This window comes from Tachyglossus aculeatus, chromosome 4 (assembly GCF_015852505.1).
Source record: "Tachyglossus aculeatus isolate mTacAcu1 chromosome 4, mTacAcu1.pri, whole genome shotgun sequence".
NCBI lineage: Eukaryota > Metazoa > Chordata > Mammalia > Monotremata > Tachyglossidae > Tachyglossus > Tachyglossus aculeatus.
In genome coordinates, this window is record NC_052069.1 from 86,248,632 (window position 1) to 86,536,989 (window position 288,358).

Sequence of the window (288,358 nt, forward strand, 5' to 3'; positions counted from 1 at the left end):
ACAGACATGTTCCCTGCCGGAATTGCAGTTTTCAGCACGGGCCAGAGTCAGAAGGTCATGGGTTTTCATCCCGGCTTCGCCACTTGTCTGCTGTGTGACCTTGGGCAAGTCACTTCTCTGGGCCTCAGTTCCCTCATCTGTAAAATGGGGACTGAGACTGTGAGCCCCTCATGGGACAGGATTCATTCAATTATATTTATTGAGCGCTCACTGTGTGCAGAGCACTGTACTAAGCGCTTGGGAAGTACAAGTTGGCAACATATAGAGACGGTCCCTACCCAACAGTGGGACAGGATCTGTGTCCAACCCCATCAGCTTGTATCCACCCCAGCATTTAGTACTGTGCCTGGCTCACAGTAAGCGCTTAAATACAGTCATCATTATTACTATTACTTTTAGTGTGAGGTTGGATCCCGGCTCTGCCACTTGCCTGCGTTGTGACATTGAGCAAGCCAGTTAACTTATCTGTGCCTCAGTTCCCTCATCTGTAAAATGGGGATTAAGACTGAGTCCCACATGGGACAACCTGATTACTTTGTATCTACCTCAGTGCTGAGAACAGTGCTTGGCACATAGTAAGCACTTTCTGCCAATCACCTTTTCCCCCCCTTCAAACGTCTGCTAAAGACATACCTCCTCCAAGAGGCCTTCCCAGACTAAGCCCCTTTTTCTTCAGCTCCCCTCCCTTCCTCTTCACCTTGACTCGCTCCTTTTGTTCTCTCCCTCCACCCCACAGCATTCATGTATCTATGTATATTATAATAATAATAATGGCATTTACTAAGCGATTACTATGTGCAAAGCACTGTTCTAAGCGCTGGGAAGGTTACAAGGTGATCAGGTTGTCCCACAGGGGGCTCACAGTCTTCATCCCCATTTTACAGATGAGGTAACGGAGTCCCAGAGAAGTGACTTGCCCAAAGGCACACAGCTGACATTTGGTGGAGCCGGGATTCGAACCCGTGACCTCTGCCTCCAAAGCCCATGCTCTTTCCACTGAGCCATGCTGCTTCTCTATACCTGTAATTCTATTTATACTGATACCCATTTACTTGTTTTGATGTCCGCCTCCCCCCTCCCCAAGACCGTGAGCCTATTGTGGGCAGGGATGGTTTCTCTCTCTTGCTGCATTGGACTTTCCAAGCGCTTAGTACAGTGCTCTGCACACAATAAGCGCTTAATAAATACGATTGAACGAATGGATGACTGGACAAATGCCATTATTATTTTTATTATTATCCAGGGAGTTGCTGGGCTCCATGGGCGGGGGGCGGCCGGCAGGGGGCGCTTCCCTAGGCCGGGACCCGCGTTCTATTCATTCATTCAATGGTATTTATTGAGCGCTTACTGTGTGCTGAGCACTGTACTAAGCGCTTGGAAAGCACAATTCGGCAATAAAGAGAGACAATCCCTACCCAACAGCGGGCTCACAGTCTAGAAGGGTGGGGGGGACAGCCAACAAAACAAGTAGCCAGGCAGAGAAGCACTGGGGCTCAGTGGAAAGAGCCCGGGCTTGGGAGCCGGAGGTCATGGGTTCAAATTCTGACTCCGCCTCTTGTCAGCTGGGTGACTTTGGGCTAGTCACTTCACTTCTCTGGGCCTCAGTTCCCTCAACTGTGAAATGGGGATGAAGACTGTGAGCCCCCCCCGTGGGACAACCTGATCACCTTGTAACCTCCCCAGCGCTTAGAACAGTGCTTTGCACATAGTAAGCGCTTAATAAATGCCATTATGATGAATAGCATCAGTGTAATCATATAGAATTATAGCTATATGAACATCATTAATAAAGAGAATAAATGAGTACAATTCAGCAATAGAGAGACAATCCCTACCCAACAACGGGCTCACAGTCTAGAAGGGTGAGGGGGGAGACAGCCAACAAAATAAGTAGACAGGCATCAATAGCATCAGTGTAAATATATAGAATTATAGCTATATGCACATCATTAATAAAGAGAATAAATGAGTACAATTCAGCGATAAAGAGACGATCCCTACCCAACAATGGGCTCACAGTCTAGAAGGGTGGGGGAGACAGCCAACAAAACAAGTAGACAGACATCAATAGCATCAGTGTAAATGTACAGAATTATGGCTATATGCACATCATTAATAAAGAGAATAAATGAGTACAATTCAGCGATAAAGAGACAATCCCTACCCAACAACGGGCTCACAGTCTAGAAGGGTGAGGGGGGAGACAGCCAACAAAATAAGTAGACAGGCATCAATAGCATCAGTGTAAATATATAGAATCATAGCTATATGCACATCATTAATAAAGAGAATAAATGAGTACAATTCAGCGATAAAGAGACGATCCCTACCCAACAATGGGCTCACAGTCTAGAAGGGTGGGGGAGACAGCCAACAAAACAAGTAGACAGACATCAATAGCATCAGTGTAAATGTACAGAATTATGGCTATATGCACATCATTAATAAAGAGAATAAATGAGTACAATTCAGCGATAAAGAGACAATCCCTACCCAACAACGGGCTCACAGTCTAGAAGGGTCGCAGGGGGTGGGGGTGGGGAGCAGCCAACAAAACAAGTAGACAGGGATCAATAGCATCAGTGTAAATGTATAGAATTATGGCTATATGCACATCATTAATAAAGAGAATAAATGAGTACAATTCAGCGATAAAGAGACAATCCCTACCCAACAACGGGCTCACAGTCTAGAAGTGTGGGGGAGACAGCCAACAAAACAAGTAGACAGACATCAATAGCATCAGTGTAAATGTACAGAATTATGGCTATATGCACTTCATTAATAAAGAGAATAAATGAGTACAATTCAGCGATAAAGAGACAATCCCTACTCAACAACGGGCTCACAAGTCTAGAAGGGTGGGGGGGGAGACAGCCAACAAAACAAGTAGACAGGCATCAATAGCATCAATGTAAATAAATAGTATAGATATATGCATATCATTAATAAAATAGAATAATAAATGTGTACTATTCAGCAATAGACACAATCCCTACCCAATAACGGGCTCACAGTCTAAAAGGGGGGCGAAAGCCAACAAAACAAGCAGTAATAATAATGATGATGGCATTTGTTAAGCGCTTACTACGTGCAAAGCACTGTTCTAAGCACTGTGGAGGGGGATACAAGGTGATCAGGCTGTCCTACGTGGGGCTCACAGGCTTCATCCCCATTTTACAGATGAGGGAACTGAGGCCCAGAGAAGTGAAGTGACTTGCCCAAAGTCACCCAGCAGACAAGTGGCGGAGACGGGATTAGAACCCATGACCTCTGACTCGCAGGCCTGGGCTCTATCCACTGAGCCACGCTGTTTCTCGAATGGCATCCATAGCATAATGTAAATAGAATTAGAGCTATATATATACACATCATAAATAAAAGAGAGTAATAAATCTGTACAAGTATATATACACAAGTGCTGTGGGAAGGGGAAGGGGGCAGGGCAGAGGGAGGGGGAGCTGGGGAGGAGAAGTAAAAGGGGGCTCAGTCTGGGAAGAAGAAGAATGATGGCATTTGTTAAGCGCTTACTATGTGCAAAGCACTGTTCTGAGCGCTGGGGAGGTTACAAGGTGATCAGGTTGTCCCACGGGGGGCTCCCAGTCTTCATCCCCATTTTATAGATGAGGTCACTGAGGCCCAGAGATGTTAAGTGACTTGCCCAAAGTCACCCAGCTGACAAGTGGCGGGGTGAGGATTTGAACCCATGATCCCTGCCTGCCTCCAAAGCCCGAGGTCTTTCCACTGAGCCACGCTGCCTCCTGGAGGAGGTGAGCTGTCAGTAGGAGGCTTGTAGGCGGGCCCGGCCCCTCCTTCCCGGCCGGGAGCTGGTTTCGGGGAGCCCGGGGAGTCCGGGGTAGCGTCCGCGGGCTTTGCGGGTCCCGGGCGGGGGGGGCCGGGACTCCGGGCTCCCAAGGGGCCCAACGCCGCCAGTGGAGCGGGGAGGGCCCGGGGGGCCGCTCGGGAGCCCCTCTGGGGACACTTCGCCACCGACGGCCACAACTTGGACACCCCTGGCCCCCCCCACCCCTGGCCTCCCCTGCATCGCCTTGGGTCCCCCTCACACCTCCCTGGCCCCCACCACGCCTCCCTGGCCCTCCATCTCCCTGTCCCATCCAGACCTCCCTGTCCCCCCTAGGTCCCCGTCCCCCCACATCTCCCTGTCCCCCCAGGCCTCCCTGTCCCCTCCCACACCTCCCTGTCCCCCCCACCTCCCTGTCACTTCCCCACATCTCCCTGTCCCCCCACCACATCTCCCTGTCCCCCTTCTCCCTGTCCCCCCACACATCTCCCTGTCACCTCCCCCACATCTCCCTGTCCCCCATCTCCCTGTCCCCCCACACATCTCCCTGTCCCCATCTCCCTGTCACCTCCCCATCTCCCTGTCACCTCCCCCACATCTCCCTGTCCCCCCCATCTCCCTGTCCCCCCACACATCTCCCAGTCCCCCATCTCCCTGTCCCCCCCACATCTCCCTGTCCCCCCCACATCTCCCAGTCCCCCATCTCCCTGTCCCCCCATCTCCCTGTCCCCCCCCCACATCTCCCTGTCCTCCCCCACATCTCCCTGTCACCTCCCCATCTCCCTGTCCCCCCCCCCCCCATCTCCCTGAGCCCGCTGTGGGCAGGGATTTCCACTATTTGTTGCCGAATTGTCCTCTCCCAAACGCTTAGTCCAGTGCCCTGTACCCAGTAAGCGCTCAATAAATACGACTGGCTAACTGAATAAATAATAATAATCATCATAATGATATTTGTTAAGCGCCTGCTCTGGGGCCGGCCAGTCTCCATCTGTTGCCGATTTGTCCTCTCCCAAAGCGCTTAGTCCGGAGCTCTGCGCTCAGTAAGCGCTCAGTACATCGGATCCCCCCGGGCCCGGGCCCGGCGGAGGGTGGGCAGGCAGGGAGGGGGCCCGTCCCCTGTCCCCTGCCCGGACTGGGCAGCACCAGGCCGGCCGCACCACAACTCACCTGCAGCCTCCGATCCTCCTGCTGCTGCTGCTGCTGCAGCAGCCTCTACCGCTCCTTCTCCTCCTCCTCCTCCTCCAGCTGCTGCAGCCTCTGATCCTCCTCCTGTTGCTGCTGCAGCCTCTACCGCTGCTCCTTCTCCTCCTGCTGCAGCCCCTGCTCCTCCTCCTGTCCTAGGGACACTCCTCCTCCTCCTGCTGCTGCTGCAGCCTCTACTTCTCCTGAAGCCTCTACTGCTCCGGCTGCAGCCTCTCCCTCTCCTACAGCGTCTCCCTCTCCTGCAGCCTCTGCTTCTTCTGCAGCCTCTGTTTCCCCTGCAGCCTCTCCCTCTCCTACAGCCTCTGTTTCCCCTGCAGCCTCTCCCTCTTCTGCAGCCTGTTTCCCCTGCAGCCTCTCCCTCTCCTGCAGCCTCTCCCTCTCCTGCAGCCTCTCCCTCTTCTGCAGCCTCTGTTTCCCCTGCAGCCTCTCCCTCTCCTGCAGCCTCTGTTTCCCCTGCAGCCTCTCCTTCTCCTGCAGCCTCTGTTTCCCCTGCAGCCTCTGTTTCCCCTGCAGCCTCTCCTTCTCCTGCAGCCTCTGTTTCCCCTGCAGCCTCTCCTTCTCCTGCAGCCTCTGTTTCCCCTGTAGCCTCTCCTTCTCCTGCAGACTCTGTTTCCCCTGCAGCCTCTCTCTCTCCTGCAGCCTCTCCTTCTCCTGCAGTCTCTCCCTCTCTTGCAGCCTCTCCCCCTCCTTCAGGCTCTGTTTCTCCTGCAGCCTCTCCCTCTCCTGCAGCCTCTGTTTCCCCTGCAGCCTCTACTTGTCCTGCTGCTGTCCTGCCGTGGATGTGGGTGACGAGGGAGAGCTGAGCAGGCCGAGCCCCCCGCTCCCGGCCTCCCGGAGCCCCGCACCCAGCTCCTGTGGTCCTGTCGGGACGCTCCCAATCCCAATCCTATCCCACAGCTGGGACGCGGATCAGCCTTCTCCAGCCGCGGCCCAGCGCTAAGCGAGAGGAGGGGAAGGGGCGGGGCAGCGCCCACACTCATCCTCATCGTGCTATGTATTCACTCATTCAATCAGTCGTATTTACTGAGCGCTTACTATTCACTCATTCATTCAATCCTATTTATTGAGCGCTTACTGTGTGTGGAACACTGGACTAAGCGCTTGGGAAGGACGAGTCGGCAACATAGAGAGACGGTCCCCTACCCAACAGCGGGCTCACAGTCTAGAAGGGGGAGGCAGATAACAGCGCTTAGAACAGTGCTTTGCACATAGTAAGAGCTTAATAAATGCCATTATTATTATAACAAAACAAAACATGTAGACAGGCATGTAGACAGCCTCTACTATGTGCAGAGCACTGTCCTAAGCGCTTAATTCATTCATTCAATCGTACTTATTGAGCACTTACTGTGTGCAGAGCACTGTACTAAGCACTTGGGAAGGACAAGTTGGCAACATATAGAGACGATCCCTACCCAACAGTAGGCTCACAGTCTAGAATAATAATAATGATGGCATTTGTTAAGCACTTACTATGTGCAAAGAACTGTTCTAAGCCCTGGGGAGGTACAAGACGATCAGGTTGTCCCACTGGGGGCTCACAGTCTTAATCCCCATTTTACAGGTGAGGGAACTGAGGCACAGAGAAGGGAAGTGACTTGCCCAAAGTCACACAGATGACAATTGGCAGAGCCGGGATTTGAACCCATGACCTCTGACTCCAAAGCCCAGGCTCTTTCCACTGAGTCACGCTGCTTACTATGTGCCAAGCACTGTCCTAAGCGCTGGGGGGGATACAAGGTAATCAAGGTCATCCCACATGGGGCTCACAGTCTTCACCCCCATTTTCAGATGAGGGAACTGAGGCACAGAGAAGTCAAGTGACTTGCCCAAAGTCACACAGCTGACAAGTGGCAGAGCCAGGATTAGAACCCACAACCTCTGACTCCCAAGCCCAGACTTTCTGCTAAGCCATGCTGCTTCTCCTATTTGTTAAGCACTTACTATGTGCCAGACACTGTCCTTAACCGCTGGGGTGGATACAAGCAAATCAAGTTGGACACAGTCCCCGTCCCACTTGGGGCTCACCGCCTCAATTCCCATTTTACAGATGAGGAAACTGAGGCCCAGAGAAATGAAATGACTTTTCCAAGATCACGCAGCAGATAAGTGGCGGATTTGGGATTAGAATCCGTGACCTTCTGACTTCCAGGACCTTACTTACATTATTATTATAATGGTAATTGTGAAGCACCTACTGTGTGCCAAGCGCTGCTCTAAGTTCTGGGGTAGATACAAGATAATCAGGTTGTCCCACGTGGGGCTCACAGTTTTAATCCCCATTTTACAGATGAGGGAATTGAGGCACAGAAAAGTGAAGTGACTTGCCCAAAGTCACCCAGCTGATAAATGGCAGAGCTGGGATTAGAACCCATGACCTCCGACTCCCAAGCCTGTGTTCCTGCCACTAAGCCACACTGCTTCTCTGCCTAATAATAATAATGGCATTTATTAAGCACTTACTGTGTGCAAAGCACTGTTCTAAGCGCTGGGGAGGTTACAAGGTGATCAGGTTGTCCCACGTGGGGCTCACAATCTTCATCCCCATTTTACAGATGAGGGAACTGAGGCCCAGAGAAGTTAAGTGACTTGCCCAAAGTCACACAGCTAATTGGTAGAGCCATGCTATGTAACAGACACATTCCCTGACCATTATGAATTTGTAGCCTAGAGCGGCCCTATCCTTCCTTACCTAGAGATGCAGAATCAGGGGCATTCCACTTATCTTTCCTCATTCATTCATTCAATTGTATTTATTGAGCGCTTACTGTGTGCAGAGCACTGGAATAAGCGCTTGGGACGTACAAGTTGGAAACGTGAAGTGGGGACAAGAGGCCAGAGGACTGGATGGGGCTCATACGCACGTTTCCCTGGCCCTAAACTCAGCTGAGTTCAATCTGCCCCACATGGATGCTATGATGCCCATTACTCCTCATTTACTCAGTGCCCAGCCCCCGGCACCGGACATTTTGGGAGCAGAGAATTCCTGCCCCCAGGAATTTGCAATCCAGAGATGCTGCCTGTACATTTTGAGTAGGGATGGGGCTTGGAGGAAGCAAGTGAAGGGAGCGATAAGCCTTGGACAGTTCAACAGCCCCACTTGGAGACTTCTCAGTCGGCTCGGAATCCCTCTGGTCATTCATTCAATCGTATTTATTGAGCGCTTACTGTGTGCAGAGCACTGTACTAAGCGCTTGGGAAGTACAAGTTGGCGACATATAGAGACGGTCCCTACCCAACAGCGGGCTCTTAATGGATAACTGGGATGGATGAGTTGGTGAGCCTTGCTCACAAAGCTATATCAATCAATCAATCAATCAATCGTATTTATTGAGCGCTTACTATGTGCAGAGCACTGTACTAAGCGCTTGGGAAGTACAAATTGGCAACACATAGAGACAGTCCCTACCCAACAGTGGGCTCACAGTCTAAAAGGGGGAGACAGAGAACAGAACCAAACATACCAACAAAATAAAATAAATAGGATAGAAATGTACAAGTAAAATAAATAGAGTAATAAATATGTACAACCATATATACATATATACAGGTAGGGGTGTGACCTATAGGTATAGGTATAGGGGTGTGACCTATAGGTATACAGGTAGGGGTGTCACCTATAGGGGTGAGAATAGTGCCTTCAGCCCTCAGCTGCAGAACTGGGAGATAATAGTCCAAACACCCTCAAAGAGTGGCACCTGTGGTTCAGTTAAGCCTGTTATGTTGCCAACTTGTACTTACCAAGCACTTAGTGCAGTGCTCTGCACACAGTAAGCGCTCAATAAATACGATTGATTGATTGATGAATATTAAGCGGAGGGATCACAGCTGAGCAAAACGTTAGGCCCCATGAGTGAATTTTTGGGAAAGTAGTTTCCTTGAAAACGTTAGGCCCAGTGCCCCATGAATGAATTTCTGGGAAAGTAGTTTCCATGTGTTGGAGTGCCCGTGTGGGGCAAGATGAGCTACAGCTGTAGCGAGGGGGACAGGCCCTCTGCGGAGTGGTGAGAAGCAGCCGGAGCCAGTGGAAAGAGCATGGGAGAAATAGCATGGCATATTGGACAGAGCCTGGGCTTGGCAGTTAAAAGGTCATGGGTTCTAATCCTGACTCCACCACTTTTCTGCCGTGTGGCCTTGGGCAACTCACTTGACTTCCCTGGGCTTGTTACCTCATCTGTAAAGTGGGGATTAAGGCTGTGAGACACATGCGGGACAGGGACTGTGCCCCACCCGATTTGCTCGTATTCACCCCAGCGCTTAATACACAGAGTGGCACATAGAAGTGCTTAACAAATACCACAATAATTAGAACGATATTATTTTTATCTGGGTTCTAATCTTGCCTCTGCTACCTGTCTGTTGGGTGACCTTTGGGCAAGTCACTTCACTTCTCTGTGCCTCAGTTCCCTCACCTGTAAAATGGGGATTAAGACTTCGAGCCCCATGTGGGATATGCACCGTGCCCGATCTGATTATCTTGTGTCTACCCCAGAGTTTCGTAGAGTGCTCTTCTCATAGTAAATGCTCAGTAAATACCATTGAGGATGAAAAGGTGAACCGGTCAAAGCCATCCGCCCCCCCCCCCCCCCCAGACTGTAAGCTCGTTGTGGGCAGGGAATGTGTCTGTTTATTGTTGTATTGTACTCTCCCAAGCAAGCTTAGAACAGAGCGTGGCATGTAGCAAGCACTTAAATACCATCATCATCGTTCAGTACAATGCTCTGCATGCAGTAAGCGCTCAATAACTACGATTGAATGAACACCCTAATTGATGCCGCTAAGATCCTTGTTCAAGGGACGCTATCAACAGGACCCTGAAGGCAGGGACTGTGTCTAGAAGAAGCAACATGGTGTAGTGGATAGAACATGATTCTGGGATTCAAAGGACCTGGGTTCTAATCCTGATCCACCACTTGCCTGCTGCGTGACCTTGGACAAGTCACTTTACTTCTCTGGGCCTCAGTTCCCTCATCTGTAAAATGGGAATTGAGACTGTGAGCCCCACTTAAGTTACCGAAGGCACATCTCCTCCAAGAGGCCTTCCCATACTAAGCCCCACTTTTCCTCGTCTCCCACTCCCTTTGCTCAGCTCTTAGAACAGTGCTTTGCACATAGTAAGTGCTTAACAAATACTATCATTATTATCATTATTATTCCCCCTCCTCCCTGCCCCACAGCATTTATGTATATATCTGTAATTTTATTTATTCATATTGATATCAGTTTGTATTGATGTCTGTCTCCTCCCCTGTAGACTGTGAGCTCACTGTGGGCCGGGATTGCTACACTTTTTATTTCTGTATCATACTTTCTGAAACAGTACAGGGCTCTGCACACAGTCAATGCTCAATAAATACGATTGAAGGACTAAATGACAGGGACTGTGTCCAACCTGACCGGCACAGAGCGTGACAGTAAGCCCTGAGTAATAATAATTGTGACATTTGTTATTATTTGGTTATTATTATTACATTGCATTGTACTATTTCAAGAGCTTAGTCCACCAGTCACTTATATTTGTTCAGTGCTTTCTGTGTGCAGAGCTCTGCATTAAGCACTTGGGAGAGTACAACACAACAGTCAGTAGACACAATCCCGGCTCACAGAGAGCTTATGTGTAGTGCCCAATAAGCACTCAATAAATACCACTAACTGATTGCCAGGGACCCATGTCAGGGGGCTACTCCAGGTTATCTGAACTGGGCATTCTGATCAGCAGGAAAATGTTTTCTTTGCTGCTTTGAGGTCGAGTTTCGAGGGTGGAGGCAAGATTGCGGGAAATGCAGGGTCTCTGAAGCCTTTGGCTCCCAAGGAAGAAGATCCTTCCTGAAATCTGGGTCAGCAGGAACCCCGAGTTCTTGCCTTAAAATGCATTTGCTCATTCCAAGACATCTGCAGTTTCAGGAGTTTATTACGGTAATAGCAGCAGCAGTGGAAAATCCTGATCTTTCCGGGCTTTAAGGGAATTCTAAATGAATAGCTAATTGAATCTGGTGTCAGGGTTCTGGGCCAAATAAAAAGGGAGGGTTCATTTTCAGAGAATTCCAAGGAAAGAAATATGATGGAATAGGAATCCCTGTGCAAAGCACCTCAGTTGCCAAAGAAAATCATCCCTAGCAACTTAAGGATATTTCTATCTTAACATTTCTACCTTCTACTGTAGGAAGATCAGAAACCACAGCACATTTCAGGGGGTGTTAGTTCATTCATTCATTCAATCGTATTTATTGAGCGCTTACTGTGTGCAGAGCACTGTACTAAGCACTTGGGAAGTACAAGTCGGCAACATATAGAGACGGTCCCTACCCAACAACAGGCTCACAGTCTAGAAGGGGGAGACAGTCAACAAAACAAAACATGTGGACTGGTATCAAGTCATCAGAACTAATAGAATTAAAACTAAATGCACATCATTAACAAAATAAATAGAACAGTAAATATGTACAAGTCAAATAGAGTAATAAATCTGTACAAACGTATTCAGGTGCTGTGGGGAGGGGACAGAGGTAGGGCGGGGGGATGGGGAGGAGGAGAGGAAAGAGGGGGCTCAATCTGGGAAGGCCTCTTGGAGGAGGTGAGCTCTCAGTAGTAGTTCTATGCCCCTTCTAGACTGTGAGCCCGTTGGTGGGTAGGGACCATCTAATAATAATAATAATAATGGTATTTATTAAGCACTTACTATGTGCAAAGCACCGTTCTAAGCGCTGGGGAGGTTACAAGGAGATCAGGTTGTCCCACGGGGGGCTCACAGTCTTCATCCCCATTTTACAGATGAGGGAACTGAGGCCCAGAGAAGTTAAATGACTTGCCCAAAGTCACACAGCTGACAATTGGCAGAGCCAGGATTCGAACCCATGACTCCTGACTCCAAGGCCCGTGCTCTTTCCACTGCGCCACGCTGCTTCCTATATCTCTATATGTTGCCAACTTGTACTTCCCAGGAGCTTAGTACAGTGCTCCGCACACAGTAAGCGCTCAATAAATATGACTGACTGACTGAATGAATATTCCCAGTTCTCGGACAGAGCTAACCGCCTTCCCCTCCACTTAACTTTCCCGTCAAGGTCGATGGCACCGAAGTGCTTCCCGGTTCTGAAGCTCCCAATCTGGGAATTGTCCTCCCTCTCTTTCAACCTCTACATTCAGTCTGTCACCAAACCCTGTCTGCTTTCCCTCCACAGTATTTCCAGGTTCCGCCCCTTCCTCCCCATCCAAATAGTTACCATAATGATCCAGGCAGCATGGCCTAGTGGAAAGAGCACGGGCTTTGGAGTCAGAGGTCATGGGTTCAAATCCCGGATCCGCCAATTGTCAGCTGTGTGACTTTGGGCAAGTCACTGAACTTCTCTGTGCCTCAGTTCCCTCATCTGGAAAATGGGGATGAAGACTGTGAGCCCCACGTGGGACAACCTGATCACCATGTATCCCCCCAGCACTTAGAACAGTGCTTGGCACACAGTAAGCGCTTAACAAATACTATTATTATTATTATTATTATTATTACTGCATTAGCATTGGCGTTCCCCCTCCAGCCTTAACCTTCTCCTGGCCCCTCTGATGTCTGGATCATTTTTCTCAGACTGCATTCTCCACTCTTCAAAAATCAGCGGTGATCCTCTCTGTATCAAGCAGAAACTCCAGAAAATTAGTTTTAAGGCATCCAATCGGTTCTTTTCCTCCTTCCTATCCACTCTCTTTGCCCACTGCACCTCAGCTCGCACTCTTCATTCCTCAAAGCTAATTTATTCACTGGATCTTGCTCGTATCTCTCCCGCTGTCATTCTCTTGATCCACCTTTCCCTCTTCCTGGAACTCCCTTTCCTTCATATCCGAAAGACCATTAATTCATTCATTCATTCAATCGTATTTGTTGAGCGCCTACTGTGTGCAGGGCACTGTACTAAGCGCTTGGGAAGTACAAGTTGGCAACATACAGAGGCAGTCCCTACCCAACAATGGGCTCACAGTCTAGAAGACCACAGTTATCCCCTTTTCAGAGTTCTAAAATAAAAACTCCAGGATGCCTATCCCGATTAATTTTGAATCTCCCAGGACTTGCTCCCCAGACTACCAATTCTGCCCCACCTGAGGGCTTTTGTACTCTTAAATTAATAATGATGGTATTTGTTAAGCACTTACTATGTGCCAAGCACCTCTCCTAGCACTTATGTGCATCTCTTAGCTTTCATGTTCCATCTCTCTAACACGAACTCATCTTACCTATTCCCTTTATCCTTCTTCTTCCTATCTGCAATTCACATTAGTGTCTTTTTCCTTCTCTAGACTGTAAACTCCTCTAGGGCCGGGATTACATCTACTCTAGAGTACACTAGGTACACTAGATAATCTCCCAAGTACCCAGTGCAATGCTCTGCACACGACAGGCTCTCAATAAACACGACTTCTTGAGTGCCAGAATCCACCGTGGCAACTGCAGGATGCCTGCCTTGATTTTCACATTACCGGAGGGGAGGAGAAATAATTGTGGAACTCATTAAGGGCTTACTATGTGCCAGGCACTGTACTAGGCCCTGGGGTAGTTGCAAGCTAATCAGGTTAGACACAGTCCCTGACCTACATAATAATAATGGTATTTGTTAAGCGCTTACTATGTGCCAAGCACTGTTCTAAGCACTGGGGGAGATACAAGGTAATCAGGTTGTCCCACGTGGGGCTCACAGTCTTCATCCCCATTTTACACATGAGGTAACCAAGGCCCAGAGAATAATAATAATAATAATGAGGGCATTTATTAAGTGCTTACTATGTGCAAAGCACTGTTCTAAGCGCTGGGGAGGTTACAAGGTGATCAGGTTGTCCCATGGGGGGCTCACAGTCTTCATCCTCATTTTACAGATGAGGTAACTGAGGCACAGAGAAATGAAGTGACTTGCTCAAAGTCACACAGCTGACAAGCTCTCTTCCTCCCTTCAAAGCCCTACTGAGAGCTCACCTCCTCCAGGAGGCCTTCCCACACTGAGTCCCCTCCTTCCTCTCCCCCTTCCCATCCCCTCCGCCTTACCTCTTTCCCCTCCCCACAGCACTTGGATATTTGTTTGCACAGATTTATTATTCTATTTTACTTGTACATATTTACCATTCTATTTATTTTATTTTGTTAATATGTTTTGTTTTGTTGTCTGTCTCCCCCTTCTAGACTGTGAGCCCGCTGTTGGGTAGGGACCATCTCTAGATGTTGCCAACTAGTACTTCCCAAGCGCTTAGTGCAGTGTTCTGCACACAGTAAGCACTCAATGAATACAATTGAATGAATGAAGTGGCGGAGCCAGAATTAGAACCCACGACCTCTGACTCCCTAGCCCATGCTCTCTCCACTGAACCATGCTGATTCACAGTCTCAATCCCCATTTTACAGATGAGGTAAACTGAGGCCCAGAGAAGTGAAATACTTATTCAAGGTCACATAGCAGACAAGTGATTGTCCTGGGATTAGAATACAGGCCCTCTCACTTCCAGGTCTGAGCTCTTTCCACTATAGCATGCTACTCTGTGGCTCAGTGGAAAGAGCCCAGGCTTGGGAGCCAGAGGTCACAGGTTCTAATCCCGGGTCCGCCACTTGTCAGCTGGGTGACTTTGGGCAAGTCACTTCACTTCTCTGGGCCTCAGTTACCTCATCTGGAAAATGGGGATTAAGACTGTGAGCCCCATGTGGGACAAACTGATCATCTTACATCCCCTCCAGTGCTTAGAACAGTGCTTTGCACGTAGTAAGTGCTTAACAAATGCCATCATCATTATTATTATTATTACTTAGAGGAAAAAGAGTAGTGGTAATAGTATTAAATGTCTACTGCATGCAAAACACTGTACTAAGTACTGGGAAAAAATGAACAGGTGAGAATTAGATTTGGTTCCTTGTCCTGTAGGGGCTCACAATCTGCAGCATGGCTCAGTGGAAAGAGCCCGGGCTTTGGAGTCAGGGGTCATGGGTTCAAATCCCAGCTCCGCCGATTGTCAGCTGTGTGACTTTGGGCAAGTCACTTCACTTCTCTGGGCCTCAGTTACCTCAGCTGTAAAATGGGGATTAAGACTGTGAGCCCCCCCGTAGGACAACCTGATCACCTTGTAACCTCCCCAGCACTTAGAACAGTGCTTTCCACATAGTAAACACTTAGTAAATGCCATTATTATTATTGGCAGGGTGTGGGAAGGCAAGAAAGCCTTAGGCGTGGAATTAGAGTGGGAAGTGTTGCTACTAGAGCACTCCCTTGGATCAGCTGAGCTCCAAAATACATCCCCTATTCTTTGAATCCTCTCACTGATATAGACAACTGGCAGGTTTCCTGATGGGTTTGTCCAATCTCTGGGTGGTTTCTTGAGTCTGTTCAGCATCACGATTTTAGATGTCAATTATTCAATCAATGCTATTTAATGAACACTTGGAAGAGTACATCAGAGTTGGTAAGCATGTTCCCTGCCCACAAGGGGCTTGCTGTCTTGAGGGGGAGACACGCACTGAGACGATTGAATGGCTCAGTGGAAAGAGCCTGGGCTTTGGAGTCAGAGGTCATGGGTTCAAATCCCAGCTCTGTCAATTGTCAGATGTGTGACTTTGGGCAAGTCACTTCACTTCTCTGGGCCTCAGTTACCTCATCTGTAAAATGGGGTTAAGACTATGAGCCCCCTGTGGGACAATCCGATCACCTTGTAACCTCCCCAGTGCTTAGAACAGTGCTTTGCACATAGTAAGCGCTTAATAAATGCCATTATTCCCACTCCTTCCCCTCCCCATCCCCCTCACATTACCTCCTTCCCCTCCCCACAGCACCTGTATATATGTTTGTACGTATTTATTACTCTATTTTATTTGTACATATTTATTCTATTTATTTTATTTTGTTAATATGTTTTGTTTTGTTCTCTGTCTCCCCCTTCTAGACTGTGAGCCCACTGTTGGGTAGGGACCACCTCTATATGTTGCCAACTTGTACTTCCCAAGCGCTTAGTACAGTGCTCTGCACACAGTAAGCACTCAAATATGATTGAATGAATGAGAAGCAGCCTGGCCTAGTGGATAGAGCATGGGGCTGGGAGTCAAAAGGACCTGGCTTCTAATCCCGGCTCTGCCACTTGTCTGCTGTGTGACCTTTGGGCAAGCCACTTAACTTCTCTGTGCCTCAGTTCCCTCAACTGTAAAATGGGGATTAAGACAGTAAGCCCCATGTAGGAGAGGTACTGTGTCCAACCCGTTTTGCTTGCATCCACTCCGGTGATTAAATAGTGTATGAAATGTAGTAAGTGCTTAAATACCACTGTTATTATTATTATCATTATCTTATTAATGATAATAATAATAAATAAATTACAGATGTGCATATTACTGCTATGGGGCAAACGTACAGTGCTTAACGTCTACAAACCCAAGCGCAAGGGGGATGCAGAAGAGAGAGGGAATAGGGTAAATGAAGGCTAATTTAAGGAAGGCCTTAAGAGGAAATGAGATTTTTAATAAGGCTTTGAAGGTGGAGAGAGGTGATCTGCTGGATATGAGGGGGAGGGAATTCCAGGCCAGAGGAAAGATTTGGGCATGGCGTTGGTTGGGAGTGAGATAGATGAGATGGTGTTAGAGCGGTGAAATGAGCTGGCTGGATTGTAGTAGGAAATCAGGGCGGTAAAGGGAGAGGGGGCAAGGTGATTGCTTTAAAGCCGATGGTAAGGAGTTTGTCTGATGTGGAGGTGGATGGACAACCACTGGAGGAGTGGGGAAAACATACACTGAGAGGCATTTTAGAAAAATGATCTGGGCAGCAGAGTGAAGTATTGACTGGCGTGGAGAGAAACAGGAGGCAGGGAGGTCAGCAAGGAGGCTGATGCAGTGGTGAAGGTGGAATATAAGTACTTGAATCTCTGGAGTAGCGGTTTGGATGAAGAGGAAAGGGTGGATTTTAGAGATCTTCTGAAGGTAGAACCGACAGGATTTGGTAACAGATTGAATATGTGGGTTGAATGAGAGAGATGAGTTGAGGATAATGCCAAGATTACGGGTTTGTGAGGCAGAGAGGAGGGTGATGCGGTCTACTGTGGTAAGAAAACCAGGAGGAGAGCAGGATTTCAGTGGGAAGATGAGGAGTTCTTTTTGGGCAGGTTAATTTCGAAGTGCCAGCGAGACATTCAAGTAGAGAGATCCTGAAGGGAGGAGGAAATGTGAGACTGCAGAGAACGAGAAAGGTCAGGGCTGGAGATGAAGATTTGGGAATCATTCACAGAGAGTTGGTAGTTGAAGCCATGGGAGTGGATGAGTTATCTGAGGGATTAGGTGTAATCCCACAGTTCAGTGAAAAGCCTGGGAAAGAGACTGAGAAGGAAGCTTAGAGAGATAGGAAGAGAACCAGGAGAGGACAGTGTCAGTGAAGCTAAGTTTGGATAATGTTTCCGGGAGAAGGGGGCGGTTCACAGGGTTGAAGGCAGTGGAGAAGTCGAGGAGGATTAGGATGGAGCAGAGGCCATCGGATTTGGCCAGAAGGTGGCCACTGAGAGGGCAGTTTCCATGGAGTAAAACGGGCACAAGCCAGATTTCGGGGGTCAAGGAGAGAACTGGAGGAGAGAAAGTGGAGGTAGGAGATACAGAAAACTCACTCAAGGTGTTTGGAGAGGAATGGTAGGAGGGATAATAATAATGTTGGTATTTGTTAAGCGCTTACTATGTGCAAAGCACTGTTCTAAGCGCTGGGGGGATACAAGGTGATCAGGTTGTCCCACGTGGGGCTCACAGTCTTCATCCCCATTTTACAGATGAGGGAACTGAGGCCCAGAGAAGTGAAGTGACTTGCCCAAAGTCACACAGCTGACACGTGGCGGAGCCGGGATTTGAACCCATGACCTCTGACTCCAAAGCCCGGGCTCTTTTCCACTGAGCCACGCTGGATGTGGGATGATAAATGTATGGACATCTTTTTCAAATGTACAGGGCAAACCTGCTTTTAGACTTCTCAAAAGAAATCATCTTGTGAAAGAACAATCACTTATACTGGCACATAAGATTCCATTTTTGGAAACTTGAACTTTTCAGGGGGAGGTGGGATTTAGATGAACAGGGAGAGCAAAGCCGCTCTTTCTTCTAAACTTATTTTGTATTGTTCCCAGCACAGTGCAAAGTCACTGAAGGGGAGTTCAGGGTTATGGCTTTGCCTTGAAATTCAATTCATACCTTTTAGCACCGGGATGCCCCAACAAACCAAGCCCCTTAGAGCCTGAATGAAGCTGACATGATGAGGAAATCCATTTTTCTAACAGCAACTTGACTGTCCGCTTTCTTCCTACTCACCCCCTCTCCCTACTACCAATACGTACTGTGAAAAGTTGAATCTTTCTTCCAAGAGACCTTCCCTGTCTAAACCCTCATTTCCCTATTCACTGCCCCTTCTGCTTCACCTATGTACTTGGGTCTGTAGTGCACAGGAGAAGCAGTATGGCCTAATGGATAGAGCAACTCGAAGGCCCAAGCTCTTTCAACTAAGCTACCACTATTTCCCTAATGATTATGGTTTTTGTTCAGTGTTCAGTACAGTGCCAGGCTCTGTAGTAGATAAAAGATCATCAGGTCCCAAATGGGGCTTACAGGCTAAGTAGGACGAAGAAAAGGAATTTATTATTATTATTATAATGGCATTTATAATGGCACTGTTCTAAGCGCTGGGGAGGTTACAAGGTGATCAGGTTGTCCCACGGGGAGCTCATAGTCTTAATCCCCATTTTACAGATGAGGTAACTGAGGCCCAGAGAAGTGAAGTGACTTGCCCAAGGTCACACAGCGGACAAGTGGCAGAGCTGGGATTAGAACCCAGGTCCTCCTGACTCCCAGGATCGTGCTCTATCCACTAGGCCATGCTGCTTCTCCTTAGAGCTATATTCATTCAATCATATTTATTGAGCATTTACTGTGTGCAGAGCACTGTACTAAGCGCTTGGGAAGTACAAGTCTGCAACATATAGAGACGGTCCCTACCCAACAACGGGCTCGCAGTCTAGAAGCAATATGAGGGAGCTATGCTGGACTGGTTGGCTGCTTCCAATCTCACTTATCCCGCTCCTGTGCAGACGATTTAGCAGTCAGCCAAGAGTAACTGGGGAGTAAGCAGCGCGGCTCAGTGGAAAGAGCCTGGGCTTTGGAGTCAGAGGTCATGGGTTCAAATCTCGACTCCACCAATTGTCAGCTGTGTGACTTTGGGCAAGTCACTTCACTTCTCTGGGCCTCAGTTCCCTCATCTGTAAAATGGGGATGAAGACTCTGAGCCCCCTGTGGGACAACCTGATCACCTTGCAACCTCCCCAGTGCTTAGAACAGTGCCTTGCACATAGTAAGAGCTTAATAAATGCCATTATCATTATTATTATTAGTAGTAGTAGTAGCAGCAAAGGGGGATCCTCTCCCTTCCATGCCCAAGAAAATTACTAATTGTGCAATCACTTGCATGAAAAGCAGCCTGGCCCAGTGGAAAAAAAATCACAGGCCTGAGAGGCAGAGGACCTGGACGCCAATTGCAGCTTGCCACTTGTCTGCTGAGTGACCTTGGGCAAGTCACTTAACTTCTCTGGGCCTCAATTACCTCATCTGAAAAATGAGGATTTAGACCGTGACAGGGACCGTGTCCCACGGGATTAGCTGGTATTTATCCTAGAATTTAGTAGAGTGCCTGGTACATCGTAACAGCCAGCAGATATCATTAAAAAAAAGAAATCACTGTGGGGAGACTGGAAAATTGCTGAACTTTTGCTCATCATAAGGGAGAACCAGTAGATTTTTGTCTGTATAATAATAATCTTCCAAAAGGCCCTGGGTTAAAGGAAGAGTGGAGACAGCATTACAAATACCCTGGAAGAAATAATTTCCTGGAGGGAATAGAGGCAGCACTGGGCTAGAGGATAAGCATGGGCCCGAGTGTCAGAGGATGTGAGTTCTAATTTCAGCTCTGCCACTTGTCTGCTGTGTGACCTTGGGAAAGTCACTTTATTCCTCTATGCCTCAAGTTTCTATGCCTTCTAGACTGTGAGCCCGCTGTTGGGTAGGGACCATCTCTATATGTTGCCAACTTGTACTTCCCAAGTGCTTGGTACAGTGCTCTGCACGCAGTAAGCGCTCAATAAATACAATTGAATGAATTGAATGAATGAATCGTTAGCTCATCTGTGAAATGGGGATGAGAACTGTGAGCCCCATGTAGGATAGGGACTGTGTCCAATGAGATTAGTTTATATCTACCTCAGTGCTTAGTACAGTGCCTGGAACATAGTGCTTAACAAATATTAAAAAAATCACTGCTGAGAGATTGGTAAATTGCTGCACTTCTGCTCATCATGAGGGAGAACAAGGAGGATTTTTGTGTGTATAATAATAATCTTCCAAAAGGCCCTGGGTTACTTAAAGGAAGAGTGGAGACAGCATTACAAATACCCTGGAAGAAATAATTCCCTGGAGGGAATAGAAGCCGCACTGGGCTAGAGGATGAGCATGGGCCTGAGTGTCAGAGGATGTGAGTTCGAATTTCAGCTCCGCCACTTGTCTGCTGTTTGACCTTGGGAAAGTCACTTTACTCCTCTGTGCCTCGTTAGCTCATCTGTAAAATGGGGATGAGGACTGTGAGCCTCCTGTAGGATAGGGACTGTGTCCTGTGGGATTAGTTTATATCTACCTCAGTGCTTAGTACAGTGCCTGGCACATAGTGCTTAACACATATTAAAAAAATTACTGCCGAGAGATTGGAAAATTGCTGCACTTTTGCTCATCATGAGGGAGAACAAGGAGATTTTTGTCTGTATAATAACTATCTTCCAAAGGGCCCTGGGTTATTTAAAGGAATAATGGAGACAGCATTACAAATACTTTGGAATGAATAATTCCCTGGAGGGAATAATAATAATAATGATGGCATTTGTTAAGCGCTTACTATGTGCCGAGCACTGTTCTTAGCTCTGGGCAATGTTCTAAGCGCTGAGGTAGATACAAGGTAATCAAATTGTCCCACATGGGGCTCCCGGTCTTCATCCCCATTTTACAGAGGAGGTAACTGAGGCACAGAGAAGTGAAGTGACTTGCCCAAGGTCACACAGCTGATAAGTGGCAGAGCTGGGATTAGAACCCACGACCTCTGACTCCTAAACTTGCCACTAAGCCACACTGCTTAGAGAACCAGCACTGAGCTAGAGGATAAAGCAAGGTCCTGGGACTCACAGGACTTGAGTTCTAATTCCAGCTCCTCCGCTTGTCTGCTGCCTCACCTTGGGCAAGTCGCTTTTGTTTTCTTTGCCTCAGTTTTACCTCTGCAAAATGGGGATTTAATACCTGTTGTCCCTCCTACCTAGACAGTGAGCCTCTTGTGGTTGCATATAACCTGTTTATCTTGGATCTACCCATGAGCTTAATAATCAACCCTATTCACTGAGCGCTAACTTTGTGCAAGCCCTGTACTAAGCACTTGGGAGAGATCAATATGACAATAAACAGACACATTCCCTGTCCACAGTAAGCTTACAGTCTACAGCAGCATGGCCTAGGGGAAAGAGCACGGGACTGGGAATCAGAAAGACTTGGGTTCTAATCCCAGCTCCACCACTTGTCTGCTATGTGATCTTCGGCAAGTCATTTCTCTTCTTTATGCCGCAGTTTCCTCATCTGTAAAATGGGGATTAAGACTATGTGGGACAGGGATTGTGTCCAATCTGATTATCTTGTATTCACCTGCTCTTAGTATAGTGCCTGGCATGTAGTAATATATGTTTATACATAATATAATAATATGTTTGTAAGTATTTATTACTCTATTTTATTTGTACATATTTATTCTATTTATTTTATTTTGTTAATATGTTTTGTTTTGTTCTCTGTCTCCCCCTTCTAGACTGTGAGCCCACTGTTGGGTAGGGACTGTCTCTCTATAATAATAATCATAATAAAAATAATAATAATAATGACATTTGTTAAGCGCTTACAATGTGCAAAGCACTGTTCTAAGCACTGGGGGGATACAAGGCGATCAGGTTGTCCCATGTGGGGCTCACAGTCATCATCCCCATTTTACAGATAAGGTAACTGAGGCTCCGAGAAGTTAAGTGACTTGCCCAAGGTCACACAGCAGACATGTGGTGGAGTCAGGATTCGAACCCATGACCTCTGACTCCAAAACCCGTGCTTAAGTGGGGAAGCAGTTGCCAACTTGTAATAATAATGATAATGATGATGGCATTTGTTAAGCACTTACTATGTGCAAAGCACTGTTCTAAGCACCTGTACTTCCCAAGTGCTTAGTACAGTGCTCTGCACACAGTAAGCGCTCAATAAATACAACTGAATGAATGAAATGAATGAATGAATAATAAGTGCTTAACAAATACCATCTAAAAAACAAAAGTCACTTAGCCTCACTAGGCCTCAGCGTCCTCCTTTGTAGAGTGGGGATAAGACTGATGAGCCAGCTTATTTTGTGGAAGGAATCGGCCTATCAACTCTATTATACTGCACTCTCCCAAGCGCTTAGTACAATGCCCTTCACACAGGAAGCACTCTATAAATACGATTGATTCATTGATTGATTGAGACCCATGTGAAACAGGAATTACATTCGATCTGATAACAAGAATAATAATAATAATGATGGTATTTGTTAAGCACTTACTATGTATCGAGCACTGTTCTAAGCGCTGAGGGAGATACAAGGTAATCAGGTTGTCCCATGTGGGGCTTACAGTCTTTAATCCCCATTTTCCAGATGAGGTAACTGAGGTCCAGAGAAGTTAAGTGACTTGCCCAAAGTGGCAGAGCAGAGATTGGACCCCACGACTTCTGATTCCTAAATCCACGCTCTTTCCACTGAGCCATGCTGCTTCTCTATAATCTTGTAGCTAGCTGAGCCCATTGTTATGTAGGGATTGTCTCTGTTGCCGAAATGTACTTTCCAAGCGCTTAGTACGGACAGTGCTCTGCGCACAGTAAGCGCTCAATAAACACGACTGGAGGAATGAATGAACGGTAAGAAACAGCAGGATTATTATTACCTTATTAACTTTTATCTCTAGAAAAGTTGTTGGTGTCGGGTCCGGATCTGTCCTGTCTTCCCCCTCACTGGGTCTCAGACCCAGAGATTCGTTCATTCAATCGTATTTATTGAGCGCTTACTGTGTGCAGAGCACTGTACTAAGCACTTGGGAAGTACAAGTTGGCAACATATAGAGACGGTCCCTACCCAACAGTGGGCTCACAGTCTTGAAGACTGTCCTCTTTAAGCACTTAATATTCACCCCACCCTCAGCCCCACAGTGTCAGTCGTATTTATTGAGTGCTTACTGTGTGCAGAGCACTGTACTCAGTGCTTGGGAGACTACAACACGACAATATAACAGACATATTCCCTGCCCAAGTACATATCCGTGATAATAATAATAATGATAATAATAATAATGGCATTTATTAAGCACTTACTATGTGCAAAGCACTGTTCTAAGCACTAGGGAGGTTACAAGGTGATCAGGTTGTCCCACGGGGGGCTGACGGTCTTCATCCCCATTTTACAGATGAGGGAACTGAGGCCCAGAGAAGTGAAGTGACTTGCCCAAAGTCACACAGCTGACAAGTGGCAGAGGTGGGATATATTTTTATGTCGGTTTCCCCCTCTAGATTGTAAGTTTCTGGTGGGTAGGGAACGTTCTACCAACTCTGTTGTACTGTACTCTTTAAAGAGCTTAGTAAGTGCTTAATTAATACCATTGATTGATTGATATTACCATTGATAATAACAACAGAATAGTCTAGATGAAGCCCTATCCATCTCTAGTGTCTGTGGCTGCCATGTCACATCTAGAAGAGTGTGGCCTAATGGAAAGGGCACAGGACCTGGGTTCTAATCCTGCTCCACACTTGGCTGTGTGACCTTGGGCAAGTCACTTAACTTCTCTGTGCCTCAGTTACCTCATGTGTAAAATGAGAGTAAGACTGAGTCTTTGTGGCACAGGGGCTGTGTCCAAACTGACTAGGTTGTAGATGCCCCAGCACTTAGTACAGTGGCTGGCACATAATAATAATAATAATGATGGCATTTATTAAGTGCTTATTATGTGCAAAGCACTGTTCTAAGCGCTGGGGAGGTTACAAGGTGATCACGTTGTCCCACGTGGGGCTCACAGTCTTAATCCCCAATTTACAGATGAGGTAACTGAGGCACAGAGAAGTTAAATGACTTGCTCAAAGTCACACAGCTGACAATTGGTGGAGCTGGGATTTGAACCCATGACCTCCGACTCCAAAGCGCAGGCTCTTTCCACTGAGCCACGCCGCTTCTCGAGTGCTTAACAAATACCATGATTTTTATTATTAATAGCAATGATAATAATAGAGAATCCTGCCCCCTCCACTTGTCATCTGGGTGCCCTTAGCAAATCACTTAACTTTTTGGTGCCTCAGTTTCCTCATCTGTAAAATGGGGATTAAATCCTCCTCCTTCCTATGTAAACTGTGAACCCCATGTTGGACAGGGACTATTGTATAGAAATATCTTCCCCCTACCCCAGCATTTAGAGCAGTGCCTTGCACAGTAAGCACTTAACAAGTACTTAAAAAAAATAAAGATCAATTCCCTTCCCCTCTAGACTGTAAGCCTGTTGTGGACGGGGAACAGTCTACCAACTCTTTGGCATTGCATGCTCCCAAGCACTTAGTACAGTGCTCTGCGCCCAGTCAGTGCTCAATAAATGCCACTGACTGATTCCCTCACACCTCTTCTGCACCCCACCCCTCCTTGTTACCTCCTCCCAATTCCCTTCTGTTGGGTTTCCACGCACGGAAGTCAAGACGTTGAAAACTTAAAATCCCACTCCAGGCATCTCCATCTGCTGGGACTTGATCGGGAGTCCCCAGAGAGGAGTCAACACACTCTGCTTCCAGACCCGATGCGTCAGGAAATGGATGCTTAATTAGTTATTCTTATGTAATGAGAAACTCTTAGGTGTTTTCCAGCCAATAAATCTAGGGCTTCATTTTCCTCAGTTCCATGACCAGGTCCACAGTTAGATGGTTGGCAATAAAAGCAAATAACAAAATGACAAATATCAAAAAATAAAAATCAATCATCGACAAAGTTGAGGTTCAAAATCCACTTGTATTCAGGTGCAATCCTCCTACCATCACCTACACATCAAGTCAATCTGTCCCTCGGATGGCTGTAGATCCCTGTACTATAGTAGTGGGAATTGTCGTTGGAAAATATGCAGATTGTGATACCCCCCTCTGATGGATTGGAGCCAATCTCCCATGCTCAAAACCAAACAGGGAATTCCTGATCAGAGGTCTCTTTGAATTGGGTCAAACTTCGCTCCAACTGAGATCTCTCTCTGGGGATTCTTTTTTCACACACCCTCCCTCCCCAAGCCCATCCCACCACCCCCATTCGCAGGGGAAGATCATCATCATCATCATCAATCGTATTTATTGAGCGCTTACTGTGTGCAGAGCACTGTAGTAAGCGCTTGGGAAGTACAAGTTGGCAACATATAGAGACGGTCCCTACCCAACAGTGGGCTCACAGTCTAAAAGAAGATGACCTGGATAGTGACCCTCCCCAGTTTGGCTACATTTCGTAAGTTCACTGTGGGCAGGGAACGTGTCTTCTGTGTGACCTTGGACAAGTCACTTAACTTCTTTGGGCTTCAGTTTCCTCATCCATAAAATAATAATAATAATAATGATGCTGGCATTTGTTAAGCATATATTATGTGCAAAGCACTGTTCTAAGTGCTGGGGAGGTTACAAGTTGATCAGGTTGTCCCACGGGGGGGGCTCACAGTCTTCATCCCCATTTTCCAGATGAGGTAACTGATGCCCAGAGAAGTGAAGTGACTTGCCCAAAGTCACACAGCTGACAATTGGTGGAGCCGGCATTTGAACGCATGACCTCTGACTCCAAAGCCTGGGCTCTTTCCACTGAGCCACGCTGCTTCTGTAAAATGGGGATTCAATATCTGTTCTCCCTCCTACTTAACCAGTGAGCCCCATGTGGGGCCTGATTATCTTGCATTCATTAATAATAATGATAATAATCATCATCATCATCATCATCATATGATGGTATTTGTTAAGTGCTTCCTAATGTGCCAAGCACTATTCTAAGCACTGGGGTAGATGCAAGGTAATGAGGGTGTTCCATGTGGGGCTCACAGTCTTCATCCCCATTTTACAGATAATAATAATAATAATGATGGCATTTATTAAGCGCTTACTATGTGCAAAGCACTGTTCTAAGCGCTGGGGAGGTTACAAGGTGATCAGGTTGTCCCACGGGGGGCTCACAGTCTTAATCCTCATTTTACAGATGAGGTAACTGAGGCCCAGAGAAGTTAAGTGGCTTGCCCAAAGTTCAGTGAAGCAGTCTAATGGATAGAGCATGGGCCTGGGACCTGGGTTCTAATCCCCACTCTGCCACTCTGCTTAGTGACCTAGATCAAGTCACTTGACTTCTCTGTGCCTCATTACCTTAACTGTAAAATGGGAATTGAGACTGTGAGCCCCTCAAAGGTCGGGGGACTGTGTCCAGCTCAATCTGCTTGTATCCACCCCAGTGCCTAGAACAGTGTCAGGCACATAGTAAACGCTTAACAAATACCATTGTTTTTATTATTATGCTCGACACATAGTAAGGACTTAGCAAATACCACAATTATGATGATTAATTAAGGAATGCCTCTTGGAGGAGGAGGCTTTTTTAGGAGGTCTTTGAAGCTGGGGAGAGTTGTTGTTTGGTGGATTGAAGGAGGAAGTTCCCTCGGGGGGAAAAGTATCAGGACTGTACTAGGCACAATTGAGGCCGAGTTAAGTTGGCTTGGGAGGAGCAAAAAGTGGGAGTTGGGCTGTAGCTGGGGAAAGTGCGGAGGTGGAGAGGAGCAGTTCGGGATTGGCCGTGGGAGGCTTTCAATTCAGCTGATTCAGCTATGGAGCGCAGGGATTTCTCCCAAGGTTAAGGTAACCACTGAATTTTCTGCTGCCATTAGCCAGTGTGGACTTGCAACTCTGCCCTAGCCCACAGCTTGTTTTCTCAGGGGGTTCTCTTCAGTGCTTTAAATAAAGCCCATTATTATGCCCAGGTGATGATAAATCTGTTCAGTTCAGGAGTCTCAGGACTCTAAAAGGAATGTGCACCTATAAAATAACAAACCATATTAAAGATCTTGGACACAGTGGTTTCTTTCAATGCTAATTGACAAAACATGCCCAATGTATGCCCCAGGCCCAGGAAATGATCCACATCATCTGTGCCATAATCTGTGAGGTGGACTGGTCATTGATTATTTATAATTAATCCCATGAAAGCAAACCAAACTCAATGTACAAAGAAAAGAATGATAATAATAATAATAATAATAATGGTATCTGTTAGGCACTAACTCTGTGCCAGACACTGTTCTAAGCGCCAGGGTAGATACAAGGTAATCAGGTCGGATTCAGTCGCTGCCCCACATGGGGCTCACAGTCACCCCCATTTAACAGATGAGTAACTGAGGCACAAAGTTCAGTGACTTGCCCATGGCCACACAACAGACAAGTGGCAGAGCCGTCATTCGAACCCATGACCTAGTCCCGTGCTCCAGCCACTAGGCCATGCTGCTTCTCTGAAAGGAAAGACAACTTGAAAGTCCTGGATTTTTCAAATGGAAGTGTTTTAGTCCTATTTGTTAAGTGCTTATTATGTGTCAAGCACTGGGATAGATAAAAGTTTATCACTGAACACAGTCCCTGTTCCACAAAGGGTTCACAGCCTAAGAAGGGGAGAGAACAGGTATTAATTCCTCATTTTACAGCTGAGAAAATTGAGGTCCAGAGAAGTTAAATGCAGCAAACAATTGTCAGAGCCAGGATTAGAACTCAGAAGCAGTGTGATAACAATAATAATAATGATAATAAAAATAATAATTGCAGTATTTGTTAAGCGCTTACTATGTGCCAGGCAGTGTACTAAGTGCCTGGGTAGATATAAAATGACTGGGTTGGACACTGTCCCTGCCCCATGTAGTCTCATAGTCTCAATCTCCATTTTACAGATGAGGGAACTGAGGCACAGAGAAGTGAAGTGACTTGCCCAAGGTCACACAGCAGGCATGCCTTAGTGGTCAGAGCACGGGCCTGGGATTCAGAAGGATCTGGGTTCTATTCTGCTGTGTGACCTTGGGCAAGTCATTTCACTTCCCTGGGCCTCAGTTGTCTCATCTGTAAAATGAGGATTAAGAGTGTGAGCCCCATGTGGGATGGGGACTGTGTCCAGCCTGAATAACCTGTAATAATAATAATGATAGCATTTATTAAGTGCTTACTACATGCAAAGCACTGTTCTAAGTGCTGGGGAGGTTACAAGGTGATCAGGTTGTCCCACGGGGGGCTCACAGTCTTCATCCCATTTTACAGATGAGGGAACTGAGGCCCAGAGAAGTGAAGCGACTTGCCCAAAGTCACGTGGCTGACAGTTGGCGGAGCGGGATTTGAACCCATGACCTCTGACTCCAAAGCCCGGGCTCTTTCCACTGAGCCATGCTGTTTCTCTAACCCCAGCACTTAGAACAGTGCTTGGCACCTAGTGAGTGACCAGTTCCATAATTATTATTATTACCAGATCCTCTGAATCCCAGGCCTAGGCTCTTTCCACTAGAATATGATGCTGCTTTCGAAGTCTTCGGCATGGCTACAGCCTTGTCCTTTTAAATTATTCTTACAGTCTGTCCCCTCCTTCCACTTTCTCACTAAAACCCACCTCCGTGACTTCCCCGCAGTAAAATCTGCAGTAAAATAGATGGATTCTTGGAAGCTCAGTGTGAATTTCCCACACCGCTGTCTTTTCCCTGTTACTCAGAGTCAGGCCTCCCTCCAGACTTCAACCAGCTGCTGCTCCACTCCCCTTAATCTCAGTCCCTAACCGCCCTTCTCCTCCCTTGTATGTGTAAAGATGTAACTCCTTTCTCATTTTTAGGACTTTCTATTCTATGTCAGGCTGTGCCTCTCCCTCAAATAACATTCCTGTTGCTCTTCAGAGACCTGTCCTTCAGAGTCATGGTTATTCCCCTAGCGTTGTCCAGCCAAAGCAACTGAGCAGAGTCAACAGGTGGCCGGTTGCAGCGTTCATTCAATTCAATCGGATTTATTGAGCGCTTACTGTGTGCAGAGCACTGGACTAAGCGCTTGGGAAGTACAAGTTGGCAACATATAGAGACGGTCCCTACCCAACAGTGGGCTCACAGTCTAGAAATGACAAACTGATCCACCGATCTCTAGTAATCTGCAAGATATCTTTTTTTTTTTGGTAATGGTATTGGCTAAGTGCTTACTATGTACCAGACACCCCAAGCACTCCCACCTGCTGAGGGGCGTCTGAAAATTCAGAGCAAAGGTTTTTGAAAAGTCAGCAGGTGGGAGATGTACCCCAAGCACTGGGGTAGATAATAATAATGATGGTATTTGTTAAGTGCTTACTAAACTAAACTCCCCAGCACTTAGAACAGTGCTTGGCACATAGTAAGTGCTTAATAAATGCCATCACTATTATTATTACTATGTGCCAAGCACTGTTCTAAGCGCTGGGGGGATACAAGGTGATGAGGTTGTCCCACTTGGGACTCACAGTCTTAGTCCCCATTTTACAGATGAGGTAACTGAGGCCCAGAGAAGTGAAGTGACTTGCCCAAAGTCACACAGCTGACAAATGGCTGGTCCGGGATTCGAACCCACGACCTCTGACTCCAAAGTCTGTGCTCTTTCCACTGAGCCACGCTGCTTCTCCAACCTAGTCAACCAAAATAGGTAGATACAATCTAGTCAGGTTGGGCACATTCCATGTGCTACATGGGGCTCACAGTCTTAATCCCCATTTTTTAGATGAGGTAACTGAGGCCCAGAACTGTTGTGACTAACAGCGTAGCATTGTGGAAAGAGCACAGGCCTGGGAGTCGGAGGACCTGGGTTCTAATTCCGGTTCTGCCACTTGTCTGCTGTGTGACCCTGGGCAAGTCATTTAACTTGTCTGCGCCTCAGTTTCCTCATCTGTAAAATGGGGATTAAGACTGGGAGCCCCAGGTGGGACAGGGACTGTGTCTGACCTGATTAAGAGAAGCAGCATTGCTGAGTGGAAAGAGCCCAGGCTTTGGAGTCAGAGGTCATGGGTTCGAATCCTGGCTGTGCCAATTGTCAGTTGTGTGACTTTGGGTGAGTCACTTACCTTCTCTGGGCCTCAGTTACCTCATCTGTAAAATGGGGATGAAGACTGAGCCTCCTGTGGGACAACCTGATCACCTTGTAACCTCCCCAGAACTTAGAACAGTGCTTTGCACATAGTAAATGCTTAACAAATGCCATTATTATTATTATTATTATCTCGTATCTACCCCAGTGCTTAGTACAACAGCAGTACAACAGAAGGTCAGAGAAGCAGTGTGGTTCAGTGGAAAGAGCCCGGGCTTTGGAGTCAGAGGTTGTGGGTTCAAATCCCGACTCTGCCAATTGTCAGCTGTGTGACTTTGGGCAAGTCACTTCACTTCTCTGTGCCTCAGTTACCTCATCTGTAAAATGGGGATGAAGACTGTGAGCCCCCTGTGGGACAACCTGATCACCTTGTAACCTCTCTAGTGCTTAGAACAGTGCTTTGCACATAGTAAGTGCTTACCAAATGCCATAATTATTATTGTTATTTTGTATCTACCCCAGCGCTTAGTACAACAGCTGGCACATAGTAAGCACTCAACAAATACCATTATTATTATTATTATTATTATTATTTTTATTATTGCCCAAGGTCGCATAGCAGAAAAGAGACAGAGTGGCATTAGAACCCAGGTCCTACAACTCCTAGGCCTGTACTCTTTCCACTGAGCCACGCTGCTTCTCTTGATCAGGTCAGACACAGTCCCTATCCCACCTGGGGCTCCCCGTCTTAATCCCCACTTTACAGATGAGGAAACTGAGGCACAGGCCACGCTGCTTCTCCATTTGCGAGTCTACAACATAAGTCATCCTCTAAAAAGTGGGACATGCTTTTATTTTTCCACTTTTATGCGGGGCGGAGAAGACGGGGGGCATCTGAAAATTCAGAGCAAAGGTTTTCGAACAGCCAGCAGGTGGGAGATGCCCCCCACTGATCATCATCATCATCAATTGTATTTATTGAGTGCTTACTATGTGCAGAGCACTGTACTAAGCGCTTGGGAAGTACAAATTGGCAACATATAGAGAGTCCCTACCCAACAGTGGGCTCACAGTCTAAAAGGGGGAGACAGAGAACAAAACCAAACATACTAACAAAATAAAATAGAATAGATATGTACAAGTAAAATAAATAGAGTAATAAATATGTACAAACATATATACATATATACAGGTGCTGTGGGGAAGGGAAGGAGGTAAGATGGGGGGGGATGGAGAGGGGGACGAGGGGGAGATTCCATCCATCTGCTCAGGAATCGCTGGATCCATCCGTTGGATGCCCTCAGTCAGCCTACTCCGCATCTCCCATCCGATTCCATTCCCAAATTAGCACCGCTCTTTCTATCCCATATCTGCCACCGGAGAACAGCAACAGGATCCTGAACATCTGACACCCCACCGGGAACAAAAGTCGTCACTGCTTTCTTTACCACATAGACGAGGAACCCTAGCCCAGCGAGGAGACCTATGGTTTTTGCTGGTGAGTCAGAAGGATTTCTGTGTGAAAGTTGTGGAGGGCGTGATGTAAGTCAGACTCAAAGCGCATCCTGCTGCTTCAGAATGAAAGTCTTCCCCGTCATTCTGAAACAACAGCTGTGCTGGCTAATTGGGATCACGTCAATGGGCGGAGGGCTAAGACTATTGCTTTAATGCAGTTTTCTGTAGGTTGGCTGGGTGACAATGCATCCATCTCCCAGGGTCTTGGCATTCTAGACAGCAGAAGGTCGCAGTTCTGGCTGGGTTCCCCACCCATCTAAGCTATTCGGCAGAAAACTTGGCCAGGTTGCTGGATCCCTTTGGGTGAAACCCATGGGTGTGAAGACATTTTTATACTACCTCTTTTTCCTTCCAGAGTACCTCTTCTGAGTGCCAGAGATCCACAGTACATAGCCAAGGGTACTATTTTGAGCACTTCTAGACTGTTCCTTCCGGAGTACCTCTTCTGAGTGCCAGAGATCCACAGTATGTAGCCAAGGGTACTATTTTGAGCATTTCTAGACTGTGAGCCCATTGTTGAGCCAAATTGTGCTTTCCAAGCGCTTAGTACAGTGTTCCGCACACAGTAAGCGCTCAATAAATACAAGTGAATGAATGAATTACTAAGGATTGAGCTGAAGCTGCAATCTATTAATCAGTGGTGTTCACTGAGCACTGATGTGCAGAGCACATAATGATAATAATGGCATTTATTAAGCGCTTACTATGTGCAAGGCACTGTTCTAAGCGCTGGGGAGGTTACAAGGTGATCATGTTGTCCCACGGGGGGCTCACGGTCTTAATCCCCATTTTACAGATGAGGTAACTGAGGCCCAGAGAAGTGAAGTGACTTGCCCAAAGTCACACTGCTGACAATTGGTGGAGTCGGGATCTGAACCCATGACCTCTGACTCCCAAAGCCCGTGTTCTTTCCACTGAGCCAAACTGCTTCTCTAACTAAGCTCTAACTACTGAACAAACTATTGGAAGAGTACATTACCACAGAGCTAGTGGACACGTTCCCTGTCCATAATGAGATAGAGCATGGGTTTTGGAGTCAGAAGGACCTGCGTTCTAATCCAAGCTCTGTTAGGTGACCTTGGGAAAGTTACTTCACTTCTCTGGGCCTCGGTTGCCTCAGCTGTAAAATGGGGATAAAGAGTGTGAGCCCCATGTGGGAACAGACTGTGTCCAATAGTGCTCAGCGCTTAGAACAGTGCCCAGCAGTTAGAACAGTGCTTACATAGTAAGCACTTAATAAATGCCATTATTATTATTATTATTAACTTGTATCTACCCCAGCACTTAGAACAATGCTTGGCACATAGTGAGTGCTTAACAAGTACCATAATTATTATTAATTATTATTATTGTCTAGAGGACAAGCTTTAGCCTACACTTCAGCCTTACTCTGTAGTCCATGCGTAAAATAAAAAGCATTGCACTGAGGTCCCGTAGTGATCTGAAAGAGTTAATGTCCCAAAGTTCCTAATTCATTCCTTGGGATTATAGCTAGGCACTAGGAGAATTGAATTAATCATCATCTAATATATAAAACATACTCCTTCCCCTCCCCACAGCACCTGTATATATGTATGCATGTCTGTACGTATTTGTTACTCTATTTATTTTTTCATTTTACTTGTACATATTTATTCTATTTATTTTATTTTGTTAATATGTTTTGTTCTGTTGTCTGTCTCCCCCTTCTAGACTGTGAGCCCGCTGTTGGGTAGGGATCGTCTCTATATGTTGCCAACTTGGACTTCCCAAGCTCTTAGTACGGTGCTCTGCACCCAGTATGCGCTCAATAAATACGATTGAATGAATGAATGAACATACACACCCACACACCTACACACCCTCCCCACTCCAGCCCCCCAATAATCTTTGGGAAGTGAAAATGACAGGGTTGATGTGACTTTTTCTACTGGGTGTTAGTATAGCTGATAGAGCCAATGCTTGCCCGGGTTGCAACCGTAGTAAAACCATTTATTGAGCGCCTGCTTGGTGGAGTGCACTACGGGAGCAGCTTGGCCTTGTGGAAAGAGCACGGGCCTGGACGTCAGGAGGATCTGGGTTCTAATCCCAGCTCCGCCTCTTGTTTCCTGCGACTTTGGGCAAGTCGCTTCACTTCTGCGGGCCTCAGTTCCCTCATCTGTAAAATGGCGGCAAAGACGGTGAGCCCTATGTGAGCATGGTTCAGTGGAAAGAACCCGGGCTTTGGAGTCAGAGGTCATGGGTTCAAATTCCGGCTCCACCAATTGCCAGCTGTGTGACTTTGGGCAAGTCAGTTCAATTCTCGGGGCCTCAGTGACCTCATCTGTAAAATGGGGATTAAGATTGTGATCCCCCCGTGGGACAACCTGATCACCTTGTAACCTCCCCAGTGCTTAGAACAGTGCTTTGCACATAGTAAGCGCTTAATAAATGTCGTCATTATTATTATGATAGGGGCTGTGTCCAACAATTCATTCATTCAATTATATTTATTGAGCACTTACTGTGTGCAGAACACTGTACTAAGCACTTGGGAAGTACAATTCGGCAACATACAGGGATGGTCCCCACCCAACAACGGGCTCACAGTCCAGAAGGGATTTACTTTATCCCAATTTACTTGTATCCACCCCAGTGCTTAGTGCAGTGCCTGGTACAGAGTAAGCACTTACCACAATTCATATTATTATTAATAATAATTATTGCTGCTAGGGGCTTGGAAAGTACAGAACAATAAAGTGACATGTCCGCAGCCCACAAGGAATTTACAATCTAACGGGGGAGACAGGCACAAAAGCTAGTGTACTTTTGGAGCTGTAACATTTGCTACCCTCAGCGCCTTGGGTCATTTTCATTTCTCTTCCTCAAGGATCTGCTCTGAGAGAGTGTTCCCATTTCTGTCTCCCGGCTGCCCCGATAATCTCCACCCCCGCATCCCAGTGTGGTCCATATTCTGAACCGGTGCCTGGCTCCACTTATCTCAGGCTCGAATCACTCCTCCTGGACTCCCCCTAAGCCTTCCCCTTCTTCGACATCAAAGAGTGCGTCGCCAACTGAGCCCTCCATCAATTGCTTTCTCCCCCACGATACGCGCTCCGCATCTGTGTCCGTGCAGTTAAACGCGGCCGATGGAGATCCCAACCTTGGTCCAATTTCTGCCTTTACCAATTTACCCTATTCTGCTATAATTTAGTGCTCTCAGTCGATTAATCAATGTGATTTATTGAGCACTTACCGTATGCGGGGCGCTGTCCTGAGCCCTTGGGAGAATACAATGCAACAGAGAAGCGTTCCCATCCAGCAGCAGGTTTACGATCTAAATGGGATTAAATACCAGTTCTACCTCCTAATTAGAATGTGAGATCCACGTGGGAAAGGGACTGTGTCTGTCCTGATTATTGTGTATCTACCCCAGCACTTAGTACATTGCTCAACACATAGCAAGTGCTTAAGAAATACCACAATTATTATTAGGCTTGTTGTACTTACACAAGGATTCAGCCCACTACATTGTGCCAGCCGACACTCAATAAATTCCTTTCCTACAACTATCGCCTACAGTTAGGTCTTATAAACCCGCTGTGGGCAGGGACAGTCTCTCTTTATTGCTAAATTGTACTTTCTAAGCGTGTAATACAGTGCTCTGCACACAGTAAGCACTCACTAAGTACTACTGAATGAACCAATGAATCATCTGAGAATTTCCTTCACTGTGTCTTTAAAATGTTTCTTCCGCCCTCCTTGCTTATTTTATTTTTTGGTACTTGTTAAGCACTTACTATATGCTCGGCACTATATTAACCCCTGGGGTAGATACAAGCTAAGCAGGTTGGACACAGTCCACGCCCCACATGGGGTCACAGTTTTAATCCCCCTTTGACAGATGAGGAAACTGAGGCCCAGAAAAATTAGACGACTTGCTCAATGACAAGTGGCAGAGCAGGGATTAGAAGCCAAATCATTTTGACTCTCAGGTGTGGGCTATATCCACTAGGCCATGCTGCTTCTCACGCTGCTTACAGTTCCCTCTCTTCAATTATCCCATCAACAGCACCTCCCCACCTTAATTATTAATTAATTAAGAATAACTATGATAATAATAGTGCTATTTGTTAAATGCTTCCGCATCTTGTGGAAGCAGCATGGCTCAGTGGAAAGTGCCTGGGCTTTGGAGTCAGAGGTCTGGGGTTCAAATTCCCGCTCCACCACTTGTCAGCTGTGTGACTTTGGGCAAGTCACTTCACTTCTCTGGGCCTCAGTTCCCTCATCTGTAAAATGGGGATCATCATCATCATCAATCGTATTTATTGAGCGCTTACTATGTGCAGAGCACTGTACTAAGCGCTTGGGAAGTACAAATTGGCAACATATAGAGACAGTCCCTACCCAACAGTGGGCTCACAGTCTAAAAGGGGGAGACAGAGAACAAAACCAAACATACTAACAAAATAAAATAGAATAGATATGTACAAATAAAATAAATAGAGTAATAAATATGTACAAATATATATACATATATACAGGTGCTGTGGGGAAGGGAAGGAGGTAAGATGGGGGGGATGGAGAGGGGGACGAGGGGGAGAGGAAGGAAGGGGCTCAGTCTGGGAAGGCCTCCTGGAGGAGGTGAGCTCTCAGCAGGGCCTTGAAGAGAGGAAGAGAGCTAGCTTGGCGGATGGGCAGAGGGAGGGCATTCCAGGCCCGGGGGATGAAGACTGTGAGCCCCCCGTAGGACAACCTGATCACCTTGCAACCTCCCCAGCGCTTAGAACAGTACTTTGCACATAGTAAGCGCTTTATAAATGCCATCATTACTATTATTATTATTATCTCTCCTTCTAGTAAAGATAAGATGCAACGAGCAATATTTCTAAAGTGGTGGACTGCCTGAATCCCGGGCCTGGGTGCTTCATCTGTGTTCAATCAATTAATCAATCATGTTTAATGAGCACAGCACCATGCTAAGACTTTGAGAGTGTACAACATAACAATACACTCCGTACACTCAACTCCCTTCTCAGGCCCCCGGTTCCTCCCCCTCCTCCTTCCCTCACCCCCAACGATCTGGCCTCCTACTTCATTAACAAAATTAAATCCATCAGGTCCGACCTCCCCAAAGTCTCTTCCCCCCTTTCTCCATCCCCCCGGCTCTCAACACTCTCTGCTACTCTCCCATCCTTTCCAGCAGTGTCCTCAGAGGAGCTCTCCTCCCTCCTCTCAAGTGCTACTCCTGCCACCTGTGCTTCTGACCCCATTCCCTCTCATCTCATGAAATCTCTCGCTCCGTCCCTTCTCCCCTCCTTAACTTCCATCTTCAACCGCTCACTCTCCATTGGTTCCTTCCCCTCTGCCTTCAAACATGCCCATGTCTCTCCCATCCTAAAAAAACCCTCTCTTGACTCCACCTCACCTTCTAGTTATCGTCCCATATCCCTCCTACCATTCCTTTCCAAACTCCTTGAACGAGTTGTCTACACTCACTGCCTAGAATTCCTCAATAACAACTCTCTCCTCGACCCCCTCCAGTCTGGCTTCCGTCCCCTACATTCCACGGAAACTGCCCTCTCAAAGGTCACCAATGACCTCCTGCTTGCCAAATCCAATGGCTCCTACTCTGTCCTAATCCTCCTCAACCTCTCAGCTGCCTTTGACACTGTGGACCACCCCCTTCTTCTCAACACGCTACCTGACCTTGGCTTCACAGACTCCGTCCTCTCCTGGTTTTCCTCTTACCTCTCCGGTCGTTCTTTCTCAGTCTCTTTTGCAGGCTCCTCCTCCTCCTCCCATTCTCTCACTGTGGGGGTTCCCCAAGGTTCAGTGCTTGGTCCCCTTCTGTTCTCGATCTACACGCACTCCCCTTGGTGACCTCATTCGCTCCCACGGCTTCAACTATCATCTCTATGCTGATGACACCCAGATCTCCATCTCTGCCCCTGCTCTCTCCCCCTCTCTCCAGGCTCGCATCTCCTCCTGCCTTCAGGACATCTCCATCTGGATGTCTGCCCGCCACCTAAAACTCAACATGTCCAAGACTGAACTCCTTGTCTTCCCTCCCAAACCCTGCCCTCTCCCTGACTTTCCCATCTCTGTTGACGGCACTACCATCCTTCCCGTCTCACAAGCCCGCAACCTTGGTTTCATCCTCGACTCTGCTCTTTCATTCACCCCTCACATCCAAGCCGTGACCAAAACCTGCCGGTCTCAGCTCCACAACATTGCCAAGATCCGCCCTTTCCTCTCCATCCCAACCACTACCCTGTTCATTCAAGCTCTCATCCTATCCCGTCTGGACTACTGCATCAGCCTTCTCTCTGATCTCCCATCCTCGGGTCTCTCTCCACTTCAATCCATACTTCATGCTGCTGCCCGTATTATCTTTGTCCAGAAACGCTCTGGGCATATCACTCCCCTCCTCAAAAATCTCCAGTGGCTACCAATCAATCTGCGCATCAGGCAGAAACTCCTCACCCTGGGCTTCAAGGCTCTCCATCACCTCGCCCCCTCCTACCTCACCTCCCTTCTCTCCTTCTACAGCCCAGTCCGCACCCTCCGCTCCTCCACCGCTGATCTCCTCACCGTACCTCGCTCTCACCTGTCCCGCCATCGACCCCCGGCCCACGTCATCCCCCGGGCTTGGAATGCCCTCCCTCTGCCCATCCGCCAAGCTAGCTCTCTTCCTCCCTTCAAAGCCCTGCTGAGAGCTCACCTCCTCCAGGAGGCCTTCCCAGACTGAGCCCCTTCCTTCCTCTCTCCCTCGTCCCCCTCTCCATCCCCCCCATCTTACCTCCTTCCCTTCCCCACAGCACCTGTATATATGTATATATGTTTGTACATATTTTTTACTCTATTTATTTATTTATTTATTTATTTTATTTGTACATATCTATTCTATTTATTTTATTTTGTTAGTACGTTTGGTTTTGTTCTCTGTCTCCCCCTTTTAGACTGTTAGCCCACTGTTGGGTAGGGACTGTCTCTATATGTTGCCAATTTGTACTTCCCAAGCGCTTAGTACAGTGCTCTGCACATAGTAAGTGCTCAATAAATACGATTGATGATGATGATACATCAGAGTTGGTAGACACATTCCCTGCCCGCAGTATGCTTCCTGGGGTGCTGTTGAGTTGCTGAATCTGTAGAAATAGAAGCTCTGGTAAATGAATTAATCTGCCAGGATCACACAAGGCAGGTGTGGAAGGAACTGGGATGGATTGGATCATTGCCTTCAAGTGATGGCAAACTCGAACACACTCGGACCTTGTTGCTTTGCGTCAGTGTCTTCTCTAGACATTGGGCAACCTGAGAATTTGCCATCCATCCACCTTCTCTACCATCCAGTCTCTACCTTCGATGGGTTGCTGGTCCCATCCTAAAGTAGCCCCCGCAATGCTGGTAGGGGAAGTTCACATACAGATCTAGGGACTCATCCAGGGCATGGGACGTGGCCAGCCGGGAGCCCCGGTTTTCACCTCCCAAGCCCATCATTCATTCATTCAATCGTATTTATTCATTCATTTATTCAACCGTATTTATTGAGCGCTTACTGTGTGCAGAGCACTATACTAAGCGCTTGGGAAGTCCAAGTTGGCAACATATAGAGACGGTCCCTACCCAACAGCGGGCTCACAGTCTAGAAGGGGGAGACAGACAACCAAACAAAACATATTAACAAAATAGACTTCAACTGGCCATCCTGAGAGGTGACAATCACGTTGAAAGCTCGTTGTAGGCGGGGGATGGGTATTGCTATAGTCTATGCTCCCAAGTACTAAGGTACTGTACTGAACGGTTAGTACAGTGCTCTGCACACAGTAAGCGCTCAAAAAATACGATCGAATGAAAAGGTACAGTGCTCTGCACATGGTAAGCAATCAATATGTATGATTTACTATTCCCTGGCCCAAGCTCTCTCCATGAGTCTGCCACAGTCTGAGGCGAGGCTCAGAGAGAAGCAGTGTGGTCTAGTGGAAAGAGCCGGGGGGTGGGGTGGGGGGCGGTCTGGGAATCAGAAGGACCTGGGTTCTAAATCCATTTCTGTCACCTACCTGCTTTGTGACCTCGGGCAAGTCACTTCACTTCTCTGTGCCTCAGTTACTTCATCTGTAAAATGGGGATTAAGACTGTGAGCCCCACGTGGGACATGGACTGTGCCCAACCTGATTGGCTTTTATCTACCCCAGCACTTAGTACAGTGTCTGGCACATAGTAAGCACTTAACAAATACCACAGTTATTATTACTAACAAATACTACTTTCAAAAAAAGGCTGGAAGAAAGGGAGGGGAGAGAGAGACCTGTACACCAAGCACAAAAGCCAGCTAGGTAATGCTCATTTCCCAAACCATGGGCTCCCCTAGAAATCCTACTGAGCTCACCTCCTCCAGGAGGCCTTCCCAGACTGAACCCCCTTTTTCTTCTCCTCCTCCCCATCCCCCTGGCCCTACCTCCTTCCCCTCCCCACAGCACCTGTATATATGTTTGCACAGATTTATTACTCTATTTTACTTGTACATATTTACTATTCTATTTATTTTGTTAATGATATGCATCTAGCTTTACTTCTGTTTATTCTGATGACTTGACACCTGTCCATATGTTTTGCTTTGTTGTCTGTCTCCCTCTTCTAGACTGTGAGCCCGTTGTTGGGTAGGGACTGTCTCTATATGGTGCCGAGTTGTACTTCCCAAGCATTTAGTACAGTGCTCTGCACACAGTAAGTGCTCAATAAATATGATTGAATGAATGAATGAATGAATGAAAATCCTAGGGAGGTCAGGGCAGCTTCATATGACAAATAACTGGGGTGGTCACCTCAGAAAAGTCTGTCCTGGATGGAGAGGGCATGACACGGAGGTGGCAGCCGTGATTAAAAATCTAAAATTGACCACCTTCCCACTGTTCAAATGGAAGCGGGTTATGTGTGAAGTGGAACCTGCAGGGTAACGCTTTGGAGAAAGGTGGGAGAGCCATGGTTCTCGAGAAAAACCCTTTTTGACTGTGGACAGGGAACACGTCTATTATCTCTGTTATATTGCACTCTCCTAAGTGCCTAGTACATTGCTCTGAGCGTGGTAAGTGCTCAATAAATAACACATTGATTCTTCTACAAAATGTCACAGATGGTGTCAATATATTAGGTGTCACATCCACGCAGTATAACGTAAAGATGTTTTGGTGGAATGGGAAGAGAAAACAAATTTTTCCCTGCTTCAGGGTGGCTAAAAGGGTGAAGTCAACTCTGGAAGGAAGAAATACACCAGTTCAAGGGACTACCTTAGAGAGAAGCAGTGTGGCTCAGTGGAAAGGGCCCGGGCTTTGGAGTCAGAGGTCGTGGGTTCAAACCCCGGCTCTGCCAATTGTCAGCTGTGTGACGTTGGGCAAGTCACTTCACTTCTCTGGGCCTCAGTTCCCTCATCTGTAAAATGGGGATTAAGACTGTGAGCCCCACGTGGGACAACCTGATCACCTTGTATCCTCCTCAGCGCTTAGAACAGTGCTTTGCACATAGTAAGTGCTTAACAAATGCCATTATTGTTATTATTATTATTACCTTGGAGAGAAGCAGCATGGCTCAGTGGAAAGAGCCCGGGCTTTGGAGTCAGAGGTCATGGGTTCAAACCCCGGCTCTGCCAATTGTCAGCTGTGTGACATTGGGCAAATCACTTCACTTCTCTGGGCCTCAGTTCCCTCATTTGTAAAATGGGGATTAAGACTGTGAGCCCCCCGTGGAACAACCTGATCACCTTGTATCCTCCTCAGCGCTTAGAACAGTGCTTTGCACATAGTAAGCGCTTAATAAATGCCATCATTATTATTATTATTACCTTTCACAGGACAGGGTCAGGGCAGACCAGGTCGGAGGACACATTTTGGGAAAGACCACAGAAGGCACCTGAAACTTGGGGCAAGAAGCACAACCAAAATAGAGGCACACTCAATCACCTTGTTTCCTCCTACCTCATTTCACTGCTCTCCCATTACAACCCAGCCCACACACTTGGTTCCTCTAATGTTAACCTTCCCGTTGTACCTCCATCTCATCTATCTTGCCGCCGACCTCTCGCCCTCATCCTGCCTCTGACCTGGAATTGCCTCCCTCTTCATATCCGACGGACAATTACTCTTCCCACCTTCAAAGTCTTATTGAAGGCACAACTCCTCCAGGAGGACTTCCTTGACTTTCTTTTCCTCTTTTCCTACTCCCTTCTGCATCACCAACTTTCTCCCTTTATTCAATCACCCCAACCAGCCGCAAAGCACTTATATATACACCTGCAATTTATATTAATGTCGGTCTCCTCCTCTAGACCGTAAGCTCGTTGTGGGCAGGGAATTTGTCTATTATATCATGTTGAACTGTCCCAAGTTCTCTGCACACAGTAAGCACTCAGTATATATGACTGACCTGTAGTCAAATAATCCCTCAGACAATTGCCAAGTTTGCCTAAATGTCTGAACAGTACTAGATTGTAAGCCCCATGTGGACAGTGCTCTGCACACAGTAAGCACTCAATAAATACGATTGAATGAACAACAGGGAATGCATACCCTGCTTCTGCTGTAGTCTGTCTTCTCCATTTGAACTCTAGGTTCCTTGTGAGTAATAATAATAATAATGATGAAGGCATTTATTAAGTGCTTACTATGTGCAAAGCACTGTATATGTCTACCAATTCAGTTATACTGCTCTCTCCAAAATGTTTTGTACAGTGTTATACAGTATAGTACTTTGGTGTCTGTTTCCCCTTCACATCTACTAACCCTCTTGTAGCTCTCCCAGATGCTTAGTCCAGTGCTCTGAGAGCCCATTATTAGGAGGGGACTGTATCTGTTGCCAAATTGTACTTTCCAACCGCTCAGTACAGTGCTCTGCACATAAGTGCTCAAAAAATGATTGAATGAATGGTTGTGGATGGGGAATGCGTCTGTTTATTGTTATATTGTACTCTCCCAAGTGCACATTAAGTACTCAATAAAAACAATTGAATGGATGATTGCTCTGCACATGGGAAGTTCTCAATAAATACTACTGATTGATCAATAAATAAGCACTTATTGATTAAAGGAGCTTGGAGGGAGGGGTGCAACAACAGCTGCTCCAAAATATTCCAATGAAGTGATACCCCAACTTTAGTCTGACCAGAGAGATGCAGATCAACGTTATATAATTAGAAGAGCTTAGAGGTAAATGTTGAAACTTTAGAACTAGAGCTTAGCTAAACCATATCTTCTGGAGCACCATGGAAATTCGGTTGTTTTCTTGACTTCTCCAAAGGACCAATGAATGGATGAAATTGGGTCTTCCCCATTTCCACTGTTGGCAATGTGATCACTCTCCTTGAAGAGTGGTAAGCGAGATGATTCCTTGGGAGGAGGTAGCGCTAGTAATGAGATGCGCTAAGAAACCGAAAAATCCGGGCTGATTCTCGGGAAAAAATAGTCCCTTTGGGAGTCTCTTGGGGAAGTGTTGGGTAGGGACCGTCTCTATATGTTGCCGATTCATACTTCCCAAGCACTTGGAACTGTGCCCTGCACACAGTAGGCGTTCAATAAATACAATTGAGTGAATGAATGAAGTGGGGAGATTGCAGTTGCTTATTAAAACTGCATTTAGGACATAACACTGGCCGCATGGAGAGTGTAATAATAATGATGATGATGGTATTTGTTAAGCGCTTACTATATGCAAAGCACCATTCTAAGCACTTGGGGGGGATACAAGGTGATCAGATTGTCCCATGTGGGGCTCGCAGTCAATCCCCATTTTACAGATGAGGGAACTGAAGAACAGAGAAGTTAAGTGACTTGCCCAAAGTCACACAGCTGACAGTTGGCGGAGCTGGGATTTGAACCCATAGCTTCTGACTCTTAAGGCCGGTACTGTTTCCACTGAGCCATGCTGCTTGAGAGCAGTCTGAGGAGAACAATTCAGTATTGGCGAAGGATGATAGTTTCAAAAATCTGTCTCATCCTCTGTTTCTATCCTTCTATTAACAGGTGTGTAACACATGCAGTTAAGTTTATTCCTTTTTAACCAGGTGGTGGTATCTGCATGAGAAACCAGGGGAAGGAGGGGTGGAATAGCCAAGAATAGCCAGGTAGACTTGAAAGATTATTTTCATAACTGTGAAGAAACCTCTTTTTAATGGCAGGCGGGCTTTGCATATCGGGTATTTAACAACCAAGGAGCCATACAGTCAATTTTTTTTAAACAAATTATAGAATTGCCTCCCAATCCACTCTAAGCCCCAAAGAAGCCCGCTCTAATTTTCAGTTTGGGGTTTTGCTGGGTGGTGCAGAGTTATCAGGTCTCCTAGGGATTGAAGTACAATATGTAGGTAGTGGGGGAGAGATTCCAGCTTCGACTGTCCACATATCCAGATAGCTTGTGTTTCATGGTACAAGGCTGGGCCTCAGGCTAGAACCCAGCATGGAAAATTGAGGATCCAAAGCAAGGTCTGAGCATCTAGTGGGCATCAACTTCTACCTAAATTCCTTCGGCCAACTCCGTTGCCTTTGTGTCTCAGGGGGCATTTCTACAGGAAGCTCCATTTGGTTTCTGGGAATTGGGGAGGGAAGGGCAACATGAATCTAGGTAACGGTGGCTAAGTAACCTAGAAAAGGCCTCCCCAGCCTTAGAGAGTCCCCACGAACATCAACAGGGACAGAGATACACAGTCATTTCCCCTGCTTTCAGCACATCCTTTCTACTCAATGAAGTTTGGACAGTTTGGCAAGCGGGAACAAACCCTCATTCTAACTTTACTGTGGCTATGGAGTGCGGAGACCCTGACACTTTCTTCACTCCTCACAGCTCCCTCCCTAGCCCCAGTTTGGGATGCCTAGGGTGGGGGGAAATCTCTGCTTTATTAACCCAGCCACATGCCTAAGAGTTCGGGCCCCCAGAATGTGAACGTCTAAGATACTTGACTCATCACCCTAAAGCAAGAGTTCTACGGGCCCAGTGCAGGCTTCTGGCTGAAGCATGTTTTTGAAACTACCTACGACATATTTAACATACAAGCTAGGCTTCCAAGCCACAAGGCGGGCAGGAGCAAATGCCTTCAGCGGGCACTTCCGCGGAGCGAGTCAGAGAACTACCGCTCAGTAATCTGAAAAGGGAAACTTTGGATCCCGGGGGCCTTCATCTTCCCGGCTTACGCAGACACATATGGTGGCGGGGGCTCTTTGGCAGCCCCATTCGCGGAGTCATTATAAGGAGGTAGCAGCACCTGAAGGAGAAAAGAAAACACACAGTTTAGGGACAACAAAGCTCTAACAGGTTGGAAGCTGAGATGAGCGCCTTCTCCTTGGTTGCTTGCATCCTTGAGCTTTGGTATTTGTTTAGCACTTACTATGTGCCAGGCACTGTTCTAAGCACTGGGGGTAGATACAAGTTAATCAGGTTGGATGCAGTCCCCGTCCCACATGGTGCTCCCAATCTCAATCCCCATTTCACAGATTAGGTAACTGAGGCCCAGGGAAGTGAAGTGACTTGCCCAAGATCACACAGCAGACAACTGGTGGAGCTGGGATTAGAACTCATGTCCTCTAACTTCCAGTCCCATGCTCGTTCCTCTAGGTCTTCCTCCCGGCATTCCCCACACCTCTCAAGGCAGCAGAGGGAAGACCAGGGAAGGGAGCGGGGAGTGGAGTGCCTCTTGACGACTCCAGACTTAGGGACAGTGGCTCCCACCACCCGAAACTTTGGAGTATAGTAATAATAATAAAAATGATGGCATTTATTAAGCTCTTACTATGTGCAAAGCACTGTTCTAAGCGCTGGGGAGGTTACAAGGTGATCAGGTTGTCCCACGGGGGACTCACAGTCTTAATCCCCATTTTCCAGATGAGGCAACTGAGGCCCAGAGAAGTGAAGTGACTTGCCCAAAGTCACACAGCTGACAACTGGTGGAGCCGGGATTTGAACCCCTGAAGTCCAAGACGTCCAAGGCCACACAGCACGCAACTGACCGAGCTGGGATTGGAACGCAGATGCTCCGATGTCCAAGCCCACGCTGCTTCCAGATACCATCGAAATGTGTTAGTCTACCTGCTCTTCATTTTTTAGTTAAGCGCTTACTATGTGCCTGGCCCTATGATTCGTAATAATTATGGGATTTGTTAAGCACTTACTATGTGCCAGACACTGTACTAAGTGCTGGAGTGGGTACAAGCAAATTGGGTTTGGCACAGTCCCTGTCCCACATAGGGCTCACAGTCTCAATCCCTGTTTTACAGATGAGGTAACTGAGGCCCGGAGAAGCGAAGTGACTTGCCCAAGATCACACAGTAGAAGAGGTGGAGCTGGGATTAGAACCCATGACCTTCTGATACTCAGGCCCATGCTCTAGCCACTACTCCTTAATGTGTAGCATGAGTGGAAGTGTTTTAGGGGAGGGTGGTGAAGTAGAACCTACATATCAGGCTGAAACTCCTCACCCTTGGCTTCAAGGCTGTCCATCACCTCACCCCCTCCTACCTCACCTCCCTTCTCTCCTTCTCCAGTCCAGCCCTCACCTTCCGCTCCTCTGCCGCTGATCTCCTCACCGTGCCTCATTCTCGCCTGTCCTGCCATCGACTCCTGGCCCACGTCCTCCCCCGGGCCTGGAATGCCCTCCCTCCGCACATCCGCCCAGCTAGCTCTCTTCCTCCCTTCAAGACCCTACGGAGAGCTCACCTCCTCCAGGAGGCCTTCCCAGACTGAGCCCCCTCCTTCTTCTCCCCCTCCTCCCCCTCCCCATCCCCCCACCTTACCTCCTTCTCCTCCCCACAGCACCTGTATATATGTTTGAACATAGTTATTACTCTATTTTATTTGTACATATTTATTCTATTTATTTTATTTTGTTAATATGTTTTGTTTTGTTCTCTGTCTCCCCCTTCTAGACAGTGAGCCCGCTGTTGGGTAGGGACCGTCTCTATATGCTGCCAACTTGTACTTCCCAAGCGCTTAGCCCAGTGCTCTGCACACAGTAAGCGCTCAATAAATACGACTGAATGAATGCTCTGCACACAGTAAGTGCTCAATAAATACGATTGAATGAATGAATGAATGGGATCACTTCTTCCAAATCTACTGTGTTCTCCCAAGTTCTTAGTACCATGCACTGTACAAGGTGAGCATTCAATGGATACCAAGTCAGATCTTAAGGTAGGGTCTTACTGAGCTACTTCGGACAGCTAAGTCTGACCCTACTGAGGGTGTCAAAAATCAATGAATAGATTTTCCTGTTGTTGCCTTCGCTTTTTCCAAGTCCACCGCTCTGGAAGGAAATGCATCTTGTGAACGTCAAGTCCCAAGACCAAATTGGCCTGACTGTGCTGGGAGGATCCCAAACCATAAGACCTAATAATAATAATAATAATAATACTTAGTACAGTGCCCTGCACACAGTAAGCACTCAATAAATACGACTGAATGAATAATTCAAGGGCTTACTTTGCACAAAGCACTGTTCTAGTGCTGAGGGTAAATACAAGTTAAGTGAATTGAATACAGTCCCTATCCCACACGGGGCTCTTAATCTCCATTTTACAGATGAGCTAACTGAGGCCCAGGGAAGTTAAGTGACTTGTTCAAGATTACACAGCAGACAAGTGGCAGAGCCAGCATTAGAACCCAGGTCCTTCTGACTCCCAGGCTCTTGCTCTACCCACTAAGCCACTCTGCTTCTTATGATGAGGTATTGTCAGAGATGGGAGGGCACCTTAGACTTTCACTATTGTTGCAACTGGGGTTTTCACTTCATTTTTGAAGTCACATTTATGATAGTGTCTATGAGATCCTACAGCATTTCCCCAATATTTCATACATTATTCTTTACATAAAGTAGTGCGTAATGAGTGACAAGCGTTCTGCTGCCCATGTATTAGAAGTAGAGATGGAGCCGGATAAACCTTGGAGATCTCAATTTGAGTGTTTTCTCTGCTACTTTTCCCAGACTGAGCCCCCCTTTTCCTCTCCTCCTCCCCATCCCCCCCGCACCTCCTTCACCTCCCCACAGCACTTGTATATATTTGTACAGATTTATTGCTCTATTTATTTTACTGGTCCATATTTACTACTCTATTTATTTTGTTAATGATGTGCATTTAGCCATAATTCTATTTGTTCTGACGATTTTGATACCTGTCTACATGTTTTGTTTTGTTGTCTGCCTGCCCCTTCTAGATTGTGAGCCAGTTGTTGGGGAGGGACCATCTCTATCTGTTGCCAACTTGTACTTCCCAAGAGCTTAGTACAGTGCTCTGCACACAGTGAGTGCTCGATAAATACGATTGAATGAATGAATGAATACTAGCTTGGAGGGGCATCTCAGGGAAATCAATAATTAAACTAGGGTATTTGTTGAGAGCTTACTGCATGAAGAGCTCTTTACTAATTGTTTGGGAGAATATAATATAGTTGGTAGACATGATTTCCATTCATAAGGAGCTTACGGTCCAGAGGGGGAGACAAACGTTAAAATAAATTACAGAGAGGGGATATGGCAGAGCGTAAGTGCTGCGGGGCTGGGAGGGGAATGACTTTCTAGTGCTTAAGGGGTACTGATCCCAGTGAGAAATAGTGTGGCCTAAAGGATAAAGCACAGGCCAAGGAGCCAAAGGACCTGGGTTCTAATCCAAGCTCCCCCACTTGCTTGCTGTGTGACCTTGGGCATATCACTTGACTTCTCTGCATCTCGGTTTCCTCAACTGCAAAATGGGGATTCAAAAACTGTTCTCCCTTCTACTTAGACTGTATATGTCCTGATTAACTTGTATCAAAACCAGAGCTTGGAACAACGCTTGAAACATAGTAAGGATTTAGGAAATACCATAAAAAATGCTATGGCAACACACACAAGAGAGGACAAATAGAGGAAATAAGGCCTGAGTCAAAGAAGGCTCCTTGGAGGAGGTGTGATTTTAGTAGAGCTGAAGGTGGGGAGAATGGGCATCTCAGATATGAATAATAATAATGATGATGATGGTATTTATTAAGCACATACTGTGTGCAAAGCACTGTTCTAAGTGCTGGAAAGGTTACAAGGTGATCAGGTTGTCCCACAGGGTCTCACAGTCTTAATCTCCACTTTACAGATGAGGGAACTGAGGCACAGAGAAGTGAAGTGACTTGCCCAAAGTGACACAGCTGACAATTGGTGGAGCTGGGATTTGAACCCATGACCTCTGACTCCAAAGCCCAGGCTCTTTTCACTGAGCCACACTGCAGTAAGAGATCAGTGATGGGACAGATGAGATTGAGGTAGTAGGTAAATTGGTGGGATGGATTATAGTAGATCAGCGAGTTGAGGTAGGAGGGAGAGAGCTTTTCAGTGCCTTAAATAATTATGGTATTTGTTAAGCGCTTGCTATATGCCAAGCACTGTACTAAGTGTTGGAATAGGTAAATGCATGTGTACATATGTATATACGTTTGTACATATTTATTACTCTATTTATTTTACTTGTACATATTTACTATTCTATTTATTTTATTTTGTTAATGTGTTTGGTTTTGTTGTCTGTCTCCCCCTTCTAGGCTGTGAGCTCGCTATTGGGTAGGGACCGTCTCTATATGTTGCCAACTTGTACTTCCCAAGCACTTAGTACAGTGCTCTGCACACAGGAAGCACTCAATAAATATGACTGAATGAATGAATAAATACGATTGAATGACTACAAGATAATCCAGTCCCACATGGGGGTCAAAGCCTAAGCAGGAGGGAGAACAGGTATTGACTCCCCATTTTGCAGATGAGGAAACTAAGGCACAGAGAAGTTACGTGACTTGCCCAAGGTCACAAAGAAGGTTCATGGAATCAATCAATCAATCAATCGTATTTATTGAGCACTTACTGTGTGCAGAGCACTGTACTAAGCGCTTGGGAAGTACAAGTTGGCAACATATAGAGACAGTCCCTACCCAACAGTGGGCTCACAGTCTAAAAGGGGGAGACAGAGAACAAAACCAAACATACTAACAAAATAAAATAAATAGAATAGATATGTACAGGTAAAATAGAGTAATAAATATGTACAAACATATATACATATATACAGGTGCTGTGGGGAAGGGAAGGAGGTAAGATGGGGGGACAGAGAGAGGGACAAGGGGGAGAGGAAGGAAGGGGCTGAGTCTGGGAAGGCCTCCTGGAGGAGGTGAGCTCTCAGTAGGGCAAGGAAGAGCCAGGATTAGAGCCCAGGTCCTCTGTCTCCCAGTCCCGTGCTCTTTCCACTAGGCAATGCTGCTTCTCAGCCAATATAAGAAGTTTCTGTTAGATGTGGACGTAGATGGGCAACCGGTGGAGGTTTTTGAGTGGGGGGATATAGACGGAAAGGTTCTTTGGAAAAATGGTCCCGGCAGCAAAGTGGAGTATGGACTGGAGAAGGGAGACACAGAAGGCAGGGAGGAGAGAGAGAAGGGCTGATGCAGTAATCCAGGTGGGGAGACTAGGAATAGTGGGATCAGCATGACGGCAGTTTGAGCGGAGAGAAAGGGGTGGATTCCAGAGATGTTTAGGTGTTACAACGACCTGGATTTACTGACAGACTGAGTATGCAGAGTGAATAAGAGATGAGTTTTTTTAAATAATGTTTGTTAAGCGCTTACTATATGAGTTTTTTAAAATAATGTTTGTTAAGCGCTTACTAAATGCCAGGCACTATAATAATAATGGCATTTTATTAAGCGCTTACTATGTGCAAAGCACTGTTCTAAGCGCTGGGGAGGATATAAGGTAATCAGGTTGTCCCTCGGGGGGCTCACAGTCTTCATCCCCATTTTACAGATGAGGGAACTGAGGCACAGAGAAGTTAAGTGATTTGCCTAAAGTCACACAGCTGCCAGTGGGCGGAGCTGGGATTTGAACCCACGACCTCTGACTCCAAAGCCCGGGCTCTTTCCATTGAGCCATGCTGCACTGTACTAAGCACTGGGGTGGATTCAAGCAAATCGGGTTGGACACAGTCCCTGTCCCAAGTGGGGTTCACAGTGATCCCCCCACGTGGGGCAACCTGATCACCTTGTAACCTCCCCGGTGCTTAGAACAGTGCTTTGCACATAGTAAGCGCTTAATAAATGCCATTATTATTATTATTACTTCTCTGTGCCTCAGTTCCCTCATCTGTAAAATGGGGATTAAGACTGTGAGCCCCCGTGGGACAACCTGATCACCGTGTAACCTCCCCAGTGCTTAGAACAGTGCTTTGCACATAGTAAGCGCTTAATAAATGCCATTATTAATCAATCAATCAATCAATCATATTTATTGAGCGCTTACTGTGTGCATTGCACTGTACTAAGCACTGGGGAAGTACAAGCTGGCAGCATATAGAGATGGTCCCTAGCCAACAGTGGGCTCACAGTCTAGAATTATTATTATTATTATTATTATTAACCTCCATTTTGAGGGAACTGAGGCCCAGAGAAGTGAAGTGACTTGTCCATTGTCACATTGCAGACAAGTGGAAGAGGAAGGATTAGAACCCATGACCTTCTGACCCACAGGCCCTTCCTCTATCCACTATGCCATGCTGCTTCTATTGCTGATTCACAGTTCATGCATTCAACTCCAAGTCTGAGTCCCTGGTCCCACCAGAGAGAGAAAAAATTGAACTACATCCAAGAAAGCTGCAAGAGTCCGAATCAATATTAATTTGCCGTGTTCAGACACTAAAATATTGCTTTTCAGGACCATATTTCAGTGTCTGAATGGACTCCAATTGAGCTGAATCTACCAGTATTCCCAGGAAAATTGTCCTAAATCATCAGATATCTTCCCAGATCAGGAGTGCAGCCCACTAAGTTGTTCAAATCCACTACTTTTCAAAGTCCTCTTCTGTAGAAAGTCTCAGTACTGGTGACAAGTCCTGTCAAACCATAAATCAGAAAGCTCTTCCCAGGGACTCTCTTCAAAATCACGTTATTGCACAATTTTGCCTTTAAACTGCCAAAAGAAGCTGGTGTGCAGTTGGGCAAATGACACGTTTCTTGCTACGAAATGTATCTTTCTAATGGATTCTTAAAAAAAAAAAATCCTCAGACATCTCCATTGCAAAATTCAGATGGGCTAGTCTCCGTTCAAACCCAAGTATACTTTGTCCAAAAGTCAGGTTGACTGATGCAAACGATTGACCAATCTCATTGCACCAATTTGCCCAGGTCAAAAGAGAATGATGATGATGATAATGGTATTTTTTAAGTGGTTACTATGTGCCAAGCACTGTTCTAAGCGCCGGGGCAGATACAAGCTAATCTGGTTGGACACAATCCCTGTCCCACATGGTGCTCTCAGTTAGGCTGGTCCATTTGGAGCAACCCAAGTACCTCTCTCTCGCATGGTTTCCCTGGCGATTCAGAGCATTCCCAAGCGCTTAGTACAGTGCTCTGCACACAGTAAGCGCTCAATAAATACGATTGAGTGAATGAACAGTACAATGCCTATGTGTCATATGAAATGTTCTGTATATGCTGGTAGGAGCCTTCAAATATATTTCAGAGAAGAGAGGCAGTTTGGCCTTATGGAAGGCTTAGTCAGGGAAGGCCTGAGCACAGGCCTAAGAGTCAGAAGGACCTGGGTTCCAATAATGCCTCCACCATTTGTCTGCTGTGTGACCTTGGACAAGTCTTCACTTCTCTGGGCCTCTGTTACCTCATCTGTAAAATGGGGATTAAGATTGTGAGCCCCATGTGGGACAGGGACTGATTTGCCTGCACCTACGCCAATGCTTAGTATAGTGCTTGGTACATATATATATATATATATAAATATATATGTGTTTTAATATTTGTAAGGCATTTACATACACATCTGGTGCAAAATGGACCTTGTTCTTAGGCGGATCAAGTAACCATTTGCCAGCAAAAATTCTTGTTAGTGATTCAAAGAGAACTGTGGCTAAGGACTAATGGGATGATTTTGTGTTGGGTAGGGACCGTCTCTATATGTTGCTGACTTGTACTTCCCAAGCGCTTAGTACAGTGCTCTGCACACAGTAAGCGCTCAATAAATACGATTGGATGAATGAATGAATACACCCTCTAGAATGAAAACTCCTTGTAAGTAGGGAACAGGTCTACCAACTCCATAGAACTGAATTCTCCCAAGCACTTACTAGAGCACTCGGCACTTGGTCACACTCAATAAATGTGACGGATTGACTGATTCGCCGTAGTCCCCACTTGGGAATTAGGGGCTTTACGGAGCTAACGTTCTCAAACTGCCTAGAGGTCTAAGTGAAATTTAAGAGCTGAGGGTGAACTGAAGGTCCCAAGTACCATAATAGAAGGTCCCGTAACAGTGTGAAACTACAAAATGGGAATTGTAAACACAAGGGGTACTTAAATTGACAGTATTAGCCCATCTCCTGGCTCTGGCCTGGAATACCCTCCCTCCTCAAATCCAACAAACAATTCCTCTCCCCCCCTTCAAAGCCTTATTGAAGGCACTTCTCCTCCAAGAGGCCTTCCCAGACTAAGCCCCACTTTCCTCATCTCCCACTCCCTTCTGTGCTGCCCTGACACACGCCCTTTTCTTTTCCCTCCCCACCCCCGCCAACCCCACAGCACTTATGTATGTATCTGTAATTTTATTTATTTGTATTCATGTCTGTCTCCCCCCTCAAGACTATAAGCTTGCCGTGGGCAGGGAATGTCACTGTTTATTGTTATGATGTACTTTTCCAAGCACTTAGTACGGTGCTCTGCACACGGTAAGCGCTCAATAAATATGATTGAAACAATCAGAGGTATTTACTGAGCACTTACTGTCTGCAGAGCACTGTACTAAGCACTTGGGAGAGTACAATAGAGTTGGTAGACACGTTTCCTGCCCACAGTGAGTTTACAGCATAGAGATGAGTTTACCGTTTAGAGACTATTATTTTTATAAGAGAAAATTTACCATGGGATTAGGATTATCAGTCAAAGCCTGCCCCATTCCACGTCTAGACAGTTAACGGGTGCTCTGGGTTCAACAAGCTGCAGGGTTCGTGGAAGGAGATGGGAATTTGGCCATCTGGGTGGGGAATTCTTCCATGTTTCCCAGGCAACCAAATGACCCAAGCTCTACAATCCTTTGGGAGGGAAAGATCAACTGGTGTTTGGCTGGGAGGCTTAGCCTCTGGAGCACAGTGTCCCCAGGGGATAATCGGTCAATTGGGCAAGAGGGCTTTAGCTTGCTGGGCTCTTGGTCCTTCTAAAAGACGCAAATGGAGTAGCAGGAAGCCAATTTTTGTCGTAGTTGTATTAATGTGAACACTATTCAAACCCACAAATAGCTGAGGGAGTCAATCGAGATTGGATTTATTCAGAACACTCAACTTTTGTATCCTGATAACCTTGATATATCACCTCTTGGTCTCTGAAAACTTTGCCTCCTAAGGCCATGAATGCATCTCGTGTTACTTAGCACGACGGCAATTTTTTCCGGGAGAAGCCTGTTGGCACATGCGTGCCTTTCCCTGGCATGCTTTGTCTCCACCCTGGTAACTCGCATTTGAAAGTTTTAAATTCCCTGGTTTGAGTCCAACCGAGACTTTATTGGCATTTTTGGTCTCAGCAAGAGGTGCCCGCATCTTTCTTGGCCTTAATCCCCCGTCAGGCTTTCTCTAGGTCTGCCTATAAGAGGGCAATGTTTATTTCAGTGACACAGGCCTACAATACCAGGCCAGATTGGTATTTTCTTCCTTAGATAATTGGACTGCCCAGGCAAGCTGTTCCTGGAGCTGACCCAAGCTCTTCCTTCGCCTCGAGGAGAGGTTTTCTGCTGACCCGTTCTGATTGCTCTCAAGTAGACAATGAAAGAGCCACGGGGGAGAAGTGCCACAACTTTTGAGGTGAGCACATAGACGAAGGAGCTGGTTTTTGGGGTGAGGCTGTTCCTTATTGCACCTGGAGTGCTTCTCCCCCCGACTGTCTAGTTTCAGCGTCCGTTCCAAGCCTTGGCCCCAACTGACCAAATTTTGTGTTGAGTTGAGGCATCAGGCCTTCGAAGATGGGAAAAGACGTGGCGTCGAGCGGCTTGGCCTAGTGGATAGAGCCCGGGCCTGGGAATTAGAGGGACCTGGGTTCTAATCCCAGCTCTGCCACTTGTCTGCCATGTGAACTTGGGCAAGTCACTTCACTTCTCTCGGCCTCGGTTCCCTCATCTGTAAAACGGGGATTAAGACTGTGAGCTCCATGTGGGACAGGGACTGTGTCCAACCCGATGAGCTTGCGTCTAACCCAGCGCTCAGAACTGGCGGCCCTCTCTGGCTTAGTGGAAAGAGCCCAGGCTTGGGAGTCAGAGGTCATGAGTTCTAACCCTGACTCTGCCACTTGTCAGCTGTGTGGCTTTGGACAAGTCGCTTAACTTCTCTGTGCCTCAGTTACCTCGTCTGTAAAATGGGGATTAAGACTGTGAGGCCCCCATGGGACAACCTGATGACTTTGTATCTACCCCAGGGCTTAGAACAGTGCTTGGCACATAATAATAATAATGATAATAATAATGATGGCAATTGTTAAGCGCTTACTATGTGCAAAGCACTACTCTAAGTGCTGGGGGGATACAAGGTGATCAAGTTGTCCCACGTGGGGCTCACAGTCTTAATCCCCATTTTACAGATGAGATAACTGAGGCTCAGAGAAGTTAAGTGACTTGCCCAAGGTCACACAGCAGACATGCGGCAGAGCCGGAATTCGAACCCATGACCTCTGACTCCAAAGCCCGTGTTCTTTCCACTGAGCCATGCTGCTTACATAGTAAGCACTTAACAAATACCATCATAAAAAAAGCAGTGCTTGGTACATAGTAAGCACTTAACAAATACCATAATCATCAGCTGCACGAACGCTTGTTCAGGCTGTTGTCTATGGGAACCGACTAAAGGCTTCATGTGCCTGCAGGGCTGGAAAAACTAGTGGTCTCGCGTTCATTTTCTCAGCCATGCCAGCACACTTGGCATCCATCAATCCCCACGTCGATTCTGCTACTACCATTTACAGAGAGTTTACAACACAGGGTACAGTACTGGACACGAGGAAGAGTAAGGTCTCTGGCCCACTGGGGACTAACAATCTCAAAAAAGGGGGAGAATGGATGTCTGGGAAAGAAGGACAGGAAAAAATGAGACAGGAGCAGGGGTCGCAGTAGTGGTGGTGACTAGGACCGATGTCTCTGGGTTGGAAAGCCCCACAGCGGCTGTGTGACAGACAATGACTCTTCCCCTCTTCAAAGCCTTACTGAAGGCCCATCTCTTCCAAGAGGCCTTCCTTGACTAAGCCTTCCATTCCTCTTTTTTCTCTTCTGCTTCTCCCTAACTCGCTCCCTTTATCATCTCCCCTCCCTGCCCTACAGTCCGTATCTGTCATTTCTTTCTATTAATGTCTGTCTCTCCCTCTAGACTAAACTCCTTTTGGCCAGGCCCTGTGTCTGTTATAACATTGTATTGTCCTCTCCCAAGCACTTGGTACAGTGCTCTGCCCGCAGTAAGCGCTCAATAAACACGATTGACCGACTGTGTGACTTGGTGGAACTCACTGCCAGGCTGTCTGGAGGGGCGGTGGGGGGAGGATCCAGGCTTTTGGCTTGTTCTCATGAGACTGCAGGATGCTGGACCCATCTCGGATCCCGATGAGGACGGTGGGAACACCACAGGTGCCAGGGCCGGGTCTGAGGCCGCAGACTTTGAGGAGGGACAAGGCGCCCACTTCCAGCCCCTTGGCAACCCCCGAGGGGCGGGTTGGATGAGTTTCTGGTGCCCTGCCTGCCCACGGAGAAGGTAGGTTGGGGTTAAGCTAATGACTTTTCCTGTCAGGGCCAACCCTGAGGAGGCAATAGCATCCACCTACTGCGGAGTCGGCCCTCCTATTTCCGCCCATGAACTCAGAGAAGGTGGAGCCCCTGCCGTGATTTCTCCTCTCCAAGACTGTAAGCTCATAGTGGGCAGGGAGTGTATCTGCTTTACTGTAATGTTGTACTCTCCTGAACTCTTAGTACAGTGCTCTGCACACAGTAAGAACTCAGTAAATACGATTGAATGAACTACTGGGGCCCAGTGAAGACATTCAGCAACCACTGATTTAGAGAAGCAGTGTGGCTTTGTGGAGAGACAACAGGCCTGGCAATCGGAAGGACCTGGGTTCAAATCCCAGTCCTGCCGTCTGCTGGGTGAGCTTGGGCAAGTTACTTCTCTGGGCCTCATCCGTAAAATGATGTTGAAGAGTGTGAGCTCCATGTAGGACAGGGACTGCATCCACCCTAATGAACTTCGATCTACCCAAGCTCTTAAATCAGTGCTTGGCACATACTAAGTGCTTAACACGCACCATTAATATTATTATTGGCTCAGATCCCTGCCGGGCATCTAACCTGCCAGCCTGACCTCCCACTAAAGTGGAGGGGCTTGTGGATTGGTGGTAGGTTTTATGCCGCAAAGAACTGCCACTTCAATAATAATAAGAATAATGATTATTATTGCTATGATTATAATATTATGATTATAATGATTATTATTATTATAAATGGTTATAAATGATTATAGTAAAGTAAGCACTTAAAATATAATAATAATAATGGTTATTATTATTATTATATTTTAAGTGCTTACTTTGTGCCAAGCACTCTACTAAGTGCTGGGGTGGATACAAGCAAATAGTGGTGGACACAGTCCCTGTCCCACATGAGTCTCAGTCCTCATTTTAATAATAATAATAGCATTTGTTAAGCGCTTACTATGTGCAAAGCACTGTTCTAAGCGCTCGGGAGGTTACAAGGTGATCAGGTTGTCCCACGGGGGGCTCACAGTTTTCATCCCCATTTTACAGATGAGAGAACTGAGGCACAGAGAAGTTAAGTAATTTGCCCAAAGTCACACAGCTGCCAATTGGCGGAGCCGGGGTTTGAACTCATGACCTCTGATTCCCAAGCCCAGGCTCTTTCCACTGTGCCACACTGCTTCTCTTACCTCATTTTACAGTTGAGGTAACTGAGGCTCAGAAAATAATAATAATGATGGTATTTGTTAAGCGCTATGTGCCAAGCACTGTTCTAAGTGTTAGGGTAGATACACGGTAATGAGGTGGGGCTCAGTCTTAATCTCCATTTTACAGATGAGGTAACTGAGGCACAGAGAATTGAAGTGACTTTCCCAAGGTCACACAGCAGACAAGGGGTGGAGCTGGGATTAGAACCCATGACCTTCTGATTCCCAGGCCCCTGCTCTATCCATCATGCTGCTCCTCCAGAGGCAAAGGCTATAACACGATTTTCAGCACAATAGCCCAGTACCAATTTTGACTTCTGGGCAGTTATTGGTTCGGCACTTGAGGTCAGTCTTCCATGGCTGGGAGTTAATAATAATAATAATAATAACAACAATAATAATAATAATGATAATAATAATGTGAGCCCACCGTTGGGTAGGGACTGTCTCTATATGTTGCCAACTTGTACTTCCCAAGCACTTAGTACAGTGCTCTGCACACAGTAAGTGCTCAATAAATATGATTGATTGATTGATTTGTTAAGTGCTTACTATGTGCAAAGTACTGTTCTAAGCACTGGGGGGATACAAGGTGATCAGGTTGTCCCATGTGGGGCTCACAGTCTTCAACGCCATTTTACAGATGAGGTCACTGAGGCTCCAAGAAGTTAAGTGACTTGCCCAAAGTCACACAGCAGATATGCGGCAGAGTTGGGATTCGAACCCATGACCTCCAACTCCAAAGCCCGGGCTCTTTCCACTGAGCTTAAGGGAGGATGGGGGCAGGGATTGGCCTGAGAAGCAGCTTGGCTTAGTGGAAAGAGCACAGGTCTGGGAGTTGGGGAACCAGAGTTCTTTTTTGAAGAAAATGGTATTTGTTAAGCCCTTACTGTGTGTCAAACACTATTCTAAGCCCCGGGGGTAGATACAAGTGTATCAAGTTGTACACAGTGTCCGCCCCACATGGGGCTCACAGTCTAAATTGGAAGGAGGAATTCTCTCTATAGAGTTCTATTCCTGGCTCTGCCACCTGCCAGCTGTGTTACTTTAACTTCTTTGGACCTTGGTTTCCTCATCTGTAAAATGGGGATTAAATACCCGTTATCCCTCCGATTTAGACTGCGAGCCCCTTGTGGGAAAGGGACTGTATCCAACCTGATTATCTGATTATCTACAACACTGCTTGGCACCTAGTAAGTGCTTATGTAACGCAATTATTATTGCAATTATTATTAGTATTTAAAGTAATAGTAATAGCGGTATTTGTTAAGCGCTTACTATGTGCTAGGCACTGTACTAAGTGCTGGGGTGGAACAAGCAAATGGGGTTTGACTGTCCCAAGTGGGGCTGGCAGCATTAATCCCCATTTTACGGATGAGGTAACAAGCACAGAGAAGTGAAGTGACTCTCCCAATGTCACACAGCAGACAAGTGGTGGAGGCGGAATTAGAACCCAGGTCCTTCTCACTCCCTGGCCCATGCTCTATCCATTAGGCCACACTGCTTAGTGCTAAGTGCTAGTGCTTATGGAAGCAGTGTGGCCTAGTGGAAAGAACACAAGCCTGGGAGTCAAAGGCCCTGGGTTCTAATCTCTCCTCCACCGGTCAGACAGTCAGTCGTATTTATTGAGTGCTTACTGGGTGCCCAGCACTGTACTAAGCGATTGGGAGAGTACGATATAACAATTTAACAGGCATATTCCCTGCCCACACCACTGGTCTGCTGTGTGATCTTGGGCAAGTCACTTAACTTCTCTTTGCCTCAGTTTCCTCATCTGCAAAATGACGAGTCAATACCTGTTCTCGCTGTTACTCTGTGAGCCCCATATGGGTTCTGATTAACTTGTATCTACCCCAAGGTTTAGAACGGCACTTGACACATAGGAAGTACTTAACAAGTACCACAGTTAATTATTATCATTACTGTGTGCCGAGCATTGTACTAAGCACTTTATTCATTAAGTACTATCAGTTGCCAGGGCATGTGATCTCTGAATGCTGCAGAAATACTTGCAATTTTAAATGAACCAAATGCCGGGTGCAGAGTCCCATTATTGGAAGAGCTAAATTAGCATCAGACCTTAAAAGGTTTAGTGCGTCTGTGAGCGAAAGGAACCAAGATTATGCTTACAGGACTTATTTCTTTGTTAAGGGAAACATCTGTATTCCTTCTCTTGCAGGGTAAAAAATTTCCAAGTGACTCATCTCCCACGAATGTGTGTCAGGTTCACATACATGAGCATGGACAAGTAGCAGCCTGTCGAAATCCAAAACAGATAAAATGGCATCTTCAGTCCTCCCTACAAGCACTTTAAAAGGAAACAAGCTTCGTTCCCCTCTTAAGAGTTCTTCTAACCTGCTGGGTTTATCATTTCTCGCCAAGGACATTATCTTTGAACTTCTGCATCCAAGGGGGCCCATTCTGTCCGGGGACAACTGCGGAAATTAAAAATCCGGATTCATCAGAGGCCCTTAAGTCGCTGAACGATATTAGGGATGGAGAGATCTTATGTTCAAATTTCATGCAGGGGGCACTTGGGGGAAATTATAACTCAGTAATGTCATTGCAGCTTCACCCATTAGGATATTTGTCCACCTCTGAAAACATTCATTCAGACAGTAATCCTCCCACTTTATTTGGCATACAGGGGGAATTTGAGATGCTTTGGGAGGGCTCGTGGGGAAGTTATACTTGGGCACCTTGCCTCTACATCACCGCCACATAATTGAAAATAAAAAAAGGAACATTTCAAAACCTAGACAAATACTCATTATAACAGGCCTTCACTCTAGCTTTGGTATCAACTGCCCCGTTTAAAATATCCCTGCAACTATGATTCTATTTAGTAAGCCACACTGTCATCTCTTGTGCTGCGACTACAAAAAGAAGAATTGCAAAATCCTGGGGTGTTTTGGGGTTTTTTTGCCACAAAAGCACCTACAATTACATAAAACTTCATTCTACCCCTTTTTCTGCAAGTTTCAACACTAATTACATACATTTTAACAGACATCTTGTTTATCACAATTACGCATTAAGGTCCCTACAATGAGCCAGGCATTTTACGGAAAATCCATTAACTTTCTGGTGGAGTGGGATAAAAAGTTAATATTTCTTACAATCCTGGACAGCGGGATGAGTTGGCCATCTCAGCTCAGACAGTGCAAGAGAACTGGAAGGATAAGTGCTTAGGAACTTGTGAAGGAGAACCAACAAAGTACAGAAGTGGTTACAATGAATGGCTCATGGCTTTGATTCTCTAATACTAGTTTCCAGCTTGAACTGAAGATAGTAGCTAAAACCCCAAATTTTATCCTGTAAAGGGGACCAAGCAGGGTGATTTAAGGAGAATCCGGTCACAGTCCCATCAGTAACATTGCCAGTTCAGATACACCAATGTAACTGAATTGTACCCCGGAATATTGGTAGTAGATTCCTGTTTTCTAATTCCGAATCCCCCACTGCAGAGGGAGAAACAGACTTCTTCCTCGCCGTACACACTTCTTTATTTATAAATTACTACTAGATGCCAGTGCATGTGATTTCTGAATGCTGTAGAAATACCTGTAGCTTTAAATGAACCAAATGCCAGGCGAAGAGTTCCGTTATTGAAATGGAAGAGCTAAATTGGCATCAGATCTTAAAATTTTTAGCACATCTGTGAGTGAAAGGAACCAAGATCACGCTTACAGGAGTTATTTCTTGGTTAAGGGAAACATCTGTATTCCTATAAGCAGGTTATAACAAATGGTGTCTGTCCCCAAACACTTTTTGTAATAGGACTTTATGAGAAGCAGCGTGGCTCAGTGGAAAGAGCACGGGCTTTGAAGTCGGAGGTCATGGGTTCAAATCCCAGCTCCACCAATTGTCAGCTGTGTGACTTTGGGCAAGTCACTTCACTTCTCTGTGCCTCAGTTACCTCACCTGTAAAATGGGGATTAAGACTGTGAGCCCCCCATGGGACAACCTGATCACCTTGTAACCTCCCCTGCACTTAGAATAGTGCTTTGCACATAGTAAGTGCTTAATAAATGCTATTATTATTATTATTATTATTATTATTATTATTATTATTATTAATTGTCAGCTGTGTGACTTTGGGCAAGTCACTTAACTTCTCTGGGCCTCAATTACCTCATCTGCAAAATGGGAATTAAGACTGTGAGCCCCCCGTGGGACAAACTGATCACCTTGTAACCCCCCCAGCACTTAGAACAGTGCTTTGCACGTAGTAAGTGCTTAATAAATGCTATTATTATTATTATTATTATTATTATTATTATTATTATTATTATTATTTGGGGTGAAGAAGGAAAAAAGACACCACAGACAGAGGCCTTGGTGATGCAGTTGCTTTTGTGAGTGTTTCAGAAAGAAGGAATTGGAAAGAGGGCAGGATATGCCAAAGCAGAAAGGAGAGGGAAGAGGAGGGAAGGAAGGGTATTATAGAAAAATGTTACAATATTTCTTTTTTCTTTTTCTTCCAGAGTGGCCTAGTGGAAAGAGTCCGGGCCTGGGATTCTAGACTGTGAACCTGCTGTTGGGTAGGGACCGTCTCTATATGTTGCCAACTTGTACTTCCCAAGCGCTTAGTACAGTGCTCTGCACACACTAAGCGCTCAATAAATACGATTGAATGAATGAATGAATGAATGGGATCCGGAGGACCTGGGTTCTAATCCTGGCTCTGCCTCTTGTCTGCTGTGTGACCTTGGGCAAGTCACTTCACTTCTCTGGGCCTCAGTTATCTCATCTGTAAAATGGAGATTAAAACTGTGACATGGACTGTGTCCAACCTGCTTATCTTCTACCTATCCCAGTGTTCAGTACAGCGCCTGGCACACAGTAAGCGCTGAACACATACCATTAAAAGAAAACGGGCAGGGGTAAGCGGGAGTATGACAAATAGGAATGAGCTGGTTTTCTTCCAAGCCTCTGGACCCATTACCTTTGACAGGAATGAGCTGGGGGAAACACAGCAGAGCTGGAAACAGGACCAAAGAACAGGGCAAAAGCTTAGCTGGTGGAAAACACCCCAAACTCCTTCTTCACTTCCTGCTGTGGGTGACAGTCCTTGGATGCCTGATTTTGGAGAGGGAGACCTGCAGGAATCTCTCTCCTGCAACGGGATGTGCCTCGTGGCAATGGATGAGACCCAACCAGCTTTAAAGACTAATGGACAAATCAACGATTGCCAAGCCAAGATTTCCGGATGAGCCTGACTCTTCCCAGGTCCTGATCTGGCCTCTCCGAGGCACTCAGAGAGCAAGGAAAAAATGATTTGGTTTTTACAACTTGGACGTGCCCTCCCTCTGGAAATAAAAAAGTGGCTTTCTTAAGTAGTCCTGAAACTCGTTCTTAACCTGTTATCTTCTCAACTGGCTTTTCAAAGTGTTCTGCTGATTTTTCTGCTTATGCAATAGTGATATTCCCCGATTCTTATAAAGAAAGCATCCCGAGCTAAAACGAGGCCTTTCTGCATCTTTGTATAGTTTTGAGCTCAGACTCACAACCCCAGAGTTATCTAAGAGTCCTAACAAATGGGTGGAGAGTTCTGGAAGGTCAGGGGAGCTGCAGGAATGATTGTGGGGGTAGCATCAGCCGTGGCGGATCCCAGACTTCCCAAGCGCTTAGTACAGTTCTGTGCACACAGTAAGCGCTCAATAAATACGATTGAATGAATGAATGAATCCCAGCTCAATTGCTTTCTCCGGACGAGCCCGGGAACACCCTGATCCTCACACTCCTTCCTGAAGTTCTCCTCTGCCAGCTCTTCCCCCTGACTCCTCAGGGAAGAACAGCAGCGTGGCCTAGTGGAAAGAGCCTGGGATTCAGAAAACCTGGGTTCTAATCCCAGCTCCACTAGTTGTCTGCTGTGTGACAAGTCCCTTCACTTATAATAATAATAATAATGGTATTTATTAAGTGCTTACTATGTGCAAAGCACTGTTCTAAGCGCTGGGGAGGTTACAAGATGATCAGGTTGTCCCACGGGGGGCTCACAGGTTTTAATCCCCATTTTGCAGATAAGGTAAAGGAGGCCCAGAGAAGTTAAGTGACTTGCCCAAAGTCACACAGCTGACAGATGGCAGAGCCGGGATTTGAACCCATGACCACTTCTCTTGGCTTCAGATACCTCATCTGGAAAATGGGGGTTAAAGATTACGAGGCCCATGTGAGACTAGGACTGGGTTCGACATGATTATGCTGTCTCTACTCCAGTGCTTAGTACGGCCCCTGGTACATAGTACGTGCTTAACAAATACCATAAAAAAATAAGATCAGCACGACTGTCTCTACCCCAGTGCTTAGTACAGTCCTGGTACATAGTATGTGCTTAACAAATACCATAAAAAAAGATCAGCACGACCGTCTCTACCCCAGTGCTTAGTACAATCCCTGGTACATAGTACGTGCTTAACAAATACCATAAAAAAAAAAAAATCAGCATGACTGTCTCTACACCAGTGCTTAGTACAGTCCCTGGTTCATAGTATGTGCTTAACAAATACCATAAAAAAAAATCAGCATGACTGTCTCTACCCCAGTGCTTAGTACAGTCCCTGGTACATAGTATGTGCTTAACAAATACCATTCAAAAAAAAAGAGATTAGCCCGATGGAAAATCACTGCTCAAAATCCCTGAAACCCAGGAATAGCAACAAACAAATCTTTGTTAGTTAATCCCTCCCTCCAATCTCCTTCCCCATGGTAGGTCCTTTTGTTTTAAAATGGTATTTATTAAGTGGTTACTATGCGCCAGTTACCATTCTAAGCGCCAAGGTAATCGGGCTGGACACGGCCCATGCCCCACATGGGGCTCACAGCTTTAATCCCCATTTTACAGATGAGGTAATTGAGGCACAGAAAAGTGAAATGACCTGCCCAAGGTCACACAGCAGACAAGTGGAGAAGCCAGGATTAGAACCCAGGTCCTTCCGACTCTCAGGCCCATCCTCTATCCACTAAGCCACGCTGCTTCTCTGTGGTCCTGCCCTTCCTCAGCCCTCACAGCCTCTCTTCCCTTTGATACCCTTCCCTGGCCTTCAAACCAGGTCACTTCCAGCTGGGATCATGGGCACAGGCCACTCAGTTTTAACTGAAACGTAAGCGTTGCTCTCAAACGAGCAACCCAACGGACCTGCGACCCCCACCATCACATTATTTTTTTTACCATTTGGTGTGCAGGCCTGACGGTAAGTCACGCAAATCATTTTGCCTCAGGACATCTTAGAGTAGTTCAACGTGCGTGCACTCTGGGAATAATCAATTCCCAATAATCTGGGAATAAATGCTAATACTGTATTAGCAATGAGTAATCCCATCTTCCGGCATGCTTTAACGAGGTGTATTTTGGTCTCAGGACTGCAATAAAGTCTGAAATTTTTGCCATGAGGCAAACCAAATGGCAGTGCTTTTCAAAGGCATCGCCACCTTCAAAAACATTTATTGAGAACCCATCCCCTACGTGGCCTGTTCACGATTACATGTGCCTTTTCTCTCTGGAACTCACTCCATTAAATCCAGACACAGCTTAATATAAACAGAAAAGGATCTGAGCCCAGATGTAGTTTAGTTAAGCTCTCCCAAAGAAACTCTCTCTGACCTCTAGAGAGTATAAAAAAAGAAGCTGCATGTTCAGTTTTATGTCTTCCGTCTTATTGTCTGTAACATTTCTTCAGTAGGACACCGAAGGTTTGGGGAAAGGAAAGTCACAGTCAACAACGGCATGAAAAGTGACGTAGAAACAGTGTGGCCTAGCAGAAAGAGCACAACCTAGGGAGTCAGAGGACCTGGATTCTAATCCCAGCTCCGCCGCTTATCTGCTGTATGACGTTGGGGAAGTCGCAACTTCTCTGTGCCTCAGTTTCCTCTTCTGCAAAATCAGGATTAAACAATTGATCATACTTATTGAACGCTTAGTGTGCACAGAACACTGTACTAAGCATTTAGGAGAATACACTATAACAGAGTTGGTAAGCATGTTCCCTGTCCACAGTGAGCTTACAGTCTAGAGGGGCTCTGATTAAGAAAGTGAGCCCTATATGGTACAGGGACTGTGTCCAAACCTATTATTTTGTATTTAGCCCAGCATTTAGTACAGTGTCCTCTAGACTGTAAGCTCATTGTGGTCAGGGAATGTGTCTGTTCATTGTTACTTTGTACTCTCCCAAGTGCTTAGTACAGTGCTCCACACACAGTAAGTGCTCAATAAATATGACAATGAAGTGTGTGGCACATATTAAGTACTTAGCAAACATCACACACATAAAAAAGGAGTCAAAGCCTACAGTATGTGCTGCTGCAGAAGGAAAGAAGTATATCTTGTCCTGATCGCCTACCTCAAGTCCTCATTCATTCATTCAATTGTATTTATTGAGCGCTTACTGTGTGCAGAGCACCATACTGAGCTCTTGGGAAGTACAAATGGGCAACATATAGTGACGGTCCCCACTCAACAACGAGCTCACGGTCTAGAAGGGAGAGACAGATAATTTATTTATAGACTGTCAGCCACTTGAGGAACAGGGTCCAGGTCTCATTCACACTTATATACTCTTTCCCAGCGCTTAGTACAGTGCTCTGCACCCAATAAGTGCTTAATAAATATTATTGCAACAACTATTACCATCTCAGGACCACCATCTGCATCACTAGTCCTGATCAGTCATCTCCCAGGCGAGAGAGTGGGAATGGCTCAGTGCAAACCATCACCACTACTGGAAGGCAATGGGAGAGCATTTTCTGCTGTTTGTGAGATATTCCCTTCCCTAATCAGCCACACCCACAAGCAATGTTACGTTTGGTCAGTAGTATTATCTTTCAAAGTACAGGATTTGTGTACCTGCGGATGCCTCCGCCACTTGTCAAGCTGTGTGACCTTAGGCAAGTCACTTAACTTCTCTGGGCCTCAGTTACCTCATCTGTAACATGGGGAAGATGACTGTGAGCCCCACGTGGGGCAACCTCATTACCTCAAGTCCTCAAGTCGATCCATGGCCACAGCGAAGTAAACATTTGGAGATGGGAAGTGAAGATTAAAGAGAGGAGGTTGGAGAAGTTCTGTGGGCCAGAAAAAGCGCTTAGAACAGTGCTTGGCACATAGTAAGCGCTTAACAAGTACCAACATTATTATGGAGAAGCAGCGTGGCTTAGTGGGAAGAACACGGCTTGGGAGTCCGAGGTTGTGGGTTCTAACCCCAGCTCCACCACTTGTCTGCTGTGTGACTTTGGGCAAGTCACTTAACTTCCCTGTGCCTCCGATACCTCATCTGTAAAATGGGCATTAAGACGATGAGCCCCATGTGGGGAAACCTGATAACCTTGTATCTACCCCAGCTCTCAGAACAGTGCTTGGAACATAGTAAATGCTTAACAAATATCATTGCTATTATTATTATGTATAAACGAATGAATATGGCGAAAGGCTCAGCAACTGGGGGTCCCTGGAGCCTTCCAAGCAATGCTGTGCCACCTACTGCATCTGTCCCCTCCCTGCCTCCATAAATCTTCATTTCAGACAGCGGGTCATCCTGGTTTTTTAGGATTACCCACAAAATGCCAGTTGGAAAAGGGTTAGGAGGAGATCCCTGAGCTGAAAACGGCCATTTTATGGCCAGATCCTAAGGCCCCTTTCCTTTCTTTTAAGTAATAATCACGAAAGTCTCATCCCCTAAAATAAACTACCCACAAGCTGCTCACATTTAGCGCGTGTGATTCACTTCAGAGTCAAGTTATGTTTTTTAAGTGAAATGTTCTTCTTTTCCTTGCTGCAAATGGGATCTTGTTTGTAAAACTCTCCAGAGATGAATGGACTTTAAATGCCTGTTGACTGTTTGTACTTCCCAAGCGCTTAGTACAGTGCTCTGCACATAGTAAGCGCTCAATAAATACGATTGATTGATTGATTGATTGATTGATTGATGCATCCTCCTCCTCCTCCCGATTCCCCGGCAGGCTGCCCAGTGTTTATCACCTTCAGACGCTATAGAGTGGCCACCCCAGAATGCTTACAGATGAGGTCTTCAGATCAAATGGAGATCATTTGTAATGGGAAAGGATGAAAAACAAAGTAGGTCTCACTGATGCATATATGTATATATGTGTATATATATATATATGTTTGTACTTATTTACTACTGTATTTATTTATTTTACCTGTACATATCTATTCTATTTATTTTATTTTATTAGTATGTTTGGTTTTGTTCTCTTTCTCCCCCTTTTAGACTGTGAGCCCACTGTTGGGTAGGGACTGTCTCTATATGTTGCCAACTTGTACTTCCCAAGCGCTTAGTACAGTGCTCTGCACACAGTAAGTGCTCAATAAATACGATTGATTGATTGATTGATGCAGACTAGCTGGGGAAAGACAATGCCTTGTGACCAAGCTTAGGCAGCTCCAGAACCCTGAAGGTTTTGTTTGTTTTTTTCCATCCAGAATCAGGTAGCATGCTTTATCAATAAGCAGCATACAGTGGACAGAGCATGGGCCTGGGAATCAGAGGGTTATGGGTTCTAATCCTGGCTTTGCCACTTGTCTGTTGTGTGACCTTGGGCGAGTTGCTTAACTTCTCTATACCTCAGTTGCCTCATCTGTACAATGGGGACTGAGACTGTGAACCCCATGTGGGACAGGGACTGTGTCCAATCCAACTTTCTTGTATCCAACCCAGTGCTTAGTACAGTGCCTGGCACATAGTAAGCGCTTAAATGCCCTACTGAGAGCTCACCTCCTCCAGGAGGCCTTCCCAGACTGAGCCCCCTATTTCCTCTCCTCCACCCCATCCCCCCCCGCCCTACTGCCTTCCCCTCCCCACAGCACCTGTATATGTTTGTACAGATTTACTATTTACTACTTGTACATGTTTACTATTCAATTTATTTTGTTAATGATGTGCATTTAGCCTTGTTCTGATGACTTGACACCTGTCCACATGTTTTGTTTTGTTGTGTCTCCCCCTTCTAGACTGTGAGCCCATTGTTGGGTAGAGACCGTCTCTATGTGTTGCCAACTTGTACTTCCCAAGCGCTTAGTACAGTGCTCTGCACACAGTAAGCACTCAATAAATACGATTGAATGAATGAATGAATAAATACCAGAATTATTAGCATTATTAATAAGACCAAAGTAGGGCTCCTTCACAGGCACATACAATAATAGTTATGCTTTCAGACTGGCTCAAAAATGAGTGACTTCAGCAGATGATAGGTTGTGTGTGTGCGCATGCAAATATAAATACATTGAAAAAAACAGACAAAATGACTTTGGCATTTTCAGGAAACTGCCCTGGACCTAAATTCCAGGAAATGGCTGGCAATACTTTATAGGGACAGTTTTAAATACTGGAATGATGTTAGAGTTCTAAAGCACATTTTCAACCCTAAAACCTGACCTTTAAGAAAGGCAACTGGAGAGGACTTCTTTCAGGATTTTGGCTGTTGCTTTTTTGCAAGCTCTCCTGTGTCTAGGTGTGACAGTTTACTACTACTACTACTACTACTACTGGCATTTATTAAGTGCTTACTATGTGCAAAACACTGTTCTAAGCACTGGGGAGGTTACAAGGTGATCAGGTTGCGTCACGTGGGGCTCACAGTCTTAATCCCCATTTTACAGATGAGGTACCTGAGGCACAGAGAAGTTAAGTGACTTGCCCAAAGTCACATAGTTGACAAGTGGTGGAGCCGGGATTTGAACCCATGACCTCTGACTCCAAAGCCCTTATTCTTTCCACTGAGCCACGCTGTTAAGTGCTTACTATGTGCAAAGAAGTTTTCTAAGCTCCGGGGGGGATACAAGGTGATCAAGGTGTCCCATGTGGGGCTCACAGTCTTGATTCCCATTTTAAAGATGAGGGAACTGAGGCTCAAAGAAGTTAAGTGACTTGCCCAAGGTCACACAGCAGACATGTGGTGGAGCAGGGATTCGAACCCATGACCTCTGACTCCCAAGCCCGTGTTCTTTCCACCGAGACACACTGCTTCTTCTTCTACTAGTGATTAGTCCATCCCGGGTATAATAATAACAATGATGGTATTCGTTAAGCAATTACGACGTGCTAGGCACTGTTCTAAGGACTGGGGAAGATACAAGATAATGGTTTGGGCACTTTCCCTGTCCCACATACGGCCTCTAGTTTCAGTACCCATTTTACAGATGAGGCAACTGAAGCACAGAAAAGTGAAGTGACTTTTCCAAGGTCACACAGCAGACAAGTGGTGGAGGTGGGATTAGAACCCAGGCCCTTCTGACTCTCAGGCCCGTGATCTATCCACTAGGCCACGTGGCTTCTCCCTGGGGTGGGTGCATTGTTTCACTGACTTAACCTGGTTAAGTGAGAATCCCACCAGTCATTTATTTTAATGTCTGTCTAACCCTGGAGACTGTAAACTCCCTGAGGGTGGGGACCGTGTCTACCAACTCTATTGTATTGTTCTTTCCCAAACACTTAGGGCAGTGCTCTGCACACAGTAAGTGTCCATTGATTAATTGATCGATTGACTCTGCAAGTCCACAGTATCACGGGCTGTTGTGTCCGAGCTTTGTTTTTCTCAAGGCTGCTGCAAGTCAACCTGTCTCCTTCAGGGTCATCGATGAAACTTTTAGAACAAATTTTAACTCTCGATCTCACGTAATAATCCCCTTCCAATCAGTCGGTCATCTTGCCCCCTCCCATCTTACCTAGAGAAGCAGCGTGGCTCAGTGGAAAGAGCCCGGGCTTTGGAGTCAGAGGTCATGGGTTCAAATCCCGGCTCTGCCAATTGTCAGCTGGGTGACTTTGGGCAAGTCATTTCACTTCTCTGGGCCTCAGTGACCTCATCTGTAAAATGGGGATGAAGACTGCAAGCCCCCTGTGGGACAACTGATTGCCTTGTAACCTTCCCAGCACTTAGAACAGTGCTTTGCACGTAAGTAAGCACTTAATAAATGCCATTATTATTATTATTATCACCTCACTGATTTCCTACCACAATCCAGCCTACACGCTTAGCACCTCTAAAGTAACTACCCTCAATCTCGTCTATCTCACTGTTCACCCCTTCCCTACGCCCTTCCTCTGGCTTGTAACACCCTCCCCCTTCTTATCTGACAAACGATTACTCTCCTCACCTTCAAAGACCTATTAAAATCACATCTCCTTTAAAAGGCCTTCCCGGCTTCAGCCCTCATTTTCTCTACTCCCTCTCCCTTATGCGTCACACTGGCACTTGGATTGGTACCTTCCCCGCAGTCCCACAGCACTTTGTATCTGTAATTTATTTTAATGTCTGTCTCCCCCTTTAGACTGTGTAAGCTTCTTGTGGGCAGGGAATATGTTTACTAACTCTCCTGCATTGTACTCTCCCAAGTGCTTAGTACAGTGCTCTGCACACAGTAAGCCCTTGATCAATACTGACTGATTGATTCCAGCTCTGGGCCAGAATGGAAGGAGGGAGTTGGTGATGGGAGGAAGGGAAGGGAAAAAGGAAGGAGAGGGGAAAGGAAAGGGGAAGAAGGGGAAGGATAATAATCCTTCCCAGACTGAGCCCCTTCCTTCCTCTCCCCCTCATCCCCCTCTCCATCCCCCCCCTTACCTCCTTCCCTTCCCCACAGCACCTGTATATATGTATATATGTTTGTACATATTTATTACTCTATTTATTTTATTTGTACATATCTATTCTATTTATTTTATTTTGTTAGTATGTTTGGTTTTGTTCTCTGTCTCCCCCTTTTAGACTGTGAGCCCACTGTTGGGTAGGGACTGTATATGTTGCCAATTTGTACTTCCCAAGTGCTTAGTACAGTGCTCTGCACATAGTAAGCGCTCAATAAATACGATTGATGATGATGATGATGAAGGATAAGAAGGGGAAGGGGAAAAGGGGGGAAAAGGAGATATAAGGGAAAGGGAAAGGAGAAGTCTCCCATAATGCCACTTCTGAAGACCAGAGTTGAGGATCTTTGAAAAGCTACTGATTGGGCTCCTTAAAAGCATCTCTTCTACATTTTCCTTGCCTAAAAAGTCATCTAGTAATAGCAGAAGGAGCACACAGTCGCAGCAGCTATTTGCTCTCTTGCTCGAATATCTAATGATGTTAGTCACCATCTCCATGAATAGAAATAACTCCTGGGGTTAAATGACAGACTCTCTTATTCCCTGGGAAAGAGACCTTCAGGGATCAGGAATTCCGACTAAAAATAATGCCAGCTTCAAGTCCTTACTGGGCCTGAAGCTTCCCTTGAGCGAAAACAACTCCCTAAGTATATATCAGGCAATATTGAAAGGGCTTCTTAATTCTTTCAAATCACTTTCATGGCGGGCATGAACTGTATCAAGGCCCAAACTCAAGCTTCCCTCCACACTGGACAGCCAAACCAAGACCACGGGGAACCCCTTTCCTACTCCCTCTGTGTCATCCTGGATCTTCCCTCCACATCTACCTTAAGATAGAGGCTTTCAGGGGTTTACGTTGCAGCAGCCTGTGTCCTCCACATATTTTAGACCCTTGGAAAGGGTCAATCAATCAATTGATCGTATTTATTGATTGCCGTATGCAGAGCACTGTTCTAAGCACTTGGTACCATATAACAGAGTTGGTAGACATGTTCCCTGCCCACAATAAGCTTTTAGTCTAGCGGGGGAGACAAACATTAATATTAATAAATTACAGATATGTAAATGTCTGTGGGGCTGAGGGAGGGGTAAATAGAGGGAGCAAATCCAAGTGCAAGGATAATAATAATGATAACATTTATTAAGTGCTTACTAAGTGCAAAGCACTGTTCTAAGCACTGGGGAGGTTACGAGATGATCAGGTTGCCCCAAGGGGGGCTCACAGTCTTCATCCCCATTTTACAGATGAGGTAACTGAGGCACAGAGAAGTGAAGTGACTTGCCCAAAGTCACACAGCTGTCAATTCGCGGAGCCGGGATTTGAACCCCTGACCTCTGACTCCAAAGCCTGTGCTTTTTCCACTGAGCCATGGAAGGATGAGACAGAAGGGAGTGGGAGAAGAGGAAAAGAGGGCATAGTTAGGGAAAGCCTCTTGGAGGAGACGTGCCTTCAGTAAGACTTCGAACGTGGAGAGAGTGAATATCTGTTGGGAATGAAGACGGAGGACATTCCAAGCCGAAGGCAGGATGTGGACGAGAGGTCGGTGGTGAGATAGATGAGATCAAGGTACAGTGAATAGGTTGGAATTAAAGATGCGAATTATGAGGGCTGGGTTGGAGTATGTGAGCAGCGAGGTAAGTTAGGTAGGATGGAATAATATGATTGCTTTATCGAGTTGTGATAAGAGAAGGTTGTATGTGGGTAGCAGAACACTGAGGCCTGTAACTGGGGAGAGAGGCTACCTTGCCTGGGGGCCTCGAGGCTTTCCATCAGCCTCTGCTCTGGCCCAGGAATGGCAAAAAGACACCACCAGTGTGAGGCCCTTTACCACCTGAATCCTGAGGCCTGCAGCCCAGAGGAGAAGCTGCCCAGCCCCCATGCCATTGAGACTTCCCACCACCCCTGCTCCAACACAGGAAGAGGGGGAAAAGATACCCACACCACTGAGGCCTTCTCAACCTTTGGGACATTGAGGAGCTTCAGGTCCTCAGGAGCCTCTTCTGCAGCAGTCGCTGTGCCTTGTGAATGTTGGACTCTGAATGACGAGGAGCCAGAAACTCTGCTCCTCTAGCTATAATGCTCTATTGCTTTTTTGTGTTATCACTGTGGGTTAGGGTTACCCTATTGCTTTTGTTGTATTATCACGGTAGACAGGGAACTCTAGGTTGTAAGCTTCTTTTGGGCTGGGAACGTGACTGTTAATATTACTGTATTGTGCTCTCCCAAGTGCTTGGTACAGTGCTCTGCATGTAGTAAGCTCTCAATAAATATGATTGATTGATTGATTGTAATTCATTCATTCATTCAATCATATTTATTGAGTGCTTACTGTGTGCAGAGCAATGTGTCTACTTTGTCATATTATACTCTCCAAAGCTCTTTAGGACAGTGCTCTGCACACAATGTTCGATAAACACAACTGATTGACTGATTATTCTCGTCTTACTGTTTCTTCTTTCCTTATGTTTTGTATTGCTCAACCCTTCTTGCTTCCTTATTCTTAGATTGTAAGCCCCTAAAGGGTCAGGGCCACGTGTTTTTCTCATCTGCGTGTTTTCCCAGCTCTTAGAACAGTGCTTTGCACTCATTATGGGCTTAATACATACTAGTCACAACTACTAATTCTGGTCTTCATAGCTCACTTTGATTCCACAAGCCTCCAGTATATTTGCTTTCCCTCGAGATCAACACAGGTGAGGCCTTGAATTTTTTTTTTCCTCATTGAAAAAAGTTTGCACAGCTGGCTGAATCAGAGAATTCCAGAGGACTTGACCTATCACCCAATCTATCCTGCTGCCTTCCAATAAGCTTGAAATTAAATCACCCTAGAAAGACATTGGTCTACCATTTTCTGAAAACCCAAAAGCCAACCTCTGTGGTAAGTACGCTGCAGAGTCTCAGAATCATTCCAGTTAGAATGATCTTCCTTTAGTCTAATTTAAAACCTATGTGGTTCCGACAAAGTCGATCTCCTTTTGCCCTGTCCTCGGAGGTAAAAAAAGAAAGATTGTTGTTTTCACTCAAATTCAAACGTTGCCTTCAGTGTGTCCATTTTGTCCAAGGAACCAATTCTCTCCCCTACTGGGGTGACCCTCATTTTTCCCAATTGTTTTTGAAAATTGGAAGAGGGATATTTAAATGTATTAGAAAACTATGAACAGACAACTGAAAGCCCTTTAATTTTGAAGTTTATATCATTCCACACTTAGGATCCTTTTTAGGTCCAGTAGATAACTCCTTGCTGTGTTCCTGGGGAACTAAGTAGAGTTGTCTTTTTCTTAGTGGTATTTGTTCGGCACTTACTTTGTGCCAGTCACTGTACTAAGAACGGGGGCAGAGAGAAGACATTCAGGTGGCCACATTCTTAATCCCCATTGTACAGATCAGGTAAGTGAGGCAGTTGCTGACACATAACTGAGGCAAGACAGCATGATGATGAGTCAACCAGCCAGCTGTTCTGAACAAACCCCAAACTCAATGAAACTACTACGGATCAAAACACTTTAAAAAGTCAATACCTAACTCAATTAGGAGCAGATCAAAATCTTGAACATAGCTCTCCTGCAGAGCATATTACATGTTTTCTTTTCCTATGCACTTCTGGGGAGCAAATGATTCCTTTGTTTATATACAGCAACTACATGGAAAACTTGTGAGTCAAGTTAAAATAGGAACTGGGCTACTCCTCCCTAGGCGAACAAACCTAAAAAAGAATCTGGGACATTCTAGTCGATTGTTTTTGTCCAGAATCACTTCTAAATTCCAGGAGGAAAAGAAAATAATTGGTTAGCTCCCTATTTCTGCAGAGAAACCTACAGCCGAGGGTCTTGGTTACCTCCAATTTCACAGTTGTTAAAGAGAGCATCTGAAAAGACTGTGACAAATAGTTGTCACAAAAGCACAGGAGAAGTACAATTTACAAGAAAACTGTTGTGAACTAGGGGACCAATTTTCTTTCTGCGATCAATCAGTCAATCGATTAATGGTACTTATTGAGCCCTTACTGTGGGAAGAGCACTGTACTGAGTTCTTGGGGAATGTAGAATACAACAGTAGGGCCTAATGGATAGAGCAGGAACCTGGGGGTTAGAAGGACCATAGAATGCCCATAGTAAAATATCATCTTTATTAATCCCCATTTTACAGATGAGGTTAACTGAGGCACAGAGAAGTGAAATGACTTGCCCAAGGCCATACCACAGACAAGTGGCAGAGCCAGGATTAGAATCCAGGTCCTGACTCCCAAGCCCTTGTTCTATCCACTAGGCCATATCGCTTCTCACCCTTGCTGAGGTCTAAGCTTTGGCAAATAAGCAGAGAAAAGAGGCTTATAGACGGGTTCAGATGAATTCCAATCAAAAGATCACTGCAGCTCAGAAAGATAATGCCGGAATAACATTTTAATTATTAGTGAGTCAAAGCTCCTCTTACAGCTCAACTGGGGGCTGTAGTTGAGGACTATGCAACACTTTATGTTTTGTGGGCATTAGCCATCCCCCTTGATTGAAGGCTTTCAGGCATTTTTTTGAAACCAGTCGGTTAAAAAATGCAGTTGTAAGTGTCTTGCTTTGGTTTGGAGAATGAAGTGGATGGACAAGACTGTAGCCTTGTTGTGGGCAGGGAATGTGTCTACCAATGCTGCTATATTGTACTCTCCCAAGCACTTAGTACAGTGCTCTTTACATAGTAAGTGCTCGATAAATAGCTTTGATTGATTGATTGATTAATTGATGGACTGGGACAAGTTAACGAGAAATTTTCTTTACTATGAGGTAGTGGGAAATGACAGTTTCCCAAAGATTGCAAATCTTGAGTGACATTAATTAGCGGATTTGAGCTAATAAACTAGATACTAGGAAAAAATCTCCTCTTTGTAAGTTCATCAAAGAAGAGGCATTATAAACTTACAAATAAGGTGTTTAGAGAGAATTACTCAAGTGTAACCCTATTCAACTTGTGAGAGTAGTTGGGTTTAAACAATCTGATGTTAATATACAGTATAATGACTGAAATCCAGATTAGGAGTTACAATCAAGCATATCTATTGAGTGCTTACTATTATTATTATTATTACAACCCACCACAAACACTGTTCATTAACAATGTTCCCTAGCAGGCCAGGGCAGGGAGGTAGATATTCTACTTATTTTATTTTGTTAATATGTTTTGTTTTGTTCTCTGTCTCCCCCTTCTAGACTGTGAGCCCACTGTTGGGTAGGGACCGTCTCTATATGTTACCAACATGTACTTCCCAAGCACTTAGTACAGTGCTCTGCACACAGTATGCACTCAATAAATACGATTGAATGAATAGAGTCCTGGTATTTTTTAATTCCCATTTTACCCAAGAAACAATTGAGGGATAGACAGGTTAAATTATCTCCCAATTACTCAAAACTCAGTTCACACTCTTCCTACCCTTTGCCTTTTCAATACAGGGGGCAATTTTAATATAGTCTACAGCAGGTTGCAGCTGTTTCTCTTGGTTCAGACTGCCAACTTGGCCAAATCATTCTCTTTGGAACAATGAAAACAAAGACCACCTAACCAAGGGGTCAGCAGTCATCAACATTTTTATCCCAAAGGATCCAAGGTTCAGATTGCAGCTAATCACATGCCAAAAAGCAATCCAAATTTCTAAATTCACTTTCTCACATTGATACCACACACATACATGCTCCTTCACCCCCAAACACACATGGGGGTGTGGGAATGGGGAGGGGAAGAGAGAGAGAGAGAGATGGATGGGAATACAGACTCAATTATTTATTTACTCTAGTTCATTTCAAAACAATTCTAGTTCAGAATTTAATAGATCCAGACAAGACCCTTGTACTGCCTAGCTGCAAAACCAAACTATTTTCAAAACCTGATTGACTCCTGAAGTTTATTCTTGAAATTGGCATGCTGCCTTTTAGTTCATCTTTTCATTTTATTTAACATTTTCAATTATAATAATTGTGATACTTGTTAATCACTTACTCTGTGTCAGGCACTGTATTAAGCCCTGGGGTGGATATAAGCAAATCAAGTTGGACACAATCCCTGTCCCACGTAGGGCTTACAGTCTTGATCCCCGTTTTACAAATGAGGGAACTGAGACACAGAGAAGGCAAATGACTTGCCCAGGATCACATACGGGATAAGTAGCAGTGCTGGAATTAGAACCCAGGTCCTTCTGACTCCTGCCCATGCTCTATCCGCTAGGTATGCTGTATCTCTATTTTTACTTGTCCCAAATAAAACCATGTTCTTGAACAGAAATAAACTTAAGCTCGTCGCAGACAGGGAACATGTGTGCCAACTCTGTTGTACTCTCCCAAGTGCTTAGAACAGTGCTCGGCACATAGTAAGCGCTCAATAAATGCCACTGATCGATCGACTAAGCCATAGCTCTTTCACCCGCAAAAACCCTTGGCAAATTCCATCACTTGCTCATTTAGCTAGCTGATGGTGCTTTGGTGCCAGTGCTTCGCACTTAGTAAGCACTTCACAAATGCCATCATTATTATTATTATTTCCAACATGATCACAAGCACCCAGACCAAACGAGGAAGTGAGAATTAGTAATTGGAAAGCTGTAATGATGGCATTTATTAAGCGCTTACTATGTGCAATCAATCAATCGTATTTATTGAGCGCTTACTGTGTGCAGAGCACTGTACTAAGCGCTTGGGAAGTACGAGTTGGCAACATATAGAGACAGTCCCTACCCAACAGTGGGCTCACAGTCTAAAAGGGGGAAAGCACTGTTACAAGGAGGTTACAAGGTGAGGAGGTCGTCCCACGTGGGGCTCACAGTCTTAATCAGAGGTCATCGGTTCAAATCCCGGCTCCGCCACTTAGCTGTGTGACTTTGGGCAAGTCACTTCACTTCTCTGTGCCTCAGTTGCCTCATCTGTAAAATGGGGACGAAGACTGTGAGCCCCCCATGGGACAACCTGATCACCTTGTAACCTCCCCAGCGCTTAGAACAGTGCTTTGCACATAGTAAGTGCTTAATAAATGCCATCATTATTATTATTAATCCCCATTTTCCAGATGAGGGAACTGAGGCAAAGAGAAGTGAAGTGACAATTGTCACACAGCTGACAACTGGCGGAGCCGGGATTTGAACCCATGACCTCTGACTCCAAAACCCGGGCTCTTTCCACTGAGCCACGCTGCTTCTCTAGGAGCTACCAAAGAGGTGAAGAGCTCTAGCTATTACCCAAATTTTCGATAAAATGGAAGACGGAAGTCATTTTTAATGACAATAAGCCTACCGTAGTATCATTGGTGGTGATGTAAACCAGTACGTCCGAAGTGTTTCTGCCGCTGATGTACCGGTAGCAGTTCCATACGCAACTAATCAGGTAACCCTGGAAGGGACGTAGAAGTGGTTATGATGTGCATCTTTTAAATCAAAGATTATAAAATAGTTTTCCACGCCACTTGAAACCAACCGCACATTCGAGACCTAAAACATCAAGTAGAGCTTAACTGTCTTGCTTTTTGTAAAGAAATGCAAATCATTTGATACGGTTGGGTTTAAACAAATTAATGTTAATGTACAGCATAAAGACTGAAATCCAGATTGATTGTAACTCAATCATATATTTATTGAGTGCTTACTGAATGCAGAGCACTGTACTAAGCGGTTAGGAGAGTTCAATATAACAATCAATCAATCCATCAATCAATCGTATTTATTGAGCGCTTACTATGTGCAGAGCACTGTACTAAGCGCTTGGGAAGTACAAATTGGCAACAGATAGAGACAGTCCCTACCCAACAGTGGGCTCACAATCTAAAAGGGGGAGACAGAGAACAGAACCAAACATACCAACAAAATAAAATAAATAGGATAGAAATGTACAAGTAAAATAAATAAATAAATAAATAAATAGAGTAATAAATATGTACAATATGTACAACCATATATACATATATACAGGTGCATATATGTGCATATACATATACATACAGGTGCATATACATATAACAAGACTTGGCAGACATGCTTCTTGCCCACAAAGAGCTTTCAGTCTAGTCCACAACACATGATTTTGCCATTCACGAGGTGTCATTTTTCTTTGGCTTTTTAACTGTATACCAAACACAACTGAAATTAAATTTTTATTCATACTTTCATTCATTCAATTATATTTATTGAACGCTTACTGTGTGCAGAGCACTGTACTAAGCACTTGGGAAAGTACAATGGAACCTTAACATTGAGAAGCAGTGTGGCTTAGTGGAAAGAGCGCAGGTTTGGGAGTCAGAGAATGTGGGTTCTAATCCCACCTCTGCCACTTGTCTGCTCTGTGACCTTGGGCAAGTCACTTAACGTCTCTGTGCCTTAGTTACCGCATCTGTAAAATGGGGATTAAAAGTGTGAGCCCCATGTGGGACAACCTGATTACCCTGAATCTACCCCAGTGCTTAGAACAGTGCTTGGCACACAAATAATAAATAAATAAATAATAATGGCATTTATTAAGCGCTTACTATGTGCAAAGCACTGCTCTAAGCGCTGGGGAGGATACAAGGTGATCAGGTTGTCCCAAGGGACTCACAGTCTTAATCCCCATTTTACAGATGAGGTAACTGAGGTCCAGAGAAGTTAAGCGACTTGCCCAAAGTCACACAGCTGACAAGTGGCGGAGCTGGGATTTGAACCCCTGACCTCCGACTCCAAAGCCTGTGCTCTTCCCATTGAGCCACGCTGCTTAACAAATACCATCATTATTATTATTACCTTTCCTTATTACTTACTGTACTTACTGAGACAAATCCCTGATGCTTAGAGATTTCAAACCAAACTGGTTTTTACCCACTAAAATAGGAACTACCAGGCGTGTATATGTTCTTTAGACCCCATCACCAAAGGTGTTGTTGGCCTTGCTTTGAATATTTGGTTCCATTAAGCAAAAACACTTCCCATGAGCTTAGAAGCAGCAAGATAAAGTGGATAGATCACAGGCCTGGGCGTCATAAGGTCATGGGTTCTAATTCTGCCTCTTCCACTTGTCTGTTGTGTGACCTTGGGCCAGTTACTTCTCTGTGCCTCAGTTACCTCATCCATAAAATGGGGATCGAGACTGTGAGCTCCAAATGGGACAGGGACCGTGTTCAACCCGATTTGCTTGTATCGGCCTCAGCGCTTAGTACAGTGGCTGGCACATAGTAAATGCTTAACAAATACCATCATCATTATTATTATTATCATTATTATTATTATTATTATTGAGGTGAGATCTTTGGTACTCAAACCCATAGAGATCCATTAGCAGCTTGGGGATGCACCCACTTAGGACCAGCAGACGAAAATCCTGAGCCTATTTCATTCACTCAATCATTTATTGAGCACTTACTGTGCACAAAGCACTATCCTCAACTATTTTCATCTGCTCAGTATTAGGAGTGGAAATTCACCATGGCGGAACCCTGTAAAGACTCGAGCTCTTTCCATTAGCAACCTCCAACTTCCTTCTGGTGAAACATTTTGCATTTTTGCAGGGCAACGTAGATATTTTGCAGTCTCTCTATGGGCTGTATGTCTTTCCCATGCCTGAAAATTGGAATAACTCATCAAACTTCTATTTTGGGAGTTAGGTGGCATGGAGGATTCTTTTTCCACTTCAAGACTCCATTTCATGGCACATTCAAAGTGGCAGTCCGATCACTTTCTTACTTCCTGTTTGCCATTGAGAGAAGAACCAGGCAAGCTATGCTCAATAGAGTTACGCGGCCTCTTAAGGCTCTGCGTGCCTGAAGGAGGATTTGAAGTTATCCTAATAATAATAATAGCATTTGTTAAGCGCTTCCTATGTGCCAGGCACTGTACCATGGGGTAGATACAAGATAAACGGGTCAGATACAGTCCCTTTCCCATGTGGGGCTCACACTCTTCATCCCCATTTTACAGATGAGGGAACTGAGGCCCAGAGAAGTGAAGTGACTCACCCGAGATCACACAGCAGACAAGTGGCGGAGTTGGGATTAAAACCCAGTTCCTCTGACTCCCAGGACTAACGCTTAGAGATTTCAATCCAAATGGGTTTTTACCCTTTAAAAAAAGAAATACCTGGTGCGTTTATGATGGTGTTTGTTAAGCGCTTACTATGTGCCGAGCACTGTTCTAAGCGCTAGGGTAGATACAAGGTAATCAGGTTGTCCCACGTGGGGCTCACAGTCTTAATTCCCATTTTACAGATGAGGAAACTGAGGCACAGAGAAGTTAAGTGACTTGCCCAAGGTCACACAGCAGACAAGTGGCAGAGGTGGGATGTTCCTTAGACCCCACCACAATCAAAGGTGTTGCTAGTTTTGCTTTGAACATTTGGTTCTGTTAAGCAAAAACACTTCCCATGAGCATAGAAGCAGCATGATGAAGTGGATAGAGCACGGGTTCTTTGATCTCTTTCTACTTTGGCTTTTTCTACTAGGCCACGCTGGGTTTCCATATGCATGCTGCCACCCTCCCTGGCTACTCCCATCAGAGATGCATGTCCATAGACTAGAGAGAACAAAGATAGTGCTCAGAGTTGATCAATCGGTAAATCAATGGCTCATTATTAGCAGGGAACGCTTCTGCTAGATCTGTTGTAGTGTACTCTCCCAAGTTCTTAGTATAGTGTTCTGCAAATTCAGTCATTCATTCAGTCATATTTATTGAGCGCTTACTGTGTGCAAAGCACTGTACTAAGCCATTGGGAAGTACAAATTGGCAACATATAGAGACAGTCCCTACCCAACAACAGGCTCACGGTTTAGAAGGGGGAGACAAAAAAAAAACCCAAACAAGTAGACAGGTGTCAATACCAACAGAATAAATAGAATTATAGCTATATGTACATCATGAATAAAATAGAGTAAAAATTTGTACAAATATACATAAGTTCTGTGGGAGGGGAAGAGGGAAGAGGGAGGGGGTGATGAGGAGGAGAAGGAGGAGAGGAAAAAGGGGAGGCTCAGTCTGGGAAGGCCTTCTGGAGGAGGTGAGCTCTCAATAGGGCCTTGAAGGAGTACCCAATAAATACCATTCATTGATCAATTGTTTATTGCATCCTTACTGTGAACAGAGACCTGTACTAGGTGCTTGAGAGATTACAATATGCCACAGCTGGCAGACATGATCTCTTCTCACATGGATCTTACAATCTTGTGGGAGAGAGGGACAATAAAATAAATTACAGGAGGCAGTAGCTCTCTCCTACTTAGGACTGCGAGCCCATATATGGGACAGGGACTATGTCCGACCTGATTAACTTATATGTATCCCAGTCCTTAGAACCATACTAAACATATAGGAAGCTCACTACATCATCAATTTATTGAGTACTAACTGTGTGTGGAGCACTGTACTAAGTGCTTGGGTGAGTACAATACGACAGACCTGGTAGACTTGTTCCCTGTCCATAATGAGCTTACAGTCTAGAGGATGTGCTTCAGTCTAGAGTACTGTGTTTTAAAAATACCTTCTTATTATTAGTAATAATAATAATAACAATAAGGCAGATAAGGGAAACAGAGAATGAGGATACATATATATATATATATATATATATATATATATATATATATATATATATATATATATAAAAGTGCTCTGGGGGCAAGCAGTGAATAGCAAAAAGTGCTAGGAGAGAGAACAGGATGGAGAGATGAGGGTTTAGTCTAGGAAAGCTTCCCAGAAGAGATTGATTTTAGTAGGGCTCTGAAGATGGGGAGAGGGGTGGTCTGTCACATATGAAGCAGGAGGAGTTCCAGGAAGGAGGGGAGTTGTGAGCAAGGGGATAATGACAAGAGAGATGAGATTAAGGCACAGTAAGTAGGTTAGAGGAGTGAAGCATTTGGGCTGGGTTGTAGTAGGAGAGAGGGCTGGTTGGGTTATTTAAAGCTGATGATGAGGAATTTCTGCTTGATGTGGAGAAAGATGGACAATCATTGGAGGTTTTTGAAGAATGGAGAGACGTGTGTAGGATGATCTTTCAGAAAAATGATATGGATATCAGAGTGAATCTATCAATGGTATTTCTTGAGAACTCACTACGTGCAGAGTGAAACATGGACTAGAGTGGGGAAAGTCTGGAGGCCGGAAGGTCAGTGAGGAGGCTTATATAAGACTTGAGACAGGATATACGCGCTTGGACCAATAGGGTAACCATTTGGATGGAGGATTCTAGAGATGTTGTAAAGATAAATTGACAGGATTTGGTGACAGATTGAATATATGGGTTGAATGAGAGAGATACATTGAGGCTAGGTTGTGGGCAATCAATCAATGACATTTATCGAGTGCTTACTTTGTGCAGAGCACTGTAGAAAGCTTGTGAGGTAGGGAATGGTGGTGCTGTCTACAGTCATAGGAATGTCGAGTGGAGGAATGGGTTTGGGTGGGAAGATGAGGAGTTCTGTTTCGGACATGTTAAGTTTGAAGTGTTACTGGGACAACCAAGTAGAGATGTCCTGAAGGGAGGAGGAAATGCAAGACTGCAAAGGGAGAGAGGGCTCAGGGCTGGAGAGGTAGATTTGGGAGTCATCAGCAAAATTCAAACATGAATAAAAAATTTAACACTTTCATCTACAACCTAAATCAAAAGCATACAAAAATACAATTCATTTTTTTTTTTTAGCAGACCTCCCTTTATAAGCCTGTAGAGAGCAAGGTCTAGTGAGAAGAGTTGGGAGCCAGAAGGGACTGAGTTCTAATCCCAGCTCTGCCACTTGGCTGCCGGGTGACCTTGGGCAAGACACAATTTCTCTATGCCTCAGTTTCCTCTTCTAATGGCGGAAGCACATTAACGCAAACAGTTCTCCCTCCCTTTAAGACTCTGAGTTCCCTGTCCTCCTGCCCCATTAGATTTGTGAGCTCCCTGTGGGACAGGTCTGTGTTTTATCATCTGGAAAATGGGGATTAAGACTGTGAGCCCTAGGTGGGACAACCTGATTACCTTGTATCTACCTAGCACTTAGAACAGTGCTTGGCACATAGTAAGTGCTTAACAAATATCAAAATTATTATTATTACTATTATTGTTATCTTATTGTTTGGCATCAACCTCAGCGCTTAGCACAGGGCTTGTTAAATAGTAAATGTTTAACAAATATCGCTAATAATACCCCCAAATTTGCAAAACAATTTGCAACTGAGGTATAGAACATAAAAAGATGAGTGAGGGCAAATAACAGGCATTACAATTTAAGAAGTCAGACAAGGATTGTGAGAGAGGGGAAGAGCTGGATTGGTCAGGAGGTTAAAACTAATCTGGAGTGGTCTCCTGGAAGTGGTGGGTCTTTAGCTGAGCTGGAGCAGCATGATTTACTGGGAAGAACACGGGTCTGGAAGTTAGGGGAACTGGGTTCCAATCCCTCCTCCTCTGCTGTGTGACCTTGGGCAAGTCACTTAATGCTTTGGTGCCTCAGTTATCTCTTTTGTAAAAGGAGGATTAAGACTGTGATTCCCACGTGGGACATGAACTGTGTCCAACCTGATTATCTTGTATCTAGCCCAGAGCTTAGTTCAGTGTCTGGAACATAGTAAGTGTTTAACAAATTCCACAAAAAAAGAAGTTCGGAAGGAAGGAAGGAAGGAAGGAAGATGGTTTGCTGAAGAGGGGGAGACAAAGTATCCCAATAGGGAGATTAGCCTGAGCAATGTCTTGTTGGCTAGAGAGTTGAATGTATGGGACAGGGAAAGGTGTTTGATAAGGAACCTTCAAAAGCCCTTCAGTCTACCCTTCCAAGAGCTTAGCACAGTAATAATAGCAATGATGATGGTATTTGTACCCTAAACAGACTATGTGCTCAATAAATATGAAAAACAAATACAAATTTAATCACTTGCAATATCAGCACAGATCAAAAACAGAACATATATTTTCAAAATAGTTCGTGTTGTCTGTCTGAGCCCCCAGATGGTGAGATTTCCAATCACAAAATCCATCTGGTCAATTATTGTTCTTGGTTCTTCTTCAAAATTTCTTTCGATGCTAAAATAAACCTGCGCATGGTCCCTGTTATTTAGCTTTTGTTTTATTTGACAATCCCAATCCATCATCTGGTCACTTATTGTTCTTGGTTCCTCTTCAGAATTTCTTTCGACACTAAAATAATTTAGCTTTTGTTTTATGTGACTGACCCAATCCATGGCCTCTTCATTTCTCTATGAAATAAGGGCCCACTCTGAATCCTCGAAAATTCACTTCTCGTGGCTCCAAACTCAATCAGTGGGCTGATTTAACAAGGCTTTTTAGAGGTATAAGTGACCTTCAATAAAACTTCATCTGAGTCTTTCTACAAGCAAACACTTTCCCTGTCTGGAAAGGTTCACAAAGGGCTCCCTTATATGCCAGTTTCCAATTCACTGGTGGGACGGAAATTTAGCCCGATTTCAGATTTGGGCCTTTTGAAACTAACTTATGGGGTTTGGGGAGGAAAATTTAAGAGGTTCAGAAGCAAAATTTAACAAAACCACATGAAACAACATGTCTCAGTGGGAAGAGCCTGGGCTTTGGAGTCAGGCCATGGGTTCAAATCCCAACTCCGCCAATTGTCAGCTGTGTGACTTTGGGCAAGTCACAACTTCTCTGGGCCTCAGTTACCTCATCTGTAAAATGGGGATTAAGACTGTGAGCCCCCCGTGGGACAACCTGATCACCTTGTAACCTCCCCAGCACTTAGAACAGTGCTTTGCACATAGTAAACACTTAATAAATGCCATTATTATTATTATTATTATGAAAATTGCTTTTTCCTAACATTACTTCCTTTAGTTAGTTCAGCTCTAAAGCAGAAGACTTCTAACGGGTCCTAAACGTACATAGATTTTTAGATTGTGAGTTTTTTGAAGGCCAGGGACCAAGTCAAAATCACTGTATTCTTTCCCAGTACTCCATACAGCGTTTTTCATAAAGTCTTGTCGTATGTGGTCGAGTCATCTCCGACCCATAGTGACTTCATGGACACAATTTCTCCTAAAACACCCCACCTCCATCTGCAATCATTCTTGTAGTGTATTCATAGGGTGGCTGGGTGGAAAAAGCCCGGGCTTTGGAGTCAGAGGTCAGGGGTTCAAATCCCAGCTCCGCCAATTGTCAGCTGTGTGACTTTGGGCGAGTCACTTCACTTTTCTGTGTCTCAGTTACCTCATCTGTAAAAATGGGGATTAAGACTGTGAGCTCCCTGTGGGACAACCGGATCACCTTGTAACCTCCCCAGCACTAAGAAACAGTGCTTTGCACATAGTAAGCGCTTAACAAATGCCATCATTATTATTATTATAGGGTTTTCTTGGTAAAATATGGAAATGGTTTACCATTGCCTCCTCCAGCCCAGTAAACTTGAATCTCTGCCCTTGAATCTCTCCCATGCCGCTGTTGCCCAGTACAGGTGAGTTTTGACCTTTAGCAGGTTGCCTGCCACCAGCTAGCCACTGCCCGAGCTAGGAATGGAATGGGTAGGCCTCTGCTTGACTTTCCCTCCCGTAGCCAAGACTGGTAGAGTACTAGAAAGTCTTCAATCAATCAATCGTATTTATTGAGCGCTTACTGTGTGCAGAGCACTGTACTAAGCGCTTGGGAAGTACAAGTTGGCAACATATAGAGACAGTCCCTACCCAACAGTGGGTTCACAGTCTAAAAGGGGCAAAAGGGGCAAAAGTCTTCAGGTGCAATCCTGAGAGGGGTTTCATAAAACGGGCCCTAATAAATACTATTACTAGTATTGTCGGTCAGTCAGTTGTATTTACTGAGTGCTTACTGTGTGCAGAGCACTGTACTAAGAGCTTGGGAGACTACAATGTAACAATAAGCAGACATATTCCCTGTCCACAATGAGCTTACACTCTAGAGAATTACTACTCTACTACTATTACATGAATAGTACAGTGTGCTGCACATAGTAAGCACTAAAATACCATTGATGATGATGGTGATACTAACTCTACTACTATTTGGCAGTCATTGTCTATAGCTTCTTTTATGTATCAGTACTTGTATATGGGGTGAAGTTTTGTGATTTATATAATAGTAATAATGGCATTTATTAAATGCTTACTATGTGCAAGGCACTGTTCTAAGCACTGGGGAGGTTACAAGGTGATCAGGCTGTCCCACAGGGGGCTCACAGTCTTAATCCCCGTTTTACAGATGAGGTCACTGAGGCCCAGAGAAGTGAAGTGACTTGCCTAAAGTCACACAGCTGACAATTGGCGGAGTCAGGATTTGAACCCATGACCTCTGACTCCAAAGCCCGGGCTCTTTCCACTGAGCAACACTGCTTGTTAGCCATGCTAGGTATGTTAGCCAACATACACCAGCACTAAGATACTACACGAAGAAGATATTGCTCATCAGGGGCAAGTGAAAATTTCAGCCCAGCAGTCCCAGTTTCCTGGCAAATTCAGGACCCTTAATCCCTTAGAATGTGAGACCCATGTAGTACAGGGACTCTCCCCCGCCCCATCCCTGATCTTCAAAGACTTATTAGAGAAGCATCATGACTTAGTGGAAAGAGCCCGCGTTTGGGATTCAGAGGTCGTGGGTTCTAATCCCTCCTCTGCCACTAGTCTGCGGGGTGACCTCGAGCAAGTCACTTCGCTTCTCTGTGCCTCAGTTCCCTCATCTGTAAAATGCGGATGAAGACTGTGAGCCCCACTTGGGACAACCTGATTACCTTGTATCTACCCCAGCACTTAGAACAGTGCTTGGCACATAGTAAGCGCTTAACAAATACTATTATTATTGAAGGCCCATCTCCTCCAAGAGGCCTTCCCAGCCTAAGCCCCACTTTTCATCTCCCACTCCCTTCTGCATCGCCCTGACTTGTTCCCTTTGCTCTTTTCCCCCTCCCAGCCCCACAGCACTTTTGTACATCTGTCATTTTATTTATTTGTATTGATGTCTACCTCCCCCTTCTATACCATAAACTCACTGTGGGCAGGGAATGTCACTGTTTATTGTTATGCTGTACTTTCCCAACCCCTTTTCAGTGGTCTGCAAACCGTAAGTGCTCAATAAATATGATTCAATGAATCCAACCTGATTACCCTGCTCTGGGGCAGAAACAAGATAATCAAGTGGGCCTCAGTCCATGACTCATATGGGGTTTCCACTCTAAATAGGAGGAAGTGGGAATTCATCTCTAAGCTTTGGTTTATGGCCCATAAAGAGGAAGAAAGAGTGTGGGGGTGGTGGCGGAGGGGAGGAGGAGAGTGGGCCTGAGGATGAGAGTCAGGGAAAACCATTCCCCAGTGAACCATTTGGCCGCCTGGCTCACCGCCACCCGAAAAGTTGAGGCCTACCCTTTCATTTCCATTTGTCAAAGTCTACATTTTCTGCTCTAATATTGTACAGTGATGAATTGTGTGATGCACTAGATGTTGGCTAACTTCCTCTTTATTAAGCAGATTCCATAAATCTGTGCACACTCCAGCAAGCACAAGGAATTCCATTAATGTTTTAGGCCCAAGTGGATTTTACTTTTACTGAGAACCATAATTTTGGTGATTCAGACTCGCTAATGACAAGCTACCAGAATGACCACTAATAAAGAAAAGCTAAGAGCCTGTAGCGATGCCAACTCCAGGCGAATGAGTTGAGCAGATGAATATCATTGATTTTCCAGACTGAGTCACTTTCCCATATATCTAGGACTATTAATCCTTTCGAAATCTGGTATGAAATCTGAAACCTGGATCGCTGGGAGCAGCTACAGTTGGTCTCCAAACACTATGCTCAAACCTTCCAAAGTCTAAGTCACCCACAGACTCGAGGGGCACACAATACATCATTGCAATGAATGCCACTGCTGGCAGCAATGCACTGAACAACGCACTTCACTGGTGCAGTGCTCTTTCAAGCGCTTAGTATAGTGCCTGGCACATAGTAAGCACTTAAATACCATTATTATTATTATTCACAGGGGCCCACCCTTCCTAGAGAGACTTCAAGGTACCGAGAAAATTGGGTTTACTGTTAATCAGTCATCATGATCATCAACAGCATATCATCTTCATTATCAATGGTATTTATTGAGTGCTGTAATAATAATAATGGTATTTGTTAAGTGTTTACTATGTGTCAAGTGCTATTCTAAGCTCTGGGGTAGATACAAGCGAATCGGTTTGGAAACTGTCCCTGTCCCACATGAGACTCACAGTCTTAATCCCCATTTTACAAATGAGGAAAATGAAGCACAGAGAATAATAATAATAATTATGGTATTTGTTAAGTGCTTACTATGTGCCAAGCACTGTTCTAAGCGCTGGGGTAGATACAAGGTAATTAGGTTGTCCCACGTGGGGGTCTCAGTCTTAATCCCCATAATAATAATAATAATGGCATTTATGAAGCACTTACTATGTGCAAAGCACTGTTCTAAGCACTGGTTACAAGGTGATCGGGTTGTCCCACGGGGGGCTCACAGTCTTAACCCCCATTTTACAGATGAGGTAACCGAGGCACAGAGAAGTGAAGTGACTTGCCCAAAGTCACACAGCTAAGTGACAGAGCAGGGATTTGAACCCATGACCTCTGACTCCAAAGCCCGGGCTCCTTTCCACTGAGCCACACTGCTTTTCTAATAATCCAGATGAGGTAACTGAGGCACAGAGAAGTTAAGTGACTTGCCCAAAGTCACACAGCTGACAAGCAGAGGAGTAGGGATTAGAACCCATGACCTTTGACTCCCAAGTCCGTGCTCTTTCCGCTAAGCCACAATGAGCTTGCAATCCAGAGTCACACACCGAGCTTCTTTCCCGGGACTTGGCACACTCATTCCTTTTCCCGTGTTCCAGTTACAATTGATTTTTCCAGCTTGGCTACAATTCCGAGGACATACAAGGGAGGCGGGGGCAGGTGTTTTTTCACAGAAACGTTTTGCTCAGTCACCCCTGCGCTACATCGAGGGGCAGCACGTGCTATCGCCCACCAGCTAGAACTTGAGCCTTCTCCTCACTTCCCAAGGCTTTCAACTTTGACCCTGTAGAGGGTCAAGGAACCTCAATTGTCATCTCTCCCGCTCCCCTGTTTCAGGACTCCTCCTGCATGGCATAATGGATACAGCTTGGGCCTGGAGGTCTAAAGGTCATGGGTTCTAATCCCAGCTCTGCTCCTTGTCTGTTGGGTGACCTTGGGCAAGCCACTTCCCTTCTCTGTACCTCAGTTACCTCATCTGTAAAATGGAGGTTGGGAGCGTGAGACCCATGTGGGCCAGGGACTGTGTCCAACTTGCTTATCTTGCATCCACTCCACTGCTTAGTGCTTGGCACATAGTAAGCACTTAACAAATACCATCGTTATTGCTATTACTGTTAGGACTCGAGTTTGTGATGCCATCGTGACAATTCACTTCAGCACAATAATAATAATAATAATAATAATGGTATTTATTAAGCGCTTACTATATATACAGCACCTGTATATATGTATATATGGTTGTACATATTTATTACTCTATTTATTTATTTATTTATTTTACTTGTATATTTCTATCCTACTTATTTTATTTTGTTGGTATGTTTGGTTCTGTTCTCTGTCTCCCCCTTTTAGACTGTGAGCCCACTGTTGGGTAGGGACTGTCTCTATGTGATGCCAATTTGTACTTCCCAAGCGCTTAGTACAGTGCTCTGCACATAGTAAGCGCTCAATAAATACGATTGATTGATTGATTGATTACTATGTGCAAAGCACTGTTCTAAGCGCTGGGGAGGTTACAAGGTGACCAGGCTGTCCCATGGGGGGCTCACATTCTTAATCCTCACTTTACAGATGAGGTAACTGAGGCACAGAGAAGTGACTTGCCCAAAGTAACACAACTGACAATTGGTGGAGCTGGGATTTGAACCCATGACCTCTGACTCCAAAGCCTTGAAGTGAAGTGACTCCACTGAGCCATGCTGCTCCTCTAAAGTTACTCTTTAGAGCTCTAACTCTTCACTCTTCACAAGTTAACAGGATCTACGGGAAATAAAATCTGGGCGTTGTAGTGGCTAAGCTAGAACAGACCCGGCAATTCTGGAGGAAGGAATCCAGCTTACATGGAATTCTGCCCCTCCTTGCTTATTTTCAAGGTAAGATCAGCTGAGGGAATTTTCATAGAGATCCCTCAGTCTTCCTCATTGCCTCTTTAAAACCCAAGTGTTATGCAGAGGAAGGGGTAAGGAGAATTTTCTGGAAAACCATACCTAGGTGGTAAAATATATACACCCACACCAAAGTCTCTAATTTTACCTTAAAAGCCAGGACGATGCTGATGAATAGAAGAATGATCAAAACTAGGCAGGTAGCATTCACTGACATGATATCTTCTTTGTAGGGAAAATTAGCAGGCTGCAAAAGGAAAAAAAAGCCACATTAGCAGGGCTCATTAACTACTGAAGATCCCTTTCTCTAGGAGGTAATTCATACTCTTGGATCTGAAGGCTATTAAGGCAGTTTAGTTCTTTTTCCGGAATATTCAACTGCTGGCTTGGCTGGACTAAATGCCAGTCACCCAACAGGCAGAATAGAATCTCCTTTTTATGAGTCTTTTCAGAGAAAGGCCAAGTTCTTTGGAGATAGGACTTCCAAAGCTACATTTCATCACGGAAACATGGCCAGACTGCCTGATACTCACACCCTCCATTAACTTTGCTTAAATCAATTCAATTAATTGGGCAGAAGACCACAGAATGTGCACGTCCCATTTTCCAAGGGATTTACTATGTCCTCAGTACTTGTCTTCCCCACCAAATTGCATTTATTAAGGGTGGCTCAGTGTGGAAAGAGCCTGGGCTTGGGAATCAGAAGTCATGGGTTCTAATCCCAGCTCTGCCGCTTGTCAGCTGTGCAACTTTGGGCAAGTCACTTAACTTCTCTGTGCCTCCATTCCCTCACCTGTAAAATGGGGATTAAGAATGTGAGCCCCACGTGGGACAACCTGATCACCTTGTATCCACCCCAGCGCATAGAACAGTGCTTTGAACACAGTAAGCGCTTCACAAATGCCATCATTATTTATTTATTTATTTATTCAGGTGAGCATGATGTTGAGATGCCTCCTATACTCTGTGGTGGGTGTCACATTTGTTGAAGAAAGGAAGGCACACCCTCTGCCTCCTAGAACTTCAAGTTCATAGACAGTTGTAATCATGTTGTAAACTCCTTGAGGACAGGGATTTTATCTCCTAATTTCATTATACTCTCCCAAGCACTAAGTACAGAATACTATATAGTATAAGTGTTCGATAAGTAATTAGCAGTTGAAAAACGGTTCTGTTTTTCAGGGGCTTTTACAATTTGTTAGATAATAATGACAATAATAATACTGATTATAGTATTTGTTAAGCACTTCCTGTGTGCCAGGCACTCTACTAAGCACTGGGGGTGGATACAATCAAATCGGACTGTACACGGTCCCTGTCCCATATGGGGCTCACAGTCTTGATCCCCATTTTACAGATAAGGGAACTGGCACAGAGAAGTTAAGTGGCTTGCCCAGGGTCACACAGCAGACAAGTGGTGAAGCTGGGATAACAGAAATCAATCAATCGTATTTATTGAGCGCTTACTGTGTGCAGAGCACTGTACTAAGCACTTGGGAAGTACAAGTTGGCAACATATAGAGACAGTCCCTACCCGACAGTGGGCTCACAGTCTAGACCAGTGTTTTGTCTTTTTTTAATGGTATTTGTTAAATGCTTACTCAGTGTGAAGCACTGTTCTAAGCATCGGGGTAGATACAAGTTTATCAGGTTGGACACAGCCCGTGTCCACAGTCACAGTCCAAGTTGGAGGTAGGAGGCCTTAATCCCAATTTCATAGATGAGGTAACTGATCACAGAGAAGTAAAGTGACTTGTTCAAGGTCACAAAGCAAGCAAATGGAAGAGCCAGGATTAGAACCCAGGTCCTATAAGGGTCAGTACTTCTGAACCTATATTCTATAAAAGTCATCAGAAAATAGGGGTTTTTAACACAAGAGTTCCTGCTCTCAGTACCTTGCAATCCCTAGGCGTGATCATCTGCTCTGTGTGCAGAGCAAATATTTATTATCTACATTGTGCGTAGCATAAATCTAAGTGTAAGCTCCCTCTAGACTGTAAGCTTCTCGAGGACAGGAAACATGACAACCAACTCTATTGTATTGAACGCTCCCAGGTGCTTAGTCAGTGCGCTCTGTTCACAGTAAATGCTCTAAAAATACCATTCATTTGATTGACAAATTCAATGAAAAACTGTTCCTGATCTCAAGGAGTTCACAATGAAGGGATGAGTAGAAGACGACAACAAAAAATCAATTAATAAAAAGAAAGTTAAACAAGCATTGCACAACAAGATTTTTCAGGGCAGCCCAATAACCCCTCTCTCCCTCACACTAACAAAGAGAAAGTCAGGAAGTCATTAACTTGCTCAAATTATTGAAAACCGCACTTCCTCCCTGTCCCTACACTTTAATCAGGTGAGGGAAAGAGGAATTTCAGAGCTAAGATAGCAGGTGGCCCTCTTGGACTGGGTCATAAGCAGCTTGGTCTAGTGGATAGAGTACGGTCCTGGAAATCGGAAGGACCTGAGTTCTAATCCTGCCTCTGTCACATATCTGCTGGGTGACCTTAATAATAAAAATAATAATTATAGTATTTGTTCATTCATTCATTCAATCGTATTTATTGAGTGCTTACTGTGTGCAGAGTACTGTACTAAGCGCTTGGGAAGTACAAGTTGGCAACATATAGAGACGTTCCCTACCCAACTATGTGCCAAGCACTGTTCTAAGTGCTGGGCTAGGTACAAGGTAGTCAAGTTGTCCCACGTGGGGCTCACAGTCTTAATCCCCCATTTACAGAAGAGGTAACTGAGGCACAGAGAAGTAAAGTGAATTGCCCAAGGTCACACAGCAGACAAGTGGCAGAGCCAAGATTAGAACCCACGGCCAAAGACCCCCAAGCCTACGCTCTTTCCATTAAGCCACACTACTTCTCTGACCTTGGGCAAATCATTTCACTTCTCTGTGCCTCAGTTACCTCATCTGTAAAATGAGGATTGATACTGTGAGCCCCATGTGGGACAGGGGCTGTGTCCAATGCAATTATCTTGTATCTACCCCAGTGCTCAGTACAGTGCCTGACACATAGTAAGAGCTTAACGTATACCACAGTTATGATGATGATGAGACCTCAGATGTTCAGGGTAACCCAATCCCAGTGGCTCCTCATTAGCAAAATCAATTAATGGTATGTATTGAACACTTACTATGTGCAGAACACTGTACTAAGCACTTGGGACAGTATAATACAACAAAGTTAAAAGACACGTTCCCTGCCCACAGTGAGTTTACAGTCTAGAGGAGGGACAGACATTAATAGAATAGACCTAAAGCAGGGAGATCGCAATGATCCCAATTCACTGCTAGACTCAGGATTTATTTTCAGCAGTCCAAATGGCCTTTAGAGACACTGTGCTGTCCGTGTTCATTTACTGGCACTCAACATTGTTTGGAATCAAAGAACTAACACTAATTATAGAAGCAACGGTCTCACGGTCTTGCAATGAACCAGGAAAGATTAGCCTAAAGTGATCTGAGAATCTCTCCAGAGTCTTCGATCTTCTGAAAATCAACATCAGTTTTCAAATCCTATTAAGATACTGCTGGACTGGCTAGATCCCAATTTCACTGGTGTTCAAGGGTAAGAGGGCTTGGAGAAAGCCAGGTAAACTTTTACTACTTTTCAGAAAATATGTATTGAATAATAACTGTGGTATTTGTTAAGTGCTTGCTATCTGCCAGATGATCTACTAAGTGCTGGAGTGGATCCAAGTAAATTGGTTTGGACATCGTTCCTGTCCCGCATAGGGCTCATAGTCTTAATCCCCATTTTATAGACGAGGTAACGGAGGCCCAAAGGACGTCAAGTGACTTTCCCAAGGTCACACAATGGACCAGTGGTGGAGCTGGGATTAGAACTCAGGTCCTTCTGACTCTCAAGCTCATGCTCTATCCCTCGGACCACACTACTTGATAATAATATAATAATAATAATATTACAATTTACTGTACATATCTATTCTATTTATTTTATTTTCTTGGTGTGTTTGGTTTTGCTCTCTGTCTCCCCCTTTTAGACTGTGAGCCTCCCCTTTTTAGACTGTGAGCCTCCCCCTTTTAGACTGTGAGCCCACTGTTGGATAGGGACTGTCTCTATATGTTGCCAATTTGTACTTCCCAAGCGCTTAGTACAGTGCTCTGCACATAGTAAGCGCTCAATAAATACAATTGATGATGATGATGATGTTGCCAACTTGTACTTCCCAAGCACTTAGTACAGTGCTCTGCACACAGTAAGCGCTCAATAAATACGATTGATGATGATTGATGATAATAATAATGGCATTTATTAAGCATTTACTATGTGCAAAGCACTGTTCTAAGCGCTGGAGAGGTTACAAGGTGATCAGGTTGTCCCGTGGGGGGCTCACAGTCTTAATTCCCATTGGACAGATGAGGGAACTGAGGCACAGAGAAGTGAAGTGACTTGCCCAAGGTCACACAGCTGATAAGTGGCAGAGCAGGGATTCGAACCCATGACCTCTGACTCCAAAGCCCGGGCTCTTTCCACTGAGCCACGCTGCTTCTCTCTACTTCCCACAGAGTACCTACTGTGTGCACTTGGGAGAGTACAACCAGCTAAGAGACGGGGCTCTTGCCCTCTAGGAGATTACCTCTAAGTGTCACTTGGCTCAACAAACGCTGCTGGCAATTTATGAGATGGGGCTGGGGTTGCTGAGGAAATGTAAACTCATCTAAAGAACTAATGTGGATACTGACTATAAAGACAACATAAAAGTGCTGGGAGCCTTTCTTGGGAGCCCTGAATATGGTATATTTGATCAATCGATCTGGAACACTGTACTAAGAACTTGAGAGAGTACAATACGATAATCAATAGTACTTATTGAGCACTTACTGTGTGCAGAGCACTGTACTAAGTGCTTGGGAAGTACAAGTTGGCAACATATAGAGACGGTCCCTACTTAACAGTGGGCTCACAGTCTAGAAGGGGGAGACAGAGAATAAAACAAAACATATTAACAAAATAAAATAAATTGAATAGATATGTACAAGTAAAATAAATAGAGTAATAAATACATACAAACATATATACATATATACGGGTGCTGTGGGGAAGGGAAGGAGGTAAGGCGGGGGGGATGGAGAGGGTGAACAAAGCTGGCGGACATGATCTCGGCCCACTAGTAAAATAGTCAAATAGGAGGAGCTTAAGGAGCTTATAGTGTAGAGGGGGAGACAGACATTAACATACATAAATAAATCACGGATTTATACATAAGTGCTCTGGGAGTGAGGGTCAGTGGGAATAGCAAGTACTTAAGACTCAACCTAGTTCTCTCAAACAAATTCATCCATTCATTCAATCGTATTTATTGAGCGCTTACTGTGTGCAGAGCACTGGACTAAGTGCTTGGGAATTACAAGTTGGCAACATATAGAGACAGTCCCTACCCAACAGTGGGCTCACAGTCTCGAACAAATGACAAAGATGGGACTAAAAATGGGCTTTTTATTCATTCAATCATATTTATTAAGTGCTTACTGTGTGCAGAGCACAAACCTAAGCGATTGGGAAAGTACAACTGAACAATAAACAGTAACAATCCCTGCCCACAACAAGCTCATTCTTTAGTTCATTGCTCTATTTGCTCAACCATTCATTTGTTCAATCGTATTTATTGAGCGCTGTGTGCAGAGCACTGTACTAAGCGCTTAGCACGTGCCCCCAAAGAATCACCAGTTCAAATACTTAATACAACATCCCACCCTCAGCCCCACAGCACTTACGCACATATTGGCAATTTATTTATTTCTATTAATATCTATCTCCCCCCTCTAGATTGTAAACTAGGCAAGGAACGTGTCTGTTATATTCTACTCTCCCAAGTACAGTGCTCTGCAGACAGTAGCTACTCAATAAATACCAGTGATTGATTGATTAATCAAATATGCCAGGCTGGGCTTGACATTGATCAGAAGAATGCAAGTGTCCATTCATCTCCGAAGGGGTTTTGGGGCAGTGGGGGAAGATATATGATGGGAAGGACTGAGTGGACAGGCAGATGAGATAATCAGAGCAGAGCTCTAATGACCAGCTGTTCCTTTTAAATGCCTTTCAGCCTGGCTTGTCAGGCAAATGAAAACAGGAAGAGTGGTCTCAGTTAACTCAGAGAGCTAAAGAAGCTCCTAAGAATAGTTGAATAGGAAAAAAAAAAAATAAATCCTGAAAATAGAAACATTTTCTGGCACATAAGAGCAAGATGTGCATCAGAGTGAAGAGACACAAATAAATCCTGTCTATTCTCATTTTACTCTTCCAAGCAGACCCTGTAAAAGGGTTGTATATTAAATATTTAAAACAAAAGTTTGGCTGTCTTCATGGTGGAAACTTCTGTAGTGGAAAGGAGAAGATTAGTTATGAGAAATCTGTGCCTGAAAATGGTTGTACAGGGTGTGATATGTGTTGTGAGGCTAGAGATTTGGCTGGGTGGATAAACACACCATTTTATAATCAAATACAGCTGTCTGACAAGGTTAGCTTATAAACTACATTGCAGCTGGACAATCCTAAAGTTTGGGCATGACTTCAAATACAGACAGTGTGTGGGTTCACACCTCCTTAGAAAACAATACTAAATTAACTGTGTCACTGCTGTCCTACCTCACTGAAATACCTTTTAAATGATTTCCCTGAAAACCTACATGTTTTCAGCACCATCCTCAAACACGTTTCTTAAATATTCAAAAGAGACAAACATTCTGGACAGTTTAAATTAGGATATTTCTGAAAAACCCATTAATCAATGCAGTGGGTAAATATGTGGGATCAGGGACCTTGCTAATAGCAGGGAGGGAAGTATCTTGTACGTACCCATAACTTTAGGGGATTTTAACCAGGTTCTTCTAGTTTCAACAGTTAGCTCTACCATTATATGTATTTTCATTATTTATTCGATTATATTTATTCAATGCTTACTGTGTGCAGAGCACAGTACTAAGCACTTGGGAGAGTACAGTACCACCATAAACTGGCATTCCATGCCCACAGCAAGCTTTTACTATAATAATAATAATAATAATAATAATAATAATGTTGGTATTTGTTAAGCACTTACTATGTGCCAAGCACTGTTCTAAGCGCTGGGGTAGATACAAGGTAATCAGGTTGTCCCATGTGGGGCTCACAGTTTAATCCCCATTTTACAGATGAGGTAACTGAGGCACAGAGAAGTTAAGTGACTTGCCCAAAGTCACACAGCAGGCAAGTGGCAGAGCCGGGATTAGAACCCATGACCTCTGACTCCCAAGTCTGGGCTCTTTCGACTGAGTCACGCTGCTTCTCTAGAAGACTGTAATGTTTTCGATAGAGCCCTGTGTGGAATTCTTCTGAGAACTCACATCCTGTAGGCTGCAAGGGGATGTGGTGTCCAAAAAAATAGTTTTGTGGATGAGTTGGAGGCAGCATGAGTAAACAGTAGTAACAGTATTTATTAGGTGTTTATTGCAGAGCACTGCACTATGAGAGTTTTCGTGAATGGGATATTCTTTGGGACCCTGCTTTATGGCAGACCTGCCCTTTAGAGCCAGTCATCCTTTACAGAGCATCTGATGAGTGTTAATTGTCTGACTTTCCTGTCTTACCCACCGGGAAGGAGATAATAATAATAATAATAATAATAATGGTAGTTGTTAAGTGCTATGTGTGAAGCACTGTTCTAAGCACTGGGGGGGGGATACAAGGTGATCAGGTTGTCCCACGTGGGGCTCACAGTCTTAATTCTCCCCCTTCTAGACTGTGAGCCCACTGTTGGGTAGGGACTGTCTCTATATGTTGCCAACTTGTACTTCCCAAGCGCTTAGTACAGTGTTCTGCACACAGTAAGCACTCAATAAATACGATTGATTGATTGATTAATCCCCATTTTACAGATGAGGGAACTGAGACACAGAGAAGTTGAGTCAGCCCCCAGACCGAGCCCCCTCCTTCCTCTCCATCCCCCCACCTTACCTCCTTCCCCTCCCCACAGCACCTGCATATATGTATATATGTTTGTACATATTTATTACTCTATTTTACTTGTACATGTTTATTCTATTTGTTTTATTTGGTTTATATGTTTTGTTTTGTTGTCTGTTCCCCCCCTTCTAGACCGTGAGCCCGCTGTTGGGTAGGGACCGTCTCTATACGTTGCAAACTTGTACTTGCCAAGCGCTTAGTGCAGTGCTCTGTACACAGTAAGCGCTCAATAAATATGATTGAAGAACTGAATGAATGAACTTAGAACAGGGACAGAATAAGCACTTAAATACCATTAAAAAAACCCTAAAACCAAAAAAAACAACAAACCCACTCTGGTTTCGTGCAGGGAGGGAAACTTACACAGTGGCCATAGATCTCATCATTTTCACAACCACATGCATACACTGGGCTAATCCATCAATCATTGGTATTTATCGAGCGCTTCCAGAGTGCTGAGCCCCAAACTAAGAGGTTGGAAGAGTGCAATACGACAGACTTGGTAGACACTTTCCCTGCGCCCAAGGGTAAATAAGAAGCCTATAGCTAAGAGTTGGCTTGAAGTGTAGTACCCCTACCCCCACCCCAAATCTTAGGGCCTAGGATAGTCTCCAAAATTCACAATACCCTCAAGAAAGTTCAACTTGCCCCCCTTCATGTTGTTCCTGTAGCAAGGAACCATGGAGACCAGGAAGAGAATCAACTTTTACCCAGTGGGAATGTGAAAAGACGAGCTTTGTGAATGCCCACCAAGTCCATGGCTGATGAAATATTCTAGATACATGCTTACCTAAAGAAAGCTTTCAAACTAAAACTTTTGCTTTCACTACTACTTTATTATGAATGTGAATTTCTGTTCTTACTTCCCCTATTCTCCCTACCTTCCGCAATGCCTACACACTTAGATCTGTCTACATGTTTTGTTGCCTGTCTCCCCCTTCTAGTCTGTAAGCCCGTTGTTGGGTAGGGACCGTCTCTATATGTTGCCGACTTGTACTTCCCAAGTGCTTAGTACAGTGCTCTGCATATAGAGCTCAATAAATAAATACGATTGAATGAATGAGTGAAGTTCAGATAAAATCCGGCAGAAGGTCCAAACAGATGTTATGCTTTCACACACACGAGGGTGCTTAAAAATGTATTTCAAAAGGCCAAATTTGTGGCCGTCTTATAGCTGGGCTATAATTTCTCTATACCTTTTTCATGCTTTGATCAACTAAACTCCATCATGGATAATGCAACATTATTTCCTACTGGATGTATAGTGTATGTATTCATTGAAAATATGCAGTCACTTGTGTCTTTATCTTTGTCTTTATGTGAAGTATAAGTTAAAATTGATTGACTCTGATGGTCTTCCTTTGTTCTTAGTTAAATGCTTATTCTCTTAAGCCCCTCAAAGGGAATAATAGTAAATTAAGGCCCACCCACAAGCCAACCTTCCAGAAAAATGCTGTCCCAGAAACCATGCTTTAATTTCTTAAATGTTGGCACAACCCTTGAGAGCAGTCACTAGCTTGCTCACAGGAGACAGTGTGGACTGTACTTATGTCAGCATCATCATCAATCGTATTTATTGAGCGCTTACTGTGTGCAGAGCACTGTACTAAGCGCTTGGGAAGTACAAGTTGGCAACATCTTGGGACTGCACTTGGAAAGCCCCTTAAAGCACTTGGAGAGCCTCCCAACCCCAGCCCCACAGCCCTTACATACATAGCCTAACAATTTGGGGCTTTAATATCTGCTCCCCCAGTAAATTGTAAACAACTTGAGGGTCAGAAACATATTCATTCATCCAATCGTATTTATTGAGCACTTACTGTGTGCAGAGCACTGTATTAAGCGCTTGGGAAGTACAAGTTGGCAACATAGAGAGACGGTCCCTACCCAACAACGGGCTCACAGTCTAGAAGGGGGAGACAGTCAACAAAACAAAACATGTAGACAGGTGTCAAGTCGTCAGAACAAATAGAATTAAAGCTAAATGCACATCATTAACAAAATAAATAGAATAGTAAATATGTACAAGTAAAATAGAGTGATTAATCTGTACAGACATATATACAGGTGCTGTGGGGAGGGGAAGGAGGTAGGGTATTTAGGTAGGTATTTATCTTTAGGTATTTAGGTAGGTAGGAGGTAGCTTTTTATCTACCAATAAAGTTGTACTCTCCCAAGCGCTTAATACAGTGCTCTGCATTCAGTAAGCACTGAATAAATAAATCCCAGCTCTGCCATTTGTCTCCTATCTGACCTTGGGAAAGTCACTTAACTTCTCTATGTCTCAATTACCTCATCTGAAAAATGGGGATTAAGACTTGTGGGATGGGGACTGAGTTCAACCTATCTTGGATCTATAGTTCCTGGCACATAGGAAGCACTTAAAAAATGCCAACATTAAAAAAACAAAGAGTCACCCTCAGGAAAGGAAGGTTTGGCCCCAGGAAGTACATACCAGATGTCGAATATACTCTTGAATTGTGTTGGGATAAACAAGTACACTGACTGCTACCAAGGTGTTGAGAGCAAAATCAAAGATCTGGTAACAGAAGAATGGGATGATCCAGGCAGCACGTTGCTAAGTATTAAAGGAAAAAAACACAAACAAAAATGCAAGGTTAAGACCGACACATACATCAGTGAAAAATCCTAAATATTTCTGTTAGAGGATTTAGCAAAGGTAAGAATAATAATATTATTTATTAAGTGCTTACTATGTGCAAAGCACTGTTCTAAGTGCTGGGGAGGTTACAAGGTAATAAGGTTGTCCTACGGGGGGCTCACAGTCTTAATCCCCATTTTACAGATGAGGTCACTGAGGCACAGAGAAGTAAAGTGACTTGCCCAAAGTCACACAGCTGACAATTGGCAGAGCCGGGATTTGAACCCATGACCTCTGACTCCAAAGCCCGGGCTCTTTCCACTGAGCCACGCTGCTTCTCATGTGCTCATGACAGGAATGGCCTACTGGATAGAGCAGGGGTCTGGCAATCAGAAGGTCATGGGTTCTAATCCTGCTCCACCACTCGTCTGCTGTGTGACCTTGGGCAAAGGCCTCAGTTCCCTCATCTGTGAAATGGGAATTGAGATGGTGAGCTCCACGTGGGACAGGGTCCAACCCAATTTGCTTGTATCCACCCTAGCGCTTAGTACAGTGCCTGGCACATAGTAAGCAATAACAAACACCATTAACTATTATTACTAGGAAGGGAGGAGACAAAAAAAAAATCACAATTTCTTGTTCAATTTGCTAAGGACAATAACTCGCAAAAAAAAAAAAAACAAACCTGGCAGCTGATGAAATTTGCCCATTCTGGGAGGCTCTGACTTTGGGTTCCTCAGAGACATCTTGATTTCAGAAAGACAATTTTTAACGGAAATCATTTTGAAAGCTCCCCTGAGTACTTCCTAAGTAACCTTCAGTCCCCCAGAACCTCTCACACAAAACAGGGAAAAGGCTCTCAGGGGCAGCGATCGTGTCAATCAACTCTATTGTAGAGAAGCAGCGAGGCTTAGTGGAAAGAGTCCGGGCTTGAGAGCCAGAGGATGCGGGTTCTAATTCTGGCTCTGGCACTTAATAATAATAATAATAATGGCATTTATTGAGCGCTTACTATGTGCAAAAGCACTGTTCTAAGCTCTGGGGAGGTTACAAGGTGATCAGGTTGTCCCATGTGGGGCTCACAGTCTTAATCCCCATTTTACAGATTAGGGAACTGAGGCCCAGAGAAGTAAAGTGACTTTTCCAAAGTCACACAGCTGACAATTGGCGGAGCTGGGATTTGAACCCATGACCTCTGACTCCAAAGCCCAGGATCTTTCTGGGCTCTTTTATTTTACTTGTACATATCTATTCTATTTATTTTATTTTGTTAATATGTTTTGTTCTCTGTCTCCCCCTTCTAGACTGTGAGCCCACTGTTGGGTAGGGACCATCTCTACATGTTGCCAACTTGTACTTCCCAAGCGCTTAGTACAGTGCTCTGCACACAGTAAGTGCTCAATAAATATGATTGATTGATTTCCACTGAGCCACGCTGCTTCTCTAAAGCATCCCTGGGTGGGCTTGAACCACCAACCTTTCAGCTAACCGATTGCACCACAGAGGTCTGCTGTGTGACACTGGGCAAGTTACTTAACTTCTCTGGGCCTCAGTTATCTCATCTGGGATTACGACAGTGAGCCCCACGTGGGACCACCTCATTGCCTTGTAACTACTCTAGCGCTTAGAATAATGCTTGGCACATAGTAAGCGCTTAACAAATGCCATTTATAATTATTACTCTCCCTGAGTGCTTAGTACAGTGCTCTGCACACAGTAAGGGCTCAATAAATCGCACTGATTAATTGGCTAATAAGGATCTAGAGGGTGAATGCAATGATTCTGAAGCACAGTGGGTGAAGTACCCTGGGTGAAATTCTCTAGGCTGGATGGGCGGAAGGGGGTGGGGGGTTTCAACAGTCTTTCCAGTTGCTTTCTCCCAGTCCCCCCAACATCATCATCATCATCATCATAATAGCACTTATTAAGTGCTTACTATGTGCAAAGCACTGTTCTAAGCACTGGGAAGGTTACAAGGTGATCAGGTTGTCCCAAGTGGGGCTCACAGTCTTCATCCCCATTTTACAGATGAGGTAACTGAGGCCCAGAGAAGTTAAGTGACTTGCCCAAAGTCACACACAGCCGGAATTTGAACCCATGACCTCTGACTCCAAAGCCCGTGCTCTTTCCACCGAGCCACGCTGTTTCTCTAACATCATACGCTGAGGCTGTTGCCTATTTTGCCTACTATTTTGCCCCACCCTCAAGGTAGACATTTTGATGAACAGGATGATTGAGAGGTGGGGAGTAGACCAGCATCTTCCGCTCCAGTGGCTTACCTTGTACGCTCCGTAAGTGGCCATTGTGCAGATCAAGATCATCAGAAGAGAAATAGCCGTCGCAATGCATATATCTGCCAAAAGGAGAATAAAAGTCAGTAGTCAGAGGCCGATCCATGGCTCAATCAATCAATTTGTTGAGTGGTTACTGGGTGCAGAGCACTGTACTAAGCGCTTGGGAGAGTACAATACAACAGAGTTGGTAGACTTGTTCCCTGCCCCCAAATGAGCTTACAATCTGGAAAGGGACACAGACATTAACGTAACCAAATTATAGCTATGTACAGAAGCGCTACGGCGCTGAATAAAAGGTACAAATCCAGTATATGTCGCCAACTTGTACTTCCCAAGCGCTTAGTACAGTGCTCTGCATACAGTAAGCGCTCAATAAATACGATTGAATGAATGAAAGTGCAAGGGAGATGCAGAAGGGAGTGGAAAAAAGAGGAAATGAGGGCTTAGGAAGACCACCCAGAAATGCAGATTTGTATCCAAGCCTGAACACTCAGTTGAGAAATTCTCTCTCTTAGCTCTCGCTTTCTCCCCCCACCCCTTTCTGTTCCTCCCTCTTTTTTCTCCCCCGCTCCCCCCGCCTCCGACTGCAGTTTCTTGCCCTCTTGCTGAAATCAACCAGTCAATGGTATTTGAGTGCTTACTAAGCTAAAAAGCAGTGTGGCTCAGTGGAAAGAGCACGGGCTTTGGAATCAGAGGTCATGGGTTCAAATCTCTGCTCTGCCAATTGTCAGCTGTATGACTTTGGGCAAGGCACTTCACTTCTCTGGGCCTCAGTTACCTCATCTGTAAAATGGGGATTAAGACTGTGAGCCCCCCGTGGGCAACCTGATCACCTTGTAACCCCCCCCAGCCCTTAGAATAGTGCTTTGCACATAGTAAGTGCTTCATAAATGCCATTATTATTATATCCAACAGTCCACCAATCTCTAGTAACACCTCAGCTGTGTGAAAGGAGAAATCACTGTTCCTGCTCAGGTGAAAAAAGCACAGGTCAAGGGCATTTACTCAAAGTTAAGTCAGTGAAGACCATCTCGCCATCGACCCCCGGCCCCCATCCTTCCCCTGGCCTGGAATGCCCTCCCTCCGCACATCCGCCAAGCTAGCTCTCTTCCTCCCTTCAAAGCCCTCCTGAGAGCTCACCTCCTCCAGGAGGCCTTTCCAGACTGAGCCCCCTTTTTCCTCTTCTCCTCCCCAACCCCCCCCACCCTACCTCCTTCCCCTCCCCACAGCACTTGCATATATATTTGCACAGATTTATTACTCTATTTTACTTGTACATATTTACTATTCTATTTTGTTAATGATGTGCATATAGCTTTATTTCTTCTAGACTGTGAGCCCGCTGTTGGGTACGGACTGTCTCTATATATGTTGCCAACTTGTACTTCCAAAGCGCTTAGTACAGTGCTCTGCACACATTAAGCACTCAAGTATGATTGAATGAAAGAATTTTTATTTATTCTGATGACTTGACACCTGTCCACATGTTTTGTTTTGTTGTCTGTCTCCCCCTTCTAGACTGTGAGCCTGTTGTTGGGTAGGGACCGTCTCTAGATGTTGCCGACTTGTATTTCCCAAGCACTTAGTACAGTGATCTGCACACAGTAAGCTCTCAGTCAATATGATTGAATGAATGACCTCTTGGAGGAGGGGTGTTTTTAAATAATAATAATAATAATAGTGGTATTTGTTAAGCACTTACTATGTGCAAAGCACTGTTCTAAGCGCTGGGGGGGACCTACAAGGTAATCAGGTGGTCCCACTCGGGGCTCACAGTCTTAATCCCCATTTTACAGGTGAGGTAACTGAGGCACAGAGAAGTTAAGTGGCTTGCCCAAGATCACCTGTCAGATATGAAGGGGGAGGGTGTTCCAGGGAAGAGGCAGGGTGTGGGGTAGGGGTTGGGAAGAGATAGATGAGATCAAAGTATAGTGAGTAGGCTGACTAAAGGAATAAAGTGTGTGGGCTGGGTTGCAATAAGAAATCAGAGAGGTAAAGAAGGAGAGGGCAAAGTTGGTAAGTGTTTTAAAGCCTCTGGTGAGACGTTTCTGTTTGATGCGGAGGTGAATAGGCAACCATCGGAATAATTGTTTTGCTAATTATCTCCTCTATGGGAATTTGGTTTGACTATATTTCATGGCCCATCACAATCTCACTCCCACGTTATTGAATTTAGATGCCTAGCTTCTCCTTAAATGTTTGTGCTCTAAGAAAGAAAAAAAGAAAAAGCATAAAGGAATGGCATGGAAAGAGCCTAGGAGTCAAAGGACTTGGGTTCTAACTCACATCCCTGCTGTGTGACCTGGTCAGGTTCACTTAACTTCTCTGTACCTGTTTCCTTATCTGTAAAAGGGGAATTCAATACTTCTTCTCCCTCCTATTGAAACTGTGAGCCCCATGATTCCAGGATTTCATCCAACCTGATTAAGCCATATCTACCCCAGCACTTAGACCAGTATTTGACATATAGTAAACACTTGAATACCCAGTAAGAAAAAGCTTGGAAAAGAGAGTGGAAAGAGCACTGTTTCCTCTTGTAATATTTGTCACCATTAATGAGTAGACAATAAATAGTTTTGACACTCATGGAACCAGATGTGGAATAAGTAAAAGTAGGGCAAAAGTGCTCTGTTCTGCAGGGCCCAGAAACCTTTCTTTGACCTCATCTCCAGCCCTGGCCAGCTCAGCCCTGCCTTAAATTCTGAGCAGGACCACCATGGAGTATAATTTAAACCTGGGGAGGGAACGTGAGGAGTTGCCAAGGAATGCTTCAGGAGTTGCAGAGGGAATACAATTTCCATCCACCCCTTCCACTTTTCCTCCCCAGGAAGGAGGTTCTTCCTTGTCTCCCCCTGGAACGGTTATCCCTACAGCAGCTGTTTGGGATGCAAGCTGACTCTACAGCTCCTCCTTCCACTTCTGAGACACATTGGGGAGGTAGTTGGAGGTGGAACGGAAAAGCCAAGTTGGCATTAGAAGCAGGTTCACCATAGGTGGCATATCCAGCTCCTTGCCCTTCCCTCAGATGTATTGTACACCTTCTTTGGTGTTTCTGGGGAGCAAGAGTTCACCGTTGCATTTGTGCACAAGCAGAAAGTACTTTATTCTCAGGAAGCATTATCTACAACCATTAGTTCAGTAACACTGGAGGGCATGAGAGGCATAGGCTTGGGTTTGGAGATGAAGGGGAATCCTGACTGATAAATCTTGGAGGATCTTTGAAGTCCATGTCATCTGCCTCTACCAGCCACCCCAGTCACTAGTCACAGTATCATATCACTCCTCCAAGCCCCACCTTCAACACCTGAACCATTTCAGTCCCTTTCTCAATTTCCTTCTCTTTGTACATCCCAACATTCATCCTCAGGGACTTTAGTATCCAACTGGATGTTCTTGATGACCTTTCCACTGCCCGCTTCCTCTCACTCATCAACTCCAGTGATCTTCTGCTTCACCCTGCCTCACCCACTTACCAACATGGACATACACCTCTATTCACAGCACAATCTCTAAGTTCACCAACCCTTAAGCCACTCTATCCAACCACAGCCTCCTCAACCTGCCTTCTCTTCTGCACACCACCTCACTGAAAATAATCTCTCCTGATCACCCCCAGAGATTTCCAATCTTTTGACTCCTTCCAATTTTCTAAAGACACCATGTCCCATTTGGTTTCCATATCCCAGCTTCACCACTTATCAACTGTGACTTTGGGCAAATCACTTAACTTCTCTGGGCCTCAGTTCTTTCATCTGGGAAATGGGGATTAAGACTGTGAGCCCCAGGTGGGACAACCTGATTACCTTGTATTTCCCCCAGCACTTGGCACATAGTAAATTCTTAACAAATACAAAAATTATTATTATTTATATCCAAGTTACCTTCTCTTCACACACAAATCCACACCACCAGCACTGAACTTAGCTCTTTCACTCCCCTGTCCCTCTGAAAATTTCATATCATTAAACCACAGCCCTAGATTACCTCCACATTATGCTTCCTCTACTGTTGTGCACAAGCTGTGGAGCCCTGCTAGCAAAAATCCAGCCACTAGCCTGATCTTCTCCATCTCAAACTTATCAATTGCATCCTCACCTGCTTTCTCTCTGTCTTCTCCTCCACCTGACAAAAATAGGTCTTTAACCTTCCTGGTTTCCAGGCTGGTTGCCTACATCAGCTGTTTCAGATTTTAACTCCCTCCTAAAAGCCCCAACATCTCACCTCCCCATTACTTTCCCCTAATGACCTTACCATGTACTTTATCAATAAAATGAGACCATCAGGTGAGATCTCCCTGCTCCTCTCCAGTCTCCCCTCGTCCAGCCCCTGCTTCAATTCTCCCATCATTTCCGCACCTCAAAAGATTTCCTGCCTCCTCTGAAATTCTACCACCTTCACCTGTGCCTCTGACCCTATCACTTCTCACTTCAGCAAAACAGTTGCTCCTTCCCATCTTCTTTCCCTACCGCCATCTTCGACTGCTTGCTTTTCAATGGCTCTTTCCCCACTGCTTTCAAACATCTCTGTGTATTCCCCCATCCTAAAAAATAAAAAACACACGATCACTCAAGTTATGACCACTTCTCCCTCCTACCACTCCTCTCCAAACTCCTGAAAAAAGTCAGTTATTTAAACCTGCTGCTTCCACTTCCTCTCCTACCCTTTCCTCAATCTGCTGCAATCTGACTTCCACCTCTCAACTGTATGGAAACTGCCCTCTCTAAAGTGACAGGGACCTTCTTCTTGCCAAATCCAAGAGCCTCTACTCCACCCTAATCCTCTTCAATCTTTCTGCTGCCTTCAACACTGCGGCCCACTCCCTTCTCCTGGAAATATTGTACTAATCTTGGCTTCACTGACATTTGTCCTCTCCCGGCTCTCTATTTCTCTGACCACTCCTTCTCAGATTCTTTTGCAGCCTCCTCCTCTGCCTCCCATCCTTGAGTCTCAGTTCTAGATCCCCCTCTATTTTCCATCTACACCCACAGTAATACACGAATAAATAAATTATGGATATGTACATAAGTGCTGTGATACTGGGTTTGGGGGGGATGAACAAAGGGAGCAGGTCGTTGTGATGCAGAAGAGAGTTGAAGAAAAGAAAAAGAGAAACAGTGTGGCCTAGTGGAAAGATCCCAGGCCTGGGACTCAGAGGACCTAGGCTCTAATCACAGCCCACCACTTAATAATAATAATAATAATAATAATGGCATTTATTAAGCGCTTACTATGTGCAGAGCACTGTTCTAAGCTCTGAGGAGGATACAAGGTGATCAAGTTGTCCCACGTGGGGCTCACAGTCTTCATCCCCATTTTCCAGATGAGGTTACTGAGGCCCAGAGAAGTGAAGTGACTTGCCCAAAGTCACACAGCTGACAATTGGCGGAGCCGGGATTTGAACCCATGACCTCTGATTCCAAAGCCCGGGCTCTTTTCCACTGAGCCACGCTGCTTCACTTGTCTGCTGTGTGTTCTTGGGCAAATCACTTCACTTCTCTGAGCATCAGTTATCTCATCTGTAAAATGGGGATTAAGACTGTGAGCCCCACATGGGACAGGGACTGCATCCAACCTGATTTGCCTGTATCCACCCCAGTGCTTAGAACTGTGCTCAACACATAGTAAGCGCTCAACAAATACCATTAAAAAGAACAGTACCACCACCACCACGTTGGCATAGAAAACTGAATCTGGCTGCTGCAATTCTCAACTAGACTGCGCTTTCCTGTACCCCAAGAATGGGCAGAGCGGGAAATGGTAATCCTCAATCTATCACCAGAAGCAGCAAGGCTCAGTGGAAAGAGCCTGGGCTTTGGAGTCCGAGGTCATGTGTTCAAATCCTGACTCTGCCAACTGTCAGCTGTGTGACTTTGGGCAAGTCACTTAACTTCTCTGAGCCTCAGTTATGTCATCTGTAAAATGGGGAGTAAGACTGTGAGCCCCACGTGGGACAACCTGATCACCTTGTATCCCCCCAGCGCTTAGAACAGTGCTTTACACATAGTAAACGCTTAACAAATGCCATCATTATTATTATTATTATTCTCTGTGCCTCAGTTACCTCATCTGTAAAATGGGGATTAAAACTGTAAGCCCCCTGTGGGACAACCTGATCACCTTGTAACCTCCCCAGTGCTTAGAACAGTGCTTTGCACATAGTAAGCGCTTAACAGATACCATCATTATTATTATTACCAACACAGATTTCTCTACCAAGGGTAGAAGCCGCCTATTCATTCAATCATATTTATTGAGCACTTACTGTGTGCAGAGCACTGTACTAAGCGTTTGGGAGCAGAGTGTCTCAGTGGAAAGAGCCCGGGCTCTGGAGTCAGAGGTCATGGGTTCAAATCCCGGCTCCACCAATTGCCAGCTGTGTGACTTTGGGCAAGTCACTTCACTTCTCTGGGCCTCAGTTACCTCATCTGTAAAATGGGGATTAAGACTGTGACCCCCCCCGTGGGACAACCTGATCACCTTGTAACCTCCCCAGTGCTTAGAACAGTGCTTTGCATGTAGTAAGCGCTTAATAAATGCCATTATTATTATTATTATTATTATTATTATTATTATATTACAATATAACAATAAACAGAAACATTCCCTACCCAAAATGAGCACACAGCCTGCAGGGAGCTACCTAGTTTCTGGCCTGGAAGATTCCAGCTGCTGGATCCCCCAGCAACTGCAGGGACAGGGTTCAACACATCCCTTTTCAGGAAACTCAGCAGTTTTTTTTAAAGACAAATAAATCTCTTAGCCTCTCCAATTTTCCTGAGTGTTGTTTGAGTGTCCCCCTGACTGTCAACTTGCATGGACCTGGCGGGTGGAGCAAGGCACTGTGCAATAATAATAATAATGATGATGGTACTTGTTAAATGTTTACTATGTGCCAAGCACTGTTCTAAGTGTCGAGGTAGATACAAGTACATCGAGTTGGACGCAGAACCTGTCCCACATGGGGCTCACACTCTTAATCCCAATTTTCCAGATGAGGTAACTGAGGCCCAGAGAAGTCAAGGTCACACAGCAGACAAAGGGTGGAACCGGGATTAAAACCCATGACTTTCTGACACTCAAGCTCATGCTCTATCCGTTAGGCCATGGTGATTCTCCATCAGAATGCCAATTAATTCCTCTGCCCAGATTCTTGGAAACCAAGTCTTTATGTAGGGACCGAAGCTCAGCCCCTTGCTTATGATGGGAGATTCCATCACAGCGCTGAGGATGAAGCATTTAATGGCAGAGAAGCTTCCGCAGTCTTGAACAAGATCAGGAATAATGCTTTGGTCATGATTTTCCTTTAAAATAAAATCCTTGCTTTCCCTGTGTATGACCAATGATGGACTCTAAATCAGTCAATTGTATTTATTGAGCGCTTACCATGTGCACAGCACTGTATTAATTGCTTGGGAGAGTACAACCGGGTTGGTAGACACTTTTCCTGCTCATGACAAACTATGGGGGGAGACAGACATTTAATATAAATGAATAAATTATGGATATGGACATACTGCTGTGAGCCTGAGGGAGGGGTGAATAAAAGGAGCAAATCCCAGTGCAAAGATACTGCAGAAGGGAGTGGAAGAGGAAATGAGGGTTTAATTGGGGAAGGCCTCTTGGAGGAGATATGAGTTCAAGAAGGCATTGAGGGTGGGGAGAGGCATTGTCTTTTTGGATATGAATAGGGAGGGTGCTGGGAAGCTGAGCATGGCAGGTTCAGAAACATTTCTGTTTGTGATGCTACACCCTCTACACATAGCGTACCCACTTTTGGGGAGGGGTGACACCTCCAGCCCATCATTTAAAGGCATTATGAACCCCTTCTTCCTTTGTTCTATGCCTTTTAGGGCAAGTTACTCATTGCAATTGCCTGTTGTTAATAATGTGCATTTTGCTTTAATTCTATTTGTTCTGACGACTTGATACCCATCCACATGTTTTGTTTTGTTGTCTGTCTCCCCCTTTTAGACTGTGAGCCCATTGTTGGGTAGAGACCATCTCTATATGTTGCCAACTTGCACTTCCCAAGCGCTTAGTACAGTGCTCTGCACACAGTAAGTGCTCAATAAATACAATTGAATGAATGAATGAATTGGGATGGCTACACCCTCCTGTGACTGCAGAAGATTTGATTAAGGTTGGAAGTTTCACTAGGTCTATGAAGCTTCACTCCCACTGAACCTCATTTTCTGCATAAAGCACTGACACAAAACACTCTTAATCAATTCCAGGCCTACTTCTAACTTTCTTGGCAAATTTCTTCTCTCTCTGAGGATAATATTATAAGCATTTATCTACCACAAGTTCAACAAGATTAGGAGAATGAACTTCGAAGATATAAAGCTCTGTGGAAATGCCATTAATATTTCTTTGGCGTTAAAAGCTGTTTGCGTGACCCTGAATAAGGCATTTAACTTTTCATGGCTTCGACTCCACTGTGGAAATTAACAACATCCAGCAGGGACTATTTCCCAGAGGAGGTCGTGAAGATAAATGAGACTTTTTTTAAAAAAGGTGAAATTTCTTTAAAGAGGAAAGGCAGAATATAAATACAATTTATTTTGTATCATGATTATTGAACATCCTTCCTTCATAGGGGTGTTGAAAGGCCAGCACAGTGAGAAGGATAGATAAGGTATTTTGAGCCTTTCAGAAAAGAACTTTATAAATGCAAACTATTATTATGACCCCTGAGAACTGAGCAACACATTTGGGAATGTATTCTGGACCTAATATCATCACTGCAACATCAGCGCATTTCTACTAATATTTTTTCCATATGTGTCTGTCTGCAGACCCTTTTCCCCCTTTATTCTTTGTGAGGTCCATGTGGCCAGGGACCCTGTCTAATGCCCACACGTGTATCCTTTATCAGTATATAATAAAAATAATAATAGTAACTGTGGTACTTGTTAAGTGTTTTCTGTGTGCCAGTCCTGGCGGGGGATACCGGCAAATCGGTAGCACCTGTCCTACTCTGGTCTGACAGTCTCAATCCCTATTTTACGGATGAGCAAACTGAGGAACAGAAAAGTGAAGTGACTTGACCAAGGTCCCTCAGCAGACAAGTGGCATAGCTGGGATTAGAACCCATGCCCTTCTGACTCCAGGCCTGTTCTCCATCCATCCATGTTGCTTCTCAGAAATAGAACTTCATCGAACGACGGAGGTCGCGGAGGAGGGAGGAAGGAAAGCGGCATGACGTGCGACGGCCCTGCGATCCAAACGTGGCCGGACTCCGGAGGGGGTAGGACCCGCCCCAGATCAGCCCAGTTTGCCCTCTCCCACATCTCACACCAGAGACCAAGTTCACGAAAAAGGTCGTGAACCACTATACCTAGTATAGCGCTTCGCACAAAGTGCGTACTTAATACTGTTGTCTCTACAGCAACATAACTGTCTTGCCGCAAAAGAGAAAATGCACAAAAACAGCAAAGTCTAGTGGAAAGAGCTCAGGCCCTGGACTTGGAAGACCTGGGTTCCAGTCTCGGCTTTGCCATTTGTCTCCTTGGGTGATATTGGGCAAGTCACTTAACTTCTCTGGAACGTTTCTACCACCTCTGTTATATTGTACTCTCCCAAGTGCTTGTTACAGTGCTCTGCACACAACAAGTGCTCAATAAGTACTGTCGATTGACTGACGGATCAAACAGTCCTCATCGATTAGCCAGATGTTGTTAATTTTCCCAATAAAACTCCAGGAGGTCCTCTATCAAATGCTTTAATCAAGTCCAGACACTAGTAAAATTCCATTTAAAAGTGGTGAAACCTATTTGTTATGTTTAAATGTCTACTGTTTACTGTTTTTCAGTCTAAACATACACTCTCTCTCTCTCTCTCTCTCTCACACACACACACACACACACACACAAACACACACACACACACACACTTTCCCTAACTCCAGAAGAAAACAAAAATCCATTCTTTTCATTATGGGGAAAATTTTCAGATAACCATTATTTTCTAAACAAAGGGAATTAACACTGTTATTGTATAAATCCCTCAAACTTCCAAAATCAGCTTACTACCGCCCAAGTGAAATTACAGCTTAATGAGTTTTGAATTTTACTCCATTCTACACATAAATGATATGTTGTGACTAGCTATTCTAGTATAAAGCACGTGTAAGCACTCACCATCATTCATTCATTCATTCATTCAATCATATTTATTGAGCGCTTACTGTGTGCAAAGCACTGTACTAAGCGCTTGGGAAGTACAAGTCGGCAACATATAGAGGTGGTTCCTACCCAACAATGGGCTCACAGTCTAGAAGGGGGAGACAGACAACAAAACAAAACATGTAGACAGGTGTCAAAATCGTCAGAACAAATAGAATTAAAGGTATACACACATCATTAACAAAATAAATAGAATAGTAAATATGTACAACTAAAATGAATAGAGTAATAAATCTGTACAAACATATATACAAGTGCTATGGGGAGGAGAAGGAAGTAGGGCGGGGGGGATGGGGAGGAGGATACCCTTGTAACTAATTGATCCTGGTCAACAGTGGTTCGATGGGGAAACACATATTTTACAGTTTAAGGTGTTTTCTTATTCTAGAATTAGGAACCAGTTTCATTTTTAGCAAGTTATGTTCTGTGATTTTGAATGAAGGACCTTTTAAAAGAGGGCAAATCAATCATTTCAGCTGACATTTTCAATACAACTCAGGACTATAGAAAGGTAGTTACACAACGTTTTTTAAAAAAACGAAAGCAATATTCTTAAAGCACACAAGCAGATCAGATCAGAGGGATATTTAATATAGGAACGAGGGGAAAAAACTAACATGTAGAGACAGCAGAGAGGCTCACTCGCCAGGGAAAAATACATTCCACTGAGTCATTTATGAAGAATGCATCATCCTGATTCACAGGTCATACATTGGCTTTTTTTTATGGTACTCATTAAGTGCTTATTATGTACCTGGCACTGTACTAAGTGCTAAGGTAGATACAAGATAATTAGGTTGGACTCTGTCACTGTACCACTTGGGGCTCACAATCTAAGTAGGAGGGAATATAATTTAATCATTAATTTAAAAGTGAGGAAACCGAGGCACAGAGCTGTGTCCAAAGTCACACAGCAGACAAGTGGCAGAGCCAAGATTAGATCCCCGGTCTTCTAACTCCTGGACCAGTCTTTGACAAGACCACACTTTTTCCCAACCGTAACCATAAATCTTTCATATCCACCATGTGAAATATGATTTTGAATGTAGACGGAAGCCTCAAATGTACTTGATTTGACAGCTAGAATATTACAAAACAGAATTACTATTTTAAGCCCTTAGCCCTTTCAGACCTCTGAAGTCAGCTAAATTAAATTTACACTGACAATCTTTACCAAGGTTAATCTCTGAGAATCAGGATTAGGATAAGGCATTCAGTTTTAAGGTCACTTTCAGTTTGCTCAATGGTTTTCTGTTATAACTCCTAGATTTTCAAGTTGAATTATGTACAAAGGTTTGTTTAGAAATGCAGCGTTCCTCAATCTGGCCACATTTAATTAAAATGTCAATTCCCAATGTTCTGTAGTTGTATTTACACCTTTAAAGAGAAGCAGCATGGATTAGTGGATATAGCACGGGCCTGGGCATCAGTAGGACGTAGGTTCTAATCCCGGCTCTGCCACTTGTCTTCTGGGAAACCTTGGGCAAGTAATGTAACTTCTCGGTGCCTCAGTTACCTCATCTGTGAGCCCCATGTGGGACACGCACTGTATCCAACCTGATTCTAGACTGTGAGCCCACTGCTGGGTAGGGACCGTCTCTATATGTTGCCAACTTGTACTTCCCAAGTGCTTAGTACAGTGCTCTGCACACAGTAAGCGCTCAATAAATACGATTGAATGAATGAATGAATTAGTCTGTATCTACCCCAGTACTTAGAACAGTGCCTGGCACAAAGTAATCAATTAAGAAATACCATAAAAATACAAAAAAAAATATTTATACTTCCCCTCATTCCTCCCCTTTCCTTCCCCCTTACCTCAACTTTTCCTCCCTCGACTCCTTTATTTTTCCCTTGCTCTTTCAACTAATGACTCAATAAATGGCATATTTTAAGTACCTCCAATCTGAACAGTAGGTTCTGCACTGTGAGCCCCCTCTAGACTGTGAGCTCATTAGAGGAAAGGACTGTGTCTGTTGTTGTAGTGTACTCTCTCAAACACTTAATACAGTGCTTTGCACAAAGTGCTCAATAAATACTATTGAATGAACAAACTAAATACTTGGAAGAGTACTACAGCGGCTGACCGCGTGGTTCTTGCCCTCAGGGAGTTACGATCCACTCGGGGGATTCAGAAAGAAATGATTTACAGATGGTAAAGACCCGAAGAAGAACAACGATAAAGCAGAAAGCGGTACGCACACATCAGGACAAAGCAGGTGAACAAATCAATACACGGACAAATATATAAATAAAAATGTATAGGTTGAGGCTAGGACTGAGGTAATAATAATTATTATAATTATGGTAATTGTAAAGAGCTTACTATGTGCCAAGCACCGTTCTATGCACTGGGGTAGATATAAGTTAATCAGGTTGGACAAAGTCCCTTTCCCACACAGGGCTCACACTCTTAATCCCCATTTTACAGATGAGGTAACTGAGGCACAGAGAATAAGCGATTTGCCCAAAGTCACACAGCAGACATATGGGGGAGTCAGGATTAGAACCCATGACCTTCTTACTCCCAAGCCCATGTTCTATCCACTATGCCACGCTGCTTCTCTACACGAACAGTACATCAGAGGTACAAGCGCTAAGCGTGGATGTTGGATAAAATGCCTGGGGTGTTGGGATTTAATGGGGGAGGATTTCCTTGGAGGAGGCGGGATTTTAGGATGGCTTTGAAGGTGGAGAGAGCTGTAATCTGGCAGGCTCAGAGAGGGAAGGGAAGATGTGGGAAGGCTATTCCAGGAAAATACTACTAATACTACTAATAATACTATTATTCCAGGAAAATACTACTAATAATAATGATGGTGTTTGTTAAGTGTTTACTATGTGCAAAGCACTGTTCTAAGAGCCGGGGTAGATACAAGGTGATCAGGTTGTCCCGTGTGGGGCTCACAGTCTTCATCCCCATTTTACAGGTGGGTAACTGAGGCCCAGAGAAGTGAAGTGACTTGCCCAAAGTCACACAGCTGACAAGTGACGGAGCCAAGTTCAGAACCCGTGACCTCTGCTAGGAGTCAGAGGTGGGAGAGTCGAGAGTGAGGTAAACCTCTATGGTAATAATAATAATAATAATAATAATGGCATTTATTAAGTGCTTACTATGTGCAAAGCACTGTTCGACCCCAACCACGGCCCAGCCTAACTTGGCATCGTGCTCCAGATGAAATGTTGGCATGGATCACACACATCTCTTAGTTCGTGCCTGATCTCCTTGCTCTTATTTTTATCCCAACTCCTGCGTGGCCTAGTGGATAGAGAAGGACCTGAGATCTAATCCTGTTCTGCCATTTCTCTGCTGTGTGACCACGGGTAAGTCACTTTACTTCTCTGGTCCTCAGTTACCTCACCTGGAAAATGGGATTAAGACTGTGAGCCCCATGTAGGACATGGACTGTGTCCTACCTGATTAGCTTGTATCTACCCCAGTCCTTAGTACAGTGCCTGGCACATAGTAAGCGCTTAACGAATACCACTATTATTATCATTATTATTACCCACAAATCGGGTTTTCAACCCTTCACCCCACCAAGACTGTATTCTCTAAGGTCAATAGATCGGTCAATCATATTGGGTGTTTACTGTGTGCAGAGCTTAGAGGAGTACAAAATAACAATATAACAGAGTTGGTAGACACGTTCCCTGCCCACAAGGAGCTTACAGTCTAGAGGAGGAGGCAGACATTAAAAGAAATAAATTACGGATATGTACATAAGTGCTGGGGGACTGAGGGAGAGGTGAATAAAAGGAGCAAATCTAGGTGCAACAGAGATGTGGAAGTGGGTGAGAGAAAAGCAAATGAGGGCTTAGTTGGGGAAGGCCTCTCGGAGGAGACGTGCCTTCAATAGGGCTTTGAAAGTGGGAAGAGTAATTGTCTGCCGGATATGAAGAGGGAGAGAGTTCCAGGCCAGAGGCAGAACATGGGCCAAGGTCACCAGTGATCTCCTTATAAGCTAAGATCAAAGGGTTCTACTCTGTCCTGATCCTCCTCATTTGGTTTTAATAATATGGACCACTCTCTCCTCCTCAAAACACTAGCTGGTCTTGGTTACACTAACACAGTACTAACCTGGTTCTCCTCCTACTTCTCTGTTCATTCCTCTTTTTGTTTGCTGGCTCCTCCTCTGCCTCATCCTATTCCTTTGGGAGTCCTAACAAGGAACTTTTCTGAGCCCTCCACTCTTCTCGTTCTATACTCACTCTCCCGAAGAGCTCATCCGCTCATCTGGCTTCTGTTACTCCCTCTATGCGGATGACTTCCAAATCTCTCTCTCTCTAACCCTCACCACTCATCTGACCTGAAATCCCAAATCTCCTCCTCCGCCCCCTCTCTCACACTGTCCCTCCAGCTTAGAACTCCTCTTCCTCCTCAGACCTGTCAGTTATCAGTTCTCCCCACTTTCAAAATCCTCCTAAAATCCCACTTACTCCAACAATACACCTGGATTAATTCTCAGCATCCTAAAATGGTAGACTCATCAACATGACTGTGAGCCCACTGTTGGGTAGGGACTGTCTCTGTGTGTTGCCAATTTGTACTTCCCAAGCGCTTAGTACAGTGCTCTGCACATAGTAAGCGCTCAATAAATACGATTGATGATGATGATTTGTGAATTTATTCATATCCATCTCCAGCACTTTGGTATATGAACATCATGCAATATTACAAGTATTTGTTTATTCAAACGACTCTATTTGTAAATATCTTTACATCCTTCTCCCCTGTTAAAAGCATAAACCCCTTGTGGGCAATGTAGGTGTACTTTGTTTTATACTTTTTGCAGTGTTTTACACCCAGTGGGACCTTAATAAATACATTACAATTAATTTGTATCAATGAGGAGAGCTTTGTAGGCTATTCATGCACCCCAATATAATTCATCAACAGAATACTTAATGATGAACAGTGCATGAAGACCTTCTTGGATTGCAGATGGCATATTTTATATCAGTATTTGGAAAGATACCCTGCAAATCAAATGAGTGCTTTAAAGGATGCGATTTCAGAAGAAAAGCCGACACAGCTCCACAGTGATTATTTAATGTACTTACTGGCATCATCCATGAATTCAAAGTCACCCCCGAGTTCGGCACTTGATAAGTGGAAATGGTTAGGATCTGCCAGGGCACTCAGTAAAATCAGCAGCACCACGGCATTGAGGATCTGCAAGGAGAAAGGAGAAAGGGGTCAGAGCATGCCCTAGGGGATAGAGCACAAGCAACTCCCTCTTCTAGACTGTGAGCCCACCGTTAGGTAGGGGCCGTTTCTATATGTTCCCGATTTGTACTTCCCAAGCGCTTAGTACAGTGCACTGCACACAGTAAGCGCTCAATAAATACGATTGAATGAATGGGAGTCAGAAGTGTGTTAAGCAAGAGTAAATCCATCTTGTAATCCAGATGCCATTTTCTAAGAGGCTATTCTTTGACCCCCTGGGCAACAAGGTCGAAGGAAGAAGTGAAGGAGAAACGGTATTATTTTAACGAAAAGTGTTGCAGAAGACTTGAGTGGCCCGGGAGAAATGGAATTGTTTGGCACAGGGGTTTGAGGAGGGGCTAAATTGCTGGAAAAGGGTAGGGGGGGTTGCCATTGCCCCTGGCTTATCTGGTAATGAGGAAGACAGCAGGCAATCCTGAGCAGCCTTTCTGCAACCCCACCCCCCTGAAACAACAGATAAAAGGGAGAAAAAAATGGTCCCATCCCCACGGGGTGAAACCACCTAAGCCAAGATACTGGTGGCCACGATGAAACCACTTAAGCCATGTTTTGCGGCCGTGGCCAAAGCACTGAAGACTTGAACCAAGACAACATGCTGTGAGCACCCGGACTCCTTAAACCCCTTCAATATGGGATCACCTTCATAAAATAACTTGGGGAAAGCCAGTTGGAGGGGTAACTATTCTCTGTGTGTGTGTATGTATGCATCTGCCCCCGTTTTTGGTACATTAAGTGTGAAATAAAGCTTTCCGTTGTACATAGTGTTGGTTTGGTTTCACTTTTGTAACTTGCCATTGAGCGCCTGAATTTAGAGGGGAGACAATCTGCAGGGAAGGGCTCCATAAGTTAAGGGCCTGAATTTAGGGGGAGTCAAATCCTGGTGAAGGGCTCATAGGTCAAGCTTCTGAAACTAACGGAGGAGCAATCTCTGGTGACGGGCTCCTGACAAGAAGGTGAGGCGTTCTAATCCTGGTCCCACCACTTATCTGCTGTGTAACCTTGGGGAAGTCACTTCACTTCTCTGGGCCTCAGTTACCTCATCCGTAAAATGGGGATTGAGATTGTGAGCCCCAGGTGGGACAGGAACTGTGTACAACTCAATTTGCTTGTATCCACCCCAGCGCTTGGTACAGTGCGTGGTACATAGTAAGTGCTTAACGCATACCCTCATTATTATAATAACGAGGGACTTGGTTCAACCGGTTTGAAAATTCTCTAGGGAAAGTCCCTCTGACAAGAATTAGTTAACTGATGGAGAGGAGGTCCTCCGGCTTCAGCATTAGGTAGAAATTAGAGTGACCTGAAAAGCAATTTCTGCGTCAGTCTAAGGAGGTAAAGACAGATGGCTCACAGTCAAGGCTACAACGAGGGCTAAGTGAGAAGCACTGAGGCCTAGTGGATAGAGCCCAGGCTAGAGAGTCAAGTCAGAAGGACCTAGGTTTTAATCCCCCCCTGCCAGAGTTGATTTAACTCTCCATTGGTAAAATGGGAGGTGGTGTGTCTGTTTATTGTCATATTGTACTCAGTTATTTCTTCTGTAAAACGTTACCTCAGGGCCTCAGTTACCGCTTCTGTAAAATAGGGATTAAGACTGTGAGCCCCATGTGGGACAGGGACTATGTCCAACCTGATTTGCCTATATTCATTCATTCATTCATTCATTCAATCGTATTTATCGAGCACTTACTGGGTGCAGAGCACTGTACTAAGTGCTTGGGAAGTACAAGTTGGCAACTTGACCTCAAAAGTTTCCGGTGGCTACTGATCAATCTGCGCATCAGGCAGAAACTCCTCACCCTGGGCTTCAAGGCTGTCCATCCCCTCACCACCTCCTACTTCACCTCCCTTCTGTCCTTCTCCCGCCCACCCCGCACCCTCCGCTCCTCCGCTGCTAATCTCCTCACCGTGCCTCGTTCTCGCCTGTCCCGCCATCGACCCCTGGCCCACGTTATCCCCCGTCCTGGAATGCCCTCCCTCTGCCCATCCGCCAAGCTCGCTCTCTTCCTCCCTTCAAGGCCCTACTGAGAGCTCACCTCCTCCAAGAGGCCTTCCCAGACTGAGCCCCTTCCTTCTTCTCCCCCTCATCCCCCTCTCCATCCCCTCATCTTACCTCCTTCCCTTCCCCACAGCACCTGTATATATGTATATATGTTTGTACATATTTATTACTTTATTTATTTATTTATTTTACCTGTACATATCTATTCTATTTATTTTATTTTGTTAGTATGTTTGGTTTTGTTCTTTGTCTCCCCCTTTTAGACTGTGAGCCCACTGTTGGGTAGGGACTGTCTCTACATGTTGCCAATTTGTACTTCCCAAGCGCTTAGTACAGTGCTCTGCACATAGTAAATGCTCAATAAATACGATTGATTGATTGATTGATTGATATAGCTCCGCCCCAGCTCCGCCAATTGTCAGCTGTGTGACTTTGGGCAAGTCACTTAACTTCTCTGTGCCTCAGTTACCTTATCTGCAAAATGGGGATGAAGACTGTGAGCCCCCCGTGGGGCAACCTGATCACCTTGTAACCTCTCCAGCGCTTAGAACAGTGCTTTGCACATAGTAAATGCTCAATAAATGCCATTATTATTATTAATAATAAATGCCATTATTATTATTATTATATAGAGATGGTCCCTACCCAACAGTGGGCTCACAGTCTAGAAGGGGGAGACTTCCACCCCAGAGCTTAGTACAGTGCTCTGCACAGAGTAAGCACTCAATAAATACGGTTGAGGAGAACTAGTGAATGTATGTGTCTTACTCAAAGATTCAGATGCACTGTGGCCTCATGGAAAACAATCAATCAGCATTTTTTATTGAGTATATATCATGTGCAGAGCACTGTACAAAGGACTTGGGAGGGTACAATAGAGTTGGTAAGCATGATCCCTGCCCTCAGAGAGCTTTGTCCAGCAGCATGCGCCTTGGGGTCAAGGGATCTGGGTTCTAATCCTGACCCTACCCTCTTAACTGCTGTGTGATCTTGGGCAAATCACTTAACTTCTCTGTGCCACAGTTTCCTCATCTGTAAAATGAGGATTAAGTATCTGTTCTTCATCCCTCTTGGACTGTGAGCCTATGTGGAATAAGGACTGTGTCCCGCCTGGTTAAGTTGCATCTACCCCAGCTCTTAGTAGTGCTTGGCACATAGTAAGTGCTTAATAAATACAATAATAACAGTAGTTATTATCATTATTATTAAATGTGCTTTGCTATTGTGGAGAGCAGAAGAATTCCTTCTAAGACAATGGGGAGCATGATCATTTATAGAGAAGCAGCGTGGCTTAGCGGAAAGAGCACGGGCTTGGGAGTCAGAGGTCATGAGTTCAAATCCCGGCTCCTCCAACTGTCAACTATGTGACTTTGGGCAAGTCACTTAACTTCTCTGGGCCTCAGTTACCTCATCTGTAAAATGGAGATTGAGACTGTGAGCCCCACGTGGGACAACCTGATCACCTTGTATCCCCCCCAGCGCTTAGAACAGTGCTTTGCACATAGTAAGTGCTTAACAAATGCCATTATTATTATTATTATTCCTAGGTGGCATGGTCATACTTTGAAAAGTTGGATCAAAATTACTCTATGGAATAAGGCTTTGTCTTTCCATGAATTTTACTATTCTAGAAGTCCTCACTTCTTCATAAATGTTCTCTGCCCTCAGGGAGCTGATAGTGAAATGGAGGAGATGGACAAAATTGCTTTTAGATCATGAGAGCAGAGAACAGAAAGTAGAACAAACGTATTAGGGAAGAGATAAAGTCTTTGTGGACTATACTCCAGATAAATGTCTGCTATTTGCTGATGATGGCATTTATTAAGTGCTTACTACGTGCTAGGCACTGAAGTAGATAGAAGGTAAAGGATCAGACACAATCCCTGCCCCACACGGGGCTCAGAGTCTAAGAGGAAGAGAGAACATGTATTATAAACCCATCTTACAGATGAGGAAACTGAGGCACTGAGAGGGTAGGTGACTTGATGATGTCACCTACCTGGTTTCACCTGTATATATGTATATATGTTTGTACATATTTATTACTCTATTTATTTATTTTACTTGTACATATCTATTCTATTTATTTTATTTTGTTAGTATGTTTGGTTTTGTTCTCTGTCTCCCCCTTTTAGACTGTGAGCCCACTGTTGGGTAGGGACTGTCTCTATATGTTGCCAACTTGTACTTCCCAAGTGCTTAGTACAGTGCTCTGCACACAGTAAGTGCTCAATAAATACGACTGATTGATTGACTGATTGATTGATGAAGGTCATACATCAGACAGAGGGAGGAGCTAGGATTAGAACCTTGATTTCCTAAACCCTGATATTTCCATCAGGCCTCCCCCTCTAGACTGTAAACTCATTGTGGGAAGGGAATGTGCCTGTTTGTTGTAGCATTGTACTCTCCCAAGCACTTAGTATAGTGCTATGCACAAAATAAGCACTCTCAATAAATTAGATTGAATGAATGAATATTGTTTCTCCTGGAGCTCTTGTTTTATGGCCATTAAAAGGAAAATGAAACTTTCCACCCGAGATGAGTCTGTAACATCTTGACTAAAGTCTGTCTATATGTCAACATCCCGGAATATTTTCACTGGTCTAGGGGGTGTGTTTTCCTCATTTGGAGCCATTTTCTCACATCCTGCCACTCAAAAGAGATAATCTCTATGCCCTCTTTTAGACTCCAGATGAATTTCAAAGCTCTGTCCTGGGTAATCATCCTTTAGCTATCCTAATTCCCTCTGGAACTGGTGATGCTCTAAGACCTGTGGCCATTTCATTTAAACATTCTCCCCAGAGAGATGACTTCATTTCTATCCCTGGATCATTCGAGTACCTCTCTGGTGATTTATTTAATGGACCACTCCGAATCCCAGAGCTCCATCCCCCAACTGATATTGCAGTTATGGCACGTGGGCCCTCAGCCATCAGAACTGGCACTTTTCCAACACTGATTTTAGGGTCTGGGGGACAATACACGTTATGGAGCAGATGGACAAAACAAAGGGAGACCCCTGCCCAAGAACGAGACTTTACCTCTCTCTGCACAGCAAATGACTTAATGGAGAAGCAGAATATTTTGGCCTCTTAGGTCAAAATCCCATCCATTCTACTGGATGCCTGTATATTTGGAATTTTTACTTTTGGCTTCCTTCCACGTGAACCTGGAAGGAGAATATATGTGGCTCTGGAGCAAGACAGAGAGAGAGAGTGTGTGTGCAAGCTCATTATGGGCAGAGAATGTGTCTGCTGATTCTGTTCAATTAATCAATCAATCAATCGTATTTATTGAGTGCTTACTGTGTGCAGAGCACTGTACTAAGCGCTTGGGAAGTGCAAGTTGGCAACATATAGAGACAGTCCATACCCAACAGTGGGCTCACAGTCTAGAAGGGGGAGACAGAGAACAAAACCAAACATATTAACAAAATAAAATAAACAGAACAGATATGTACAAGTAAAATAAATAAGCAGAGTAATACTGTTGTATCGTACTCTCCCATGCATTTAGTACAATGCTCTGCACAAAGTGAGTGATCAATAAATACCATTGTGTGTGTGTAGTGTGTGTGTGTGTGTGTGTGTGTGTGATGAAGGGGAGCTCTCTCAGATCTCAGTGGAGAAATGCTCTACGCTTGAGCAAGTGACACTTATTTCCGCAAAATGGTGTGGGTGTGTTGCAACAACACATTTCAGTCTGTGCCTAGGGTAACTGTGTATATGATTTCATATGCAGCTCAATGTCCAGCATTCTCAAGGGTCATCAGTGGACTCTGTACTGCACTAATTGCACACTGAAATAGCTACAACAATGGTATAGAAAACTATTCCCCTGCAACTATTTGATAATCAAAACAGTTTTTATTATTCATTCCGGGCAAATTTAGCTATGCTGGGACATTAAGACTGGCACTGTGGTTGGTTGAGTCATTCATTCAGTCCTATTTATTGAGTGCTTACTGTGTGCGGAGCACTGTACGAAGAGCTTAGCACTGTACTAAGCACTTGCACTGTACTAAGTCAGTCAAAGGATCTCTTTCCTCCCCTTTCTCTGCCATCCCTGGTGTGAAACAGAGATATGGAGGCTAAATCCAGACTAGGCAATGCATTGTAGGTTACCATCGCTCTTGATGGGCAGCGGGGTGAAAAATACATAAGTAAGGGATTGCCAACTGGGTCTAAGGCACCAGGGTTAAAGGTTTCTGATCAAAGAATCACCTAGAACATTCCACCAGGTGAACAGGCCCGGTAGGAAAAATATCCATCTGAGATACACTTTGAAGATGACGATGGTTACTCTGGCAACCAGAGTATGTAGCACTGGCACTGTACTGTGGTCACTTTGGTCATAAATGAGAACACAGCTCTCAGAGATTAGAGTGCAAGCGGTGTGGGACACTACTACCACTATAATTGACTTCTCTGCACAGGTTCTTCATAGCCATGAAGCCCCTGACTGGACCAAGGCTTGTCAGTAGTTTCCAGGAGGATGCTCCGTCATTCTCTTCCCATGTTTAAGCATGCAGGAAGGGGGCATTAACTGGTCGTTATCCTGAGGAGAAGAGGTATAGCAGCGGGAAAGTCCCGGGCAACCTGTCTCCCCCTTCATCCGCACTCCCTTAAGCCCAGAGATCCAGTTCCATCTCTAGACTGTAAGCTCATTATGGGCAGGGAACGTGTCTGCTAATTTTCTTGTATTGTACTCTCCCTAGTGCTTAGTACATAATAAGCACTCAATAAATACCACTGATTGATTGATGCGACCAATCAATCAAGAAACGGTATCCGTTGAGTGCTCCTGTGTGCAGAGCACTGTACTAAGCGCTTGGGTGAGTATAATACAAGAGTTGGTGGACATATCCCTTACCTACAAGAAGCGTACAGTCTAAAGGTGATGAGGGATCTAGAAGGTGGAATGAGAATGCTTCCAGGTCCCCATGGAAACTCTTTCAGCTCAAGGGGCTTTGAGCAATCAGTGAGGCTCTGAGCCCATAATTCAGAAACTGCCATATGATGACAACTGTTCTTCCTGAAGCCCTGACTGCTCCTGTGTGCAGAGCACTGTACCAAGCTCTTGGGTGAGTATAATACAAGGGTTGGTAGATACATTCCTTGCCTACAAAAAGCTTACAGTCTAAAGGTGATGAGGGATCTAGAAGGTGGAATGAGAATGTTTCCAAGTCCCCATGGAAACTTTTTCAGCTCAGGGGGCTTTGAGCAATCAGTGAGGCTCTGAGCCCATAATTCAGAAACTGCCATATGATGACAACTGTTCTTCCTGAAGCCCATACACAAGAAGAGATACAAATGATTATGAACTGTACTGTGGATTTTAACACAGTGACACAGATTGACATACCTGGAGAAAACTGGGAAACTATACACGACCAAAGATGTTCACTGGTTACACATGATTCACTGTGTTCCAAGGTTTTCTAACTAGGCAGTGCACTATTCAATAGTACCCAGATGGATAAAGAAAACAGAATTTTAAGAGTCGGTATGGATTCTGCCATACTGATTATAGCTGACTGTAAACTCTTTTTTGGGCAGGGAACATGTCTGCCAACTCTGTTATATCTCCCAAGTGCTTAGTGCAGAGCTCAGAATGCAATAGGCCCTCAATAAATGATTCATTGATCGATACTGAAAGAGCGTGGTGACAGTATGCAAGAAACTCCATCTCTGGTTGGCGGTCTATATGACTGTGAGACTGGGCCTAATACAGAGAGCTTAATGTTTGGTCCTGATTTCAATTTGGAAAACCATCACTGTGGCCCAGTTTGAGTGGGTTTGGGGTACTGACTGGAGGGTCATCTGCGGTCTGTCCTTAGACCTGTCCTTAGGTCTGTCCTTAGGTCTAATATGCCAGAACTGATCAGAAACCTGCTGATTGCCCCAGATCACAAGAAACACAAAGAAGCCTCAAGGGAGTCATGGGGACTGGGCAAAGATATTGGTAGAATAAAACATGCCTTTGCCTAATGGAATATGCCAACAGGTGGGTAATGTTCTCAGTTCATTCATTCAGTTGTATTTATTGAGCGCTTACTGTGTGCAGAGCACTATACTAAGCGCTTGGGTAGTACAAGTTGGCAACATATAGAGACGGTCCCTACCCAACAGTGGGCTCACAGTCTAGAAGGGGGAGACAGAGAAAAAAACAAAACAAAACATATTAACAAAATAAAATAAGTAGAATAAATATGTCTCAGTTTATGCCAAAGATGGTCTGATTTGGGCAAGTCACTTAACTTCTCTGGGCCTCAGTTGCCTCATCTGGAAAATGGAGATTAAGACTATGAGCCCCATGTGGGACAACTTGATTACCTTGCATTTCCCCCAGCACTTAGACCAGTGCTTGGCACATAGTAAGCGCTCAACAAATACCAAAATTATTATTGTTATTATTGTCATTGAGCGTCCCCTATTCCTGACAGAGCAGGAATCTTCATCAATGTTATCATCATCTTATCATCATATTACCATCATTTTCATCAATGTTATTTATTGAGCGCTTACTATGTGCAAAGTGCTGTACTAAGCGCTTAGGAGAGTATGTTGCAACAGAGTTGGCAGACACATTCACTGCCCACAACGAGCTGACATACCAAGTGTTCACTGGAAGAAGTGGATAAAAGGCCAAGAGACACCCGAAATCTGGGTTCGTAGTCAACAGTGATCCACTTCTGGTATTCCTATATTCCCAAAGGGGAAATTGTATGGTCATATATAATGGACCAAAATTTTACCTAAAAGCATCACAAAAGAAATAAAACCAGTTATTCGGTCACAAATACAATCATAGAGGAATATTTCATATTCTGTCTCTTCTCTTAAAGGCAGAAGAAGTGAAACACATAAAACAATATCTACTTAATTCTTTTGGGTGAAAGAAAAATGGGTGTGTGTGAGAGAGAGCGAGAGAGAATGATGTGCTTTCTTCCTATAGTTACTCTGTTAATGCAAAAATATAGTACGGTCAGAGATCATCAGTTGAGGGATAATGCTCTCAACCAAATGGCGAAATATTCTAAAGTCATTTTTTTTCTTTAGTAGGAAAACTGCAGTTGAATATCTGGCTGTACAGGATGGATCTAAATTTGCAACGTGCAGAAAAATCCCTTTATGACACATTTTTTTGGGAGTGGAGACAGATGCAGATAGTGAGAAGGTGAAAATATAAGAGTAATGAATGACATTATGCGCTAAAATAATCAAAGAGAAAGGCTTTTCTGGAAAGGAGACAATCCAGCAGAAGTGCTAGGTTATAGCTTCAGGAGGCAGGGCTGGGGCTCTATATAAGTAGCCCAACTTCTGTCAAAACCTCTCAGTTTTGGGCTTCTTCATCCAACCTTCCTCCAAATCTTTCTGTACTCTACATCCCCACCTCTAGACTGTAAGCTCATTGTGGGCAGGGAATGTATCTGTTTCTTGTTGTATTGTCCTCTCCCAAGCGCTTAGTACAGTGTTCTGCACACAGTAAGTGCTCAATAAATATGATTGACTGAATGAATGAATCTCAAGGACTGAGATTTCCCTTTCCCTCAGGGCACATCCCCGATCGGGACTCAGAACAGCTCAAGACTGAACTACTGCAACCTTCCCTTCATGGTCCTTTCCAATTTGGGCTCTTTCTTTGCCAGGCAGTTTTAAAGGGTCACTGTTAAGTCTCTCCCCATCTCCCCCCTTCATCTCCTTCTCCCCTCTGCCCCTGGCAAATCCCCCTCTGGGGTTCTCCCATGCCCTCTAAATGAAGTCCAACACAAAACATTCTCGTCATCAAGCTACAAACACCCATTCCAATGTTTTATTATTTTTTTTTAGTTGCTACCTGACTAGGCAATAGGGCTCTAAAAATCCATATGACTGTGCATGCCTATGGGATCCATGGACATGAAATATACAAATAGATCACAACAACACCCCTCTAGGAAACCCCGTAAGTTGCAAAAAAGTAGGAAAAAATACAGTCAATCTGTGGTATTTATTGTGTGCTTACCGTGTACACTGCACTTCATTGAGTGCTTGGGAAAGTACAACAGAATTGGTAGACATGTTCCCTGCCCTTCAGGAGCTTACAGCCTTGAGGGGGGGATGGACACTAAAATCAATTACAGATATGCTGTAGGGCTGAGGGTGGTGTGACTATCAATTACTTAAAGGATACAAGATCAAAATGCAGAAGTGACAAAGTTGGGAAAGTGAATAGTGGGAATGAGGGCTTAATCGGGGGTGGCACCTTAGAAGAGATATGATTTAAATAAAGCTTTAAAAGTGGAAAGTGACTTTAATAAAACTTTCAAGGTGTTGTATGTGAAGGAAAAGGGAGATCTAGGTGAGGTAGATGAAATTAAGGTACCGTAAGTAAGTTGGCATTGGCAGAACAGAGTGTGTGTAGGAAATCAGAGAGGTGAGCTAGGAGGGGCAAGCTGATTGAGTGCTTTAAAATCGATGAGAAGGACTATCTGCTTGCTGCGGAGGTGAGTGGGTGACCACTGGAGGTTCTTGAGGAGTGGGGAAATATATACTGACCTTTTTTTTAGAAAAAATGTTCCAGGTAGTAGAGTGAAGTATGGCCTGGAGTGGGGAGAGACAGGAGGCAGGGAGGTCAAAGAGGAGGCAGACGGAGTAATCAAGTTGGGATAGGATAAGTGCTTGGATCAGTGGAGTAGCAGTTTGGATGGAGAAGAAATGGCCGATTTTAACGATGTTGAGAAGGTAGAACTGACAGAATTTGGTGACATTGAATATGTGGGTTGAATGAAAGAGATGAGTAGAGGATAATGCCAGGGTTGTGGCTTGGGAGACAGGAAGAATAATGCTCTTGTCTACAGTGATGGGAAAGACAAAGGGAAGACAGGGTTTGGGTGGGAAGATGAGGAGCTCTGATTTGGAGATGCTCAGCTTGCAGTGTCAGGAGGACATCCAGGTAGAGATGTCCTGAAAGCAGGAGGAAATGTGAGACTGCAGAGAAGAGAGGGCTCAGGGCTGGAGAGGTGGATTTAGGAATCTTCTTTTATAAAATGCATTTTTTTTTCTATGAGGTCACTGAAATAGCATCAGCAGACATAACGAGGTCTGAAACTAAAGGAATAAATTGTGGGGAAAGAAGTTCTCCCTGCATAAAACTGGTACTCCCCCTTCTAGACTGTGAGCCCGTTGTTGGGTAGGGATTGTCTCTATCTGTTGTCGAATTATACTTTCCAAGCGCTTAGTACAGTGATCTGCACATAATAAGCACTCAATAAATACGGCTGAATGAATGAATGAATATTCACCGTTTTATCAAAATTCCTAATGTGTAAACCTCCGAGAATCGCTTTCAGAAGAGATGTAAGAAGTTATTTGGCTGAAATGCTGGACAGCGCCGACCTGTCCACAACTTTTAAGACATACATAAATTGTCAATACTATTGATTTGGGGTTTTCTACGGCTTAAATCCATAGTGTGGAATAAATTGACAATTCCTGACAAATTGATGTCCATCCTTTAAAAAAAAAAGGAGCGTATCTAGACCGTGGATATCCTTTGTTAATTAAAGTTCTTATCCACGTTTTCAAATGGAAGAAAATCGGGCTGATATTAACTGGCAATCTCTTAATTCAACAGCTTCTAATTAAGAAATTATAATGTTAACTATCCTAGTCACAATGCATTTTTATAAGTACTTCAGAATAATTACTGAGAAATGTGTGTGTGTGTGGCTTTGTTCTACAGTACTAAACTTAGCCGACAAAGGAACTCAGGGATGCCAAAAAGTCAAGAAAGCAATCCTACAGAATAACAATCTGATGGTGTTACTGGAAGTCTGATCTATAATTACCATAAATGAATTGCTCCCATCATCAAACCCTCAGCCGTTCACTTTGCTTATTATTTTAAAAGGTTACAAACCATTAAGAAGCAAATATTTGAACCATAATGGTAATGCCCCTGAAAATGTAACTTGGCAAAAGAAAAATATATCACTTTATAAAATTAGAATTTTATCCTGTAAAAACTAAGGGAATCTGTCTCTATAAAGAAGTAGTGCGACCCAGTGGAAAGAGCACGGGATTGGGAGTCAAAGTACCTGGGTTCTAATCCCAGCTCTGGCAATTTTCTGCCGAGTGACCTTGGGCAAGTCACTTCCCTTCCTTTCCCTTCACTTCCCACTTATTAAACCCTTACTTTGTGCCAAGCACTGTACTAAATACTGGGGAGATATAAGAAAGTTAGGTCCCACAAAGGGCTCACAATCTAAGTAAGGGGGAGAATAGATATTGAATCCCCATTTTGCAGATGAGGGAACAAATACAGAGACATTAAGCGACTTGCCCAAAGTCACACAGCAAGAACATGGCAGAGATGGGATTTGAACCTAGATCCTCTAACTCTCAGGCCTGTACTCTTTCCACTAGGCCATGCTGCTTCTCTGATGATACCGACTGAAGGGCAAGTGCTACTGGAAAACGTATCATTATTACAGAGGACAAATTTTATGTGTGAACTGTGCGGAGTAGACTGTTGCTCGAACACTTCAGGGTATTTGTTAACCACCTACTGTATGCCAGGCACTGTACAAAGCTCTGGGGGTAGATAAAAGCTAATTAAGTTGGAAACAGACCTTTTCCCACATTGGGCTCATAGTCCCCATTTTTCAGATGAGGCACAGAGAAGTTGTGACTTGCCCAAGGTCACACAGCAGACAAGTGGTACAGCCAAGATTAGAACCCAGGTCCTCATTTAAAGCACATCCACTTGCTGATACAATCTTACAGAGATGGGCTCTCTTACTGAATATGAAGGGCAGTTGTACCACAGAAGGATGCCAGTAATGACACTATTTATAAAATGTATTATTATGCATTTCTCTAGACCTTTGGAGTTTTTCCGCAGACCTAGATATCATTTACACAGCCATTACCAAAATCCAGTGAGGTAGGGTTGGATTGCGAATTCCATTTTACAGAGAAGGAAACTGAGGCTCAGAGAAGTGAAACTGGCAGACCTTGGAGTCTGAACCTACCGATACAGAAATAGCTTTTAAAAGGCCTTCTTTTTACCCCAAAACTCAGTCATTCCTTCCCCTAGGATCCCTTAATGGAGTCAGGATTTCCACCTTTTCAGGGCCTGGCTCAGTGCTCATCCCAAAGTAGGTGCTGCATAAAAACTACCAACTGTGGGCTTCCCCCAGTTTGTCCATCCAAGTAAGTCTTCATTTTACTTTCAGTCTGTAAGGGTAATGGATTTCTTTCCATCATTAATTTTATATTTATTAAGCTCTTACAGTGTGTCAGCTGCCACTGTAAACTCAATGCAGGAAGGGACTGGATCTACTAACTCTGTTGTATTGTACCTGCCCAGGTGCTTAGTACAGTGTTCTGCATACAATGAGCACTCAATAAATATATTCACACAGACCACTCCCTGATCCCTAAGCACTTACAATCTAAGGTGGCATGACATATAACCATTTTCAGACCTCCATTAACATAGAATCATTACATAAGATTTGTTTTGTACTTATCTTTCTTCATATATTTCTTTTTAGGAGTGAAGTAAAGCCCACCGACCAGGAAGATCCCTGCTAAATAGAAACCACTAGCCTCAGTATTATCTATCAGGTGATACTTTATGGACTCTCTTCTGCACTTGAAAACCAGACGAAATAGGAAGAAATGCTTAACTCCCGAGCACTTAGAACTGTGCTCTGCACACTGTAAGAACTCCATAAATACAATTGATTGATCGATTTGCTAACATGGTTTCAATCATCTTTATGTGGAAAATTCCCAGATCTTTGCAGTCTCGCATTTCTCCCTGCTTTCAGGACATCCCACCAACACCCCAAACTTAATATGTTCAAACCAGAACTCCTCATCTTCCCGGTCACATCCTTTCCTCCTCTTGTCTTTCCCATGACTGCAGACAGCACCACCGTCCTCCTTGCCTCATAAACCTGTAACTGATAAACCTGTAATCTTAGTGTTATCCTTGACTCATCTCTCATGCAGCCCACATATTCCATCTGTCACCAAATCCTGTCAGTTTTTCCTTCACGACATCACAAAAATCCACCTTTTCCTCTCCATCCAAACCACTACCATGTTAATACAAGCATTTATCCTCTCCTGGTTTGACAACTGCATCAGCCTCCTTGCTGGCCTTCCTGCCTCCCGTCTCTCCTCTCTCCTGCCCATACTTCACTCTGCTGCCCAGATCACTTTTTTCACATTCAGGGCATGGTTTCCCACCCCTCAAGAACCTCCTGTGGCTGCCTATCTACTGCTGCTTCCAATGGAAACTCTTTATCATTGGCTTTAAAGCACTCAGTTATCTTGCCCCCTCCTAACTTACCTCCCTGATTTCCTTCTACAACTCAGGCTGCATACTTAGCTCCTCTATGCCAACCTACTCACTGTACCTCGATCTTGTCAAGCTCGCCACCGAAGCCTCACCCATGTCTTGCCCCTGGCCTGGAAGGCCTTCCCTTTCCATACCTGACAATCACTCTCCCCACCTTCAAAGCCCTATTAAAAGCACATCTCTTCCAAGAGGCCTTCCCCGACTAAGTCCTCATTTTCTCTCCCCCTACACCCTTTGGCATCACCTTTGCACTAGGATTTGCGCCCTTTATTCACCCCTCCCTCAGCCCTACAGCACTTATGTACATATCCATAATTTATTTCTTCATATTGACATTGTTTTCTCCCCTCTAGACTGTAAGCTCGCTATGGGCATGGAACAAGTCAACCAAGTCTGTTATCCTGTACTCTCCCAAGGGCTTAGTACAGTGCTCTGCCCACAGTAAGCACTCAGTAAATATAATTGATTGAACCAAAAAGAAAATAAAGATTAGCAAATCAGAAGCTTTCAAATTGACCCCCAGATTCATTATTCAGATCTGGAAAGATGACAATGATAATAATAATAATAACAATAGTATTTTTAAGTGCTTACTATGTGTCAAGCACTGTTCTAAGCACTGGGGTAGATACAACTTAATCAGGTTGGACACAGTCCCTGTCCCACATGGGGCTCACTCTCTTAATCCCATTTTACAGATGAGGTAACTGAGGCCTGGAGTAGTGAAATCATCATCATCATCATCAATCGTATTTATTGAGTGCTTACTGTGTGCAGAGCACTGCACTAAGCGCTTGGGAAGGTTGGCAACATATAGAGACAGTCCCTACCCAATAGTGGGCTCACAGTCTAAAAGGGGGAGAAATGACCTTGAAATGACTTGCCCAAGATCACCCAAAAGACATGTGGGGGAGTCGGGATTAGAACCCAGGTCCTTCTGACTTCAAGGCCTGTGCTCCATCTATTACACCACACTTCTCTAACAAACTGGGCTGTTGCATCGACCTGTATTAGGAAGGGTTGAAAAGCCCCCGCTAGTGTGGGAGAAAGTCCGAAATGGAAATACAGCACATCAGAGTCTAGAGAACATCCAAAGTGTAGCAACTATTAGAGAAGCAGCGTGGCTCAGTGGAAAGAGCCTGGTTTTGGGAGTCAGAGGTCATGGGTTCTAATCCCAGTTCCGCCTATTTCTGCTCTGTGACTTTGGGCAAATTAACTTCTCTTTCCCTCAATTCCTCATCTGCAAAATGGGGATTGAGACTGTGAGCCCCACGTGGGACAACCTGATTACCTTGTATCTACTCAGTGGTCAGAACAGTGCTTAGCACATAGTAAGTGCTTAACAAATACCATTATCATTACTACCACGTTTAAACAATGAGCAGAAACAAGGAGAAGTAGGAACAGAAGAGGGGTATGTCGCAAGCACAGCAGTGGAACGAGAGGCAGGACAGCGTAACTTGTCCATAAGCCTTCTGATAATAATAATAATAATAATAATAATAATAATAATAATAATAATAATAATAATTTTGGTATTTGTTAAGCGCTTACCATGTGCAAAGCATTTTTCTAAGCGTTGGGGGGGACACAAGGGGAACAGATTGTCCCATGTGGGGCTCACAATCTTAATTCCCATTTTACAGATGAGGTCACTGAGGCCCAGAGAAGTGAAGTGACTTGCCCAAAGTCACACAGCTGACAAGTGGCGGAGCTGGGATTTGAACCCATGACCTCTGCCTCCAAAGCCCGTGCCCTTTCCACTGAGCCACGCTGATGACGATGACAAAGATGAAGTCTGTGGTCACGAAAGTCGACTGAGCTTCGGTCCAGTCATAAAAATTTCGGGACCAAGACCGCACACCAAGGGAGTGTCACGGGTTTGTTCCAAGCCACCAATCACGTTCCCGCAGGGACTGTGGACGCACCATGTAAGTAGGCAGGTGGGGACAGGACACTGTGGAAGTGTCCGCGAGAATTTTACACAACCATTGGCAGCCCAAGATACAGCAGCATAGCGCCATGGCTGTGCCCTATGTGAGCAGGTGGGTCCCTGGGACTGTTGGGTAGGGACCGTTTCTATATGTTGCCAACTTGTCCTTCCCAAGCGCTTAGTACAGTGCTCTGCACACAGTAAGCGCTCAATAAATACGATTGAATGAATGAATGGGTAGTCCCTGCAGACTTGGACACTCGCATTACAGAAGCAGCATGGCTCAGTGGAAAGAGCTTGGACTTGGGAGTCAGCGGTCATGGGTTCTAATCCCCGCTCTGCCACTTGTCAGCTGTGTGACTTAGGGCAAGTCACTTAACTTCTCTGACCCTCAGTTACCTCATCTGTAAAATGGGGATGTAGACGGTGAGCCCCACACGGGACAACCTGCTGACCTTGTATCTCCTCCAGCGCTTAGAACAGTGCTTGGCACATAGTAAGCGCTTAACAAATGCCAACATTAATTAATTAATTAGTCCCTGCAGACTGGGACACTCACATTAACCAATTAATTTCAGGATTCCTTCCAAGCCTGTCCACTTTGCAAAATTGGTCACCATTCCTACTAGATCTTTATTGCAAGTTCTCCCTGCCAGCAACTCTTGCTTTCCTGCTTCCTTTCAGCTCCTCACCCACCTATCCCCATTTCCATTTTGTTCTTTAAATGCTATCTGTTAAGTGATATGTGCCAGGCACTGTACCTGGTGAAGATACAAGCTAATCAGGTTGGACACAGTCCGTATCCCAAGTAGGACTCCCAGTTTTAATCCCCATTTTGCATATGAGGTATCCTAGGCACGGAGTAGTAAGTGACTTGCCCAAGGTTACACAGCAGATGAGTGGCAGAGCCAGGTTTAGAACCCAGGTCCTCTGAACTCCCAGTCCTGCGCTTTTTCCACTAGGCCACACTGCTTCTTATTCTCTTTTTTTCTCATTTTCTCTCATTCCTATTCTTTCCACTTCCCATCAGCAACATTAACTGGGTGCAAAGCACTGTACTATGCACTGGGGAACATACTGTAAGAGATACAGTCGCTGTCTTCACGGATTCCCACCTCGCATTCCCTCCTTTTCTGCTGCACGAACTCTCCACCTGTTTAAGGGCCTAAAAAAGGGCTAGCCATAAGCACCAAGGCTCTGCTCTCTCATTCAACCCTTCACATCCAATCTGTCACCAAATCCTGCCGGTCTCACCTCCACAACATCGCCAAGATCCACCCTTTCCTCTCCATCCAAACCGCTACCCTGCTGGTTCAATCTCTCATCCTATCCTGACTGGATTACTGCATCAGCCTCCTCTCTGATCTCCCATCCTCCTGTCTCTCCCCACTTCAGTCTATACTTCAAGCTGCTGCCCGGATCATCTATGTGCAGAAACATTCTGGGCATGTTACTCCCTTCCTCAAAAATCTCCAGTGGCTACCAATCAATCTGCGCATCAGGCAGAAACTCCTCACCTTGGGCTTCAAGGCTGTCCATCCCCTCGCCGCCTCCTACCTCACCTCCCTTCTCTCCTTCTCCAGCCCAGCCCGTACCCTCCGCTCCTCTGCCGCCGCTAACCTCCTCACTGGGCCTCGTTCTCGCCTGTCCTGCCATCGACCCCCAGCCCATGTCCTCCCCCTGGCCCGGAATGCCCTCCCTTCCCACATCCGCCAAGCTCGCTCTCTTCCTCCCTTCAAAGCCCTACTGAGAGCTCACCTCCTCCAGAAGGCCTTCCCAGACTAATCCCCCTCCTTCCTCTCCCCCTACCCATCCCCCCGGCCCTACCTCCTTCCCCTCCCCACAGCACCTGTATATATGTTTGTACAGTTTTATTACTCTATTTATTTTACTTGTACATATTTACTATTCTATTCATTTTGTTAATGATGTGCATCTAGCTTTACTTCTATTTATTCTGATGACTTGACAGCAGCGCGGCTTAGTGGAAAGAGCCCGGGCTTTGGAGTCAGGGGTCATGGGTTCAAATCCCGGCTCCGCCGATTGTCAGCTGTGTGACTTTGGGACAGTCACTTAACTTGTCTGTGCCTCAGTTATCTCATCTGTAAAATGGAGATTAAGACTGTAAGCCCCGAGTGGGACAACCTGATCACCTTGTAACCTCCCCAGCGCTTAGAACAGTGCTTTGCACATAGTAAGCGCTTAATAAATGCCATTATTATTATTATGCTTTGTTTTGTTGTCTGTCTCCCCCTTCTAGACTGTGAGCCTATTGGTGGGTAGGGACCATCTCTATATGTTGCCAACTTGTACTTCCCAAGCGCTTAGTACAGTGCTCTGCACACAGTAAGCACTCAACAAATACAGTTGAATGAATGAATGAATGAATGAATGAATTTAATAAGACACGATGACCTATTAATGAACATCTATTCAGCACTGGCCAAAAATAACCCCATGGTTGAGCGCCTTCTTGTCTACACTTGACTTACCCTATCAAGCAGGAAGGAGCCTAGGTACTGAATCCCCTTTTTGCAGATGAGGGAACAGGAACAGAGAAGTGAAGTGACTTGCTCAAGGTCCCACAGCAGGTATGTAGCGAAGCCAGGATCAGAACCCAGATCTTCTGATTCCCAGGCCTGTGCTCTTTCAGCTAGGCCATGCTGCTTTTCTAGGCCATGCTGCTTCCCTTAACTTCAGGGAAAGTCAAAGTTTGGGGACCAAAGATACCACTTCATAGCCCAGAATGAATCACCATGGGTTTTAGGCCGCAAGGTCATCCAGAACTGCATTCATTCATTCACTCATTCATTCAATCGTATTTATTGAGCGCTTACTGTGTACAGAGCACTGTACTAAGCGCTTGGGAAGTACAAGTCGGCAACATCTAGAGACGGTTCCTACCCAACAATGGGCTCACAGTCTAGAAGGGGGAGACAGACAACAAACCAAAACATGTAGACAGGTGTCAAAATCATCAGAACAAATAGAATTAAAGCTATATGCACATCATTAACAAAATAAAAAGAATAGTAAATATGTACTAAACTTTTTCCAATGGCTGTTAACACTGTCCAAATATTTCCCAACAGAGTGTTGTGATGACCCAGCCAAGAGGAAAAAGCCTCAATTGTATTTTCAACACAGTCTTATAGATATCTCTTAAATATCTGATGCAGAAAGAAATATTTGCTACCACCAGCATCTGAATCTTCCTTACCCCGTAGCAGGGCATTGGAGAATTTCATTGTTTGGAGAAAGTCTTGTAGACAGATAGCCTCTACCTAGTCAATGAGTAACAAATATCCTATGAATTGTAAGTACCAGTGTAAAAAAACAAACAAGCAAACAAACACTCCAGGGGAAGGGGCAGGGGATTGGTAAAGAATTTGCGCTCAATTATAAAGCTCTGGTTTGCTCTCACACAGACTCGTTTTCAAAAAAGAATTAAGCTCAAAAATGAATTTGAATCGCACCCTAGGTGAACAGGATCTGTAACAATGGAAGATTGAATGGCTCAGTGGAACTGCAGGTTGGCTAAGCACAGCCCAGAAGGCCCTCTCCAATAAATCAATAAATCAGTGCTATTTTTTGAGTGCTTACTTTATGAAGAGCACTGTAGTAAGCACTTGGAAGGTAGATCCCTGCCTAACTGGAGCTTACAGACTAGAAGGGGAGACAGATATTAAAATTAATAACAGATAAGGGAATGGCAAAGTGTGCAGTTATGTAATGATAATGATGGTATTTCTTAGGCGCTTACTATGTGCAAAGCACTGTTCTAAGCGCTGTGGGGGATACAAGGTGATCAGGTTCAAAGTCTTAATCCCATTTTACAGATGAGGTAACTGAGGCACAGAGAGGTTAAGTGGCTTGCCCAAAGTCACACAGCTGACAAGTGGTGGAGTTGCGATTCGAATTCATGACCTCTGACTCCAAAGCCTTGGCTCTTTCCACTGAACCAAGCTGGTTCTCGGAGCCATGCTGCTTCTTTACATAAGTACTGCGGGGCTGAGGATGGGGTGAATACCAAATGCTTAAAGGGTATAAAATCCACGTACACAAGTGACACAGAAGGGAGAGAGAGGAGGGGAATGAACGCTTTGTCAGGGAAGGCCTCTTGGAAAAAATATGACTTTACTACCATTTTGAAGTTGAGGAAAGTGGAGGCTTTTCAGATACGAAGGGGAAAAGGAGTTCCAGGCCAGAGGGAGGACGTGAGCAAAGGAATCCGCGTAGAGATAGATGTGATCGAGGTAAAGTGAGTGGCGGTAAAGGAGGACTCAAGCTTGGAGTTAGAGTCCTGGTTACAGGAACCCTAACCAGGAGTCCCCCAGAATAATAATAATAATAATAATGGCATTTGTTAAGTGCTTACTATGTGCAAAGCACTGTTCTAAGCGCTGGGGAGGATACAAGGTGATTAAGTTGTCCCATGTGGGGCTCACAGTCTTAATCCCCATTTTACAGATAAGGTAACTAAGGCTCAGGGAAGTTAAGTGACTTGCCCAAGGTCACACAGCAGACATGTGGCAGAGCCGGGATTCGAACCCATGACCTCTGACTCCAAAGCCCGTGCTCTTTGCACTGAGCCACGACATAGTGACACCTAATTCATTCATTCAATCGTATTTATTGAGTGCTTACAGTGTGCAGAGCACTGTACTAAGTGCTGACCTAATCAGAACGATCCTGAGAAACTGGGGCAATGCGAGGGTCCCGCTGTGAGCTCTTGTGGGCAGGGAATGTGTCTGTTTACTGTTGTATTCTCCCAAGCGCTTAGTACAGTGCTCTGCACAAAGTAAGCACTCAATAAATATGGCTGACTAAATGAAATGGTGCGGGGAGACTGGAGGGCAGAGAGAGGAAGAAAAGCAGGCTGCTCACTCTGGAGAGGTCAAGGAGAGATTCAAACTGCTGTTGGGAGGTTGCACACGATCAGAGCTCAATAAATGTCACTGATGGATTGATTGATCAGGTGGGAAGACCCAGAACTGCCCTCCCCGGGGAGCCTCGGGATTCCTGGGATCAGTTCACGCCTGGGGATGCTCCATGGAGCTCTAGACTCTAGTCTGGCCATAATCCCAATTCTCAACCCTGGGCATCCCCAGGGCCTTGGCCTTCGCAGTTTGTTGCCTTTTATGTAATTAAAGATTACAGTTAATGTCTAAAGTTTCCTGGTCGGCGACTTTAGGTGGATTATTTATTTACTTTCCAGGGCAGTTCAATCGTCCCCCGGCAAAGAGAGACAGTAAAAATATGTTACGTAAAAATAAACCTTTGACACGATAACCCGATGCTAAGCTCCAGCAAGCAGCTATCAGCAGAAATGTGGATATGTTTGGGTGAGCTGTAAAATTCCTGAGGGCAGGGACCACTTCTTTTATCTCTACTGTGCTCTTCCAAACACTCAGTGTAGTGCTCTGTGCACCACAAATCCTCAGTGACGACTACTGATGATGATGAGCCCGTTGTTGGGAAGAGACCGTCTCTTTATGTTGCCAACTTGTACTTCCCAAGTGCTTAGTACAGTGCTCTGCACACAGTAAGCGCTCAATAAATACGATTGAATGAATGAATGATGGTGTAGATGATAATGCTGTAATCAATTTAGAGACTCCCACCACACGTAGGAAAGCAGCATGGCGAAGGGAAGCAGCATGGAGTGGTGGATAGAGAAACTGCCTGGGAGTCAGAAGGTCATGGCTTCTAATCTCGGCTCCACCACTCGTCTGCTATGTGGCCTTGGTCACTTCACTTCTCTGTGCCTCAGTTATTTCATCTACAAAATGGGGATGTGAGCCCCTTGTGGGGCATAGATTATGTCCAACCTGGTTAGCTTGTACCTACCCCAGCGCTTAGTACAGTGCCTGGCACATAATAAGCGTTTAGTACAGTGCTCTGCACACAGTAAGCACTCAATAAACACGACTGAATGAATGAATGAACTTAAATACCATTTTTAAAAAGTGCAGCCTGAAGAATATCTTGCTCATTCTAAGGACTAGAAAGATGCTCCACTCTCTTTAAGGGCATACAGTGTGGAAGAAAGATGATCTAGTACAAATTTTACTCTTGTATTAGACGTTAGACTGCACTTTTGAAACAAAAAAACTGCATATCCTAAGTGGTCAGAACTGACGGATTTCCACAGAGTAGCTAAGCAAAGATCAAGTGCTAATAATATTTTATCCAGCTGATACCTTGTATCCTATTGGAGTACAGTCTGTAGTAGCCTGGGACAAGGAGATGTAGCATTATTGTACCTCACCAGATGACTCATCGGCTTCAACAGTGCCCGTGACATTTGAAAAATTGAATGTGTATATATTCATAAATCTGCACACCCAGTCAAGTTGCAGTGGGCCTAAACATTTATGGAAGAGTTGTTTAGTGGATAGAGCATGGGCCTGGGAATTCATTCACTCATTCAATCATATGTATTGAGTGCTTACAATGTGCAGAGCATGGTATTAAGCGCTTGAGAAGTACAAGTTGGCAACATAAAGAGACGGTCCCTTCCTAACAACGGGCTCACAGTCTGGGATCTGGGTTCTAATCCTGGCTCCAACACTTGTCTGCTGTGTGACCTCGGGCAAGTTGCTTCATTTCTCTGAATCAGTTACTGCATCTGTAAAATGGGGATTGAGACTGTGAGCCCTATGTGGGACCCCATGTGATTAACTCGTAACTACCCTGGTGCTTAGAACAGTGCTTGGCATATAATAAGTGCTTAACAAGTACCATAATAGCAATAATAATTATCGTTATTTGAAGTGCTTTGGTTTCAACCTAAATGTATATGGCAGCATGTTGGTGGGTCGCGCTTCTATTTCTCCAGTAATACATACCTTAAACGTTCTCTGAAGGATTTTCTGGCTTTCGCAAAAGCTTATGTTGAGCCACTTGAACTGTATTTGGCTTAACTTCAAAAAGCACCCTGAAATAATCCTTGCACTTAAAAGCTTTTAAGACAAGAAATGAAAACTACATGGCCACAAGGGAGACTCTCTCTGACCTTGAATTAACCCAAATGCCCTGCATATGTCTGAAAAATATTTCAACTAAGATATTACACTGTCTAAAAACAAATAATGAATCGATGTATGATTTAATTAGGGATCCGATGCCTTTACCAAGAGCTATGGCCAAATTGAGATTAAAAGGTTTGTTGGTGTCAAATGATACATTTAACTGTTGATGAATTCATTTTCAGGAGAACACGCCAAAATCAATTAATTTTACATCGCAAACGTATAGTAGTTCCTAGGCAATTTTTATAACAAAATGGGATCTTGGTCCAAGTCCCCATCCGTGCCATGAATTTTAATAATGATGCAGTTGAATCGGGGCAAACTGGTGCCTCTCATACCAAGTGCTGGTCATACTGTGGATGCCAAAAAGTACAATCTCCAAAATAAATCTGCAGGGGAAGAAAGAGCCTCTAATCAATTTTTTTTTGGTTACGGCCCAGAAAGATTGCCATTCATGAAGTAATCATCTCTAGCCTCAGAAAAGCTGATTAGCCTACGTTTGTTTAGGAGAGAGCTGATGGTCAGCATCTGGACAGGAGTCGGAAAAATGGGCGGAAAATGGCTTCCTGGGATGAAGAGTGAGATTAACATCCTCTAAATCACAGCCCCAAGCACATCATTTTCCCTCGAATATTTCCTAAAACAGTACTGGGACAGTGTGATAAGAACACGTGAAAATTCCAACATCATGAGGGAAAAAGCAATTAAACAGCTCTAAATCAAGGAGAAAAATGAAGCTGACTGTTGAGCTAAGCTATTTTATTCTTCAGCCCTGACCATCTAAATTGGTAAAGGAAACCCAAATACACACAACCAGCTCTCTTTAACCTGCCAAGATGGAAAATCTTTTGCAGCACAAGTAAAAATTTAAGGGCTGAAATGATAGACCGTGACGTTGGTGCTGTTTTTGGAAATAAATTCTACTTTCACAGCTCTGATGATTAGCTAGTACTCCCTCAGCACCAGTCTCAAGGGGTTTTGTAGTAAATCACACCGCTCTTGACATGCTCCTCGTTAGATAATGATGATGATAGTATTCGTTAAGCACTTCCTATGTCCCAAGCACTTTTTCTTTTTTCTTTCAATCGTATTTATTGAGTGCTTACTGTGTGCAGAGCACTGTACTAAGCGCTTGGGAAGTACAAGTCAGCAACATATCGAGACGGTCCCTCCCCAACAGCAGGCACTGTTCGAAGTGCTGGGATAGATACAAGGTAATCAGGTTGTCCCACGTGGGGCTCGCAGTCAATCCCCATTTTACAGATGAGGTCATTGAGCCCCAGAGAAGTTAATAATAATAACAATAATAATAATAATAATAATAATAATAATGCTGATGGCATTTATTAAGCACTTCCTATGTGCAAAGCACTGTTCTAAGAGCTGGGGAGGTTACAAGGTGATCAAGTTGTCCCACCTGAGGCTCACAGTCTTCATCCCCATTTTACAGATGAGGTAACTGAGGCACAGAGAAGTTCAGTGACTTGTCCAAAGTCATACAGCTGATAAGTGGTGGAGCGGGATTAGAACCCACAACCTCTGACTCCGAAACCCGGGTTCTTGCAACTAAGCTACGCTGCTTCTGTTGGGTAGGGACCATCTCGATATGTTGCCAACTTGTACTTCCCAAGCGCTTAGTACAGTGCTCTGCACACAGTAAGCACTCAATAAATACGATTGATTGATTGATTGATTCTCCAGTGCTTTGCTTCCTCAACTAGGATGCACCCAACTTCGGCTTTAAGGATTTATCTGCTTTGCGTGACTAGGAAAAGGAACAACCTTATCCTCCGACAGCTTGGAATCGCCAGAGGGATTTACCGAATCTCACCAAGAATTAGGGATCTATTAATAAAACTCTGTAGGAAGGTTATCTCCAGAATTATCCGTTCTCACCGAAACGGTATCAGCTGCTGCTGAAATCAATAGACACCCAATTTGGGGACGCGAGGAAGAACGGGAGTAAAGAGATGAATACTCGTCCAAGAAACAGATCACAGATGAGCACTCTAATATTGAGCCAACCCCCAAGGCACTTTTTGAACGCATCCTTACCCTCGATTCATTCATTCATTCAATCAATCGTATTTACTGAGCACTTACGGTGTGCAGAGCACCGTACTAAGCGCTTGGGATGTAGAAGTTGGTGACATATAGAGACGGACCTTACCCAACAACGGGCTCACAGTCTAGAAGGGGGAGACAGACAACAAAACAAAACATGTGGACAGGTGTCATCAGAATAAATAGAATTAAAGCTAAATGCACATCATTGCTTGTGCTTCCCAAGCGCTTAGTACAGTGCTCTGCACACAGTAAGCACTCAATAAATACGATTGATTGATTGATCATTAACAAAATAAATAGAATAGAGACACACACACACACACACACACCCCCACACACACACCCAGCCCAGGTCCCTTGGGAATCTTCAGATAAGAGAAGATAAGAGAAGATGACTTCTCTTGTCTGAACTGTTGGGTAGGGACCGTCTCTAGATGTGGCCAACTTGTACTTCCCAAGCGCTTAGTCCAGTGCTCTGCACACAGTAAGCGCTCAATAAATACGATCGAATGAAGGAATGAATCTGCAACTCATTTTAACATCTGTCTCTCCAGCTAGACTACAAGCTCTTCGAGGGCAGGGATCGTGTCTACCAATTCTACTGCCCTCTCCCAAGCATTTAGTGCAGTGTTCTGCACAGAGTAAGCGCTCAGTAAACTGACTGAAGGGAGAAGCTGAAAGGGGAGGAAAAAGAACTGGGTGGGGGGATTCATTCATTTAATCATATTTATTGAGTGCTTACTGTGTGCAGAGCACTGTACTAAGCGCTTGGGAAGTACAAGTTGGCAACATATAGAGGCGGTCCCTACCCAACAGTGAGGTCACAGTCTAGAAGGGGGTAGAGTGGTGACTGAGAGCCAGGGGTGGTGTGGTATCTCTTAAGGGCCAAATACTATACTAAGTGGTTGGGAGATAGATAATCAATTAAAGAGGACGGAGGGACTCGGGTTAGGGAGAAGCAGGGCTAGGAGAGCAGAGACTGTGTAGATATTGGCCCTATTCATTCATTCAATCGTATTTATTGAGCGCTTACTGTGTGCAGAGCACTGTACTAAAAGTGCTTGGGAAGTACAAGTTGGCAACACATAGAGACGGCCCCTACCCAGCAGCGGGCTCACAGTCTAGAAGATCAGGTTGTCCCATGGGGGTCTCCCAGTCTTCATCCCCATTTTGCAGATGAGGTAACTGAGGCCCAGAGAAGTGAAGTGATTTGCCCGAGGCCACTCAGCAGGCAATAATAATTCATCCAATCGTATTTATTGAGCGCTTGCTGTGTGCAGAGCACTGTACTAAGTGCTTGGGAAGTACAAGTTGGCAACATATATAATAATGATGGCATTTATTAAGCACTTGCTATGTGCCAAGCACTGTTCTAAGCGCTGGGGAGGTTACAAGGTGATCAGGTTGTCCCATGGAGGGCTCACAGTCCTCATCCCCATTTTACAGATGAGGGAACTGAGGCCCAGAGAAGTGAAGTGATTTGCCCAGGGTCATTCAGGAGACAATAACAATAATAATGATGGCATTCATTAAGCTCTTACTATGTGCAAAGCACTGTTCTAAGCACTGGGGTGGTTACAAGGTGATCAGGTTGTCCCACAGGGGGCTCACAGTCCTCATCCCCTATTTACAGAAGAGGGAGCTGAGGCCCAGAGAAGTGAAGTGATTTGCCCAAGGTCACTCAGCAAACAATAATAATAATAATGGCATTCATTAAGTGCTTACTATGTGCAAAGCACTGTTCTAAGCGCTGGGGCGGTTAGAAGGTGATCAGGTTGTTCCATGGGGGGCTCCCAGTCTCCATCCCCATTTTCTAGATGAGGTAACTGAGGCCCGAGAGAAGTGAAGTGATTTGCCCAAGGTCACTCAGCAGACAATAATAATTCATTCAATCGTATTTATTGAGCACTTACTGTGTGCACAGCACTGTACTGAGCGCTTGGGAAGTACAAGTTGGCAACATATATAATCATGGTGGCATTTATTAAGCACTTACTATGTGCCAAGCACTGCTCTAAGAGCTGGGGCAGTTAGAAGGTGATCAGGTTGTCCCCCGGGGGGCTCCCAGTCTTTATCCCCATTTTCCAGATGAGGGAACTGAGGCCCAGAGAAGTGAAGTGACTTGCTCAAGGTCACCCAGCTGACAAGCGGCGGAGGCTGGATTCGAACCCATGACCTCCGACTCCCAAGCCCGGGCTCTCTGGTGGATGGTGGAGGTGGAGGGGGCTCCTTACCAGATGCCAGGCTCCGAGCAGGATGGTGCCCGTGCGGACATGGCAGCAGAGGCAGCAGCTGTTGGAGTAGAAGCGGGGCCACGGAGAGCTCGGCTTCATCTTCGGCTTGGGCGGGACTCGCCGGGCCTGGGGCCGCGGGGGCCGGAGGGGCCGGGGGGGGGGGGACCGGGGGTGGTCAGAGTGACCGGAGCTGCGGGGGCCGGGGGTGTCCGGGGGGGACTGGGGGGGCCGGAGTGGCCGGAGCCTGGTCCGTGGGCTCACCGGGGCCTGGGGGCTCCGGAGGGGGGCCGGGGGTGACCGGGGACTGTCCGGGAGGAGTCCTGGGGTGTCCGGGGGGTGTCCGGGGGGTGTTCGGGGAGTGACCGGGGGGGTGTCCGAGGGTGTCCGGGGGTGACCGGGGGATGTCCGGGGGTGTCCGAGGGGTGTCCGAGGGGTGTCCGAGGGGTGTCCGGGGGGGTGACGGTGGGTTGTCCGAGGGCGTCGCGGGGGTGACCGGGGGATGTTCGGGGGGTGACCGTGGGGTGTCCGAGGGTGTCCGAGGGGTGTCCGGGGGGTGTCCGAGGGGTGTCCGAGGGGTGTCCGGGGGGTGACCGTGGGGTGTCCGAGGGCGTCCCGGGGGTGACCGGGGGATGTTCGGGGGGTGACCGTGGGGTGTCCGAGGGTGTCCGAGGGGTGTCCGGGGGATGTCCGGGGGTGTCCGGAGGGTGTCCGGGGGTGTCCGTGGGGTGACCGTGGGGTGTCCGAGGGCGTCCCGGGGGTGACCGGGGGGTGACCGGGGGGTGTCCGGGGGTGTCCCGGGGGCGACCGGGGGATGTCCGGGGGGTGTCCGGGGGTGTCCGGGGGTGACAGGAAGGTGTCCGAGGGGTGTCCGGGAGGTGTCCGGGGGTGTCTGGGGGGTATCCGGGGGTGACCGGGGGATGTCCGGAGCCGGGTCCGCGGGGTCCGGAGGGCCCGGGGGGTGGCCGGGGGGTGACCGGGGGTGTCCCGGAGGTGTCCTGGGGTGACCGGGGGTGTCCGGGGGGTGTCCGGGGGGTGTCCGGGAGGGGTCCTGGAGGTGTCCGGGGAGTGTCCGGGAGGTGTCCGGGGAGTGTCCGGGAGGTGTCCAGGGGATGTCTGGGAGTGACCGGGGGTGTCCGGGGGGTGTCCGGGGGGTGTCCGGGGGTTATCCGGAGGGTCCGGGGGGTGTCCGGAAGGTGTCCGGGGCGTCCGGGGGGTGTCCGGAGCCGGGCCTGCAGTGTCCGGGGGTGTCCGGGGGGTGTCCGGGCGAGGCTGGTCGGTGGGAAGGAGCCTCCCCCGGGAGCGGAGCGGAGCGGAGCGCACCGCACAGGACAGGACCGGACCGGACCGGCACGGAGCGGGCGGGCGGGCGGGCGGGCGGGCAGGATGAAGGCCGGAGCGCCTGGAGGTGCAGGCGCGGCGGACCCCCCGGAGGAGGCGGGTCCCCGGCTGGCTGTGACGGCCCCGGGGGCTGGGCCCCGCTCCCAGGCACCCGCCCCCGGGACACACACACGGGGACCCACGGATGGACACACCCCAGCGACGCTATTACAACTGCCTATGTTGCCAACTTGTCCTTCCCAAGCGCTTAGTCCGGTGCTCTGCACACAGTAAGCGCTCCATCAGTACGATTGAATGAATGAATGAATGAATGAATGAATGAATGAGCGCTGCCCGGGCGCAGAACACTGTGCTAAGCGCTTTCATTCATTCATTCATTCAGTCGTATTGATTGAGCGCTTACTGTGCGCAGAGCACCGGACTAAGAGCTTGGGAAGGACAAGTTGGCAACATCTAGGGACGGTCCCTACCCAACGGCGGGCTCACGGTCTAGAAGGGGGAGACAGACAGCAAAACCAAACATATTAACAAAAGAAAATAAATAGAATAAATATGTACAAGCAAAATAGAGTAATAAATCTGTACAAACATATATACAGGTGGTGTGGGGAGGGGAAGGAGGTAGGGCGGGGGGAGGGGGAGGGGGAGGAGGGGAAGAGGAAGGAGGGGGCTCAGTATTTATTGAGCACTTACTGCGTGCAGAGCACTGTTCTAAGCGATTGGGAAGGACAAGTCGGCAACATCTAGAGACGGTCCCTACCCAACAGCGGGCTCACAGGCTAGAAGGGGGAGACAGAGAACAAAACCAAATGTATTAACAAAAGAAAATAAATAGAATAAATATGTGCAAGTAAAAGAAATAGAGTAATAAATCTGTACAAACATATATACACAGGTGCTGTGGGGAGGGGAAGGAGGTAAGGCCGGGGGGTGGAGGGGGGAGGAAGGGAAGAAGAAGGAGGGGGGCTCAGTGTGGGAAGGCCTCTTGGAGGAGGTGAGCTCTCAGTAGGGCCTTGAAGGGAGGAAGAGAGCTAGCGTGGCAGATGTGCGGATGTGCAGACACACACACGGACACACCCTATCGAGGTTATTACAACTGTCTGTGTTGCCAACTTGTACTTCCCCAGCGCTTAGTACAGTGCTCTGCACACAGTAAGAGCTCCATCAATACAATTGAATGAATGAATGAATGAATGAGCGCTGCCCAGGTGCAGAGTACTGTGCTAAGCGCTTTCATTCATTCATTCATTCATTCAATCGTATTTATTGAGCGCTTACTGTGTGCAGAGCACTGGACTAAATGCTTGGGAAGTACAAGTTGGCGACATATAGAGACGGTCCCTACCCAACGGCAGGCTCACGGTCTAGAAGGGGGAGACAGACAACAAAACAAAACATATTAACAAAATAAAATAAATAGAATAAATATGTCCAAGGAAAAGAAAAAGGGTAATAAACCTGTACAAATATATATACAGGTGCTGTGGGGAGGGGAAGGAGGTAGGGCGGGCGGGGCTGGAGAAGGAGAGAAGGGAGGTGAGGTAGGAGGGGGCAAGGGGATGGACAGCATTGAAGCCCAGGGTGAGGAGTTTCTGCCTGATGTGCAGGTTGATTGGTAGCCACTGGAGATTTTTGAGGAGGGGAGTAACATGCCCAGAGCGTTTCTGGACAAAGACAATCCGGGCAGCGGCATGAAGTATGGACTGAAGTGGAGAGAGACACGAGGATGGGAGATCGGAGAGGAGGCTGATGCAGTAGTCCAGACGGGATAGGATGAGAGCTTGAATGAGCACGGTAGCGGTTGGGATGGAGAGGAAAGGGCGGATCTTGGCAATGTTGCGGAGCTGAGACCGGCAGGTTTTGGTCACGGCTTGGATGTGAGGGGTGAACGAGAGAGCGGAGTCGAGGATGACACCAAGGTTGCGGGCCTGTGAGATGGGAAGGATGGTAGTGCCGTCAACAGTGATGGGAAAGTCAGGGAGAGGGCAGGGTTTGGGAGGGAAGACAAGGAGTTCAGTCTTGGACATGTTGAGTTTTAGGTGGCGGGCAGACATCCAGATGGAGATGTCCTGAAGGCAGGAGAAGATGTGAGCCTGGAGGGAGGGGGAGAGAGCAGGGGCAGAGATGTAGATCTGGGTGTCATCAGCGTAGAGGTGATAGTTGAAGCCGTGGGAGCGAATGAGGTCACCAAGGGAGTGAGTGTAGATAGAGAACAGAAGGGGGCCGAGCACTGAACCTTGGGGAACCCCCACAGTAAGGGGATGGGAGGGGGAGGGGGAGCCTGCAAAAGAGACTGAGAATGAACTCATTCATCTGAATGAATTCAGATGAATAGGTAGAGGATCACACATAGGATTGTTAATGCCATGACACCCCGGTGACTCTGTCAAAAGAAAATGATGTTCAGCGAGGGATCTCAAAGTCTGTCCATCCTCACACCCTGTCAGATTAGTACTATTCTATTTATTTTGTTAATGATGTGCATTTAGCTTTAATTCTATTTGGTCTAACCACTTGACACCCATCCACATGTTTTGTTTTGTCATCTGTCTCCCCCTTCTAGACTGTGAGCCCGTTGTTGGGTAGGGACCGTCTCTATATGTTGCCAACTTGGACTTCCCAAGTGCTTAGCACAGTGCTCTGCACATAGTAAGTGCTCAATAAATATGATTGAATGAATGAATGAATGAAAGTATAGACTGAAGCTGGGAGAGACAGGAGGATGGGAGATCAGAAAGGAGGCCAATGCAGCAATCCAGTCGGGATAGGGTGAGGGATTGAACCAACGTAGCGGTTTGGATGGAGAGGAAAGGGCGGATCTTGGCGATGTTGTGGAGGTGAGACCGGAAGCTTTTGGTGACGGATTGGATGTGTGGGGTGAACGAGAGAACGGAGTCAAGGATGACACCAAGGTAGCGGGCTTGTGAAGCGGGAAGGGATGGAAAGTCAGGGAGAGGACAGGGTTTGGGAGGGAAGATAAGGTGCTCTGTCTTGGGCATGCTGAGCTTTAGAGGGAGGGCTGACATCCAGGTGGAGATGTCCAGAGGGCAGGAGGAGATATGATTGAATGAATGAATTATTAAGAGTACAATATAATTAAGGCTGTAGACAGGATTCGTACGTTCAGTTGTATATATTGAACGCTTACTGTGTGCAGAGCACTGTAGCTGTGTAACTTTGGGCAAGTCACTTAACTTCTCTGGGCCTCAGCTACCTCATCTGTAAAATGGGGATTGACTGTGAGCCCCCTGTGGGACAACCTGATCACCTTGTAACCTACCCATTGCTTAGAACAGTGCTTTGCACATAGTAAGAGCTTAATAAATGCCATTATTATTATTATTATTAAGCACTTGGGAAGTACAATTCAGCAACAGACAATCCCTGCCCACAATGGGCTTGCCATCTGCTCACAGTGAGCTTATAGTTTAGAAGAGGAACACGTTCCACAGGCCCCTCTTGCTGGGGTTCCCGGTCCCAGCGTGCCTCAGTAGGCAGAACCCGGTTTCGGTGAGGGCATTGATAATTATAGTCTACAAACCCCACACAGCTGAGCAAGCCCATCCCAACAATTCCCTGAAATGATTAGGATTCCTTCCCTTAAATTCCCCACCCCTCATCTCTCACCACCCGGATTCCAAAACCCATCATCCCCTCCTGTCCCTCCACCCCACTGTCTCCCTGGCCTGGGACTACTCAAGCACTGTAACTCCGGAGGCCAGTGGCATTTCAGTTGCCTGTTAGGGACCCTACGTCACCTCACTAATAATAATGATAATGATGGTATTTGTTAAGAGCTTACTATATGCAAAGCACTGTTCTAAGTGCTGGGGAGGTTACAAGTTGATTAGGCTGTCCCACGGGGGCTCACAGTTTTAATCCCCATTTTACAGATGAGGTAACTGAGGCCCAGAGAAGTGAAGTGACTTGCCCAAAGGCACACAGCTGACAGTTGGCGGAGCCGGGATTTGAATCCATGACCTCTGACTCCAAAGCCCAGGCTCTTTCCACTGAGCCACGCTGCTTCTCCTAATCCTATTAATCCTCCTACAGCCCAGCCCACATACTCTACTCCTCTAGTGTCAGTTTACTCACTGTGCCCCAATCTCATCTATCTCACTGCTGACCCCTTTCATTAATTAATTAATTAATTCATTCATTCATTCATTCATTCATTCATTCATTCAATCGTATTTATTGAATGCTTACTGTGTGCAGAGCACTGTTCTAAGCGATGGGGAGGTTACAATGTGATCAGGTTGTCCCACAGGGGGCTCACAGTCAATCCCCATTTTACAGATGAGGTAACTGAGGCACAGAGAAGTTAAGTGACTTGCCCAAAGTCACACAGCTACAGTGCTCTGCACACAGTAAGCGTTCAATATATACAATTGAATATTGAACGCTTACTGTGTGCAGAGCACTGTACTAAGCGCTTGGGAAGTACAAGTTGGCCTTCCCCCAAGGACGGAACTCCCTCCTCCCTCCCATATGCCAGGCTACCAGTCTCCACCTTCAAAGCGTTACTAAGATCACTTAGTAAGGGCTTAGCACATAGTAAGCGCTTAACAAACGCCATTATTATTATTATTATTACTATCCTTCAAGATGCCTTTCCCGACAAAGCCCTCTTTTCCCTGGCTCACTCTCCTTTCTGTGTCGCCTCTGCACCTCAATCTATGACCTTTGGACTCTTGATAATCTCCCCACCTCCAACCCCTCAGCACTTATGTACATATACTTAAATTATATATTATGAATTATTTATTCATATTAATGTCTGTCTTCCCCTCTAGGCTGCAAGCTCATTATGGTCAGGGAGCATGTCGGCTAATTCAGTTGTATTGTACTCTCCCAAGTGCGTAGTACAGTGCTCTGCACATAGTAAGTATTCAGTAAATGATTGATTGGTTGATTTTTCTCTTCTCCCCAGGTGGCAGGATTACTGTGAAGAAGATTCCCCTCCCTTCCCAATCTCCCACTTCTTTCTTTGTTTGATCAGGGATAATGGGATTGGGTGCTGCTAGGGAGTATTTTATCCTTTCAGGATGGCACCTAGAGAGAGTTTCCAGTACTCTACCAGTCTCGGTTAAGAGAGGGAGAGTCAAGCAGAGGCCCACCCATTCCATTCCTAGCTTGGTCAGTGGCTAGCGAGTGGAAGGCGATCAACTACAAGTCAAAACTCACCTGTGCTGGGCAACAGCGGCACGGAAGAGAGTCAAATGCAGAGACTCAAGTTTACCATACCGAAGGAGGCGGCGGTAAACCGCTTCCGTATTTTTAACAAGAAAACTCTATGGATGCAGTACCAGAATAACTGCAATGGAGGTGGGACGTTTCGAGAGAGATGTGCCCGTGGCGTCGCTCTGGTTGGAAATGACTCGATGGCATAAGGAGGCGAGGGAGTTCCTTACCATCCCGATTGGACTGAACTAAACTAAACCACCTGGTCAACTCACTAACAATAATAGCAATAATAATAATAGAGTTGTTAAGTGCTTACTTGATCACCTTGTAACCTCCCCAGCGCTTAGAACAGTGCTTTGCACATAGTAAGCGCTTAATAAATGCTATCATTATTATTATTATACTATGTGTCAAGCACTGTTCTAGGTGCTGGGGTAAATACAAGTTAATCAGACACAGTCCCTGTCCCACATGGGACTCACAGTCTATTTAATGTGATTGCTTCTGTCTCTCCCCACTCCAGTCCACAATTCACTCTGCTGCCCGCATCGTTTTTGGTCCAGGACGCATCGCGCCACTACTTAAACAACTGTAGTGGTTTGCTATCCACGTCTGCATCGTACAAAGACTCCTTACCACTGGCTTTAAAGCAGTCCATCACCTTGCCCCTTCCAACCTCACCTTGCTACTCTCCTCCTACAACCCAGCCTGCACACTTCGCTCCTCAATACTAACCTTTTCACTGTGCCGCCATCTCACCTATCTCACTGCCGACTCCTCACCCACATCCTGCCTCTGGCCTGGAATGCCCTCTCACCTCAAATCCAATGGACAACGACTCTCCCCGCCTTCAAAAGCTTAATGAAGTCACATCTCCTCCAAGAGGCCTTCCCAGATTAAGCCCCTCTTTCCTCTTCTCCCGCTCCCTTCTGTGTCGCCCTGACTTACTCCCTTTTCTCTTCCCCCCTGCCAGCCCCACAACACTTACATACAGGACTGTCTCTATATGTTGCCAACCTGTACTTCCCAAACGCTTAGTACAGTGCTCTGCACACAGTAAGCGCTCAATAAATACGATTGATGATGATGATGATATCTGTCGATTATTTGTATTTCTGTCTGTCTCCCCACTTCAAGACTGTAAGCTTGTTGTGGGCAGGGAATATGTTTATTTTTGCATTGTACTCTCCCAAGTGCTTAGTACAGTGCTCTGCACACAGTAAGAGGTCAAAAAATACAATTGAATGAATGAATGAATGAATGGTCTGCCTCTGATATTATCAGTTTCACCATCATCATAGTTATTATTATCATATCTGTGCCAAGGACTGTACTAAGCGCTGGGTAGATTTGAGATAATCAGGTCGGACACCATTCCTGTCCCACATGGGGCTCACAGTCTAAGAAGCGTGGCTCAGTGAGAAGCAGCGTGGCTCAGTGGAAAGAGCCCGGGCTTGGGAGTCAGAGGTCATGGGTTCTAATCCCAGCTCTGCCACATATCTGCTGTGTGATCTCAGGCAAGTCACTTAACTTCTCTGAGCCTCAGTTCCCTCATCTGTAAAATGGGGATGATGACTGTGAGCCCCACATGGGACAACCTGATCACCTTGTATCCCCCCCAGTGCTTAGAACATAATTATTATTATCTTATTTGTGCCAAGGACTGTATTAATTACTGTACTGCTGTGTGACCTCGGGCAAGTCACTTAACTTCTCTGAGCCTCAGTTCCCTCATCTGTAAAATCAATCAATCGTATTTATTGAGTGCTTACTGTGTGCAGAGCACTGTACTAAGTGCTTGGGAAGTACAAGTCGGCAACACATAGAGACAGTCCCTACCCAACAGCGGGCTCACAGTCTAGAAGGGGGAGACAGAGAACAAAACCAAACATACTAACAAAATAAAATAAATAGATATGTACAAGTAAGATAAATAGAGTAATAAATATGTACAAACATATGTACATATATTCAGGTGCTGTGGGGAAGGGAAGGAGGTAAGATGGGGGGATGGAGAGGGGGATGAGGGGGAGAGGAAAGAAGGGGCTCAGTCTGGGAAGGCCTCCTGGAGGAGGTGAGCTCTCAGTAAGGCCTTGAAGGGAGATGATAAAATGGGGATGAAGACTGTGATCCCCACGTGGGAGAACCTGATCACCTTGTATCCTCCCCAGCGCTTAGAACAGTGCTTCGCACATAGTACGTGCTTAACAAATGCCATCATTATTATTATTATTAAGTAGGAGGGAGGAAAGTTATTTAATCCCCATTTGAGGAACCTGAGCGGCAGAAAAGCCCAGTGACTTGCCCAAGGTTACACAGCAGGTAAAAAGTGGATCCAAGGCCTAGTACTCAGGTCCACTGACTCCGAGTCATTCCTCTAATCGTATTTATTGAGCGCTTACTGTGTGCAGAGCACTGTACTAAGCGCTTGGAAAGTACAATTCGGCAACTGTGCTCTTTCCACTAGACCACACTGTTTCTCTTCAAACCCAAAGGACATTTTATATCCTGATGGTATGTGTACATACAGACTCTAAGAGTTTACTTTCTCACTGTTGCTTTCATTTCTTCTTTCTAGCTTACTTTAAAATTTAGCGGGAAAGCTAATTACAGTATTACGAAGTTTCTGTGTTAGCACTTCATACAGTATTTGGGAAGAGTTTGACAACCCGTTTCAGGAATTGCTCCTCCTAACTTCTTCAAGGACTGTGTGATTTGCCTTACAAAAATAAATAGAACAGGACATGGATTTAAACTCCTGGAGTGTTTATTGTCTTGTGAAACCACATGTCCAAAGATTAACACAAGCCATGTAAGAAAAAGAGCAAATTAGAAAAAAAAATCACCATCAATTCAAATTCCCTGAACAAATCTATTTATCATCATCACCATCATCATCATCAATCGTATTTATTGAGCACTTACTATGTGCAGAGCACTGTACTAAGCGCTTGGGAAGTACAAATTGGCAACATGTAGAGACAGTCCCTACCCAACAGTGGGCTCACAGTCTAAAAGGGGGAGACAGAGAACAAAACCAAACATACTAACAAAATAAAATAAATAGAATAGATATGTACAAATAAAATAAATAAATAGAGTAATAAATATGTACAAACATATATACATATATACTTATAGCCTGACACTACTGACTCTCCTGTTTTTAAAACTTGAAAATGTATCTATTCAGATTTATTTGTTGATTTACTAATGTATTATGCACTGAACTGTACTTTTACGGTAATAATAATAATAATGGCATTTGTTAAGCACTTACTATGTGCAAAGCACTGTTCTAAGCGCTGGGGTGGATACAAGGTGATGAGGTTGTCCCACGTGGGGCTCACAGTCTTTATCCTCATTTTACAGATGAGGTAACTGAGGCCCAGAGAAGTGACGTCTTGCCCAAAGTCACCCAGTTGACAAACGGCAGAGTCGGGATTAGAACCCATGACCTCTGACTCCCAAACCCGGGCTCTTTCCACTGAGCCACGCTGCTTCTCATAGTAGTTTCCTGGTTCCCTCTTTTACCTTTAATTCTAACCTTATCAGCTGCCACAGGCAGCAGAAAAGCTGCAAGGAACAAGAGGAGGGGGAGGCCTAATTTACCCTCAGGAAACAGCTTCTTCCCTAAGCAAGAGCTGATCCGTTGTGGCTCAATGGGGAGATATTTTAGAGACAGCAAGTGGCTGAAACTGGAGAAAGAACCCAAGAGTTTCTACTAAGAAGCAGCGTGGCTCAGTGGAAAGATCCCGGGCTTGGGAGTCAGAGGTCATGGGTTCTAATCCCAGCTCTGCCACATGTCTGCTGTATGACCTTGGGCAAGTTACTTAACTTCTCTGAGCCTCAGTTACCTCATCTGTAAAATGGGGATTAAGATTGTGAACCCCCCGTGGGACAACCTGATCACCTTGTATCCCCCCAGGGCTTAGAACAGTGCTTTGCACATAGTAAGCGCTTAACAAATGCCATCCTCCAGGAGGCCTTCCCAGACTGAGCCCCCTCCTTCCTCTCTCCCTCCTCCTCCTCTCTCCATCCCCTTACCTCCTTCCCTTCCCCACAGCACCTGTATATATGCATATATGTTTGTACATATTTATTACTCTATTTATTTATTTTACTTGCACATATCTATTCTATTTATTTTATTTTGTTAATATGTTTTGTTTTGTTCTCTGTCTCCCCCTTCTAGACTGTGAGCCCACTGTTGGGTAGGGACCGTCTCTATATGTTGCCAACTTGTCCTTCCCAAGCGCTTAGTACAGTGCTCTGCACACAGTAAGCACTCAATAAATACGATTGATTGATTGATTGATTGATCAGAGAAGCAGCATGGCTCAGTGGAAAGAGCCTAGGCTTTGGAGTCGGAGGTCATGGGTTCAAATACCAGCTCCGCCAATTGTCAGCTGTGTGACTTTGGGCAAGTCACTTCACTCCTCTGGGCCTCAGTTCCCTCATCTGTAAAAGGGGAACGTGAGCCCCTCGTGAGACAATCTGATCACCTTGTAACCTCCCCAGCGCTTAGAACAGTGCTTTGCACATAGTAAGTGCTTAATAAATGCCATTAAAAAAAAGAGTTCTGGCATCCAGATTTACATGCTGTAAACTATGAGACTGAGAAGTATGCTTGTGGGGAGTTCAAAGTTGCTGGTATTCAGGAGTTATTTGTTAGGCGCTTACTGTATGTCAAACACTGTTCTAACCACTGGGATAGATACACATTAATCAGGTTGGACACAGAACTTGACCACATGAGACTCACAGCCTAAGTAGGAGGGAGAACAGCTGTTGAATCCCCATTTTACAGTTGAGGAAACTGAAGCACAGAGAAAGTGAAGTGACTTGCCCACCATCATGCAGCAGGCAAGTGGCAGAGCCGGGATTAGAACCCAGACCCTCTGACACCCAGAACTGTGCTCTTTCCACCGGGCCATGCTTCAAAGGATTTTATGAAGATAAGGTTGCTTCTCAACCAAAGATGGACAAGTTCCTCACTCACGTTGACAAACCATTACCACGTTCAGCAAAATAAACTTTTACTCTGCAGCTTGTGGCCATGACTCATAGTCATCAGCTCCTCACTCTAGAACAGTGCTCAGTGCTTAGAACAGTGCTTTGCACATAGTAAGCGCTTAACAAATGCCATCATTATTTATTTATTATTTATTCATTCATTCAATCGTATTTATTGAGCGCTTACTGTGTGCAGAGCACTGTACTAAGCGCTTGGGAAGGACAAGTCGGCAACATATGGAGACGGTCCCTACCCAACAGCGGGCTCACAGTCTAGAAGGGGGAGACAGAGAACAAAGCAAAACATATTAACCAAATAAAACAAATAGAATAAATATGTACAAATAAAATAGAGTAATAAACACGTACAACCGACTCATTTAGTTGACAGCATGCAGCTAAGCTTTGGGTTATTTTAATAAAAATTGAGCAAGTCTAGTGAGGTTTAATGCCCCAGTATATAGCTCATAAAAGAATTGAATAACTTTGAGAGTGGTGGGAATAGTAGCAGCAGCTGAAGTAATAATAATAATAATAATAATAATGATGGCATTTATTAAGCGCTTACTATGTGAAAAGCACTGTTCTAAGTGCTGGGGAGGTCACAAGGCGATCAGGTTGTCCCACTGGGGGCTCACAGTCTTCATCCCCATTTTCCAGATGAGGGAACTGAGGCCCAGAGAAGTGAAGTGACTTGCCCAGAGTCACACAGCTGACAGTTGGCAGAGCCAGGATTTGAACCCATGACCTCTGACTCCAAAGCCCGGGCTCTTTTCCACTTAGCCACGCTGCTGATCAATAATTCATATTCTGTGTACAGAGCACTGTACTTGGAAGAGTACATTATAACAATATAACAGACATAGTCTCTGCCCACAGTGAGTTTACAGTCTGGAGGGGGAGATGGATATTAATATAATATATTTTGGATATGTAAATAAGTGCTTTAGGGGGTGGAGGTGAGTTAAGGGAGCAAGGCAGGGTGATGTAGAAGGGAGGGGAAGAAAAGGAAATGAGGGCTTAGTTGGGAGGCCTTCCCAGACTGAGCCCCCTCTTTCCTCTCCCTCTCCTTCCCCTCTCCATCCCCCCCGCCTTACCTCCTTCCCCTCCCCACAGCACCTGTATATATGTATATATGTTTGTATGGATTTATTACTCTATTTATTTTACTTGTACATATCTATTCTATTTAGTTTATTTTGTTAATATGTTTGGTTCTATTCTCTGCCTCCCCCTTCTAGACTGTGAGCCCACTGTTGGGTAGGGACCGTCTCTATATGTTGCCAACTTGGACTTCCCAAGCGCTTAGTACAGTGCTCTGCACACAGTAGGCGCTCAGTAAATACGATTGATTGATTGATTGATTGATTGGGAAGGCCACTTGGAGATAATAATAATAACGATGGCATTTATTAAGCGCTTAGTACAGTGCTGTGCACACAGTAGGTGCTGAGTAAATACGGTTGATTGATTGATTGATTGGGAAGGCCACTTGGAGATAATAATAATAATGATGGCATTTATTAAGCGCTTACTATGTGAAAAGCACTGTTCTAAGCGCTGGGGAGGTTACAAGGTGATCAGGTTGTCCCAAGGGCGGATCGCAGGCTTAATCCCCATTTTACAGATGAGGTAACTGAGGCACAGGGAAGTTAAGTGTCTTGGCCGGTCACAGCGCTGACAATGTGCCTTCAATAAGGCTCTGAAGGTGGGGAGAGTCATTGTCAGTCGGCTATGGAGAGAGGACATTCCAGACCAGAAGCAGGGCAGGGACAAGAGGTTGGCAACGAGACAGACGAGATCGAGGGAGAGTGAGTAGGTTGTACAGTGCTCTGCACACAGTAAGCGCTCAATAAATACGATAATGAATGAATGAATGAATTAGAGGAGCAAGGTGTGTGGGCTGGGTTATAGAAGCAGAGAAGCAGCGTGGCTCAATGGAAAGAGCCCGGGCTTTGGAGTCAGAGGTCACGAGTTCAAACCCCAGCTCCGCCAACTGTCAGCTGTGTGACTTTGGCCGAGTCACTTCACTTCTCTGGGCCTCAGTCCCCTCATCTGTAAAATGTTGATTAAGATTGTGAGCCCCCCGCGGTACAACCTGATCACCTTGTAACCTCCCCAGTGCTTAGAAGAGTGCTTTGCACATAGTAAGCGCTTAATAAATGCCATTATTATTATTATTACAAGGAGAGAAGAGAGGTGAGGTAGGAGGGGGCGAGGTGATGGACTGCTTTAAAGCCGGTGGTGAGGAGTTCTTGTTTGATGCAGAGGTGGATGGACAACCACTGGATGTTCTTGAGGACTGGGGAAATATGGGCTGAACTTGTAGTAATAATAATAATGACGGCATTTATTAAGCACTTACTATGTGCCAATCACTGTTCTAAGCACTGGGGAGGTTACAAGGTGATCAGGTTGTCCCATGGGGGGCTCACAGTCTTAATCCCCATTTTATAGATGAGGGAACTGAGGCCCAGAGAATAATAATAATAATAATAATGGCATTTATTAAGCGCTTACTATGTGCCAAGCACTGTTCTAAGGGCTGGGGAGGTTACAAGGTGATCAGGTTGTCCCACGGGGGGCTCACAGTCTTCATCCCCATTTTATAGATGAGGTAACTTAGGCCCAGAGAATAATAATAATAATAATAATAATGGCATTAATTAAGCGCTTACTATGTGCCAAGCACTGTTCTAAGCACTGGGGAGGTTACAAGGTGATCAGGTTGTCCCACGGGGGGCTCACATTCTTACTCTCCCTCTTTTAGACTGTGAGCCCACTGTTGGGTAGGGACTGTCTCTATATGTTGCCAACTTGTACTTCCCAAGCACTTAGTACAGTGCTCTGCACACAGTAAGTGCTCAATAAATACAATTGATTGATTGATTGATTAATCCCCATTTTATAGATGAGTAACTGAGGCCCAGAGAATAATAATAATAATAATAATGACATTTATTAAGCGCTTACTATGTACCAAGCACTGTTCTAAGCACTGGGGAGGTTACAAGGTGATCAGGTTGTCCCACGGGGGGCTCACAGTCTTAATCCCCATTTTATAGATGAGGGAACTGAGGCCCAGAGATTAATAATAATAATAATGGCATTTATTAAGCACTTATTATGTGCCAAGCACTGTTCTAAGCACTGGGGAGGTTACAAGGTGATCAGAGTGTTCCACAGGGGGCTCATAGCCTTAATCCCCATTTTACAGATGAGGGAACTGAGGCACAGAGAAGTGAAGTGACTTACCTCAAGTCACACAGCTGACAGTTGGCGGAGCTGGGATTTGAACCCATGACCTCTGACTCCAAAGCCCGGGCACTTTCCACTGAGCCACGCTGTTTCCCCGACACAGCCAAGGCAGTCGGCAGACTATGCCAGAACCAGGATTCGAATCCAGATCCTTCTGACTCCCAGGCCTGAGATCTTTCCATTTGGCCTTGCTGCTTCATGACTGCTACTCACATCTCCAGTCACAGGGTAGCTCCGCCTCTAGATACCTGTCAATCAGGTAGGAGACCATCCTTGTCCCATATAGAAGCAGCATGGCTCAGTGGAAAGAGCCCGGGCTCTGGAGTCAGAGGTCATAGGTTCAAATCCTGGCGCTGCCAACTGTCAGCTGTGTGACTTTGGGCAAGTCACTTCACTTCTCTGGGCCTCAGTTCCCTCATCTGTAAAATGGGGATGAAGACTGTGAGCCCCCCCATGAGACAACCTGATCACCTTGTAACCTCCCCAGCGCTTAGAACAGTGCTTTGCACATAGTAAGCGCTTAATAAATGCCATCATTATTATTATTTGGGCCTCAGTTCCCTCATCTGTAAAATGGGGATGAAGACTGTGAGCCCCCCGTGGGACAACCTGATCACCTTGTAACCTCCCCAGCGCTTAGAACAGTGCTTTGCACATAGTAAGTGCTTAATAAATTCCATTATTATTATTATCGTTATTATTTGGGCCTCAGTTCCCTCATCTGTAAAATGGGGATTAAGACTGTGAGCCCCCTTTGGGACAACCTGATCACCTTGTAACGTCCCCAGCACTTAGAACGGCGCTTTGCACATAGCAAGCGCTTAATAAATGCCATTATTATTATTATTATTAATAAATGCCCGACTGATTGATTGAAAATCTAAGGTGCCAAGTTTTCTTACAAACTCTATTATCTGATTCCAGATGAGACTCCCCAAACAGCCGAGGTTTCATGCCACTGGAATGAGAAATAAGATGAAAAAGATTTTAGTGGAATAAGGGAAGTGGTAAATTTACTGGGGAAAATTACTATCATTAACAGCGTGGCTCGGTGCAAAGAGCCCGGGCTTTGGAGTCAGGGGGTCATGGGTTCGAATCCCGACTCCACCACAAGTCGGCTGTGTGACCTTGGGCAAGTCACTTCACTTCTCTGAGCCTCAGTTCCCTCATCTGTAAAAATGGGGATTAAGACTGTGAGCCCCACGGGGGACAACTTGATCACACTGTATCCCCCCCAGCGCTTAGAACAGTGCTTTGCACATAGTAAGCGCTTAACAAATGCCATCATTATTATTATTAACAGAACTCACTGCTATCATTCAACAGTAGCAACTGTTTCAGCTTAGTTGATGTCACCAGCGCACTGAAAACGCTTGTTGTTCCCAGTCCAATGCAGCGAGGAAACGAGATCCCATTCGGAAGCCAATTTTTCAAGCATCCCACAAGAACTAACGTCGCAAACGTCCTAACGGGAGAGATCAGGAAGGAAACCAATTGTTCAAAAACCAAAGATGATGGGTAAGGAAGCAGTGTTTTTTCGCATATCTAATCCCAAACCATAGAGAATTGGTGTGAAACTTAAGAATGTGAAACTGGTCATTACAAGGAGATGTGCACAGTTGTGGAGTAACTCCAGATGGAGGTTTCACACGAAGGCCAACCCCCAGTACTAAAATTCCCTACAGCAGAGGAGGAAAGAACAGGATCAGTTAATTTATTGGGCATCTGCTGTGTGCAAAGCACTTTACTAAGTGCTTGTGTGAGTAATAATAAACATTATGGTATTTGTCAATCAATCAATCATATTTATTGAGCGCTTACTGTGTGCAGAGCACTGTACTAAGCGCTTGGGAAGAACAAGTCGGCAACACATAGAGATGGTCCCTACCCAACAGCAGGCTCATAGTCTAGAAGGGGGAGACAGAGAACAAAACCAAACATACTAACAAAATAAAATAGAATAGATACGTACAAGATAAAGAGTAATACATATGTACAAACACATATACATATATACAGGTGCTGTGGGGAAGGGAAGGAGGTAAGATGGGGGGATGGAGAGGGGGACGAGCGTCAAGCGTCAAGCGTTTACTATGTGCCAAACGCCATCTTAAATGCTGAGTGCAATAAAACAGTTGGTAGAGATGTTCCCTGCCCACGGTGAGCTTGGATTAAAGAAGAGACAGATAAATTTCTTGGAGATGTGCTTTGAAGGCAGGGAGAGGGATTGTCTGCCAGAGAAGCAGTGTGGCTCAGTGGAAAAAGCACAGGCTTGGGAGTCAGAGGTCATGGGTTCTAATCCTGTCAGCAGTGTGACTTTGGACAAGTCACTTCACTTCTCCGGGCCTGGGTTATCTCATCTGTAAAATGGGGATTAAGAGCGTGAGCCTCCCGTGGGACAACCTGATCACCTTGTAACCACCCCAGCGCTTAGAACAGTGCTTTGCACATAGTAAGCGCTTAATAAATGCCATTATTATTATTATATAAAGAGGGAGGGCATTCTAGGCCAGAGGCAGGATGACAGGTAAAGGTCGACGAGGGGGATGGACATGATTGAGTACAGTAAATGGGTGCAGAGGAGGAAACTGTGAGGGCTGAGTTGCAGTGGAAAATAAGGGAGGTAAGATAAAAAGGTGTAAGATGATTGTTTTAAAGCTGATGATAAGGAGTTTCTGTTTGACGGGGAGGTCGATGGGCAACCACTTGAAATCTCTGAGAAATGAGGAAACATGGACTGAATGTTTTTGGAGAAAAAAGATGCAGGCAGCGGGGCGAAGTATGGACCGAAGTGGGGAGAGAGGAGGCAGGTAGGTCAGCAGAGGCTGATGAAGAAATCAAGGCAGGATAGGATACGTGCTTGGATTAACGTGGTAGCAGTTTTGATAATAATAATAATGAAGGCATTTATTAAGCACTTACTATGTGCAAAGCACTGTTCTAAGCGCTGGGGGAGTTATAAGGGGATCAGGTTGTCCCATGGGGGACTCACAGCTTTAATCCCCATTTTTACAGATGAGGGAATTGAGGCACAGAGAAGTTAAGTGACTTGCCCAAAGTCACACAGCTGAGAATTGGCGGAGCCGGGATAGAAAGGGATAGATAGATATCTGCCAATTAGCTGTGTGACTTTGGGCAAGTCACAACTTCTCTGGGCCTCAGTTACCTCATCTGTAAAATGGGGATTAAGACTGTGAGCACCCCGTGGGCCAACCTGATCACTTTGTAACCTCCCCAGCGCTTAGCACATAGTAAGCGCTTAATAAATGCCATTATTATTATTATTTTAGTGATGCTGTGAAAAATAAAGCGATAGGATTTGGTGACAGATTGGCGTTATATTTAAAGGAGTAAAGCGACAGGATTTGGTGACAGATTGGAGTTCTATTTACAGGAGTAAATACAACAGACCTTCTTTGACACTGACCTTCGAAAGTTCCCACTCTAAGTGGGAAGCTAATCTGTTACAACTCTAAACATATGTAGATACTGTGTGGCTCTTACTCATGATTTAGACTACAAGCTCCTTGTGGGCAGGGAATGTGTCTACCAATTCCATCGAATTATAGTCTCCCGAGTGCTTAGTAGTGTGCTCTGCAAATAATAATAATAATAATAATAATGGCATTTATTAAGCGCTTACTATGTGCAAAGCACTGTTCTAAGCGCTGGGGAGGTTACAACGTGATCAGGTTGTCCCACGTGGGGCTCACAGTCAATCCCCATTTTACAGATGAGGTAACTGAGGCGCAGAGAAGTTAAGTGACTTGCCCAAAGTCACACAGCTAATTGGCAGAACCGGAATTCGAACACATGACCCCTGACTCCAAAGCCCGGGCTCTTTCCACTGAGCCACGCTGCTTCTCTAAGCGCTCAATAAATGCTGTTGACTAACGACCTATGAAGCAGGAACCGATTAAAGTGAAAAACAGGAAAAACGCATGAGGAAACATTTTAAAAATCCTTGTTCGCTTTCTTAAAATTTTCTTCACTCACTAGATTTGCCTTGAGTCACATTTCTTACTTATAATGTTGTTAAAAGGAGATACCCACCTTCTTTGGCTGCCTAGTCATTTGGGCAGTCACTCAACAGGTAGGTAGAGGTTTTCCAAAAACGGTGAATTTCATTTTCCCTCCAATTCTACAAGAATTTGTTTGGCTTGGACCAGTTTACGCTTAAATTTAAAATTAAGAATAGTATTACAGTGTACACCAGGGAAGACAAGGTAATGCCGAATTAGAAGGCCTACTGGGGCTGGTGCAGGTGAATTACTGGGGAGACGGAGTTTTTTGAAATACAGGTAGAACGTAATTATAGGACTGATCCCTTAAGAGGTGATAATTCATTTTCTAATTTGATTTATAAAACTCCCTCCTTTCAAAATCTTCCAAGTTGTCGAAGAATGCACATTTTCAAATCACAGAATGGCAAAAAAGTATTTATCTAAATTGGCCAGCTTGGCTTCTGGAAAGCTGGATTTTGTAAATTTTTTTTTTGAAAGGAGCCAGATTGAATTTTTCATGCACCACCTACCCCAATCCAAGGACTTGTACAACTGCATTCAATCCAGCGGTCCCAATTTTAAGGAAAAGACTGGCTAACTTCCCTTTCCTACGTATTTCGCTCTATCAGCACACTACCAACTCTTGGCAGATTAGACAGACTGTTGTCCAATTGAGATTTTTTTTAAACTCTTTAGCACTTGACACCTGTTGCTAATGGGTTTGACGGAAAATGTCTTCTCAGGAAACAGGGGGAATAATCACACTGAGACGTTTTAAGGAATGATTAAACCCTTACATTTAAATGAAAAGCAATTTCCAGAAGGGTGGTGTGACCTACGCTCTGGGCATGTTACTCCCCTCCTCAAAAATCTCCAGTGGCTGCCCGTCAACCTACAAATCAAGCAAAAACTCCTCATCCTGGGCTTCAAGGCTGTCCATCCCCTCGCCCCCTCCTACCTCACCTCCCTTCTCTCCTTCTCTAGCGCAGCCCGCACCCTCCGCTTCTCTGCCGCTAATCTCCTCACCGGGCCTCGTTCTCGCCTGTCCCGCCATCAACCCCCAGCCCACATCCTCCACACATCCACCAAACTAGCTCTCTTCCTCCCTTCAAAGCCCTTCTGAGAGCTCACCTCCTCCAGGAGGCCTTCCCTGACTGAGCCCTTTTTTCCTCTCCTCCTCATCACCTCCTTCCCCTCCCCACAGCACTTGTATATAATTATACATATTTATTACTCTATTTTACTTGTACATACTTACTATGCTATTAATTTTGTTAATGAGGTGCCTATAGCTATAATTCTATTCGTTCTGCCAATTTTGACCTGTCTACATGTTTTGTTTTGTTGTCTGCCTTCCCCTTCTAGACTGTGAGCCCACTGTTGGGTAGGGACCGTCTCTATATGTTGCCCACTTTCCTTCCCAAGCGCTTAGTCCAGTGCTCTGCACACAGTAAGCGCTCAATAAATACGATTCAATGAATGAATGAACTACTACCGAAATAATTTTCAGAAGTACGCAGCTGTTTGGAAAGGAGAATATCCAAGACAGAATGACTTTTTGAACCCAACTTGAAGATGCACACCCCCCACCCACCCCAAAATCACCCAAATTTGGGTAGGGTCCTTCTGTGTTAACTGAAGACCTTAATAAGCAATAACACTTGGGATAGGTGAAAAGCCCTCCAGATGAGAAAAGACAGTTGAAACAAAAACTGGATATTTTATTTATAAGCAAAGCATCTTTACACATGACAAACATCAACTCATTCATGTAAAAATTCTCGCTTCTGCAAGAATTACCCAGATAACCCCCACAATTCCCAAATTCACCACATCGTTTTAATCGAAAATATTGAATCACTGAGATGTCTTCTTTTCAGATTTTATTTCCATTAACTTTTTTTCTCCAATAATACAAGCACAGGCATTCCTGCTACAACACAGTAGCTACTTTCTTGTAAACCTTTGTCTTAATAAAACAAAGTGCTGAGTCAACCATTGTTTTTCAGAAATGGCTCTTTTCCCCACCTATTTAAAGCCCTACGAAAATGTTTTATTACCCCACCCCGTCTAACCGCTCATTTCTCCAACCTATTCCACCCTCCCTTCTGCATCCCCTACGCACTGCACCCGTTGTGGGTAGGGGAAGTGTCCGTTAATTCTGTTGCGTTGTACTCTCCCATGCATTTAGGACAGTAATAATAGTAATTACGGCATTTGTTAAGCACTTACGATGTGACAGGCACTGTACTAAGCACTGAACTAAGCACTCAATAGATACCACTAATGAATTAATTGCAGCCCCGTAAGCACTTTGATTCTTTCCCCACCCCAGACTCAGAGAACTGGAAGGTGGCATGGCCTAGTAGAAAGATCAGGGGCCTCGGGGTCCTGGGTTCTAATCTCAGCTCTGCCCCTTGACTGCTCTGTAACCTCGGCCAAGACACTCGCGGGCTCCTACGACAGTCTCCTCACAGATCACGAGCCGCTCGAGGGACAGAGGCCGCCCAATTTCCACCTGTGTTCTCTTTTCCAGTGCTTAGTACAGTGCCCCGTACGTAGTAACCGCTTAAAATACCATCCCTACTGCTACTGTTATTAAAATGAGGACTCTTTCCTGCCCTCTCAGCCTGTGAGCCCTATGGGGGACGGGGATCGTGCCCAACTTGATTAATTTGCATCTACCCCGGCGCTTAGGACAGTGCTAGGCGCATACTAAGCGCTTAAGGAATACCACAATAATCACTGTGATAATCAGCATTTGCTATGTCGTTTTAAAAAAGCAATTTCAGTCCGGAAGAGTTTATGTGAAATTTCGAGAGACAGCACACCAGTCTCCCGTCCGAAATTTCACACATTACTCGGAGAAAAGTGAATCAAGTTTGGAGTTAATTTCCTGCAGTACTGGCAATTTAAGACCGAACAAACTGGATTATATGTATGAAGTGAGTCAGTCCGCCCCTGCAACGACACGCATGCAGACAGCAAACAAATGATGAGCCCGCCAAAGGCAATGCATGCAAAAAGTGAACACAGGAACCATCCTATTTAAACATTTTCCTTTCCAGTACTTGAAAAACATGTAACTGTTTCCAAAGACCTACCGGCCCATTCCTATATTTCCCAGCCTCTCTTTCAACCTGCCCTATCTGGACGCCCCTCGGCCAGTCTGAGATGGCTAATCTGAGAAACAATTAGGGCTCCTTGAAGACAGGGCAGATTCACATTAGGAAACACCGATTTTCAAGCCTTTTAAAAGCTCTTTTAAAACCCAGCAAAGCCTCTTTCAACATTGCTTTCCCCATTCAACCAAAAGAACAAACAATACTATCCATTTGCTCATTTTATTTAAACAAATCAACTTAGAAATGTCACTGAGTTAAACAAAGCTCCTGAACATGTAAACATACTGCCATGTTCCTCAAACAGATGTTAACACCTGCGTAAAAATTAGTAATCACTTATTAGGAAAGTTGTCCGTTAATAAGGCTGGCCTTCAGCAAAACTAAAACCAATTGACTTCGCTTGCAAAGCCTCGCAAGCCAACTCTACCAAACCACAGTCGAGTAAAATAAAGACAATATCGGATGGCTGGATCGGTACCATTGGTTACAGCTGTTACAAACAATTTCATTCTCTTGCCACATAAAAACAACAAAGCCAGTCACATCAAATAAATCATGGCTTTTTTCTTTTATCACAATTCACTACGTGATGTTAATTATGGTCCTTGTCAAACACATGTTTGGTAAAGGCTATTTACAGTGTACATGGCTGAGCATGCACCATTTATAGATACAAAGATACCTGCCAGTTCATTACGATATAATTACACAGTGCCTGAAAATGGTGAAACATCTCACACACCATTTTAACCAATACAGTTTCAAGCGGGAAATGTTTCTTATTAACTACAACTGCAATACTTACATGAAAAGTCTTATAAAAACACTAATTCCCCCTTCAAGAAATTTAGATGCATATTCTACACACTACAGGTTTAAGGCAGTAAAAAAGATGTATTTCCTGATTAACTGGTGGTCTTGACAATGTCAATTAAAGCTGTCTGATGCTAATCTCCCACTTTCCATCAAATGTTTGTTTGCGAATGTTTCTCTGAAGTCAAAAATAGCTTTAACCACAAGTAAATAGTAGAGGCTGGTAAAAAAAAAAAAAAGATGAGTATCTAGCACAGAAGGGAATAATGTGAATTAGATTTAGCCTAAAAGTTTTCAAATCATGAGACAAGCGCATTGAACATGAGCCCCGACCTTAAAAAGGATAAAACAGAAACAAATAGGACCGTATACACATAGTTGAGTTTTCTTAATTAAAAATATACTGTACTTTGAACAATTCAAGTAATGTAATACGCTATCAAAAATAACTTCATAAACCATACTCTCAAGTGTTAACTGCATTTCCAATCTTTTAGTTGAAAATATCTGTCTTTAAACCTTACGGCTCAGCCACACAAATGACAAAGAATGGTTTTGTATTTGTACTTGCAATTCCTTTACTAGACATGGCTACCGGCATTGTGTAAAGGTATGGCAGATTATGTAATTTAACAAAGCACTCTGACTTAGGCATGAAACAGATTCAAATGGTAGCTGGGCTCTGCGCATCAATCTGAAGGAGGCAAGAAATACCCACTATTCTGCAGACAACCCGCTCTCTAATCAAGCCTTTATTTCTTAGCTGCAGATGAGAAAGGGCACACCATTTGTTGTAAACAGGGCACTGTCATAAAACCAGGATATATTTATATTTTCTTAAATTAAGACCGTTCTCAAATGGAAAAAGCAGACTCTCCAAAATGTCTTCCAGCGTGGTAGCATGTTCCAGCTGAACTCCGAATTTCACAAATTAACTTTCCTTTGATTCCATTTTAACGATGGTTGTGTTCACAGCAGTTTCGTTTTAAAAATCAGTTGAAATTTATATAAAATTCTGTACATGTTCACAAATTATTGCATAAACAGCATAATCTCCTTGACAGTGTTTGCCCAACACGTCCGACTCAGGAAAAAAAAAAAAAAGAAAATTCACGTTTCCCTTCTGGCTTTCTTCTTCTTTTTTACTTGTTTGGGAGACTCCCAGCTACTGTCAGACTTGGCTGAAAGGGATGGCAAAACACAAGCCAAAATTAACAGAAAAACATAGTCACGCAACAGTCACCTCAAAATTCATGCCTAATTACTGATTTATGGAACTCATGAAGCGCTTACAATTTGCCAAGCAGCAGGTGAAACGAGATAATCAGGGCAGCACCGTCCTTGTCCCTCATGGGGCTCTGTTTAACTATATATTTTCTCTGTGGGCCCCAATAATGGTTGGTCCATATGGCTGGTGGGGAACAGGGTAACGTCATCATGATCAATCAATCAATCGTATTTCTTGAGCGCTTACTGTGTGCACAGCACTGGACTAAGCGCTTGGGAAGTACAAGCTGGTAACATATAGAGACGGTCCCTACCCAACGGTGGGCTCACAGTCTAGAAAGGAATGGTAAGATCAATGATATTTACCGAGCATATGCTGTGCGCAGGGCACTGTAACTAAGTGCTCGGGAGAGTACGATACCGGGAACGTGTCTACCAATTCAAACAATGCTGACTGAGCGCTTACCTGTATATATGTTTGTACATATTTGTTACTCTATTTATTTATTTTACCTGTACATATCTATTCTATTTATTTTATTTTGTTAGTATGTTTGGTTTTGTTCTCTGTCTCCCCCTTTTAGACTGTGAGCCCACTGGTGGGTAGGGACTGTCTCTATATGTTGCCAACTTGTACTTCCCAAGGGCTTAGTACAGTGCTCTGCACACAGTAAGCGCTCAATAAATACGATTGATGATGATGACGATACAGCAGAGTTGGCAGACACATTCCCTGACCACAACAAGCTTAATGGCAAGGCGTCGTATACGTGACTTTGCCACGAACCGCTTAGAAAAAACGAACTTTCTGAACTGGTGCCTTTTAGATCCCACGTGGCCCTGTCGAGGGGCCAGCTCAAACTCTCTGTGGTCCGGGAACGTGTCTACCAATTCAAACAATGCTGACTGAGTGCTTACTGTTTGCAGAGGACTGTATAAAGCTTGGGGGAAGAGTACAATTGAGTTGTTAGATGTGTTCCCTACCCACAAGGGGTTTATAACCTAGGATACCACTGACTGATTTATTCCTTTTTAAAAACAAAACAAAACAGTTTTTCACCCTGTAAAATCACTCTAAGACAGAAAACTTGCAGGGGGAAGCCCTGAGTAACAACTTTTACTCCATCGGAAGCAAGCAGGGAGTCACGGCCTTCCCACCCCAAATCCATTTTGTTCCTCATAGGACAAATGGTCAGTCTCCACTTAACCAACTGGAAGCATATTAGTACTTCCTACCTCTTGGTTTGAGACTTTGAGCCTGTTGTTGGGTAGGGGCCGTCTCTATAAGTTGCTGATTTGTACTTCCAAAGTGCTTAGTACAGTGTTCTGCACACAGTAAGCGCTCAATATGACAATGAATGAGAGTGTTTACGACATAGAAAGGCTTAAATAATATTTCTATTCCATCTTGTACCACATGGCACATACTCTAGGTAAATCAGACACTTACTTGGGAAGCAGTAGAGCCTAGCAGAAAGTGCACACAGGTCCGAGAATCAGAGGACCTGGGTTTCGGTCTCCACCGCTTGTCTGCAGCGGGACCACGGCCAAGTCAGTTAACTTCTCAGTGCCTCAACTTTCTCGACTGCAAAATGGGGATTAAATCCTACTCCTTCCTACCTAGACTGGGAATGCCATGCTGGACAGGAAGTGTTTTCGACCTGATTAACTTGTATCTACTCCAGCACTTAGAACAGTGCCTGACACATGGTAAGCACTTAACAAGTACCACGACCATTATTATTACTTTCGAGCTTCTTACCCACCCATGAGACATTCCCTCACACAAATGTGATTCAAATACCAGGTACACAAATGACAGTTTCGCATGTGAGTTTGTGGTGGGAAAACTAGGTTGTCAGTTTCAAGGGAACTATTCCTCTACAATAATACTAAGACACTCAATTCTCCAGCAGTCAGTATTAAATGAAAAGTTATATCTAGAAGAAAGGGAGGAGAGTGCTCATGTCGACATGGCCTATTCACCACCAAATAACAAGCGCCAAAACCGTTTCCACATGGAGTAGATGAGCTTGTCTGAGGCGCTGACGAATAGGCAGTTAGGGAGGTCGGCAGCCAACACTGGTTCTGCTAACCACTGGTTACTCTACTTATTTATTATTACTCTATTTATTTATTTTACTTGTACATATCTATTCTATTTATTTTATTTTGTTAGTATGTTTGGTTTTGTTTTCTGCCTCCCCCTTTTAGACTGTGAGCCCACTGTTGGGTAGGGACTGTCTCTATATGTTGCCAACTTGACTTCCCAAGCGCTTAGTACAGTGCTCTGCACACAGTAAGCGCTCAATAAACATGATTGATAGATAACCAGTGCTGAAGAGAATCCATTCAGGTGGACGCTGCCTGACCCTCCGCTTAAGGTGGTGGGTTCTGCTCAAGAGACAGTTCTGTGTTGCCAACAGGGAAACTGCAGAGGAGCTTAAGAGTCTGATCAGGAGCAATCTTGAAGTTACCTCATATCTGTAAGACTCTTAGGGATACCAGATAACTCAGACGTCAACATCGTAGCTTGCGACTGGGATTTCTGGATCGATCAGGGCAAAGCTCCAACCCAGACAATGCCAAACAAGAATAGTAATAATAATAATGATGGTATTTGTTAAGCGCTTACTATGTGCAAAGTACTGTTCTAAGCACTGGGGAGGTTACAAGGTGATCATGTTGTCCCACGGGGGGCTCACAGTTTTAATCCTCATTTTCCAGATGAGGTAACGGAGGCACAGAGAAGTTAAGTGACTTGCGCAAAGTCACACAGATGACATTTGGCAGAACTGGGATTTGAACCCATGACCTCTGACTCCAAAGCCCGTGCTCCTTCTGTTGAGCCACGCTGCTTCTCAAGAATCAGAGAAGTCGGTCAACCTAAAGGCAAGGGCTGAAAGCTGAAGTCATCAGGTATTTGGGCAAGTTGACTAATACTGGTGGTAGTGATTTCCATGGTTTTTACACCTATACTGGGGAGAGCTCCAGTATAGAGCTCCAGTATAGTATGAGATCTGTACATCCCAGAATTATGAGTTATGTAGTATTAAAGTTTAGGCTGCTCCATAGTGAAGGATCAACACTGGAGCTCATTAGAATACGAGATGATTTTAAAGTTGACAAGGAGCTACACAAGGCAATGCAATGAATTAATAGCACATGTGTAAATGGAACTTACTCTGTGAAGGAGGCACACTATTTTGCTTGACGTTAGAATTGGAAACATTCTTCTCTTGCTTCTGTGGCACTTGGGAAGAGATCTTGTCAGAGTTACCCACTGATAAAATTACAGATGGCTCGGTAGAAACAGCACGTGCCGGTGGCTCAGCAGTCTAGTTTAGAAAATGAACAATCATCAGACACTTCCGCAACAAACTCTAGGTCATATAATTCAGCGTTATAATAGCAGAGAACTCTCCAGTGTCATTCAATCGTATTTATTGAGCGCTTACTGTGTGCAGAGCACTGTACTAAGCGCCTGGCAAGTCCAAGTTGGCAGCCTATAGAGACGGTCCCTACCCAACAGTGGGCTCACAGTCTAGAAGGGGAAACAAAACATATTAACAAAATAAATAGAATATGTACAAATAAAAATATGTGTCAAATACTGAACTGAGAAAGCTATTGTGCAGTGGATCTCCATTTGAAATAAAAACAAACCACATATGGTCTCTCCAAAAGGAGCGCAAAGCAATCCGTAGCTGCCCCCTAGTGCCACAGTCAAATCAGTTATGAAAATCAGGACATAAAAACTGTTGGGAAAAAAAAAATTTGGGAGACTTGGCAGGAAGCTGGCCACCTTAAAACACTAAAGATTTCCAGGGACCAAGTCGAATCCGGGTGGGGAACAGAGAGGCGTGGTATGGTTGGCAATTAATACAAAGTTGAGAATTCCAGACAAGTTTTGTGGAAGGAAAAATTGAGATGCTACAGAAGAATAAGACCAGTTCCTATCGGAAGGCCAACTAGTCACAGAAAGTTTGGCTGCAGAAGGCCAAGGAGCTGGGTGACAGAGACAGAGGAAAGGATCGGGATTATGAAAAGAGCAATGGGGGAACATAACTGACTACCAATGAGATAGAACTACCTCAAAAATTTTCCGGTCACTGGTTCTATGGTCTACTTGTAGGGATTAAATCTCATAAGCTAACAGGTTATGAGAAAATCTAGTGCACTGTTGTAATAGCTCAATAAAAACAATCAGTGGTATTTATTAGGCCCTTACTGTGCACTCAGCACTGTACTAAGCGCTTGGGAGAGCACAAGATGAAGTAGACGCCATGCTAGCCCTCAAAGTCCTTCCATGCTAGTAGGGAAGACACCTATTAAATGAATTATAGCTAAGAGAAGCAACTGAGCATAAGAGAAAGCGGTGGTGTGTGTGTGGGAGGGAGCTGGGGGTGGAAAGAGGGCCTAAATGAAAACCCAGGACAGATAACCTAACGTCACCTAACCTGACCTTTTTCCTAATTTGTCCCGCTAACTTTCTCTACCCCATCATCTCTCTCCAGGGAGCAGAGGTTTTGATGGACAACTGCTGGGTTGCATCACCTCACTTTATCAGAGGGGAAAACTGCAGGGGCGAGGGTTTTAGCAACTACTGATTTCTACAGTACATGCTAGGATTACCCCATCTCTGGTAAAAAGCCAAAACTTCCACTCAGTTAAAATATTTTTGGGGGCAGATGCCCAAGCTCAGGTGTCTGGAAACTCAAATGCCTTTGTTTTTTCCACATTTCATCTCTTCTGCTTTACCTTCTTCCTGGATTAGAGTTTTAAAGCAGAGTAACTGGCAAAATCTTCATCCATGCAAGAGCATAAACTGCAGGAGCCTTAGATATTAAATGGTCAAAAAGTGCATTTCTTTGGGATGAGGTATACAGGAAAGGTAGGGAAGAGTTTTTTTTTTTTTAAACAAACAAAAAATCAGTCCTGTATTAGGTTAGAAGTTAGCATCCTGGTCACCATTTGTAAATAAGATTCCTTTATTTTGGCTAGAATTGCAGAGATTGTGATCTACCTAGGAAACAAGGTGTAAAGTTTATTTGAAACGAACAAAAACATCTATTTAGCAGTAAGGGGTCTAGTGGGTCTTTTGTGTACTGAAAAATTCCCTTTTGGCTTTACTAACAAAACAGAAATGTTTCCAAGTTCTGCTACCTTAGGAGCATATACTGTCCACTGATGGGCCGCTATACAAAATTCTGAAAGGAAAAGCTAATGGCTTACAAAATAGCAGTATACAACCTTGGATCTACTAAAATGTTTCACCTGGCTCTTTCGGTGTGGTGACAGGATGACCAATAAGCTCCTACAATGAAGCTAAGCCAGCCAAGAGAGACAGCTGAAACACTGAGTCATGCTCGGAGAACAGCTGGTGTATGGAAAACTGCAAGAACCCAAGGAATCAACTTCAAACACTGTAGCAAAAATGTAAAATCCCCCCCCAAAAGGGCAGGAGGAGGATTAATTTGGCAAACGAGAGAGATGGGGATGTGAATACTATCTGTGCCCACTGAGCTCTCCTGTTAGACTGTAAACGCCTTGAGGTCAGGGACTGAATCTTCTACTTTTAACGTACGCTCCCAGGGGCCTGGGGCTCAGTGATCTGAACAGAGTATTAAATACCGAGGATGATGGTCGCGCAGTATGGTGTACAAACAGAGCAGCATACACCACTGGTATTACAACAACCGGATTGGTAGGAGCTACAGTCACAAACTGGGAAAAGGAATCCAGGTGCATGCCCCGTATTTATAAAAGCTGCCTTGTAAATTCTATTCATTAAGTTCATAATCTGCTATTCGCTTCATCCAAGTCTTATCTAGTAACTCCTTGCTTAAGTGAAAAATAGCACCCAAGATTAATTTAGTAAATTAATTACGAAAAACAAGGGAAAATCCATATAAATCAATTCCTGAACATAACCAGTAGAGAATCGTGGCCTAGTGGAAAGATGGCGGGCGCAGCGATCAGAAGACTTGGGTTCTAATCCTAGCTGACAGTCGCTTGCTGTTTGACCTGGGGCAAGCCACTTAAATTCCCCGTGCCTCAGTTTTCTCATCTGTAAAATGGGGATTAAACGCTTGTTCTCTCTCCCTCCTACTTAGAATTAGACACGGATTATGTCTGACCTGATTACCTTGTACTCCAGTGCTTAGAAGAATGCTTGCCAAGCTATTTTATGATGTTAAATTTAAAAGCTCCTAAACAAATAGCAATTACATTTACGGCTCTTAAATTTAAATCAAGATCCTGACATTTCTCTCCAAATACTTCTTTCTGGAGCGGTAAAATGTTTCCCTCGGTCCCCTCCTATGGAAAGCATTAGTACCGTCCACTACAGCATATCTTTGGGAGAAAATCTGTTTCTCTGAAACCGAATTTCACATGCCTGTTACATTCCAATACAGGAAATTCCGCTTATTATTGTTTCACACAATTTTTCAAACTTTGTTCATTCGGAAAGTGAGAGGCCGGCAAACGAAAAGCCTCTAAGGCCAGCTCCCACTTTTCACACGGTAAGGGTCTGATGGATTGTAAGCTACTCAAGGGCAGGGATCCTGTCTACTAATTTTATTGTACTCTCAGGTGTAGTACTAGTAGTGCTGAGCAAGCGACTCCTTTTAGTTATCAAGTCTCTTTAACAGATTACTTTTGATTCAATCGAACCTTAGCTGGATCACGGGGGCTTTTGGTCTTCGAAGGTTTTTCCTGTGGTGGTTTGACTTTGGAAGTATTCTCTTGGAGGTTTTTTCTAGTATTTCTCTCCACTTCCTCTGTGTCCTGTTGAGAAAACACAATAAGCACCCTCCAATAACTCACTTTTTACTTCCTAAACCATATTTTCTGATCCTAGTAAAGGCTGGAATTTTCTTACAACATATCCCAGTATCTTAGGTGGAACCACATTTAATAGCATTAAGAACAGAAAATTACCCCCAATCCAAAAAAAAACTATTCCCTGTGATAGGCAGGGGAATGGAAGTTATGGATACTTGATTTCCACTGCAGCTCCGGCATGGTGATACACCAAATCAAATCAATTGTAGCAGGGTTCACTGCTGCCTCTAAAAGGCTGATCAGTACAGTGCTCTGCACACAGTAAGCGCTCAAAAAAATATGATTGAATGAATGAATACATACACATTTCCCCCAAACCAGAAAATTTCCAGTCCTTTAGTTTCGTAATTTCACTTCAACGTATGCTTAATATTTAACTTGTTTTCTTTTTGATTACTAAGCATTAGATCAATGAAGATTTGAACCTTCAATTAACTGTGATTAGAAAAAAAAAATACAAACAACTCCACACTTGAAAAAAGAACCTGAGCTGAAAAATTCTGCATTGGTAATTTCAAGTAAGATAAAGACCATGTCGCACTTTCCTCTTTCTTCCTCACAAGAACCCTCTGAATATGGATGGAGGCAATGGATCGAAAATGATTTATTCTATTGCATTTACTTTGTGAATTTTTGTTAAGCGTTATATCCTCTATTTATCACCTTGTGTGTGTGTGTGTGTGTGTGTGTGTGTGTGTGTGTGAAAAAACTGCACCTGCCTGCCTTCACTCTAAATCCTTGAGGTTTGGTAATGTATGTTTTGCTTCTGTCCCACTCTTCAGCACTTAGCACAATGTTTTACACCCAAGAGAGATGCAATGTGGTCTGCTGGATAAAGTTCAGGCCTGGGAGTGTGAAGGACCGGGCTCTAATTCATTCAATCGTATTTATTGAGCGCTTACTGTGTGCAGAGCACTGTACTAAGCGCTTGGGAAGTACAAGTTGGCAACATATAGAGACGGTCCCTACCCAACAGTGGGCTCACAGTCTAGTCCCACCTCTGCCGCTTGTCTGCTGTGGCAAATCACTTCACTTTTCTGTGCCTCAGTTCCCTCATCTGTAAAACTGGAGTTAAGGCTGAGACCCCCATTCGGGACAGGGACTGTGTCCAACGTTCATTCATTCATTCAATCGTATTTATTAAGCGCTTACTGTGTGCAGAGCACTGGACTAAGCGCTTGGGAAGTACAAGTTGGCAACATATAGAGACTGTCCCTACTCAACAACGGGCTCACAGTCTAGAAGGGGGAGACAGACCACAAAACAAAACATTTAGGTGTCAAAGTCGTCAGAACAAATCGAATTAAAGCTAAATGCACATCATTAAAAAAATAAATAGAATAGTAAATATGTACAAGTAAAATAAAGTAATAAATCTGTACAACCATATATACAGGTGCTTTGGGGAGGGGAAGGAGGTAGGGCGGGGGGGGTGGGGAGGAGAGGAAAAAGGGGGCTCAGTCTGGACTCAGTCTCAGTCAACGTGACAACCTTGTATCTACCCCTGTGCTTAGTACAGCGCCTGGCACAAAGTATGCGCTTAACAAATACCATTAAAAAAAGGAGGCTCATGATATATCCACCTTGCTTTCCCTTTCATCGCTACACACTTATTTTGCAATTTGGAATATTTCCTAGTTTAGCCACACCACATACCTCAGGTGAACAAAAATGAATCATTTCAACATGAGCTAGCACGATTCAGGTGGCTTGGGCCAAGCAGCGTGGCTTAGTGGAAAGAGCCTGGGCTTGGGAGTCAGAGGTCATGGGTTCTAATCCTGGCTCCTCCACCTGTCAGCTGTGTGACCTCAAGCAAGTCACTTCTCTCCTCTGGGCCTCAGTTACCTCATCTGTACAATGGGGATGAAGACTGTGAGCCCCACGTGGGACAACCTGATTACCTTGTATCTACCCCAGCACTTAGAATAGTGCTTAGCACATAGTACGCGCTTAACAAATACCAACATTACTATTATTACTATTATTAAAACAGGAGGCAGCTCTAAATGCTGCAGCCCTGTCAGAAAGATTCAAAAAGGTAGCCTTCAGCAAGTTGGAGCCATTAAAAACCCTTCCGGTGCTTAAAATAATAAAGTTTACATTCTATAATAAGCAAACCGACTACCGTGCTCCGTTTACCTGTGCTGGAGAGCTGGCATCTTCGCCTTGCTCCTTCTTCTTCTTCTTCTTTTTCTTTTTAGACTTTCCATCTGTAGAGCTTTGAAGAGTGACGTCTGCCTTTTCTTTATCATCTGAAATCTAAATCAAAATTCCCACATCAAAGATGTCACCAACTCTCTTTTACAACATCCTCCCGAACCAGTTTTTCGTTTCCTCTGATTTGCCAGCACTCCGCACTTCCATTATAGCTATTAGAATGGACTGCCATGAATTTCATGTGCTTCCCCTCCGGCTGAAGGTCCGTGAAGTATCAAAATGGTTAAAAAGCGGGCTGCAAGAAAGGGCAGGCGGTATGGGTTTACCCGCTGGATAGGTGAGAAACAGCGTGGTTTAGTGAAAAGAACAAAGGCTGGAGTCAAATGACCTGGGTCACCTGGGTTATAAGCCCGGCTCCCCCAGTGACCAACTATGTTTAAGTGTTTAAGTCACTTAATTTTTCTGTGCCTCAGTTTCCTCATCTGTATAAAGGGGATGAAATGCCTGTTCTTTCTCCCTTTAGACTGTGAGCCCCACACGGGAAAGGGACTACGTTTGACCTAATTATCTTGTATCTAAACTAGTGCTTATAGTACAATGTTTGACGCACAGTAAGTGCTTAGTACCAATTGTTATTATCCTGGGATTGATGATTATTAATCATTCAGGAAAATTAACCGAAGTTTATTACAGCCACACATGTAAGTACAGAATAAACTCCATTATTTCATAATGTGTGCTCTAAACTACCCATTTTGGGTAAAATGCTGTTAGGGCATTAGGAACTATTCTTCTGACAGTCCTATCTAGAAAGAATATAATTCGGTGTCAAAATCTGTGCACAAGCATTCAGGATGGATTGACATACATGTACTGTATCATGAGTTTTCCTTGATGTGAGGTTTGCCAGGAACTTAACCTCTGCACCGTGGAACGACTGACTACTGCAATCAAGAGTGGTTCAGCCATTCCTTTTATTTGACAGACGCACATTTCACAAGAAGTAAAATTTGGGGGAGGTTGAAAAAACATGCGTGACTTTGCATAATGATTTAGCTAAAATTAATTGAGAAGTTAGGAATCAAAATTAAGTTTCTTCAAGCATAGTGTATACTTGATCTCACTGTAAAGGATTCTATTCAAATGGAAATTATTTATTTCAGGCACTACAACTCGTCACATGAAATAATTCACATTTCAGGGTCAACTTTACAACCATAGTTACAAGGTTTGAGGGACGGGGGCAGTTGAAAAAAGGAGGAGAGGTGTGTCTTCCAGACCATACTCATTTCCCTTCTATTCATCTCTAATACCTGCCCCCGAACCTATTAATACTACAGCCCCAGTACCATCCAATCATGAAATTGGGAGTTGCCGGCTTTAAGCTCCTCCTCAGCTAGGGAAAAGGTGTAAGATTAAAGGATAAAACATCTCAGATTCAGACCAAATCACTGAGAAAATATTCAGGCACCCAATTGCCAATGCTACAGCCGTCTTAGAGCATTTTCTAGGCCATCCGGCTGAGAAATAGTGAACTCAAGAGTTAATGGTTCTCTCTTGACTAGGCTAGAGGGAAGAAGCATGGCTCAGTGGAAACAGCCCGGGCTTTGGAGTCAGAGGTTATGGGTTCAAATCCCGGCTCCTCCATTTGTCAGTTGTGACTTTGGGTAAGTCACTTCTCTGTGCCTCGGTTACCTCACCTGTAAAATGGGGACTAAGACTGTGAGTTCCACGTGGGACAACCTGATGACCTTGTATCTACCTCAGCGCTTAGAACAGTGCTTTGCACATAGTAAGCACTTAATAAATACCATTATTATTATTATTATATGGGAAGGGAAGGTGCAGTTAAGAACTGCTTCTGGAAACTTCCCCCTGCGCTTTCTCTTCCTTTAGTTTAGGTGGACACCAAGGAGGCCATAGCAAAGGAGAGGTTGGTAGAAAGCAGATTTCCACTTTTTATACCTTCGCAAGTACTAAGGTCAACATGTAATTCTGGCCAAGCCACACGATCAGAGGGCACACTGTTTCCAAGTCCAGGCCTAATCCTTTCTGATTTAGGCCATCATCCCTCTGGGGTGGGCACCACCAAGGCCCCCAAACTTTGTTGGGCACGGTAGGAAACTGTAGTAGCCCCCTTAACCCTACCCCTGGAGCCACAGAGTGACAAAAGGACCATGACTGAAGGAGAAAAGAGGCCCTTGCAGCTTCTTGGGTTTTCACTGGGGCTAGGAAGAGGTGGATCCTTTCTGTCACCGGAGGGGCAGAGATTTGAAATGTTTAGTTTGTTAAAGGGACAAAAAACACACCAGCAAGTTTACTCACTTTCTGAACTTTGGGGACTGGCTCCTGTGCTTTCCTATGCAAAGCCTTTTCCTCATCTACCCAGTTGCCCCATTCTTCTGCAGGGGCATTCCAATCGGAACTGGGGTCGGCTGACGTAAGTCCATCTAGGAATTGAAGTAGCACAATGAAGGTCCACATGGTAGAAAGCAGTTAAAATAAAAAAAATCAGTTTTCAGAAAGACAGGTTGCAATTCACTCTACACGGAGAATGTATTTTAAACCGCCAGGGACCGGGCAAACCAAGCTTTGTGGAACCTGAGGTATCAGCCAAAGAATGATCAGATGTCTCCTAATCTCCTCCAAGAGGCCTTCCTCACACATTATATTTTCCTCATCTCCCATGTCCTTCCGTGTCACCTGGACTTGCTCCTTTTACTCTTCTCCCCTCTCCCAGCCCCACGGCACTTACATATTTGTCTGTCATTTTATTTGCATTGATGTCTGTCTACCCCCATCTAAACTGTGAGCTCATTGTGGGCAGGGACTGTCCTCTTTATTGCTGCATTGTACTTTCCCAAGTGCTCTGCACACAGTAAGCACTTACTAAATGTGGTTGAATGAATGATTGAAGAGAGAGAGAGACAGTGTGTTTTGGGGAGATATGGGGAGGACATGAGCTAAGTAAGGGAGTGGGAAGAGGAGAGTAAGCAGGGAAGGAAAATGTACAATACAACAATGCACTCTGTGAGCTGTGTCTGCTCTGGTTCGGGGTGGTTGCTGAGGGCGAGAACCTAGCCTTGGGTTTGAGGCTAGTGATAAATAAAGTCAGTCGGTCTGTCGCATTTACTGAGTGCTTACTGTGTGCGAGAGTATGATACAACAATAAACAGACACACTCCCCTGCCCACAACGACCTTACAGTCCGGAGGGGAAGTCAGACATTAATATAAATTGATAAAAAAAATAAAGAAAATCTTTTCCAAGCTGGGGCGAGGGTCCACCAAAAAGGGTGTGTACCACTCAGTGAAGACACCGGCCAGGGAGAGGGTGGTGATATGCTTCCAGTGTTTAGAACAGTGCTTTGCACATAGTAAGCACTTAACAAATGCCATCATTATTATTATTATTATTACCTATGGGAAAGGCTATAACATGACAAATACTTTACCGCACCGACTTCTACTTAGAAGCTGACCAGCTGCAGAGATCCTTCAGATTTTGTCACTGTTACACTAGGCTACTGCTAAAAGTGTCATCCACATGTACTTTGAATTCAGTTAACTTGTACGTGTACTTCCCAAGTGCTTAGTACAGTGCTCTGCACACAGTAAGAGCTCAATAAATACGACTGAATGAATGAAATAACAATCGCTCTGAAAATCATAACAGAACATAGTTCCGCAGAAGATCGGACATGAAAATCAGGGAAAGACTTGCGTTAAGGTCTCTGAATAACTTCAAAAAGGAGCACTTTTACGAAAATAATGAAAAATGAATTGGGGGACAAGTTAGCACTGTTGTGGTCTGTTACGTAACACTCCAACTGTAGTTCGGTATAAGGAGAAAAACGGTCACACTAAACTGCCCTGTTCACATAGGAGCAAGTTCTTTGTTGCTGACAAAAGGCCCGTTTTATGTCTAGTGGATAATGGGCATGAAAGGAACCCTGGTTTTCAAGAGCTCTCTTAGGACTTGACCTGGACATTACTCACTCAACTGCTTGGTGCCAGGGATATTCCCCATTCAAGAATCTATCTTTTTCCTAGCTACAACATAACCAGCCAGTCCTGTCACTTCCCACCTTACCCAGAGGACAAAAATCAGATGGGAGCGGCAACAAGTTTTGTTTTTAATGAAACACCCACAGAGCAGCACGTGAAGCAACTTGGCCTAGTGGAAAGAGCATGGGCCTGGAAACTGGGCTCTAATCCCGGCTCTGCCGCTTGTGCAGAGCACTGTACTAAGCTCTTGGGAGAGTGTAATATGACAAAAGAGTTAATAACGATAGAATTAGGGAGACAAATAAATAAAAATGGAGTAGATTCAAGTTCATCAGGTAGGATTATTTGTATTAATGTCTGTCTTCCCCTGTAGACTGAAAACTTGTTGTGGGCAGGGAATGCTTGTAATATTATACTCTCCCAAGTGCTCAGCAAAGTGCCCTGCACACGGTAAGCACTCAATGAATACCATTGATGATGACGCTGGGTGACCTTGGGCAATAAGTCACTGAACTTCTCTGTGCCTGAGTTTTCCTCAATAGTAAAATGAGAATTATAGTCCCGTCTTTCCCTCCCCCTTAGGTGATCACTGAATGGGACACGGACTGAGTCTGAGCTGATCATTTTATAATCTACCCATGTGGTACAAAAAAATGGCTTGGCACACAGTAAGCACTTAAGCAACACAAAAATGCATGTCAATCCACTAGATGTCAACAATCAGTTTTCATGCTTAAATTCATTATGTATTGGCATGAAGGCAAAACCAGATAGTGTAATCCGAAAAAACTTGTACAATATACATAATAATGATGGCATTTGTTAAACGCTTACTATGTGCCAAGCACTGTTCTAAGCGCTGAATATCAAACTGATGCTACTCGAGTTTTAACTAGAGTAATACAAACCCTATTACACAGAATGGCTCCCTCCTTTCTCATTAAACTTCAGGAATATGCTTACATATAATCCAGGAGAGATAACACAAAGATTTGTCACTTGTTAAAACCACTATCACCAATCTGAAATAAAGACAACAAAGAATAATTTAACGACTATTTCTTCTACCTGGCTGGTGCAGAGGCCCTCGATCCTCTCACCCCATCCTACCTCACCTTCACTGATCTTCACTGAGAGAAGCAGCGTGGCTTAGTGGAAAGAGCCCGGGCTTGGGAGTCAGAGGTCGTGGGTTCTAATCCCAGCTCTGCCTCTTGTCAGCTGGTGACTTTGGGCAACTAACTTCTCTGTGCCTCAATTATCTCATCTGTAAAACGGGGATTAAGACTGTGAGCCCCACGTGGGACAACCTGATCACCTTGCATCTCCCTCAGTGCTCAGAACAGTGCTTGGCACATAGTAAGCGCTTAATAAATACCATCATTATTATCATTTCCTGCGGGACTGCAAACTCCACTCGTCAAGCGCCAGCTTCCTCACTGTGCCCCGATTTCGTCTATCTCACCGCCGACCCATTTCCCCTCATCCCCCGGCTCCATATTCACCAAAACACCACTCTCCCAACCTTCGAGGGATTATTATGGTCACATCCCCTCCAAGAGGCCTTTCCTGAGTAAATTCTCTTTTCTCTCACTCACTTTTCCTTTGGCATCGTCTAGGCACTCCGATCTGTGACCTTTGGACATTTGAGAACCGAAAAGGTCTTGGGTTCTAATCCCGGCTCCGCCACTTGTCTGCTGTAAGACTTTGGGCAAGGTGCTTCCCTTCTGTGGGCCTCAGTTACCTCCTCTGTAAAATGGGGATTTGAGACTGTGAGCCCCATGTGGGACAAGGGACTGTGTCCAGCTGGAATTGCTTGTGTCCACCCCAGCACTTAGTCGAGTCCTTGGTACATAGTAAGCGCTTAACAGATATCACAAGTATTATTATTTTTTATCATTATTATTGTTAATAAATGGCCATAGGGTAAAGGTTCTAATAGAGTAATATATTGGTTATTAGAAAATATGTGCCTTCCAGAAGGTGGACTTGAGGTACTTGAACCTTCCAATAACGAGGAATAATAATACTATGGGATTCGTTAAGCACGTACTATGCACCAAGCGCTGTCCTAAGCACTGGGGTAAATGCAGAGCAGTGTCCTGCACACAGTAAGCATTTGATAAATACAGTTCATTGATCAGATCTGACACAGACCCTGTCCCACATGGGGCTCATAGTTTAAGTAGGAGGGGAGAGCAAGGGATTGCGTGCCTTACTTTTCAGATGAGGAAACTGAGGCACAGAGAAGTTAAGCGGCTTTTTAAAATGGTATTTATTAATTAATTTATTATTTATTACTGAGAGCTCACCTCCTCCAGGAGGCCTTCTTGATTGAGCCCCCTCCTTCCTCTCCCCCTCCTCCCCGCCTTCCCCTCCCACAGCACTTGTATATATGTACATATGTTTATACGTATTTACTACTCTATTTTATTTGTACACATTTATTCTATTTATTTTATTTTGTTAATATGTTCTGTTTTGTTCTCTGTCTCCCCCTTCTAGACTGTGAGCCCACTGTTGGGTAGGGACCATCTCTCTATGTTGCCAACTTGTACTTCCCAAGTGCTCAGTACAGTGCTCTGCACACAGTAAGCGCTCAATAAATACAATTGAATGAATGAATTTGAGATTCATCCCACCCCAACCCCACAGCCCTGACGTACATATTTTAGATTACATATTAATATATATTTGTCTTCTGTATTTGAAGAAGACATAATTGGTGGTGAAGTTCATGGGAGCACAAGTTGGCAGAATGGACTGATGCAGGCCACATTACACAAAAAAAATGATGGTCACTTGTGACGCTGTCTTTAGTGTTTGTAATGTATTCATTCATTCAATCGTATTTATTGAGCGCATACTGTGTGCAGAGCACTGTACTAAGCGCTTGGGAAGTACAAGTTGGCAACATATAGAGACGGTCCCTACCCAACAGCGGGCTTTTCTCTTTTGTCTCCTGTCTCTCCATATGAAGCTTGTAACTGTAAAGTCTTTTTATGTCTGTCTTCTCCACTAGATTGAAAGATCACACCTATCAACTTTACTCTATTTTCCAAAGCGCTCAGCAGAGAGCCCTTTGGACCATAAGTACTCAATAATACTATTCATTGAGGCTGATTTTGAAAGATTGCCATATTTATATTTGGACAGGAATTATTCTGATGCAATACTGTCAGAAAAAATTTCTGAAAAATGTATAGACTATTACTGGTTCAATTTATTCTTATTTTGGATCAAACTATGGTTATGATGTAGGTATATTATTCACGTGCTTATACCGTGTGACAAACACTGGAGTAGATATATCTCTTTTACCCCATTTAAAAAAAAGAAATAATCACATATCAAAATCCAAATTGAATGGCGCTCCTCCCACACCTGGATCAGGACTAGAGCTGGTTTTAATATTCTTCAATGCTCTGTTTTCAAATTTTACCAACTCAGACACAAAGGCCATCTATCCCGGATCCACAACTGACAATATTTTCCACGCTACTGCACCGCACACATTCAAAAAGAACTTAGCGGGCCCTGATATTACAGGTGATTTCAATTCATTCAATTATAGGTGATTTTAGTTTTACCTCCACAGGTACGAAGCTTTAACTGCGTAACTGTAGTTCTAGTGTAAAGATATGGAAAAAGGATATTCGATAAGGCAATGCAAAATGTTCAGGCTGTTCAAGAGGAAAAGAGTGAGCAAAAACTTCAAAAGAGGACGTACTTAACCCAGACCACTCGTCGTCAACGTGGGGCTGATTACGGCTTAAGTCCCACTGAAAATCCGAAGCGGTGGGCTGGGACACTGGTTCCCCGGAAGACCCTTAAAAGGAAAAACGGAGAGACAGGATTAGAAGGGGTGATCGAACAACTTCAATGATATCTCACAATTCTTCCACTGTCATTTAATTGGCCAATATTCTCTTATGTAAAGAGAGATGGGTAAATACATAGGAAGAGTACAAAGCCAAAGAGATAGACTGGAGACAGAAACTTCAAACAACAAAATAACTTCCTTGGAAGGAATTCCTTTTTTATGCTGATGATAAAAGCGTATGCATTCCAAAATGCCAATTCACAATAATAATAGTACTTGTTAAGTGCGTACTATGTGCCAAGCACTGTTCTAAGCCCTGGGGTTGATGCAAGGTAATCAGGTTGTCCCGCATGGAGCTCACAGTCTTAATCCCCATTTTAAAGATGAGGTAACTAAGGCCCACAGAAGTTAAGTGACTTGCCCAAAGTCACACAGTTGACAAGTGGCGGAGCCAGGATTTGAACCCACGACCCCTGACTCCCAAGCCCGGGTTCTTTCCACTAAGCCACGAGTGTGCATATACAAATGGACTTCCAGCTTTTGAGCAACATTTTTGAGACTCCTTGTTCTCTCGATGCAGTTTTAGATTCACAGGACTGAGACAGGCACAGCTTCCTATGGCTGAAAACTTTGGGGATCACTAAATACAGTTAAAAAAGTTTCAAAGATATTGTTCTCCTATTACAATCTTCACTAGCCATAATTTTAATCCCCCTCTCCCTTTTATGGTATATCAGCAGGTAAAGCAGAATAAGCGGCCAAAATTCACAAGCGGAGGGTCAACTGTAGCTACCCGCACTACTGGGGATAAAACACAGAACTTGCATCAACTCTAAGGAGAGCAGTTTGCAGCCAATAAGGTATTAATTTATTAATTTTTTTTTTGCCCACCCATCATCTAATACATTCCCTGCCAACCCAGCCCAAACACCCAGAATTTTCCATGTGCTTACTGCAAACGGTCCCCCTATAACTTCCAGATTGAACTGATGCACTTCCCTGCATAAACAAGACTGTGCAAGCCCCAATCAATTGTCAACCCTATTCCTAAAGACATCCTGGGAAGGGAACTTCACTATCACCACTAGCTTTCCAATTTTAAATAACTGCTACCTTACGGGCAGCAGGATTAGAACACAGCACGTGCTTTCATCCCCACTACAGCACAGAGGCCAAACAGCTGTAACAGTAATAGTATTTATCAACTGCTATGTGTCAAGGACTGTACTAAGTGCTGAGAAAGAATATATAGGAGGGAATTAGACTTGGCTTCAGACTCGGAATTAGCTCCCCTTATTGGGGGAGCTCACGATCTAAGAATATAAGTGGGGAGAAGAGACTGGCGACAGATATTCGGAGTGAGGACACAATAAAGACACAACAGGATAAAGTCCAAGGATTGAGAACGCAGAAGAAACAAATCAGCAGGATGCCGTAGCCAGGGGAGCAGAATTCCAGGCTCCTTGTGGTTCCGAGCCCGTGCATACCTAAAGGCACAACATGCGCCTTGATCAAATACTCCACTTCCACTAACTGTGGTGACACTTTTCTTAAAATATGGTAATTGTGAAGCACTTACAATGGGCCAGGCACTATACTAACTGCTGGGGGTAAATAATAATAATGATGATGGTATTTGTTAAGTGATTTATTATGTGCAAAGCACTGTTCTAAGCGCTGGGGAGGTTACGAGGTGACCGGGTTGTCCCACGGGGGGCTCACAGTTTTAATCTCCATTTTACCGATGAGGTAAAAGGCACAGAGAAGTCAAGTAACTTGCCCAAAGTCACACAGCTGACAGTTGGCCAGGATTTGAGAAGCAGCGTGGCTCAACGGAAAGAGCACGGGCTTTGGAGTCAGAGGTCATGGGTTCGAATCCCAGCTCTGCCAATTGTCAGCTGTGTGACTCTGGGCAAGTCACTTCACTTCTCTGTGCCTCAGTTCCCTCATCTGTAAAATGGGGATGAAGACTGTGAGCCCCCCGTGGGACAACCTAATCACCTTGTAGCCTCCCCAGCGCTTAGAACAGTGCTTTGCACATAGTAAGTGCTTAATAAATGCCATTATTATTATTATTATTTGAACCCATGACCTCTGACTCCAAATCCCATGCTCTTTCCACTGTATGAGTTAATCAGGCTGGACCCAATCCACGTTCCACATGGGGCTCCGAGTCTGAAAGCCTATTTTACAGACGATGTAACTAAGGCATAAAAACCTGAAAGTAGCGGAGCCGGGTTCAGAACCTAGGTTCTTCTTACTTCCAGCTCTGTGCTCTACCCACTAGGTCACACTGCTTCTCACTTGGGGTGAGCCAAGCAGTAGATGATATTCCTCGACTAGGCGAGGGAAACAAACCGGCCTCGTTGGAGTCAGGGATCCATCTGTCTCAGAGTCCAGCCACCAAGTTCCAGACCCTAACAAACTGGTAACCGCGGGACTCGGTCATACTCTACTGGAAGAACTGTGGAACAAAACTGGATTCCCTCGGGGCTCTCTGAACTTCGGTCCCAATACAAAATATTCATTATGACCCATTACAATACATGCAATTGAAAAGGAAAACCAGAATTAAGCTTCAATGTAGTTAATCTTCACCCTCTGTTTCCCGTAAAGCACTTCATTTTTTTTTTCCATACCAGAAACTGCAGGGTTAAGTCCAAGAGATGTAAAAGAAGCAGAATTCTGTTCAGATGTGTTCATCCTTCTATCCACACCAGACCAAGCAGCTGGTAAAATAAAGTTCACATTCAGTCTTCACCTTGCAGTATTACAGTCAAAAACTAAAACCAGATGTGAACACATTTTAAAAGTTGAATGAAAGCAGGGCGTAACAGATCATAAGCACTTATTCCAGAAATATTTTTATACAGTCTTTAAATCTTCGTTTAGTGCTTTGACAAATTGGTAGGCCCCTCCTCCTGAAATACGGTCTCCTTTCCCCTCTAACCATACAGTCTTACTGGAAAATCCATCTTAGTTTAGCTCATTTTTGCTTTCAACAAATTCTCCAGGCCTTCCTGGAGCATATGAGTAACAGATTTCAAAACAATGATAAAATAATGGTGCCGGACTGTTTTTTTTATACATAGTAATTGGAGATACTCCTAATTTCATTTATCAATTCTCCTGGCTTCATTTTGTTCCTGAAACAGTCCCCAGTTTTGAGAAACATCCATGTTAACAGGCACCGTACACTTTTGAGAGAAGGGAAGAACACAGCTTCTCAACCGGGACTTTGAGATCACGAGCATACTTGGAAAGCAGCGAGGCCTAGTGGAAAGAGTACGGGCTTGGGAGTCAGAGGACTTGAGTTCTAATCTTGCTCCGCCCCTTGTCTGCTGTGTGAATCCAGGCAAGTTACTTACCTTCTCTGTGCCTCAGTTACCAGATCTGTAAAATGGGGATTAAGCCTGTGGGCCCCATGTGGGACATGGATTAGGTCCAATCTGATTAATTTGCATCTACCCCAGTGCTTAGCATGTAGCAAGCACTTAAATACCATGAAAAAAAGAATGATATTGATCATCACTGGTATCTTTATGTACTGAGCTACTACAGTCAGTCGATGGAATTTACTGCACACTTACTGTGTGCAGATCACTATATTAGGCACTTGGGAGGGTACAATACAAAGTTGATACCGACACATTACCCGCCCACAACGAGCTTACTATTCAATGAGTATTAAGTGCTTGGGAACATAAAATAAAAAGAGATGTTCCTGCCCTTGAGGAATTTACCATCTAATTGGAAAAAAACTGGTAGACACAGGAACAAAATTAAAAGTGGAGCTGTTCGATAAAAAGGACAAAAGCACATAAATGGATTAGACATATATGCATACGCGCCCTACGTGCGGCCGACAGGATGACCTGTAATTTATTTTAATGTCTGTGTCAAAATCAGTTATATTTGCTGAGCGCTTACTATATGCACAGCACTGCACTAGGCACTTGGGAAAGTGCAATGTAACAGAGTTGGTAGACACATTACCTGTTCGCAAGCTGTCTAGAAAAGGAAACAGACATTACTATAAATGAATGCTTTATGGCATATACATAACTGTGGTGAGGCTGAGGGTGGGGTGAATGAAGAGCATAAATCTAAATGCAAGGGCAGTGCAGAAGGGGAAATGAGGGCTTAGATCAGGGAAGGCCTCTTGGAGATGTGCTTTTGATAAGGCTTTGAAGATGGGAAGAGTGACAGTTCGCCAGATATACGTGGGCGAAGGCACAGCAGAGAGACAGACGAGATCAAGCTACAGTGAGAAGGTTGGCATTGGACAGTGAAGTGGGTGGGCTGGGTTGTAGGAGAAAATCAAAGAGGTAAGGGAGGATTGGGCAAGGTGGTTGAGTGCTTTAAAGCCAATGGTAAGGAGATTCTGTTTGATGCAGAGGTGGATGGGCAACCACTGGAGGTTCTGGAGAAGTGGGGAAAGATTGCATGGACTGTTTTTTTTTTAAAAATAGAAAAACGATCTGGAAAGCAGAGTGAAGTATAGACTGGAGTGGGGGGAGACGGGAAACAGGGACACAGTAATCAAGGTGGGATAGTGTAAGTGTCTGCATCAACGTGGAAAGAGAGGAGAGGGTGGGTTTTAGCGATGCTGGGAAAGTTGAACACATGGGATTATGGTGACAGACTGTGGGGAATTTGGGAAAGAAGCTACTGGAGAATGCAGTTAAAGATGGTGGTCAGAGAAGGGAGAAGGTGTTTTGATAAGGTGCCAAGGGATGGGGTTGGAGGTGCAGCTGGAGGGGGTGGATTTTGAAAAGGAGGCAGGAGATCTTCCACTACACTGTGGCTCCTTGAAGGGAGGGATCGTGTTTACCAACTCTAGTGTACTGAACTCTCCCAAGCACTCGGTAGAGCACTCTGCACACAGGAAGCACTCATAAATACCACTGATTGATTTACTGATCAATGAATAGGGAAGTGTCGGGGAATACTCAGGGCAGAGGACCTCCCTTGGACTTTCCATTCTGCAGTCCAATCGATACTATTTACTTTGTGCAGCTCCTGGGGGAGTACAAGAGAGTTGGTGGACACATTTCCCGCCCGAAACAAGCTTACAGCCTGGAGAGACCGTAGCACTTGCTCTCATCCGTAATAATACTGACGCTGCTACCTGTGGATTTTCCCCCTAATTTCTAGCTTTAAATTTTTTTAAATAAAAGTAATGTAAATGAAATGCATTAGCATCCTCACTTAAAAATTCTTACCGATGCCAGGGAATATTGTGCGATCACTCCAGGTCCTTCCCACTAAGGACACACACCAGTCTTTTCCATTTGCACCAGTATCACCAGTATCCTGGTTCCAAACGGGTGGCTCATTCTTCCTCTTGCCAGATGACGCAGGTGACACAGAGGTCCACTTCTCCTCACCTGCACTAATCTGTGCGGAGAGTTTTACAGACTTTTCATTCCAGCCTCCTCCATTTACGGTAGGGTTTTCATTCAATCCTGTAAAAATGTAAAATGAAGAATAAGATTAAAACAAAACCCAGAATATTACATACACTTTGGTATTGAGTTCTATGATTATTAGCTAGTCCTTTAAATAACTCTATAAAAAGAGTCTTGGAGATGGTATTCTCCTAGACTGGGAGCAGGAAATGTGTCTGTTGTACTGTAGTCTCCCTAGCGCTTGGCACAGTGCTTTGCATATGGTAAGTGCTCAATAAATACAACTGAATGAGTTGTAATTTCAGTTTGCAAGAATAAGCGTCAGCCTAGGGGACAGTTCCAGATAAATACCAGACCCTGGCTGCTTTTAGTATGAAAGTTCCTATGCTCGTGATTATTCACCAGCCAGTAAAATGATGGTTTTACCCATAGCCCCCCTGCAGGAATATGACAAGCCCGGAATTCTCGTGACTGGACTGCGGTTGGCAATCTTGGCTTCATAATCAGCTGGTGGTTCCCTTTCAGGAGGGAAAAGCACGCGTAATGAAGCATTCAGGACTCTCACCTGGTCTTTGATATTTAAAAGCAAGAGAACTTTAAGCTAGCGTGCATTTATCTTCTCTGATCGTCTCATGCATGCTGCATATCATTAATCAATCAATCAATCATATTTATTGAGCGCTTACTGTGTGCACAGCACTGTACTAAGTGCTTGGGAAGTACAAGTTGGCAACATATAGAGACAGTCCCTACCCAACAGTGGGCTCACAGTCTAAAAGGGGGAGACCAAAGACCCGTCTGGAGATGTCCTCTCTCTCAAATACCCAGCTCCGAGGTTTCCTAAAAGGTTCAGGATGTGGGGCCAACACTGTGGCTGTTGATTATTTCAGTCTTTATCTTGCAATGGGGAAGGGCAAAACCTACACAATATTCTTCCCTCACCCCTTGACCCACCTGATAGCCTAGAATTTAACATGGCTGGTTGAAGTAGCCTATCGTCAATCCAGAAATACTTATAGTAAAGAAAGCTCTTTAAACATTAAAAAGATTTCCAAGAAACTAAAACTGTTCTGTCATCCTCTTACCCTGTTGAAGTGTAGAATCACCTTTTCCAGGCTTATAGTTGGGAGTATTTAGAAGAGGTTCACCTAGGCGAAACAGAAGACATTTATATTTCACCTAACAGGTCATTATGCATTCCAGGTTCACTGAGGAAATGGCCATCATCACCACAATGACTGAAGCATACTTCAACTTGCAAGCACTCAACTTGGAAACGCAATATAGGCCTGGTACCTGCCCTAACGGAGCTCACAATCTAAAATGGGAAAGACAGCACCCACAGGGGAGGAAAAAAACACAAACAACTATCCAACTTTCAAAAAGTAGCAATAACAGTCTAAATAACAGTGAACATCATTGTGGTATTTGTTAAACACTTACTACGTGCCAAGGACTGCAATGAGTGCTGGGGCAGATACAATTCATTCATTCATTCAATCGTATTTATTGAGCGCTTACTGTGTGCAAAGCACTGTACTAAGCGCTTTGGAAGTACAAGTTTGCAACATATAGAGACGGTCCCTACCCAACAGCGGGCTCACAGTCTAGAAAGGGGATCTATGTAATGTAATCAGGTCCCACTGGGGGTTCAGAGTATATGTAGGAGGGAGAACAGGTACTGAACCCCCATTCTGCTGATGAGGGAGCTGAGGCACAGAGAAGTGAAGTGGCTTGCCCCCTGTCACACACCGGATAAAAGAGGAGGGGCCAGGATTAGAACCCATGTCCTCTGATTCCCAGGCCCGTGTTATTTCCACCAGGACTTGTTGCTTCTCTGAAGATTATTACAGGCATTTCAGTTCAAAACACCCCACAGTCCCTCCCAGGGGTTGATTACCTGCACTGGGTTTCAAAAATAAAAATCAGCCCAATTTTCCCATAGAAGGTTAAAGGTCAAACAGTTAACTCTGTTTTCCCTGCAGCTACGAGGGGCAGTTTTCAGACAGGTGAGTGGGCCTGGCCTCAGACCTCCATCCCCAAAGCCTGAGATCTCTGGTGTCAGAGAGAGACCCTGAATCACCCTGCTGCCTCAGGGGGATAAATCACCCCTCTCAGGCCTTACTCCACCAGGGCGCGGGGACCCTCTAGCATTAGAGATTTTAGACCAATACTTCTGTTCTTATTTCTATCACCGTCAGATTACCGCAAGCCTTTGCACAGCCATCTCCTAGCTAAATTTTATTCCGGGGAGAAAAATGGGCATTCAGCCAAGAAATGTAAGTGTGCCTATTCTCTGCAATTTGACCTTAGAGTTTACCCTTTCCATTTTAAACAATTTAATTGACTGACAAATGACAGCTGACTGACAAAAGGCGAAAAACATCTGCACTTGTAAAATCGGCTCAGGAAGTGAATTTTCTAATTGCGTTACCATTCGAAAGAGAAAACTCGGAGAGTCGAATTTGGGGATTGCTAATGCGTAGGCTCCACCAGATGCCCCCCCGCCAAGAGTTATGAGAGAAACAATTTCCCTCGACAAGCAGAGCCATCAAGGTGAGTGATGGGGGAAGGTTTTAGCAGTAAAGGGTAGAGAAAGCATACTGGAACATCCAGATCACTGGATGCTGAGAACTGTTGAGCCAGAAGGGACCTTGGAAGATCATCTTGGAAGATCATCTTGAAAGATCATCTTGGAAGATCATTGAGAAGAAGCGTGGCTCAGTAGAAAGAGCACAGGCTTTGGAGTCAGAGGTCACATAGGTTCAAATCCCGGATCAACCAATTGTCAGCTGTGTGACTTTGGGCGAGTCACTTCACTTCTCTGTGCCTCAGTTACCTCATCTGTAAAATGGGGGTGAAGACTATGAGCCCTCCGTGGGACAACCTGATCACCCTGTAACCTCCCCAGCGCTTAGAACAGTGATTTGCACATAGTAAGCGCTTAATAAATGCCATCATCATTTATATTATTATCATCTGGTCTCTAGGGAGATTTCTGACTAAATCACTCAGGACAGATTCATACATTCAATTGTATTTATTGACCACTGACCGTGCGCAGAACACTATACTAAGAGCTTGAACAGTACAACTCAGCAAAAATGACGGTATGTATTAAACGCTCACTGTGAGCCAGGCTCCATGCTAAACCCTGGCGCAGTTCCAATATAATCAGGCTGGATATATCCCTTAACCCATCTTGGGCTACAAGGAAGAAAGGGAGGGTGAGAGAGGAAGTAATTTAACTCTATTTTACAGATGAGGAAAGCAAGGCAGAGAAGTGAAGTGACTTGCCCAATGTCTCCCACAGCAGGTAGGTGGTTCTCGAAGTCTGAGGCCTTCTGATTCCCAGTCTCATGGGAGCAGCTCCCGCATGGGAGTGGCAGGACCCGCTGCTGCCATGGCCACAATCAGAGAAACAGTGAGGCTAGTTGATAAGGCCCAGGACTGACTGGGAGTCAGGACACCTCGGTTCTCATCCCGACTCAGCTCCCTGCCTGCTGTGAGACCCTGGACAAGTCACTTCACTTCTCTGTGCCTCAGCTTCCTCAACTGTATAATGGGAATAAAATACTCAGTCCCTCCTCCCCCTAGACTGTGAGCCCCACACAGGGCAGAGACTATGCCTGATTCCACTGTACTATGCCCACCCAAGGGCTTAGGTCTCTGATGAGCTAGGAAAATAGAACCTTTACCGAATCACTGAATGGGAGTTGCAATCAAGTTCCACTATTTCAAAAATAACGACCATTTATTGCTTCTCCCCTACCTACGGGACCTGCCAGCAGCATGTAAGGAAGTCAAGTTTGTCAGGCACAATTTGCTCTTCACAAAGCCGGTGATCTGGCCCGGAGTGAAAATGACAGTAATATGATGGTTACGAGCCCTATGGAGTCAGCCCATTCCCATGGTATGATTGCGGTACTCTCAAATTCCCTGGGAGTCCGAGGTTTCTAATGAGTGTAGACAATGGCCCGAATGTTTCTAGGTCCAAAATCACCTGAAAATGCTAGTTTCGGGATCTTAGAGGAAAGGAACAATTAGGTTAATTGAGAAGTCTACAAAAATGTCAGAGATGAATTTCTGCTACATTTAAAGTGGCACAGCTATCTGAATTAAGCAAAATTCGCTGACTGTACTACAGCAGAAAGTTAATCATTTCAACTTCAATTAGGTTGACAGCCAGTTTTCTGAACCAGGGCTAGTTCAGGTCAACGGAACACAAACTGAGCGCGCTTCTGTCCAAACTCAATCACTTTCAGTCTCTAACAGAGGCAAGGAGTAGAACCCACTAGGGACTCTGGACGGTATTATCTCTTATGCATCACTCTCGCCACCAATATACCTTTATTCTTTCTGGAGCCAACTGGAAAAGTTGCTGTTATAAGTTGCTCAGTGGAAACTGAGACGGCGCTTTCGGTCCCAGGAAGACTTGAATCTGGAGAACCCGTATCAGGAAAGCCCTTGTCCCGCTTTCGCTGCTGTCTTTTCTCTTTGTTACTGATTTTAGTTTCCCAGGCTCCTAACGTAACACCAGAAAGAGAGATGTCGTTCAGTTACATGGAAAACTGGGCGCTGAAAAACCGGAACACAGGTAGCCTGGTAAATTTCACTGCGGCAAAAATTGAAGCGATTCTACCACAAAAATAGGAATCAAATGTAAGAATTCCACCCACTTTTTCATGTAACCGTAATCTCCACTTCGGGCGGTCATGGTGGCGCATCAATTGTACCCACTATCTCCTGCTCTAGTACTCTTAGTGAACTCCGAGACACGGAGGATGGCATCTATGACACCTGGCACTCCTGCCAGACTACGACTTGCTGCGCTATTCTGCCTGGCACCCTGGCATCTTATCCAGCTGATTGCTGCTTGTCCTTAGGCTACCGTTTTCTTTTTGCGCAGCCGCTGGCGGGACCCTGCCTCTCTTCTCTGACCAACTGTACTTCTGCTCAGAGGGGATGGGCACCTTAGGGAGTAAAGCTTCCTAGACCAGTGATCCTGGGGATGGAAAAGTGGAACGGGCAATGGCAGAAATCCAAAACCACGGAAGAGGGGCAGCCGAGAGTGGTCCCTCTGAAACGGATGCATTCTTCGTGCACTTCCCTGGAGTCTTGCCAGGGTCTCCTGCGACTAAAAAGGGGTTGATGCCTAACTCAGAGTGTGACCCACTTAATTAAAATAGGGCTGTTTAGAAATGTGCACTCAGCCTTCTAAATGAAGAGCGGGGGTCGGGGGGGGGGGGGGGACGTGGAACGACGACACATCAAAAGTAATAAGCCATATCATTAAAAGCACTATGGAAAGATAATAATAATAATAATAGCATTTATTAAGCGCTTACTATGTGCAAAGCACTGTTCTAAGCGCTGGGGAGGTTACATGCTCTCAATGTTTATTCCTTTCACAGTTCCTTTCGTGTTTATGATGCTGTAGATCCATCCTCTGAAATCTGTGAAACAAGGGAGGCTATCAAAAGGGGCCCCAAACAGAATACAAACTGAGCACGATTCCGTCCAAACGAAATCACATTCAGTGTTAACACAACAGTATCCACTCAAGACACCAAACAGTATTATCTTGTATGCCTTAGGGCTGCCACCAATAGCTTGATTCTTTCTGAGGCCAACTGGAAAAGTCGCTGTTATAAGTGGAAACTGAGACGGTGCTTTTGAGCCGCTGATGACTTTTATGCAATACACTGTGACAAAAGTTGCTGCAATCCCAACCCCTGCCCAAGTACCTTCATCAACTTCCTTTCCATCGTGGCGCGAACCGTCCTGAGCTACTTTCACATCCGCCTTGGATTTCTTCTTGTTTTTCTTCAACTGAAAATAAAAGAAAACCTTCACTTACTCCCAGGGCACTGTCACTTGGCGTAAAGTCTTTCACGGGTGAGGTCTGGGAGAGTGCAGTGTGCCACCACTCTATAAATGACCAACTTCGGAGACAGTTTCTTGGTTGAATGAACAATTAGCCTTGAGCTTTTCACAGAATAGTCCAATCTCTATCTTCAACCACCCTCTAGCCCCTTGTGTTGGCACACATTCCTCTCCCTTCTGGTCTGCAAATTCTAAATCATCCTGAATTGCAACAACGGAAAGTCAGGGTTGGGGTATTTAGGCTACGCAGCCATGCAGACTCTGAAAATTAGGAGGTGGGTCGGGAAACCAAGGGTTTTGCAGACCCCAGTGCATCAGGAGGCAGAGACTGAAGTGTTCCGGGGGAGAGAACCCAAGGGAGCAAATCTCCGAAAAGGCATTTTTTTTTTCCAGTGCGGGAATAGCACTTTCCTAGTGGAAACATCTTCAGACTCCTTTCTCAATTTCCTTGCCCACTGCCTCTACTTTTTAGCAGACAGGCAAATTTGTAAGAGCAGGGCTCTCTCTGGCTTCCCTCCCTTTTACCCAAAGCCTACCAACTGAATAGCTACCCTGCTTCAACTTTAAGCGTGGAAATGAAGGGCAGTCAGAGGCGGGGATGGATAGGGTCTTACTATTTCTCTTTTTGGTCTTTTTACTTGTACAGTGGTTGGTAAACAAAAGTCTCAAAAGAAACTCAAGGCTCATTTTGAATGCCCTGGACCAAAACTCTGCCCCTGCCCCCAACCCACAAATTTACCAGATTCATTCATTCACCCAATCGTATTTGTTGAGTGTTTACTGTGTGCAAAGCACTATACTAAGCGCTCAGGAAGTACAAATCAGCAACATATAGAGACGGTCCCCACACAACGGGCTCACAGTCTAGAATCATCAACAGATCATCACTCTCTCCTTTTTTAAAACCCTCTTGAAATCCCACCTCTTCCAGGAAGCTGCCTCCAATTTGCCAACATCCAGTTGGATCCACCCAACAGCCCACTCTTAGCAACAGGCATCTTGTTCCCATCCTCCGCCCTTACATCCTTAAGGACATTTGTTTGTGAATCCTATCATTTATTCAAGTACTGCCCCCTGACAACGACATGGTTGCACTATTATTACCTCCTGGTTCTTCCTGCCACTCTCACTATTTGTAGATTTTTATCTGTCTCCTCCATTGGAGGCAGGGTTCATCTTTTATCACTACTGCACTCTCCGAAAGAGTATGTGCTCCCCCCTCGGTAGGCACTCAATGAAAATACCAATGATTGATTGGCCCAACTGTGAAGGCCCTGGGTCTAAAAATAATGTGAGGTTGAGATGGTGGCAGGCTTGTTTTGGAGGCCAGGGTGTTAACCTGATGAGCAAAACTCGCCCTGCTAGGTCAGAATCCAATCAGACAAGACCCTATCCATTACTTCCTGATGAGACTGGAACTCTCATAACCTATTTTCACCCACCTCGAAAAAAATCAAGGGGGAGCCTGAGTTATTCCAGGCTGAGAAATCCTCAGATTAAAAAAAAATTCAAATAATCAATCAATCAATCAATCAATCGTATTTATTGAGCGCTTAGGTAAAATAAAAAACAACAAACCCGAAGCTAAACAGTCAGTGCAGGCCCACACTTGAGATTTGTAGTCTTACAATATTTTTTAAAAAGTGCAAAAAATCAAATTTCCTATGCACATATTACCACAAACCTTATGTTGCCAACTTGTACTTCCCAAGAGCTTACTACAGTGCTCTGCACACAGTAAGTGCTCTATAAATACGATTGAATGAATGAATGAATAATACATACAACAATTAATAGGACTTTTCTGCTTAAGCCTCTTTCAAGCCTAGTAGAAGTTTCTCCCCAAGTCTGGGGAACTAAAAATAGCCAAATAGTTGGGAGATGACTATAGTGGAGATGCATTTAATTTCCCATAATTGAATTCTACCTTCCCCTGTACAATTCCTTTAGGAGTAGTCCAAGTTTGACAGTTATAACATCAGTCAGATCCACATTAAATGTCATCACTGACTAAAGAGGCAGGAGGTGCAAGCAAACTCTAAATAGTAGCTCTTTTCCTTTACAAAAGGCTCTGTTCATTCTGAATGACTGCCCTCTGCGACACACAAGGTCTTGGCAGATCTTACTTCTGCCACCAGCTGAACAAGGCACCGATGATCTGGTAGGCTCCCTCAGACCCGAAGCCCATTATAGCTAATGAATCTCTCTAGAAAGGAAAACGACCAAATTCCGTGCACTCCATTTTCCTCTTTTCTAACCCCCCTAACCGCAATGCTGTCTGATTCCTGTTGAGAAAGCCAACTCTCCAAGGTTACTATGTTTTGAAGTGCTCGAATTAGTTGGGTTTTTGAGTGCGGTTACGAAATACTTGAGCTCTCAGAAGGACTGACACTATTAAAATCAAACAAATAAGCTTATCTCAGTCTTGCCCCTAGCAATTCACCCAGAACAATTTATGCCAGCCAACTGGTAAGCAGCGTACACTTTTATTTTACTAACTGAAGTTCTGATGGTGGGTCAGGCAGGTTTCAAAGAGGACAAAAAACCAAAAACTTTGTAGCCTGGAGGGTTTTTTCAGTACATTTCCCTTTCCCATAGAATCAAATTTTTACCATGTGTTCAGGATAAAACACTTTTTAAGGGACCGGAAAACCTAACACAGCACAGGTCAAGTCACATTAGAGAAGCAACGTGGCTCAGTGGAAGGAGCACGGGCTTGGGAGTCAGAGGTCGTGGGTTCGGGTTCTAATCCTGACTCTGCCACTTGTCAGCTGTGTGACTTTGGGCAAGTCACTTAACTTTTCCGTGCCTCAGTTACCTCATCTGTAAAATGGGGATTAAGCCTGTGAGCCCCATGTGGGACAACCCGATGACCTTGTATCCTCCCAGAGCTTAGAACAGTGCTTGGCACATAGTAAGCGCTTAACGAATGCCATCATTATTATGTGCCGCAGCATATGCCTTGGGGTTAGTAAAGAAAACATATCCATCCGGTGATTAGGGAACTCATTGACTGATTTGAAGTCAGTATTCCAAATATGATCCAAATGGGCCATCAATCCCTTAGATGGTGAGTCCCCAGAGGGCCAGGAAGTACATCTAACTCTCCCTGTGGATTTTTCCCGGAGCTCGGCACAACTGAATGAATACTTTAAAAGAGACTCTTACTATGCCCTAGACAAGACATCTCTTGTGGCCAGCCATCTCGATAACCAATCAATCTAGATAACCAATCAATCATATTTATTGAGTACTTACTCTGTGCAGGGCACAGTATTACGTGCTTGGGAAAGTACAATGCAGAGTTGAGGCAGGTTCCCTGCCTACAAGGAGCTTACAGTCTAAATTGAAGTATTCAGGCTAACTCCCCACCGCCACACCGATTGTACATCTTTAAATCATATCTTATAAATTATCTAGATACCCGTCTATCTCCAACTCTAAACTACAAGCTTGTAATGGGCAGGGAGTTTGTCTTCTAATTCTGTGTACTGTTCTCCCTCGAGCGCTTAGTATAATGGGCATAATGGGAGCTCAATAACTACCACTGATTGATGGAGGGACTGAAATGTACGAGAGAGGGAGACGACTGATGGAGTTCGACACCCCTGCCCTACACCTCTAGCTCCAGAGGTTCTAACTTCCACTTCCCTCAAGAGATAAAGTGACTGAGAAGCAGGAGCAACTGGGGCGGGAGTATAAGTAGTATGTTTAATTCCCAACCCTTCCCTGCAGCTGTGCTCAACCCTGTAGGTGAACAGAGTGTACTGAAAAATCTATCGGCCCTGCAGCAAGCTCAAACTCTTAATTTTCTCCCACCTACTTGATGGTTTTTACTGAGTGCTTTCTGTGTGCGGAGTACACAGTACTTGGAAGAGTACCACATAACGGAGTTAGAACACACGATCCCTTCCCTCAAGGAGCTTATAACCCAGCGCTTAGAACAGTGCTTTGCACATAGTAAGCGCTTAACAAATACCATCATTATTATTATTATTATTATAATCTACTGGAAAATACATTGATTGCAGGAGATGGACTGCATTGGCAATGACCAAACCCCTCGCTACCTGACACGGGAGCGGGTAGCACTAATAGTGTTTATTGAGTACCTGCTTGGTTGCGAGGCTCAGTAATGCTTGGGACACTGAAATTGAGTAACACACATCCGCTGCCCACAAGGGGCTTAAATTCCATGGTGGAGACAGAGGTGAAAGTATTTACAATGAATAATGAAGGGAAGTAATTGAATGTGCAAATGAACAACATAAATACCAAAGTGCTATATTCTAGAAGTGCACATGTACAAATGTGTGAAGCAGAAGAACAAAGGCCTGGAACACTCGAGTTCTAATCCCGGCTCTGCCAGTTGTCTGCTGTGTGACCCTGGGCAAGTCTGCTGGGCACCCTTCCTCTGTGTCTCATCTATAAAATGAGGATTCAGACCCTGAGCCCCCGGTGTCCCACTTGATTATCTTGGTAGCTACTCCAGCGCTTTGAACAGTGCCTGATAACGGCACATAGTAAGTGCTTAAATACGATTTAAAAAAAAAAAAGTGCCCAGGATGGGTAGGGAAACTACCCATTAAGTGCCAGGAACTATTGGCGAGCTTGTACAAGTTACGGTGCTGGGGACTCACTGCGGAAGGTTTGTTGTTACAAGTGGGATTTTAGGAGTATACTGAAGGTGGAGAGTGCTGAGGGTCTGTCAGATTTGCATGGGGAGGGAATTCCAGGCCAGGAGAATGTCAAGGGTGAGGGGATGAAAACAGGAGAGGAGAGAGAGCATGGTACAGTTAGAAGGTGAGCCTGAGGGGAGAAAAGAGAGTGAGCTGGGGAGTAATAAAGACAGACAGCAGGTGAATAAAGTGTGGCGAACTGGTTGAGAACTTTGGGAAAATCAGTGGAGGGTTGAGGAGTGGAGCAAAGTATGCCGAGCAAGCTTCCAAAATGAGGATCCAAGCGACAGTGAGGAGTATGGATCGGAGGGGCAAACGGCGGGAGGAAGGGAGACCAGCAAGGAGGCTGATGCAATGATGTAGCCACACTATGACTAGGGCTTGAACCGGGGTGGAGAGGAAGGGGTGGATCGGGGAGATTATCAGGCAGGAAAAACTGGTAGGATTTGGCAGTAAGCTGAATGTGAAATATGAAACATGGGAGAATCCAGGATGACACCATGGTTATGGGCTTTGATGACAAAGGGGGGGTGTGATATCAGCACAGATGGGAAAATTGAGAGAAGTGGGTTACGTGGGTGGGGTGAGCAGTTCCATTACTGATCTGTAAATCTGAGGGATCCATGAGGAGATAACCTGGAGGCACCTGGAGATGCAGGATCTACAACTGGATGAGCCATTGGGGAGGGAGGTGTAACTGAGTTACCGGCATCCAGATGGGAGTGGAAGCCACAGAAGGGGACGTGGCTCCTCGAGGGAGGAAATACAGACAACCTGCAGGAGCAGCCACCCAATGGAAGTGAGAAAGCCCTGTCAATCAATCTTTTTTATTGAGTGCTTACTGCGTGCAGAGCACTGTACTAAGCGCCTGGGAAGTACAAGTTGGCAACATATACAGACGGTCCCTACCCAACAGTGGGCTCACAGTCTAGAAGGGGGAGACAGAGAACAAAACCAAACATATTAACAAAATAAAATAAATAGGATACGTACAAGTAAAATAAATAAATAGAGCAATAAATGCATACAAACATATATACATATATACAGGTGCTGTGGGGAAGGGAAGGAGGTAAGGCGGGAGGGATGGAGGGGGGAGGAGGGGGAGAGGAAGGAGGGGGCTCAGTGTGGGAAGGCCTCCTGGAGGAGGTGAGCTCTCAGTAGGGCCTTCAAGGGAGGAAGAGAGCTAGCTTGGCGGATGTGGGGAGGGAGGGCATTCCAGGCCAGGGGGATGATGTGGGCTGGGGGTTGATGGTGGGACAGGCGAGAACGACGCACGGTGAGGAGATTAGCAGCAGAGGAGCGGAGGGTGCGGGCTGGGCTGGAGAAGGAGAGAAGGGAGGTGAGGTAGGAGGGGGCGAGGGGATGGACAGCCTTGAAGCCGAGGGCGAGGAGTTACAAGAACCTTACAGTCTAGAGGGATGGCTAGCAGCCAGCAGAAGAATCGGCTGGGAATCTAATGGTACCTGTATCTCCACTCTCCATTCTACTATTCTACTCTTGATCAGCTAAAGCCCTCACAACACATGATCACGTGCCCACACACACTGGCTCACCGCGCAAGAGAGGACTGGCATCCATAAAAGTCTCACAGGAGAGCAGTATTCAACATGATCGTTAACAACAGAGAAGCCCGACCTCCTGAGAGGTCAACGGGTTCGATTCTCTACTTCCTCCACCCTCAATCCTTCCGGAGCCTCTGGCTCAATTTCAAGTACTGATAGCTTCAGGGCTGGAGCCATGCTCTCTCCTGGATAGCTCCAAGCTATTGAATCTTTTTTTCCCTCTCTGACAGGAGTGGGGGGATGCTTTGAGCACCAGGCCCCATGGATTAATGGTTAGAAAAAAGTCTAACAAGAGTCCCAGACCAAAAATTTTATCCCCTGTCTCTCTGTCAAACACAATCAGAGAAGCAGCGTGGCCTACTGGAAAGAGCATGGCTCTCAGCAGAAACTCAGGAGTTTCTGCCTGATGCGCAGATTGATTGGTAGCCACTGGAGATTTTTGAGGAGGGGAGTAACATGCCCAGAGCGTTTCTGGACAAAGACAATCCGGGTAGCGGCATGAAGTATGGATTGAAGTGGGGAGAGACACGAGGATGGGAGATCGGAGAGGAGGCTGATGCAGTAGTCCAGACGGGATAGGATGAGAGCTTGAAGGAGCAGGGTAGCAGTTTGGATGGAGAGGAAAGGGCGGATCTTGACAATGTTGCGGAGCTGAGACCGGCAGGTTTTGGTGACAGCTTGGATTGAGGGGTGAATGAGAGAGCGGAGTCAAGGATGACACCAAGGTTGCGGGCTTGTGAAGGATGGTAGTGCCGTCAACAGTGATGGGAAAGTCAGGGAGCGGGCAGGGTTTGGTAGGGAAGACAAGGAGTTCAGTCTTGGACATGTCAGAGAGCTGGGACAGTCAGGTTCATGATCATCATCATCAATCGTATTTATTGAGCGCTTACTATGTGCAGAGCACTGTACTAAGCGCTTGGGAAGTACAAATTGGCAACATATAGAGACAGTCCCCTACCCAACAGTGGGCTCACAGTCTAAAAGGGGGAGACAGAGAACAAAACCAAACATACTAGGTTAGAACAGAGACAGTCAAACCAAGGCTTCACAGGACTGGTAGGGGAGACAATGGGCCAGAGAGTCAATTGCTTTAGCACAGGGACAAAAGAGCCAGAGGGCCTATCTCCTATACTGCAAAAACAGCTCATGCCAACTCTGGATGCCCAAGAGGCCAAGAAAGCCACAGGTCCCACATGATCTATGGCCCTCCCAGAATGGCTTCCGCTCATTCTGCAGGCTCACGCGGTCAAAGCAGATCTATTTTAAGCTTCATTGACTCTGTGCAGCACGAGGGGTGGTATTACGAGCAATGGGGATAATGCAAGAGGAGAGGGGGGCCTGGGATTCAGAACCAGACCTAGAAGGAGATGTCTCCTTGCTGTTAGAGAGAACCCTATCTGCTCCCATCTTCTCACTTTTCCTTCTAGCCAGATGCTTATATTCTACTGGTCATTACCCCCACCCACACATGGCAAGTCAGGGGCTATTTACTACTGTGGTACTTCAGCCACAGGGCTCTTAGCATGCAAGATGAACCAGGCCCAGAAGTAAACGGGTGGGTGGCAAACCTTCAAGCTGGGATCGGGCACTTTGTGACTGCTTTCACCAGTCTCTGGCAGATCACCAGCAGTGATTCCCATTCAAACAAGGAATTAGGAAACTAAGCTCGACGGCTGCTGAGACTACCTGATAGCCCGGTACCAAAACCAAAAAAGGCCAAACTGAGTTTCGAATCCAACTGCTTTTTGGGCTTGAAAATGTCAGCTGATGACATTAGTTTTGTCGACAACACCCAAGTGGTATATTTTATGTCAAGAGATAACCCTCGTCTCCACTCCCCACTTGTGTTACCGATGCACTTGGCTGTATACCTCAAAAGCGCTTAAACACCCCAGCCCCACAGCACTTATATACAAAGCCTTTGTACTCTACTACTTCCCCTATCTGTAATATCTTTTAATGGCTGTATCCCCTTTAAGCTGTAAGAACTGTAAGCTCCTTGTGGGCAAGGATCGGAATACCAGCTCCACTGAATTGCATTTTCCCAAGTGCCTAGTACAGTGCTCTGCATAAAATAAGCAGCGTGGCTTATTGGAATGACCACGGGTTCGGGAGTCAGAGGTAGTGGGTTCTAATCCCGACTTTGGGCAAGTCACATAACTTCTCTTTGCCTCAGTTCCCTCATCTGTAAAATGGGGATTAAGACTGTGAGCCCCATGTGGGACAACCTGATAACCTTGTATCTATCTCAGCGCTTGGCACATAGTAAGCGATTAACAAATGCTATTATTATTATTATAATAAGCACATAATGGGGACAATCACATTCAAATTATGCTCAAGTTTCAAGGGAGCGGTGAAGATATCTAGAGAAGCAGCGTGGCTCTTACTCCCAGGTCTGTGCTCTATCCACTAGGCCATGCTGCTAATACTGCGTGGCCTGGGCTTTGGAGTCAGAGGTCATGGGTTCAAATCCCAGCTCCGGCAACTGTCAGCTGTGTGACTTTGGGCAAGTCACTTAATGTCTCTGTGCCTCAGTTACCTCATCTGTAAAATGGGGATTAAGACTGTAAGCCCCACGTGGGACAACCTGATCACCTTGTAACCTCCCAGCTCTTAGAACAGTGCTTTGCTCATGGTAAGCGCTTAATAAAATGCCATTATTATTATTATCCAGTTCAATGAAACAGTTTCCACAAGGCTGGCGAGGTAAAAACACTACAAGAACCCTTCCTCTATATTTTTATAATAAAAATAATAATGGTATTTGTTAAGCACTATGTGCCAAGCACTGTTCTAAGTGCTGGGGTAGATACAAGATAATCAGGTTGAACACAGTCCCTGTCCAACATGGGGCTCACAGTTTTAATCCCTATTTTACAGATGACGGACCGGAGGCACAGAAGTTAAGTGACTTGCCCAAGGCTACACAGCACACAAGTAGCGGAGCTGGCACTAGAGTTCATGACCTTCTCACTACCAGGCCTGTGCTCTATCCTCTATACCATGCTGCTTCATAAGTGCCTGCCACATGACAATCATAAAAATAAGAACTGTCATATTTGTTCAGCGCTTTCTGTGCTCCAGTGACTGTACTGGAGTACTGGACTGTAGAGAAGCAGCGTGGCTCAGTGGAAAGAGCATGGGCTTTGGAGTCAGAGGTCATGGGTTCTAATCCCCGCTCCGCCACTTGTCAGCTGGGTGACTTTGGGCAAGTCACTTCACTTCTCCAGGCCTCAGTTCCCTCATCTGCAAAATGGGGATGAACCCTGTGAGCCCCCCATGGGACAACCTGATTACCTTGTACCCCCTCAGTGCTTAGAACAGTATTTTGCACATAGTAAGCGTTTAATAAATGCCATCATCATTATTATTATTATTACTAAGCACTGGAGAGGTGCGGGCAGGGAATCTTTCTGTTTATTGTTATACTGTACTCTCTCCCAAGCACTAAGTACAGTGCCCTGCACAGTAAGCACTGCACACAGTAAGCACTCTAAATATGAGTGAATGAATACAGGCACATCGGGCTGGGCAGAGTCCCTGTCCCACATGGGGCTCACAGTCTTAATTCCCATTTTAAAGATGAGGGAACTGAGGTATAGAGAGGTTGTGACTTGCCCAAGGTCACAAAGTGGCAGAGCAAGGATTAGAACCCAGATCCTTCTGATGCCCAGGCCCTTTCTCTATCCAAACAGCAACAGCTTATCTTATCATCCCCTCCCCAACCCCTAATCTACTTCAATAGCTATGGAGACGAACAACCGACAGACAACATTAGCAATAGATGGTCTAAATTCAGCAAAAATGTCTTACTAAGATGACTGGCCCAAGATAGGGGGCAACATGCCAAGAAAGGCTCCTGGGGCAGAGGCAACTAAGGAAGCAGTGAGGTGTAGTGGATAGCCAATGTGCTGGGGAGTCTAGAAGAAGTCAGAAGGTCATGGGTTCTAATCCTGGCTCCACCATTTGTCTGCTGTGTGATCCTGGGCAAGTCGCTTCACTTCTCTGGGCCTGTTACCTCACCTGCAAAATGGGGATTGAGACTGTGAGCCCCAAATGGGACAGGGACTGTATCCAACCAGATTTACCTGTATCCACCCCAGTGCTTAGTACAGTGTCTGGCACATAGTAAGTGCTTAACAAATACTATTAATATTATCTTAAGAATCCCAGCAAGACACGTAATCAGAGTCAGTCAGTGAATCAAATTTATGGAGTGCTTACTGTGTGCTGAGCACTGTACTAAAGGTTTTGGAAAATACAATATAACAGACACATTCCCTGCCCACAATAATCTTACAGGCTAAAAATCAAGTGACTGGCCATTTTCAGAAGCACAGAGGCATCCCCAGTAAAAGCACCAACTACACAGATAAAGGGTATATATGCTTAGGAAACATATATATATATATATATATATATATACATATATATATATATGTGTATGTTTATATATACGAACATATATATGCTTAGGAAAGACATGCATTTAAATTACTATTTGTCTCAGATCAAAATGCATAACATCACCAGATGAAGGGAAATATCCATTTATTAAATCACAGTCCTCCTCCCTTTAATAAATAAATGATATGTCTTTGTCTTTTTTTGTCCAAGGTCTACACCATTTACCCTTGATGGCTGTCGTGTAATGTGTTATGCTGGCCATGGGAGACGTAGTGGGACATCTCTTAGTGGGCAGGGATTGTATCTATCAACTCTGTTGGTTGTTACTCTACACCCAGTAAGCGCTCAATAAAAACCATTGATTGACTGATAGTGAGAAAACGTGGATAGTTCAGTGCAAACCATCACCACAAAGACAAAAACAAATCAAGTGCCTAGCCTGTGAACAACATCTTTCTTCCTTTCCCAATTCCAGACTAAAATCTGATGAAAAAAAAGTCAACAGCCCCTATCTGGTCCCCCCGTTGAAGGACAGATAGCTGGTGCTATTTAATAGCACTTCTGAGGTCTAAGTAACCCTACTTATGGCTGCAGTGCCTGCCTGGATGGCAGTGGGCCAGTAAAGTAACCGTACTGTATTTCCCAAGGATGACGTGTATGAAAGATTGCCTCTCAAGAATAATCGCATATATGGATACAGTACTAGTACTACTACTACTACTACTGTGTACTACCGTCAATAGTATAGTCTTCAAATACGACGGACAGCTTTTGAGAATCGGACTGAGCTTAGTTTTTGTCCACCTCTTATCGCCGTTTTCTTGGCTCTGGCCCAGTTGAACTGGGAAACCACCACAGAACTAGAGGTGAGTTGACAATCGGCCTAGGGCAGTACTCTGTTTTGGGGTCTGCCATTTTAGGACTAAAGCTGCTCATTAAAGTATAAAAATCCACATGCTGAGCAAGGCCAATGATTCCTCCAGCCCAATGACCTGCCTGACAGTGGCTACAAAGACTGCTGGAGGAAAAGCACTGTCCTCTTTATTCGTTTAGGCCCAAATAGATTCCTATGACCACTTATCTGTTTGCACAGCTGCTAGACAGTTTAGGCCCCCAAGATGGTAAGCAACGGTAAAGTTATCTTCAGGCCTGCTACCTCTGAAAATACATTAAATCCCTATAGCATATCTTTAGGCAGGAATTTTTAACCACCCTGCTCCATTTCTAAAAGGAACTGGATTGCCTTGGTTTTATGAAGCAACTTCCCAACCCTCGCAACCTTAGAGGACAGACACAGTCATAGCCAAAGGAGCAAGACAGCATCCAGAGCAGGTGAAAAGAGAAATTGCTCCTGAGGTTATCACTGGCAGCCCGAGCTGATGTTTCCAGGGCCAATTCTTGAAAGGTTCTCGGAAAAGTGAGGAATGTTGAATAGCTGACGTGTTGCAGCAGCAGGAAAAATTTTTTTCACCTGCTCCAGCTACTGCTGGTCTCCCTAGAGTTCTTAATAATAAAGGTATTTATAAGCATTTACAATTGTCAAGATAAGACAATTATCTTGTCAAGACAAGATAAGACTGGATACAGTCCCTGTCCCACATGGTACTCTAAGAGGGAGGGAAAATGGATACTTTAAACCAATTTCACTGATAAGGAAAATAAGGCACCAAATCTAATCATCATCAATAGTATTTGCTGAGCATTTACCATGTGCAGAGCACTGTACTAAATACTTGAGTAATAATAATAATAATGGCATTTGTTAAGCACTTACTGTGTGCCACGCACTGAACTAAGCACTGGGTGGATACAAACAAATTGTGTTGGACAGCCCGTGTCCCATGTGGGGCTCCCAGTCTCAAACCCCATTTTAAGGATGAGGTAACTGAGGCCCAGAGAAGCGAAGTGACTTGCCCAAGGTCACACAATAGGTAGAAACTTTTTATTTAATGATATTTGTTAAGTGTTTATCATGTGCCAGGCACTGTTCTAAGTGCTCACTTGAGCTTACAGTTTCAAGGGGGGGGGGGGGGGGGCAGACATGATAATAAATAATTTATTATGTAATTCATAGAGATGCACACAAATGGTATGGCGTTGAGAGTGGGGCAAACTGCAAAACCCCAAAGTTCACAGATCCAAATGCATAGATAATGAAGAAGGAAGAGGGAGCCAGAAAAAAGAGGGCTCAATTGGAGAAGGCCTCTAAGCTTGAATTGCCAAGGCCACGTATCAGGCAAGTGGCGCTTATACAGGGTAATCCGATACATTAGCTGTCCCTTTCCTACATGGGGGTCACAGTGTGCGGAGGAAGAACCAGCATTTAACCCCATTTCACTGATGAGGAAACTGGGGCACATAGCAGTGACCAGGATCTGGATCTCCTGACTTCTACAGGTAGGAGCTGCTGCTGCTGTGGGCACTACCATAATCAATCAATCCACCCAGTTGCTACCTAGGGGTGGTCAAAAATCAAGTCGTCTTCCTATCTAGTCTACAGTAGCTACTAACAGCAAACATGGGGACTTAACCGCTTAAGTCTTAGAAGTTTGACTTGCATCACTTTCACAGCTGATCTAGGATCTTGAATTCCATTTCAAATCATCCCAACTCACCTTTTCATTTTTCTTTTCGGCATCGAGTGGTTGCTTCAGTGTTTCTTTTCCAGTAGTCTGAACCACTTCTACCTCATCATCCACTTCCAGAACAGGCCGGCCATTTGGCTGCAAATGAAATAAAAAAGTAGCAAGTTTAAAAAACTGCACGGATAAGACACACTCGAGAATCAAACATCTATTCAAATAGTTTCTGCAGGGTGGGGAGATGGGGGCGAAGGGAAGGAAGAAAGGCTGTAAAAGTGCTTAAATTGAGGGTGGCATTTCAAAAAACCCAAACAAATACTATGGAATAATTTTGTAAGGTTTCATTAAATACAAAAAATATTTTTAGTTTTATTTAATGCACTGTATCCTAATAACGTGTGTATTGTTTTTCAACAAAAAAATTCCTAAAGGGAAATTATTAACTTCAGCCAGGGAGCAATATTTTGTCATTAAAACAATCAGGAAACTTCACTAGCGACTAAGCACAAATTACTTAAAATTCTTGCAAGTAAACTACTATTTGGAGTACTTTTCAAATGCATCACTTCAAGTAACAATAATAAGAAGAATAATGGTGGTATTTGCTAAGCACTTACTATGTGCCAGGAACTGTACTAAGCACTGGGGTGAATACAAGTGAATCAGGTTGGACACAGTCCCTGTCCCACCTGTGACTCATGGTCTCAATCCTCATTTTATAGATGAGGCAACTGAAGTCCAGAGAAGCAAAGTGACTTGCCCGAGGTAACACAGCATACAAGTGGCAGAGTGAGGATTAGAACCTACAACCTTTTGACTCTCAAGTCCATAGCCTATCTACTATGCCCGCGGTGTAATGTACTGTACAAGTCACATGGGAAGTTCAAAATAAACTGACACATTCGCTGCCAATGAGGAGCTTACACTCTGATGGGGAGGGGGAGGCAAGTTTAAAAATGTCTACAAGCCAAGTGGTCAAAATAAATATATATGTACACACACATACATGCCAAGGATAGGTACAGACAAGTTAATAAATGCTAAAGTTGGCTCAGGGTGTTGGGAGATCAGAGAAGGTCTTGTTGGAGGAGGTGGGATTTAGAAAGGATTCAGTTGTGTAGACAGCTGTTGCCTGCTGTGGGGAGGGAGATCCTAGCTGGGGGAACAGCATGAGATGGAGATGGGAGAGTTGGAGATGGGAGATTTAAGAGTGAGGTTCAGTTAGAAGGTTGAGCTGGGAGCAACAAAGGCAACGAGTTGGGGAATAGCAGGTTGAAGAGGTCGGATAAGTTAAGATGGAGCCAGATGGTTCTGGGGAAGCAGATGGAGAGGAGCTTTTGATCCATGTGAAGAGACAGGGAGCCAGTGGAAGGTGTTGAGAAGTGGGCCGAGTGATGATTCATGCAGTAGCATGTAACTAAGCACATGCAGTATAGATTGGATAAAATGAACTCATCTTCCCACCCACACCCTGTCCTCCGTGCTGTCTTTCCCATCGCTATAGACAGCACCACCATCCTCCCTACCTCACAAGTTCGTAACCTTAGCCTAGAACTCAACTCATCTCCCTCATTCTAATTCTACCCACATATTCCATCTATCACCAATTCCTGTCAGTTCTTCCTTCAAAAACGGCCCCAAATCCACCCTTTCCTCTCCATCCAAACTGCTACCATGCTGATCCACTTATCCTATCCTACCTTGACTACAACAACTGCCTCCTCAATGACCTTCCGACCTCCCGTCTCTCCCCGCTACAGCCACGCTTCACTCTACTGCACCATGGTGGATAGAGCACAGGCCCGGGAGTCAGAAGGTCATGGGTTCTAATTCCGCCTCCACCACTTGTCTGTTGTGTGAAGTTGGGCAAGTCACTCTGCTTCTCTGGGCCTCAGTGACCTCCCTCTGTAAAATGGGGATTGCGACTGTGAGCCCACATGGGACCAGGACTGTGTCCCATCCAATTTGCTTGTAACCACCCCAGTGCTTAGTAAGCACATAACAGAGACCATTGTCATCGTTTATCAACAAAAAATGTTCAGATTCTCTCTCCACTCAAGAACTTCCAATGGCTGCCCATCCACCTCTGCAAACAAAAACTCCTTATCATTGGCTTTAAACAACTCAATCCTACCCCATCCTATCTCACTTCACTGATCTCCTACTATATCCCCGGCCTGCACATTCCGCTCCTCTAGCACTAGCATACTCACTCTGCCCCCAATCAATCGTATTTATTGAGCGCTTACTGTGTGCAGAGCACTGTACTAAGCGCTTGGAAAGTACAAGTTGGCAACATATAGAGACGGTCCCTACCCAACAGTGGGCTCACAGTTTAGAAGGGGGAGACAGAGAACAAAATAAAATAAACAGAATAGATATGTACAAGTAAAATAAATAAATAAATAGAGTAATAAATACGTACAAACATATATACATATATACAGGTGCTGTGGGGAAGGGAAGGCAGTAAGGCGGGGCGGATGGAGAGCGGGAGGAGGGGGAGAGGAAGGAGAGGGCTCAGTCTGGGAAGGCCTCCTGAAGGAGGTGAGCTCTCAGTAGGGCCTTGAAGGGAGGAAGAGAGCTAGCTTGCTAGCTAGCTAGCCATCTCATCTAAACCTGCCTCTAAAGTTCACTGGTAAGTCTGGGATGTATGGCCCCTGAAGTTAAATCTCTGCAGTATCTACTAATCAATCAATGGTGTGTGCAGAGCACTGTACTAATTGCTTGGGAGAGAATAATACGTCAGAGCTGGTAAACATGTTCACTGCCCACAACGCGCTTACAGTCTAGAGGGGGAGACAGACATGACTATCAGGGAAAGCCTCTTAGAGGAGATGTGGTTTTTTACTAAGGCTTTGAAGGTGGGGAGAGTGGTGGCAGAGAGGGAGAGGAAGGTCCAGATCACAGGGAGGCTGTGGACAAGGGGTTGATAGAGAGATAGACAAGACTGAGGTAGAATAAGTTGGCACTAGAGGGGTGAAGTGGGCTGAGATAGGAGATGTAATGTAAGGTAGGAGGGGAAGAGCTCATCGAGTGCTTTAAAGCAATGATACGGAGTTTCTGTTTGATGCAGAGGTAGATGGGTGGGCAACCACTAGAGAGACTCTTGAGGAGTGGGGAAGACATGGAATGAACTTTTTTTTTTAGAAAAATGATCCATGGAGCAGAGTGAAGTACGGACTGGAGTGAGGAGACACAGGGAGGTCAGCGAGGAGGCTGAAGCAGTAGTCAAGACAGGCTGTAAGTGCCTGGATCAGCACAGTAGCAGTCTGGGCTAGTACAATTCAACGGAGTAGGTAGACACGATCCCTCCCCTACTCAAGGACTTTATAACCTAGCTGAAGACCTTACAACCAAGTATCATTGTTAAATCTTAGCCAACTTGCAAATAAATAGTGAAACTCTCCTGTCCGAATCATTTCAATTGTCCTGAAAGCCAGGTCCATGAAACTCAAAAATCACTTTAGGGTAAAACGGTACACTCAGGAAAACATCAAAGAAATGAAAAAACTTCAGAATGAAAATGAGATTCAAAACCAAAAATGATCCCTTGAAATCTTTCTTCTGTTACGGTAGGGTTCTCTTCAGGGATCTTCCCTGTTTTCCCTTCAATTTAACTTGTGAATGAAAACAGGATTTTAAGGTTAGCATTTAGTAAAGCGGGGTTGCAGGGCCCGGAGGCTACTGTCTTTGAGGACAATGATAGGAAAAATACCACCTGGGTTTTCTTGAGAGTTCTATCACAGTCCAGCTAACTATTCACATTATTTTAAAATTCACCCACTATCCCTAATCTACTTGGGTGTCCGCATATTGCCAGTATGATCACATTTGAGAAACTCCAACCAACCAATTCATCAATGGCATTTATTGAGCAGTTACTGTGTGCAGAGCACTGTACTAAGTGCTTGGGAAAGTACACAACAGAACTGGTAGACCCGTTCCCTGCGAACAGTTAGCGTAGTCTACAGGGAACTCTAACAGCAAAGCGAATCATTCCCCAACAATTTCCATGTCTGAGACGTGAATTCAGCTTTGAACCGAATTAATGACTAAATCAATGATATTTATGGTATCTTCAGTGTATGGAACACTGATCCAAGTCTTAGTAGAGTACAACAGATTCAGGTTCCTTTTAATAATTTTAAATCTCAATGATTTTACTAGCACCTTACCCATAAAACCAGGCGGCATGCCCCAAAAGAGCCTATCAAACCATCTTTACTAGCTATATTTCTTTCTTATTCAAAGATGACTCAGCTGTTGGGTAAAAATTGACTCATGTAAGGTTGCGAGGGACTGATAAGCCCACAGTCCCAGTGACCACGCAGGCCCAAAAAGCCTATCCCATGTTGAGCTGTCACATGTGATGCTTGCAGCGCTCTGCACTGTTTCCTCTTTTGCCATCTTCAATCAATCAATTGTATGTACTGAGCGCTTACTATGTGCAGAGGACTGTACTAAGTGCTTCGGGGAGTACAACAATTCTCAGGCACGTTCCCCGCCCACAACAAGATTACGGTCTGGGGGGAGAGAGACATTAATATGAATAATTTAGAATATATAATTTAAAATGCACGTAAGTGCTGTGGGGTGGGGGGACGAATATCAAGTGTCCTAAGGTTGCGGATTGAAATGCATAGACTGTGCAGAAGGGAGAGCGAGCCAGGGAAAAGAGGGCTTCTTGGAGGAGATGTGACCTTAGTATTAGTAATGCTTTGAAGAGAGTGGTGGTCTGGTGTATATGGTGCATACTCTTATAATAAAAATAATATTTATAGTATTTATTAAGCCCTATGTGCCAGGCACTGTGCTAAGCGCTGGGGTGGATATAAGCAAATCGGGTTGGAACAGTCCCTGTCCCACATAGGGGTCAGAGTCTCAATCCCCATTTTCCAGATGAGGTAACCGAGGCCTACAGAAGTGAAGTGACTTGCCCAAGGTCCCACAGCAGACAAGTGGCCGAGCCTGGATTAGAACCCGTGACCTCCTGACTCCCATGCCCATACTCTATCCACTATGCCAGGTGTTGCTCGGAAAAAAGCAACAACAAAAAACCCCGTTTCTTTTTTGACAGCCATATGTCATCTGATGCCCTGTTTTTCGGCAAGGGTACAGCATTTTCTGAGGCTTTGTTTTTCTTGGTTCTTAAAATGTTTCTACTGTCCTCCTGACTTTGCATTTCCACTTTTCGGCTCTCCCTATACAGTTTGGATATCCTGCTGTCAGTCACCCTCCTCAAGGGTCTCACCCAGCTATGTCAAGCTGAGCAGAGCTTCAACATTAGGAGACGGACTTTGGTTCATCGTCTCTGATCCTGTCTTGAAATTGGAGTGAAGGTGGGAATAGATCAGACAAGGTCCATTAATCAGTCAATCAATGGCACTGACAGTGTTTATTGTGTCCAGAGCATTGTGCTAAGTGCTTGGGAGAGTACGCTATAACGAAGTTGATAAACACATTCCCTGCTCTCAACGAGTTTCCAGTCTGGGGCCAGAGTGTCGAGCAGTGGAAAGGGACCCCCTACTCTTTCACCTGGGATTATTCTGCTTGGACAAAGATTCAAGGCATAAACCAAAGAAGAGAGCCCCAAATGGGAAGATTCCTTCTGCACCCCTACCAAAATCAGTACTTCAAGCTCTGTAGTAAATAAACTATAATCAGATCAGACAATCAGATCTGATTATCAGACAGACGGTGAGCCATATAGTGCCTCAGACAACGTCCAACCTGATTACCTTGTATCCACCCCAGCACTCAGGACAGTGCTTGGCACACAGTAAGTGCTCAATACAGTCCCTGTTCCTCATGGGGCTCAAAACCTAAGATGAGGTTCACCAGAACAAGACTCAGAATATTTTCATGGTTACTTTTGGATAAGCTATCCATTTTTTTCCAAGTATCAGTGTTGGAGGTAAAATAAAAAAAATACTAGCTCCAAATCCTGACCTAGAATTACACTAAGCTGAAAGTGCCAGGACACAATAAACACAGACTTTAACTTTGCAGTTTATTTTAAGTAGCAATCAGCACAATTCTGTGGCTATAGAATAAGCATCATTATACTGGTCTTATACCAGGGCCATGGACAAATTCTGCCCCCAAATTGGGTAACAAAGAACCAAACCTAGGGGTCCCAAGAAGTAACAGTAGTAGTGGTGGTGGAAATGATATTTACTGAATGCCCGCTGAAGGCAGTGGTTCTGAGCGTTCGAGAGACCCAACAGGAAAACGGGACACACCCCCTGCTCACCAGGAACTTACTACATTCGAAACAGGGTAGGGAGACCCAGAAATGTTGAATATGCATATGTTCATTGCTGTAATAAGGTCTCTTGCTGTGGAAGCTGAGCCAGAGAGATAAGCTTGCAGATGCTGTTCCCTGCCCATCCTGCCTATTACCTAATCAGAAAAAGCACACCCCAACTGAAAGCTCTGATCAGCATCAATGCAGTAACTATCCCCTGAAATTGGGAATGAAATGAAATACAGCCTGGGTCAGTGAAGGTGGCCAGCACAAGCTCATCCTTCTAGGATGCCTCAGGCCCAAACCTTCAGGCAGACACAATGTTGTCCCCTTCCCACTCCCCCAAAGTGTTGTTTGCTATGAATGCAAACAATCTGGGAAAGTTTACGCTATTTTAATATCTCCTCATTGGAGGACAAAAGTGGGCCTTCGCATCCCCTCTGTACACCCGTCCCGCTTTGCCGTTTACTTCTCACGTAGATATGGGTCCGTGGTGGTGGATGGATAGGAAGGAATACAGCAAACTACGATAATCCCTCAGGTAGCAGCAGTAGAATTTTAGAAGTATCACATGGCCATTTACTGAGCACTGTATAACAGTGGCGGGAGATAAATCCGGGTCACTAATTATAGGTGGGTCACAGGCAAATGATATTCAAATGTACACAGAGACTACTGAACTTGGTTGTCATATACAGGAGTAGTCCCTTGGCATGCTCGGGATTTTTGGGTTGTGGCTTTGTCTACTCCTGGTTGGCTGAACTAATATAGCTACAGCAGCAGTGGACACCAGCCTCCCTCGAGTCACCATCACCTCTTCCATCCCTCCCTCACACCCCCACCAGTCAAATAATCTGAACTGTAGGATCAACTTTCCCGGGCCTCAAATGCAGCTGCCGTCGGGGTTTCGCTAACAAATCCCCCCTGAACATGGAGGGACTACTCTACCTGCATGCAACATTCGGGAAAGTCCAAGTAAATGAAACTCACTCAAAATATTCATACGAGACAGAATTCCAGTCTATTCACACTACTACTAATAATAATGAATAAATGAATAATTCAAATAAATTCATTTGAGAAGCTGAAAGCTCTGGAGTCCATCTTTTACCTATTTCCAGATGCGATTAAAGTTAGTGATTTTTTAAATTCTTATGGTACCAAGGTCTTGGATCATCCTTCTCCTTAAAAAAAACTTACGAAAGGAGTTAAGATTAGATCTAGTAAAATTCAAATTAGGGTTTTTTTTTTGTTTTTTGTTTTTTTTTTGGTATTTGTTAAGCGCTTACTATGTGCAAAGCACTGTTCTAAGCACTGGGAAGGTTACAAGGTGATCGGGTTGTCCCGGGGGGGCTCACAGTTTTAATCCCCATTTTACAGATGAGGTAAGTGAGGCACAGAGAAGTGAAGTGACTTGCCCAAAGTCACACAGCTGACCGTTGGCAGAGCTGGGATTTTCTGAGCATTTATGAGCATTTCTCTGAGCATTTATGGCTTTCCCCTCTCTGCTTAATATAAAACGAATGGTGGTATGATACCCACTTGGATATTTCTGCCAAGAATAACAAAAATGAGCATTTCTGTTAATTTTTAACTATCAAATATAAACCAAGCAGCCACTGAAATGTGAATATTGCCATGAATATTTTCAAGGAATGCCTGGAGTTAGGTAAGATAAATTATAGAAGTTGCATGCCACGAAGTCAGCTGAATCTAAAGGCCAACTGTTTTTAAAAATTAAAAATGTGAAAATCCCATCACAGGGGACAACATACCGGTTACAGTCAGTTATCTCATAAACAGAGTGTATTCTGAATTCAGGAACGCTTCCGTGTTAGTACTCACAACCTAACGTACACCACGTGCATTTCAACAACTATTTCTTCCAAAACAATGCATTCACTCCAGATAGACATGAGTTGTCGGAATTTCCCTAATTCTGTTTCGTTCTATCCAAAATGTGTTGTGAAAAATCTGTTGTGGAAGGGACTGAGCTTCATTTTAAAAACAACCAACAGAACTTCAAGTAAGGAAACTGAAGCGCAAATGGGAAAAATGGTATGAGAACTGGTAACCTGAGGAGTGGTTCCACAGCACGAGGAGTCTAACCTAATCATTATAGCAGAGAAATGACCGGGAAGTCGGAAATACTGTTTCTTTTGACAGGGTCCTCACCTGACTGAACCTTGATATTTAAGAATCAAATCCAATTTTCAATGGAAACAAGCATGGTGATTGAGCAGTTAAAGGATACTGAGTGAAATGGATTTCACAATAAAGGTGCTGCTCAAATGCATAAGCGTCACCTGTTTTACCTTCTGTACGTCAGTCTCCTGTTTTTTATTTGTTCCTTTACCTCTATGTCCACCCCACGCTAAAATGAACAAGGACTATCTCCTCCTCCTCTTACCCAACCACAACTCTGTAATTCCATTTTTACTCACTCACCTGGGGGAATGTACAAAAGTGGGTGGGAAATCATGAAAAAAGTGATGACATCTTAAAGGGAGGGAGAAAGGAGGTACTATTATTGTAACTACAAAACCTTTCTAAAGGTACATATTTCATTCTGAGCTAGTTTTGGCTTTTGGGATATAAAACTTAAAAAAGTCTCCTTTTCATCAGCAATATTTATTTACTGAACACCCATTACCAGAGCACTGGACTAGGCACTTTAGGAATTTTATAATCCTATAAAACACTTCCTTTGTCTTGAAAGTGTTTATAGTTTCATCTCCCTCCAAACAACACTATTTTTATTTCTGGCTGGAGCCCTGAAGGAATGTCCCAAGTCATTTGTGACCCTCGGAGCAGACCTTAAAGTTAAAAGAAGCCACGTCTCTGGAGGGTACTCGGCTTTATCATATAACCCCACTGTTAGAAATGGAGCTCAGGCCCCATCTAAATCTATTTATTTAACCAAATGGCATACTAGATTTATACCGGTTCTCATTGTTAAGAATGATTCACTTTACTCTTCATTTCCACACTGTCTAGCGTATTTGCATTTCCTCTTAGGTGGTTTTCTCCCTTTACATGAGAACTGATCCCTTTGTCACAAGGAAACCCTCTTTATGATACTCCCTCCCTTCGGTCTAGTGTGGTCATCTCTCTACTCTAGGCTCACACTGGTGCTAATGTGGGTTCCTTGGCTTCCTACTAAACCGGGACCCACAAAGTATGAGTTTCCTCCCTCATATCAACAACAAAGAAACAGAGTTGAGGCCTAGCTCCATCTTTGTCCCTTTCCAATCAATGGTATTAACTAAGTACTTACTGTGTGCAGAGCACTTTACAAATCGTTTGGGATAACCCCACTGTTAGAAATGGAGCTCAGGCCCCATCTAAATCTATTTATTTAACCAAATGGCATTCTAGATTTATACCGGTTCTCATTGTTAAGAATGATTCACTTTACTCTTCATTTCCACACTGTCTAGTGTATTTGCATTTCCTCTTACCTGGTTTTCTCCCTTTACATGAGAACTGATCCCTTTGTCACAAGGAAACCCTCTTTATGATACTCCCTCCCTTCGGTCTGGTGTGGTCATCTCTCTACTCTAGGCTCACACTGGTGCTAATGTGGGTTCCTTGGCTTCCTACTAAACTGGGACCCACAAAGTACGAGTTTTCTCCCTCATATCAACAACAAAGAAACAGAGTTGAGGCCTAGCTCCATCTTTGTCCCTTTCCAATCAATGGTATTAACTAAGTGTATTGGTATTAACTAACTGTGCGCAGAGCACTTTACAAATCTTTTGGGATAATACAACACTGCTGAAAGACATGCTCCCTGCCCACAAGGGCTTGCAATCTTTTCTAAATGAGGACCAGGATTTGACTGTCCCTTTACATTTCTGGACTGTAAACTCCTGTAGGCAGGGAATGTGCCCATTTATTATTGTATTGTACACTCCCAGGCATTTAGTACAGTTCAACAATAACAGGCACATTCCCCGCCCACAAGGAATTTACACACTTAGTACAATGTCCGGCACACAGTAAGCGCTCAATAAAATATGACTGAATTTTAAATTCTCCCCAATTTCCAGAGGGCTAAAATGGGCAGGTTATCTGTACACCTTCTCCAAACAGAGTGTAGTTTGTTTTAAGGGGGAGGAGAGTTGAGTGAATTAAAATATTAACTCAGAACTGTTTAATCTAAATTTGTTTAGCCCAGAATCATAGTATGACCTTGGGCAGTTCACAAACTGGCTACCTCAGTTTCTTTATCAGTAAAATAAAGTTATTTATTAAAAATCATTGTTATTACCATGTACCAGATTGCTTGAAGATTGTGAGAAAATAACTGAAAATATCTTTCACCTCTATAAAAGTGCCATGTGAAAGATAGAGCAGAAGCAGCATGGCCTAGTGGAAAGATCACGAGCCTGGTTGTCAGAGAATCTCGGTTCCACCTTTTGTCCGCTTGTGTCACTTTGGGCAAGTCACTTAACTTGCCTGGGCCTCGGTTCCTTCATCTGCAAAATGGGGATTCAACACCTGTTCTCCCTCCAACTTGGACTGTGAGTCCCATGTAGGAGCTGATTATCTTGTATCTCCCCCAGGGCTTATAAGCAAGGCTTGGCATATAATAAGCGCTTAACAAATATCACAATTAGTATTATTTCTCATTGAGTGAGCTGAATCCAAGGTGAACCATTTTAATCAATCAATCAATCGTATTTATTGAGCGCTCACTGTGTGCAGAGCACTGTATTAAGCACTTGGGAAATACAAGTTGGCAACATATAGAGACGGTCCCTACCCAACAGTGGGCTCACAGTCTAGAAGGGGGAGACAGAGAACAAAACAAAACATATTAACAATATAAAATAAATAGGATAGATATCTACAAGTAAAATAGAGTAATTTTAATGTCACCACACCTTTTGTTGAACTCCAACATAATGGAATGACTGAGATTTAGCCAAGGCCATTGTGTTCTCTTCCTTTTTCTTATCAATGATGGCATTCATTAAGCGCTTACTATGTGCAAAGCACTGTTCTAAGCACTGGGGAGGTTACAAGGTGATCAGGTGTGTCCCACATGGGGCTCCCAGTCTTAATCCCCATTTTACAGATGAGGTAACTGAGGCACAGAGAAGTTAAAAGACTTGCCCGAAGTCACACAGCTGACAAGTGGCCACTGTTGGGTAGGGACCGTCTCTATATGTTGCCAACTTGTACTTCCCAAGCCCTTAGTACAGTGCTCTGCACACAGTAAGCGCTCAATAAATACGATTGATTGATTGATTAAAATGGTGCACCTTGGATTCAGCTCACTCAATGAGAAATACTACTAATTGTGACATTTGTTAAGCGCTTATTATATGCCAAGCCTTGCTATAAGCCCGGGAGGAGATACAAGATAATCAACTCCTACAAAGGACTCACAGTCCAAGTTGGAGGGAGAACATGTTTTGAATCCCCATTTTGCAGATGAAGGAACCATACACTTGAATGAATGAATGAAAGTGGTGGAACTGGGATTAGAATGATCCACCTGACAATTGTCAGGTGGATTATCCTATTATCCACCTGATCTTTCTCTAGTCTAAGCTTTGATGAACTATTATTCATCTAATATGGCAGCTCCCCAAATGGCACAGGGGGCCTCGCTTCCAACTCTCCCTGCAGTTCACCATGTGCTAGGTTTACTTGCCCATATTATACACGACCATCTTCCCTGAGGACACTGAGGCAGACGGTTTAGTTACGGGGGAACCTCATCTCCACACAGCTTTCTTCTACACCACCGCAGTTTCATTTCAGGGTGGATAATCCCACATGGCACTTACGATCTAGGCCCATGGGGGAATGCCGATCTCCCACGCCACCTCCACACTTTCCTCTTCTCGCAGAACATCTAATGGTAATAACTGCGGAATTTACCAGGTGCTTTCCCTTGTACGAATCAGTGCGCTAAACACTGAGGTGGATCTAAAACCTGAGGCAGGCCCTGCCCGCCCCTGCCATGGGGCTCCCAGGTTAAGGATGTGTGTGTGGGGCGCAGAACAACAGATATTCATTCATTCAATCGTATTTATTGAGCGCTTACTGTGTGCAGAGCACTGTACTAAGCCCTTAGGAAGTACAAGTTGGCAACATATATAGAGACGGTCCCTACCCATTTACATCCCCATTTTACAGATGAGGCAGAGAAGGGACGTACCCTGTTCAAGGTCTCCCGCCTCCCAGCCTTCCCACCAGGCTGCTTTCTCTACTTCCCTCCAAACCGTTCTCCCCCTTTAGACTGTAAACTCGTTAATCCAGCAATCGTCCTCATTGTGCAATTACTACGTGCAGAGCACTGTACTACACGCTTGGGAGAGCACCCTACGACAGAGCTGGTAGACACAGCCCCCTGCCCACACGGAGCTTTCGGTCTCGAAGGGGAACGTGTCTACTGACTCTGCTGGACTGTCGCCTCCCAAGCGCTTAGTACAGCGCTCTGCAAACAGTAGGCGCTCAATAAATACGTTGCCTGCCTCCCGTTTCTCCTCTAGGACAGGAACTGTTTCCAGCCCGATAGGCTTGTACTCACCCCAGCGCTTTGTACAGTGCCTAGAGCAAGAGTAAACTAAATGCGGACCAGATCCCGTCGTCATAATCATTATTATTATTATTTCCCCACCAGGACCAGGTTCATGGAAGCAGCACGGCGTGGTGGATGGAGCCCAGTCTCGGGAGTCAGAAGGTCATGGGTTCTAATCCTGCCACTCATCTGCAATGTGCCCTTGGGCAGGGTCGCTTCACTTCTCTGGGCCTCAGTTCCCTCATCCGTAAAATGGGGATTGAGACTATGAGGCCCAGGTGGGGCGAGGATCACATCCAACCCGATTAGCCTGTAGCCCCCCCACACCCTGCGCTCAGTACAGTGCCTGGCACAGAGTAAGGGAGATTAGGTCCAACCTGAAAAGCAGCGTGGCTCCGTGGAAAGAGCCCGGGCTTGGGAGTCATAGGTCGTGGGTTCTAATCCCAGCTCCACCACTTGTCAGCTGTGTGACTCTGGGCAAGTCACTTAGCTTCCATGTGCCTCAGTTCCCTCATCCGTAAAATGAGGATGAAGACTGTGAGCTCCACGTGGGACAACCTCATTACCTTGTATCCCCCCCCAGCGCTTAGCACATAGTAGGCACTTAAATACCATCATTATTCTGTGCCTCAGTTCCCTCATGGGTAAAATGGGGATGAAGCCTGTGAGCCCCACGTGGGACAACCTGATCACCCTGTATCCACCCCAGCTCTTAGAACAGTGTTTGGCACACGGCAAGGGCTTAACAAATACCATCATTATTATTAGTCTGTGCCTCAGTTCTCTCATCCATAAAATGGGGATGAAGCCTGCGAGCCCCACTTGGGACAACCTGATCACCCAGTGCTTAGAACACTGCTCGGCACTAGGCGCTTAACGAAAACCATCATTATCATTATTCTCTGGGCCTCAGTTCCCTCATCTATAAAATGGGGATGAGGACTGTGGATCTGATCACCCTGTATCTCCCCCCCACCCCACCCCCTGTGCTTAGAACAGTGCTCAGCACATTGTGAGCACTTAAATATCATCATCATCATCATCATTATTATTATTATTATTATTATTATTATTCCGTGGGCCTCAGTTCCCTCATCCTTAAAATGGGGATTAGGGCTGTGAACCCCACATGGGACAACCTGATCACCTTGTATCCCCCCCCCCCCGCCAGTGCTCAGAACAGTGCTTGGCACACAGTAAGCCCTTAACAAATACCAACTTGTACTTCCCAAGCGCTTAGTACAGTGCTCTGCAAACAGTAAGCGCTGAATAAATACGAATGAATGAATGAATGAATGAATGAATGAAATACCATCATCACTATTCTTCAGGTCTCAGTTCCCTCATCCGTAAAATGCGGGTGAAGCCTGCGAGCCTCTCATGGGACAACCTGATCGCCTTGTATCCCCCCCAATGCTTAGAACAGTGCTTGGCACATAGTAAGCGCTTAACAAATACCATCATTATTCTTTGGGCCTCAGTTCCCTCATCCGTAAAATGGGGATTCAAGACCGTGAACCCCTCGTGGGACAATCCGATGCCTGTGTATCTCCCCCAGCGCTTAGCACAGTGCTCGGCATCTAGTGAGTGCTTAGCAGACACCACCATCATTGGCATTATTCCTAGGGAAGCAGCGTGGCCTAGGGGAAAGAGCCTGGGCTTGGGAGTCAGAAGGTCATGGGTTCTAAACCCAGCTCCGCCGCTTGTCAGCTGTGTGACCTTGGGCAAGTCACTTCACTTCTCTGGGCCTCAGTTCCCTCATCTGTAAAATGGGGATGAAGACTGTGAGCCCCACGTGGGACAACTTGATCACTCTGTATCCACCCCAGCGCTTAGAACAGTGCTTTGCACATAGTAAGCGCTTAACAAATGCCATCATTATTATTTTGTGAGCCTCAGCTCCCTCATCCGTAAAATCGGGATTAAAGACCGTGAGCCCCTTGTGGGACAACCTGATCACCCTGTATCCTGCCCAGCACTTAGAACAGTGCTTGGCACATAGTATGCACTTAACAAATACCATCATTACTATTTTTCTGTGGGCCTCAGTTGCCTCATCCGTAAAATGGGGATTAAAGACTGTGAGCCCCTCGTGGGACAACCTGATCATCTTGTATCCCTACAGCGCTTAGCACAGTGTTTGGCACATAGTAAGTGCTTAACAAATGCCATCATTATTATTATTATCTCATCTGTAAAATGGGGATGAAGACTGTGAGCCCCACGTGGGACAACGTGATCACTTTGTATCCACCCCTGCGCTTAGAACAGTGCTTTGCGTATAGTAAGCGCTTAACAAATGCCAGCATTATTATTATTATTATTCTGTGGGCCTCAATTCCCTCAACAGTAAAATGGGGATTAAAGACTGTGAGCCCCTCGTGGGACAAGCTGATGGCAGTGTATCCCCTGCCCCCAGTGCCTAGCACAGTGCTTGGCACCTAGTGAGCCCTTAGCAAATGCCATCATTGTTATTACTGTTGTCATCTGTAAAATGGGTATTAAAGACTGTGAACCCCTTGTGGGACAAGCTGATCACCTTGTAACCTCCCCAGCGCTTAGAACAGTGCTGTGCACATAGTAAGCTGATGATCCCCGCCCACAGTGCTTAGCACAGTGCTCGGCACCTAGTTAGCACTTAACAAGCCATCATTATTATTATTATTGTTATCTCATCTGTCAAATGGGGATGAAGACTGTGAGCCCCTTGTGGGATAACCTGATCACCTTGTACCCCCGTCCCCAGCGCTTAGAACAGTGCTTTGCATATAGTAAGTGCTTATCAAATGCCATCACTATTACTATCATTATCTCATCCGTAAAATGGGGATGAAGACTGTGAGCCCCATGTGGGACAACATGATCACTTTGTATCCCCCCAGCGCTTAGAACAGTGCTTTGCATATAGTAAGTGCTTAACAAATGCCATTATTATTATTATTATTGTTATTATCTCACAGACTGAGCCCCCTCCTTCCTCTCCCCCTCCCCACCCCCTGCCTTACCTCCTTCCCCTCCCCACAGCACCTGTATATATGTATATATGGTTGTACAGATTTATTACTCTATTGATTTTACTTGTACATATTTACTATTCTATTTATTTTATTTTGTTAATATGTTTTGTTTTCTGTCTGTGTGACTTTGGGCAAGTCATTTCACTTCTCTGGGCCTCAGTGACCTCATCTGTAAAATGGGGATGAAGACTGCGAGCCCCCCGTGGGACAACCTGATCACCTTGTAACCTCCCCAGTGCTTAGAATGGTGCTTTGCATATAGTAAGTGCTTAATAAATGTCAGCATTATTATTATTATTAAAATGGGGATGAGGACTGTGAGCCCCCGGCGGGACAACCTGATCACCTTGTAACCTCCCCAGCACTTAGAACAGTGCTTTGCACATAGTAATGCCATTATTATTATTATTGATAAATACGATTGAATAAATGAATGAATGAATTGGCGGAGCCGGGATTTGAACCTGTGACCTCGGACTCCAAAGCCCATGCTCTTTCCACTGAGCCACGCTGCTTCTCAAATGGTTGTTGTTATTGCTATTATCATTAACAATAATAATGATAATAATATATATTAATTCATGGCTCAGTGGAAAGAGTGTGGGCTTGGGAGTCAGAGGTCATGAGTTCGAATTCCAGCTCTGCCACTTGTCAGCTGTGTGACCATGGGCAAGCCACTTAACTTCTCTGTGCCTCAGTTACCTCATCTGTAAAATGGGGATTAAGACTATGAGCCCCACCTGGGACAACTTGGTCACCTTGTAAGCCCCCAGCGCTTAGAACAGTGCTTCGCACATAGTAAGCGCTTAATACCATCATCATGATTCGTACTCCAAAGCCCGTGCTCATTCCACTGAGCCACGCTGCTTCTCTAATTGTCATCATTAATAATATATATTACTGTATATTAATTCGGATTCCAAAGCCTGTGCTCTTTCCACTGAGCAATGCTGCTTCTCTAGTTGTCATCGTCTTTGCTATTATCATTACTAATAGTAACATATATTAATATATTAATCCGGACTCCAAAGCCCATGCTCTTTCCACTGTGCCATGGTGCTTCTCTAATTGTTGTCGTCATCGCTATTATCACCACTAACGGTAACATATATATTAACTCGGACCCCAAAGCCGGTGCTCTTATGCTGCTTCTCTAACTGCTGTCGTCATTGCTATTATCATTAATAATAGTAATATATATTAATATGCAATTTAGTAATATGATGATGAAAACTGAGCCCCCTCCTTCCTCTCCCCCTCCTCATCCCCCCGCCTTACCTCTTTCCCCTCACCACAGCACCTGTATATATGTTTGTACATATTTATTACTCTATTTATTTTATTTGTATATATTCTATTTATTTCATTTTGTTAATATGCTTTGTTTTGTTGTCTGTCTCCCCCTTCTAGACTGTGAGCCCACTGTTGGGTAGGGACCGCCTCTACATGTTGCCAACTTGTACTTCCCAAGCGCTTAGTCCAGTGCTCTGCACACAGTAAGCGCTCAATAAATACGATTGAATGAATGAATAAATGGGTAGGGACCGTCTCTAGATGTTGCCAACTTGGACTTCCCAAGCGCTTGGTACAGTGCTCCGCACACAGTAAGCGCTCAATAAATACGATTGAATGAATGAATAAATGGGTAGGGACCGTCTCTAGATGTTGCCAACTTGGACTTTCCAAGCGTTTAGTCCAGTGCTCCGCACACAGTAAGCGCTCAATCAATACGATTGAATGAATCAATGAATGAATGAGTAGGGACCGTCTCTATGTGTTGCCGATTTGTCCTTCCCAAGCGCTTAGTCCAGTGCTCCGCACACAGTACGCGCTCAATCAATACGATTGAATGAATGCCAACTTGTCCTTCCCAAGCGCTTAGCCCAGTGCTCCGCACACAGTAAGCGCTCAATAAATACGACTGAATTCATTCAATTTTGCTGTCTGTCTCCCCCTTCTAGACTGTGAGCCCGCCGTTCGGTAGGGACCGTCTCTAGATGTTGCCAACTTGTCCTTCTCAAGCGCTTAGTGCAGCGCTCCGCACACAGTAAGCGCTCCATAAATACGATTGAATGAGTGAATGAATGCCAACTCGTCCTTCCCAAGCGCTTAGTGCAGCGCTCCGCACACAGTAAGCGCTCCATCAATACGAATGAACAAATGCCAACTTGTCCTTCCCAAACGCTTAGCCAGTGCTCCGCACACAGTAAGCGCTCAATAAATACGACTGAATTCATTCATTCATTCATTCAATTTTGTTCTGTCTCCCCCTTCTAGACTGTGAGCCCGCCGTTCGGTAGGGACCGTCTCTAGATGTTGCCAACTTGTCCTTCCCAAGCGCTTAGTGCAGTGCTCCGCACACAGTAAGCGCTCCATAAATACGACTGAACGAGTGAATGAATGCCAACTCGTCTTTCCCAAGCGCTCAGTGCAGCGCTCCGCACACAGTAAGCGCTCCATCAATACGAATGAATGAACGAATGCCAACTTGTCCTTCCCAAGCGCTTAGCCCAGTGCTCCGCACACAGTAAGCGCTCAATCAATACGACTGAATTCATTCATTCATTCATTTTTGTTCTGTCTCCCCCTTCTAGACTGTGAGCCCTCTGTTGGGTAGGGACCGTCTCTAGATGTTGCCAACTTGTCCTTCCCAAGCGCTCAGCGCAGTGCTCCGCACACAGTAAGCGCTCAATCAATACGATTGAATGAACGAATGCCAACTTGTCCTTCCCAAGAGCTTAATCCAGTGCTCCGCACACAGTAAGCGCTCAATCAATACGATTGAATGAACGAATGCCAACTTGTCCTTCCCAGGCGCTTAGTGCAGCGCTCCGCACACAGTAAACGCTCACTCAATACGACTGAATGAATGCGAACTTGTCCTTCCCAAGCGCTTAGCCCAGTGCTCCGCACACAGTAAGCGCTCAATAAATACGACTGAATTCATTCATTCATTCAATTTAGTTCTGTCTCCCCCTTCTAGACTGTGAGCCCTCTGTTGGGTAGGGACCGTCTCTAGATGTTGCCAACTTGTCCTTCCCAAGCGCTTAGCCCAGTGCTCCGCACACAGTAAGCGCTCAATCAATACGACTGTATGAATGAATGCCAACTTGTCCTTCACAAGCGCTTAATCCAGTGCTCCGCACACAGTAACCGCTCAATCAATACGACTGAATGAATGAATGCCAACTTGTCCTTCCCAAGCGCTTAATCCAGTGCTCCGCACACAGTAACCGCTCAATCAATACGATTGAATGAGTGAATGAATGCCAACTTGTCCTTCCCAAGCGCTTAGCCCAGTGCTCCGCACGCAGTAAGCGCTCCATCAATACGATTGAATGAGTGAATGAATGCCAACTCGTCCTTCCCAAGCGCTTAGCGCAGCGCTCCGCACACAGTAAGCGCTCAATAAATACGACTGAATGAATGAATGAACGAACGGGTAGGGACCGTCTCTATATGCTGCCAACTTGCCCTTCCCAAGCGCTTAGTGCAGTGCTCCGCACACAGTAAGCGCTTAATAAATACGACTGAATGAATGAATGAATGCCAACTTGTCCTTCCCAAGCGCTTAGCCCAGCGCTCCGCACACAGTAAGCGCTCCATCAATACGATTGAATGAATGAATGCCACCTTGTCCTTCCCAAGCGCTTAGCCCAGTGCTCCGCACACAGTAAGCGCTCAATAAATACGATTGAATGAATGAATGAATGCCAACCTGTCCTTCCCAAGCGCTTAGCGCAGCGCTCCGCACACAGTAAGCGCTCAATAAATACGACTGAATGAATGAATGAACGAACGGGTAGGGACCGTTTCTATATGCTGCCAACTTGCCCTTCCCAAGCGCTTATTGCAGTGCTCCGCACACAGTAAGCGCTTAATAAATACGACTGAATGAATGAATGAATGCCAACTTGTCCTTCCCAAGCGCTTAGCCCAGCGCTCCGCACACAGTAAGCGCTCCATCAATACGACTGAATGAATGAATGCCACCTTGTCCTTCCCAAGCGCTTAGCCCAGTGCTCCGCACACAGTAAGCGCTCAATAAATACGATTGAATGAATGAATGAATGCCAACCTGTCCTTCCCAAGCGCTTAGCGCAGCGCTCCGCACACAGTAAGCGCTCAATAAATACGATTGAATGAGTGAATGAATGCCAGCTTGTCCTTCCCAAGCGCTTAGCCCAGTGCTCCACACGCAGTAAGCGCTCCATCAATACGATTGAATGAATGAATGCCAACCTGTCCTTCCCAAGCGCTTAGCCCAGCGCTCCGCACACAGTAAGCGCTCCATCAATACGATTGAATGAATGAATGCCAACTCGTCCTTCCCAAGCGCTTAGCCCAGCGCTCCGCACACAGTGAGCGCTCCATCAATACGACTGAATGAATGACTGGCTGACTGACTGACTGAATGGCAGGCCAGGCCAGGTGTCCGTCCGTGGCTCACCTTGGGCCTGTCGTTGGGTTTCCTTCGGGCCTTCCTCTTCGGGTCGTCGTGTCGCAGCGCTTTGAGGAGAGCGGGGTCCCCGGGGGTCCCCGAGGGGTCGGGGGTCGGGGGCGGCTTCCGGGGCCGGGCTGCGGGCCGGCCCGAGGAGGAAGAAGAAGAGGAGGAGGAGGAGGAGGCCCGTCCGAGGAGGCGGCGGAGGCCCAGGCCCAGGAGGAGGACGACACCGACTCCGCCGAGGAGGATGAGGAGGAGGAGGAGGGCGGCGGCGGGCGGGTCCGGGTGGAGGTCGAGCCCCAGCCCCAGCCCCGCGCCCAGCGCCTCCGCCGCACGGCCCAGCCCGCACCGCCACCACACCGCCTCGGCCTCGGGACCCGCCGCCATGTTGTCCCGACGCCTCACGGACACCGCCGCATCGGGGAGCGGGAGGGGGACGGGAAGGGGAGAGGAGAAAGGGGAGGAGGAGGAAAAAAGGGGAGGAGGAGGAGGAAGGGGGCGACCCCGGCGGCCCGGGCTGAGGGGACCGCGCTCTCGCGCGCGCCTCGGGCCCGCAACAATGGCGGCCGGCGGAGGGGAGGGAGGGAGGGAGGGAGGGAGGGAGGGCGAGGGAGCGGTGGTCACGTGGGCGCCGCGCGACGCTCGGGAGGGCGGGAACGGGGAGGGTCACGTGGGCGCCGCGCGCCGGGGAGGGCGGGGCGGGTCACGTGGGCGCCGCGCGCCGGGGAGGGCGGGGCCCGCGCTCCTGCTGCTGCTGCTGCTGCTGCTGCTGCTGCTCCTCGTGGTTCCGTTCCTTCGTCCATTCATTCCTTCGTTCCTCCCTTCACTCGTTCGTTCATTCGTTCCTTCGTCCGCTCATTCATTCATTCGTTCCTTCGTTCGCGCATTCATTCGTTCGCTCATGTATTAGTTCGTTCATTCATTCATTCTTTCCGTCATTCGCTCACTCACGCATTCGTTCATTCGTTCATTTATTAGTTCGTTCGTCCATTCATTCGTTCCTTCTTCATTCATTTGGTCCTTCCTCCCTGCCTTCATTCCTTCAACTCATTCATTCATTCACTCCTTCACTCATTCATTCGTTCGCTCATTCGTTCATTTATTAGTTCGTTCATTCATTCGTTCGTTCGTTCCTTCATTCATTCGTTCACTCATTCATTCGTTTGCTCATTCGTTCGTTTATTAGTTCGTTCATTCATTCGTTCCTTCACTCGTTCCTTCCTTCATTCATTCATTTGGTCCTTCATTCATTCATTCATTCATTCAACTCATTCATTCCTTCAACTCATTTATTCATTCATTAATTCCTTAACTCATTCATTCGTTCCTTCACTCGGTCCTTCCTTCATTCATTCATTTGGTCCTTCATTCATTCATTAAACTCGTTCATTCCTTAAACTCATTCATTCATTCATTCCTCCACTCATTCATTCATTCGTTCCTTCCTTCCTTCATCAGTTCGTTCATTCGTTCGTTCATTCATTCATTCGTTCCTTCATTCGTTCCTTCATTCATTCATTCGTGCCTTCATTCATTCATTCGTTCCTTCATCCATCCATCTATCCATCCAGTCATTCGTTCATTCATTCATGCATTCCTTCAGTCATTCGTTCATTCATTCATTCGTTCGTTCATTCTTGCATTCATCCATTCGTTCGTTCATTCATTCATTCACTCATTCATTCATTCAGTCGTTCGTTCGTTCATTCATTCAATCATTCATTCATTCATTCATCCATTCATTCATCCATTCATTCATTCGTTCATTCGTTCGTTCATTCATTCATTCTGTCATTCATTCATTCATCCATTCAGTCATTCGTTCATTCATTCATTCTGTCATTCATTCATTCATCCATTCAGTCATTAGTTTGTTCATTCATTCATTCTGTAATTCATTCATTCATCCATTCAGTCATTCGTTCGTTCATTCATTCATTCTGTCATTCATTCAGTCAGTCATTCGTTCATTCATTCATCCATTCAGTCATTCGTTCATTCATTCATTCATTCATTCTGTCATTCATCCATTCAGTCATTCGTTCAGTCAGTCATTCGTTCATTCATTCATTCATTCGTTCATTCATTCATTTCTTTCTTCCTTCATTCATTTGTTCATTCAGTCAGTCATTCGTTCATTCATTCATTCGTTTCTTTCTTCCTTCCTTCCTTCATTCGTTCATTCAGTCATTCGTTCATTCCTTCCTTCATTCCTTCCTTCATTCGTTCATTCCTTCCTTCCTTCGTTCGTTCATTCCTTCATTCGTTCATTCCTTCCTTCCTTCCTTCGTTCGTTCGTTCCTTCCTTCCTTCCTTCATTCAATCGTTCGTTCATTCGTTTATTCATTCAATCGTATTTATTGAGCGCTTACTGTGTGCAGAGCACTGTACTAAGTGCTTGGGAAGGACAAGTCAGCAACAGATAGAGACGGTCCCTAACCAACAGCGGGCTCACAGTCTAGAAGGGGGAGACAGACAATAAAACAAAACATGTAGACAGGTGACAAAATCATCAGAATAAGTAGAATTCTAGCTATATGCACATCATTAACAAAATAAATAGAATAGTAAATATGTACGAGTAAAATAGAGTAATAAATCTGTACAAATATATACAAGTGCTATGGGGAGGGGAAGGAGGTAGGGCAGGGGCTGGGGATGGGGAGGAGGAGGGGAAAAAGGGGGCCTCAGTCTGGGAAGGCCTCCTGGAGGAGGTGAGGTCTCAGTATTATTATTATTATTGTTGCACTTATTAAGCGCTTACTATGTGCAAAGCACTGTTCTAAGCACTGGGGAGGTCACAAGGTTATCAGGTTATCCCAAGGGGGCTCACAGTCAATCCCCATTTTACAGATGAGGTAACTGAGGCACAGAGAAGTTAAGTGACTTGTCCAAAGTCACACAGCTGACAATTGGCAGAGCCGGATTTGAACCCATGACCTCTGACTCCAAAGCCCGGGCTCTTTCCACCGAGTCACGCTGCTTCTCAGTAGGGCTTTGTTCACAGTCTAATCGCGGCTCCGCCGCCTGTCAGCTGTGTGACTTTGGGCAAGTCACTTCACTTCTCTGGGACTCAGTTACCTCTTCTGTATAATGGGGATTAAGACTGTGAGCCCCACGTGGGACAACCTGATGACCTTGTGACCTCCCCAGTGCTTAGAAAAGTGCTTGGCACATAGTAAGCGCTTTACAAATACCACCATTATTGTTATTATTTTTAACGGGGGGCAGTTGTTTGGCACATAGTCAGCGCCTAACGAATGCCATATTATTACCAGCAAGTCAGGTTGGACACAGCCCCCACCCTAGGTGGGGCTCCCGGTCTCAATCCACCATTTACAGATGGGGCAACTGAGGCCCAGAGAAGTGAGATGACTTGCCCAAGGTCACACAGCAGACATTCATTCATTCAATCATATTTATTGAGCACTTACTGTGTGCAGAGCACTGGACTAAGCACTTGGGAAGTACAGTTGGCAACATATAGAGACGGTCCCTACCCAACAGTGGGCTCACAGTCTAGAAGGGGGAGACAGACAACAAAACAAAACATATTAAACAAATAAAATCAATAGAAGAGTAAATATGTACAAGTAAAATAGAGTAATAAATCTGTCCAAACATATATCCAGGTGCTGTGGGGAGGGGAAGGAGGGGCCTCAGTGACGGAGCTGGCGTTAGAACCCCCGATCTGTCTCCCAGGCCCGGGCTCTGTCCACTAGGCCATGCTACTTCACATAGATCAATCAATCAATCAATCAATCGTATTTATTGAGCGCTTACTGTGTGCAGAGCACTGTACTAAGCGCTTGGGAAGTACAGGTTGGCAACATCTAGAGACGGTCCCTACCCAACTGTGGGCTCACAGTCTAGATGGGGGAGACAGAGAACAAAACCAAACATATTAACAAAATAAAATAAATAGAATAGATATGTACAAGTAAAATAGAGTAATAAATATGTTCAAACATATATACATATATACAGGTGCTGTGGGGAAGGGAAGGAGGTAAGGCGGGGGGATGGAGGGGAGAGGAGGGGGAGAGGAAGGAAGGATATAGATGGGCATATATAATTATATTATTATATCATTGTTATTATATTATATATAATACAATATATAATGTAATAAATAATAATTTATAACAATATAAATAATACTATAATAAAACATAATATTACACTATATTTAATATAATAATATATAATATATATTCTATTATATATATAATTCTATTGATCTGTTCTGATGGTATTGACGCCTATTTGTTTTGTTGTCCATCTCCCCCTTCTAGACTGGGAACCCATTGTTGGGTAGGGACCGTCTGTCTATGTTGCCGACTTGTACTTCCCAAGCGTTTAGTACAGTGCTCTACGCACAGTAAGCGCTCAATAGATACGATCGAATGAATGAATATTAGCTGCCTGGGGTCATCCATCAGTGGCATTTATTGAGTGCTTACTATGGGCAGAGCATGATAATGATAATAATTATAAAAAAGCAGCATGGCTCAGTGGAAAGAGCACGGGCTTGGGAGTCAAAGGTCACGGGTTCTAACACCGCTCCGCCACTTAGCTGTGTGACTTTGGGCATGTCACTTAACTTCTCTGGACCTCAGTTACCTCTTCTTCTGGAAAATGGGGATTAAGACTGTGAGCCCCATGTGAGACAACCTGATCACCTTGTATCCTCCCCAGCGCTTAGAACAGTGCTCTGCACATAGTAAGCGCTTAACAAATGCCATTATTATTATTATTAACCATATTTGCCAAGCGCTTATTATGTGCCAGGTACTGTTCGAAGCGCTGGGGCGGATACAAGCAAATCGGGATGGATACAGTTCCTGTCCCATGTGGGGCTCACAGTGTCGATCCCCATTTTATAGATGAGGTGACTGAGGACCCGAGAAGTGAGGTGACTTGCCCAAGGTCACACAGCAGACAAAAGAGATAGAAGATCATCAGGTTGAAGGCTCACCTCCTCCAGGAGGCCTTCCCAGACTGAGCCCCCCTTTTCTCTGCTCCTCCTCCCCTCCCCATCACCCCCACTCCCTCCCTCTGTTCTACTCCCTTCCCCTCCCCACAGCACTTGTGTATATTTGTACATATTTAGTATTCTATTTTATTAATGACATATATATATCTATAATTCTGTTTATCTCCCTCCTCCCCCTCTCCATCCCCCCCGCCTTACCTCCTTCCCTTCCCCACAGCACCTGTATATATGTATATATGTTTGTACGTATTTATTACTCTATTTTACTTGTACATATCTATTCTATTTATTTTATTTTGTTAATATGTTTTGTCTTGTTCTCTGTCTCCCCCTTCTAGACTGTGAGCCCACTGTTGGGTAGGGACCGTCTCTATATGTTGCCAACTTGTACTTCCCCAGCACTTACAGTGCTCTGCACACAGTAAGCGCTCAATAAATAAATACGATTGATTTATCTATTTTGATGCTATTGATGCCTGCCTACTGGTTTTGTTTTGTCATCTGTCTCCCCCCTCTAGACTGTGAGCCCGTTGTTGGGTAGGGACCGTCTCTATCTGGTGCTGAACAGTACTTCCCAAGAGCTAAATACAGTGCTCTGCACACAGCAAGTGCTCAATAAATATGATTGAATGAATGAATGAATGTATGAATGTGATTCAGACTAATCAAGGGCTAGCATAATAGAATAATAGCAGTCTAGAATGATCCTTGGCACATAGTAAGCCCTTAACAAGTGAGCCCCCTTCTAGACTGTGAGCCCACTGTTGGGTAGGGACTGTCTCTATATGTTGCCAACTTGTTCTTCCCAAGCGCTTAGTACAGTGCTCCGCACACAGTTAAGCGCTCAATAAATACGATTGATTGATTGATTGATTGCTCTGCACACAGTAAGCGTACAATAAATACGACTGAATGAATGAATGACGTGGCAGAGCTGGGATTTGAATCCATGACCTTCTGACTTCGAAGCCCCTGCTCAATCCTTTATACCACACTGCACTAAACTCTTCAATGAGTACAATAGAATTAGCAGACACGTTCCCTGCCCGTAAAACAGCAGTTGCAAGAAACACGTCCCTTCCTCTCTATCCTAGAATTCTGTAGACGGCATCGCCATTCTTCCCGTCCCCCAGGCCCGTAACCTTGGCGTTATCCTTGACTCCGCTTTGTCATTCACCCCACACATCCAATCCTGCACCAAATCCTGTCGGTCTCACCTTCACAACGTCGCTAAAATCCGCCCTTTCCTCTCCATCCAAACTGTTACCACATAAATACAATCCCTCATCCTCTCCCGACCGGATTACCGCATCAGCCTCCCAACCTCCTTCCCCTCCCCACTCCAGTCCACACTTCACTCCGCTGCCCAGATTATCTTTCTCCAGAAACATTCAGGACGTGTCACGTCCCTCCTCGAAAATCTCCAGTGGTTGCCTACCCACCGCCGGATCAAACAAAAACTCCTCACCATTGGTTTTAAAGCAGTCCATCACCTCGCCCCCCTCCTACCTCACCTCGCTTCTCTCCTTCAACAACCCAGCCCACAAACTTCACTTCCCTGGTGCTAATCTTCTCACCATGCCTCGATCTTGCCCGTCTCAACGCCGACCCCTCACCGACCTCCTGCCTCTGGCCTGGAACGCCCTCCCTCCTCAAATCCGACAGACAATTACTCTCTCCCCCTTCACACCTCCTCCAAGAGGCCTTCCCAGACTAAGCCCCACTTTTCCTCATCTCCCACTCCCTTCTGCATCACGCTGACTTGCTCCCTTTGCTCCTTTCCCCTCTTCCGCCTCCACAGCACCTATGTATATATCTATAATCTTATTTATTTATATTTATGTCTGCTTATTTGCATTGATGTCTGTCTCCCCCCCCAACTCACTCCTCAGTCTAGCTCACTCCTCTAGACTGTGAGCTCCTTATGAGTAAGAATTGTCTCTTTTTATTGCTGTATTGTACTTTCGCAAGTGCTTGGTACTTCTGCACCCAGTAAGCGCTCGATAAATACGATTCATTCATTCATTCAATCGTATTTATTGAGCGCTCACTGTGTGCAGAGCACTGTACTAAGCGCTTGGGAAGTACAAGTTGGCAACTATAGAGACGGGCTCAGTCTAGAAGGGGGAGACAGACAACAAAACAAAACATGTAGACAGGTGACTTTTGTATTTTAGATGGTATTTGTTAAGCACTTATTATTCATTCATTCATTTCATTCATTCAATCGTATTTATTGAGAGCTCACTGTGTGCAGAGCACTGTACTAAGCGCTTGGGAAGTACAAGTTGGCAACATATAGAGACGGTCCCTACCCAACAGTGGGCTCACAGTCTAGAAGGGGGAGACGGACAACAAAACAAAACATGTAGACAGGTGACTTTTGTTTTTTTAGATGGTATTTGTTCAGCACTTATTATTCATTCATTCATTTCATTCATTCAATCGCATTTATTGAGCGCTCACTGTGTGCAGAGCACTGTTCTAAGCACTTGGGAAGTACAAGTTGGCAACATATAGAGACAGTCCCTACCCAACAGTGGGCTCACAGTCTAGAAGGGGGAGACAGACAACAAAACAAAATATCAACAAAATAAAATAAATAGAATAAATATGTACAAATAAAATAGAGTAATAAATACGTACAAACATATATACATATATACATGTGCTGTGGGGAGGGGAAGGAGGTAAAGTGGGGGGGATGGGGAGGGGGAAGAGGGGGAGAGGGGGAAAAATGAATTAATTCAAAAGTGGAAAGTTGGGTGAGGGGCAGTAGTTTATTTTCCTTACCTCACCTTCCTCCCTTACGACTCATCAGTCAATCAATCAGTGGTATTTATTGAGCGGTTAGGGTATGCAGAGCCCTGTACTAAGCATCTGAGAGGGTACGATGCAACAGAGTTGGAAGACACATTCCCTTCCCACTAGGAGCTTTCAGTCTAGAGCGTAATGTAAAACACGTAAAATCAGAATGTATTTTATTTCTTTTTAGAGATGGCTCAAGTCATTTTGTCTTGCATTCTAAAGTGCGTTTAGCTTAAAATGTTGCAGATAGTTTCAAGAAAACCACATTTTTATACTTTAATAATAACTGGGTGTGGGGTTGGATTTTGGAAAGAAAATTCATTTCTCAAATTTTCTCTCAGAATTTGTTTTGAAACTGCCATAGCGTTTTCCCTTTTCTCCTTTTTGGTGTAAGCGATGTAGCTCACTTTTCAAAAGTATGCTCAAAGTTTGAGAGCCGGGGACTCCGAGTGGAGTCCAAGAAGCAGCATGGACTAGTGGATGGAGCACAGGTTTGGAAGTCAGAAGGACCTGGGTTCTAATTCCAGTTCGGCCACCTGTCCGCCGTGTGACCTTGGACGAGTCACTTCACTTCCCTGTGCCTCAGTTATCTCATCTGTAAAATGAGGATTAATAATAATAATAATGATGATGGCTTTTTGTTAAGCGCTTACTATGTGCCAAGCACTGTTCTAAACACCCGGCGGTGGGGGGGAGACAAGGTAATCAGGTCATCCCACATGAAGCTCACAGTCTTAATCCCCATTTTACAGATGAGGTAACTGAGGCCCAGAGAAGTGACTTGCCCAAAGTCTGTGAGCCCCACAGATTGAGGCTGTGAGCCCCATCTGGAACAGGGACTATGTCTAATCTGATGGACTTGATCTCATCCCAGCACTTAGAACAGTGCCTGGCACATAGTAAGTGCTTATCAAATATCATTTTTTTAAAAAGTGCTGAGGTTCAAACAATCAATGATATTTATTGTGCATTTACTGTGTGCCATCAAGAGAAGCGGCGTGGCCTAATGGATCAAGCATGGGCCCGGGAATCAGAAGAACCTGAGTTCATTCATTGAGTCAGTCATATTTATTGAGTGCTTACTGTGTGCTGAGCACTGTACTGGGCACTTGGAGAGTACAAGCATCGGCGTGGCTCGGTGGAAAAAGCCCGGGATTGGGAGTCAGAGGTCATGGGTTCTAATCCTGGCTCTGCCACTTGTCAGCTGTGTGACTTTGGGCAAGTCACTTCACTTCTCCATTATTACTCTATTATTATTATTATTACTCTATTTATTATTATTATTAGTAGTAGTAGTAATTATTATTACTCTATTAATTTATTTATTTTACCTGTACATATCTATTCTATTTATTTTATTTTGTTAGTATGTTTGGTTCCGTTCTCTGTCTCCCCCTTTTAGACTGTGAGCCCACTGTTGGGTAGGGACTGTCTCTATGTGTTGCCAACTTGTACTTCCCAAGCGCTTAGTACAGTGCTCTGCACACAGTAAGCGCTCAATAAATACGATTGATCGATTGATTGATTCTCTGGGCCTCAGCGACCTCATCTGGAAAATGGGGATGAAGACTGTGAGCCCCTCGTGGGGCAACCTGATCACCTTGTATGCTCCCCAGCACTTAGAAGTGCTTTGCACATAATAAGCGCTTAACAAAAGCCTTCATAATAATAATAATAATAATTACCATTATTACTATTCAGCAATAAAGACAGACAATCTTCCCACACCGGGCTAATTCTGCCTCCACTATTTGTCTGCTGTTTGACCTTGGAAAGATCCTTTCTTTTCCCCGTGACTCAGTTCCCTCACCTGTAAAATGGGGATAAAGTCTGTAAGCTTTCTGTGGGACACAGACTGTGTCCAACCTTCTTAGTTTGTACCTATCCCAGTGCTTAGTGCAGTGCCTGGTACTTGTTCCCTCTATCCATCCCCCCTCGCAGCCCCACGGCACTTATTTTATTTATTTATATCAATGTCTGTCCCCCCCCCATATACTGTACACTTGTTGTGGGCAGAGGATGTGTCTGTTAAATGGTACTCTCCCACGCGCTTAGTATGGTGCTCTGCACCCAGTAAGCACTCAATAAATACAATTGACTATCTGGCACATAGTAAGTGCTTAACAAATATAAAAAACCAAAAAACAAAAGCCTCAACAGCCTTTACCTAGCAGCAGAACTGTGCTTAAGGATTTGCCAACGCTGCATTGACACTGAGAGGAAGTCATCTTCCTGCTGTCCCTCGATCTAGTCGGTCTCATTCATTCATACATTCAGTCACATTTATTGAGCGCTTACTATGTGCTGAGCGCTGTACTGGGCACTTGGAGAGTACAAGCATAAGCGTGGCTCAGTGGAAAGAGCCCGGGCTTGGGAGTCAGAGGTCATGGGTTCTAATCCTGGCTCCGCCACTTGTCAGCTGTGTGACTTTGGGCAAGTCACTCAACTTCTCTGGGCCTCAGTTACCTCATCTGGAAAATGGGGATTAAGACTGTGAGCCCCACATGGGGCAACCTGATCACCTTGTATGCTCCCCAGCACTTAGAAGTGCTTTGCACATAATAAGCACTTAACAAAAGCCTTCATAATAATAATAATAATTACCATTATTACTATTCAGCAATAAAGACAGACAATCTTCCCACACCGGGCTAATTCTGGCTCCACTATTTGCTGTTTGACCTTGGAAAGATCCCTTCTTTTCCCTGTGACTCAGTTCCCTCATCTGTAAAATGGGGATAAAGTCTGTAAGCCTTCTGTGAGACACAGACTGTGTACAACCTTCTTAGCTTGTACCTATCCCAGTGCTTAGTGCAGTGCCTGGCACTTGCTCCCTCTATCCATCCCCCCTCGCAGCCCCACAGCACTTATTTTATTTATTTATATCAGTGTCTGTCCCCCCCTCCCCCTATATACTGTACACTTGTTGTGGGCAGAGGATGTGTCTGTTAAATTGTACTCTCCCAAGCGCTTAGTATGGTGCTCTGCACCCAGCAAGCACTCAATAAATGCAATTGACTATCTGGCACATAGGAAGTGCTTAACAAATATAAAAAACCAAAAAACAAAAGCCTCAACAGCCTTTACCTAGCAGCAGAACTATGCCTAAGGATTTGCCTACGCTGCATTGATGCTGAGAGGAAGTCATCTTCCTGCTGTCCCTCGATCGAGTCGATCTCGCCTCTGACATCTGGCCCAAGTCCTGCCTCTGGCCTGGAGCACCCTCCCTCCTCAAATCTGACAGAAAATTAATCTCCCCCACCCCTTGAAAGCCTTATTAAAAGCATGAATCTCCTCCAAGAGGCCTTCCCTGACTAACCCCCCCCCTTTCCTCTTCTCCCACTCCCTTCTGTGTCATCCTGACTTGCTCCCTTTGCTCTTCCCTTCTAGACTGTAAGCTCGCTGTGGGCAGGGAATGTGTCTGTGATATATTCTACTTTCCCAAGCGCTTAGTACGGTGTTCTGCACACAGTAAGTGCTCAATAAAAATGATTGAATGAATGAATAATCAGGGGGTCCTTTTGGAAGGTGCCAAAGTCAATTCTTTGGGGGCAGGGCTGCATGCATCTCCTCTCCTCGTCCAGAATCAGCTAGACGTGATTCTGCCCGGATTGTACTAGTGATTTAATTTTCTATGTTGTCTTGGGTTAATTACCTATAAAATGAGGATAATATTGTTATAGAGTGCCTATAGTGCCAAGGAATGTAGATTGACCTACATTAAGGAATACATTATTAATGGTTGGAAAGGAGTTCTGGAAACGTTACATCCTAATAAAAATAAAGTATGGCTTCTGAAAATCTTTGACGAGAGGTTTATAATTAAGGCATAAATTACAGGGCAAACTATATGACTGAATTGAGACTACTTACATTTCTAAAATGGCCCTAATTCCCTAAGTAGTAGCTGGGTATTTAGAGAAATTGTGATAGTAGACACAGTCTTGTTTTATAGCTGTGCAAGTCCCGCAATTTTCCGGTAGACTGTAACGTGGATTACGACGCTGACATGTTCACGGGGAGCTATTATGAACATTTTATTCTTTCGGAATCCTCACGTTAACAATCAAGCATTTAGGTCACCCAGGATGGGAGCCAGGACGGCCTAGTGAAAGGAGCAGAGGACTTTAAGACGGAAAACCTGGGTTTTAGTTTCAAATCCTCTACTTGTGGGACTTTGGCCGAGTCATAACCTCACTGGGTCACAATTTCTTTATCTATTATTAAAGTACCTATTCTCCCTCCCTCTTAGACTGAGCCTGTGTGAGGGACAGACTGTGAGCCCACTGTTGGGTAAGGACTGTCTCTATATGTTGCCAACTTGTACTTCCCAAGCGCTTAGTACAGTGCTCTGCACACAGTAAGTGCTCAATAAATACGATTGATTGATTGATTGATTGACAAGGGACTGTGTTGAGTCTGATTTCCTCGTATCAGTTCCTGTGCCGGTGCGTGTGGGAGGCCGGGGGTGGCCGACTTGGCAGTCATAGGCATTTATTAAACCAGAATGTAGCTGCTAAGCACGGCCTAGTGGAAAGAGCATGGGCCTGGGAATCAGGAGACCTGGGTTCTAATCCCAGCCCTGCCACGGGCTGTATCTGTCGGTCCTCCTTCATTCATTCATTCAATCGTATTTATTGAGCGCTTACTGTGTGCACAGCACTGTACTAAGCGCTTGGGAAGTACAAGTTGGCAACATATAGAGACGGTCCCTACCCAACAGTGGGCTCGCAGTCTAGAAGTTGGGCTCACAGTCTAGAAGAAGGGCTTATGGTGTGCTGAGCACTGAATAAAGCGATTGGGAAAGTTCGGCATAATATATTTGGGGCTAAGTGGGACTTGGGGCAAGTCACCTCTGTGTCTCGGTTTTTTCAAAATTTCGTTACATCTCTGTAAAGACATAATGGGGGTAAGATAGCTGTTTGCCCTCCTCCCACGTTGGACAGAGTCTATGTTGGATCTGCCTACATTCTATCTAACCCAGCCCGGCATATAGTAAGGGCTTAGCCAATACCACAATTACCATTATTATATTTTTGCAGTGTGCTAAACACTGGGGGCCCTCTCGGGATCACACCTGGAGAGTTTCCAATACTCTACTAGTCTCGGCTATGGGAGGGAGAGTCAAACAGAGGCCTACCCATTCCATTCCAAGCTTAGGCAGTGACTAGTGAGTGGAAGGTAATCTGCTACAAGGAAAAATTCACCTGTGCTGGGCAGCAGCAGCAGCAGCAGCAGGGGAGAAGGTCAATCAATCGATCAATCGTATTTATTGAGCGCTTACTGTGTGCAGAGCACTGTACTAAGCGCTTGGGAAGTACAAATTGGCAACACATAGAGACAGTCCCTACCCAACAGTGGGCTCACAGTCTAAAAGACTAAAAGACAAAGTCTAAAAGGTCGAGGTTGGAAACTCAAGTTGACAGCGTGGAAGGAGGCAATGGTTAACCATTTCTGGATTTTTACCTAGAAAACTCTCTGGTTACCCTACCAGAACGATTGCAGATGGAGAGTGGGGTGCTCTGGGCGAGATGTCCACGGAAACGACTCGACTGCAGAGACAAGATGAGCACTGGGGCAGATGCAAGGATATGAGAGCAAACAGAGTCCATGCCCCATAAGAGACTCACAATCAATCAGTGGTATTTCTTGAGCACTTACCGTGAGCGGAATACTGTATTAAGCGCTTGGGAGAGTAGAATATAACAGAATTAGCAGCATGTTCCCTGCCCATAATGAGTTTATAGTCTTTAGGGAAAGACAGACGTTAATTTAAATAAGATGTCTATGGAAACGACTCAACCGCAGGGACAAGACGAGCACTGGGACAGATGCAAGGATATGAGAGCAAACAGAGTCCATGCCCCATGAGAGACTCACAATCAATCAGTGGTATTTATTGAGCACTTACCGTGAGCGGAACACTGTATTAAGCGCTTGGGAGAGTAGAATACAACGGAATTAGCAGCATGTTCCCTGCCCATAATGAGTTTACAGTCTGTAGGGAAAGACAGACATTAATTTAAATAAATAATTTAGAATATAGGATTTAAAGATATGTACGTAAGTGCTGTATGGTTGGGGGTGGGGTGAATATCAAATGCACAAAGATTTCAGATCCAAGACAAACAAAATCATTTGGGAGAAGCAGCGTGGCTCAGTGGAAAGAGCCCGGGCTTTGGAGTCAGAGGTCATGGGTTCAAATCCCAGCTCCGCCAACTGTCGGCTGTGTGACTCTGGGCAAGTCACTTCACTTCTCTGAGCCTCAGTTACCTCATCTGTAAAACGGGGATTAAAATTGTGTGAGCCCCCCGTGGGACAACCTGATCACCTTGTAACCTCTCCAGTGCTTGGAACAGTGCTTGGCACATAGTAAGTGCTTAACAAGTACCAACATTATTATTATTATTATTATTATTACTCAATTGCATTTACTGAGCGCTTACTTACATGCAGAGTACTGGACTTAATGCTTGGGAGAGGAAAACATCACAGCTTTGGTAGGCATGTTCCCTGCCCACAAGGAGAAGCAGCGTGGCTCAGTGGAATGAGCATGAGCTGTGGAGTCGAAGGTCATGGGTTCAAATCCCGGCTCTGCCACTTGTCAGCTGTGTGACTTTGGGCAAGTCACTTAACTTCTCTGGGCCTCAGTGACCTCATCTGTAAAATGGGGTTGAAGACTGTGAACCCCCTGGGGGACAACCTGATCACCTTGTAACCTCCCCAGTGCTTAGAACAGTGCTTTGCACATAGTAAGCACTTAATAAATGCCATTATTACTATTATTAAGAAGCTTGCAGTCTAGTGGGGGAGTTGGACATTAAAATAAATTACAGACCTGTACAAAAGTGGGATGGGGCTGAAGGTGGAGTAAATAAAGGGTATAAATCCAATCAGCACGGTGCCAAAAAATCAGTGTGGTCTAGTGGAAAGACCATGGGCTGGGAGTCAGAGGATCTAGGTTCTAATCCCAGTCTGCCACTTGTCTGCTGTGTCACCTTGAGCAAGTTGTTTAACTTCTCTGTGCCTCAGTTACCTCCTTTGTAAAATGGGGATTAAAGCTGTGAGCCCTGTGTGGGACAGGGATTGTAACCAACCTGAGTATCTCCTAGCTACTCCAGCACTTAGTACATTGCCTGGCACATAGTAAGCACCTAACAAATACTGTAAAAAAAGGGTAAAGGTGACACAGAAGGGAGCAGGAGTAGGGGAAATGAGGGCTTAGTCTGGGAAGGCCTGATGGCGGTGATGGGATGTTAATAAAGCTTTGAAGGTGGGGAGAGTGATGGTCTGTCGGATGTGAAGAGGGAGGGAGTTCCAGTTCCAAGGCAGGATGTGGGAGAGGGGCCGGCGATGAGATAGATGAAGTTAAGGTTCAGTGAGTAGGTTGGCATTAGAGGAGCCAATTGGAGGTGCTGGGTTGTAATAGGGGAGTAGCGAGGTAAGATAAGTGGGGGCAAGGTGATTGAGTGTTTTAAAGCCAATGGTAAGTAGTTTCTGTTTGATGTGGAGGTGGATGGGCAACTACTAGAGGCTCTTGAGAAGTGGGGAAACACGGAGTGCCCTTTTTTTTAGAAAAATGGTGCAGGAAGCAGAGCAAAGGATGGACTGAAGTAGGGAGAGGCAGGAAGCAAGGAGGTCAGAAAGGAGGCGGTTGCAGTACTCGAGGTGGGATACGATAAGTCCTCAGAGCAGTACAGTAACAGTTTGGATATAGAAGAAAGGGCAGATTATTAACAATGTTGAGTAGGTAGAACGGACAAGATGCGGTGACAGATTGAATATGTGGGTTGTCTGGGAAGAATTCAGTGACACAGGAGGCACTGTGGCCTAGCAGAAAGGACCCACAACTGGGAGATAGGAGACCTAGTTTCTAGTTCTGTCTCCACCACTTGGCCGATGTGGCCTCGGGCAAGTCATTTAACCATTCTGAGCCTCAGTTTCCTCATCTGTAAAATGGGCATAAAGTCTGTTCTACCTCTTAGTCTGTGTGGGACAGAGACTGCATCCGATCTCCTTATTCTGTATGTACCCCATGTCTTAGCACGGTTCACAGCATTTAGTAAATATTTAACAAATACCGTCGTTGTTATTCATTCATTCATTCAATCGTATTTATTGAGCGCTTACTGTGTACAGAGCACTGTACTAAGCGCTTGGAAAGTACAATTCAGCAACAGAGACAATCCCTACCCAGCAAAGGACAGGGATTTTAGTTCCTTTCTAATCAGACTTATTATTGATCTTAGGCAGGCTTGCAGCAAGCTTACTACTGGAGTTAGCTAAAGGTTGGGGAAACACTGAATCAATTAGGAGTTTGTGCTGAACACTTTACTGGACGCATGACAATGTACTAAGCTCTTGGGAAAGCAGAATAAAACGTATTCATTCTAAGACTACTATTTTACACACATGTCTTAATGGGGGAGAGAAACTTCTTGAATGAGATAGACTGATTTAACAGCGGTCCGGTTAACAGACCTCATTCACATTTCTTAATTACTTGAATTATGAACTCTGTTATTGTAAGACCTGGTTATAATTACTATGAATCAAAGTCACTTTTGTATGTTTTCAAGGTTCTGATGTACCGCGTAATTTTCTGCCAAAGCTCTGGGGACTAACTCTGAAAGTCAAGAACATCTGTTAATAGTACTTAAAATGAAAACACCTCCTTGGCAAAAAGTGTTTTAGTAGTGCTTCAGGGCTCCAAGTTTTACACTATTCATTTTGTTGTGGGATAATACAATTGTTTATCTATGTTGGCTTACGTTTCTTTGTATGAAAAATATCTGTTCAAGACCGTCTTTGACTACGAGCAGAGCCTAGATGTCTAAAACTACAAATGTCTTAGACAATGGCTAGGCAGCCTCCCTTGGGAGAAGCGGCTAACCTTGACCTCTTTTGCATTCCAGGGTTCTGTGAAAATTATCACCTATTCTTAAAAACTGAGTGAAAAGAGAAGAAACAGCTGCCAGTGCTGAGCAAGACTAAATAACCTCATGCAAAACAGTTACCGTTCTGTATTGTATTTCAGTTATCCAGGTGTCAACCAAAGGCGTATCACCGACAGAAAAATCACGTTCCATGGTGGCCAGACTATCGTTCCTCCTTGACAGATTACCGCTAACGTCAAAAATAAACCTGTTGGGTTTCCTGTCATTCATGAATGGAAAAATAAAGAAAATAGGGAAACATCTACAATAGAATCTTATTATTTTGTCCTATGGCTTCAACTACTATCTCTATGCTGATTCATTCATTCATTCATATTTATTGAGCATTTACAGTGTGCAAAGCACTGTACTAAGCAAATTCATTCATTCAACTGTATTTATTGAGCGCTTACTGTGTGCAGAGCACTGTCCTAAGCGCTTGGGAAGTACAAGTTGGCAACATCTAGAGACGGTCCCTACCCAACAACGGGCTCACAGTCTAGAAGGGGGAGACAGATGACAAAACAAAACATGTGGACGGGGGTCAAGTCATCAGAACAAATAGAAATAAAGCTAGATGCACATCATTAACAAAATAAATAGAATAGTAAATATGTACAAGTAAAATAAATAGAGAAATAAATCTGTACAAACCTATATACAGGTGCTGGGGGAGGGGAAGGAGGTAGGGCGGGGGGGATGGGGAGGAGGAAAGGAAAAAGGGGGCTCAGTCTGGGAAAGCCTCCTGGAGGAGGTGAGCTCTCAGTATGGTTTTGAAGGGAGGAAGATGCCTGGCCTGCCCTCATGGAGCCCCTGGCTTGGTGGGCAAGTGGGCCCAGCTCTGGTGGCTAGGGAATATGAAAGAACTGGTGACAGTAGAGATGGAGGATAAGGAGAAGAGGAACAGAAAACATGGGGGGAAAGGCAAATACCTTTACAATCCTCTCCTTCCCCACTTCTTGTCCTTTCCTCGAGTTTTCCTCACCTCCTTTTTTTCCTTCCCCTCCTTCCTCTCCCTACTGTTTTCCCATCATTCTCTCCCTTTCTCCTTTTCTCCTTCTCTTTCTCTTTTATCCTCCTCTACCCCATCAAAGCCCCATTCCCCTTCTTGATGCTTTGCACAACCAAACACAACCCACAACCAAAGCCTCACCTTAAATTCACTCCTGTACTCAAAATGAAAAGTTGGCAATTCTGATTTAGTAGTAGCAATAGTAATAATAATAATAATCATGGTATTTGTTAAGCGCTTACTAAGTGCAAATCACTGTTCTAAGCGCTGGGGAGGTTACAAGGTGATCAGATTGTCCCATCGGGGGCTCACAGTTTTAATCCCCATGCAGATGAGGTAACTGAGGCACAGAGAAGTCAAGTGACTCGCCCAAAGTCACACAGCTGACAGTTGGCGGAGCTGGGATTTGAACCTAGGACCTTTGACTCCAAAGCCCGGGCTCTTTCCACTGAGGCACGCAGTATCAATAGCATGGCCTAGTGGATAGAGCACGGACCTGGGGGTAAGAAAGTCATGGGTTCTAATCCCAGTAATCCTCTGTGTGACCTTGGGCAAATCATTTAACTTCTCTGTGCCTCAGTTCCCTCATCTGTAAAATGGGGATTAAGACTGCGAGCCCCATGTGGGACAGGGGCTGTGTCCAACCCAATTATTTTGTACCAGCACTTAGAACAGTGGCCGGCACATAGTAAGCACTTAACAAATACCAAAATTGTTATTATTTTTATTAATAGTACTATTTATGACATGCTCACTGTGTGCCGAATACTGTATTAAGCATTCTACCTCTCCTGTTCTGACCTCTTTCCTTTCTGACGGTTCCACGTTTTCTCCTTCTCTCAGGGTATCACTACTTGGATGTCCTGCTGACACCTCAAACTAAACTTGTCCTCATCTTCCCACCCAAACCCTGACCTCGCCCTGTTTTTTTTTAAATGGTATTTGTTAAGCATTTACTATGTGCCAGGCACTGTACTAAGCACTAATCAGGTTACTGATAGTCCCTGTCCCACGTGGGGCTCATATTATTAATCCCCATTTTACTGAGGTAACTGAGGCACAGAGGAGTTTAGTGGCTTGCCAAAGATCACACAGCAGACAAGTGATGGAGCCGGGATAAGAATCAATCAATCAATCACTCAATCAATGCTATTTATTGAGCGCTTTCTATGTGGAGAGGTCTTCTGACTCTTAGACCAGTTCTCTTTTTACTAGGCCACGCTGCTTCTCATCGCTGTAGATGACATGACCATCCTTCCCGCTTCACAAGCCCTGCTTCGACCCTCCTTCAACCCACATAGTCAATCTTTCTCCAAATCCTGTTGGTTCCACAGTCACAACATTGCAAAGTTTTGCCCTTTCCTCTCCATTCAAACTTCTACTATGCTGCCTCTCCTCACTCCGGCCTATATGTCACTTTGTCATTTTTTTTAAATAGTCCAGTCCACATCTCCTTGTTCCTCAAGAATCTTCAGCGGTTATCCAATCATCTCTTCGTCAAACAGAATCTCCTTACCATTGGCTTTAAAGCTCCTTCCGAAGCTCTTTCCGCTCCTTCCTTATCTCACTGCTGTCTTCAACCCAGCCCCCACACTTTCCTCCTCTAAAATCAACCTTCTCACTGTACCTGGATCTTGTCTATCCCTTTTCTAACCCCTTCCCCACATCCTCCTTCTCTCCTTGAACTCCCTCACCTTTCAAATATGACAGACCACCCCTCTCCCCACCTTCAAAACCATACTCAAATCACATTTCCTCCAAGAGCCCTTCCCAGACGAAGCCTTCATTTCCCCTATTCCGTCTCACTCTGTGTCGCCTGTGCATTTGGATCTATAGCAGCGTGGCCTAGGGGATGGCGCTTGGCCTTGGGAGTCAAAAGTTCAAGCGTTCTAATCCTGCTCCACTTGTCCGCTGTGTGACCTTGGGCAAGTCACTTTACTTCTCTGTGCCTCAGTTACCTCATCTGCAAAATGGGGAGTGAGAACGTGAGTCCCACGTGGGACAGGGACTATGACCAACCCAGTTTGCCTGTATCCACCCCAGTGCTTAGTACAGTGCCTGGCACATAGTAAGTGTGATATAAGTGTAATGATGATCAAACACCATCATCATTATTATTATCTATATCCTTTAAGCCCTTGATATTGATGCCACTCCACGTTCCTCCCCAAAGGATGCTTATATCTATCCAGAATTTATTTTAATGTCTGTCTCCCCTTCTAGACTGTGAGTTCCTGGTGAGCAGGGGACATGCTTACCAACTCTGCTGAACTGTACTCTCCCAAGCACTTAGTACAGTACCCTGCACACTGTAAGTGCTCAGTAAGTAGCACTGATTGATTGATGTAGGACCCATGCTATTGAAATAACTAGATGCCTTGGGTGGTCAGTTCACTCATTCATTCATTCAATCGTATTTATTGAGTGCTTACTGCATGCAAAGCACTGTACTACGCGCTTGGGAAAGTATAATCCAGCAACAAACAGACATATTCCAGCCCACAATGAGCCCGCAGACTAGAGGGGGAGACAGACATTAATATACATATACAAACAAATAGATAAATAAATTACAGATATATACATATGTGCTGTGGGGATGGGATGGAGGATGAATGAAGGAGTGAGTAAGAGGGCCACAGAAGGGAGTGGGAGAAGGGGAGAGGAGGGCTTAGTCAGGGATTGCTTCTTGGAGGAGATATGCAGCTGTTCAGTTACTATTTTAGTTTACTCATTCATTCAATCATATTTATTTAGTGCTTACTGTGCACAGAGCACTGTTCTAAGCACTTGGGAAGTCCAAGTTGGCAAAATCTAGAGACGGTCCCTACCCAACAGTGGGCTCACAGTCTAGAAGGGAGAGACAGAGAACAAAACAAAACATATTAACAAAATAAAATAAATAGAATAAATATGTACAAATAAAATAAATGAATAGAGTAATAAAAATTAGGTGATTTTCAGTCAATTCAATCCAGCAGGATGGAGGAGAGAGTTAACAACTGGATAGGAGAGTGTGCCATTCAATTTCCTCTCAAGGGTCCCTCCCTGATTATTGAGGGGCTCTTCCTCAGCCTATCGCGGGGGTGGGGGTGGGGGGCTCATTGCAGGCAGCAGAGGCCTGTTGCTACTGATCTGATAGCATCGTTTCCAGTTGCCTCCACCTCCACCATAATTAGTCCACTGAGGTAAAATGGTCTCACCGAGGGGGAGAGGGCAGTGTGTGGGCCGAGGCAGGGGTTTGACGATGTTCGAGGTAGCTAACTTTGTCCAAGAGGGCTCCGTGACATCCACTGCCTTGAGTTCCTCAGCCCCTACAACTGGCCTTTTCATTCATTCATTCAATTCAATCGTATTTAATAAGCGCTTACTGTGCGCAGAGCACTGTACTAAGCACTTTGGAAGTACAAGTTGGCAACATCTAGAGACTGTCCCTACCCAACAGTGGGCTCACAGTCTAGAAGGGGGAGACAGAGAATTCATTCATTCATTCATTCAATGGTATTTATTGAGCGCTTGCTGTGTGCAGAGCACTGTACTAAGCGGTTGGGAAGGACAAGTTGGCAACATCTAGAGCCGGTCCCTACCCAACAGTGGGCTCACAGTCTAGAAGGGGGAGACGGAGAACAATACAAAACATATTAACAAAATAAAATAAATAGAATAAATATGTACAAATAAAATAAATAGAGTAATAAAAATTAGGTGATTTTCAGTCAGTTCAATCCAGCAGGATGGAGGAGAGAGTTAACAACTGGATAGGAGAGTCTGCCATCCAATTTCCTCTCAAGGGTCCCTCCCTGATGATTGAGGGGCTCTTCCTCAGCCTATTGGGGTGGGGGGGGGCTCATTGCAGGCAGCAGAGGCCTGTTGCACTTGGGAAGTCCAAGTTGGCAACATCTAGAGACGGTCCCTACCCAACAGTGGGCTCACAGTCTAGAAGGGGGAGGCAGACAACAAAACAAAACATATTAACAAAATAAAATAAATAGAATACGTACAAGTAAAATAAATAAATTTCTTAACGGAAGCTTTGTTTTGAACTTTACAAAATATGTTGGCCCAGAGAGGGAGAGCGAGTTAGAAACAGGCACCGAATGCAAAACCTGAATTTGACAAAATACCTCCCTCGGGCCCCTGGAATCCTCATTCCATGCTCAGTCCGTGTCTCCCCACTCCTCGAGAACGTCCACTGGCTGTCTTTCCACCTCCACATCCGACAGAAACTCCTTACCGTTGACTGTGAGCCCACCTTTTAGACTGTGAGCCCACTGTTGGGTAGGGACTGTCTCTATATGTTGCCAACTTGTACTTCCCAAGCGCTTAGTACAGTGCTCTGCACACAGTAAGCGTTCAATAAATACGATTGATTGATTTAAAGCTTTCTATCAGTTTGCCCAACTTACCTCATCTCACATTCATCTCCTACTGCAGCCAGCCCTCACACTCTGCTCCTCTGGTGCCACCTTACTCACTGTGCCCCAATCTCATCCATCTCACCTCCGACCCCATTCCCACATCCTCCCCCTATCCCGGAACTCCCTTCCCCTGCTTCCCCTCCGAGAAGTAGCGTGGCTCCTTGGAAAGTGCACGAGCTTGGGAGAGGTCGTGGGTGCTAATTCCGGCTCTGCCACTTGTCTGTTGTGTGACCTTGGGCAAGTCACTTAACTTCTCTGTGCCTCAGTTCCCTCATCTGTAAAATGGGGATGAAGACTGTGAGCCCCACGTGGGACAACCTGATTACCTTGTATCTCCCTCAGTGCTTAGAACAGTGCTGGGCACATAATAATAATAATAATAATAATAATAATGATGGTATTTGTTAAGCACTTACTATGTGCAAAGCACTGTTCTAAGTGCTGGGGGGATCCAAGGTGATCAGATTGTCCCACGTGGGGCTCACAATCTTAATCCCCATTTTACAGATGAGGGAACTGAGGCCCAGAGAAGGTGACTTACCCAAAGTCACACAGCTGACAATTGGCGGAGGCAGGATTTGAACCCATGACCTCTGACTCCAAAGCCCATGCTCTTTCCACTGTGCCATGCTGCTTCACATAGTAAGTGTGTAACAAATACCATCATTATTATTATTATATATGCCAGAACACCACTCTCTCCATCTTCAAAGCATTATTAAAGTCAGAATTAAGAACTAGATCCTTTTGAAATGTGGGCAGCCAGTTACAAGACATGGGAAAAATAGCCCTTAGAAATACATGAGAATTGTATGAACATGAGTGGATAAAGATTTAAAATAAAATAGGTTCCAATTTATTGAGAACTCAATTTAAATACCAACGTGGGATCTCGCTGTAATTCCTGGAGAAATTTCAGGGCTTAATTGAGGAGCCTGCAGCATGGCTTAGTGGAAAGAGCCCGGGCTTTGGAGTCAGAGGTCATGGGTTCAAATTCCGGGTCTGCCAATTGTCAGCTGTGTGACTTTGGGCAAGTCACTTAACTTCTCTGTGCCTCAGTTTCCTCATCTGTAAAATGGGGATGAAGACTGTGAACCCCCCGTGGGACAACCTGATCACCTTGTAACCAGTGCTTAGAACAGTGCTTTGCACATAGTAAGTGCTTAATAAATGCTATTATTATTATCTCCTCCAAGAGGCTTTCCCCAATTAAGCCCTCTTTTCCCTGGCTCGCCCTCCCTTCTGTGTCATCTATACACTTGGATCTGTGACCTTGGACATTTGATAGTTGCCCCAACCCCGCAGCACTTACGTACAAATTTTTAAACTATGTATTATAAATTCCTTATTTATTTACATTAACATCTGTCTCCCCCTCTAGACTCTAAGCTTGTTATGGGCAGAGAACATGTCTGCTAATTCTGTTGCATTTTACTCTCCCAAGCATTTAGTACATGCTCTGCACATAATAAGCGCTCAATAAATATGATTGATTGATTGAAACCAAGATCAGTGATCTGGGCATGCTCAAAAGAGCCTAGTACTGTGCTCTGCAGGCAGCGCTTAATAAATATGATTGAATAAATGAATGAAAAATGGTCCAGGCAGATGCAATTTTGGGACCTCTTTAGTCGTCCACAAGGGCAATTAGAGGAGCCTGCCCACCCCAAAATTACTGAAGTGATTTCTGTGCCTCCACTGTGGGTGTGAATCCTGTGATTAGGCCAGTGGATAGTGGTTTTCCATTTCCAAACCTCCCTTTGCTTTCTCTCCCTCTTTCCTCGCCCCACACACTCTGCACATGGTTAAGGGGCCTTTAATGGGACCATTATAACTGAAGAACATTAGCTTTCTACCCTCCAGAGCGTGCTCTCCAGGGGCCTTTTCCCATATTTCAGGAGCTTGAGAGCAAGGCTCTTCATCTGCCTCCTCTCTTGTAACATTTTAGAGGTTTCCGTGGGCAGAGGGTAATTTCTGCTGTTGACCCTTTCCATCCAGCTGAGAAAGCAGCCCCCCCGGGATGGCCAGAATTAAGCTTGAGGGCGGGACTTGAATCTTTTATTTCTGTTTTATGTTTCCAAGGACTTATGTCCACGGCCTGAGGCATCAGCCTGAAGCAGTATGGTCTAGTGGATAGACCCCAGGCCAGTGAGTCAGTAGTACCTGGGTTTTAATCCTGGCTCTGACACCTTTTTCATGGTATTTGTTAAGCATTGACTATGTGCCAGACACTGTACTAAGCGCTTGGGTAAATAAAAATGAATCTGGTTGGACACAGCCTCTGCCTCACTAGCTCAATCCCATTTTACAGGTGAAGTGAAGCAAAGAGAAGTGAAGTGACTTGCCCAATGTCACACAGCAGACAAGTGGCAGAGCTGGAAACAAAACTCAGGTATTTCTGACATTCATTCAATTGTACTTATTGACTGCTTACTGTATGCAGAGCACTGTACTAAGCACTTGGGAATGATAGCATTTATTAAGCCCTTACTATATGCAAAGCACTGCTCTAAGCGCTAGGGAGGTTACAATAATAATAATGGCATTTATTAAATGCTTACTATGTGCAAAGCACTGTCCTAAGCGCTGGTTTCAAGGTGATCAGGTTGTCCCACGGGGGGCTCACAGTCTTAATCCCCATTTTACAGATGAGGTAACTGAGGTGCAGAGAAGTTAAGCAACCTGCCCAAAGTCACACAGCAGACAAGTGGCAGAGCCGGGATTTGAACCCATGACCTCTGACTCCAAAGCCCGGGCTCTTTCCACTGAGCCACGCTGCTTCTCTTATACTTAGGGGAGTACAATACAACAATAAACAGACACACCAGGCCCACGCGGTAGCCACTAGGTCACCCAGCTTCACTGCTGTGAGACCTTGAACAAGTCACTTACCTCCTTTGGGCCTCAGTTACCTCATCCGGCCAATGGAGATTAAGACTGTGAGCCCCATGTGGGACAGGGGCAATGTCCAACCTGATTATCCTGTATCTACCTTAGTGCTTAGTACAGTGCCTGGTACAGAGTAAACACCTAACAAATACGACTAAAAAAAGTGTCCAGTGCTTTCCACCTTGTACTCGCTCAATAAATAAAGTGGATGATAAGGAGAAGTTATGATAGAAAAGGCTCACTGATAAGACTGTGCTACAGGCATCAGAATATTCTGATTTTTACCTTGTACCCCCTCACCACTACCTACATGAGTCCACAATCACTTATCCAATCCTCACAAACAAGTTGTACGCAAATCACAATGGTAATAATTCTCTTGGCAAATTTTTGCTCAAACTCAGACTCGATTTCCTTAGGCCTCTTTATTCATTCGTTCAGTCGGTCGTATTTATTGAGCGCTTACTGTGTGTGGAACGCTGTACTAAGCACTTAAAAGAGTACGATACGACAATAAACAGACACATTCCCTGCCCACAAACAGCTTACAGTCTAGAGGGGCATAGGTGACCATTTCATGGGGGGCTATTGGGAGACAGGGTCCTCATGGCTGTCTGAGTTGGACTATCAGAACTGGCTCATTCGAGGTCTCTGGAAAGACTTGAGAATTTCCAATTAGGTCTGAAAAGACCCAAACTGGTGATTTTCTGGCCTGTTAGCCCTTTGGAGGTTGGCCCCTCCCAGCCTTCCTCTCATCTTAAAATACCTGCTCCCTTCTTGCTGTGGTGCTCCCAAAGGAAGACGGGCACCTCTTCCTGAGGGTACAAGCTGGGGGAAAAATGTGTTTGCTGGAAGGTATCGGTGAATGCTAATTTCCATGCCGGCAATAAAATGACAAAACAATATTCACCTAGCTGCTCTCAATCAATCAATCAATCAATCGTATTTATTGAGCACTTACTGTGTGCAGAGCACTGTACTAAGCACTTGGGAAGTACAAGTTGGCAACATATAGAGACGATCCCTACCCAACAGTGGGCTCACAGTCTAGAAGGGGGAGACAGACAACAAAACCAACCATATTAACAAAATTAAATAAATAGAATAGATATGTACAAGTAAAATAAATACTCTCCTGCTGCTACAACCCCAGCCCACACACTTCACTCCTCTAAGGCTCACTTTCTCACTGTATCTCCATCTTGTCTATCTCACCATCCACCACTCACCCACATCCTGCCTCTGGCCTGGGACGCCCTCCCTCCTCACATTCATTCATTCATTCAATCGTATTTATTGAGTGTTTACTGTGTGCAGAGCACTGTACTAAGTGCTTGGGATGTACAAATCAGCAACATATAGAGACGGTCCCTACCCAAAAACGGGCTCACAGTCTAGAAGGGGGAGACAGACAACAAAACATGTAGACAGGTGTCAAAACCATCAGAATAAACAGAATTAGAGCTCCAACAGACAATTACTCTCCCCCCTTTCAAAGCCTTATTGAAGGCACATCTCCTCCGAGAGGCCTTCCCTGACTAAGCCCACCTTTCCTCTTTTCCCACTCCCTCTGCCTCACCCTGACTTGCTCCCTTTACTCATCCCCCCTCCCAGCCCACAATACTTGTGTCTGTATCTGTGATTTATTTATTTATAGTCATGTCTATCTCCCCCACTATAATAATAATAATAATGGCATTTGCTAAGCACTGATTATGTGCCACACACTGTTCTAAGCACTGGGGTAGATACAAGGTAATCGGATTGTCCCACGTGGGGCTCACAATCTTAATCCCCATTTTACAGATGAGGTTACTGAGGCCCAGAGAAGTTAAGTGGCTTGCCCAAAGTCACACAGCTGACAAGTGTCAGAGGCGGGATTAGAACCCACGACCTCTGACTTCCAAGCCCGTGCTTTTTCCTTTAAGCCATGACTGTAAGCTTATTGTGGGCAGGGTATGTGTCTTTATATTGTTATATTGTACTCTCCCAAGTGCTTAGTACAGTGCTCTGCACACAGTAAGTGCTCAGTATATACAATTAAATGAATTTAGATTATGTGTTTTGACTATATAAAAGGGTTGGTAGACCCATTTCTGCCCACAAGATGCTCACAGCCTAATCGATTCCTCAATCATTTAAGCTGCGATATGGTTTGAGCTATTTAACAAAGTTAAGCAATAGATCAGTGATGTTTATCATTACATTACACAGCACGAGAAGGAATGATTTCATGTTATTCATTCATTCATTCAATCACATTTATTGAGCGCTGACTGGGTGCAGAGCACTTTGCCCAGAAGTTCTGGAATGACTCTTAATTTACTACATGTAAGTCTATGGAAAAACATGCTTCACCATTCAGCCATACAACCAGCTTCTCAGGGAAATTATCTTAGTTATATCATGGACCATGCCTGTACTTCAATTAGAATCGGAAATAACAACAACAACAACAATAATAATAATAATAATAATAATAATAATAATAATAAAAACCTAGTTGTGTTGGAACATGAATAGGGCACAGGCTAGGTGGGATAAGAGGATAACTAAAGCTATTTAAAACTAGCACTAGGATACCACCAAGTGGAAACGTCGTTCACAACATCTGTGTAATCGGCTTTTGACTTAGTTTATGCCTCAACAGAGCAAAATGATGCAAAGTCATTTTCTCAATCATTGACTGTTGTTTTGTTTTCTTCTTTTTTCAGCTATAATTAAATGAATTGATTTAGGATGAAGAAACACGCCCGTGAGATAACAGTGTTAAAAGTACTGCTATCCAAATTTCAGGCCCCAATTTGTGTGGTAATAATAATAATAATGATGGCATTTATTAAGCGCTTACTATGTGCAAAGCACTGTTCTAAGCGCTGGGGAGGTTACAAGGTGATCAGGTTGTCCCACGGGGGGCTCTCTGTTGGGTTGGGACCATCTCTATATGTTGCCAACTTGTACTTCCCAAGCGCTTAGTACAGTGCTCTGCACACAGTAAGCACTCAATAAATACGATTGAATGAATGAATGAATCTCCATTTTACAGATAAGGTAACTGAGGCACGGAGAAGTGAAGTGACTTGCCCAAAGTCACACAGCTGACAATTGGCGGAGCTAGGATTTGAACCCATGACCTCTGCCTCCAAAGCCTGTGCTCTTTCCACTGAGCCACGCTGCTTAGGACAGTACAGTCTCCCCCTTCTAGACTGTGAGCCCACTGTTGGGTAGGGACCGGCTCTATCTGTTGCCAACTTGTACCTCCCAAGCGCTTAGTCCAGTGCTCTGCACACAGTAAGCGCTCAATAAATACGATTGAATGAATGAATACAGTCTACAGTTAGAGATAGAAAATAAAATAGATTGGGGTAGAGTGTAACAATATTTACAGAAGTCCCGTGGAGTTGGGGGTGAGTTTCAAAGTGCTTAAGTGCATAGTAACACAAAGAGGGAGGCGGATGCAGGAGTTGAAGAGCTTTGTTTGGGAAGGCCTCTTGGAGGAGATGTAATAAAAATGATGGCATTTATTAAGCGCTTACTATGTGCAAAGCACTGTTCTAAGCGCTAGGGAGGTTACAAGGTGATCAGGTTGTTCCACAGAGGGCTCACAGTCTTAATCCTTATTTTCCACTGAGGCCCAGAGAAGTTAAGTGACTTGCCCAAAGTCACACAGCTGACAATTGGCAGAGCCGGGATTTGAACCCATGGCCTCTGATTCCAAAGCCCGGGCTCTTTCCACTGAGCCATGCTGCTTCTGCTGATGTGATTTAAGGAGGGTTTTGAGGTGGGAAGAGGGGTGAACTGTCAGATACGAAGGGGGGGGATTTCAGTAAAACGTAGGTGAGGGGTCGGCAGCGGGATAGCTGAAATCGAGGTAAAGAGAGTAGGCTGGTGTTGGAGGAGCGGAGTGCGTGGGTTAGGTTGATCATTTTCATTTCATACAGTGCTCCGCACACAGCAAGTGCTCAATAAATACCCCTGATTAATTGATTGTTATATTTAACTAATCACCTGATGATGGGGAGGTTGAAATGAAGCAGATCCGTAGAGAGACTGAGTTTATTTGGAGTACAGCCAGAAGAAAAGGAATAATTAGATTAAGACAGGATTGATCCTTAGCATGCTTTTCTAGGTCAGTCTCTCGGTGGTAAGTAGTTCTTGCTGAGACTGAGGCTGAAATCTAATTGATAGATCAGAATTCAGGGATATTTAACTCAGAAAATATTATAAAGATATCCTCTATCAAAGAAACTGTTTAAGATGGAAAGGGAAAATGGAGCACAATCTCTGACGAGCGATAGTCAAAGCCTTTTGATAAAGAGAGACAGAAGTTCCTGGGATAAACAGAGCAAAATGGGGAGCAGAAGTCAGGATATAGCAAATGTCTATTCAGTCCTCCTATAATGTGGAAGGTATGTTCTTGATAAACACCACGCTATGAATAGCTTGCGGTATAGAAGTGGCTTGACTGATACCATGTATAAGCACCCATCTGTTTTTTCCAACATCGTAAGACTGTAAGGTCGTTGTGAGCAGGGAACTTGTCTATCAGTGTGGCTCGGTGGAAAGAGCATGGGCTTTGGAGTCACAGGTCATGGGTTCGAATCCCAGCTCCACCACATGTCTGCTGTGTGACCTTGGGCAAGTCACTTAACTTGGAGGCCTTCCCAGACTGAGCCCCCTCCTTCCTTTCCCCCTCCCCATCCCCCCCACCTTACCTCATTCATTCATTTAACTGTATTTATTGAGCGCTTACTGTGTACTAAGTGCTTGGGAAGTACAAGTTGGCAACATATAGAGACGGTCCCTACCCAACAGCGGGCTACCTCCTTCCCCTACCCACAGCACCTGTATATATGTATACATGTTTGTACGTATTTATTACTCTATTTATTTATTTTATTTGTACATATTTATTCTATTTATTTTATTTTGTTAATATGTTTTGTTTTGTTGTCTGTCTCCTCCTTCTAGACTGTGAGCCCGCTGTTGGGTAGGGACCATCTCTATATGTTGCCAACTTGTACTTCCCAAGCGCTTAGTACAGTGCTCTGCACACAGTAAGCGCTCAACAAATACGATTGAATGAATGAATGAACTTAACTTCTCTGAGCCTCAGTTACCTCATCTGTAAAATGGGGATTAAGACTGTGAGCCCCATGTGGGACAACATGATCACCTTGTATCCCCCAGTGCTTAGAACAGTGCTTTGCACATAGTAAGCACTTAACAAATGCCATTATTATTATTATTATTGTCAACTTTGTTGCATTGTACCCTCCCAAGCACTTGTTACATTGCTCTGCTCACAGCAAACACTCAATAAATATGATTGATTGTTTGAAGATCACATCACATTCTAGCAGATAGATATGTCTCACTGGGAGAATGTTCAGCAGTCAATCAATTCATGGAAATTATTGAAAGCTCTTTGTGTGAGGAGCACTATACTAAACGCTTGGGAGAGTACAGTACACTAGAGTTGGTAGACATGATCCACGAGAAGCCCGGGCTTGGGAGTCAGAGGTCATGGGTTCTAATCCTGGCTCTGCTGCTTGTCAGCTGTGTGACTTTGGGCAAGTCACTTCACTTCTCTAGAGAAGCAGCATGGCTAGAGAAACAGCGTGGCTCAGTAGAAAGAGCATGGGCTTTGGAGTCAGTGGTCAGGGGTTCAAATCCCGGCTCTGCCAATTGTCAGCTGTGTGACTTTGGGCAAGTCACTTCACTTCTCTGGGCCTCAGTTACCTCATCTGTAAAATGGGGATTGACTGTGAGCCCCCCGTGGGACAACCTGATTACCTTGTAACCTCCCCAGCGCTTAGAACAGTGCTTTGCACATAGCAAGTGCTTAACAAATGCCATTATTATTATTAATGTAACCTCCCCAGCTTTCCCCAGAACAGTGCTTTGAACACAGTAAGCGCTTCATAAATGCCACCATTATTATTATTATTCTCTGTGCCTCAGTTCCCTCATCTGTAAATTGGGGATTAAGACTGTGAGCCCCACGTGGGACAACCTGATTACCTTGTATCTACTCCAGCACTCGGAACGGTGCTTGGCACATAGTAAGCGCTTAACAAATACCATTATTATTATTATTCATTCATTCAGTCAGTCATTATCTATTGAGTGCTTATTGTGTGCAGAGCACAGTACTAAGCACTTGAATTATTATAGGGAGGGAGATGTATTGAAATAAAAACAGACTGAAGAAATGACAAGGTATAGGGATAGGTACACAAGTGCTGAGGGGAGTGAGTAGCCCGTGCTTAAAGGATATAGGTCCAAGTGCATAGGTGAAACAGAAGGAAGAGTGAGTAGGGGAAATGAGAGCTTAGTTGGGGAAGGCCTTTTGGAGGAGATGTGATTTTAGTAATAATAATAATAATAATAATAGCATTTGTTAAGCACTTACTATGTGCAAAGCACTGTTCTAAGCACTGGGGAGGATACAAGGTGATCAGGTTGTCCCACGTGGGGCTCACAATAATAATCCCCATTTTACAGATGAGGGACCTGAGGCACAGAGAAGTTAAGTGACTTGCCCAAAGGCACACAGCTGACAACTGGCAGAGCCGGGATTTGAACTCATGACCTCCAACTCCCAAGCCCATGCTCTTCCCATTGAGCCATACTGCTTTGAAGGTGAAGAGAGAGGTGGTCTGTTGGTTATGAAGCAGCATGGCTCAGTGGAAAAGAGCACAGGCTTTGGAGTCAGAGGTCATGGGTTCAAATCCTGACTCTGCCAATTGTCAGCTGTGTGACCTTGGGCAAGTCACTTCACTTCTCTGAGCCTCAGTTACCTCATCTGTAAAATGGGGATGAAGACTGTGAGCCCCCTGTGGGACAACTTGATCACCTTGTAACTTCCCCAGCGCTTAGAACAGTGCTCTGCACATAGTAAGCGCTTAATCAATGCCATTATCCTTATTATGAAGGTGGAGAGAATTCCAGGCCAGAGGGAGGATGTGAGGAAGGGGTTGGCATTAGAGGAGCCAAGGGTGTGGGATTATAAAACGAAATCAGCAAGGTAAACTGTAGGGGGAGAGGTGATTGAATACCTTAAAACTGATGGTAAGGAGTTTCTGTTTGATATGGAGGTAGTTGGGCAACCATTGGAGGTTTTTGAGGACTAGGGGGACATACACTGAACTTTTTTAAGGAAAATAATCAGGGCAGAAAAATGAGGTAAGGACTGGAGTGTGGGGTGAAGAAGCAGGGAGGTCAGTGAGGAGGCTGATGCAGTATGATGAAGATATGATAAATGCTTGGCTCGGTGTGGTAGCAGTTTGGATGGAAAGCAGAGAGCATTTTAGAGATGTTGTGAAGGTAGAACCAACTGGTCTGGTGACAGAACTAACAGCATTACCTTATCTCCCCCCCAGTGCTTAGAACAGTGCTTGGTACATAGTAAGCGCTTCACAAATACCAACATTATTATTACTATTATTACTCAGCCCAGTATGTGTAGTGGAATTCTGTGTTATGGGAGAACTGAATTATTAGTACCTCTTAGAGATCAAACCAATGGGAAAAGCAAGGGGTAACGATGACAGAGTCGACAATTGAGAACGATGGATGAGACTCAGTCTTGAGATTTCAAGGCGGAGAACCTGTCTGAAGGAATTGATTACAGTGTTGGTGATTTATGTAGTGTCGATCGTACTTTCTCATCCTTCCAAATGTGTTCTGGCTGGGACATGGAGTGCAACAGGCGAGAAGGCTGGCAAGGTTCAGAAAACTGTGACGTGTATAAAAACGTTTAACATACAAAATCCATATAGTGCCAGTGATAATACTCTTATCTTTTAATGTCATTTAATTTTAGCACCTCCAGGAGGCCTTCCTTGATTCATCTCCCATCTCCCTATAAATGTCCTCCATTCCTGGCTCCTATGCAATTGAATCCTCTATTTAGGTATATAAATATCTATTTAGGTATTAAGCATTTAGGTACATATCTTAGACATCATTCTCTACACAGCACTTATTTGCATATTATTTAACTCTGTTACTTCCTCCTACCTGCAATTCTAGTGTTTGTTTCCCCTACTAGATTTTAAGATCACCGAGGGCCGGGATCATGTCTATTAATTCTATTGTACTCTCCCCAAAATTTAATACAGTGGTACAGAGTAAGCACTCAGTAAATACTATTGATTGACTGGCCGTATCTTAAGTCGAATGATAGAACCAATAACTATTGCTCATAAATCTATTTCTTGGAGGGGGGAATATTATAAATTGCATGTTAAGAATCATACTGATTTAAACCTCTAATATTCTCAATGGAGAAACCAGCTGAACAGATGAGGTCGCCTGGTCTTGCCGAGTCGTTTCCGACCCATAGCGACACCACGGACACATCTCTCCCAGGACGTCCCGCTCTCCATCCGCAATCGTTCTGGTAGTGTATCCATACAGTTTCCTTGGTCAAAATCCGAAAGTGGTTTACCATTTCCACTTTCCACGCAGTAAACTTGAGTCGCCGCCCTCCGCTCTGTCTCCTGCTGCTGCTGCCCAGCAGCAGCAGACTGTGAGCCCACTTTTAGACTGTGAGCCCACTGTTGGGTAGGGACTGTCTCTATGTGTTGCCAATTTGTACTTCCCAAGCGCTTAGTACAGTGCTCTGCACATAGTAAGCGCTCAATAAATACGATTGATGATGATGATGATGATGGGTGAGTTTTGACTTGTAGCAGATTGCCTTCCACTCGCTAGCCACTGCCCAAGCTAGGCATGGAATGGGTAGGCCTCTGCTTGACTCTCCCTCCCGTAGCCAAGGCTGGTAGGGTACTGGAAACTCTCCAGGTGCAACCCCGAGAGGGGGATGAGGTGGTAGGGACTAGAATATTATAAATGCAAAATCGAGATCAACCAAAATTTTTGGGTTAAGATAGCTCTAAGCAAAGGAAGCTAACTAAATCCTGGCAGGACTGCTTAATTTGACAAAGAGCCAAGTGACCCAAACTCAAGCCAAGGAGCTATTTTTGAACACTAAGCACACTAGCACTCCGCATAACAGCGGGGGGCAGGCACAGTATGTTTGCAGCTCAGACGGTATGCTATTCTCTGAATGGCAAAGGAAAATAGTCGAAACTGTTTAAAAAGCTAGGGATTTTGGAGCGAGGATGAAAGAGGATTTGGATGGGGAAATTGATACCATTGGAGTAATCTTCTAAAGGAGCCTGTTGGATAAATACTCTTTTTTCATATACTGTTTTATTCAGAGCAACAGAGGCCGGGCCTGCAAACTTTGTACCATGCTAAGAAGAGTACAATATTTTTTAAGCAAGGTAAACAGGGAAAGCAACCAGGAGACAAATAAGAGTGGATGTAACCCCGCTTTGTGCTAAAGGATGCTTCTGATGATGAGATTTTATTCATGCATTTGGAGAGGGCTGAAAAGTTTATCAGGTGTGGCCAACTCTCCATTCCATAAAATGTGTATTTTTATTAAAATCTGTCTCCTCCTTTAGACTTTAAGCTTCTTGTGGGCAGGGAATGTATCTACCAACTCTGCTGCTTTGTACTCTCCTAATTGCTTAGTACAGTGCTCTGCACACATTAAGCATGCAAACGCTCAATAAATATGATCGATTGAGCCATTGTTTGTCATTAAAATAGTCATTTTCTGTCTTGTTACTCTTGCTATTTTAGGTCTGAACATTGTTTGGAGTCTGGCACCTTTTTTCCTTCTCTTCACAAAACTTCTACTCACAGAGAACAACCTCTCTCTCGATCGATGCTCATCAGATTGATCTGTGGGTCACATTTGTCCCACTAACTTCTCACTCTCGGCTTCAAGGCTATCACCTCGCCCGCTCCTACCTCACCTCCCTTCTCTCCTTCTACAGCCCAGCCCGCACCCTCCGCTCCTCGGCCACCACTAACCCCCTCAATGGGCCTCGTTCTCGCCTGTCCCGCCGTCGACCCCTGACCCACGCCCTTCCCCTGGCCTGGAATGCCCTCCCTCCACATATTTGCCAAGCTAGCTCTCTTCCTCCCTTAGAAGCCCTACTGAGGGCTCACCTCCTCCAGGAGGCCTTCCCAGACTGAGCCCCTTTATCCCTCTCCTCCTCCCCATCCTTCCCTCTTTCCCTAACTCCTTCCCCTCCCCACAGCACTTGTATATATTTGTACAGATTTATTACTCTCTTTATTTTACTTGTAAATATTTACTATTCTATTTATTTTGTTAATGATGTGCATATAGCTATAATTCTATTTATTCTGACAATTTTGACACCTGTCTAAATGTTTTGTTTGTTGTCTGTCTCCCCCTTCTAGACTGTAAGCCCATTGTTGGGTAGGGACCATCTCTATATGTTGCCGACTTGTACTTCCCAAGCACTTAGTACATTGCTCTGTGCACAGTAAGCGCTCAATAAATACGATTGAATGAATGAATGAATTTGTCTCCTTATAGTCTTTTCCCCTGCCACATGGCTTGAAGGTAGGCTTCATCGTGTCCTTAAAATATCTGCCCTGACCTCCCTGTTTTTTTGTATCTCATTTCAGCAAGCCATCTAGGTCTTGCTATAACCTCTTCTCACATACTGTACTTGTTAGGATTGTGTTTGGTTGAGATCGCCTTGGTGCCAGCAAAGAGACTAAATTCTAGGATCTCATTACTGATAATCCTGTCTTGCCATTTGGTATTAAGAATATCTCATAGACAATGGAAAGCAGCATGGCCTAGTGGGTAGAGCCCAGGCCTGGGAGCCAGGAAGTCATAGGTCCTAATCCTGGCTCTTCCATTTGTCTGCTGTGTGTTCTTGGGCTAGTCGCTTCACTTCTCTGGGCCTCAGTTACCTCATCTGGAAAATGGGGATTGAGACTGTGAGCCCCACGTGGGACAGGGACCCTGTCCAACCCAATTTACTTATATTCACCCCAGTGCTTAGTACACATACTAAGCACTTAACAAATGCCATAATGATGATTATAATTATTATTACAATAGTGGAACTAGGGCAGAGAGAATGGGGCTTCCTTTTGATTCAAGTGAATCAGAGCCCGTCTGCAGGAAGCAATCAGAGGATAGGGTTAATTGGTGGGTTATAAATCAACCCCTTCAACTTGGTGGAAGATCGGATAGGGGCGTCCAGACACATCCATATTTCAATCAAATGCCCCTTAGGCATCCTATACCCATCCATGCTTGTGAGAATCAGCGTGGCTTAGTGGAAAGAGACTGGGCTTTGGAGTCAGAGGTCATGGGTTCAAATTCCGGCTCCGCCAGTTGTCAGCTGTGTGGCTTTGGGCAAGTCACTTAACTTCTCTCAGCCTCAGTTCCCTCATCTGTAAAATGGGGATGAAGACTGTGAGCCCCCCGTGGGACAACCTGATCACCTTGCAACCTCCCCAGTGCTTAGAACAGTGCTTTTCACATAGTAAGTGCTTAATAAATGCTATCATTATTATTATCCAGGTTCCTGAGTAACTCTTACTCTTCCTCCCTTGAGCTCATCTCCTTGGCTAAAGGAATCCACAGGATGGCACCATCTGCTTTATGCCTTTGGCTCCCTGGACTGAAAAAGAGAAAAAAAAACCATTCTCTCTTCCTCCTTCTGCCAGGAAGAGTCCCGCCTGGGGAATTCAGTCTCCTTACTGCACTTAGAGACAGAGAGAGCTACTACTACTACTAGTAATAATAACTGTGGTATTTGTTACATGCTCACTATGTGCCAGGCACTGTACTAAGCTCTGGGGTGGATACAGGCAAATCAGGATGGACACAGTCCCTGTTCCATGTGGGGCTCACAGTCTCTAGCCCCATTTACAAATGAGGTAACCGAGTCACAGAGAAGTGAAGTGACTTGCCCAAGGTCACACAGCAGACAAGTGTCAGAGCTGGGATTAGAAACCCATGACTTTTTGACTCCCAGGGAATGGTTGGAGTCCATTGGGAGAGTTGGGGGTCTGTATTATGAGGGAAATGTAACTTTTCCCAGAGATTCAACCCCACAGTCTTCACCCCTGAAGTCACCTCCATATTCTGCCCCTTTCTCCTCTATGGCATTCCTTAGACTCCCTGGACTCGGGTTGGCCTTCTGGTGCTGGGCATTGCACTTGAAGTGACCTCTAGCCACCTCCCTCCTCCTCCTGCCCTTCAACCATCCAACTGGCTTCCACTGATAACTGACCTGTTGTTTCCCTCCACCTCCCCTACAGTTGTCCAACTGACTTCTGGCCCTAAGATGTTCCTTCACTTAGGAACTTATTGAGCACTTACCGGGTGAAGAGCTCCATACTAAGCACTTGGGAGAGTACAAATTAACAATAAACAGACACATTTCCTACCCACAACATTCTGACAGCTGCATTTGTTGCTGCTTGAAAGCCTGGACCCCCAAAGCTCTCCCCGCAGACCCCCGCCTCACGTCCTGGAGCAAGTGAAGGGCCTGAACCAGTCTCTCCGCCTCGGTCACCTCCTATGTTGTAGTTGCAGCCCAGACTTCCTGCTCAACATCATCCAGTGACAGGTGGGGGACTGTGATACCTCCCCTGCTCCTCCGTCCTGACAGCAAAGCCCATGCTCACATCCGAGAAGCAGTGGGCCATCGGGGACCAGAAACCTGGTTTGGGAATTGGGAGTGGAGCCGGAGATGAGCTGGAAAGAAGGAAGGGGAAACTATTTAGCTGGAGAAGAAGAAAGGCACAAAATCCTCCTTCCTAGCCTACCTCTGGCATCGCTCCCAAATCCCACTCCAGGTTCCTGGCTGTCTGCCATTTCATTGTCAGAGTCATCATGTTGCCAACTTGTACTTCCCAAGCGCTTAGTACAGTGCTCTGCACACAGTAAGCGCTCAATAAATACGATTGATTGATTTATTGAGCTTTTATTGAGTGCCTACACTGTGCATGGCACTGTGTACTGGATGCTAGAGGATTACAATGGACCAAAAACACCCAGTTCATAATTTAAATAGATGAGACTAGCATAATAAAAAAGCACAAACACAGGGGAGAGTGTCTCTCCACACACTAAACTTAAGAAGACAAGTAGCACAGTGCTGAGTGAGGAGTGTTGGGAGATCTTTCTTCCTCTCTCCCCTCCCTTCTGTTAGATGGTACCCTTCCTGAGGGCAGAGATTGCATCCACAACCTCTGTTGCTCTCTCCTAAGTGCTCAGCCCAGTGCTCTGCACACAGTAGGCTGAACGGTAGATACCATTGATTGATTTATGGACTGACTGATTGACAGTGGGGCAGAAGGAATTAGTGATGGGTGGGGGAATATTGCCTTTCAGTTGAGGAAGTCTCCATGGAGCAGGTAAGCTCTGGGCCCCCTCCTCCCAGACTGAGCCCCCTCCTTCCTCTCCCCCTCCTCCCCCTCCCCATCTCCCCCACCTTACCTCCTTCCCCTCCCCACAGAACCTGTATATATGTATATATGTTTGTACATATTTTTTACTCTATTTTATTTGTACATATTTATTCTATTTATTTTATTTTGTGAATATCATCATCATCATCATCAATTGTATTTATTGAGTGCTTACTATGTGCAGAGCACTGTACTAAGCGCTTGGGAAGTACAAATTGGCAACATATAGAGACAGTCCCTACCCAACAGTGGGCTCACAGTCTCAAAGGGGATGTGGTTTGCTTTGTTGTCTGTCTCCCCCTTCTAGACTGTGAGCCCACTGTTGGGTAGGGACCGTCTCTATATGTTGCCAACTTGTACTTCCCAAGCGCTTAGTACAGTGCTCTGCACACAGTAAGTGCTCAATAAATATGATTGATTGATTGATTGATTGATTGTGGGCAGGGAACACGTCTACCGGCTCTGTTATATTGTCATAATAATAATGATGATGGCATGTGTTAAGTGCTTCCTATGTGCCAAGCACTGTTCTAAGCACTGGCGGGGGGATACAAAGTGATCAGGTTGTCCCACGTGGGGCTCCCAGTCTTAATCCCCATGAGGTAACTGAGGCACAGAGAAGTTAAGTGACTTGCCCAAGGTCACACAGCAGACAAGTGGCGGAGTCGGGATTAGAACCCACAACCTCTGACTCCCAAGCCCGGGCTCTTTCCACTGAGCCATGCTGCTTCTCTATTGTACTCCCCTCAGGCACTTAGTACAGTGCTTTCTAGACTGTAAGTCTGATGTGGGCACGGATTGTCTCTATTGCTGCATTGTACTTTCCAAGCACTTAGTACAGTGCTCTGCACACAGTAAGAGCTCAATAAATACAATTGAATGAACAAATGAATGAATACTTTCCACACAGTAAGTGCTTAATAAACATAACTGAATGATTGATGGTTAAATCTATCTCTTCTGCCTGGGTTTGAAATCCACCAAGTGGATTTTTGAGCACCTACTGAGAGCTGAGCAATATGTTAGGTACTGGGAGAGTATTATTATTATTATTATTATTATCATTATTCTCATTATATTTTTAAGTACTTACCATGTGTCAAGCACTGTTCTAAGTTCTAGGGGAAATTCAAGTTATTCAAGTCAGACCAAATCCCTGTCCTCAAATGGGCTCACAGCCTAATTGGAGGGAGAGCAGGCAGTGAGTCCCCATTTTACAGATAAGGAAACGGAGACACTGAGAAGTCAAGTGACTTGCCCAAAGTTACACAGCAGACAGCCAGCAGTGCCAGAATTAGAACCCAGGTCCTCTGATTCCCAGGCCAGTGCTGCTTCCACTAGGTCATGCTACTCCCTACCTTGGAAGATTTTACATGAAGGGCTAATTCATCTCCTTATTCAATCGTATTTATTGAGCACTTACTGTGTTCAGAGCACTGTACTAAGCACTTAGCCATATCACTTGAATTTAAGGGAGATTTTAAAGCAATACTTAGTTCAGTCTCTACTCCTGTTTGTAGCTATATTGATGACTTGATGTGTCAAATCTTGTACCACTGAAATTATTTCAGAATTATTCCCCTCCCCATCCCCCGTCCCTCTCCCCATCCCCACTGCCTTACCTCCTTCCCCTCCCCACAGCACCTGTATATATATGTGTACATATATATATATATGTATATATGTTTGTACGTATTTTTTACTCTATTTATTTTACTTGTACATATTTATTCTATTTATTTTATTTTGTTAATATGTTTTTTTTTGTTGTTGTCTGTCTCCCTCTTCTAGACTGTGAGCCTGCTGTTAGGTAGAGACCGTCTCTATATGTTGCCAACTTGTACTTCCCAAGTGCTTAGTACAGTGCTCTGCACACAGTGAGCGCTCAATAAATACGATTGAAGGAAGGAAGGAATAAATACGATTGAATGAATGAATGAATGAATGAATGAATGTTTGGCGCTGCCAAGCATGGCTACTATCCGTCAATCCATTAATGACATTTACTGAGTGCTTACTGTGTGCAGGGCCCAGAACTAAGCACTTGGAAAAGTACAATAAAATAGTAGACATGATCCCTGGCCAGAAGGAGCTTCAGTCATCAGTGGTTTTAGGGTAGGTTTGGAGCAGGGTTGAAGAAGAATGGTCTAGATAATAATAATAATAATAATAATAATAATAATAATAATAATAATAATAATGATATTTGTTAAGTGCTTACTATGTGCAAAGCACTGTTCTAAGCACTGGGGGGATACGAGGTGATCAGGTTGCCCCATGTGGGGATCACAGTCTTAATCCCCATTTTACAGATGTGAGAAGTGAGGCACAGAGAAGTTAAGTGACTTGCCCAACATCACACAGCTGACAATTGGCAGAACTGGGATTTGAACCCATGACCTCTGACTCCAAAGCCCGGGCTCTTTCCACTGAGCCACGCTGCTTCTCTATGATAGATTATGGGTCTTGGAGTCACAAGGACCTGGGTTCTAATCCTGACTCTGTCACTTATCTGCTGTGTGACCTAGGGCAAATCACTTAACTTTTCTGGGCCTCAGTTACCTCATCTATAAAACGAAGATTAAGAATATGAGCCCCATGTGAGACACGGTTATGTCCAACCTGATTAGCCTGTATCTACCCTAGTGCTTAGTACAGTGCCTGGCACATAATAAACACTTAACAAATACCATTATAAAAAAAGCGGGGGGGGTGGGGGGCAATGCCGTGCTGTGGGGTGCCTAAGCCGCTCACTGTCCAGGGACATTCCCTGAGCTTTCGGGGAGATCTGCACCTGTATATATGTATATATATTTGTACATATTTATTACTCTATTTATTTTATTTGTACATGTTTATTCTAATTATTTTATTTTGTTAATATGTTTTGGTCTCTGTCTCCCCCTTCTAGATTGTGAGTCCACTGTTGGGTAGGGACCGTCTCTATATGTTGCCAACTTGTACTTCCCAAGTGCTTAGTACAGTGCTCTGCACACAGTAAGCGCTCAATAAATATGATTGAATGAATCTGTGCCTGCCTTCCTGCTGCCAGTGACTTGTATAAGAGCAGAGGTGTGGAGCTGGTGGGGAGCATGGCTGTCTCACACTTTCATTCATTCATTCAATCATATTTATTGAGTACTTACTGTGTGCAGAGCACTGTACTAAGTGCTTGGGAAGTACAAGTTGGCAACATATAGAGACGGTCCCTACCCAACAACGGGCTCACAGTCTGGAAGGGGGAGACAGACAACAAAACATAGCAGTACAATCCCTGGAGGGCTGAGCAACGTTCTATCAATCAATCAATCAGTGGTATTTACTGAGCACTTACAGTGTGCAGAGCACCGTACTAAGCATTTGGGAGAGTAATAATGATAATAATAATAATGATGGCATTTGTTAAGTGCTTACTATGTGAAAAGCACCGTTCTAAGCGCTGGGGAGGATACAAGGTGATCAGGTTGTCCCATGTGGGGCTCACAGTCTTCATCCCCATTTTACAGATGAGGGAACTGAGGCCCGGCGAAGTGAAGTGACTTGCCCAAAGTCACACAGCTGACAAGTGGTGGAGCTGGAATTTGAACCCACGCCCTCAGACTCCAAAGCCCGGGCTCTTTCCACTGTTCCAGGCCAGAGGCGGGATGTGGGCGAGGGATTGGCGGTGAGATAGATGAGACTGAGGTACAGTAGTGAGTAGGTTGCCATTAGAGTGAAGTGTGCAGGCTGGTTTGTAATAGGAGAGTAGTGAGGTAGGGGCAAGGTGAAAGTGCTTTAAAGCCAAAGGTAAGGAATATCTATTTGATAGGCAACCACTGGACGTTCTTGAGGAGTGGGGAAATATGTCCTGCTGACACCACAGACTTAAGGTATCCACACATAACACGTCCTCATCTTCGCCCAAACTCTGCCCTTCTTCTGACTTTTCCATCACCGTAGACAACACCATCATCTCCTTGTCCCACAAACCTTTGTAACGCCAAGTTCACCCACATATTCAATGTCATCAAATCCTTGTGAAGATTCAACCTTCACAACACCGCTAAAATTCACCCTGTTTTCTAAATCCAAAACACTACCACATGAATCTGAGTACTTAATATATCTCATCTTGACCACTGAATCAGCCTCCTTGCTGACCTTTACGCCTCCTGTCTCTCCCCACTTCAGTCCTTCCATCACTCCGCTGCCCGGATCATTTTTCCACAAAACCATTCAGACCAATTTTCCTCACTCCTGAAGAACCTCCAGGGGTTTCCCATCCACCTCCGCATCAAACAGAAACTCCTTAGACTTTAAACCACTCAATCACCTTGTTCCCTCCTACCTTACCTCTCTGATTTCCTAATACGACCCAGGACTTTGTTCCTCTAATGCCAACCTACTCACTGTACCTCTCAATCTAATCTATCTTGTCACCAACCCCCTTGCCAATGTCTTCCCTCTGGCTTGGAACTCCTTCCCCCTTAATATTTCTAGAATTCTTATTAAAATCACACCTCTCCCAAGTGGCCTTCCTTAAGACCTCATTTTCTCTTCTTCCACTCCCTTCTGTGTCACCCATGCACTTGGATTTGCACCCTTTATTCACCCCTCCCTCAGCCCCACAGCATTTACGTACATATCTGTACGTGACCAAGAAACGTGTCTACCAACTCTATTATATTGAACTTTCCAAGTGCTTACTGCAATGTTCTGCACACAGCAAGTAGTCAATAAATACAACTTATTGATCGACTGATTGATATTAATTCTCCCTATGCAAACCTAAAATAGTCTTGTAACCAATTAAAATCCTGCAGGCTCCTCAATTAAGCCCTGAAATTTCTCCAGGAATGAAAGCAAGATCCCACACTGATCTTTAAATTGAGTTCTCAATAAATTAAAACCTATTTTATTTTAAATCTTTATCCACTCAGGTTCATACAATTCTCATTTTTTTCTAGGGGCTATTTTTCCCGTGTCTTGTAACTGGCTGCCCACATTTCAAAAGGATCTAGTTCTTCATTCATTCATTCATTCATTCATTCAATTGTATTTATTGAGCGCTTACTGTGTGCAGAGCATTGTACTAAGCGCTTGGGAAGTACAAGTTGGCAACATATAGAGATGGTCCCTACCCAACAGTGGGCTCACAGTCTAGAAGGGGGAGACAGACAACAAAACAAAACATAATAACAAAATAAAATAAATAGAATAAATATGTACAAGTAAAATAGAGTAATAAATATGTACAAACATATATGTATATGTTTGTACATATTTATTACTCTATTTATTTTACTTGTACATATTTATTCTATTTATTTTATTTTGTTATATATAACATATATATGTTTGTACATATTTATTACTCTATTTATTTTACTTGTACATATTTATTCTATTTATGTATATATGTACAGATGTTGTGGGGAGGGGAAGGAGGTAAGGTGTGGGGATGGGGAGAGGGACGGGGGGATGGAGAGGGGAATAATTCTGAAATAATTTCAGTGGTACAGGATTTGACACTTAAGTCATCAATATAGCTACAAACAGGAGTAGAGACTGAACTAAGTATTGCTTTAAAATCTCCCTGAAATTCAAGTGATATGGTTAAGCGCTTAGTACAGTGCTCTGCACACAGTAAGTGCTCAATAAATACGATTGAATGAATAAGGAGATGAATTAGCCCTTCACGTAAAATCTTCCAAGGTAGGGAGTAGCATGGCCTAGTGGAAGCAGCACTGGCCTGGGAATCAGAAGACCTGGGTTCTAATTCTGCCACTGCCAGCTGTCTGCTGTGTAACTTTGGGCAAGTCACTTGACTTCCCACTGTCTCAGTTTCCCTATCTGTAAAATGGGGATCCAATGCCTGTTCTCCCTCCTACTTAGGCTGTGAGCCCGTTTTGGGACAGGGATTTGGTCTGACTTGAATAACTTCTATTTCCCCTAGAGCTTAGAACAGTGCTTGACACATGGTAAGTACTTGAAAATATAATGAGAATAATGATAATAATAATAATACTCTCCCAGTACCTAACATATTGCTCAGTTCTCAGTAGGTGCTCAAAAATCCACTTGGTGGATTTCAAACCCATGCAGAAGAGACAGATTTAACAATCAATCATTCAATTATGTTTATTGAGCACTTACTGTGTGGAAAACATTCATTCATTTGTTCATTCAATTGCATTTATTGAGCTCTTACTGTGTGCAGAGCACTGTACTAAGCGCTTGGAAAGTACAATTCAGCAATAGAGACAATCCGTGCCCACACCAGGCTTACAGTCTAGAAAGCACTGTACTAAGTGCCTGAGGGGAGTACAATAGAGAAGCAGCGTGGCTCAGTGGAAAGAGCCCGGGCTTGGGAGTCAGAGGTAATGGGTTCTAATCCTGACTCCATCACTTGTCTGCTGTGTGACCTTGGGCAAGTCACTTAACTTCTCTGTGCCTCAGTTACCTCATCTGTAAAGTGAGGATTAAGACTGGGAGCCTCACGTGGGACAACCTGATCACCTTGTATTCTCCCCGGCAGCGCTTAGAACAGTGCTTGGCACATAGGAAGCACTTAACAAATGCCATCATGATTATTATTATGACAATATAACAGACCCAGTAGACATGTTCCCTGCCCACAATCAATCAATCAATCAATCGTATTCATTGAGCACTTACTGTGTGCAGAGCACTGCACTAAGCACTTGGGAAGTACAAGTTGGCAACATATAGAGATGGTCCCTACCCAACAGTAGGCTCACAGTCTAGAAGGGAGAGACAGAGAACAAAACAAAACATATTAACAAAATAAAATAAATAGAATATATATGTACAAGTAAAATAAATAGAGTAATAAATACATACAAACATATATACATATATACAGGTGCTGTGGGGAAGGGAAGGAGGTAAGGCTGGCAGCTTTGAGGGGGAGAGGAAGGAGGGGGCTCAGTGTGGGAAGGCCTCCTGGAGGAGGTGAGCTCTCAGTAGGGCCTTGAAGGGAGGAAGAGAGCTAGCTTGGCAGATGGGCAGAAGGAGGGCATTCCAGGCCAGGGGGATGATGTGGGCCAGGGGTCGAAGGCAGGACAGGCGAGAACGAGGCACAGTGAGGAGATTAGTGGCAGAGGAGTGGAGGGTGCGGGCTGGGCTGGAGAAGGAGAGAAGGGAGGTGAGGTAGGAGGGGGTGAGCTGATGGACAGCCTTGAAGCTGAGGGTGAGTTACAAGAAGCTTACAGTCTAGAGGGATGGTTAGCAGCCAGCAGAAGAATCAGTTGGGAATCTAATGGTACCAGTATCTCCATTCTCCATTCTACTATTCTACTCTTGAACAGCTAAAGCCCTCACAACACAAGATCACGTGCCCACACACACTGGCTCACTGCGCAAGAGAGGACTGGCATCCATAAAAGTCTCACGGGAGAGCAGTATTCAACATGTTCGTTAACAACAGAGAAGCCCGACCTCCCGAGAGGTCAACGGGTTCGATTCTCTACTTCCTCCACCCTCAATCCTTCCGAAGCCTCTGGCTCAATTTCAAGTACTGATAGCTTCAGGGCTGGAGCCATGCTCTCTCCTGGATAGCTCCAAGCTATTGAATCTTTTTTTCCCTCTCTGACAGGAGTGGGGGGACGCTTTGAGCACCAGACCCCGTGGATTAATGGTTAGAAAAAAGTCTAACATGAGTCCCAGACCAAAAATTTTATCCCCCGTCTCTCTGTCAAACACAATCAGCGAAGCACGGTGGCCGAGTGGAAAGAGCATGGCTCTGAGCATCAGAGGGCAGGGTTCAAATCCTAGCTCAGCCAATTGCTTGCCATGTGACTCTGGGCAAATCACTTCACTTCTCTTTGCCTCATTTCCCTCAACAGTAAAATGGAATTAAATCCTATTCCTTCCTACTTAGACTGTGAACCCCATGTGGGACAGGGACTGTATTCAACCTGATAAATTTGTATTGCCCTCGGGACTTAGAACAGTGCTTGACACATTATAGTAAATACTTAACAAATACAATAAAACGAACAATCAAATATTTGGCGTGAGCTTTGATTCAGCTGCCAACAAAGACCTAAAACGTTTCCTCTGGAATTTGAAAAAATAATTTTTCTTCCAAACTCTTATCTTTAGTCTTCCCAACTCTTATCTGTAGACTTCCCATTTTTACATTGATTTTGCCTGTAATTGGTTTGGAAAGTCCAGACCTAGAAAATACTGGCCAGGAAAGGGAGCCGGCCGGGTCTGATCTTCTCATGAAATAAATTGGAAAGAATGAATGATGATAGCAGAAAGTCAACATTCACCCACTATAAATGTAAACTCATGCCAGATGTATTAACAGAATATTCAACATAAGCTACTGTTAAAATTCTGGATTGTGGTTTACTCCGTGAGCTCATCTCTAGACTGTGAGCTCGTTGTGAGCAGGGAATGTCACTGTTTATTGTTGTATTGTACTTTCCCAAGCGCTTAGTACAGTGCTCTGCACACAGTAAGTGCTTAATAAATATGATTGAATGAGATAGATACCCCAATCTAAATGTTTGCCAGGATTTCGCAAACATCCTTTCAATCTCTTTTACTCTGAGTGTGTCAGGTGATTTGATGTTAAACTTCTTTCTGTGAATCAGAAAATTCTGGGTTGAATACTAGCTCCTCAGTTGGAAATTGTTTAATAAGTAAAACAATTCTCACCCATCTGAGTGGTAGTGTGTGGTGTACCAGAGGTTCTAATATTGTTTCCAGTGAATAGAACAGCCTTTGGGTGGTGCTGGCTCCATGGCACCCAATAGGCAAACTAAAAAAATACTCAACACTTGTGTAGGATGACCAGCTAGCTACAATAAGTGGCTAGCAAAAACTGCAGAAGAAATTTACATGATTCTAAACCATATTTTGGATAATAAAACATTTCCCAAACCACAGAATAATATTAATGATAAGTCCAACGTTGGGACATCATTCTTTCACCTGTCTACATGTTTTGTTTTGTTGTCTGTCTCCCCCTTCTAGACTGTGACCCCATTGTTGGGTAGGGACTGTCTCCATATGTTGCTGACTTGTACTTTCCAAGCACTTAGTACAGTGCTCTGCACACAGTAAGCACTCAGTAAATACGATTGAATGAATGAATGAACGAAAAGGGATGATTATTGTTTGCCTGGAGAAAACCGAAGAGTTGGACATCCGGAAGAATGAGATAGAGGTAGTGGAAGTTAATAATGGAGATGAGGAAGCAGCATAGTCTAGTGGAGAGAGCGCAGGCCTAGTCAGAGAACCTGGATCCTAGTCCCAGATCTGCCACTTGTCTGTTGTGTGACCTTGGGCAAGTCATTTAACTTCTCTGTGCCCCAGTTACCTCACCTGTAAAATGGGGATTCAGACTGTGAACCCCATGCGGGACAGGAGCTGTGTCCAACCTGATTACCTTGTATCTATCCCAGCACTTAGAATAAAGCCTGGCACATAGTAACTGCTTAATAAATACCCTAATACTAATAATGAGGAAAAGTTGAAAGTGTGCTCTGGGATATTTATTGAAAATGTGACAGCTCTGAGTCAGAAAATGATATTAAGCATTATGAGCAGGGAATAATCCTACAAAGACATTTTCAAAAGTCCCTAATAAATTGTTTAGTCACATTAGACTATATTGGACCAAAATCAGGGAGAGTGCAATCATGTCTCTAATTCTACACATCTATAGATTTTTCTTGGGGATGATTGGATTTTGTTCCATTTCTCCCAAATGAACATTGAGTAAGCATCATTAAGCACCTCTGCAAGTTGTGTAATTCCCCCAGCACACTGAATACTTAGTAGTAGCTCTAGATTCCTGATATCTGAGGCTTAGAAAACACACACACACTCACATACACATTTTCCTCCAGTATGTGCATTTGGAAAGCTTCCAGGAGTATCAAGTGTTTGAAGTTTACAACTCTGAACTTAATACTAAGGACACAGGTTGGATATTCTATCTTCAGATGACTATTTTTAGAACTTTCCACTGTACATGTCATTTCTTTTTGCCACCACCTAATTGATCTCCTTGCAGCTTTCAGGCTCATCTCTTTCAACATTAGGTTAGAGTTTTTGTTTTAAATTAACCGGTGAGGCTAGCTCTCACGCAGTTTCCCATTACTCACCTGCCACTGCTTTGGAAATTTATTTAACAAATGTAACGGGATCACTGGGGCAACCCCTTCACATGTCTAATTATTCCAGTATACTCCGTCACCCATTTTTTTTTTAACTTTCTAGTATCAGGTTTTTTCTCTCTGAAGATACTTATGTAACTTATGTTACTTCCTTTTCCTGGCTGCCGAAAGGTCAAACTGCAAGATTTTTGCTTACAGTCTTTTGAGAAAAGACTAGTGTCTCTTTTTACTTATAGGATAAAAGGGATAAAATCTTCCCCTGCTACCAATAATAATTGTAGTGTTTGTTACTCGCTTACTATATGCCAAGCACTGTGGTAGATTCAAGATAGTCAGGTCCCATGTGGAGCTCATCGTCTAAGTAGGAGGGAGAACAGGTATTGAATCCCCGGTTTGCAGAGCAGGAACTGAGGCACAGAGAAGTTAAGTGATTTGCCCAAGGTCACACAGCAGGTGAGTGGCGGAGTCAGGATTAGAACCCAGGGCTTCTGACACCCAGGCCTGTGCTCTTTCCACTAGGCCACCCACTAGTGGAAAGCTTCCAACTCTCAACAGTGGAGGAGTGTGCTCTTGGAAAGAAACAAAGGGATACATTTGGCAGTCCTTTGCTTTATAATAATAATAATAATAATGATGGCATTTATTAAGCGCTTACTATGTGCAAAGCACTGTTCTAAGTGCTGGGGAGGTTACACGGTGATCAGGTTGTCCCACGGGGGGCTCACAGTCTTCATCCCCATTTTACAGATGAGGGAACTAAGGCCCAGCAAAGTGAAGTGACTTGCCCAAAGTCACACAGCTATTTGGAGGAGCCGGGATTTGAACCCATGACCTCTGACTCCAAAGCCCGCACACTTTTCCACTGAGCCACGCTGCTTCTACATCTACTTTACATCTAAGTAGTAGTAATAGTATTTACAGTATTTATATGCAAGGCCTAGTAGCTAGAGCCCGGGCCTGGGAGTTAGAAGGACCTGAGTTCTAATCCCGACTCTGCCACTTACCTGCTGGGTGACCTTAGGCAAGTCACTTCAATTCTCTGTGCCTCAGTTACCTCAGCTGTAAAATGGGGATGAAAACTGTGAGCCCCATGTGGGACACGGACTGTGTCAAACTTAACCATCTTGTATTTACCCCCGGGGTTTAGCCCGGGGTTTAGCACATAGTAAGTGCTTAACAAATACCAGTAAAAAGAAAAAAAAAGGATTCTGCCTGACAGAGAAAGAGAACACATAGAATACCATTCATTGGGTGGGGGTACTGCTCGTGCTTTATTGGATCAATAAATACTATTAATTGATGATGATGATGACATTTGTTAAGCGCTTACTATGTACAAATCACTGTTCTAAGTGCTGGGGGGGACATAAGGTGATCAGATTGTCCCATGTGGGGCTCACAGTCTTCATCCCCATTTTACAGATGAGGTAACTGAGGCCCAGACAAGTTAAATGACTTACCCGAAGCCACACAGCTGGCAATTGGCAGAGCCAGCATTTCATTCAATCGTATTTATTGAGCGCTTACTGTGTGCAGAGCACTGTACTAAGCACTTCAGTAGTACAAGTCGGCAGCATATAGAGACGGTCCCTACCCAACAGTGGGCTCACAGTCTAGAAGGGGGAGACAGACAACAAAACAAAACATGGAGACAGGTGTCAAAATTGTCAGAACAAGTAGAATTAAAGCTATATTCATTCATTCATTCAATCGTATTTATTGAGTGCTTACTGTGTGCAGAGCACTGTACTAAGCACTTGGGAAGTACAAGTTGGCAACATAGAGACGGTCCCTACCCAGCAACGGGCTCACAGTCTAGAAGGGGGAGACAGACAACAAAACAAAACATGTGGACAGGTGTCGTCATCAGAATAAATAGAAGTAAAGCTAGATGCACATCATTAACAAAATAAATAGAATAGTAAATATGTACAAGTAAGTACTCCCACTCCTCAAAAACCTTCAATGGTTACACACTTCTCTGCCTCAAGCAGAAAATCTTGACCATGGCTTTAAAGCACTCCATCATTAACAAAATAAATAGAATAGTAAATCTGTACAAGTAAAATAAATAGAGTAATGACCTCCGACTCTTAAGCCCGTGCTCTTTCCACTGAGCCATGCTACTTCTCTAATGCTTGATTGGATCAAGAAGGCTCAATATTGAGTATCCAGTCCTTTTGTCTTATAAGTGATGATGACTGCACAGTTATATTGCTGTCATTCTATAATAGTAATAACTGTGGTATTCATTCGTTAAGCATTTACTAGGTGCCCACATTGCACTAAAGGCTGGGACAGTTACAAGATAACCAGGTCAGACAGAGTCCCTCTCCCACCTGGGGCTCCTATTCTGAGAAAGCACAGACATTTCATTCCCCATTTTACAGATGAGGAAACCGAAGCGTAAGAAAGTTACATGACTTGCCTTATAAGTCACACAGAGGGCCAGTGGCTTAGCCGGAATTAAAGCCACGAGAAGCAGCGTGGCTCAATGGAAAGAGCGCGGGCTTTGGAGTCAGAGGTCATGGGTTCAAATGCCGGCTCCACCAATTGTCAGCTGGGTGACTTTGGGCAAGTCACTTGACTTCTCTGGGCCTCAGTTCCCTCATCTGTCAAATGGGGATGAACACTGTGAGCCCCCCGTGGGACAACCTGATCACCTTGTTACCTCCCCAGCACTTAGGACAGTGCTTTGCACATAGTAAGCACTTAATAAATGCCATTATTATTATTATTATTATTATGGTATTTGTAAAGGCCGGGCACTGTACTAAGTGCTGCGGTAGATGCCAGCTAATCAGGTTGGACAGTCCCTGTCCCACTTGGGGCTCAGGATCATAACCATAATTAGAGAAGCAGTGTGGCTCAGTGGGAAGAGCCTGGGCTTTGGAGTCGGAGGTCGTGGGTTCAAATCCCGGCTCCACCAATTGTCAGCTGGGTGACTTTGGGCAAGTCACTTCTCTGGGCCTCAGTTCCCTCATCTGTAAAATGGGGATTAAGACTGTGAGCCCCCCGTGGGACAACCGGGTCACTTTGTAACCTCCCCAGCGCTTAGAACAGTGCTTTGCATTCATTCATTCAATCGTATTTATTGAGCGCTTACTGGGCGCAGAGCACTGTACTAAGCACTTGGGAAGTACAAGTTGGCAACATATAGAGACGGTCCCTACCCAACAGCGGGCTCACAGTCTAGAAGGACATAGTCTAGAAGCACATAGTAAGTGCTTAATAAATGCCATTAAAACAAAAAACCCCAAAATACAAAAACCCAGGTCCTCTGGCTCTCAAGCCAATGCTGCTTTCACTAGCCCATGCTGCTTCTAAAAGCATTTATTGAGTCGACTGTGCTCCTCGAAGTTTTTGAAAGTGCTGCAGCATAATCTCTGCAACTGCAGAGGGGAAAACAAATCTTCCCCCGCCCTGCCCCATCATACATCTTTCTAGTCCAAGTTAGAAATCAACATTTCGTATTCATTCACTCTTTCAATCGTATTTATTGAGTGCATACTGCGTGCAGAGCACTGTATTAAGCGCTTGGTAAGTACAAATCTTCTAGGCTGTGAGCTCATTGTTGGGTAGGGACCGTCTCTATATGTTGCTGACTTATACTTCCCAAGCGCTTAGTACAGTGCTCTGCACACAGTAAGCGCTCAATAAATACGATTGAATGAATGAATGAGATTGGCAAAATATAGAGACGGTCCCTACCAAATAACGGGCTCACAGTCTAGAAGGGGGAGACGGACAACAAAACAAAGCAAGTAGACAGGTGTCAATACCATCAGAATAAATAGAATTATAGCTATATACACATCTTTAATAAAATAGAGTAATAAATATGTACAAATAAAATAAAGTAATAAAAATGTACAAATATATACAAGTTTTGTGGGGAGGGGAAGGGGGTAGGGAGGCCATTATGAGTCTCATTTTCAATGTGTAGTATGGTCACATGACAAAATTCAATGATGAGAAAGACTGGAATTTACGATTGAGAACTGTGGCCCCTGCCTTTGTGCTTATGGGAATGAGAAAAACGTTGAAGGAAAGGGTCGAGGACTTGACTGATTAAAGTGGGCACCCTCATTTTCTCTCCTTGAACGGTGGGTCACTGGTGCTGCAGTTCGCATTATGTGGAACTAGCAATTGAAACCAGGTTAATATGGAACCAATCTCCTCAGATCCTTAATGAAGGGGGAAATCACTGTAATATTTCTATAGGCTGAGTTCAGAATGATTTGGGACATCCAGCATGGCTTCAGTTTTGTAATGTAAAATTAAGGAAAATAAAAGAGACAGGAACGTCTTCACTGTTTTTACTATGTGGCAACTTTAATGAAATTATTGGAGGAGGAGAGAAAGATAAATCAAAATCCTTGCAATCTTTCAGTGCCTGTCCATCCCAGGAGATTTATTCTTTTACATTTAATTAAAGCACAGTTTAAGCTCATAATAATAATAATGATGGCATTTATTAAGCGCTTACTATGTGCAAAGCACTGTTCTAAGCATTGGGGAGGTTACAAAGTGATCAGGTTGACCCATGGGGAGCTCACAGTCTTAATCCCCATTTTACAGATGAGGGAACTGAGGCACAGAGAAGTTAAGTGACTTGCCCAAAGTCACACAGCTGACAAGTGGCAGAGCCGGGATTTGAACCCATGACCTCTGACTCCAAAGCCCGTGCTCTTTCCACTGAGCCACGCTGCTCATGTACCCTCAGAGATCATTCTGAAATAATAATAATAATGATGGTATTTGTTAAGCACCTACTATGTGCAAAGCACTGTTCTAAGTGCCGGGGGGATACAAGGTCATCAGGTTGTCCCACGTGGGGCTCACAATCTTAATCCCCATTTTACAGATGAAGTAACCAAGGCCCAGAGAAGTTAAGTGACTTGCCCAAAGTCACACAGCAGACATGTGGCGGAGCCGGAATTAGAACCCAAGACCTCTGACTCCCAAGCCCGGGCTCTTTCCAGTGAGCCACACTGCTTCTCTAAATCCTAACAGAAGAGCCTTCAAGTGTCTCTCCATGATCTGCCATCCGCAGCTGAATTCTGAATGACTAAATTGACAAATTCATAAAGTAAACCACAAACTGGTTTTATTCAAGGATGTCGTTAGTCTGTGGCATTTGGAGGATTTTGCATGTTTATACTGAAATGCTAAAAGCACTCTGTGGTACATCTCAATTTGAAGATTTGAAAGCACTCTATAAACCTTTCATTCATCTTCAAAGCATTTTGGGGATACATCAAGATTGTAAATGTCATTACTCCCATCTGGTAGATGGGGAAAATGAAACTCTGAAAAGTGTTTAAACCAGTTACTCCACATTCAGGAGAAGGAGGCTAGCTATGCCTGCCTTTAGCTTAGCTTCTCACCTCCTCCTCTGCCCTTGAAGCAGGCTTGGATCTAGACTGAATCTGCCTCATCATCATCATCATCATCAATCGTATTTATTGAGTGCTTACTATGTGCAGAGCACTGTACTAAGCGCTTGGGAAGTACAAATTGGCAACATATGCCAAGTGCCTCAAGTGCAGTTATTTGGCCCAAGTCCCCCAGAGCCTTTGGCAGGCTCAGGGACAACTGAGGGTTCAGCCCTAGGGACATTCACTCCTAGCATCAGCATTTCAGCAGCTCCAGCCAACCGCCCACAAATTCACAGACAGCTGGTAAAAATGACTTAAAGTTGCTTATGCCCATACCAGTAATAATAATATTAATGGTATTTGTTAAACACTTACTATTTGTCAAGCACTGTTCTAAGCACTGTGGTAGATACAAGCTAATCAGGCTGGACACAGTCCCTACCCCACATGGGGCTCAGAGTCTTAATCCCCATTTTACAGATGAGGTAACTGAGGTACAGAGAAGTGAAGTGACTTGCCCGAGTCACACAACAGACAAGTGGTGAAGATGGAATTAAAATCCAGGGATTTCTGATTCCCAGGCCCATCCGCTCTCCATTAAATGACTTAAAATTGTTGATGTCCATAACACCCGTTGAACATTTTGGTGTCTGTGAATTTGGGTGCCTGCCACACTGGAATAGTGGCAGAAGAAACTCCTGGGATGTCACCCCTGCCCTCACCTCCATAGCTTCCCCACTTCCTGGCTGCCCCCTCGTTGAAAATGACGGGTGCTTGGATGTGGAGTTTGCCATGAGTCTGTGTGGTCACTGCTGTGTCAACATCCTGCACCCCTTCCATCTCCCCCTCACCCCACAAACACCCGTCGTCTGTACCGCCTTTCATCTGTTAGTAGAAGTTTGAAAGTCAGTGATTTTACTGACTTTATTGCTTATAAAAATCACTTTCAGCAATCGGCGATCCTTGCCCGTTCCCTATTTCAACCAAGGGCTCCCTACTTTCAGCCCCGTTACGTCAGTCCAGTCTCCTCAAAATTGCCTGTCACCCGGTGCCCAGGCTTATGGCAGGCCTGGGGGACTCGTGACCCACGTACGTCATAGCACGCTGTGGCCGGGAAGGAGGAAGCCAAATGGTGGAACTGCTGCTGGTTCCTCTCCAACCCCATCCCCACACATAGCGCTTTGGCCCATCAGAAGTTGATGGGAGGCACCTGATAAGCAGAAACAACGTGGCGTCTGCCAATGTGACTGAGGTCTGAGATGACCTTACCAGCTCTCTCGACTGCCCCATTGCAATTCTGGACTGTAGGGCCTGGGTCGAGACTAGCCTGCCGGTTAGGGGCTAGGGTGGTGCAGAATGGGGTCCACGTGTTTTTTTCTTGTTGTCTGTCTCCCCCTTCTAGACTGTGAGCCCATTCATTCAAGACGGACTCCACCGAAGCCACAAAGACTATCTTCTGTTCTTCCGGTGGGGCCGTGTCCAGAAGCACCCGTTCTGTGGGGAGTCATAGGGCCTTCGCCCCCATGCTTTCTGAGCTAGACTTCCAGACTGGCTTATCCTCAGACTCTAACCTTACCTGAGAGTTTCCAGTCAGAGCTGAAACCACCTCAGATGGTGGCCTAGGGGAAAAATCACGGGTCTGGGAATCAGAGGATCTGGGTTCTA

At 44.8% G+C, this 288,358-nt stretch overlaps 4 protein-coding genes and 2 non-coding genes across 7 annotated transcripts in view; 1 reads left to right on the forward strand and 5 right to left on the reverse strand.

Moving 5' to 3' along the window:
* Positions 1-5,005, reverse strand: part of MATN2 (matrilin 2) — a 201,350-nt gene extending 196,345 nt beyond the window's left edge. For both annotated transcript variants that reach the window (XM_038745876.1, XM_038745875.1), the window contains exon 1: positions 4,970-5,005. The gene's annotated coding sequence lies outside the window, so the exon portion shown is untranslated. The remainder of the gene's footprint in view (positions 1-4,969) is intronic.
* Positions 5,006-43,772: 38,767 nt separating this feature from the next.
* LAPTM4B (lysosomal protein transmembrane 4 beta) lies at positions 43,773-147,331 on the reverse strand. The gene is made up of 7 exons (XM_038745294.1): positions 147,203-147,331; positions 119,410-119,521; positions 104,144-104,217; positions 101,718-101,840; positions 91,429-91,527; positions 78,478-78,573; positions 43,773-44,889 (listed from the first exon to the last, which is right to left on the reverse strand). The coding sequence occupies exons 1-7, from the start codon at positions 147,299-147,301 to the stop codon at positions 44,815-44,817; spliced, it is 678 nt and encodes a 225-aa protein (XP_038601222.1). The 5' UTR covers positions 147,302-147,331; the 3' UTR covers positions 43,773-44,814.
* A 128-nt stretch (positions 147,332-147,459) lies between these two features.
* Positions 147,460-166,075, reverse strand: LOC119927097 (basic proline-rich protein-like). Its single transcript, XM_038745638.1, has 6 exons — positions 166,055-166,075; positions 163,366-163,466; positions 162,904-162,959; positions 157,275-157,303; positions 153,788-153,857; positions 147,460-148,490 (listed from the first exon to the last, which is right to left on the reverse strand). The coding sequence occupies exons 1-6, from the start codon at positions 166,073-166,075 to the stop codon at positions 147,460-147,462; spliced, it is 1,308 nt and encodes a 435-aa protein (XP_038601566.1).
* A 1,630-nt stretch (positions 166,076-167,705) lies between these two features.
* On the reverse strand, positions 167,706-233,172 carry MTDH (metadherin). Its single transcript, XM_038745639.1, has 13 exons — positions 232,792-233,172; positions 212,570-212,677; positions 199,162-199,246; positions 197,763-197,939; positions 194,500-194,562; positions 193,229-193,471; positions 190,643-190,732; positions 187,911-188,009; positions 182,502-182,626; positions 180,159-180,278; positions 177,849-177,962; positions 174,355-174,508; positions 167,706-171,124 (listed from the first exon to the last, which is right to left on the reverse strand). The coding sequence occupies exons 1-13, from the start codon at positions 233,170-233,172 to the stop codon at positions 171,054-171,056; spliced, it is 1,830 nt and encodes a 609-aa protein (XP_038601567.1). The 3' UTR covers positions 167,706-171,053.
* A 12,476-nt stretch (positions 233,173-245,648) lies between these two features.
* On the forward strand, positions 245,649-245,786 carry LOC119927986. Its single transcript, XR_005450948.1, has one exon. It is a non-coding gene; the product is annotated as a small nucleolar RNA SNORA7 (small nucleolar RNA).
* A 20,749-nt stretch (positions 245,787-266,535) lies between these two features.
* LOC119927751 lies at positions 266,536-266,673 on the reverse strand. The gene has a single exon (XR_005450726.1). It is a non-coding gene; the product is annotated as a small nucleolar RNA SNORA7 (small nucleolar RNA).
* Between the last annotated feature and the right edge of the window lie 21,685 nt (positions 266,674-288,358).

Bases quoted from the DNA above. Each gene is read 5' to 3' on its own strand.
- LAPTM4B (XM_038745294.1), bottom strand. From the start codon at position 147,301: ATGAAGCCGAGCTCTCCGTGGCCCCGCTTCTACTCCAACAGCTGCTGC. The intron at 119,522-147,202 runs GTAAGGAGCCCC...TTCTCCTTGCAG, and splicing joins TGCTCGGAGCCTGGCATCTG to ATCCTCAATGCCGTGGTGCT. The intron at 78,574-91,428 runs GTAAAATTAGAG...CGTCCCTTCCAG, and splicing joins GCATCGTCCTGGCTTTTAAG to GGTTACCTGATTAGTTGCGT.
- MTDH (XM_038745639.1), bottom strand. From the start codon at position 233,172: ATGGCGGCGGGTCCCGAGGCCGAGGCGGTGTGGTGGCGGTGCGGGCTG. The intron at 193,472-194,499 runs GTAAGAGGATGA...ACATTTTTACAG, and splicing joins TGATTCTACACTTCAACAGG to GATTGAATGAAAACCCTACC. The intron at 182,627-187,910 runs GTACGTCCTCTT...TTCAATTCCTAG, and splicing joins CGACGAGTGGTCTGGGTTAA to ATGGACTTACGTCAGCCGAC.
- LOC119927097 (XM_038745638.1), bottom strand. From the start codon at position 166,075: ATGACTAGGCAGCCAAAGAAG. The intron at 157,304-162,903 runs GTAAGAAAACTT...TGTTCCTTGCAG, and splicing joins GGAATCAGATAATAGAGTTT to CTTTTCTGCTGCCTGTGGCA. The intron at 153,858-157,274 runs GTTAGAATTAAA...CCTCCATTGCAG, and splicing joins TGCCTGTGGCAGCTGATAAG to TTATTCTGGTACTGCATCCA.